Here is a 249,331-nt window from a genome sequence, read left to right on the forward strand (position 1 = left end):
AAATTAACAGAATTGTTTTGCTTGTTTTATGGTCGGTTTAAGGGTTGAACCTGTGCAACAACAAAAAAGTTGAACCGTGCGTAATTTACGCGGGCGAGCTTGGATTTTTTAGCTCCTGTCTTCTTCTCGGAGACGAGGCGAAAGTTTGAATCTTTTGCAAGCACACGCAGCAGGAGAAGGGAGAGTAAATATTCCGGTTTTTGGCGTGCGTGTGTGCAGGTGTGAGAGTCTCGTCTACACCGGAGCACCACTTTGATGCGTTCAGCTGCCGGCGTTGGCCCGGATTAGCCTTTAAGTGTCTCTATTTGTTAAAGCGTCCAGCTCTCACCTCCTCACCGCCGTATCAATCAGTCAATTAAACAGCCACTCACACACGGCGAGCTCTCTCTCTCTTTCTCTCTCACCCTCTCTCTCTCTCGCTCTCTCTCCTTCCGCGTGTGTGTGTGAGTGTGTGTGACCCCGTTTAATTTACCTTTATAAATATGTTAGAAAGTGTGTGATGTTCACGCTCGGGTGCATTTTTCTGTGTGCGTGTATGCGTCACGCTGCTCCTTCTCTTCCCTCAGCTTTGAGATGTCCTCACACCTGATAACATTTGGGGTTTATCTTCATTTTTAATTAATTGGCTGATTAATTAATTAGTTGTTTGTTTCAGTTTTTCGTCTCAAAGCTGGAGTCAATTTCAAGTCCACCCACCTGCCACGGACAGCCTGGCTTCTCCAAGAATTTTCTCGCCTTCTAGACCCCATTTCGTTTTTTTTATTTTTCAAGTTTATATTCCCCCATCACCTCCCCCTTAAAAAAAAAAAGAAAAATTCAACCGAGCAGCATCAACTCGTGGACTGTCTGTGACCGCTCCGTTCAATGTGTTCACCAAAGGAAAATGCCGAAGTTTACTCTATCAGGAGTGAAGCCGGTGATTTGTGTGTTTTTCACACTCGCATGGGAGTTTGTTTGAGAAGTGGGCGCGTCAATACAGCGCGGAGCCAAACTTGAAAAAAATATATATATTTGGAATAATCTTTATGTGAATTCGCTGGTTTCTCCCTCAGATTTTCTTCTCTTTTTAGGTGTTTACCCCCTTACAACTTTGATGCATATTTATGCGCGCCGTGGGTGCACTCCATCAATTATTTGTGCCGGTATATTTCCAGATGAACAGTGTTTGTAAATCAATACATGCATGTAACTATTGCAGATTAAGAGATCGATCAATGGATCCACCCTAACCCCGACCAATGTTGTTTTTCTGCCGTCAATTATTCACAGCTAACTTTTACACAACCCCAGCCTGCCTCCACAAAGTTTGAAAGCTCGTGTGTGTGTGTGTTAGGTGTGTGTGCGTGCATGAGTGTGCGTGTGACAGAAAAACAGAGGATTTAATTGAGGAAGCTTTAGGTTAATTTATTTAATTTGCAGTTGACAACACATTAATTTAATAATAATAATAATAATAATAATAATAATAATAATAATAATAATAATAATAATGATGATAATAATAAACAGGAAATTCAATTAATAATAGTCAGCTTTTCTACTCGTCGTTTTGGCTTTTTCCAACTTTCCATCGTCCACTCCCTGCCTGTCCAGCCTCTCTCCATCCTGCCTGTGTTTTCCTGTGTGTGAACTTTTCAGGCCAACGTGTTGACTCTTCCTCTTCCTCTCCCTCTCCTCTCTCAGATCAGGCCGATTAATGGGATTATTTCCCCGCTTTCGTGCTTCTCCTCGCCGGCCCGTCTCATCCGTCTCCGCCGCTGTCAATACTTGGTGGAAATATTTCCGACATTAAATGGCATTTGGGGAAATTTCTCGCCACGTCACTCACCCTCCCCTCCTTCATCCTTCTTCACCTCTGCACGGGCCGACTTTGCACTCGTCCAGTTACATTTGTTATATATATATCAGCGCTTTAACGCCTTATGCTGTTTACTGAACTGTGCAAGCAGATATTACAAATATCCCTAATATTCTAATATAATATTCTAATAATAATAATATTGATAATCGATTGCAATGTGCTCTCATTTAACATTTTCGTTTCAAATTATTATTATCACATCGAACGAATAATCTGCACCCAAGAGTTTATTTCTCACAGCCTCCTGGTTTGAACTTGAAACTCTTCACTGTTTTCTCTTTATTTTCGATTATGATATTATATTATTCGCTTTATGTCTGTGTAATTAAATTCGCACAGATTAAATTTAACCTTAAAGAATTGAAAATGCTCCACTAATTCACTGCTCTCCTGTGCGTAATTCACTCGCCGTCATTTCCACTCAGAAAATATAAATATTAGAGGTTTTTTTTAAAAAATCTCCTTATCTTTTCTTTTGCTTTATTTGTAGAGAATTGTTCTAATTATTATCTTATATTAAATTCCTAATTTTTTAGGAGTTCTCTGCGTTTCTTTTATGTCGAGTAAAAGCTCAGAATTAGACTTACTTTTCGGGTTATGATCGAGATTCCTCGATGAGGAATTAATATTTTTGATATAACCTCCCTTTCAATTTTCTCTCTTTTTTTTTAATCCTCCCTTTTTTTGGGAAACAGACTATCGGCTTTCTTTTATTCATCAAGGCAGTCGACCTATGGGGGCTCTCACCTCTCTCATCTCCATCTCATTCGGAAGAGAAACTTCTGACAGGTGCGCGAGAGGCGGGTTTTGATTTTTTAAAAATGCTCTCATCCTTAATGTGTTGTCATCTGGAAAGCAATTTCGTATGATCAAAGTGCGGCTAGTTAGTGCGGTCAATATCCTTTCCAGCAAGCTTCTCATATATCGATAACGAGACAGCAGCAGAGCCTCGCAGTGAGCTGCGTTCAGGGCCTCTGTATCCGCTCTGTGCGCCGATAAACCCGGAGACATCCCGTGCGTAAAAAAGAGCTATAACCTCAGATATACATTTCAGAGGACTTCAATATAATTATAATTATAACTCACTTTGGGGGTTTTGTTGAAATATTGCAGAGGAAGAGGAAAAATACCACCAAGTGCGATAAGGTCGTTCCCAAATTAGCGCGCAAAATACGCATATTTAAGTCATTAAAGGGATATTGTAGTTATTTTTTCTCACCTCTTCCTCCCTCTCGCTGTCTCCGGTACTGAATGACAGTAAAAAGTAAATTAGGTGATTGATCTGTGGTCTTTGGGGCAGCAGTTTTCCTGCGGGAGAACAACACAACACAAGCCCCAGGATCGGCTCCACTCAGCTGGACCAAACCGTCACCGCGCCCAAAGTTTACTCACTGATCTATAATTTGATTGGAAGACTTAATTTACACACAGACTCCTCCGGTGAGTATAATGAAATGTAATTTATAATCTCTTGTCTTTTATTTTTAGTGACGCCTTCGTGCAGTGCGACAGCGGCACTTTCCCCCCTTTCGCCTCCTCTTCCTCCTCCTCTTCCTCCCTCCCGGGTCGAAACGAGCGCAGCGGCGAAAAAACTCCAGTCCAGTCCGAGAGACGGTGATCGGGCTTCGGCCTCAGGTGTATCTCTGAGGCGGGGCGACGCGGAAGTCCAGGTGGGTGAACTTCCTCCTCATCCTCACTCTCTCAAGTCTCTCTCTGCTTTTCCTCGCTGCTTTTTCTCATTAGCTTGACTTTCATTTGTCTTTCAAAACGACGCTCGTTAATTGCACCAAAAAAAAAAAACCCACAATGTTCACAAAAGTCACTTAGGGTCAAGATGTTTTTCCATGGGAGGAATCATGTGTTACTGATTTAAAGCTGAAGAACAAAATGTGTCCACTTGGAGATTAAAAACTAAGACACTTGTTTTTGATTTTAAAGATATAATCCTGCCCAATATGAAGTCCTTGAGAGTCTCTCTCAGCATCACAAATCATGAACAGACATTTTGATTGCGGTGTAGCTTCAGTTTTGAACATTGCAAGATGTCTTTCTTTCTTTAGACACTTTGATCAGCTTTGCATTCAAGGTTTTTTTGTTGTACTTTTTTTTGTTTGCTTTTGAAAACGTGTCGGCGCTGAAGCAACACAGTCTTGTCTGTGAATAATCAAAGGTGTCAAATGCACCATGCGATAGCCTTTGGCCATTACCGATCACATGCAGCATTCTCCTCCAGCCAGCCAATGTATGAACACTTCCTCTGGCTCCTCTGCTCCCCCTTAATTCTTCCTGTCTGATATTAGCCCCTTAGCGCACCTTAAAATTTCTGTTTCATTATTCATTATTCAACACGCATTACTGTTTGGTTGTAGACACACGTCTACCTGTTACACTCCAAGCCTATAGGGCAATTGAAGGACTCCTCCTGTATCTTTCCCATCATCTCCAAGCCTCTGTCCTGCTTCCCCCCTCCCTCTCCCTCTCTCCCGTGGCCCTCACACCCCTGTTGTCTCCCGCTGCCACACCTGGTAACTACAAACTTGTACACAATAATAACAGCCAGATGTACCCATCTATCTCTCTATCTAGCCTGTTGGCAGTTAGTGGAGTGGCTGAGAGACTTGCAGGCGTGAAAGGTCAGTTAATCAATGGCGCACAATTTGACAAATCCCAGCGACTCTTATCATCCTCACGGGCGTTTAGGGCCGAAAGGAGGACCACCGAGATAAATGCTTAATCCTGACTGCACTGTGTGAGAGAGAGTGAGAGAGGACAGATACAGAAGCGCTGTGAAGCAGATGGACATGCATAGGTTGGGAGGTGATGGTGGTGGTGGTGGTGGCGTTGGCGGAGGCAGTGGGGGGATTTGGAAGAGTTGGCGAGTGGAGAGAAATGTGGAAGTGGCTCAAAGCAAAACTGGAAGGTGCCCGCATGTGGAAATTACAGATTTGCCTTTCCTCTGTCACAATAATAATAAAAAAAAGAAAGAACGGGCAACTTCGTGGCTCTCAGATCATCCAATTCACCTCAGGCTGGACAGGCCACGCAGGCGCCTTCCGGGCTGACATAGTAATCCTGGTTCACTCTTGGTTATGGCTCTGCTGCGGTGTGTAAAGTTGAGAAAAACCTGAGGAAAACAAAGGTGTATGAGTGGTTGAATTCTCCCGTGGCATGTTAGCCCGCCTGCAGCAGTGTGCAACCAAGAGGAAAATGAGCTTTTGTCCACAAGGCTGGCCTCTTTTTTCCCTCAGTTTTTTTTTAACTGCAGGGGTTTGGGAGGTGGCACAGTCTCTTTGCCCTTACACCCTTAACAAGGATCACCCCAGTATGACATGGCGGCAGTTGTTTGCATTGAGCTGTAATGCACCTTGTATTTCTTGTTGTGGTTTTACAGGCATGAAGCTGATTTAACGATCAAAATGATGTCATCGCCACCAAAACTGATGTTTTGAATGTGCGCATGTGCACTTTTCCTTCTCACTCAAGGTGCCAGTGAACTGCTTGAGCAATCACACAGACAGACGCTCATGTCCTTTATCTCCATCTCAATACAAGCTCAATGTAATTCGATTGAGATTAGTTGCACTGGCATGACAGCAGATCCCTAGTATTGCCAAAGCACTTAGGAGGCAATGACAGGACCACATCGACATCTGCTAACACATACGTACACAACGGCCTGCGACTGGCCAAGCTTGTAGAGAGAGAAAAACACAGAGAGAGACAGACAGAGTGGAGAATGGAGAGATAGAGTGACAGTCGAGTCAAAGAGGTTTTGCCGAAATCTCAGGATGACAAAGTTAAAGGATGATAGAAAGTTGTCGAAAGAGTGTGAAGAGAAGGGGAGAAAAATGATGAAGGGACCCGGATGACGAGCAGAGCTGAAGCATGACAGAGTGCGTCCAAAAAGATGAAAGAATGATTGACTCACGGGGGGGAGTGATGGAGAAAGGAGGAGGCAGAGTAGGTGACGGAGAGCAAAGCAAAATGAAAAGGTGATGCCGAAAGAGGAGGAGAGCGATGGAGTGAGCGGGGACAGAAAAAGAGAGGACAAGAGATAAAGAGAGCAAGAGGATAAAATGTTTAAGGGTGATGTACGAGAAGAGGGGAGAGGAAGAGATTTACTAGAAGAGAGATTAAGTCAAGTTGTCCCCGGTCAGTCATTAATCCGATTTAAGAGCAATTAAGGTGAGACTGATTCCTTCCTAGAGAGAAAGAAATAGATGGAGAGGGTGAAGCGTGGGGATGGGGGGGGGGGAGAGGAGACAACGAGGGGGAGAAAGAAAGAGTGATTGAAAGAGAAAAGTGGGAAAATAAAACAGGTGTCTGAACTCTGAGTGCCAGTTAGTGACAAATTAGAAAGAGGAAACATATTTCAAACTGTGAGATGTATTTATTTAACACGCTCCTAATGTTTACTACACGCGCTGATATGACTTAAAATTAGATCAACCTACAAGTAAGGAGCGAAAAGTGTTAAAGGTCAAACAGAGGTTAGAGTGAGAGATGAAATACATCGTGCAGGTTTTGGTCACAGGTCCTCTTACACACTGGTATCCTTTGAATAACTATGGATTTCCCGTGAGATGAGGATCATACAGAAGTAACTCCTGACCACGTTGACAGAAGCTTAATGTGAAAGCAGCCAACCAGGACCTCCAGTCTGCATGTGAGAGCTCGGCTACCTGTGAGATTATTCCTCCGAGAGCCGGACAGAAGTTGTAAAGTTGCGTTTGAGGTTGAAGCACGGCGGCGGAGAAGAGAGAGAGAGACGGAGAGCGAGGGACAGAGTGAACGAATCTCCTTTGAATGAAAATGAAAAAAAGCACAGAAGCAATGACGGTAGCTCCCCTCCTCCTCCTCCTCCTCCTCCTCCTGCTCCTTTTCCTCTCCTCTTCTTCGTCTTCCTCCTCCTCCTCCTCCTACTCCAACAAACCCCTCCAATCCCCGCTCGGCGTGCTCTGTTGTTCCAGATGTGTATCAGAGGTCTCAGGGTCGACAGAGGGGTCCCTCCACTGCTGTAGCATTTCTATGTCTATTGGGAGATGGTGGTCCTGATAGCTCGGCCGCCTGACACGTACACAACAGTACATAAATCAAACGCACACATACACGCACTCACGCCATTTATCTCCCACTCAAGCAGTGCGGTGATAGCAGCCAACTCTGCATAGAGTCAGAGAGAGAGGGAGAGAGGTTGTGGTCTGTCTTGTTAAGTGGGAAAGTAATGGGTAGCTGTAAAAGGTTTACTTCTGTTGCTGCCATCTCTATTGTTCGGGCCTTCCCAGTGTTTGTGCCTCTTTTGTTTGATGTGCTTGAACAGTGTATAGCACACTCGGCTGCGTCCATAATTGCTGTTCCACATAACTGCAGGACAACAGTGTGTTATTATGAAGCCTGTTAAGCCAAAGAATGGAGCAAATTGAAAGCAGAGGTCATAGATTTTGTTGTGCAACATTTGAGGCATCTGAATGGAAATGGTTTTACATGATTTCATTGACTTTTCGAATACATCTGTTTTTTAGAAAGCCGCTCACCATTATAGGGAACATTACCTACATATCTCCGTGTTTCATTTCATTTTTTATCCTGGCTTTGCTCCGATCAAGATTCAGTCTATTTTTCTGTGGCGCATCCACTTGCAGTTTCTGTGTACCAATCTGTAGCCCATCACAAGTCCCAGATTGAGAGGCCATTTGGCTGCTGTTGACAGGAGGGAGCAGCTATTGACAGGGCCCTGCCGGGGAGGCGTGTCTCGGGCCCCGCGTCCAAAGCGTTTGTGGCGTTTAATACACTGTAGCAGTGGTTTTCGCAGCCCTCACCCTGCATGCTACTGCCATAGGGATCAATATGCACTGGGTTAGAGAGAAATGGACCATCTGATGCACACTCAGAGAGGGGGATGAGGGAAAACGAGTGAGAGAGACAGAAACAGCAGGGAGGGGAGGGTTAGCAAGGGATTTGAAGGGAGAAGAGAGGAACACGCTCGAAAAAAGGGGAGACGGCGAGACCAAACGGAGGAGAAGAGAAGAGAGGAAATGATTAGAGGCGCGGTTTAAAAGACATGGAGGCAGAGCGCTGCCCGGCACAAAGATAGATAGCAAGGGAGAGAAAGTGGTCAGCGGTTGAAAGAGACATTCAGCGGGGAGAGAAAACAGATTGGAGTGAACGGGGATAGACACTGAAAAAGAGGAAGACTCCAGACACCAGGGAGGATACACACAGGAAAGGAAAAAAGACATAAGGGAAGAGAAGAGTGGGAGATAGGAAGAGAGAGGGGGGTTAGACGAAAGGAGGGGGGAGAAAAACAGAGAGAAAGAGAGAGAGAGAGGGGTGCGGGGGAAGGATGAGGAGGAAAGGAGGGGAGGGGGGTAAAATTTCCATCAGGTTTTCAATTGGGGCGGATCAATAGTGTATTAGAGCTCACCTTGACCCCGTCTCTCCCCCTTCTCCCCGGCCCAGCACACAGGCCAAGCTACTCTCCCTCACAGCAGGGGACGGAGAGGGGGAGAGATTGCATTACGGCCTCCCTTTCTTGGACCAAAGTGGCAGAAAATGGCACAATAAAAGCAAGAGCGGACAGAAAGAAAGAGGAAAACTAAGTCGCGGCAGGCAGAAACAGAGAACGTGGGAGACAAGGAGTAAGAGAGAGCGGAGTGAGCTGGAGGAGACACCAGCGGGTGTTGTCAGGCTTGTTTGGAAAGAGCTTTCTGGGAGAGGAAACTGGTTGGGTGCCGGGGTGTGTGCATGCAGAGACATGAGGTTCTGTGTGTTTGTATCAGCACAACATTCAAAAAGACAGGTTGGAACTGAGATACGTCGTCCAAACACACACGTACATATAGAAATTATTTATATAATTGTGCACACCCTTGATACACTCGTAGGGACTTTACAACCTTGATAGTTCGTGCTCTGTATTCCAACACACTGTCCTATGGGTTGCATTTCCTGCTGTCTGCCAGGGTCATCGTGTCTTCATGTCCAAGTGCTCTCACGCACAATCACACACACTCCCGCATAGGCCTTGATCTAATGGGACATTTGTAGTAGCTCAATTGTACTTCTGTTTTATTTATATGATGTGTTTGATTATCATCTTCTTCACCGAAGAAATCTGAACTTAAAGCTGCATTAAGCGATTTCTGACCACTAGGGGGAAGAAATTAATCTAAAACAATTAGTTAAAGTTTTCGGAGCATACCCACAACCTGAAGCGTATTTTTGTGCTTCTAGTAAATACAGTGAATTTGTGTTTGTCTATGAGCACCAGAGACCCACACAATTAATACTGTCAACACATCCTGTGTGGACGCTGAATTTCCTGCTGCTCTGCTAACTTTCCGCTTTCGGTATTCAGGGTTGTAGACTTTGTTTTGGGTTGTGGATGGTGGACTGGTTTGTAGTACATTCGCGTCTCCCGCACAGTTCGCTCTTATATTAACCCTAACCACAGTCTGTCACTCAACTGAATTATGTTATAGATGCCGTGCGCAGATATTGTAAAAGGGACAATTTTAAAACATTGGCATTGGACATCATAAATCATTATCAAGTAGTTATAGCTTATCTCTTTGCAAACATTTGCCTACTTATACATCCAACAGACACAGAGAAGTATGAGCGTCACAGTGGAATAATGTTTCTGGCAACCCGATGAATGTCATTTGAATATTCACAGGCCTTTTTGCTACTTTTTGGTCTCCTCCAACACCAGAGCAAAACATCTAACTCTTAAGCCTACTTGATAGCTGGACTTTCTTCTCTAGCAAGTGTTTTCCTTGATTGTCTGCAGTTTCATGCTAGCCATGTAGCGTACATTCACCAAACATTTTAGATGGAAATGGCTGCTTATGATTTTATATAGGGGTTGATGAGAGCTGTGAGACTCAACTATGCAATCTAATTGTGAGTCAGAGAAACAAAACTACGAGCTGAAAGCACCGTAAAGCGCTAAAAACTGCATAGAACTTCACAGTCGGGTGGGTTTGACACTACTAACACGATTCAGTCAAAAATATCACTTAACCACGAAAGCTATCCCCTTAATTTCCAAATTTTTTAAATTAAATTACAAAATGCAGCACTCTAAAAGCTAGGTCTGTGATTTTCTTTTTGATGAGATGTGAAAACTTCAGCAATCTGTCAGATTTCTTTGACCTACTGAGAGAACAAGTTACACACAAACACACAGACATACACAAGGCTGTTAGGACACCCTCCATCACTGGAGGACAGCAAGACTGAAGCTGTTAGAAGAGGACAGAGGCAGGGGGCAGAGGGAGCGTTGATGGGGGGAGAGGTTGAATAAAAAAAATTGATCTGGGAATTTAGCATTTAGACACAGTTTACAAAGCGATATTGAGGGGAGGCACAGGAGCAGAGGGGACCGTGCGGGGGAGGACACTTAACTTTACAATAGGTCAGCTCTGCCTATTTGACTAACTGTATAACCCTGACACCTTGCCTTATGAGCTGCACCTTGCATATACCCCAGAAAATAAATACAAATCTCAGATTCTCCTCTGAGCGATCCATCTTTGGACGAGCGTGTGATTTAGCTGTTTAGACAGGAGCTTGTTTGTAAAAGCGCAGACCTACTAGCAGCACCATCCTCATCTCTTCCCCACATTTCCTAATGCTGTTCCTATTGTCACCCATCCACACTCCACTGCACATGCACACGCCACGACGCCCGACAACAACACACAAATGCACGTACACACGCACGCACACCCTATCTCAGACACACACACACACACACACACACAACAACACACAAACTCTGTCCCACTCGCTGAGGGGGAGAAAAGGAAAGAAAAAAGGAGAGAAAAAAGAAATCGATCGCCGGGGATAGCGGTGCGCGTCGGAGAATCGTATCTTGTCAAAATAATATATTACCCTCATCCCCGCCTGATCGATGCGGTGGATTAGGGACGGAGGGCTCCCTCTCTCCCCTCCTCTCTCTCTCTCTCTTCCTCCTTGGTGCTTGGTGCAGTTTAATATTTACCTCCGTGAAAGAGCGGCCGCGACGGCTCTCAGCCCTAATTGATTCCGACACATGGGGCTCTGTGCTCAGGCTGCGGATGAGAGAGGGAGGGCCGGCTGGAATGCAGAGGGAGAGAGGAGAAAGGAGGAGAAAGAAAAGAAAGAAAAGAAAAGGGAGAGAGGTAGGGAGAAGGAACTGGAGGGGAAAACAACAGCAAAATAGTGGATGAATGCATATGCTTATTTCAATGAGGAAGAGACAAAAGAAATCTATAAGGTAGGAGAAAGAAGGAAGAAAGGCAAAAATGTAAAGGCCAAGCCGAAGTATTCAGTTTAAAGAAGTGGATGGATGAAGTTCACAGGGCTGACAGAGAGACAGAGTGACAGATGAGCTAAAAACCGTGGAGGAAAACCATGGAGGTCAGAGGAAATATAGTTGGAAAGGTGTAGGATGGAGACAGGAAAGCCTCGGGTAGAGGGATGGTGATGTTCGCAGCACAAATAGGAGGGAGAGGGATGAATGGAACGGATAGCGGAGAGGAAATGAATCAGGAAGAATGAGGGAAACGGAGAGGAGTAGGTGGAAATGGGACAGCACGCGGAAACGGCTCCGGGAGAGCAGGAAGAGAAACGGGAGGGATGAGGGCCGAGGAGAGCAAATGAGAGGGGATTAAGAGAGCGACATGAAGATGGATAGAAACGGAGGAGTGAAACATGACGGGTGGGATGCAGAGCACCAATAAAAGCGCGAGAAACGGGGAGGAAAGAAATAGGAGGGATGATGGAAAAAAGAGCCCGGCGCAGAGGTGACAGAATGATATCAGGTGGGATAGACAGAAAACAGGAGTGATAGCGGAGCGAGAGGCGGGAGGGTAGAGAGGGACCATATTTTCCGTTGAAGGAACTGGCCTGTCATGCTGTTCCGCCAGCGCAGAGCAGCTCTATAAAATACAGGGGAGCAGGCGGGTCGTGTCGGGTGACTTATGTGTATATCTAGGCTTTGTCAATATTTCTTTCTGTCTTCCTTCCTCTGTGCTCCCCCTATTGCTCCCTCGCTCTCTATCTCCAACTCCAATTGGGCCTCTGCTCCCTTTCTCTATGTGAGCGTTTGTCCCAGTTAAGTGCTCACTTCTTCCTCTTCTTCACAGCCGCCTTGTTTTGTCTAGCAAGTGGGTGCAGATGTACAGAAGGTATAAGTTTTGGAAGATGCTTGTGCCTTTAAGCGTTGGCTCGTGAGCCAAACGCGACTGTGGCACAATGACTTGAGGGCTTGGCAGGCTTATATTCCCAAATGATTCTCCATTATGATACAATATAGGCAGGAAGATGACATCGTTGACAGAGCGCCAACAGAAATATTCTCATTGATGTTTGTATCATGAGGTCTCTAACCTCCAAAAACAAGCATACAGCCGGTTTTCACACCTACATGGAGTCTGTTTTTCAGTTTCTCCTCTGCATGTGTGCATGTATGAATGAATGCATGTGTTTGTGTACATTTCTCTCTGTACTCCTGTAGTGAGTCTTTGCCCCGGTACAGAAGCACCGGGTGGTAGGCTGATTTATTCATGTGGTCCCAGGGAGGGTTGCACCTCCTCTTCCTCATTTGGCATGGTTTAGTATCCTGAGCACAGGCCTGCGGAGACCCAGGTCCATGGGGGGGCCAGACATCCTGCAGATACACTGCCCCGGTCTACAACCGGTGGACACTCGCAAATTACCCTGCTCTACATTTCATGTATATTCATTAAGAAAACACGTCAAAACTTCTCCGTACACTTCTGTCTTGCCAAGCATGTGAGGTTGCTGCAGCGTTGCCTTTCATTTTCTGCCAGGATTTGAGTTAAGCTGATGCCTTGACCACAGGTGGAGCCTCGTCTTGAAATTTGTATTAAGAGAGAAAACGACAGGAAAAGGTATAAAGAAAAAATCCCCTCAGCACTGATTGTGATATGAATCTCGGAAACAGAGAGAGGAGAAAAAAAGATATAGGACAGAGAAGTTGCAATTGAATGAAACAGAACTTATTTATTTTTACAGAACAAGCTGAAAATTCCCAATCCATCTCCATGACTTCCTCCATCTCTGTTCTGTTGTTTTTTTTTTTCTTCATCCCACCCTCTCTCTCTCTCTCTGTCGCTGTGTCTGTTCTTTATTTACACCTCTCCCCTTCTCTCTGCAGTGGCTCAGGGAGCGGTAACAGAAGTGTCACTTGTCATTATTGGTCTAATTCAGTAATCCGTCATCGTGCACTCACTGTATGCAGCGCATTATACGCCGGCACAGCAGGTGTACTACGCACTGAGGTGGAGATTCGATTTGACACGCACACAGGCGAGAGGGCCGACGGGGGCCGGGGCAGACGGGCGCTGAGTGTGTGAGTGTGTGTGTGTGTGTGTGTGTGTGTGGCTTTGTTTGTGTGTGCGTGTCTGTATAAGAGAGAGTGGGAGAGGGAAACACAGATAGAAAGACGGAGAGATTGAATTTTTGTGTGTGTGTATGTCTGTGTGTGCACATGGATATATGACTTCAATGGAAACGCAACAGTCCAGGAGGTCTGTGTAATGGGAAGAGACAGAGATAGTATTAAGAAGGGACAGAGTAGACATTAGAAATCGTAGTAAATACGGAAACAGTCAAGACAGAAGAGACAGTCGTCATTTTAAAAAGCGAACAGCGTCCTACAGTACAACATGGAGGCTGGTGTATCCATTCATTTAGAATCTGTGCTCGTTGAACTCTGAGTTTGCGGGGTCTTGTTTGTGCTTGAAATATTTTTCTTGACTTCAAAGTTTGTGTTCATCTATGTGCTGAATGTGTTTCATGACCCTAAGGTCCACGTAACCCGGTCAATGACCAGCAGGGAATATAAACTGTCTGAAAACTGGTATGCAAGACGGTCTACAGTACAAAACAAGACTGTTTTAAATGGTGTTAAGTTGTATTGATTCTCCACATTTACGGCTGATTTTTACTCAGTTTCTGGACTGTTATTATAAATACATTATTTGTTTATTTTAGAAAGTTTCAAAAGACCCGAATAATTCATAAAAACGGCTCAACGACTATAAATGGAAGGTTATGATACAATTGCTAAATCATTCAATTAAATGTGATTTAATTAGCAATGAATAGTTGTTTCAATCATGGCAATAGTTGACTTTATTCTCACATCTCACAGAACAGCCTGTCTGTTTTTCTGGCATTGTCTGACAGCTATAATAGAGAGATGTCAGAACATGAGAGGAGAGAGAGAAGTGATGATATGCAACAAAATGGACTACATTTATATGGTCAGCATAAACCCTTAAGCCACCTCGACGCCCCCACATTTTATTATTAGATGAAATGGACTAAAGTGGGATCGACACTAGGAAAGTAATAACAGACACCTTTAAGGGATGTAACAGGAGTTTTCACTGGCCAGGTGTTAGCCAAGGTTTCTCTCTACCCTCTGATCAGTCTACAACAGCAACGTAAAGCTATGTGCCAAGCCAGTTTTAGTCCAACTCCTCCCACAGAGGTGGAATAAGTATAAACATCTTCACTCTTCTGATCTGATATGGCCATGTTGGTGTTCCTACAACATTATATTTAATGTTGCTCCAGGATTATTGATACTGACCAATCACGTTTTTGTGACGTCATAACTTTTAACATTGTGAAAGGGTCAATTTTAATGCCTTAACCATGAAACTGTGACCGAAAACTGAAAACATTAAGTCAAGTCAAGACCTACTTCCTCTTTAGACTTTGTCCTTCTTCATTGGTTGCTATGATGATCCTGGAGCAACATTAATTATGATATTGTAGGAATAACATCCACACTGCAATATCAGACCTAAAATTATGCATCCTACAGGGTTGTGGGTAGAAGCACCATGATAGGTCCATTAAACCCAAAGCTTGTGACCAAGTGCAAGATTAAAAGTGATTCAGTTTTTCAGATATTCAAGTTGGACACAGTGACATTAGGTAAGGTTGGGGGTCAGGGTAAGAATGCAGACAGGCTGGATCCATAAGAATTATACCAGAAGATATCTGTCTCCAGGACACCATAAAGACCTCATCCTCTTATTTGATAATATTTTTAGTTTGATCTTTCATACTTGTTTTGTGGTTTATATCAAGTCCTGATTACCTATCCTGATGTCACCATGATTATTTGCTCCATTTGAAGGGAGGTACTTTGTCATGTTGAGGCTGGAGTGTGACACTAATTAATCATCACAGCATTTCTGGAAATTCGGACAAACAGGCGTATAGCTTGTCCTCCATTATCGAGACTGCAACTGCACTCTCGATGGTCAACACCTAACAGGGTCAGAGTTCAAGAAAGCTGGACTTTTCCCACGTGTCACACATTATTGATAAAATACATTGTAATAAGGTGATCCCCAGTCACACATAAGTGGCTCCACTGAAAACAGATGCAAATCAGAAGCATTTTTGTTCCCCTTGGGATCCCACATGCTGCCAGCTGCAGTGCACTCTGGGTAGGATAGTGTGTTTTTTTTCTTTATCTGAACCAGTGTGAGAGGGATGGGGTTTAAGGTGTGTGATGTCGGGGCTTCCCCTTCTCTCTTTATCAATGGCAATTTGTATGTGAGCGCTCACCTCTATAGTCCTGGTGGGCACGGCGGATTTCATCAAGTTCTTAACCCCACAAGGCTACAAATCCGGTTACCACTGTAAGTGTTTTAAACTGTTTAAACTATCACGATGCTCCACGCTGAGTCCCAGGCTGTGTACGAGTCACGCCCAGACCACGCCGAACCATACGAGTCTAACTGCATTTACTTTACTTTTTTCTCTTATTTTATTTTTGCTTCATATAACACCTGCCATTTCCACCGGCTCATCAAACTGCAGCTCTAAGCCGACTCCGAGGGGATTCAGTACTATTGGTTTGTGATCGTCTCAAGTTTTTACCGTTGGTTTTATTGATTCATTTTCATCATTCCTTTTTTCATTAACAACAGTATAAGACTCTTTTATGTGATTTGACTAGCCTCCAACTTTTTATCTTTGGATCCTTACAATCAGTTTGTGCATCAGAATCGCATGAATGACTGTTGTGTTGAATCCAAAAATCATTATTATAGGATTATTGTAGTATTCATAATAATCAATACAAACTACACTAAAGGCCTACCTCTTCCTCAAGGGTGGTTTTTAATTCTATGATGTTTGTAATTACATAATATCAATTAGCATAATGAACCGTTTTAAGTGTCAGTGAAACTTAAAACGACCATTGTTTTATGCCCTTAGGAAAGTGTTTCAAAGTTCAAATGAGAGTGAGTGCCAGTTATTGCAAGAAGAAAGACTCCGGTAAATGATTTAATGAGAGGAGCCTTCAGGCTGACTCAGACGAGCCAAACACTAAGTGACAACTTTACTCTAAATATACATTGTTTCAAAGGTATTGTGAAGGAAATTAATTCGGTAACACTTTATAAATAGCACTTAATACACTTATCCTCCTGAGAAATCTTAACTCACAGTTGCGTCATACATGAATTGATAAGCATCAAGTTAACTGTAGTTCACTTACATGAAAGTTTATTTATGCTTAATATGTAAATGTTTGCATCTGATGGCCAGTTTGATTAAAAAAGACATGGCTCTGAAATAACGTTTAATGTAACAAATCACATAAAGTTGTAGTAGCTTGATAACTTTCTAAAGGTGGTAAGTTGTTAGAATAATTTGTAAAAGAAAGTTTTTAAAATGGTTTTGCATCAAGAAAATTTAGTCAACAAATGAGAATGAACGCTTTGCTCTCCATCAGAACCTGCAGTTGAAATGTGACAACATGTTAAAGGTGCACTATGTAGTTTTGGAAAATAAATTCAAACTCAGAAAGGCAACAATTGCAATCTTAATAAATACAAATGGAGAAATATTTATTTGATATACAGCCTTTCATAACTGAATTAATAAGATTTTCTCCTCAGATCACAGTTTGAAGCTAAAACAGTGGCAACTTCAAAGGTTCCTGCAAACATAAACAAAATCAAACAGTAGGAAATTGTGCTGTCCTCTGAAGACAGTTTGCTTTATTTAGTTTCTTCAGTGGGGAAAATTAATGAATGAAGATTTTTCTCTTCTGAATAAAACTGCACAGTGCACCTTTAACCCAGGACCTAAGATATAAAGTAGTCTATACTAAAGCTAAGTAACAGCCCACCCTTACTGCTTATTAGATAATAGATGTGATTAGCATACCACTGTAATATCCCCATATGTAATATTATGTATCCATACCATAATAATTATCTGGTGTTACTCAGTGTTTAGTCAAGCATTACTTAACTCATCATGATACCTCCCCTCGCCTTCATTAAAACTTTCTGCCAGTTCTCATTAGAGAAAGAGAGAAGCTGGGCTGATTTGCACATGAGAATATTTTTGTTTTGTATCAATCAACTTTAGTTAACTTTAGTTATTTGCGACTTTAAAATTAAATAACCTGTAATTTGTTGCTTACTAGGCTCTAAGAACAATGTGCGCACAGAGAAAAGTCTCCTAACGCGCAAAATAAATTGGTCCAAAGTGCGGACTTTTCAGTGTCTTACCACACCTTCATCTGCACACTTTTTCTTTCTACGCACAAACAAATCAACTTTAGAAATCAGTAACCTTAATTTAGTTGGATTATTACACTCAGACATAACTGCATTAAGAAAAAACAATAATATCAAGCTCACTAATTGATACTCGTCCTGCTGAAAGAGACCTCAAATTGATTTTATCCGTCGCGGTCGCTTGCCTGATGATGATCACCGACTGGAGGTTTATTTTCCATTATATGATCAGAGGCGGTCAATACCGATCAATAACCCTCCTCCTCTCTCATCTCCTTCCTCTGGGCCATAACGTGTCCAACCAGAACAACCTAAAGGCCGATATCATAGGCTACTAATGATTATAATATTCCATATTAATAGTCTGGACACATTGATCTTTGCTCCGGCTTTTAGAGCTTGTTTGTGTCATAAACCAGCCTGTAATCATGCGGGTAATAACACACATTAATGTATAAAACAAAACAAAAAAAGGGGGAGGGGAGGGGAGAGAGAAAAAATAGTTAAAGGGAGGGAGAGAAGTCTCAAAGTTGGGGGGAAAAGAGGGAGGAGGAGGAGGGAAGTGAGGAAGGAACGAAGGAAGGAAAGTGTTTGAATTATTATCCTGTATATGCCTGAGTGGACATGAGACAGAGAGCAGGGTGGTGGAGGAGGGCGGGGGGGCGAGTTGTGGAAGAAAAGATGAGAGGTGAGCCCGAAGGTGGAGGAGGAGGAGGAGGAGAGAGAAAGTGGGGAGCGCTGATGATGAATGGATGGAGAACAGGGATGAGAGACGGAGCAGCATGAAAGAGTATATGCGGTGCGCGGTCCCGCTCCGAGGATGATGAAACGTTAATTAAAGTAAACGAGCTACCTGAGCTCCCCGGCTAACCCCCCTGTCACACTCTGTCAGGAGACAGACAGAGGGAGGGAGGGAGGGAGGGAGACCAGGAGGAGGAGGAGGAGGAGGAGGGTGGAAATTTGACTGAACAGGAGAGAAGTTGGATAATCCAGCTGTGGCTTTAGTTGGAGGGTGATTGCTGTCACAGCTTCACAATTATCAGCAGGTCAATTTCTCCTTTATCACACATGCACATATTTATTCTGGACTTTTGTCGTCACGTTCTCCTATTTCTTATTGGATTTCCTGTTTTTAATTGCGTCCAGGGCGAGTTTCCTACACAGCATCCTTGTTCTTCTTCTTGCAGAAAATCGAGCTGCTGCTGCAGTGACATCATTGAAAAAAAGAAGAAAAAAAAAACTTTTTGGGATCTTCACACAGTCTTTACAAAAATATTTATCAGAGCCTACACCAACACATTTTTCACAACAACAAAAAAGTAGAGCTTAATTTACCAATTCCTGTATGTATGTTCCCAGCTGTGTTCCCCCCGCTGTGTGCAGCTATATAAGCCTTATTTCCCGTTCAGTCCACGCAAGGTTTATCCGCCAAGATCACCTTTGTTTCTTTTTTAATGCTCATATTCATTCAATTAATCTGGGCTCTAATTCGTTTATATATTTATTTACTCGGTCTCGCTATCACTCTCTCCTTTTTTTTTCATCTCTCTCCAACGATTATCCTGGCGTCTAATTAGAAATCGATGCAGCTGGGCCGGCGGGTATTTGCAATGTGTTTGTGGACGTTGAGAACAATTCCCCGGACAGAAAAGACTGAGAGAAGAAAGAGAGAGGAAGAGGAAACGCTACACTACACTGCACTGCACTATATGCACACACACACACACATATATACACACAGGCTCCACACACACACATATTCTGACACTTTGCTTGCAGCTATTCTTCTTTCTAAAAAGCAGTAGGCTAAGTTAAAAAAAAAATAATAATAAAAAAAAAAGAAAAGAAAAAAGGAAGAATGGAAGGAAAGGAGAAATGAAAAGAAAATCATTTTTTAACGACTGGCGCAAGGGATTTCTTGCAGAATTGTTGAGGAGTGTTTCCCCGTCTTTTAGGAAAACAAACAAATCTCGTAGTGGAAAAGCACTTTAAATGTGATGGCCTGCATCTAACCCCAGCCCGTGCTTTGCCAAAAGTCGAAGGAGCCAATTCATCAGAAACTTATAACATGCAGTCAGCTGTGGCTTTCATATAAATGCATTAATATTATTATTATTATTATTATTATTATTATTATTATTGTTGTTGTTGTTATTATTACATGCGTGCGTTTGTCCAATTTTTTTATCTTTTATTTTGAAGGGGTGGGTTATAAAATCAAGCAAAAATGGTCAGAATTATTATTTTTTTAACTTTTCTTTTCAACCAAAGAAGTAGCTCGAAGGTTGAAACTTTAAGGGGCAAATTAAGCGAAACTTGTAGAGCATTCTTCCGTTTCCTTCTTCATCATCTTCCTCCTCCTCTTCTTCCCCGGATCGCGTCATCACCGTCGCCGGTGTCAGCCCGACGCTCACACCCGAGCCGGAGTCGCCTCCTCTCCGCCGCGTCCCGTGGAGACGAGTCGCTACAGAAGCGACGGGTTAGCGCCATTACCGGAGCCAATCGAAGCTAACCGGATTAGCAGCTGCCAGATGAGAAAAGAAAGTGTTCCAACCAAGTGGAGAAAAAAAGAAAAGAGGAGAAGAAATGTAAGGAACGAGAGGCTCGCACTTTTATTAGTTCAGCTTTACACCACGGTGTGTTTACCGTCTGTGCTCTGCGTTTTATTGGCTCGCCCCCATAATCTGTTTTTCAGACGCTGCTGCTTCTCTCTGTTTTCTGTGTTCATCATCCCAAACGAGATGCATCACTTTGTCTCTATGTGTGTGTGTGTGTGTGTGTGTGTGTGTGTGTGTGTGTTTGTGTGACTCTATGGGTGCACCAGTCAGGAAGTGTCATATCGGGAAATACAGTGTTGGAGTGTCACCCCCCTCTGCATGATGAGGAAAACTGAATAACTTGCTTTTTCTCCTTGTTGCTTCACATTTCGTCAACCCCTGTGATGCTTTACTTGTGCCAAAACCATCAGTCTGGGCTCCCTGGTGTGTGTGTGTGTGTGTGTGTGTCTTTGTTGCTCTGTGCAGGATAGCAGTAAGTCATATTTGAGGCTCCATCCTTGCATTTTCTGTCAGTCTGTCTTTCCATCTTGCACGCTCATTAAACGTCCCTCACACACACACACACACACACACACACACACACACACACACACACTCACACTCTCTCTCTCTCTCACACACACACACACACCATCACTCTCTCTCTCTCTCTCTCTCTCTCTGAGTCTCTCTCTCCCTCTCCTCCTTCTTCTTCTTCCTCCGCGCCTCACGCTCCCCTTGCCCGTGGCTATATGATCGTGAAAAATGTGTTTACAAAACTCGCTCTCTCGCAGATCAAACCGTACGGACGAATCAAAGACTTTGGAGAGAGGAGAGAGAGGCAGAGAAGAAGGAGCGAGAGAGAGGGAGAGAGAGAGAGATAGATAGAGAAAGAAGGGGTACGAGCAGAGGGTGTGTAGAGGCCTTATAATTTTAAAATTCTCTGTGTGTTATTCCCTTTTTTCCTCCTCATCTGTGTGAATGTGTGTGTGTGTGTGTGTCTGCCTGTATCTCCTTTGGTAATACAATATCTTTAAGGCCCCCAAAACAACTATCTGTGTCTCACAGTTAAATATGAGATAATGCAATATTGATGTCTCCTTGTCTTTGCTATAACGCAATACTGGGCCCATTCTGGCTGGACACACTAACATGGGCCGATAGTGCCCTTGCACTTAAAAGAATTACTGTGATCCCGTAATAAATTTTAGAGGGATGCTACACAAATATCGAGTCCCTAAAGGAATAGAGTGAGGTTAGTGAAACCAGAGGAGTTAAAAATGCTCCCAGAGTAGCGTCAGGTCTCCTTTCAGACTAAGTATTCAGCACAAGACACAGTCCAGATTGGACGTGATTATTATTGCCTCTCTCAGCCTCGATAAAGGTTGATGGACTGTGTAAACACCAGGGATAACAGTTGAAACAAGTACAGGACTTTATTGTTCCAGCCCCAGCAAGGTCGTATTTTATATTTTAAAAAAACATTATAAATTTGTCCATAAATCAAACAAAACGAAACCAGAAAATCAAAAAATCTTAAATCCCTATTTAAATGGACATAATTATAATTGGCTGGTGAGATCAAAATAAATGTGCTATGTACTATTCAGGTTAAAGGACAAGTTCACCCGAAAATGAAGATTCCATCTGTATCTACTCAGCCCCCTTGTGGATGGAGGGTCGGAGTGAGTTTTGTAGTCCACAAAACATTTCTGGAGCTTCGCATCAAAACAGTGTTGCAGCATTCTCCTCAAGAACTGAAGTACATAGGGGCTTTCTTAAAAATTAAGAAAAAAACAAACATAATATGTTTCCACACAGCTCGTCCAGCTTAATCAAAGTCACCAGAAGCCTGGAGATACCAAATTGATTCAGAAAGGTTATTTACACACTTTTTAAGCTGAAATCTTCACTGGAGATGCTAAGCTAAAAGTGTTAGCGCACACCTCGTCTGAAGCACACGAGCTTGATCTTTGCGAGGGTGTAAATAACATCTTTTCAAATTAATTTGGGATCTCAGGGCTTCCAGAGACTTGGATTACACTGGACTACCTATATAGAACAATTTTTATGTTGTTTTTTTTTTCTGTAAGTCCCCATCGACTTCAGTTGTTTAGGAGAATGCTGCAACTCTGTTTTGCTGCAAAGCCCCAGAAATGTTTAGTGGACTTCTAAACTTCAACTGACGTTCAGGAGAACCTCTGAAGGAGAGTAGATAATGACTGGATTCTCATTTTTTGTTGTACTTATCCTTTAAGGTCAGGGATAAGTTTTCGTCATGTGCAACTTCTTTCATTCAAAGAAAAGACATTTCTTTTCTTATGATTTGGTCAAAATTGCACAAGATCCGGCTCTTCAGGAAGTTAAAATGTGAGGATTTTTATTTTTAAACAGAAGGATCTCGACTGGCCTCCTTTGTGATTATGATAGAGGTTCGATGGTTTTCATATGAGAGGAGAGAGTGTTTGAAATAATTAAAGAAGGACATGATGAAGACATGAAAAAAGACAAACGGTGGGACACGGGAGGACAGGAACAGGAGTGTCAGTTAGAATCTGAAGAAGGGGGTAAAGGGTGAGGAGAGGAGAGAGGAGCGGAGAGGGAGGGGGCAGACAGACAGGCAGGGGGAGCGATTATAGCAGGGTTTATGTATGAGCTATTGATTGAGTCGGTGGTGACTTCTTGAGTGGTTAATTCGGGAAGTGAGAGCGATAGAGAGAGTAACTCACTGACCAGAGAGGGGAGGGTGGAGGGGGGGGGGGGTAAAGAGAGAGATAGAAAGAGCGAGATGAGGATGAGCAGAGGGAGAGAGAGAAGTGCCTTTCCTCAGGTGAAAGTGTGGAGAACAAGACACTATCGTACAAGGAATTATGTTCTGGTGCTTAGTGACTAATAAGGGCCCTATTAACCCTTGTGTTTTGTTGAAATTTGCATGCTTTTTTTCATTGTTGTCCCATAGATCCCACTGCACAACGTTGTATTTATTTTCTTATTTCTAATTCAAAAGAATTGAAGCTCTTCTCATTGCCACAAACCTGGCTTACACATGAAGGTGACTAAAGAGGAATCAGACAAGGAAATATTTTATGCTTTGCATTTGCATGAACAAATATATGCTCCTTTTGTTTGCCAAAAAAGTCATTCACAGACAAGCAATTGTACAATATATCATCCAACATAATTACTTAGCATTGACTGGATCAAACTCATCATTAGACATCTTTAATAACAGCATTTTAAATTAGGGAGGGGTGAAAAGTACTGTCACGAACAATCACAGATTGGATTTAACCCCAAACAGGACAAATGTGTCATTTTACTACCAGATCAGAATCATGTTTGTAAACAACTCTTATAAAATTAAGAGAAGTCAGTAAGTATCAAGGCTCTAAAACAATATTATATCAGTTTTTTTGATCTGTTGAATGTGGCCAGCGGTCTCCAGGACATTACACAGGAAACAGCCGACAAGAACATTGCTGTAATCTTCAAGTGACCTTAGAACCTTTGTATCACTATTATTATCATCTCCTTACTTAAAAAGTGGTGGGGACATAAGAGTTCAGGTGAGGAAAATGTTCTATAAATCATCTGCAACACACAGTATGCAATTTTAGGCTATGTTGATGTCAGAGCAGGGAACACATTTTATAATGGCACATCAGAATTAATGTAATTTCATTTGTTAACATTTATCGGTTTCAGCACATTTTCAAATGGGGGAGAATGGTTATTTCAAAAAGTGTCCCCATGCGTCCCCAGTGTCCCCCAGTGTGCACATTTCCAGTTTTCCTTCAGTTCATAACAGAACTATGGTTGTTGTAAGCATCCTGCTTCCATGTCCTCAACAACCCCAGCTCTATTTTAAGACAATTTTGTTGCCTTTTTCAAACTGCTCTTTTTTCAGACATTGCACCCACCTCCCCTGTCTCTCTCTCTCTCTCTCTCTCTCTCTCTCTCTCTCCATCACACACACACTGACAGGCATGCACACACACACATGCACACACACCTCTTCCTCCTCAATAGGCGTGAAGTTGAGCCCAAAGGACACTCATCTGCTCCCTGGAAACAACAGATGGTTTCCTTGTTCTCACTGTATCACCTTGTCTGAGGAAGTCAAAATCAAGAGCAACAACTTTGACTGCGTGTGCGTGCACGTGCACGTGTATGTCTGTGCGCGAGGAAGCGTGTGAAGGATCCCTGCCTATAGATAGACTGGGTATTATTTTAAATTTCTCCATATTCGCCTGCAGTGTCGTTAGCGATGCATCTCTCATAGTTTGTTTGCTGGTAGGATATCCTGCAGTCAAATTCCTAAAAGCCGCGCGCGTGCGCGGGGCTACGTGGGTTTTGCGTAAATGTGTGTGTGTGCGCGTGTGTGAAGGTCAGCTCGCCGGCGCAGTTTCTTTTCCTATTCCTCTTCCCTCTCGCGCAGGTTTTGATCTCTCAGCCGCGAGATCAAAGGCGCTCTCTGGCTATTAGTCAGCGCGAGCCATTGATCCCGCATCGATCCACGCGAGACACAGCCGCCCCGTGAACACCGCGCGAGGCTCCCCAAAGCTCCTCCCGCGCGTCCGGAGAGAGAGAGAGAGGGAGAGAGAGAGAGAGAGAGGGAGGTGGAGCGATGTGTGTGTGTGTGAGTGCATGTGTGTGTGTGTTTTTGTACTGGCGCGGGCAGAGCCAAACTCGAGCTTTTTCTTTGCCGCGGGACATGAAACAATGAGGCTCGAGCCGGTTTTAATAAAGCGCGCTTTCCCTCCTTTCAACTCTGGCGCGAGGCGGACGAGCCGGCAGCGGAGAGCGATCGATAATTAATGACGATGAATAATTTAACCCTATCGATTGATACTTTTTTCTTCATCCTTTTTTCCCCTTCTTTTCCTTATTTTCTTAAGGCCGGCCTTCCATACCATACTAATACCGTTTCACGCGCTCAAATCCTCATCTCCACGCACCTCTCCCTTAAACTTGTTGGAGTTCTTTCACTTCACTTTCATGAAAGTCTAAAAACAACAAGTTTCCTTATTTATCACAAGCTACAGCAGTCTATGTATGACCCGAGCAGCAATGTTCAACTTCACCTGACTGGAGGAATCGTTACAACACCTCCACATGAATGAAACCAGCCTATAAAAGATAAAGAATGATGATATTAAATATTTTTCGTGTCAATAAATCAGAAATTTAAGGATAAAAAATCTGAGCCCCTGTTGTCCTAAAACACATAAACAAGCCTCACTAGTAGCCTACAATGAGCAACCTGTTTGTTAATTATAATGACTGCTGGTGCCATTAATACACTTCATGAAGAGCTTTTTCATGGCAGACATTTTGACTTTTCAAAGCAGGAAAAACACACATGGCTCCATTATGTTAAGTGTCCCAGTAAGCCATGTCAGTGACTGAGTATGTACAATACCTGAGCTCTGGAACTTGTTTTTTTAAGAGTAAATAATGCAAGAAAAGATGCTTGTATTTTATAATTATTAAACTCCCAGTGAAGTTTATTGTTTCATTGCATTGACGTCATTTTGGATGGTAAAGCTGGTTGCTATCCTTCCTCCATTACATACGTATCTTTGTCACAAGTGTTTGCTAATCACATTTGAGGGATCACTGCAGAAATGTGTGTATATCAGATTTTTTTTCTCCCTGATATCAGCATCACGTCAGCCCCAAAAATCCAGCATCAGTCAGGCTCTAATTAACACTGGGCACTAAATGTGTATAGAAAACCAACAAATGCATATTTGCTCCCATTTGGGTAACATCTGCTAAAGGTGCTCAGCTGTTTTGAGAAATCAAAATACATATTTGCGACCAAAGATTTGACGTCTTCAGTAGGGACAAGTGGGTGTGGGGCTGGAAGCCACGGAAACAGAAGTGGGGAAGCTATCGCAAGACGGACTAACACATTTTTATTTTTGGTCTTTTCATGTGATTTGTTGTCAAAAATACCAGTCTTATTCTCTAACCCTCGAACCTAACCTCAGTCACTGGACCAATTTATTGTTTTTTTTCTGGAAAAGTTTCTTACATTTCAGATATTTCAATCATATGGCTTGTTTTTCTTTAAAACATTTTCTGAAACGTTATCCCCTGTCCCTAATCTCGCTGCTTTAAACATTACACAGGCTTCACTATAACTACACCCGCTGACACATGTAGCGTATGTTTCATACTGTATTTCACTGAATGTTATTCTGGTTTGGCCGCTCTGTGAGGTGATAGCCCGTCTCTCGGTGTGAAGGACTCAGTATTAGCTTTGCCCCTGCAGTGTGGAGTAATGGCTGCTCTGTGGGAGAACGAGCAGAGGCACAGAGCCTCAGTCCTCCTGTAACTATATATCTTGGTTAAATACAGTGACAGTACTGCACTGCTGTCTGTTCCTATTACAGCATTGTACTGATTTCTCACTCTTTCATATGACAGTATGATGGGTGGACAGTGTTCAAGGCACAAAAGAGCGAACATGTGGAAATTTAGCTGCAGCAAAAGTTGCAATAGAGCCGTTATCGTGTTAGCGTATGCAGCTCTTTGACTCTTAAACATTGGACCAAATTATTATAGTTATTTATTTAGTTAGTTTTCACCATTTCATTGTAATTAATTGATTTAGTCCATTTTATCTCTTATCTTTAATCCAGTGTAATCCCATTCCGCTGTAGTTTCAACCCTGTCACATAGAAATTTACTTTATAAAGTTACTACATTTATTTTATAATTACTGGATTATGCTCACAGACAATGTGTCTTTGACTGAATGAAACACTACATTTATGTACCGTGCTGGAGACTCAACAAGGTGGCTGGGTGTGATGGTGGGCGTACAAAAAGCAGGACTGTCACAACAGAGTCCAGGGTTCACATCCAGACTCAGACAAGCCACAGCACTTTGGTTAAGATTAGGGAAATATAATCATTTTGGATAAACGATAATAAAAAATCTTATGTCTAAATTCCTTGCTGACTTATTAAAGCAGACTTTGATCTTTACCTAACTGTAGCCAAGTGCACCACTTTCTGTTTGTTGTAGTCACTATGAGTGGATAGTGTATTGCGAGATTGCCTATTTTTGGCGGAAAACAGGTTAACAGCTACAGTCAGAAACAGGATGCAAGGAGTGCTGCTCGGGTGTGGAAAGTGGTATCCCTCTGGCGCTCTTCAGTTTAGGGATCTTACTCGTTCAGAATCGTTGAAAAAGTCTGAGGCACTCAAGAGGGTAATGAGTTAAAAAGCCTTAAATGTATCTCGTCTAATGAATCATAGCAACATGCATTCAGTATCGCCAATGCAAGACTTGCCAGCTACGTTAATTAAAATAATTTCTGTTATGTTAATAGAAAATATAATTTGGTTGGTATTTCCCTTAAAACGTATTTACCGTTGCAACTTAGTTGTGTAGAAATGTACATTTCTTAGAGACAAATCGGGTGGTTTGTATAGCACCCACGAAAAGTGCAATGATGGATGTCATATTTCATAAAAAGTGACTATTTTTTGCAACATTTTCGCATATCAGTTATCTACAAGGAGAAACATTTTTTGAGTTTCTTGTGAATTTCTGGGGGGGGGTTAAATACAGGAAAATGTGTTTTGGTTAAGCTTAGAAGATGCTTATTTGTTGCAGGAGTGTAATTATGTTTTTCGTCATTCCTTCTGTTGGTTAAATTAAAAGTCTTAAAGTTTTCCAACAAACTTATATCTCATCCCTTATACCTCATACTCACTGGAGAACTATTCTTATTTATTTGTACAAAAAAGTCAAATAATTTTCTGTGTGAAGATTCAGATTAGATAGAAATTAAACAGTATATTAATGTCATGCTGTATATTTTGGCACGTAAAAGATAAATTATTACTCACAGAAATGTTATTTCATATTTCAGACAATACATTTAGCTAAATCAGAAGAATATTAGGCCACTACTGTGATCAAATTTGATTCATCGTTGACTTTTCTCCTTAACATTTGTATGGACAGGTTCTTTTTCCATCTTCCTGACCAAACCTCCCCCTCCTCCTCCCTTCATCCTCCTCCTCCTCCTCCTCCTCCTCCTCCTCCTCCTCCTCCTCCTTCTCTCCACTCTGTCTCCCCTCCTCGTTCCTCCTCTCTCCTTCTTTCCATCTCCTCTAACAAACCCATAGCAGAGTCCCTCTGTTCTTCCACCCTGAGGCTGACCAGTGTGTCAGAGCTAACCAGGGAGAGGAACAGAGAGAGAGGGAGAGACAGAGATAGCGGGAGAGAGGCAAGTAGAGAGAGAGGGAGAGAGAGAGGGTTCAGTTGGGCCTTTTTCAGGGGCAACCGAAAAAAAGGAAGATGAGACAGATGTACAGAGCCTGTTTCATCTAGTGGAAAAAGAAAGCGGGAGAGGCCAGACTCTTCATGCCTCTCATATTTTTCTATCTTTTTATATCGTGACCCATCACTCTTTCCTTCTTTAGACAACACTGGAGACACAATGTTGCCTGAATGTCAGGCTGCCCCCCTTCCTCCCTCTACCCCAGTCACTCTGCAGAATTTCAAAACATAGTTGGTACTACAGTATATTCCTCTCACTGTTTCCTTTTCATGCCCATCAGTGGCCTACTAACCTCGGCACCACAATTACACCAGTTCTTTTGACGGGCCTGGCCCTGTAGATTACCAGCCTGGTTGCAAACTTGCGTCAGCATGGTCCTGTTTGGTATGAAGATGTTGTGATCCAAATACACATCCACATACTGGTCTCTTCCAAACACCTGAAACTCATTAAATCCTGACTACTTGTTCTGGAAACCACAGCACGGACACCAGCAGGTACCCCAGTGTTGCATCAAGTTTGGAGCTAAAAGTAGTGACATCAGTTTCTTTGACTGACTTTCCACATTTCTTTAGAAGACCTTTACCCTGACCTTATCCTAATTATGAGCATATTTAATAAGACTCTTTTGGCTTTGATCAAAATTGAGTTAGGACAGAAATTTAACTTTTACATTTCTGATTTATCTTGTGATAAAATTTCTAAGTTCAGTCTTGCTCTATAGGTTAAATCTCACAAAATATTGCTTGAGGATTTCTTTAATTTGTCTAAATTACTCATCTATTTCAACTTTTAAACATGCAGACATTAAATCAATTAAATAGCGATATGATGTAATAAGAAAACCAAATTAGATTTAGATCTTTTTCAGGTAATACAACTTTAGACAGAGTGCAGTATCTGCATTTTTAGGGTCATATGTCAAATAATTGGCCATGATTTTAAGAGAAGAAAATTACTTGAGGAAGACGTGTCATAAGAACATAACTGCTGTTCATCCTAAAACGCTTTGGCTGGACAGTCAAAAAACTATTAGTAGTAAGTAAGTAGGCTGGTAATAATAAACAGTTGGGATAAAAGTGCAAAAATAATAACTATGAATGCGTATCTTAGATAGACAGTACAAAACTTATATACAAACTACAAAAGTTATAAAATCAAAAGAATAAAGATGAAGAATACAAGAGAGTTAAAGCTTGCTATAATCAAATCTTTGATGTAAAGAAAGGATCTAATGACTGTTTGTAACGTGAGAGTTGTCATGTAGTGATGAACCAACCAGCAGAGAGTTATATCCCAACTTTACTGTTTTGTTTTACTTTCACTGCTTTCATCTCACTTCCTGATGTAATAGGCCGCTTTCCTCATGAAAACCCCATTCGTATAATGATATACTTTGCTCAGGAGTTGGTGGAGGGAAAAAAAGAGTTGAAAGGGAGAGAATATTGGACTTTACATTGACCAAGTGGCCAGAAGGAAAACTCCAAGTGAATGCAAATGTTGCTCCACTGGATGTGTAAATAAGCAGCTGTGAGATTACAAGCTCACCATATTAACTCGATGCTGATAGTATTTCAGTGTTTACAGCTTGTTTCCATCGCTCCCAAGTGGCCAAACAAAAATCATGTATTGCAGCTTTAAAGTTGAGACTTTGTGCGCGGTTGTTTGAAAGTCGAGCAGCGATAACACCAACAGCACAATCACCTTTCAGCCTTGACCTAAGCGTGTGAGTCTTTGCTTCATAACGTCCTAAAGACACAGGAAAAACTGTCCCTAAAACCAGCACACTCTTTCAACTGACTTATCAAAAGCCTCTGACTCATCAACGCACCAGAGGGTTTGCAGCATGAGTGTGTGTTTGCCAAAACTAGTGTAGGCAAACACTCCACAACATGTGGAGGAGCACAAGTGAGGTTTCCTTTGAGCGGGGAAGGTGCTATTGTCATGATGTGACTTCTCTATAGTAACCCCTCTATTGTATGTGTTTACCATTGTCACTGGTAAATGTGTGATCCATCATCCTCACTTGGATTTATAGGTGGCCTTTTGTAGCGTAGAGGTCCTTTGTTTGGACCGTTGTGTCCAAAAAGCATCTGTGTTTTTGTCTCTGTGCTCCATCAGTACCACTGCATCTTTAGTAAACAAAGTGCATTCTGTCTTTCAGCTCGCTGAGATGTGTGTTAGTGTGTCTATATTGATTCAGTCAATATCTATGGGCTCCATGTCTTATTCCGTGTGCTGCTTCTCACTCTGTGTGTGTGCGCGCTACCTGAATACCTGTGTATTTGTGGCATATCTGCTCGAGACTGTGTGTTTACTGTGCATGTACAATCCATTACAATCTGCGAGCGTCTGTATCTGACAGTCTGTGCATGCATGCGTGTGTGTGTACGAGTGTGTGCGTACGAGGAGCGGTATTCCCTGGGCTGCTAGTTATAATGTTTCTGGGGGTGATGGGGGGAACTTGAAAGCCCTGCGCTGCCCAAATCAAAACTAACAAGGAAATGATGGGGGCTCCTTTATCTCCTCTCTGGCCTGGGGGGCCGTGGGGGGCGAGAACGAGAGACTAGGGAGGGAGAGAAGGAGGAGGAGGGGAGGGAGGGAGGGGTGGAGGAAGAGGAGGAGGGAGGGGGGGGCAGCCTGGCTTCCTCTTTGATTTGTAAAAAATGCATTACCTCCGAAATCAAACGGAAAATTACTGCGCCGAAGCAAAACACACAGAGCAGGAGAGAGGGAGAGAAAAGGAGATGGGTGGGTCGGGAGGGAGGGGAGAGAGAAGACAGTGGATAGGTGTGTGAATAGAAAGGAGGTGGGAAAGAGGAAAGGAGGATTCACCTGTATAGATACACAGTTGGATAGGGAAAGGGAGGATGGATATATATAGATATAGGCGGCACGTAGGCGGTATGAGAGGTCGCTGGAGGAATCCTGACAGATAGGAGCGCACGTCCTCAGAGGAGACGAGCGTATACATACTGTGGACCACGAGAATATAGAAAATGAAAGAGATGATATAGTATTGATGACCTGTAGCCCACAGGGAAGAGGAAAACTTATAGATTACTACCTCAAACACAAAGAATATCTTATTTTCTAAAGACTCTGAGAGGCCTTCACTCAGACGTTCAGGTTAGACATCAGCATTTTAATGGAGGGACATACGTTTCTATAATCGTGCAAAGGCCAACGTGTCCACGCTGAATACAAAATGATCCCTCACAAGCTACGCGTAGAATAATATTGTGGAACAATCCCACGTGAAAATGAGGAGCTTTCTGTGAAGATCCAACTCACAGCTGTTATTTGAGCCCCCGTGATAACTTCGACTCATTACGGGAAAGGGAGTGTAGGCAGAGACACAAGACGCGGAGAGATAAAGATGAAAAATAAGGAATGATGGCATGAATGATGAGAGAGAGAAAAATATGTGAGTGAGATAGGATGAATGCCGACTCTATATTTGAAGACAGAAGGAGCGGCTTGAAAACAAGAAAGATGAAGAGAGGGAGGATAGAGTGAGAGGGGGCCACAATCCAAAGGCTAGAAGCAGGGTGAGAGCGAGCGAGAGATAGATAGAAAGATAGAGAGAGAGAGAGAGAGAGAGAGAGAGAGAGAGAGAGTCGGTCAGAGAGTGAGTGAGTGAGTGAGAGAGAGAGAGAGAGAGAAATGCCTGGAGTTAGCAATAATAATTTATACAAACACACCTTAATAATTCACGTTCCATTTCAATGCTGGAGGGAAAATCCAAAATTCACAGAGCATAATTAAATAGAGGCAGAGAGTGAAGGGAGAGATAGAGAGGCCAGCATTAAAGATACCAGTGTAGCAGCAGGGCATCTCTTCCATCTGAGCTTTGTAAAACAACCCTGATGAAACTGTGATATCCAAACTAGATCCCGTCCCCTCGCTCGCCATGGAAACACTGAAAGCTCCTTACTCTCTCCTCCTGTCAGTAGATGTCTATATGCATTCATTTAGGAGACTTTATTAGCCGTCGTTTAACAAAGCAACCTCGCTCACACGTGTGCACATTATTGTTTATGATGTGTTCGGATCACTTGCTCGCTTATATGTAAAAAAATGAGCATGATGCGAGTTGATCAACAGTTTGTTCATGCACACCTGTGGTGCTTTCAGGGTGCTCAGTTGTGTTTGAGTCAGTTATTGTTTCAGAGAGAGAGACTCTGAATCGCCAATGCAGTAGTTTTTGTTAATTTGCGTCATACACATACAGAAGTACCCAGCGAACATGGACTTATAAGACATCAAATATATTGTTTCGATGATGAAACATTTGGTAAACAACATAATTTCTCACATTTGCGAACGAAAAACTTTGTCTCTGTTGCCAATAATAAAGCTACTTTCCTGTAACAGAACTCACATATTTTATAATCATCCAACCAGAAAAAGTCAGTGAAGATTAAAGACATTTTACTGAACAGTATATCCCTTAAATCATCAATCAGAAAATTGACACCAACGATAATATAAGAAAAAAGTCTTGGGGCGCCCAGGGAGCTCAGTTGGTAGAGCATTTGCCCCATGTACAGAGGCTGGGTTCAAATCTGTCCCTTGGCCCTTTGCTGCATGTCATCCCCTCTCTGTCTCTGTTTCCTGTCACTTTGTCTATCCTGTTAATAAAGCCAAGAAAAGGCCAAAAATGATAATAATTAAAAAAAAAGAAATAAAGTCTCGCCTCTTTTCAACCATTAAACCTGCCAGTTTCTTCAACTCCTTGCGGCGTACCTGAACACAACTTCGTACAGACATCTTTGACTTGCAGTTCTTGATTATAAAACCACATTATCTATTAAAGTCCCATTTTTAATATATAGTCCGGCTCAACTTTGACCCAGTTTTCAAAAGTCCATTTAATTCCTCCTGTTCATAAATGCACTATAGGGATGTCCACCCTGTTGCATCAGACGCGGCCTCAGGTGGCCACACAAGATAACATCCATCAAACACCTGATCTCTACCAAAGACATATAAAACACAACCTTGCCATATTTCGCTTCGATTTAAGGTATGTTTTTGAACTCACATTGCGCCCTTAGACCCTTATGCAATACCTGCAGTTTCAACAAAGTTTACACTCCAAAACTTCAACTCGCTGCTGCTGCTGGGTAGCTCGCTCTTGCTTCAGCAAATACTTTTCGATGAAACCTCTCATGGTTTTCTCATTTTTCATAATGGTTTAGATTCATATGTTGAAGCCAAGTAATTTAGTACTTTTAGTGACTTCAACTACATCTATCTGCTTTGTTTCAGGTGTTGTGGAGGCATGGACTGTAACTGCGTCAGTGATCTGCTGCTCCCCCCAGTGCCTGCGCTCTGGACGCCAGGTCAGTCCCAACTCATGCACATTTCTTCTGGTTTATTTGGTGCATCGGGCTTGCCTAAAGGTACGTATTTTGTTAAAAATACTCATGCATGTGCAAACATCTTTAAACACATCCCTGAATCAGATCGCGTGTGTAAAAAATTGAGTGTAACCAGACAGCCAGAAAAGTTCAGCTCTGATAAAACATCACCATCATCATCAAAATCTCAGTGATACTTGTTAAAATTCATCTGAAAATTTACCATATGCACCAACATTGGTAAACAAATTCAGTCTCTGGTAGTAATTGGTTGAATGTCTAATGTTTTCACAAGGCTAGTTAGTGCCAGATTCACTTCAGGAAGAGTCAGAAAGCTACTTAACTGCATCTCTGATGTGCATACAGTCGGCTTTTAGAATTCAGGCCCAAGCAGCATCAATCAGATCTCTCCCAGCGAGCTGTCATCATCCCACTGACCAATCTGTTGAGGCTAGAGGGCATTAGCGCAGACTAACATTGCTCAAGGCACGTGCTGTGATATTAAACACATCATCCCTCACCTCCATCACTCATCAGTCATTCAGACAGCAATCCCCCTCGGCAAGCAGCGGGACAAATGACAGGCCTTAACCTCGTCCTCCTCCTCTCTTTCCTGCTCCCTTCTGCCCAGGGTTCGCCTTCCCGGACTGGGCCTACAAGCCCGAGTCGAGCCCCGGGTCCAGACAGATCCAGCTGTGGCACTTCATCCTGGAGCTGCTGCAGAAGGAGGAGTACCAAGGTGTGATCGCCTGGCAGGGGGACTACGGAGAGTTCGTTATCAAGGATCCAGACGAGGTGGCTCGGCTGTGGGGGATAAGGAAATGCAAACCTCACATGAACTATGACAAACTGAGCAGGGCACTGAGGTATGTGTTTGTACACGATGTGTTGAATGTCAAGCAATAACACTGTGGGTATCAGATAAATCAAGATGTGTATCACCCCACGGTTTACATAAATTGTTTACTCTTGTTTGACTGAATCTCTTTTTCATGTCGATTTAATGGAAAGATAAAGGTTGGGCTTTTCCTGGGGAACGTCAATACCCTCAATTTCTCCTTATCTGTGGACATCCTAATGGAAAGTTCACCATTGAGCTGCCAAATAAAAAATTCAATAGGGATTTCAAAATTAAGCCCCAGTGTGAAATTGCTTGGACTTCTTCTTCTTAAGAGTGGAGAACAGGGAAACCGCTCGGCACCGAACTCGCCGAAGGTGATTAAAACAATTCTGTCCACACTCCGTACCTTCAGCAGTCAGCACCCCCAACCCCACACACAGTTTGCTTATGCAAATACACACTACCCCGACTTGTTCCCCCACGCCGCCCCCCCCCCCCCCCCCCCCTCCTCCACTTTCCTTTGGCCTCTTGTTAATGGGGGCTGTCGTCAGAGTCTAATTGTTATGAATTGGCTGGGGCCACAATTAGCCTTCTTAATTAGCCTCACTTAATTGCTCAATTAAGGGCCACGGCACAATTGCCACGCAAAGCAAAACACGTACACATCATTGCACCGGGCGCAGCCACTGTGGATACATGCTGATACTTACATGCTGCTGTGTGTATTCATATAGTGCATCTGCATAATGAGGCGTTGCTCACCAGTATTTAATGCTGAGGTTGTCTAATGCATTCTGTATTTGGTGCACTTTAAAGCAAAGAAACCCAAACGCGCACGAGATTTAAACTTCTATCTCGCGATGAAGCGGCCGCAGGTATTTCTTTCTTTTTGTCTCCCCCCACCTGAGCACTCGGCTCCTCCACCTGAGCCAGATGGCACTATGTTTTGCCTTTACTGCCGATCAAACCCGACATCCTGGCAGGCTGTACGTTGTGACACCTCAGTGGGTGGCAAAGGAAGCTGGCGTGACGGCAGCTCAACATGCCCAGCGGGAGAGACCTGAGGTCGTAACCATGGAGACAGCTCTTGTTGTCCCGCCTTTTTGTAAATGTGCTTTGCTGTGGGAAGCTGTGCCAGCTTCTCAGTGTCATTTACATTTATTTACACATCACCTGGGCTGGAGATCGTGTCTCAGAGTCCAAAGGGCTCCTGATGATGCAGATTAAATTCCACAGCCGTCGTTTTCACCTTAACCGCGACAAATTTGTGTTTATCTGGATAAAATCAATTTGTTTACTCACTAGAAATACACTTGGCTTCTCATTTCAACACACCGATATTTTTCAAGATTGTGATTTCTTTCCCTTTATCTTAATGTCATAACACATATCCTTTATCACAATGAATACCCCTTATTTTTGAATTGATAAATAGTCTTGTGCATAATGAAAGGAGTGTTGTGTCTCGTTGTTTTGTTTTTGTTGTAACAGTCACTGTATGTCAAGGGCCTCTGAGGCTCCAAGGGATCAAGCTTTTTGACTTTTTGTCTGTTAACAGCTGAATAAAATTTCCCTTTAAAGAACCACATCGTATTGAATCAAGGCAGTCAGACTTGAATTGATTTGAGGAAGGAGGAGATGAATAAAAACAGTGGGAAATCAGCATAGCTCTCGCCCTACAGCGCTCGAGTTGTTTACTTATTCTTTTCTGTTAGCGCTGAAACACAAAACCTTGATGTGAGCATTATATTAATCCTTCCCTCCTCTTTTCCTTTTCCTCTTCCTTTTTCCCTTATCCTTTATCCCCTCACTCCATCCCTCCTTCGATATCCTCTCCCTCCTCCCTCCTCCCTTTGCAGGTATTACTACAACAAGCGCATTTTGCACAAAACCAAAGGGAAGCGGTTCACCTACAAGTTTAACTTCAGTAAGGTCGTGCTGGTGAACTACCCCATCCTCGACATGGCCAACTCTCCCTTCTTTCTGGCTCAAAACCACTTCAACGGGGGCTCCGCCGCACCAGACTGCAGCCCAGAGGTACGAAGGGTAGGATGGAGGGACTGGAAAAGGGTGGGGTTGGTAGAGGGGTATATGTTGTGAGATAAATATGCAGATAATAAAGTGTCAATCATATAGGAAATTAACCATCTGACACATCTGAGAAAATGAGACTCATACAGACTGAAATTTAAAATATAGCCATACTCTTCGAATAATACACACTGAATTTAAAAAACACAAAACTGAACAAAGAAAGACAGGGGAGAAATAGCAGGACTTAATTTTTTATTAATAGTGATTTAATTCAGGTAATCGAATCCACTTCACTCGAGTGGTTTTGCCGTTCTATTTCTCAGGCCCCTGCTGTGCGTTCACTTTTTACAAGAGAATGGGCGGTATTCATCGTGTCTATCTTTTATTCACTCTCTAATGATGATAGTAATAGAATACTTATTATTTTGCCCTGAGAGATTGTGAAATTTTTACAGAGATAAATTGAGCACACAGAGAAAGAAGGAAGCATGACCAAATTTTTCCTAATTTAGTTCTAAAATATTGTTATGACTTTACTAAAGCAATGAGATATTTAGAGAAAATAAAGCAATGAACAAATCGATTTGAACGCTTTAATTTCTACTCTACATTATGAATGTATCTGTATTTTTTAGCTTGGGTGTGAGAGCCAGTGTGCAGATAATTTTCTAACGTCCTAGAAAGTGCACGTAAACTTGAAAGTACAGTAAGGGAGAATCATCCGTCATTTGCCTGCGCTATCCTTAAGATGGGATAAGGCGACGCTGACTCTGAAGGAGACAGTGGAGGGGGGGGACGGTTTTAACTTGTCCTTAAAACAAAAGAAGACGTTATCCCCTCCTTCTCTCATCCCCGTCTCCGATGGCGTATCCATCTGTCATCGATTGAAAATGAAAGAAATAGAAAGCAAAGGGGGTCACGTCACATCAGATCAATGGCGGGTCATTAATGCGGTTTGTTAAGCAACGCAGATCTCGCAGCTTGGGAGTACAGTCTCGCCTTTCAAACTTGGGGCTGCGCTGTGACAGATACTATTGATCCAAAGTCCTGCTAGGGGAAAAAAAATCCCCCCTTTGTCCCCTTGATTCCTGAGATTCAACTGTTCCATTTCTTTCACCACCTTCACCTCCTTCTCCTTCACGTATTTGAAACAGAAAAAAAAGAAAATGACAAGCACACACCGACACACACAGCTGCCCTACATCCTGAATGGATGTCATTCTCTCAGATCTCAGTGTCCCTTCACACAAACTGTCCCACAATCCCTCTCTCTCCTCCTCATTTATCCTTTGTGCCCACAATCTTAATCGCTGGTCTCCATTTGACTCTGTACTCTTCCTGCCTTTGAGTCACTGAGCCTCTGCGTCCTCCTACCTCCTTTTTTACCCCGAGTCCCATGACACCCCTTTTTATCATGTCCTTGCTGCGACTCTGTCACTGTTTGCATCACACTCTGCAGGGTGCTGCTGTCAACATATGCCTTTACCCGGCACAACGCAGCAGCAACATAAGGGCAGATTTGTAGGAATACGTGTGCACTTTTGAGGAAGCACACAAACTAATTTCTAATCTTTTTCTTCTCCCCTTCTTTGTCGCTCAGACCATACAGTCCCTGTTTCCTCGTTTGCCAGACGCCGGCAGGGGAACGTCCCTGTTTGATCGAGGGACCACGGCACCAGGGCCCGAAGGAGACAAGCTGAGACTGGACGCGTTCCCCTTCCTCAGTTCAGGTGAGCTAATAGAAGGAGAAAAGTTAGCCCACAACTCTGCAAAAATAGGAACTCTCAGCATCCCCGAGACAAAGAGGAGGAAGACAGCTTGTGTAGAGGGAGTATGCAGCAGTGTACACACAGAAACCTTCTTAAACAAGAGGAGGAAGAGAAAGAGGATAGCAGGGAGAGGATTGAGGATATGGGGAGCCATGAACATTTATTGTTAAAGGAAATAAGAGAGATGGCTGTCCCATCGCAGCCCGCAGTGAGGCTGTGCTTCAGGTGAGAGAGGCCAGGTTAGCTTGTGAATTATGCATATCGGCGCCGGTAAGAAACAAGTCGGAGGCTGGAGAAATCATCCACCTTTTCAGCGCGATCATTCACATTTGTCCTCCTTTTTTCTCGCCGTCGTCGACATCGTTGATGTGCGTGTGTTTGCTCGATGTCGTGCATGCATCTGCCTTTGTTTGTACTCGCGCACACTCCATACGTGCATCAGAATGTGTACGAATGTGCAGAGCTACAGAGCCAGTGTGTAAACAGATGTATTCACACACACACACACACATGCACTCCTCATCGCACAATCTGGCCCCCCTCTTTCTCTCCCCACTCTGTTTGTCCTCAGGTCCTTTTCCCCCCTTCTTCCCTTCTCACCCTCCTCTCCCTCCCATGTGTCCCCGCTGTCCTAATCCCTTCCCAGGCAGGAAGGCCCTAATTGAGGGTGCAGGCTTCAGTTTGTGGCCTGTGGGCGCCCATTACTGTGTTTTCATAAGCAAGTGAGGCCTGCCTGACTGATTCAATATTCATGTGTCTGCCAGCTACTCCTGGCCCAGCACGCAGAGACTTCACCACTGTCAAATTAGCCCTGCATAGTAAATAACAGAGTGGAAGAGAGAGAGAGCGAGGAAGACTGAGAGAGGTGGAGGGTGCAGCGGAGAGAGAGAATCTTTGAGTTTGTTGTCAGTTGGAAGGAAGTACAGTAGGTTGTGAGGCAATGCTTTTGTTTGTTCATTAAAATTGAATTCCAGCATCACCTCAAATTTATCCACTTTCTCTGTTATCAAGCGACGCTGGCGAGGAACTGAATTCAAATGCGGCGCAGTATTTAATTTGCTTCATCTAAAGGTTTTCGCTTAATCCGAAATGATGCGGCAACATGTCAAAACATTGGGGGGGGGACAAGAGATCGACAGTTTGCAAGTTTCCTTTCTGTCAGTCACTTAACCTCTGGAAGTACACGGCGTCGGCTGCTGATGCATTTTTTATTATTTCTCGGCTCGATGTTTCAACGAGGTGACTGTCACGGCTGTGATGGGGCAGCAAATATTTTCCTTTAAATAATAAGACATTTTGAAGATGTAAACTCTGCTTTATTAGTTGTTAGATTATTTTAGTTTTAGTTTTCACTGCAGTGTAAAATCTGCTCACATCTGGTTTTCAGTGGTGTGAAGTGGATTTACTCCACAGTACTGGCATGCATAAATGAACCATCAGGTTTTTTTGTTAAAAGCAACCGTGCCAGAATTGGCCCCTGTGGCTTCTGATTAGAATTGCTAATACCGTTGAGCATAATTAGTGAACATTCTTGGATGTTGTATGTCAAGAAACCTTTGGTCCTTCTGAGCGCTAACCTCCATCTCTGGATTTTCTCCATCCTAGGTGCCCCGTGCTACTCCAAACCCCCGTCCCTGCTGGGCCCGTACCCGCGCAACCCACCCTTTGACTACCCCTGGGGCTTCAACCCCTACCTCCCAGGGGCCTTCTCTCTCAATAACTGCCCCAAACTGCCCCCTGGCTCCCTCTACCCCTCCCAGTTCTACCCCAACCCTCTGCAGAGCAGCCTTTCCCAGCTGCCTCACCCCTTCTCCTCCGTGCTCCCCCCAGGGGAGGCAGGTGCAGGTGAGAGGGGAGCGGCGGGGCAAACCGGAGGGACAAACGGCACGGCGGGTGGTCAGCCAGTCAGACTCTGCCTGCCACCCTACCCAGGGAGCCTGTCACTGGGTCGGACTGACATCGGGGCATCATTGGGGGAAAGGGAACGGGTGGAGGCCAATCCTCCAGGCACTGGGCTGGGGCTGAGTCTGGGAGCAGTCGGCCTGGGAGCCGGGACTGGGACAGGCCAGCAGAGCCCCACGGAGAGGAGAGGAGGGGTGAAGCAGGACCCGGAGTCAGACTCAGACCTGGAGATCACAGATCTGAGCGACTGCAGCTCGGACAACGAAAACGAGCACGAATTCAGCATCAGGAAGGAATCCAGCCTGGCGAACCGATCACAGATAGTGCTGGATGGAAAGAAAGGGGGCGTGCTGCCACCCATCTCCTCTCTCCCCCCGCCAGCTTCCCCACATCCTCTGAAGAGCCTGGTGCCCATCAGTCCTCCGCCCCCGTCCCTGCCTCCGTCACTTTCCCCCTCCATGGCTCTGCGTGAAAGACACAGGGAGACAGAGACTCTCAAAATGATACACAGCTAATACATTCTCTCCTGCGTCCACCATCTTGCCAGTCTGCGCTCTGATAACTCTCTTTTTCTCTCCTTTCTTTTCTCGGAGACACTTTCCTGCTTTAAACTGTCAGCTTCCCCCAATCACTCCTGATGATACTTTTTCCAGGAAAGGCAGTTATGTTCTTTACTTCTGAAATTACTGTTTCCCTGTTTGCTGTGTAAGTTTTTAACTTGCCTACAGTCCATTACACTACTGACTCATCCATTTTGGAGTATATGGGGCGCACAGTTTTTAGGGTATAGGCTGTCTGTATCAACATCTTGTCCTTTCTGTTTTGATCTCTCACACCAAATGATCGCTCCATGGTTCCTGGACTTTGTTTTGCGTGTTGCCAGCAGTACTCAGACTACAATTTGCTGTCTGCAGCCGAGCTATGATAGAAAGCAGTGAGGTGGTAAATTACAGCACAGCAAAGCCTGCCTTGACAAACATTAACAAACAACATCCCTATACTAACAGAACAGAACAACAAATAATGCTCAGATCGATCCAATTTTACAGATTTGTCCTGTAATTCTTGAGATTTGGACTATATATAATCACTATGACTCCTGAGACATAGTCAAACACTGCCACCTAGTGGTCCTCTTGGTCAACGTCTCCTTCACTGAAATCATCTCCTTTCCGTAATCCTGTGATCAAATTGTTGCCCCCTAACTTTCTTTTGCACTTTCTTTGATATGATATTGTTTCCTAATTTCTTAATTCAAATGGTAAAATCCATATTTCTAATGCTGTTAACTGTGGTAGTCTGTGAATATTTATTTTGTCCTGTGGTTCAAGTATTTCCTGCACATTTTCTAAAAAAAAAAAAGGAAAGAAAAAGAGAGCAGAGGGAGCTGGACCCAATCTAGAAATTTGTATGAATATTTCTGTGTATATATTTTATTATGGTGTACATTACATTTAATTATTATTCACTATGATAAGATTTAGCTGTATTGTTGTGATTTAATTCCGTATTTAAACATGTTGGAAAAATTATAAGCTTAGGTGTATCAAAGTTTAAATTATTAATGGCAGAAGATCTGCACTCTGAAGATGTTTTTCTATGATGAGGACAGAGTTCACACTGGGAATTGTCTCTGATTTTCTCAACCCCAATTAATTGTGCCCTTTGGTCATTTTTGCCAGATGCCCAACGTACAAACCCTTTGGGTTCAAGAATACGCCGGTAGACTTATTTTTATAGTTAGCATTCACCCAGTGTAACTGTACTGTAATTAGTCTAATGTGAATAATATTGGTCTTTGCATTTTCTATTTTTAAATCCTCCCCCTAAAATCTGTTTTGATTATTTTTCAATCAGTGCTTTTTGTCCAAGCCAGCAGCGGGGCAATCGGGTTTGCTTGAGGACATTAAACAGTGGGAGGAAAAATATTTAAAAATTGTTTATCTTTGCTCTACCAGATCTAATAAAACAACGTCCCTCCTCCAGACTCTCAGCACAGAGTGAACACTAAACCATATTGTACAGCTTCATAGCCTTTATAGCCTATGGTTTGTCAAACAGTGGCGGTATACGATTAGTTGTGAAAGCTCTATTGTAAAGTTAATGTAAAGCTCTATGTTTGTTGAGTTGCTACAGGAAAGGCCTCCAGTTCACCCCCATGTGGGGTACAACTAACTAACAGCTGTAAATACTGTTTTCCTTTGTGTGTGTATGTGTGTGTACACATCCAAAAATGACAATGCAGTGGTTTTACCTGTCATCTCTCTTTGTTTTACTGTAAAGAGGAAACATGGAAAGTGCAAAAAAGAAGAAAAAGATTAATATCTTCAAAAGCAATAAACATTATTCTGGATAGTGAGCTGTTGTTGACTGTGTGTCTGTTGAATGGATTCATTGTGTGACATCGAGCAACGAAATGAAGTTTCTTCTGTTAAAATTACAGCAGGATTTGTTTTCCATCACATTAAGTAATTCAGATTCAGACTCCAGAGTATATTTAAATATTTGGAATTAACCTACAAGTTTTTTTTCTCTCTGATCACTTTATATCTCCTGTGGTTAGTAAATTATATGAATAATTGGTATCGATATTGGTTATTAATTCTGAATCTTGTTCAGCTTCGACGACAACAAAAAAAAGTTGTTAGTGAAAAAGAAAATTGCACTCTTCTGATACAAGTAACATAGTTTGAAATGTGAATCTTTTGCATTTGTGCAAACATGAATGAGAGAATGCCATAAAATAATTTGCACTAGTGTTTTAGACACTGTGAAGAAATTAAGAATTACAGTTGGGAAGTCTGATTTCATCATCGCAAAGGATTTCTGTTGATTTCTGTTAAATCAGGCCACATTTTGTCCTCAATTGATTTAATGAAAGCAGGAACAGAATAATCAAAGAATGACTTAATTCTAATGCTGATGGTGTCATTTATACAACTGGCTTTGAATGTTGTGTTTTAAAGTCCTGTTTTACTTTTACTCCAACAATTACATCAATTTGGTGGAAACAGTCACTATTTATCTTTTATATAATAATAATAATAATAATAATAATAATACAGTTTGTAGAACATATATCTACATTCCATGACCATTCAGACACACTTTATTGTTTCAACGCTATTTTTTGGTGCATCTACTTTATCACTAATACATTTTATTATAGACCTATGCCATAGTTCCAATTAATGGTAGAAAAAGCAGTTTATTCAGCATATGTGCTCTATAGATAGTTACTTTTTTTCATTACCTCTGTCGTCTACAAACCTCTCACCACCAATCAGGAAACTACCGGTTTGAATGCGTATCCAAGGTGTGCGACAGTGAACAAATCACACACACATAACCTCATAAATATTAGGAAGTAAAAAAAATTCAATTCCGATATATCAGCCGATAGACACATTTTTTGCAATGATCCCAAAAATGTAGTTATCCCTGTTTAGACATTTGTGATATTTTAGAATTCAACATAAACTTTATCGACCATAAACACAACAATGCACTGAAACAATGAACTGGCAATTTAATTATTATAAATCATCCCAATCAGCATATCTAGAATATAATCTTTCTTTCACAAATAAAGAAAAGTATTCATACCCGCACATATTGGACAACATTACACCGATATCTGTGATAGGCCAATATCAGCCAGCCGATACATTGTCGGACACTAGTTTGTACATTCTCAAAGTCAGTGACACAACTTCATGACCTTAACTATCAAACCAAAAATCTTAAAGGTCTAACTTGCCCTGCAGCAGCCACCCAAAATGATAACTTAACCTAATCAAGGTTATGACCACGATACAAACAATGAGGAGTAAATCTAATTTTTAACCTAACATTTTAATACTTAAATACTGACTACTGCAAACTTTGTTGAACTCTGTGCTAGATTATAGTCCCAGTTGAAGGTAGAGTGTGCCGATAACTGCAAACACAAAGCTGCACCTATCGTCTGTAAACCCTTTGCCACCAGTCTTAAAATTATCTAGAGTTAAAGTTCACATACACGCCTGGATTTAAAATTGACATCAGCCACAAATGTATAACAAGCCAACATGGATGAAACAAAAATCTACAGCTAGATGAAAACTGATTGACCTTGAGGTCAGCTTAATGTCACATGAAGAGAAATTGTTTTGTCAACTTCTGTTTCCAACGTCAAGATACAACGTCTCTGATTTCATTCTGTTCGACTGGGACATCAAAACCTTACCTAAATAAAAAAGCAGTTTATGTAGGTCTTGGTCATATTAGTTTGAGAGTACAGGGTCACATCTCAAATTGTAAAAACTGTATATGGGAAGGGACAATGTAGTGTCTGAATTTCTCCACAAGGTGGCGCAAGGAGGCCAGAATAGAAGCCTGGCATCTGGCAACGCCAAGCAGGGAGGAAAGTTTGATTTGAGCAATCAACTCAAACAGTTGCTCTGATTTCACGACAGACGCGTGCTCTTTACGGTGCTTGAACAGCTGTCATCTGTCCTGACCAGCTCCACAGTGGTGCGTGTAAATTATGTATCTTGTGGGAAAAGAGCAAAAAGTGGAACAATTAGGTATTGGTTAATTAATTTAGGAGGAAAACAACTCTTACTCAGAATTTTCATATTTACAATTTTAATGAGGTAATAATACAATCTCTTTCTTCCATTACTGAATAAACAAGCTGTTCTCAGAGGAAAATAAGGTCCCCAGAACCCTGTTTGAAGCCAGAGAGATGGCATATCCGCCCCATATAATCACATTAAAATCAAATCAGTTTTACTTATACAGCCCAAAATCACAATCACATCGCCTCAGTGGGCTTTACACAACATCTTCTGTTCTTAGACCCTTGATTCGAGTGAGGAAAAACTTGCCATGTTGAGAAAAAACAAATGGAAGAAACCTCAGGAAGGAGGGATCCCTCTCCCAGGACGCAACAGATGTCGCATGTACAGAGCAGAATAACAAAATCAAATTATTAACAAAGTATATAAACAAAGTAAAAACAGTATGAAATTGTGTGGTCAGTTTATTTGCTCAGTTGATGAAAACCAAGAGAGTTTGTTAATGAAGATCCCCAAAACTACATAGTGCACCTTTAATGCAACAGTCTCAAATTGAGTTAATGCCAGAAATTGGCTTGTAATCATCAGACCTTTGTTCTCTAAAGTGCAAATAGCACACCCTGGAAAATTTCAGATCAACTAATATGTGTTTTTTTTTTGGAGCAAGAAACCCTGTTAGACTTACATTTGAGGCTCACTGAACACTGGTGTTGCAGGAGTGGGGACGGAATACTGTGTGACACCGTGCGGAAACCAGCCTTTAAAACTGTTAACTTTTTTAAACACTCGTCGATATTTGACGTATAAAAATAAACACATGCACTACAAACAAAAAAATCACGTGTTATCAGACACGCAGTTCTCGCTATTTTTTAAAAAAAACTTTAAATCTTTACTTTTTTTTTTTATCCGCCGTGTGATGAATCGACCCCGAGCTCTTTTTTTTTTCTGGATGTGTACTTCCGCGTACAATGTTTTTTTCCCACTGACACACGACAACTTTCGAACAGGAAACCTATTAGACGCTCCGACTGTCGTTTTCTCTCTATTTTCGGGTGAGTAAATTATCTTTACACTATGTTGGCGAACACTACGAAGAGCTTGAACTTTTCGCGGCTCCGTGTGCTAATTTTAAAGTCGTCATGGATATTTGTTTTACCGAGAGAAATGGCTTATCTCTCCCCCCCTCCTCCTCCTCGTCCTGTAGCCCGAGCTGCAGACGGTCTGGTCCACATACAGGAATGCTGCTGCTGCTGGCTGCACTACATCGTCCTCTCTGGATTAAAACGAGAAAAAAAATAGTCGATAACGCTTTTATTTAACTTTTTTTTTTTTTAGAACAAGTACTCGCGTTCAGCGACTCAAAGTGTGTGTCAGAAGTAGCGTGGAAGTAGGTTTTGTAGGTGACTTCAGGTAGCTTCTGTTTGTATTTCCTGACAAAACCATCTGGGGTTTTACGAGCAGACCTGTTTTTAGGTCTGATCCCAAAGTACAAATCACTTTAATATTCTCCAAGGGAGTTATGTTGTGTCATTTGTAGTCAGCAGGGAGTTTTATAGCTGGTGACCTTGTGAAATTTTATGTATTTTTATCTTCTTTGCAAGAGTATCCTCCTGATATTTATCACACGAGGGCTGTTGTTGTTTGTCATAAAGATAATACACATATGTAATGTGTTTTTTCCTTTTTGATTGCCCTTTTTTTGGTGGGGGGTTTGTTTTCATCTACATCCAAACCTCTCAGACAGCAGTGGAATTACAGAGACTGAGATAATTAGTGCCAAGTCAAGCTTTTCAACATTTCATCTTACTTAAAGTTTTTGTAGATAAAAAGAGGCGACAAACCTGCACAGAATGACACTACCTCCCCCCTTCCTCCCCTCTTCCTATACCCCTCGCTCATCTGACCGGCACATATAGAGTGGAGGGGGGGTTCCACTGCAGACAGTTCAGTAATTAGTGTCTGGATATAATTGATTACCCATGATGATTTTGCCTTGTGAAACATTGCCTGTGCAGAGTAGGCGAGAGAGTTTCCTGCGCTCACAGGAAACTGCAATTACTGTACATCTAGTGCGGCTTCATTATCTCACTGCAGTCATTAACTAAAGATAGGGGGCTGGAACAGTGTGGGCTGTGCTTGCCAGTAAGCTGATATATTTTCATTAATCACTCCTCCAAGAACAACAACCTGTCTTTTTTTTTTTTTTTTTGGAGCCAACTTGCCGGGCCAGTTTGTCTCACTCCTCCAAGGTTTGAATCTGCAAGCGAGAGCCATGTCTAAACAGACCCGCTGCATGTTAAGAACGATCGTTGATTATTAGACTGTGCCATGTGTGTGTTAAGGGCGTTGCAGCTGGCGGTTTCGGAGACTGTGACGTGTTCCCCAGCCAGCCGCTGCACCCCAGAGGCCCCATATGAAGCAGGCCCTGCCACTTCCTGTTACGCTCTGCTAGACCAGAGGAGCACCGCACTTGTCATTTCTCTCTCTCTCAACGTTTTACAAGTGCAGGCTTGTCTGGAGCCCAAAGGCTACCTTCTCTTCCTTTTAAAGGAATGTTGGCTATAATCTGAGTTGCTGTGCCGCTCTCTCCCTCCCTGTCTCTCACACTCTCTATTGTCATAGACCCTACGTAAACTCACCCACATCCACTGCCTCTCAGAGGGTAGGAAGATAAACTCGGATAGGGCTACAGCGAGGCGTAACAGTGGTTGTTAACCTGTGTGAGAGATACCCAGCAACTGGAATGACAGGTAATGGCACCAACAGTGGAACAGCCAGGGGGTGTCCTAAGGGCCTAGAGCTGAGTACAGGGCAAAGCTAATAATTTACTGTAGTCAGGCTCGGACTTCAAAGGAAACACAGGTATTCTTCTCTGGCTGCAGTTGGATTGACGCACAGGCAGCAGATAATGAGAGACAGAGCGGACTGGGCCGCTCTTCTTCTCTCTCTGCGGGGCAACAGTGAAATCTACTGATTCCTCCTGAATGAGCGCAGTGGGAGAGGTCGAGTGAACTTACAAAAGTCTGTGTGTGTGTGTGTGTGTGAACATGTGCATAGGAAGGGGGTTATGCTGCACCTCTGACACAAGTATACCTGAAACCACAGCTAATCTCAGCACTGAGCAAGGCGACACACTGTAAGGTGACACTGTTTCAGCAAGTGTTTGTGCTCATCACTCACGGGCATATGTAACGTGTTATTATATATATATATACAGTATATGAAAAGTGAGAAAATAGAGTTTCTATTCCTTCAATATCTGCAGATAAATAAGTGATCTAATCATATAAAATGAAATTTAGAATTGAAATATGTAAAATATAATGTATATATTCTAAATGCAGACCTGTTCAGTGTTTAAAATGAAGAGGAGGAAACGTGCAAAATATTGACACTAGACAAAATTGGAGGTGGGGACTTGATGCTAATGTAACGTGTAGTGTAGAGTAATACTTTCCATAAGGAGTAAACTAACCAATATGTGTACAGTTGGTGGAATACCCCTTTAAGAATCTAACATAATATTATTCGGGCCTTGCAGCTCTTCTGGCCAACAGAATCCCACATTGACGCTCATCTGCACTGACTCGTTCTGCCTCTTGTCATACCTCACAAAGGGTTTTTAATGTAGACAAAACAAACATTATATAGCTACAACACATGTGCCACTGTACTCGTATGTTATCAGCTGATTCACAGGACAGTGATTTTTAAGTTAAAGCAGCTCACACAGGCAGCTCAGTGTATTCACCTGCCAATCTCTCTCTGTCATCTCTCTCGCCAGACCAGGCTCCCTACTCGCAGTATGTGTAGTCAGAGTGTGTGCATGTGTGAGACATATGAGTCATGTGTGTGGAGCTGTCACCAACCCCCAACAACTGAGTGACCCCTGGAATGAATGCAGCCAATCTCAGTTTGAGTGTTTACATGCTCTCAAATGCGATGATGAGGAGGGTTTTGTGAAATTATAACCTGGGCTGCAGCCGCTTGTTCCTCACAAGGTAGAAAATGGAAAGAGTTACATCCATCTGTCCAAATGTGAGTCAGAGAGAGATGGCTGGAAAACTGAGAGCGAGAGAGAGGGAGGAAACAAAGAATGAGCTCTTTCATTTGAGGGTCGGGGTGGAAAAAGCGAGAGTAGACTCCATAGATGATGTTTACTCTTGAGGAGCGAAAGATGGGGGGTATGGTGGGGTGAAAGGTCCTCCAGTCTGAGTGAGTGTGTACAGACAGCGTGCTGGCTGTATGTCAGCACTCAGGCTTTTAAAAACAAAAGGAATCTTGTATTTGTCATATTGTAATAACACTACAGATGCATTGATAGTCACACTTTTATAATTGTACTATAACTCATGATAATTTCCATTGCTATTCTGAATAGAGTAAATAAAATACATCATTAAAAACACCATGTTTGAATTATGAAGTGTTTATGTGTGTCTCAAAAAGGTGGTTGCTAACAACTGGCTAAATGCAACCACTGAGTTTGTCAGGGACATTAACGTTATAACACCAAATGTGGAGACTCATCTACTCAGTAGTTCATCTTTACAGGCGGACTTTAGTTGCAAACTGTTCTAAGTCTACAGGCTCCAGGTCGGACATGCACCCAAAAATCTGTCAAGTGCAACTAAACATTTTCATTGGTCGCACCGGTTTTACATAGTTTGTGAAGCAAGCCAATTAAAATGAGTTATTGGTCGCACCAAAATGAAAATACATTGCACACAAGTGCAACCAGCTTAAAAAGTAAGTCTAAACCCCCGTTTAAATTATTCAAGTAAAAATGCCCCAAATTTGCCGCCCCCAACTTTGTAATTGTGAAGATTTGCAGTATGTCTGTGTATGACGTGATAGTAAATTGACTGTCTTCAGGGGCTGAATAGCTTTTTGGGGGGCAGAACAAGCTATGTGAAAATGTTAACTTGTAACTGGCATTTTAAACTATTTTCTGACATTTCATTTAATGGAGAAAATAATAGATGAACTGATAACAAAGAGAAGAGAAGCAGAATTTACTTTTTTCATCTTGCATATCAAGTCAGTTTGTTTCTATAGCCCAATATCACTCATTTGTCTTCAATACAATCTGTATAACATAAAACACCCTCTATCCTCAGACCATTGAGAAAAGATAAGATTAACAGGAAACAGAAGAGAGAAACCTCAAGAGGAATAATCGAGGGGGAATCTTGCTTTCAGGATAGCCAAAGTACAATAGATGAAGAGTTGTAAATCTGCACATGCAGGAAACATATGACATTTTTTTTGGCACAGCATGTACAATCATCTTTCTCTTGCATTTCCCAGTGCAGGTTAGTATTCAAATCTTCCCTGTGACATGCACTGGTACATTACAAAATGTGTTCTATCAGTGTGACATACCAAAAATAATTTGGATGCCTCTCATGATGGATAGAGTCTAATTTTAAAGCAGTCACCAGCTGGTGCTGATAAGTGTACTAATGCTACAACTAGCTGTTATTTTCATTGGATAATTGATTATTGGTCAATAAAATGTCCATCAGTTTTCAAATATTCACATTAGGGTGTTAAGGATTACTACTGCATTATGTGAAAAAAACTAGTGTTTTTCGTGCATGTCTCGAAACAGCCAATCACCAGCACTATTAGATCTTGGCACAACAAGCATGCTGCATGCTTATTGGCTCACTGACACTGATGAGATTAACTCCTTTGGTTTGAATGACGAGACTGTTTTGATCCTCAACAGTTTCGAGGCAGTTCAGTCAGTGCCATAAAAGTGTCGAAGTTCAATACCCAGTTATAAATAGCTGCTACTAGCAAAACACACCTGAATCTTTTATTGAACTGTTAGTGGTTCAGTTGCATGTTGGGAAATGTAGGCAGCAGGTTGTGACAGGGAAGGAAAAGGAGTGGGATAAAAAAGGTTCGGCTGTAGTTTTGATACTTTTTAAAAAACATCAGTCGTCAGTCCAACAGCGTTATAGATGCTAAATGGCAAACCGGTCGAGTACTCTTATAACATGAATATTATGACTGTAGACTCTTAAATATTGATTTTATCAGCTCTGTTGTTTACCTTATCTTGACTGTTGGCTAACCAATGTTGGAGTCATTATTGTATCGTAGATATGACTCTAATTTTTGTAATTTAAGACCATCTAGGGCTGCACAATTAATCAAAATATTATCAAAATGACATTATGGCCGAGTAAAACATCCAAAACGCAATGATATTTTCTGTTATTGTGCCGCCCTAGGCAGATCCTTAAAGACAGGGAGAAGAATGTTGCATGTCTGGATTGCACTCTGTTGGCATGAGGTTAACATTATGAACCAAGGTGTGCTCGTGCGCAAGTACAGAGGCATTTTTGGCCTCCGTGACTTTCTGGGCAGACTAAATTCCTTCCAAACATATTCAGTATCAGCTTATTGTTGCTGCTTTGTTTGGTAACAAAAATCAGAAAGCTAATGGACATTGGACGCACATAACCACAACAACAGACTTGTGAATGAATGAGATGCGTTTTTTGTCACAAAATCAGAGGTTTCTGTGTTTGGCCTCAGCAATTACTGCTCCATCAACACACACACACACACACACACACACACACACACACACACACACACACACACACACACATACACATGGAAGCAGTTAGGCCAGGCTGGAGGTTCACTGTGAACTGCCAATCCATGCCAGTCGATTGGCCCCGACCTATCAACTGTTTCCATGAAGCCAATGACCTCTATATGGGGACATGGAGCAAGCGAGAGAGAGAGGAAGGATGGAGGGGGTGGGTTTGGGTGGGGGTGGCACTTTTTTTAGCAAGAGAGTGAAGTGTACTTTGGCTCTAAGGAGAAACTAGAGAAAATGAAAAGACGTTGTGTTAAACGTCGGTGAATATGCATGGCTGTATGCACGAAGAAGGAAGGAGGTTAAGCTGTAGCTTGTTATACCTTGTTTAACATCATCATATGCTCTGCCAAGGTTGGGGTGGGGGATGGGAATTATCCAGCATCGTTAAAAACCTCTAAAAGCAATGTCTACTCAAATGAAATCATATGATGAGAAGGTCAATGACTCTACAATGTTTTTTTTCCAAACAAAGTCATATCAAGAAAAGGTCATTGTAGTAAACAAGGTTTTGTGGGTCCTTTAAAAGTCTGAAAAGGGCAATTTGTTAATATGGCCAGAATTTTTAGTTTAAAACAAAAAAAAAAGAACTACGCAAGAGGTGATAGTTAGAAATCAATGTAGTTTCAGCTGTTGGATGTGGTGAGTATGTGACAAGAAAGGAGGTATTGTTACAGGTTTTCCTTTCTAAACAGAAAAATACCTCCATACACCTTCTGAATTCAAATTTCTCTCTTTTACTGAACCAAGACGAGCTTAATTGCCTTGTTAACCCATTGTAAAACACACTTTTTATCTCGACATAAAGTAGATAAAACTCACCAAAACAGTCATGTTTTGTCTTTCCACAATCTCCTCTGGTTTGGTGGGAAAAAAAATCAATTTCAAGATGTGAAAGTATTCCGACTCTACACGCCTTTTTTCGCCCACTGCTGATGCCCGACTCTTATTAGCTCAACTGACGCCGCTGTCCCCGCCTGCCATGTCTTCTCATCTGCGGAGTCATTGTCCTGATCACAGTCGCTGTAAATCGCCTCTGTACTGTATCCCCGGTCTTCAAACTGACATATTTTTGTCTCATACAGCCCCAATCTGGTGTCCGGCCCCATTCACTGGGAGGCCGATTGACTGGGCCCCGTGGCCTGTGGTGACTCCCTCCGTCGTCCAAGGTTGCGGTGCAGCTAGCTCTGCGGCTAACTGAACTACATGCAAACTATCTACTGGAGCACTGCCACATTAGCCCACACACCACATTGTGTGTCACAATGTGGTGTGTGGGCTAATGTGGCATCTCCTCATCAACAAAACATCTCCAAATCTCAAAGTAGTGCCAAGTTGAAGCCTGTTGAATAAAACGCATTTGAAGTAGAGCCCGACCGATAAAGGATTTTTAAGGCCGATACCGATACAAATATTTGGTGATTTAAAAATCGATATTCCGATATATCGGCCAATATATATATACATATATATATATATATATATATATATATATATATATATATATATATATATATATATAAATCCAGAAATGCGTAACAAAACAAACAGATTTCCATAACATTAGTTATTTGTAGTTATTTATGAGTCCTCACTGAAATAATATGATAATGCAGTTTAAAAATAAACTTGTTTGTTTTATTGTCACAACAGAACAGAGGAACATCAAAATTACTAGCTAAGTCAGTTTCACTCTCGGCTTACACCTAACAGCAGCAAAACTGGACATGATGGTCACAAATTTTGTCATGCTTATTTGAGTTAAGAGAACTGATGGGGATGTTCTTTTAATTGTTAATCAAGCAACGTATTTCTCGTGACAATTGCCAACTTACAATGAACACACTTCAACGATGATCTCAGTCGTGGATAACTGGTTTGCTCTGCCCGACCCGACGTTGTAGAGTGTCCTCTGGTGGACAAACTATGCAACGCCAACACTCATAACATGGTTGAAGGGTGTTTCGTCCGTTTTTATTTTATTTTTTAAATATACCGATAGTTTGGAAAATGCCTAATATCGGCCGATAATATCGGCCAGCCGATATATCGGTCGGGCTCTAATTTGAAGCCCACCAGACCTTGTACAAAAAATGCTTGAATCAGGGTATAAAGGCATTGGGATTGCATGGGATGTCAGAAATCTGTAAAGCTGTCATGAAAAGCCCTCAGTAAACACCTGCTACAACCCAGTATTGTTCTGTATTCACATCGGGAGCATGCTCCAGCACTAACAACTTTAATTCGTGCAACTCTGATAAGCGATCTCCTGTAAGCGGGTAAGGGTTGTTCCAATACTGTATACTGTATCCTAAAATGCTGGAATATGACAGCTATTGATGTACCTATTTGATACCACGAAATGTATTAATTAGAAGCGCGACCCTGCTACTTTTCCAGCAGTGTGTACCTGTATCAGGATGGGAAAAGTATATTGGTACATCTCCATTTAGGGTTCAGGGTTTTTATTGCCAGTATGGACATGAAAAAGGTATTTAATTGCACCAATATTGGTCTTAAAAAGGCTTAAATTTAACTCGTTGAAACCTGCAGTGAAAGCCTGAGTAAAACTCTCAGAAGAGACATGTAAGTGGTGCAACAAGTCCTTTTGAAATCAGAAAACCCTGAGGGCTTCAACAATATGATTCCTTTGGACTTATAGCTGAAAACAATGAACAACATGTAAGGTGGGATCCAGTGAAGCAATGAAAAGACCTGCCTGTGTTTTCCCTTCGCTGTTGGCTATAATCTTATTTTAGCCACTACGTAATGGTCGTTAAATTACATAATTGGCCCTTGTCTGCCGGCCATGAATGCACTGGCTGTCTTGGAGCGATCGCACAAGGGGCCGCTTTATTTAAGGCTGAAGGTGAAGGGAGACGAAGAAGGGAGGTTAAGAGAGAGACACAGGAAAGCGAAACAGAAGATGTGGAGAGATGTAATAGACAGAAGAGAAGGGATGTTTAGGAGAAAAAAGGATGTGGTAGTCAAAAAGAGACGGAAAACAATGTTTCAGAGGGCATGTTTCTTACACTTTCACCGCAGACGAGCCTCTGCCTCTCTCACGCATATGCTGATGTCACTTCCCTTGTACACACACTGTGCTGTGCTGCACTATCTTCACTATCTCACAGTGCAGCTTTGCTTCTGTTGTTTGCTTACCGTCAGTGCAGTGACAAGATTTCTGGGATAAGTTTGCCCTCTGTAATGCCCAGACCGCTGTTCTGTTGCCCTTTTACCTTGTAGAACTAACATGCAGACGTTCAGTCACGTTAAGCCGCGTTATCTTGAAATGTCTTATCTCTGTGAATTGATAAAAGCCTTATCTTTAATCAAGTCTTTGTTTATAGAATAATTTAAGTAATACCTTTGATCCAGCATTTTTTTTGGTTTGTTTTGCACATAAAATAAGTTGGTGTGCATACAAAAAGACAGATTTTAAAAAAGATTGGTCAAAACTGAAGCAGCAGAGGTTGAGATGTCCTGACTTTCACCCACTAGCATGGGCAAGCACTTCCCACAATGCAACACCATACCCTCTATCTCTTGTAAATGCTCATAATGCAGGCTTTTTGTTGAGACTTTTAAAGTCTGGAGCCCAATCCATCATAATCCTGATGACGCCATTTGGATTATTTTCACAGATTTTTAGAAAGCTGCATCCCAAGCCACATTATACAACTGTTTTCACAGGCTGAGACATGTTTCCCATGACGTGTAAACTGAACTTTAGGTATTAAAGTGACATTTCATTTGGAAAGTACTGGTGTAGGAAGCTAGGTGATGCACTGCTGTGGAGGGGGGCAGCAGCAAAACGTACATTAGCCACCTAAAAGAAGGCCCACCTAAAAATATTCATATCAATTTGTGTGTTTATTAGAGTATTTTCACCGCTTTATGTTGCTGTCAGATGGTCCTTTCGGATAGGAAACTGGAGCCGTAGTATCCATCATTGACAAAATGACATTTTACCTCAGAATACGACAGTTGCTGGTCTACCGCTGTCCCCATCGGTTGGTTTATTTGTGTGACTTGTGACAGATTCACGGAAGTCACACACTCACACAAACAAACAAATCGATTGAGGAAGCTGTAGACCAGCCACTCCCAAGTTCTGTGAGGGGGTGGGGTGGGCCGACCACTATTTACTGTAGTCGGGCTTTTCTGTACACATTGGCCAGCTTGGTCTGGTTTGACTCAGCACATCAGGGATTAGTATTTCCACTACAACCTGGGCCACCTGCTTGAAGGTGTGTCTTTAACTGATAACACGCTTGTCTTGGGTAGAGGTGAAAGTATACTCCTCCTCCCTCAGTACTATTGAAGAATAGACTCTAAAAAAGCTTCATTAATTCGCTTATGAACATGTTTCATTTGCTATATCTTCTTCACAATAAAAATCCCCTGTTATTAAGTTAATTAAGAGCTTATGAAGCAGCAAAATCAGGAAATGTTGGGTGTTAAGCAGTAACTTAACGACTTCTGAAACAGCTAAAGTTTAATTTATAGTGAAATTAATCATACTACAGAACATGTTTCCACTGTTTTCACTGTCAACGCTGCCAGCTGCAGCCTAAACCACTTGGTCAAGGCTGTAACCTTTCAGGTGTCGGTCGTTGCTCAAACACAGTTTCTGGATGCTTTTATGCCTCTTAGAATTTCCAGAGTTTCTCACACTGTTTTCCATGGCCTGTTTTTTCTTTCTTTCCACTGTTACTGCCTTGTTCTTCATTTCCTGCTGCAGTGTGTCCCCTCTTTTAATTTCATCTCCACGCTCCTCCTCCTCCTCCTCGGCCTCACTAGGCCCCTTCCTTTTTTTCTCTGTTTAGTCTATAGGGTTCATATAGGCCAATGCTTGCAGCCACCACTCCTAGTAAGTCATAGATGTGTATGAACGTAATACAGAGACTTTGAAGCATAACAAATTAGTAAATTTTCTGGTTTTGGAATATTTATAGGTTCTGTGAAAAATGTGGAAAAATAATTGCTGAGGTACAAGTATGACCACACTTTCCATGTTGCTGAGGATCACGTGTTTATTTCATTTCTACGTGTCCTGGTATAACCGTCTCAGAGCCATTATACTGTCAGAAAGATGTCTCTCTGGCATTCAGAATGCTAATGTTTGCAAAATGTGCATGTACACCCTGCAGTTTTAGGCCACCCTCTCCTGTTCACTCTCTTTTTGCATGAGCTCTCTGTTCCCCATTCTTTCATCACTTGGTTTGGGTCATGCTGCGCAGTCACTTCCTTTTCTGGTTCCCACGTGAACTCAGAGCCGAGTGGCACAGGAGGTTTCTTTGATGCACTTTAGTCCGGCTTATTTTTTCATTTCTCACTCGTGCTGTCTTTCTCGCCATCTCTCTGTCTCGCTTTCTCTTTCCCTCTCCCTCGTTTCATCCGATAGGTCATACAAGAAATCGCTTTGATAGCTTCCTGAGGAAATAACACCCACTTCCTGTCTATGTGCCTCCCCATTTGCCACCTTCCCCCAGTATTTTTTTCTTCTTCTTCTGTGCTCAGTGCTGGAGATGCAGTGGTGCTCTTAGGAATCCCCCAGTCACTGCTAATGAGTCTGTGGCCTGATGAGAGAGCCAGATAAACAGCAGTACAAACATAGCAAGCTATAGCCATTAGCTGCTGGGCTATTTTTGGAGGCTGCCCTCATAGCATATAGAGGACAGGACGCAGCCTATTGTGACCAAGTGTAAGAAGAGAACCGTGACCTATGCTTATACAATGGATTCTGTAGCCAGGTGCATGTAGAGATTGTGAATGAGAGAAGCTCTAATTTTAGTGTTTTTTAGGACAGGAAGATATATGCTGGGTGTTTCTAACCAGCTGGTACCTTTTTTCTGTTTTTTTCCCTGCTTGGGTTTGTTGCTCAGTCTTCTTTAGTGAGCTGATCAACAGCAGAATTGCTTTCCACTTTCTTGAGACATTGTTTTCCTCTTGAGAAACCATTCACAGCATTTTTTTTCACGTTGATTTCATCTGTCTTTCTTTTATAATACAACTTGGGTACTAAAATCAGACATTTTAAAATTCTACACTTAAAACAGTTGGATGAAAAGCAGACTATCACTGCCCTCTTTGGTTGAACTACACCCTGCATCACTGATGGATGCTGTCAGAAGTGCGCTCTTTCTGTCTGCACCTGTAGCCACACCCAACAGTTGTGAAGTGTGAATAATGGCCACTTCACTGAAATAGGAAACATCTTGTGTCCAGCAGTTAACCTTTTAAAATAAAAAGTATTCACATATTCATAGATTTGAACAAAATGGATTAAAGGTATTAACATGTAGCTGCATCAATGAGTCTAAATAATCGATGAGTCGATCAAAAGAAAATTAACTATTTTAATACTTGATTAGGGTTAACTGAACTGATTTCAGTAATTTTAAGCAAAAAATTTGAAACATTTGCTGGTTCCAGCTTCATAAATGTAAGGATTTGCAGCTTTCTTTGTCATTTATAAAAGTAAAAAAAGAGTCTTGAAAGTTGGTTGGACAAATGACGCAATTTGAAGACGTCACTTTGGGTCTTGGGAAATTTTGATGAGCATTTTCTGACAGTTTTTTGTCGATCAATTAATTGTGAAAATAATCAGCACATTAATCGCTAATGAGAAGAATGGTTAGTTGCTGCTGTAGTTGTGTGGAAAGCGTCTCATGATTCTGAATCTAACATCATCCTGTTTTCATGTCATTGTGTACTGTACTTTTGATCCAAGTATGTGCAATGATTTGCTTGTTTTAGATACCACTGTTAATGGCACTCGTGTCATCTGCCTGAAGAAGACGATATAAAAAAACAGGTTTCAGCTGTTGTGCAACAATAAGCTGAAACACTGTTGGCCAATCCTCTAAATGATAAACACTCTCTAGTTGCTTCTGAAAAACATGATGGTGGCGCACTTCAAATCATTGATTCAACACTTTGTGGTGCCCACTGCATGATATTGATATCTGATATTGCCGTGTTGAAGTTGTTCCTGGAACATCATAATTAATGTCTTTCTAGGACCAATCACTGAAGCGAAAAAAAATGAAAATAATGATAACTCTACTCTCTGAAATAAAAAAAGTGAACGATTTAATGGAAACAAACAGGATATGAACACCTTTCTCCTGAGTGAACACCCTGTACTTAACCGACTCAGCCTTCGTCGCTGTTTCGTTGAGACAATGGTCCAATTACTTTTATTGAATGTAACACAATAAACATAAACCCTGGAGCAACAGTAATTATGATGTTGTGGGAGCAACACCAACACGGTGAATACAGATACACTGGTGTCCGTTGTGGTGCCGCTCAGGAGCATCTGTATGTAAAGGTACAGCATCATCCGATCTGGTCTCGGTGCACTAAACTCATCACACTCCCCTCTGACAGTCACTCATCAACAGGTCTGGGCCCCACCGGTGTCGGTATGGACGCTGAAGACGCCCACTTCGGGGTGAGGCCACAGTTCGACTCGTCCACTCTTCTTGGTCTGAGGGGTTTCACTAAAACGGCTGATTGTTTTAACGGTTTCACAATGGATGTGGGGTTTGCATAAGAGCTGATGTAACAGTGACTCAGTTATTATTAGGCTGCTGCGTAACCTCTTAGTGACCTGGTGGATATATGAAATGCTAAACTGTGCTGCTGCTGCTGCTGCTCCATCTAAATGTTCAAACAGGTGCAGTTTTTTTCTTTTGCTTATGTACAGTATTAGAGCCCGGCATGGGCGGCCCAGAGAGGAATGCTGCTGTAAAGACCAGTTGTCATATAACACACACACACATTCGCACACGTATACACACATATACACACACGTTCACCGGCAGCTCCCCACAATCACATAGGAATGGCCCCCTCCCACATACGTGCTCAGTCTTAACCCACACACACACACAAAGGCACGTACGCTTGATGGCTATCATTGGATTGATGCCACCTGACACTTAGTTAGTACTGGAATGTGATGGGAGGGAGGGGGGAGGGCAGGGTGGGGGGCAGCTGCCGACTCTCAGGAGCACCGGAGCTGATCTCTGCACCTCTGGGACGCTCTGTTCAAATACTCAGATCCTCGTGGTCTTTCTCCCTCAGCTAGTCTGTATCGGTCAAGAAAGACCCTCACAGTTTGGAGCTTATGCCAGCAGCGATCATGTATTAATGGAGGTAAAGGGTTACTGTTGAGACTCACAGACTGTCTCCATCTGTTGTCTGAACTGTGCCATATGCTGGAATGTACCACTTGGCTCCGTCTGGGGCAGAGGAGGCGCCCACTCCTGCCCCTCCACATAGTCCTATGCGCTTTAAATGCAGAGCAGAGTTGACCTTCCCTACTTCCCTCTGAGTAAGCGCAATTAGCTTCCTCCTGACCACTTCAATTTATCTCAAGAGTATGAACATTTATTACAGTGACTCTGATCTCAAGGGATCTGCTTCAGCATCTCCTGTAATGAGGAGGCTGAGATCACGAGTGCAACTTAGGGGCAGCAATGCTTTTACAGGGTTTTACGAGCATCTTCTGCTTTTGCATCTTAATGGAAGTGTGTCAATTAATTGAGATGGAAACAGAAATCGTTCTATATTCTTTTAGAGCTGCAACGCTCTGTCAGTTAACCGATTACTCAGTCAGCTGTTTTCGCTATAATCGATTGATCATTACTTTCAAGTCATTTTTCAAGCAAAACTGCTTGAAGTTTGATGGTTCCAAGCCCTCAAATTAAAGAATTTATTACTTTTCTTGGTTTTACGTTATCGTAAATTGAATATTTTGTGGTTTTACACAAAATATTTAAATTCAGTGACATCAGCTTGAAGTCTAGGATACTGTGAAGGCCATTTTTTTCTGCGTTTTGAGATTTTATAGATCAAACAATCGATTAATCAAGAAAGTAATCAGCAGATCAACCAATATAAAAATAATCTTTACTCACTCAATTTAGTATTTAGTTTACCCTCACACTTGACTAAATGTCAACAGAGAATTTATCTGCGACTGATATTTGATTCCTTTATCCAAGCAAAAACTTTTACAGAAATTTCATTGACATTTTTCAGACATTTCATAGACCAAACAACAAATCAATTAATTGAGAATGGAAACAGTCGTTAGTTGCAGCCCTAACTTCTGGTTCCTTCTCAGTTGTTAATCTTACGCACCTGTTGTTAAGACCGTATGTTGTGAAAGAAACCAGTTTTCTCTTGAGCCGTGACAGTGCAGCATTTTATCTTTCTACCAGGAAATGGCTTGATATGCTTTTGCAGCATTAGTCAGTTATCATTGTTGTTGTTGTTGTCATGGTGACATAACTGTGTTTGTTTGGGTTAAGGTGGCGTTGGCGGGTTTCGTTTTGGGAAGGTTCTCGGTGGCCAGTTGTGTGTGTGTGTGTGGTTGTGTGAAAAAGAGGAGGTGTGTCTCCGTGTGTCTGTCTGTGTCCCTGTGAGTGTGTATGTCCTGTGGCCTGTGTCTCTGTTTGTCTAACCCCTCCTACGCATGTTGCTCCAACACTGGTCTTTCTCAACCCGCAGCCCACTGGATATGACCATGAATGAACACATTCTCTCTCTCTCTGTCTGTCTGTTTCACACACTGTCTTTCTCTCCCTCGACTATCAGCTCTGCTTCTCTCTTTACAAGAACTCACCTTGACCTCACAGCATTTATCGGCTCGCCTAACCACTGTACACACACACACACACACTAGCACAGACTGTGTTCAGGCCATGAATCGTATCGTGGTTGTTTACACAGTCACATTTCCTTAAAAAACCCCAACCGCTAAGTGATTTTTCAGTTCCTACTTAAAACATGTTGATAATACATAACCACACATATGATTAAACGCTCATGCAACATGCAAACATTCACAACAGCGCTCTTTGACAAAATCACAGTTTGAACGATGAAAACAAAAGACATAGTTTGATAGTGTCGGGTAGTTGCGTGGGATCATGGGAGATGTTGTCTTCATTGTTAAACAACCACCATTATGGATGAAAAAATCTACGTGACTGAGACAGAAAAGCTTATGGAGTCTAGTTTTATTCACGTTATGTTTAGTCACATTCGCCGACTTCCTCCCTCACTCTCGTGGCATCTTATGGTTTTTCCTCCCTCACGTTATAGCAACGGGCGACTAAATAAAATGCATCATTACTGTGAGTAAAAATCACTGATTTTTCTAGTTTTGAGCATTGTAGGAAATATTTTTGATGATTTAAGTACACAACTCAATAAAATATATAATAAAGATCTAGACATTTAAATGCTGGAATGTTACTTTAAGGCCAAAACACAATCACAATAGTGCAATAAAATAAAAGAAGAGTTAAACAAGACGGACTTGAAACATGGTGGTTAAAATGATATAGGATAAAGCAATAAAGAACTTAATTAAACTGGCAATAGACAAGTTTGTTGATGGCACAATGTAATGGATATATAATAATGAAACCAGTAACAGCAACACCAACAATAATACCACTTGGAAACGCTAGGGAGGAAAGTTGTATGTTGCCACTTTCACTAACATCGGGGGAGGAATATTACCTCTTTCACACTGGCCAAAAAAATCCACCAACACCTGCTAACATCTGGCTTTTGTCTTCACTACTAAGAGTACACAGACTCGGCTCAGCGCATCTTTTCAGGCAGATCATTCCAGGTTTTTGAAGTCTTTACAGAATAAAGACTCACCCCTGATCTTTAGCTTTGGGATAAATACGGTGAGAAGACACCGCTCAGGGATCGTATGTTACGTGGAGGTTCATATCGTCATGCCACCTGACCCTGTGCTTAATGATGACCTTGAGGTACTGTAATTCAATACCGTCATACAAAATATATGTCAAGCTACTTTAGAAACAGTATTCATAACCCTGAATCTATAAAATAACTCTTCACAAGGCTCTTCTTAAGACTTTTTTTTCCCCTCCACTCACTTTTTCCTTTGACTCATACTTACACCTCTTTGACCCTGTACTCACCCTCTGTACTCACCTAGCAGGGGACAATGGTTAGTGTTGCTGTTGGGCTTTCAGATGTGTGTGTGTGTGTGTGTGTGTGTGTGTGTGTGTGTGTGTGTGTGTGTGTGTGTGTGTGTGTGTGTGTGTGTGTGTGTGTGTGTGTGTGTGTGTGTGTGTGTGTGTGTGTGTGTGTGAGTTTGGGTGTTCCCTGGTAGCGTCTCTGGGTCTGCAGCCTTCAGAGAACTGAGTACAGTACATGAGCTATGTGTTATTTGTGTGTTTTGGGTGTGTATGCGTGCAGGGGAAGTGGTGCGGGGTGTAGAGGGTGGGGGTAAATTGGTCACCCGCTCTGATGCATTTTTTTCCCATTCATGGATTTCAAAGGCAGGGATTGGCATAAACCTCTAATTTCAGATTAGTTGAGTTACATTTTTAGACCTGGAGGGTTTGCATCATGGTAACTGGAGGAGATTTTTCCTCTTGAGCCTGTTACTAAATCAGAAAAACTATTTGCAGTGGCAGAATTTGGCCAAACTTCAGATCGAAGATGTTGTTTTGCAGTGCATGTTAAACACATTATTCCTCAATGATTTCAACACCTAAACTAAATGTTTAAGTGTGGCCTGAGGGAAGAGGACTCCAGCATTTCAGAGAAAAACCCTCCAATCTTTATGAAAAACTAAAACGTATTTAGTTAAAAAACCTTTTTAATTGCTTCATTATCAGTTCATTATCATTTTTATGAGTGTCCCTTCCCCAGTCGCCTCATGATTTATTTCAAGAGAGAATAAGCTCTACTGGAACGCAAGTAAATATTGTAAATAATGCATGCTTTGTCATTAGAGCAAAGTTAGTGCAAAACTTTAGCTTTCGCTTTTTATTCCTTTGCCTTGCTTGGCTCATATTAATGTGATCTTACTTACTCCATTATGACACATCAGGCCTGAGGAGGTGGGATTGGAAGCTGGGACATTTTCCCTCTTTCCGCTTGGTGTTATTTTGCACTTGTAAAGTTCACCGTGTCCAAACCCTAATCTGTCGTTATGTCTGGCTCTGCTCAGCGGGGGCTCAGGATGTCAAAGAGGTAGCCTACCGGTTCAAAGTTATAGCACGTAATGTTTGCTAATTGTCTTGTTTTCTTCCTCCTCCCCCCCCCTTTTCCCTTTTTCCATAGCAGGGCGTGTTTGGGGCTCAGTGCTCTAACCCAGCCATGAGCATCATCGGGGCCGAGGATGAGGATTTCGAGAATGATCTGACTGATGTGAGTGAATAAGAGTGGCAGCTGAAATGAATGTTATCATCACTTCTCACGTTTCTTTTCTGTTTCACTTGTTTCTTGGCTCTATTTGTGTATTCTCTCTCTCTCTTTCAGGTGGTTGATGACCAGTGCTCATGCTTCAACAATATAGAACAGCTGAAGGAACGGCCGGCCCACCTGCTGGTCTTCATGCAACATGTCATTCTACAGTTTGACCCTGCTCCCCTGGTGAGATATACAACTTCTATAATGCAACACACAGTCGATACAAAATGTATGGACAGTCCATCTCATGCAAGTCTAACAGATCAGATATGCCTCTGTTTTAATCAATACAGCCTTAAAGTTTGAGCTGAAGTGTGTTTTCACTGCTTTCACTGCACGGTGAAAGCAGACTGTATTAATGAGAGTGTGTTTGTGTGTACATCTATACTACTGCTGAAACAACACTAAACTTAAATGTTGTTTAAGTGACAGTTCACCCCCAAATAAAAAAAAGAAAAAATGTTTTTCCTCTTACCTGTGATGCTGTTTATCCATCTAGATTGTTCTGAATCTGAGTTTTTTTGAGTTATCTGCCGCAGAGATGTCAGATGATTCTCTCAAATTTAATAACGAGAGACACGTACTCGGGACAGCACAGGATGTAAACATTAATGGCGTCCTTCTCGGCTTACCTGTACCTTTAGCCAGCTCAGTAAGTTATCTAAGTTAGCTTGGCTCTCGTCCATGAGTAGATGCGCGCTTTCTTCTGCATGGCGATGCAGTTGGTGGGGGGAGTTTGGTAGAAAAAAAATTGTTCCTCCGTGAAGCTGCTCGCAACAAGGCCTATGAATTATCTTCAGTAACTGGGTTGTGATTTGTGGAAAGAGGGGATCCTGTTATACCAAAACAATCTAGATGGATAAATAAGACTATATGTAAGAGGAAAAATATGTATTGTATGATTTTGGGTTGGACTTTCCTTTTTAGGTGTTGTTCAATTAGAAGATTGGCAGAAAATCAATGACAATTTTGAGAATCTGACTTTCAGTTCTGGTTATCTTTATTTTTGACTTTGTATATACTTAGCAATTTATTAATTCATGAAAATATACATCTGTATGTCAGTTGATAACAAAAATAATTGTTCCAGCCATATTATATATGCATTTATACAGAAAGATGGCCTGATAAATTTAGTCAGATCAGAATTAGTCAGTATACAGTATTTTCCCATGCTGATTTAATGCATTGGATCGGTGGACAATTTAATATTTGAACCAGGTGCTGGATGCTAACAAATAACCCAAAAATGGCCATTTTCCTGTATTTGATAGTAGGGACGGTTATATGGTATTTCATGTGGAAATTCACAGAACTGATATCCTAATTATTTGATTGTTTCATGCCATACGAGGAGTCAGACAGATTCTAAAGAGGTCCTAGTTTGGACTTGTAAACTCAAGCTACTAAAAGTAGAACAAGTTGTTCATGTTCCACTGCAGATGTTATGTGTAGTGACAAAGCTTTGCCTACAGCCACCCATGTTTGGGACACGAGTTAATCACAGCTTGCTCAGAACAAATAATCAGACAGATAGTTGAACAGAGAGTGCTTGATTCGATGCATTGAGAAGAAACTGTAAATACAAAGAGTTATTATTTCACTTAATAGATATTATCTAATTATGAGAGCCAAATCATGATAACATGACAAGATTTATGAGATAAGGCAAGGCAAGTTTATTTGTATCGCACCATTCAGACACAAGGCAAAAACATTAAAAATAAGACATTGAAGTGATAGTTTGGGTCTTTTGACGGACATTGTACGGTTAAGGGAATGTAGTGCCAAAGGTAAAGTCCTTTTTGACGGTGATGTAAAGCGTCAAAAATGTTCAAAACGTAGTGTACACTTAAGCGGATATATATGGACTAGGGATAAGTATCTCATACAACCTCACATCAAAAGACCCGAACTATCCCTTTAAGCTAACATTAAAATTGCTTTAAAAACAGTGAAAACAAAACAAAGATGAAAAATATATAGTATTTAGAGGACATAAACAACAAGAGCAAACAAAAAAAAAATAGCTACAGATTAAAAGGAATCATCAGAATCAGAATCAGAATACTTTATTAATCCCCGGGGGGAAATTGTTTAAAGTAGGAAGTTAAGGAAGTTAGCATCTATAGTTAGCATCACAAGTAACAGCCTCCTGACTTTGAAGCACCAGATGAGTTTGTGACCTTTTTTCATAGTGATATCAAATACACAGAAACTTTGGAGTGCATTGATACAGCATGCAGGACATTAAAGCAGTCACTGACCTTCTGTTCATCTCCCTCCTCTCTCAGCTGTGTTACCTCCATTCTGACCTCTTCAAGAGCTTCAGTGCCAAAGAGACCAAGAAACAGTTTGTGGAGTTCAACAACACTTTCTTGGACAAGGGTGCAGTAAGTAGAGCACTACACCACATTGGCTGTAAGAGATTGACTGTATACCAGTTTGAGGTGGATGCGGACGGCACCCTGATTATCACGAACACATGAATACATTTCCGATTTATTGTTAACTTATGGTAGAATAATGTTCACACTTTAGGATTGTGGCCTTGTTTTTTCCACTTGCTGACAGTTTTTGGAGATCGCCGACCAAAGCCCCAGATTGGTGCTCTATTTGATCGCTACCTGTGAACTGTTCAAAGACGATACCCGAGAGCTCGCCAATGCCTCGCAAATGGCCCAAAGATTAAATATCTGATGGTTGAGGATGGGTTGGGGAGTCATGCAGAGAGCTTAAGCTGATTAAGAGCAGAAACTCCTCTGCTGTCATTTGCAGTAGCTCTTTGAAACCAGTCTTGGCATGCGTCTATTGGTAGGGAGGGGACGCAATTATATAGTTTCAATCAGAATTCATTAGCCAGCACACAAGCTTTTCAATATTTGTAACCTTGTTGTCGTATCCGAACCACAATATGAGCTGCATATGGCAGCTATATGTTTTTATTGCAAAAATATCTATTTACCTCCAACTCTCACCTATAGTCTTTTCTATTTTTACGTTATTTTTTCACTGCAAATCAATGCACAAAATACTTGGGCTGCTTGTCTTTTATGTCACTCGTCGCTTGCGGGTTGGAGACCGTACCAACTTGTCGGGGATTCTTCCTTGTGAAAGAACTTATAACGTGTGAATCCCTGTCACTGATCCATCGTATAGTGCGCAAACCACAACGACTTAAAGACTTCCGATTACATGACAGAAAGTTAGAACAATACAGCGATCTGATCTGATCTGATCTGATCTGATCTGATCTGATCTGATCTGATCTGGCGACTTTGAAAGTCAGGTCAGCCAAGAATACTGATGTGAGTCAGAAAAAGGAAAGGAAATGCTGATGCTTGGAAACAAAAACACCACCAAGTTAGCGGGCAGAGAGGGAGGGACTTCACACTGATAACATGCAGACACATGCAGTGTGTTATTCTTACGCAACTTAGATTATTACGAACGCTATTAGTGAGCATGCACTATATAGTGATTGTAATGAAGGCCATAACAGTGATCGACTTGTAATGGTCACTCTCTTTCTTTGTTTTATATTATGTGATTTTAAGCTTTGGAGAGTCTTGTCAGTTGATGGTGTGCATCATACAAAAATCAATTTAGAAGAGCACAGCAGCCTTTGCAATATAGATATAGATCTGAGACACTGTACAGCTGCAGTCTGCACGAATGTGTGTCGGCTCTGTTAGATCTGTCTGTCCTCTGTGTCTGTGCAGCATCCTTCAGTTTCTGCCTGTCCTCCCTGTTTTTCCCTCCCTGTACACCTGGCCTCTGTCTCTCCTCTGTTATATTTCCTCTCCACAGCTCATCCTCTGTCCATGTCTGTCATTCGCTCCCTGTCTTTCTGTCTGTCTGTCTGACCCCACTGCTTCCTGTCAGGATCGTGGGAAAGCCCTTTAGGAGGAGTCTTCCTCTCTTAGTGTGTCTCTCTCTCTCTCTCTCTCTCTCTCTCTCTCTCTCTCTCTCTCTCTCTCTCTCTCTCTCTCTCTCTCTGTTGTAAACCCATTGACTCCAAGTCAGCCCATGTGGTTATTTTCATGTCAGTGTCAGAGCTGTGTCTCTTCCCACTTGGAATATATGTGTTTTTTTCTGTCTTGGTCTGTTTATTTCTGATGTTTAAATGACCCCTTGTGGTGAGATGTAGTTACTGCACTCTTTATTTGGATTCTTCACCACTGATACACAGTACACACTGTTTTCTAAGGGTCAATACATAACAAAGAAAGAATATTCTATGTAGGTGTAGAGCAGCAACGGTTTGTCGATTAAACGATCCGTTAATTTAAAAAAATGATTTTTGATAATTGATTAATTGTTTCAGTCAAACACTTGTTTGTCCCTGCTACTTAAATGTAAAGGTTTTATGTAAGGTCTGGTTCATTTTTGATTGTTAATTGTAAAGTCTTTGGATTTTAGACTGTTGCTGCAGCAATTTGAAGATGTCACTTTGGCCTTTGGGAAATTATGAAGAGCATTTTTTACAAGTTTTTGACATTTTATGAACTGAACAATGTATCAATTCACAGAGGTGTTGATTTGAATTTATGGTCATTTTGGAGGCTGTAGTTCATGATGGTGTTAAACTGTACTGCATTATGTAGAGAGTTGTTTCTGTTAGCCTGCCCATTATTGACTCAATAGTGTGGACAAAATAATAGAAACACCCTGCCTCAGTATAACAATTAAACAGCAGCACAATCTGACTCAAAAATGAACATAAAGTGGAATAAACACCTCTTTGAAACAGATTCAACAAGAACTTAACCTTTGGTAAGGTTTACTACAGGACTGTTGTATTAGACTTTATTACTTTGAAACACTGATGATTGATGTTCCTAATAAAATGGCTAAGTAATAGATCTAAGCTAAAATAATATTCAGTCTTCAGTTATAAATTCTTAACATCATTTCTGTTTCTATTTGTCTTTTTCTCCACAATATAGATTCTCAGAGTGGCAGCACCACCTAATGTAACCTATGAATTGGGTAAGTTATTTTCATGTGGTGTATTAATTAAAAATCATTCTATATTCTAAGCTATATACACACAGACATCATCCTCACGTGATGTCTTCTTCCCTCTCTTTCACTCACTTCGCCTGTCCCTCCCTTCTCTAAGACCGAATCCGTCCAGATCTGCTCTCCGAGGACACCCAAAAACGTTATGCTCAGGAGATTCAGGCCCTGCAGGCGGCCGAAGTGGCCAAACAGCTGGAAGATTTCAAGTGAGAATCCACATTCAGAATTCCATTCAGCCAGTCAAGAATACTCTCTATAACACCCCAAATATTTATTTAGTAAATCCACAAATTTTGTGTCAGTGAGTGTGTTTGAGATTTGAGTTTTCATTTTGCAAAAAAAAAAACAAAAAAAAAACAACACAAAGTACCTTAAGTCTTTACATATATTATAAGTCTGGAGAGGACATTGATGTAAATTGCCTCTTGAAGATTGTATTGAGGCAAACTACCGTGAAGCAGTAATTCTAGTTTGCTTTGAGTTGTCATTAAGAGGAAATCAGAAAACTAGAGTACTAAAGCAATAGTGTGGTGTTTCTCAACACAGTTTAAATGACCAATGTCTCAATATTTGCATGCATTTCTACTTTCAAGACAGCATTTGGCTTCAAGTCGTAGGAGTGTGTATAGAAATAAGCCCATAGACCTTTGAAACTTGCTTGAGATGAATAACTTTTCCCAGAGAAGGATTATTTAAGTGTTCATATTTGACACATAATCATGATTTCCGTGTAATTTTAACATTAACAGCTTTGGAAGTGAAGAATTTCCCAGATGAGGGATCAATAAAGTCTTATCTTGCTAATTTGCTTCATAATGTATGTTAAACATCTGACTTTCATCCCTTGCAGCTTCTCAACTAACTTGTAATTATTGCTATTGTGTGCAAATAATGCCCAAATTTAGATTTATACAACTTTTTACGTCTGCTAAAATCTAATTACCCAACCCTACTTTTATTCGAGATTTACTTTGGCTCCTTCAAGATTAAAGTCAATAAACATTTGTCTTTGCTGGAAGGCTTTTACTGTGATTAGCAGGAGCATGAAGGCAAGAAAAGGTCATCTTGATCTCTTACTTACTTTCTTTTTCAATAGCACTTTATTTTAAATTGTACAAAATAACTTTTAGGTGGGCTGCCTTTGATTTAGATGCCCAGGGAAATGACTTGATCTTAGATTTGAGAGTGAGTTTCCAAAAAACTAGGAGCAATATTTTCAGTTAATCAAACCTTAGAAGGCACAAAATAAGCTTTTTTGGTTATCATGGAGAGGATAATGAGAGTTATGTTGTTTAATAAATAATGAAGGTTTGTTCAGCAGCTGCTCTCTTGGCACTGTCATGAATAACCATATTTTAGTCATGGTAATGCACTGAGCAGCCCTCCTCATCTACAGTCTGCTCGTAGAATTTGGAAAAGCTCATCAGCGTACTGTATCAGACCTTTGTTTTCATTATTAATTTAGCCGAACGCCAACTTCCTTCTGCTTTGTCTTTCACAGGCAGAAAAGGATGATGGGTATGACCCCCAACGAGGCTGAGCTCATTGACGTGGAGAGTCACTATCCCACCGACCGCATCCCGATGGAGATGAAGGAGAAGTCTGTAGCTGAAAATCTGCTGGACAAGATGTCTGAGACACAGTGAGCGTTTCTCTTTCCTTCTGTCTCATTAGGAATGAGTTACTTTGAGTGTACAGGGTTCCTGAGGTATAAGACAAATTTCTTTCTGCATAGACATTGTTTCCTCTCACGCAGGCGCAGACCGTACAAGCTTGTTGACCATCGGCTGCTGTCTTTGTGGTGTGCTTAAGTGCAGACTTTTGGTCGAGACACAGGCAACAGTTGGCTTTCATAGCCACTGGTTTTTTGATGTAGGTCTAGTGTGTCTGGGCCCATAAGTGACTCACAGTTCGAGCACTTTAAAAGCCTGCATAGACATAAAACTTACCTAGTTTACTTATATTAGCAGAAAATTAGCTGCCTGAGAAAATAACTTTCTCTTTGATTAAAAAGTCAATGGTGTACAGGCTTTTGTGCATAAATACATACTGCGAAAGGTCAGCTGCGACTCCCAAGGAACATTTTTGTTGCTTACATTGCTAACAGAGTTTTGTAGAAACCTGGTAATACATTCAGCAATTTAAATTAGTGCATTGTGGGTCAGTGTTTGACAACAGTAGCAGCCTTTTAAATTTGATTTGCCAAAGGAATAAAACCATGAACTATAACTCCCTTTTGTGCATTCCTGTTTGCAAATTAGACCAAGGACTGATCTAATCAGTGCAATTTTCACACTCAAGAAAATGACAGCAGAAATGTCATGAATATATTAAAAGAAAACTTTCAAATAGTGACTGGACAGTGAGGAAAAACACTTCAGTCTCGTCTATACGACCTGCTGCTCTATGCTTCTAGCTGAGAAGGAGGTTGATCTAGCACATAAGTCGGTAGAGCAGCCAATTTGGATATATGTCCTCTAAAGTTGGCACTACACTTTCTTTAAAGCTCTATAGTGGGTATATTCAACGTTAGCTGTGCACATGACCAATATAGTGCAAAGCGAACAGAGACAACCACAGAAGGAGAAGGAGAAAATCAAGCTGAGTGGACTCGAGAGCTGGAGAGGGAACCGTGATTGGAAGAGAGCACAATAGAGCAAGAAGGAAATGAAGAGGCAGAGAGGAAAAGATGGAGTCAGCAGTGCCACGCTGGCAGGAAGGCTCTCCCCTGGCATTTTGCCAACCAGCGGGAGGGATAGTGGTGGTGGTGTTGTGGTGGTGTTGGGTGGGGGGGGTTACACAGCGGAAGAGAGAAGGGGAGAGAAAGGTCCAGAGGGTTATCGATGCTGGATAGCTCCTGCCCTGGACGCGGTTAAAGAAAGAAAGCAAGAGATCTGGGGGAAAGTTAATCTATCCTTGACCCCGTGGCCAACTACAATGTGTTATCCCATACACGAAGTGAGTCAGACAGACAGAGAGAGAGAGAAGAGGCCAGGGAGAGGGCAGAAGACTGTCTAACTTCATCTTGTCAGAAGAGAGAGGAAAAAATGAACACCAGAAATGAACGGAGATGCACTCATCCTGTGGATATAACCACGCTGTCAGTGAAGAAGACACAAAAAGCCTACAAAGCCGACTGTATCAAAACGATGATAATTCAGCTTTTGTCTCCCTCAATTACGATCACACAGTTGGATCTGTATCTCAAATGCACAAACGATTCATTCAGTTTCTCTCTATTCATTCGCCCTGACAATCATCTCTCTATTCCCCTCATCTTACATTCTCCCACACTCTTGCACCCCGTCACCCCCTTCAAACGCCCCCCACCACAGTGACCTCGCCCCAGCTGTTTCCCATTGGTCTCTCTGGTGATGAGAATGAGGCAACCGGACCTTTTGATTGGATTATGCAGGGAAATCCCGGGGAAACCCCTCCCACCCTTTATGTTCAAAGCAAAACATGAGTATCCAATTTCCAGTCTTGCCTGTGTGTTGCATCAGACAAAAACAGGGTTAAATAGATATTTCCGCTGTGCTGGAGCATTTCTGACTTTGCAGACAGCTTACTACAGAGACGAACCAGAGCAGAGAAAGTTTTAAGAAGTCCGGAGACAATAGACATTTAGTTTGCAGATCTTAAAGAGTGCAAGTTGATTTTAAAATTGATTGAGTGTGCAGAGGTGCAGCTTTTGATGCATCTTTTACTTTTTTGATCTTTTTTGTTTTTGTTTTGTTTTTTTTCACTTTTTTGTTCAAATTTTGGAATATGTTCAATAGCTTCTGCTCTGAACACAATAACACAACAATCAGCTTTGAGTTGGATCAGGAAAAGCTTAGTTGCTTCAGATTCCACCGGCCCAAAACACACTTAACAAACAGAGAGAGGAAAAATGCTACTTAAAAAGAAGAGGTGAGCTTGATGCTGCAAGAGGAGTAAGTCTGTTTCTGCTTTTGTATCTTTCTGACCGTAACACCACTAACATCTGTCTCTTTTCTTTCAGACCGGCAATTGTCTCGGATGAAGAAAAATGGTGAGTACAGTTTTTTGTTGATAAAGTTTAAAATATTTGCGTTAGAGTTCTGTTTGAGTATGTATTTGTGGATGTGGAACTGATTTGATGTGCACGCTTTTTCCAAGCCTGGGTGTGGTCAAACCACAGGAATTTTGCATACTGGCTCACGTGCACCAGATACTAAAACACTTCTTTCAGTTGACTTTTCTATCGGGAAAAGTTCCTTCTATATATCTTTTATACTTTCTTTTTAAAAATTGTCACTGCACTTCATAACAGTATCTTGTAAAGTGACCGAGATGCATTCTTAAACTTTTCCTTCTTGATTAAAGTGTTCACATATAGAAAATGATTTCTCTGCCATGCCACACATCAGGTTTTTCATGCTTTTCTCTTGGCAGTTCCGGTCCTTTGTGATTCAAGTTCTTTATGTTGCAGTCGATGTATTCAGACAGCATGCTCTGTAAAACTGTGCGCTGACTGGTGATGCGAGACACTTGTACTTTTGTTGTGTGCACATCCCGGGAGGCTCCTCCTCTGTCTTTTTTTTTCCTCGAACTCCTCTTATTTTCCTCTGCTCCTCCTTTGTCTCTTTCTGTCATCCTTTTTCTCTCCTCCTTCAACTCCTCCTCCTCCCTTTCTGGACATCATCAATGCTCCACCTCCCTATTCCCACATCTGCATCTGCACACCCCCATTTTCATCCTCACACTCTTCTCTCATTTCGATATCAGTGACGCCAGAGACTATGCAGACACTTTATTTCAGCCTTTAATGTGATACCTACTAAGGACATATGCATCTATATAAAAAATATGACCATGAATTTAAAGTTTAATTTATTCAGATAAAAAAAGCCTGCATAACAAAACATTTCCATATACTGTGAGTATTAAAGGGACTGGAAGCCAGTTAGTGAGCTCCATATCTAAACGTTAGCTACTGTTGCTCTCTGTAAGCAGAGTGGAGAGATGCACTGAGACGAGACATTTGAGAGCAGCAGCATTAAACAACTTAAATCATCCGAATGGCTTATATAGGAAACCAAGAGCGACAGGAACATCTCATATTTTCCCGTCACGTCACAATCAGCTCACATATGATCAGTAAAAAAGTGATTAATACATGTAAATTGCTACATAGAGCCCCTTTAACGATGATCCGATATTATTAATAACTTAATCATTAATACCTTTTTCTAACTTCTCCCATAGCCAATCCATCTTCACAGCGGTGGCCTTCTACATGAAGCACCTCGGGGTTAAAACCAGGGCAGTCGACAGTAAGAAGTCGAGGGGAGGCTTCTTCAGGAGACAGCTAGTCAAGGTAAGCTTCCACCATCTATGTAGAAGGATAACATACACTGCATATATACTGCACTGTCCTCATGAAACTTTTTAGGGGATATTTGTGTTTTTGCAGCCCTGAGATTGCATTCATATTTACATTAAACTTCTCTCTTACTCCGCACCTGTGTTATCTTTCCAGAATAAGAAGGATGAATCCACAAAGGGCAAGCCCAGAGGCGTGTTTCCTGGCATCCCCAGCTGGATTGCAGGCAACAGTATGTATCTGCTTTTGAGCCTCATCATGCTGACCTTTTTTGAATGATATTTTAAAGTTTTTACAATCTTTAAATCAATATTATAGTGGCTTATAAAAGAGCTATATGTTGCATCTTTAAATATTCATGCCCATGGATGCTCTGGATATGAGAACATGTTGTCCTGCCCTTCTTTCCTGTTACAGCTGAGGTCAAACCTAAAACGGAGGCTGAAGGTACTAGTCGTCTAGAGTCCCCAACCCCCCTTTTAATTTGTAGAATGGTCACATCCCTACTAATCAAACCATAAGCATGTTTGCATGTCCTAAATCAAACTGGGAGGGGAGGTGGGTGGGGCATTGTTTAGTTGATTTTGTGTTTCAGGGTGGTCGTGAAAAATTAGAGGTACTATATACTTTGTAATCACCATAAACCCTCACACATTGCATACTCATCTGCAGGGTTGTGGGTGTTCACTTGTACCAAACTAACCCTTTCATTTACTACAGATGATTGCACCATACTTATCCTGTCTGTTTGTTTGTCATAGTCTTTGTCCCTTTTTCACTGACTGAAGTGCCTTTGGCTCATTTTTTCTGTGTCTGTATGTCAGTAGATATGTTCTGTAATATTGGTTGCACTCTTCCCATTCTTCAGCGGAAAAGGAGAAACCGAATCCAGAGCGTAAGGGTCCAACACCAGGCAGAGCCTCTTTGACCGACCCTGCAGCCCCGTCCCTCCCCAGCAAGAAGTCTGGTTCCATTGGAAGCCCCGCCTCCCTGACTGGGTCAGAGATCAGTGATGGCTCCAGCAACAACATCAGCACCATCAACAACCCCGAGTCTTCAAACATTGATGGTGAGGCTTCTCATTGTATAGTCTGTGTTGAACAGAGTGTGACTTCATAGACATCATAATTAGTTGATAAACTGATGAACGAAATAAGTCAACTGACACACTCATAGCCCTGTGAGGCTGAACTCAACTGCTTTGAGCTAAATGCTAATGTTAGCACGCTACTTTGCTTACAGTAAATATGCTAGCATTGCTATTTAGCAGGTATAATGTTTACTAGATTTACTACTGTGATATTTAGTACTGTATGAGTTTAGCTTTTTAGCATGCTAACATTAGCTAAATATGGTACATTTCATGGCAATCTGTCCAACATCCTCTGGAGACCATGAATTTCATGACAGGCCGTCTAGCTGTTATTTAGATATGCATTATTTATTATTGTAAAGAGATATACATTTGTTAATTTACTGGAATAACCAACTCATTGTGCTAAGCAGAAAAAAACAAGATACATAACCCCTCATTTGTTCTCTCGCCCCCTTCTCTAATCTTCCAGGCCTCTTAAGCAATCGCTTAGAGCCTCCGACCCTCTCAGAAGGGGGTGATGTGTCCCCTGTCGGGTTGGGAGGAGGGCTGACAGTTGGGGAGCTGCTCACACCCAGCGACACTCCCACAGAGGAAAATCTGGAGAAAGACAGGTGAGGAGGATAGAGGTGGAAAAAATCCATTAGCATCAAGGGAGTGAGATTATAACTCCAATGTAATGACTCAGTAATAGAGTATAAGGTATTAACAGGATTAGAGACTGTAATCAGATTATAATTAGACTGTATGGGAGGTGCACAGTGTAAAGACCGTATCGATTCAAGGGAAAGAGGGAAGTGAAACGTGTCTGAAGTTGCTCCGGCTGAGGGAGCGTGGTAAAACTCCCCCAGCAGTCTGTCCCTGCTGTGTGCAAGCTTTTGTCGTGCTGCCTGTTGCTCGCTAGCTAACAGAGCCTGCAGTTTTGAGAAGAACCCTCACCAGGTGAACTCCAACCCAGTCCTCTCTTCCAGCCCTTTGCCTTACTTCCCCCTCATGCCCTCTGTCCTCTCTCTTCTCACAATGGCTTGTGTGCTCTCTTCCTGATATCATTCTGTCCTGTTTGTGTTCTTTGGTGTGTGTGTCCTGTTGTGCATCTCCTCTTGTTTACAACAGAGCTTCATTGCAGTTTTTGTTGCATATAGGCAGCGTTTTTGCAGTTCTGACTATACAGTGTTTTTTTTATTGGATTCAGGTCAATACACTGGTGATTTCTACTAGATTTGAGACACTTGTAACTCTTATGGTTATATGGCACTGAATTATAGATGAGCCTTGCTATGCTGCAACTTTCTATCCAGTAAACATGTTTGGCATTTAAGTCAGAAATGTTAGGATAACAGAAATTTGTCGAAATTAGATTGTGGATGCCTTCAAGAGTCGTCAGATTGCGCATCCTCTGTCTAAACCTTGGCTAAAGCTTTAAAACCTTTGAAGATTAGCACCTTAGTCAACTGCTAGGTATTAGACAAAGTCACTAGTTTGTTATTTAGTTTAATGATATATTTTAGTTTTTGTCGCTCATCCCATGTGCTTCTCAAGATGTCTGCGTCTGTCGTGGCCAGGGCCAGTCCTCTGTCCTGCTTGTCTCAACAGTGTGTGCGGTTACATGTTGTGCCAGGGGGCTTATTTGGCATGCTCTACTCTGATGGTGGTTAACTTGTTCAGTTCATCATGTTGGGGTTTGCAGTTGCATGTTGTGGTTCTTACTGTGGCTTACAATAGCTTGTATGAAGGCGGGCGTGTAACAATGTGGTGTCCCGTGTTTTTACAGACGGAAGACAAGGTGGGTGTCAGCGCCTTGACAGAGTCATGGACATACTTCAGGCCTTATACTGATCACACAACAAACACGTACAAACACTTGACCTGATACATAACACAAACACACTTCATGGCTAAGTATCATGTACCTGTTTTTGAAGGAATTAGCTTGATTGTTGAGATCATTTGGATTATTTTTGGTTGGCGTGAATGCACATTGTGTGGATTGAGAGAAGTGTTTGTTGACATAAATTACATTAAAGTTGTCTTACTGAAATCTCATGGTACAGACATTATGTAGAAGCAATGCATGGCGACTTTCTTAACATGTAAAAAGTGTTGGCATTCAAGTGCTACATTACATGAAGCATACGTTTCATTGTCTAACCAGTATATGCATGTCGTACGTCATGCATATTCACTTTGTACTCACTGATTTTCTCTATCTTTTATTGATGTCATTTTTCATTTTGAACAACTCTCTTTCTTGTATGTATCCCCTGCTGCTGTACCTTTTAACCATCTGTCCTCTTTACCTTCATAATAAACACAAATGTCTGTGCACACTGACTGCACATGACTTCTATTCTTTCTCTCCTACTGTCCTTTCCTTAAAAATATATTTTCACTCCCTTTGATATCTCTATCTTTGTTTCTTCCTTCAATACCTTTGTTCCCATTTTTCTCCTTCTTATCCATCTGTCCTTTCTTGCATTTGTTCCTGCCTTCTATTTCTGTCATCCCTCCCCCATCCTCTCCCACCTTCCCTCCCTACAGTAGGAAAGTGGCACGTAGCGAGAGTGCCCGCGTGGACCGGCACTCCTCTCGGCGCCGTGGCTCATCCCGGGTCAAACAGTCTCGCTCCCGTAGCGATGTGGATCTGCAGCCGCCCTCTACCATGACAACAACACCTACCCCGTTCACCCCCCAGCACCTCCATTCGTAAGATGGACACAACCCCCTCTTTAAGGGTGCACAGCAGGGACAGACTGTCAGATATGACAGAGAAAACAGAATGAGTGCAGCTTTCCTCAAATAACCAGAAAGCAGTTAAACAGAGTAATTGGTAGAATATTGATGGATCAGTCCCACATGGCTCATTCAGAACTAGGACATAGGAATTAATGTTTGTGTAAGTAAGTTATTTTTTAAGGCTCCATTTTTCTCCTGAATCAATCTGACTGACCGGTTTACTGACTCATTATTGATGGATCTGTCTCTAATAGTTGACCCGTGCTGTGACTGAAGGGGACTGACTAACAGTTAAACAGCACTCTCATTTTCAGTGACATTTAGCTCTTTAGGGGAATGATTATTGGCTGAGGTCACCGTTGACCGCTGAGTAAGCATTAGGTGCCAACCCTTTACTAAGGGTTAATTCACTTGTTGATAGTCAACTATAAATCCCAATGCAGTCAGTTGTACTGTCAGGAACCAGACGGGGATGTCTTTAAAGTCCTGAGTAAGACAACAGAAGTCCAGTTCAGTCAAAGACATTTCCGTTTGTAATTTCTCTTGTATAATCCTTACAAGGACAGCTGCTGTCATCATGGAGGTCCAGTGGAGAGCAGCTTTGTGCTGTGGATTATTTTGAGTAACAGGTTCATGATTACTGGCTTTGATCATGCTTAGAGTTTTTCAAATGTATTTATTTACTTTTGGCTCCTTGAGCATCTCAAGCCGATCGCCATGTAGTTCCATTATATTCAAAAGAAGGCAGTTATCTCTACAGCCAATATCTCCAAAACTTTACTCATACCAAGACAATCTAGATGGATAAATAGCACTCTGATTTTGGAGTGAACTGTCCCTTTAACATGCAACTACTTGTTGTTATTAATGTGAGGCTCTACTTGTAGCTATACTAACAGGACATTGATAGATGGTTTATCTACTAGATACTCTCAGTAGCTATTTAACACCCTCACCTTATCTAATGTTGAGAAATCCCTGGTGCACATTTAGAAACACAACCAGCTGTTCACAGTTACTGTTGTTCCACAGCCAACGGCCTGCACTAGAGCCCCCAGACTGTGTCCCATTACCTGATAGCCACCTGGGTCATACTTGAATTATGTTGTAGTAACCAATCCAAATGAATCACCCTGCTTCCTTCGTTCTTCAGTTTTGAAGGACCAGTTTTGGCTCCTGAAGGGCCCGGCCAGTCCCCCACCAGCCCCTCCCCGCAGCTGGAGGAGATGGACCCGCGCCTCCTGGAGTTCGAGCAGGACCCGCCCAACTGGAGGGAGCTGGCCTCCCCTGAAGCCCTGTCCAATCTCGGCAAGAAGGAGACCAAGAGGCAGGAGGTCATCAATGGTGAGGAGAAGCAAAGATGAAGCAACATTTGGGGGTGAAATTGACTCCCTTTCTCATTTCGTGTCTTCTCCTTCTCCCCTTTCCAGAGTTGTTTGCAACTGAGCATGCCCATGTACGGATGTTAAGTGTCCTTCAGATGGTCTTCTCAAAGCCATTAGAGAGAGAGGAGCTCCTGACTGGCACTGAGCTGGCCGCCATTTTCCCCAACCTGGATGAGATCATTGATATGCACCGTGAGTGCTGCTGCCTTTCTTGACTTGTGTTTGTATCCTTCCAGAGTCAGACACATGAGGAAGTGGTCTCCTTCTACACAACAAGCAAATCTAATATTCTTGCAGTGAATCTAAAACAGTTTAAAACTTCTTTTTTCCATTTATTGTCAGTGATAAAGGTAACTGCACACACAACCTGTCTATATAAACAGGATGTCACTGGATGCATAGACGAGGATAATACAAAAGTAAAAATCAATGACGTATCTCACAAAAAACATCCTTTTTATTAATTGTCCATGACAGAGAACAATGTTTTTTAGCTTAGTGACTGTGTTGTGTTGAGAAGAGTTGCTCACTGTAATTTTTAAGTGACTTATTTGTCTCTGGCTCTGATTCCAGATAACTTCTACGACAACTTGAAGAAACTGCGTTTGGATGACTCCTTCATCGTGAAATCCATCAGCACGACGGTGCTCAACAGAGTGAGTCATCATAATCTTTCTCTTTATATCATCCTGTTTCTCTTTTCTCCTCGTATTTGTGTTGCTTTTAGGAAATCCCTGACTGATATGTGCTGACAATCTAATTAAACATAAATTGGCGGTGATGGTGCCAAAATCTGATTTTGTTCATTTGACGAATGCTTAAATGTGTTTATCTAATGAAAGGGAAATATTGGCTGTAACAGCTACACCATCATATTGTCTGTCTTTACTCTGTACCTTTTCCAGCTCTTTCTCCATCTGCCAATCTCTTTATTCCTCTCATTCTTTACTTCTGGCTAGAACAACACAGTGCTAATTTGTGTGTGTGTGTATGTGTGTGTGTGTGTGTGTGTGTGTGTGTGCGCGTGTGCGTGTGCGTGTGTGTGTGTTTGTTCCAGTTTGGGGGCACAGAAGGGGAGTGGTTCCAGAAATTGACAGCTCGTTTCTGCAGTCACCAGTCGTGGGCCTTGGACCAGATCAAGAGCAGGCAGAAGAAAGAGCCACGCTTCAACTCCTTCATACTGGTACCAAAGACACACACGCATGCACGCACGCACGCACACACACACACACACACACACACACACACACACACACACACACACACAGATAAAGTGTCTCATAAATAAATTCTTAAAATTTAACAGAAAAACACACATGGATGCACTCACAGATGCATTGACGTACAAAATTTCACATAAGTGGTCCCATACATGAGCTCCCATTCTGACTTTGTGTGTTTGTGTGTTTTAATCCCAGGAGGCAGAGAGTAAGCCCCAGTGCCGCAGGCTGCAGCTCAAGGACATCATTCCCATAGAGATGCAGAGACTGACCAAATACCCGTTGCTGCTGGAGAATATTGCCAAGAGCACAGGTGTGTGTGTGTAACGTGTGTGTGTGTGTGTGTGTGTGTGTGTGTGTCATGGCTGTTTGTGCATCACTTCTTGTGAAATAATAATGATTATAATGATAATATGATTACATAATTGTAATCATATTAATGACATTTTATGTTATTACTGATGCCAGGTGACTTGATTCTACTAAAAGAGCTGCACTGATTAGTCGTATAATTAATGAGTAGATCGAAAGAAAATTAATTGCCAACTGATTTGATCTTCTATTAATCGTTTCAGTCATTTTTCAAGCAAAAATGTCAAATGTCTGCTGTTTCCAGCTTCTTAAATGTGAGGAGTTGCTGCTTTTCTTTGTTATTTATGACAGCAAATGAGGAGTTTTGATGTTTTGTGACAAAAGAAGCAAACAGAAAACGTCACTTAAGGTTCTTGGGAATTGTGATGAACATTTTTTCACAATTTTTTTGACATTTTATAGACTAAACGATTAATCGCTTGATCATAAAAATAATCAGAATATGAATCTATGATGTAAGTAATCGTTAGTGGCAGCCCTATTAAATATCATCATAAAGCTTTATATTTCACATATATATCTGGGTTTGTTACATAGGACAGAGGACCATCGACTCCATGTCTGGTGTTATGTAGATTCTGTAAGCTGGGACATGGGCGTATATTTTATATAATGATCTATGTTTATGTAAATTGTGAGTAAATAATTTTAGGTCAAAATGCAGAAGATGGTTCATCTGCGTCAGAACAATGTGGACAATATTTGCACAACTACCTCAAGCACACCAGTAAAACACTTAAACGATCGATCGCTGTCCATCCCGGATGTTTGTCTACACTCGTGATTTATGGCTTTTGTTTGGGCTCTGCTGTGAAAGCTGTATTTTCCTCAACTCTGTTTTCTGTCTCTCCACAGACAACCCGACAGAGAAGGAGAGGATCCAGCAGAGCGCAGAGTGCTGCAGAAAGATCCTCAACCATGTCAATGAGGAGGTCAAAGTGATGGAGAACCTATTGGTGAGAAACACACAATCCATCACTCAACACACTGTTATGTAGTGATTGAGCACCAATTGGAGTCGAGTAAATTCATTTTGAGACCTCTGAAGGTCTCTGCTTGTTAGACGACTTCTACTTCACTGTCCGTCCTCAGTCTGACCCCCGAACCTTTCTCTGTGTTCCCAGACTCTGAAGGACTACCAGCGTCGATTGGACACATCAGGGCTCAAACCCAGTAATGAGCTTTATACTGAATATAGGGTAAAGTTATTTTCAACAAAGTTTGCTCACACTGTTCACAGATTTTAGTTCTTTGATGCCTTTACTGCAAGAAATGTTCTCATTATTCTGCTTCTGTCTTTTCTAGAACATAGATCTGACTCAGAAGAAGATGCTTTATGAAGGCCCTGTGACCTGGAGAGTCACAAAGGAGAAGGCAATCGGTAAATAAATGCTTGTGTGTACATTACATGCAGAAAAACCGCCCAGGGTCATCAGGAGAGCTTCAGCAATCAGTTAATTAAACGATTTGTAGATTGACAGAAAAATAATGGACAACTATTTTTATAATAGATCAATCTTTAAAGTAATTTTTCATGCAGAAGTGGCAGAAAAAGTTGTTTTCATTCTCTCAAATATGGAAATGTTCTGCTGCTTTCTGTCTTATGTCATATCAAACTGAATCTTTGGGTTTTGGAATGACTAAACAAGACACTTAAAAACATGATCTTGGACTTAAAGAAACTGAAATTGGACATTTTTCGCTATTTTCTGACATTTTATAGATCAAATAATTAGATACATATATTCAACAGTTTAATTAATGATTTTTATTGTTTATTTATTGTGCCCTCCTTGTTCTGCTGGAAAAAAGACAAACATGCCACAGCCATTTAAACATCTGCTCAACCCTTTATGAACATTTATAAATAAATTAAATATTTTTTTAGGCCAGTCCTGCCAAACACACTTAAACATTTATTATATTTATGTGAACTTGTATCTTTATTAACTTTGTATCTGATTCCAGCATGCAAAGTCAGTTTTATTTGGGGATGTTGAGATAAATAGTATCACACTTGTCTGTTTTCAGTTCCCTTTTTCAAATGTGTAGGATACATCTTGCTATAAAGGGGAAACCCAGCTGCAATGCAGATGTTTTTTTAAGACCTAATTGGCACCTTAACTTCCTTTTTTATATCCAGTTGAGTTCAATAAACTAACCGTTAACTCAACTGTATTTACACCTATCTGTACATCTGCATGCAGCAGTTCGCCGCCTCTTTAAACAGATAGACATGAGAGAAAAAAGAAGTAATAATGTTTATCACAAAACTAAAACAATCAAGGCTGTAAGCTTTAGAAACTATGGGGAACTGGTAATAAATACATTAGTAAATAATTATCTTAAAGAAAATAATCTAAAGTAATGAAAACGCATTAAAAATTATCTATGAGGAATTGAGAGAACTCTTTATCTCACTCTCTCCCGTCTCGTCCTCCCTGTCCTTTCCACTTCGCTGTCCTCCTCTATCTCCTTCCCGTCTCTCAGAGGTGCAGTGTGTGCTGCTTGGAGACCTGCTGGTGCTCCTGCAGAGGCAGGACGACAAGATGGTCCTCAAATGCCAGAGCAAGAGTAACATAGCCCTGCAGGAGGGCAAGCAGATGCTGAGCCCTATTATCAAGCTGGACTCGGTCTTCCTACGTGAGGTGGCCACAGGTCAGTTGCGCACAGTAGTTTCACATATATATATATGGTCACTTCTGTTGTGAGATCAGTATCATTTAACCTTCCGATTGCTGTTTTTTCCTTTTCCGTCAGATCGAAAGGCCTTCTATGTGATTTTTACCTGGGATAGCGGTGCTCAGATCTATGAGCTTGTGGCTCAGTCTCTTGGAGAGAGGAAAATGTAGGTGTCAGAGAGAAATACATGGACCAAACATGTTTGTTTCGGGCAGTTAATCATAGGATGGATTGTAATCTGAATTGTGTGTGTTCACAGCTGGACTGAGGTGATAAAAACAGCAGTGGATGATCTGAAGAAGAGTGGAGCACCCATGAGGTTGACACTGCCTCCTGGAACTGGAGGAGCTCCCTTCAGTCCCTCCGCGTATGTATCAACTTGTGCGACTGTGTGTGTGCGCTTACTTGCGAGATATATTCATCGCCTGCCAAAGTTCCCCCATCTCCAAATATCTAATTTCTTTTGTCATTTTCTCTCCATCAGGCTGACTGCCCCTTTGAGCCCGACAGAGAATGGGAGTTTGAAAAGCAGCAGTGGTGAGATCGCAGTGTTTTATCAGCTGAACACTTAATAAAATAATGCAAATTTGTTATTGTTACATATTTCTGAAAGCCCGAGCCAAAGTTAAGCCTCGTGTCTGTCCGTAGATCGAGATAAAGACAGCTTGACGGATGAGAAGTCTTCAGACCCGAGGCACAGGCTGATTGATTTCCTGTCAGAGAAAGGCTTTGACCTGATAGGCCACTCCAACAGCTATCAGGAGAAGGTGGCCAACAGTGCTTTGGATGAAGGTGAATGAGGGTCTTCCATGTACTTCTATAGATGATTTTTATGTGATTATCTTTCTTTTACAGCAGCTTGACCTGTCCTTCTAATGAAACCACCGTATCTGTCTCCTGTGTTAGTCATGTCGCTGAAAAGGCTGTTGGTCGGCAGCATCAGTCTGTCAGAAGACTCACAGGACGATGAAGAAAACGGAGAGGAGCAATCAGAGAGGCCCAGTCAAGAAATGGACAGCTGTCAGTCAACAGGTAGGTTTAGGAATAGTTTGACAATCAATCATTCAATATCTTGCAGAGAGTTAGATGAGAAGATTGATAGCACTTCCACATCTTTAAGTTAAACATGAAGTGAGCGCCAACATGCTGTTAGTTTAGCTTAGCAACAGCTAGCCTGGCTAAAGGCAAACATGTTATATCTTGTTTGTTTTATCTGCAAGTTAGTATAAAAAAGCCAGTTTTTCTTGGCTTTTCATCGCCGTGATGTTAACGTTACCTGGGCACAGCTCACAATCAAGATGTAGTCCAGCGTTTATCTGTAAAACTGCAACATCCTCTTCTTTTTCCCCTTTTTTCTGGATGGATAAAACAAACTAGATACACATGTTGATCAGCACCTTCTATTCTGTGCCCAACACACTGCTTGCGTGTGCAGCGCTTGTGCGTGGCAGGAACATGTTGCTTTTCTTTTCGGTTACCATGTCAACTGCTTAGAGCAGACACACTGCGAGTGAGAATAGCGCGTCTCGCACGGGTCAAGTGAGGCTGCAGTGGCGCGCCATCAGTCTTGCGCCATCAGTCTCGCCTATTTTTACCGCGACACGCTTGCATTGCTTGGTAAAAATAGCAGTCATATCGACATCATACCAGCGTTTCGCAACAGTTTTTTAATGTCTGTATGTAGAATATGTCACAGACATAAGGAGGATACACACGACAAGGGCAGCTTTTTTCCAGTGCACTCTCTTTTTCTTTCTTTCTCTCCCTCCCTCCCTATTTTTTCCTTGCACTTCCTTGCTCTTTCACTGGAGTAAAGTAAGATCACCTCATCATTTTTATTGATAATTATCAAAGGCAAACTCCATGTAAAAAGATAGGGTGCTGCAGCAGCAACACTGCCTGTGTGGCAAAAGACACACGAGCTTCTTAGCCTAGGTAGACGTTTTTCTTAAACCCGCCTGCATGCATTCCAACATTCAAAATGGTTATTTAACATGAATAGTGCACTTCCCCCCAAAATAATGATTATAACAATGATTTTTTACTGTTTATTCTAAAAGTAGGATTTTTAGACCTATTTCATCATAAAATGACATTACAGAGAAATTAATCAAAATTGAGAAGCTCTAAAACAAGGTTTAACTCGTTACTAGTTACAGTTTTGCTGGTCAGAATTTACTTCAAAACAAAACTGACTCATGACATGACACGTCTTAATTGAGACTTTCCTTCCACAGAAGAAAGCCAGAGCACAGACAGGGGAGCCGAGGAGGAGAACGATAACCCTTCTGAAAAAGAAGGTGCGGGGATGAAGGGAGAGGAGGAGAGGAGCATCAGTGCACCACTGGTGCTGTCCCAGGAGAGGATGGAGGAAGTGTGCAGGAGGCTCCACAGTCTGCAGGACCACCTAAAGAGACTACAGGTATGGGGGAGGTGAACAGAGGGAGAGAGAGATGAGAATATAGAAGAAAAAACTGTGAGCAGGGAGTATGACAGGGGCAGATAAAGATGAGAGACATAACAAAAGATAGGAGCCGACTGGAAAGAGACACACGGTTGGGCATCAAGGATTTCAATGAGGATAACTTAAGTAAGGAGCGAGCTGCGGTATACTTTGGACAAATGGGGCCAAAATGGCACAAAAGAGAAACTAGAGAATAGAAAACCATTTAACCACTGCTGTTATTGCTTGGCTGAAAATTGCCTTGTGAAATTGGACTTTTCTGAAAATGGCTATTATGTCCAGCGCTTGCAATGGGATGTGTCAGAGAAGCAGCGAGGGAGACGAAGAGAGGATGTTAGGAGGAGGTTGAAGTGTGTGTGTGTGTGTGTGTGTATGTGTGTGTGTGTGTGTGTGTGTGTGTGTGTGCGCGCGTGCGTGTGTGTGTGTGTGTGAGGGGGTGGGGATGTGAGTGTCTGTCCTCGGTTCCTAAGGTGATATTGATTTTGTGTGTTGCAGACTGTAGAAGATGAGCACCACAAGCTGCAGGAGGCCCTTTCCAAGTTCTCACTGGAGGGGGGAAACTTCCAGTAAGACACCATCACGCCACCTGCTGGCCACTAGGTGAGAACATTCAACTAGAGGTTTAAATTGACACTTAAGTATAATTTAAGTATTTGGTTCAGTATCATTATTCATTATCAAGCGCGTGGGTTCAGTTTGAGACGTGGGGAGACACAAAATGTTTTTCCACAACTAATGTAATAGCTATTTCCTGCATCCATCTAATAAATAAAACATTTCCATGATTTCCAAAAAATAAAAACAACAATAATAATAATAAATGGCTGTTTTTAAATGCTCTTTAAAACAGAGCAATACGTGCTTTTCATGGGAAAATCGAGCAGTAATCAGCAGTATAGATGAAAGACAAAATCAGACCACAAATGCAGAAAATTAAGTTAAATAATAAAATACCAACGGTAAAACAAGATAAAAAGGGTTAAATAAATAAACAGTACAGATAAATCACATAAGAACTAAAATGTTAAACATCCTGTGCATGATACTGTAATTATAATTGTAATGTTATGATTTTAAGTGGGTTTAATGCATTAATAAATCAGAAATGTACATGTTTAGTTTACTTGATAGAGACTTCATGGTCACTTTTTGCATCTTTGAGGAGAATATCAATTAAAAATATTGATTGGATTATTTTTTCAACCTTAAAAAGCATGCACAGGAAGTGGAGGGCTGCATGTATGTAGCCTGAGAGGCGAAGCTCAGAGTAAAAAGGTCTTTTTCTTTGCTGTAACTGTAAAAACTGATGAGAATCAACCTTTTTTCAGCTCCTCTCTAGTCCTACCTGGATTTCAGTGGCTGTTAAATCAGAGGATACAGCTTTAGAGATTTTTGTTACTAAGGTCTAGTCCACAAGTACACTTATTATCTAAATTATTTTGGGAGATAGGTTTTTTAAAAATACGATCCCAATCTAGAAGAGCATTTTATCAGTGTTTCAGAGATATTTTAGCACTGTTTTATAATTAATCTCCATCCATACTAACACACTGGACACTGGACATGCGCGTGCTGTTGTAAACAGGCAGATATGTCTGCTTAGTATTAGAAAATGCATATACAAGGCTGTGAAACGTGACTGCTCTTCACAGAATCTTGCTATTTTGTCAACAAAACATTGTAAGCAGCTGTTTTTGTCTCTCTTTTACATCTTTGTATCATCAATGTCCATTTGTGTCTTTCAAAATATAACGTTAAACATTATTAGATGATGCTACATACACTGGCTAAACTTGGGTGTCAGCGTCATAGTTCCAAAAATCTCAGTTTCTGCCCATTGGTAAGTGCACAATGGAAACAGAGTTTCTGAATATTTTCTGGAAGGTTTTTTCGAAAAAGTCCGTTCGCAGTGACTTAAAATGCTGTTTTTACTTCCAAATCACGTAGTAAAAGCTTCATTTTAAGAAATACCCATGCCTGTGGGGACAGGGCCTAAATCAACTTGTCAGAAAAAAGAGGGTTTTCAAAAAGTGGGAATTGTGCGCTTGCAAGTCATCATCTTATTACTTTTGCAAGTTGTTATCTGACATTCAAACTTTCCCTCGTCTTTTCTTCTGTTTTAGATTTTTACTGGTGCTGGTTTGGAGTGCAAGAGTTACTTTGAGAAGCTTCCCTGGAAATTCCTGAACCCTTGTGCCTGAGCCCTCGCTGCATTAGCGGGCTTTATGCACAGTGCAGTGGTTCAATGTTGGAACATGGGAGGTGTGTGCATGTGTATGTGTGTCTGTTTGCGTGTGTGCGTGCATGCTTGATAGAAAGGTATACAAAGAAAAAAAAAAAAACATCCTACTTTTGAGTGGGAGGTTGTTTTTGCGGAGAGGTGCCAAAAACAAAAAAATCAAGCAATATTTTGCTGTGAGAGAGATGCTGCCTAACAAAATGTAGTGATTGCAATCTGCTGTAACACACATACGCACACCGGAGACATGCACGCTAGAAAATAATTTACATTGTTGCCAATAGCAGATGTACAGTAAAGGAGAAATCCTGTGTTTGCCTGCCAAGTTAGCTTTAACCAGGTGGAAGCCTTGGGGGGCCATTGTAGCGTTTGAAGATGTATTGAAATACTACTGCTGATATATAGTGTTAGTTCTATTACACCAAAGTACCACAGAGATGCACTTTTTTTCTCATCAAAACAAGTTGAGCCCACACTGTTTTTGCAAAATTTATGACATTTATTCTCTATACAGTACACTTTTTGAAAAGTTGGGCTTGTTATTGAAAAGATTGCATGCTAGAAAGTGTGTGTATGTGTGTTACAAAGTTTTTAACAAAGGATGTGCTTTTTTGGAGGGTTCTTACTGTCATTAGGTCGCATAGAAACATTTATAAATAGTGGCACTATAGGTAATCATGCTGTTAATAATGGAGACTTGTTTGTATTTACCGCTTTTATTTATTCTTCTGAGTTCTGTCGGGTCAGTGAGTTGCCTCACCTGCGTGAAACTGTTACAGCACTGGGCCCCAGAAGAAGATCAGCAATGTGTTTGAGAAACGGAACAAAACATAAGAAGGCGAACGTAGAACGTGTAGCAGAGATCAAGGTAGGGAGTGAAGAAGAGAGATGAAGGGATGGGGAGTGAGTTCAGAAGTTGTTGTTGTTTGTTTGGAGCCAGCTCGAACCAGACGGTCATGGGAAGATGTGTAGAGAACATGAGACGAGGATTTGCGCTCGATGTACGGAAGAAAAATGTAGACACACCATAAACACACACACATGTATTCACCCACAAACAGGGAGAGCCCAGTGCTACAGCAGTCTGTGTTCACAAAGGTCAATCAGTGCCAGCGTCATTTCCACCACCAGATGTGGTTGCAAAATTGTATTACACAACGTTAGATTCTTGTTACATTAGTAAAAATACTATTCTTCCCTGGTAGCAATATTTGTATCAAAATTGAGCTCATCTTTGTATTTTATTCAGCAGTTGATTGTAATTATAATTATGATGATTTAATTTCTGAGTAGTGGCATAACTGTGGCCGTGCGCACAGGACCAAAGACATAACAAAGCACCGTTAGATCCTCATACGAGCTGTAATTTTCTTATTGACACGCTTCATCTGTACAGTGTAATAGCATGTTACTTAACGCTGATGCTTTTAAGCTGCTTTTCCTCTCCTCAAACTCCAACGTGTGGCAACTTAAGTGAAGGGATTTCTAAAGCACATAGAAGAATGAAGCATTGTTTGTCAATAAACAAATCATGGTTTTGGACTAAATGTACAAGTAAATACCGAGATGAAGAATGTTGGACCAAACCCAAACAGAATCTTTCGATCTGAGATTTTTCTTGCGTCTTCGGAGTCTGTTTGGGTCAATAACTGTACAAGTGTAAGTAAAAGCCAGTGTGACTGCCACAAGCTGTTCTTTTCTGACCTGGACAGAGGACTGTTAACACCTCTGGTGCTAAATCGAACACATGGGACCTGTTCCAGCAGCAGAACAAGGACGAGAAAACAATAGAGTGAAGCCAGATGAGGACACAAAGGAAGCGCTGAAGGCATAAGAGGAAGGAAGACTGCCGTCTCATTCCAACGTCGCTCTCACCAGTACTGTAATCATTATCACTTCCTGATATGCATCCTCGTAGTTGTTGCTACAACAACAAACTCCCCCTTTGGCTTACTGAACCTCAGTATGAAATTATGCAGATGTTGGTTCCATGAGTCACAAGTGTCACAAGTTGCTAAATTATGTACGTTTGTGTTTCACTGCCTTTACCGCCGTGTCTTCCTCATAGAAATTGTACATAGATGTCAGCTTGAAGGAAAAAAATGTAGAGAGTGCATAAATTCACCTCCCCTCGCCATGTTTGTGTTTATTAAGCGTATTAGCTCCATACACCTCTTGATAACACCCTCACTTGTTATAGCATGATCACCTTTTCCTACTGCACAGTTTTACCATATGTTGTTGTGTATTTCATTTGATTTACTTAAACGGGTCGGGGAGGTTTCTTGTTACTTTTTGTTTCAACAAGCTCTTGTAATTATGAACTTTGCATTTGGCCATAACGGTGAGAGAGAGGGGACGTGTCTGTAACTTGTCTATGCATGAATGGATCGAGCAACTATGCAAATATGTTTTTTGGTGTGCACATTACAGCGCAGACCAGCTCTGGCTAAGCGATGGGAAACATTAAAATGGATCATCTAAACCAGATTATTTTTTTTATTATCAAATTGCAGGTGAAACCCAGTTAACACCAGCTAACAGTGATGCCTTCACTGACTGGCTGGACGACTGCTACAGGCATTTCTCTTGCTCTCTCTCCTCCAGATGCCTTTCCTCATGCATTCTATATACAAATACCTAGATGTATAGAAAATGTATTTATAGAGTGGTGCCTTGTTTTGACGATCAAGTTGTTTTCTTCATAAAGGGCAAATTGTCTGGGCTGTCTTTATTGGAGGACTGTGACACCGAGAGACAATTAGCATTGAGAGATCATCCCACGATTCTGCTTTTGTGTCCACCTCCATGACAGCTTTAGGATTTGAGCCCCTCCACCAACTCAGCCAGCCAGTGCCCCGTATAATAGAAAAGACTTTGCTCCTTGTCATATACAGGCATCTGCCTTCTGGTCTATATATAAACAACGAATATGCAAGAACTATACTGTGTATTTGGCTTTTGATTTTTATTGTATAAGAGGCTCTTTAATGATGTATACTTCAGGAAATTTGTGGTACGTTGTTTTTTTTAATTCTTCATTTTTTAAATAAATTGGGGAAATAAATTCCTGGTTTGTCATTTTATGTAGTGTTGAGCCAGTATCTACTTTAAAATAACTTGTGGACAAATGGTTTTGGAAATTAAGGATTGTATATAAACACAGGGTTTAAGAATGAATGTACTTGGTTCTTATACATGTTCATTTCATAAACTACAGAAACTAAAGAGAATTCTTGGGTCTGTGCTCATGGAATAAAAATAATATTCTTCATGAAGAAATGAACACAATGTATCGTCTAAATGCATCCAGATATAACATAAATGCAAAATGTGGGTTTGTCCAAATTCATTCAAGCGTAAATCCTGACTGACAGAAAAGAGACACCATTATGTTTGTGCAGTAACGGCAAAGACTTGGACAAGAAGTGTATAAAGAACTTCATCTGCATTATTTCAATACTTTTTTGATCTCTGGACTAAAACGCAATGGGGACGATTACAAACTTACTCCTCTGCAGCTTTGTTGGTGAGTCAGATCAAATTATTTTAAAACATAATTACATCTTAAATAGTCATTATATAATAATTATATATCATTTTAATCGTTTATATTTATGTAGTTGTAATTATCCTCAGTTTTGTGGAAAATAGGATCCCTGTATGTTTAAGCAAACTGAGTATCTATTCTATATCTTTTTTTTATTTTATTTTTTCAGCATTTAGCTCTTTTGAGTTCTGCTTCAGTGAACCATGTCTCCTGTTAAGGCAGATGTCAACATTTTTTCCCTATTCATTTTGGTTGATTATGCTGTACATTTACAGCTCAGTGTATTTCTTTTTTGTTATTCAGCTTTTAAGACCTTTTATGTCCATTGACAATACAGGTTATGCAATTATGATATAAGCAATCTTAATTTAATAATTTGACAAATGATTCTTGAGACTTTGGCAAAAACATGTCAGTGCTAATTCCATTGAAAATAAATAACATTTTGTTATTTGAAATAATCAGGGTTGATCTTCGGAGGGTCTTTTGCACGGATGTAACATCTTAACACGTTATGTGTTATGTTATGTTAATGCCCAGCACCCACAAAACCCTCAGACAAGAGATTAACATTTAATTTGATAAAAACTGTGAAAAAATAATTTAAAAGGTAGAATAGATATTCCTCTTTAAAACCAAGCTTTTTTTCTTTCTTTTTTTAAACAATATTTATTGTTATTTTTGTGTTTGCTGAAAATGTGTAGCTACTAAGTTTCTGTCAACACTGTCATATAAAAAAGCATTAAAATCAGGCATCCACATGGTCATCTATACCCCTGAGGACCCTTTTCCACCATCCACATTAACTAAATGTAACAACGATGAAAAAGTTCCTATAAGTTTGCACTTTTTTCAATAATTTCCAATATTTTGTTGATGTTGCTACTGTCACAACCATGATGAAACAATTTAATAATACATAAACATACATAATAAATAATAATGTACAAGCTCTAAATCTATGTAAGGCGTTTATTACTGTGTCTGACTAATGACAGGAAAAAAAACATTTAATGAAAGATGTACACAATCAGGAGGTTACACAGTAATATTGGTTGATTGTATAAACATATAACTTTAGATTTCTTAATATTTACATTTTGTCTTTTCGAAATTAAAACCTGTTTTATCCAAATTCTCAAGAATCAGTGAATCATGATAATATATAACAACATGCTATAATCATTGCTTCCTCCACAGTGGTTGTAGCTGTTGTAGCTGTAGCTGAGGTGGATTTAATGCCGGACAGGCCCTTTTTGAGGGTGGAGCTCAATGAACAAGCCACCCTGGAATGCTGCTGCTCCACCAGAGTGGAGTCACTGCAACTCCAATGGGTCAAACGTGCTCTTGCTCACAATGTCACCCTGGATCCAGAAAATGTGACGTTTACAGATCGTGTGAAAAGAGATGAACGAAAAGAATCTGACCAGTTCTGTGGCATCCTGAGGTTCAAGTCAGTCGAGCTGAGAGACTCTGGGCTGTACCAGTGTATGCTGCTGAACCGCAACTCCATGACACACGGCACCTACCTGCAGGTCTACAGTGAGTGTTTATGTGTGTTTAATGGTTGGATGGGCCCAGTCTGTGCTGTCCAGTGGGAGTGGGAGTGTGTGTTTAACATGGAGAGATGGAGTCAGGCGAGCTCTAAGCACTGCTAACGCCTCATAAGCCATAAATCCTGTTAACCTTAGTCTACCTAAGAGCTGTGTCAGAGGCAGCATCGTTGCCTATCGCAGCTTAGTTAATCTTCACATCAACAGGATGCTCTCATTACAGTCTGCTGCCCAGCCTTGTACTTTAAATAGCACAGAATTAACTCGCAGTCAAGCTAATGTGTGGAGGAGCTGAAATGTTGTTTTGCATCATAATCTCATTAAATACAGACGGTAGATGTGGAAATGTAAAACACCCACTAAAGTCCTGTGGGGATTATGTGTGAGATAACCTGCATTAGTTTACAAGCACACCATTACTATAGCTAACAATCAAATCAATTGTTAATTCATGTATTTTATACGTTAGGCCATGTTCTTTATGCAAAAAGGTACAGTTATATAAGGAAACAGTCCATCTTATAAAAAATCTCCTAAGAAGTCTGTTAAGTAATTATTTAGTTAGCTTGATTCTTCTAGATAATTCAAATATATGCTGTCTCTTGCTGGAAAAACAAGATCTGTCTGTCTGAACTGTCTGTTTGTCTAGAACCACTGGAGAAGACAATAAACCTCAGCGAGAAAACCAAAAACAAGATCCTGGCAGCAGAGGGAATCCTACTGTTACTGTGTGTGCTTCTGCCTGCTACCACTCTTCTCTGCCAGGTCAGAAGGTCACATTATTATGACTGAATGAACATTACTACACACTGATCTGTCAACTACATTCATAGCATTCACGTCGAAGCGATGGTTACTTTCCGAATTTTCTCAATAGTGGTATTTCCTTATCACACGTGTCACCAGAAATGATGCAATCTAGAAGCCAGCCCTTCTTTGACTTTTCCAGCCACCTTGAAATTTCTATAACGGTTATTGTTCATGGTTTTTCTTGCCTTACCAACTTCTTTGTTCCCCCACACAGTCAAAGAAACTCAATGACCTGGAGAGGAAGAAAGGACAGAAGGAAGAGGAAAACATCTATCAGGTTACCTTTAAATGAGTCAAGTCTGAGTCAAACACATGTCATGGCAGAGATAAAAGAAAAACTTGTGCAAGTCACTTTGCTGGAAGCACAAGCAAAGATGATTCTGTGCCACTAATCAATTTAACATGAATATGTTCAATTGATTTTTTGAGTGTTTTCTTGATTTCCATCTTCCTTATCTCTCACACCAGGGGCTCAATCTGGACGATTGTTCCGCCGCATATGATCAGATCGAACGCTCCCAGGCACATGGCCCTTATCAGGATGTGTGCAACGTTATAGAGGAAGAGGAGGAGATCCAGCTGGAGAAACCTTGAAGGACAGTGGAAAGAAAGGGAAAAGGAAAGGAAGAGAGGGAGAGTGTTGAATGTGCTGAAGTTTAAATGTGTGATATCTTCATATATGGTTCATTCTTTGCCACACGCATTTTAAATTTGGAGCTTTGTACACCGCAATTACAGTTGTTTTATTAGCTTCTTTGAACATTAATTTTTGACCTTGGAAACAGCAGTTGACAAACCAGTCTTACCACCAGGTCCATTCGGTCAGGGCTATAGCCAGGAATGTAGAAATATTGAGGTTAGAAAAGAAGCGACCTCTTTTCTTTGTTTGATTCAGCTGTATATTATGTTTATGTTAAATAATATGCATATTAAAACAATTAAATGTGTTACCTACTCTAAAGTTAATTGGTATGAAACAAATTTAAAGTCCCAATTCAGTGTGTTTTATGCATTTTTATAATATTCCATATTTCTGAGTCCTCTCCTGACGATGTGGGTGAGCCACGCTGTTTGCTGTTTGTGTTTCTAAACTAGAATAATGACAAATAATGATATATGATTTTAAACCTCAGATGATACCCTCCATAGCTGTTTTGAGCTTTTAAACGTTAACACATGATCCTTCTAATGTCCAGAATGAACCTGGTGGTGATATTGTTTTGGTGTCAGCTACTTTAATGTTTTGCTTTTTTAAAAAAAATGTTTTTTTATCTGTTCTGCTGAAATTTTGATCAGAAGAGAAAAATCTTTATCGTGTGAACTTTTTATGCCTTAACAAACTGAATAAACAAACTGACCTAAAAGGACAGCACAGTTTCATACTGTTTTACTTTGTTTATATTTGGCAGACCCTGCCACCTTTCTAGCTTCAAACAGTGTTCTGGGGACCTTACTTTCCCCTGAGAAGAGCATGTTAATCAGTTAAAGAAAAGATTTATGAGTTTGTATTATTACCTCATTAATATTGTAAATATTGAAATTCTGAGTTTGAATTTCTTCTCTATGACTATATGGTGCCGGTTTAATGATATGTCAACATTTCTATCCTTTCTGTCATTTCTGTGAGTGCTCAAAGAATAAAGTTGTATTAAAAAAAACGAAATGCCCCTTTAATCTGTCCTGAATAAACCAGGGCTCACTTTTCCTTTGCCAAGTTGTACAGCAAAGCAACAGGGCGGGCGCTTATCGATTTTCGAGTGTCGTGATTGGCTACTGGACTGCGACGCCGTCATTCATTGGCTTCCATTTTTGGCATGGGCGGGGCCTCAGGCAGGTATGAAGGAGAGATGTGAGAGGCGGTGCGTAAACAGAGGGGGCGAAGATGGCGTCGAACAAGAAGAGTAGTGGGAATAGCAGATTTGAGAAAAGTGTGAATGGAAGACGCTCGTCGAAACACAAAGAAGGTCCAGTGGGTGAGTTTATCTGTCGCGGTTAAACCTCGTCACGACCCCTGCTGTCGCTTATCCCTTTAATAACGTCCCCCTTTTTTTTTTTTTTTTTGACGCTCCTGAACTGTCAGCCCCCGCTAGCGGGCGTTAGCAGCTACGCTAGCTTGCCTCGGTCAGCCGAAGTGAACAGCTAGGATTTAAGCCGCTGGGTCTGTCTTAGCTGCTTACAGTAGGTCTTCTGATTGTTCTATGACTTGAAAACGACGAGGCACTCAGGAAGCCTATGCATAGACTGCGTAGCTTGCAAATACACGTCCCCTGTTAACCTCCTTCGCTCGGTTGTTCAGAGTTAGGAGCATCCCCCTGTCACAGCCGTTATGTGTACCGTCAGTTAGTTGTAGCGTTAGTAATGTCACACCCGTAGGAGACTTTAACTACCAATATATTTATCCACGATGTGTATATATTTACGTTTTCACCTTCTGCGCCCCTAGTCTCAGCTGGAGACACTGACAGGAACCACCTGAACAGGTACTCCAAACACAAACAAGTGGGCAGAGGAGGGGGAAGGAGTGTGATTATTAGATTAACCTTTAAGAGTGATGTATACGGAAGTGCTGTGCATAAATGGGTTAAACCAATTCAAAGGTTTAGTTGTGACTCATGATGGGCAGCCTGTGAAAGAAGGCAGCAGACCTGAGAGGATGCTGCCTGCAGGCACTGTGGACCTACTCAAACTCCCTCTTTTGCTCTATTGTCCTTATCATCTAGTCTCAATGTCACTGGATCATGTATTCTCCTTGCTAAGTAGTCTTAATCTACCTACCACTACTTTAAAAAGGCTTCATTAGCTTTGTTAGGAGCCTAACATTATCCCATGCATTGTCTGTGTTGTTGCTACAATAATGAGATATTTCTACATACCTATTTATGAATGGTGTCTCGAGTTTTTACTTAATCTTACTTATGACGCAAGGTTGCCAACACAGTTTTCATCAAACCTGAAAATCAGATTTCATTTAAGGCAATATATTATAAAACTGAAGGGAAGCTTTACAGTATGTGTCCCATTTCTTTGGAGGGGGTGTGGAGGCTCATTGTTGCTAGTTTCCTGTTGTTCGGTTTGGCTTTGCGTGCATGAAGGTGCTCTGTCTGGGAGAAGGGTCAAAGCCTGCTAAAACACAACACCACAGATCCCCTGTTGTTGGCGCTTCCTCTTGCCCGTGCACTGCACAAGTTTGCTATTTTTAAAGCCTGCTTCCTATAGACATGACATTTTGGAGGGTATCGGATATCTGGCAAAGTTCAAAAGACTGACCTGATACCATATCTTGTAGAAGGAAACAAAAGACCGTTAACTTTAGTACTGTCTGGTCTCAACATAAAATACATTTTCAAGACTTTCTACTTGCACAGATAGATGAGGTCATCCACGTGCTGTTTGACTTCAAGGAACAGCCACAATGTTTTTCTGTCCTTGGAATTATATTTACCAAGACATAAGATTTTCTCAGAATTGGTCTGTTTAGGCTTGAAAAAACAGATAAACATCACGCCATGAATTAGAAACAACCTACACAAGATCAACACAGTTTCCACACTGACTGTTCTGTACACTGTAGCTCAGTGGTCTCAACATTAAAGTAGGCCATTAGGGAAGACAAAAGGACAACTCTTCACTTCACTAACCCTCTTTGTACAGAAGTTACACTTTGGAGCGGGATTGATATACAGTATAGTGACAATAAATGAGCCTGCCTTTTGTATGTATACTAAGTAGTATAGTATACTGGGAACAACAGAAAGATGGTATGAAATTGCATCAGTGTCAGATTGTTTTTTAGCCCTGAACCTTCCTGGATCACACAAAACTTAAATTGTCAAAGATATGTTTCAACGACAGAAAGTTTTATAAATACATTTTTGACCCAATCTTACCTGTGTGAAATCGCAACAAGTAAGACTGTGTCCATATGGACTCATAGACAACAATTGGATACTGGTGACTCTCTTTACAGATAAGTGTATGAAAAGAATGTGTTCCTTGGGTCTTGGCTTAACTTTTCACCAAATTTTGTAGCCAACAGGCCCTTTAACCAGCAGACATTTTCATTGGTCATAGTTGTTATTACTGATAACAGTAACGATTGCGCTGCTCTGTAGAGTTTCCCAGTAAGTTATGATAGTGACAGTGAGCCAGCATGCACAATAGCACAATTTTGAAATAGAAGGAATTCTGTTTCATTAATTTTATTTTGTACACCTTTGCATTTCCTTTTGTGACATATCCAATTGTAGGCTCAAGGCACACCTGTGTTCATATCCGTGCGAAATCGCCTCTATAACATGTGTTATCTAATCACTTTGTACATGTTTTAGTGATGATTTTTTGGGGTATAGATTTTGCCTCTGTATTAGGAAGTGAATGTGTAGAAAAAGAACATAGTAAATTAAAAACTCACTCAGTACTTCTATAGTTGTGTATTTCAATAATATTCTATGGTTGTATTTTGTAGATGGAAAACAAAAGAGTTTTAAGTTTTATACTGTCTGATCTCAACATTCTCAAGGATGTCTCAAGGATTCTTGAGACTTTCTACTTGCATAGATAATTGGGGTCAACCATGTTTTTTATACTTCAAGGAACAACCACAGTGTTTTTATATGCTAGAATATATATATATATATATATATATAATATCCTAGAGTTACATTTATCCAGACTACCAATTTTCTCAGAATTGATCTGTTTAGGCTTGATAAAAGAGATAAACACCACGCCATGAATTAGAAACAGCTTAGACAAGATCAGCACAGTTATCACACTGACTCTTGTGTACACTGTAGCTCAACGGTCTCAGCATTAAAGTAGACCATTAGAGCAGACAAAAGGACAACTCTTCGCTTCTCTTTGTACAAGAGTTGCACTTTGGCGAAGGATTTATATGCAGTATATTGACAATAAATGAGCCTGCCTTTTGTATGTATACTAAGTAGTAAAGTATGCTGGGAACCACAGAAAGATGGTATGAAATCTGTGTAAGATTGTTTTGTAGCTCCGAACCTATCTGGATCACACAAAAATTCAATTGTCAACGATATGTTTCAATGACAGAAAGCCTTTTAGTACATTTTTTACACAATCTTAGCTGCGTGAGATTGCAACAACTAAGACAGGGTCCATATGGACTCATAGACAACAAGTGGATACAGGTGACAACAAGTTCTTTACAGATAAGTGTACAAAAAATGTGTTCCCTGGGTTTTACCAACTTTCTTTAAGGTATATTTACAGGTTATCTTGAAGCTAATAGGCCCTTTAGATTGGTCATAGTAGTTGGAAAAGCACAGGTGTTACTGATGAAAATAATGATGGCGCAGTTCTGTAGAGTGTCCCAGTGAGTCACAACAGGCTATTTCATGAAGTAAGCCTATAGCAACAAGTGGGACTGAAAACCCTCATGGGGGAATTAATAACAACAGAAACAACAACAAATGTCCTTAGTGAAAAGTATTAGTTTCGTCTGTGTCTCAGTGTTGCTGGGTATGTTTGTCTATCTCTCTGGGTGAAGGGTCTCAGTTCCTTCGGGTTATGGGACTGTCATCTGTGATATCAGCCAAGAAGTCTAATCTAAGGTCATATTTTCCCCTAAGAACATTTTTCTGAGTTTTCACCCTCTATTTTGGGTGTGCACACTTTGTCCATGATCTGCCATCATTGCCAAACATTAATATTTCTCAACAGTTGGCACATACAGTACAGTACATTCCTGCTCTATACACAAACAACAAATATATGTTCCAAAGGTGCTGCTTAAACTTTGTTCGAAAGTCTCACGTAGTATTGTATTAGTACTTAGTATTAGTTGCAGGTGCAGGACTACCTAAATAGGTTTAATTGCATTGATCAAGTAGTCGATTGTGACAGTTTTGATTAGCTAATAGTTGGAGTTTTCCAAACATTTGCTGGGCTGGTTACAGCAATTCAATATTTTTTTTGTATACTTTTGTATACTGTATACTTATACTTTTATTGCCATTAATAGAATAATATATACAGTATCACGTAAACACGGCCTTTTTTTGGTGACTGTTTGTGAGGCGAAGTAAGGTCTTTTAAGACATCATAGTCGGCTCCTATAACTATTGCATTCGGTTTTTTTTTTATGTTAAAGCCAAAATGAATTTAATCAACTCTTAATAGCTTAGTTGATAATTATTCCTTTCACTGCTGTGTGCTTGTTTACCCTTGTCTTGTGGTCTTATACTAAATTAAACGAAGAACTCAAGATGTAATAACAGAAAAAGGCCACAAGTAAAATATTGTTATCATCTCAAAATCTCACAGTTGAGACTATGCCAATGTCTGCGCAAGTTCTGCCAATTAGGTTGAAGGTCACAGGGAGGTGCAGGCTGAACCACCAATAGCAAAATAGCCCACTGTCACAGGGAGAAAGTCAACTGGGCTGGGGTTGTCTGTAGCTTCCCTTTTTTAAAAGAGACATGGGAGAGAAGAGCAGAGAGGAAAGAAAAGGACAGCAAATTGCCTCTGAGTAGAATTGGCTATGACAGGCTGACATACCGAGGTTGACAGGGGAAGAGCCACATCGTGAAGACGAGGGGGTGACTGGCAGCGAGAGGGAGAACAAGACCAACTGGAAAACCCTATCTCTCCTCTCTCCCTCCCTCCCTCTCTTTCTCTCATTCTCTCTTTCTTTTTTCCCCTCATCGCTGTCGTGGAAGAGAGGAGACAGACAAGGACAGAGCCTTGAACTCAGACACTGGTAAACCCTTTTACTTTCTTTCACTTCCAGCTTTTAAATAGTTACTCCATAGCATCAATTTTATGCTACGCAAGAAGCAGCCTGCAGGTATTTTTATACGGTAGCTCGTTTCACACTGTATGTGGGCCCAGCAGGAGTCATTATATTTCTGTAATGTCACTGGTGTTGCTTGTTGAACATAACTTATTAATGCCCACTCTCATCCATCTTTAATGTGGAGAGACAAGGTGCAACTTAATGGTTACAGTGGGCTTATTCTCACAGACACAGGAGGGGATGATGCTGAAACAGGTTGCTCGGTATTGACATAGCTAGAGGGGGCCTATTGTAGATATGTAGAACACTTGCTGATGCACAAAAAGCAAAGGAGATAAGGCGAGAAGGTGAGTTATGTTTCTCCTTTGGATGTTATATGAGAGCTGTAGTGGTAGCTTTTATTGTTTCTCTGTTTGAGGCTTTATCTTTATAGTCAAACAAAGGTGGGACCCTCACCGGGCCATGCCATGTTTGAACTCTGAGTGAGCTCTCGATAACATTGTACTGGTTCACATAAGCGTATTCATTAGCATTATATTTGCATATGCAGTTAGATAGGGGTGTAATGTTCCCTGGCTTCATTATCATTAAGCAAGTTTTAGAGCAGCTTATGCTGATCCAGGGGTTCGTAAAGTTCACGCCTAGCTTACTCTGTCAACACAAGGCCTATTGGCCTGCCCAGCTGAGAGAGTTGTAGCCCCCCTTCTAATTAAGCAATGTAATTTTAATTTTGGCTGTTCGCCCAAACTGGTTTGGCTGCTATATCTGGTCCTGCAGCATGGTGTTTGGGTGCCTGCTTGACCAAAGCAGTCATTGTGTCCCTGAAGGCAGATGAATGTGTATTTATAGATGTTCTTTGTGTGCGTCTCTTTTTGTTTCCAGTTTTATTCTGACATAATGAGCTGAGTTGTTGCACATTGAGTAACTGTTTCCTGTGTTGTCAGGTTCAGAACATTCACACTTAATGTGTAATCCACTTGTTCTTGGCCAAATCCTGAGATGGAGCAACAATCTCAGGATTGTATGGGTGTGTCGTTAGCTGTTGGATTATTTTGACATCTGACACGTGCACGTACTGTATACTTCCTATAAAGATCGTTATAATGCTTTTGTTTACATATCAGGGTGAGATTGGAAAACACGCCCCTAATCATGTTATGTGCCTCCCTGATCTTTCTCTCCTGCTACATTTTTGCAATCTTTGAGACTTGAGTAAAGGTAACATCCATTCACATTATATTCAAAATCCTGTTTTGTTTGGAAGTCTCTTGACAATGTATTGCAGAGGGACAAACTATAGCCATGCTGCTTCCATGTAGAGGGGATATTTGCTCATTTGTAACTGTAAGCTTGGAATTTTAATTAAAAGGAATTTTGATAAAAACTTCTCTGAGCCCAGCCCAGAGCCCATTGTGTGATTTCTAATTGGCTGTCAAAGAATCAACCTAAAAAATTAAACTCTTGATGCCCATCAGGCATCTTTGATGGTGGTTTGCTATATTTGCAGATTATGACCTCACTGTCCAATACCATTCGAACAGCACAATGTAAATTCTGTTTTAGTGTGGAGTCATGGGACAAACTCATGTCAGAGTATTCTCATGGTTCACATGGTTGAATTATTGTGAAATTAGGCCCCAAGCTGCTTCATCAAGCTTTGCTTTGGCCTATCTTGGGCCTACCTCTAAACCCTGAGCTCAGAGTGCCTGAGGAAATGGGACATTCATAATGGATTTGATGGCAACATCACACATGTGTACACACACACCGCTTTCCAGATAATGCGAACGATTTCCTTTTGGCAGAAGTTGGGGCCATGTGGCTATGTGACACAACAGCATATTTCTGAGTGGTCATTGATTTTGAGTACGTCAGAAAAACCAACACCATAACCATTTGGGTTTGAAGTTGGGTTCGTTCAGATTAGACACTCTTTCAAGTGCCAAGTGGAACAGCTCGAAAGCATGCCACACTAGATTGGTCATGCGTTCTCATCCAATTTTTAATGCTAATGCTGAAGTGGGCAGTAATCAGCTTTGCCAACGCTATGGCTGGGTGATATGTCCTTAAAATAATATTGCAATATTTTAAGGCTTTGTCACAATACACAATTTATCACTCAATGTTTTTAAATCTCCTGGAAAGCACTTCACAAATGCTAGGACTGGACGACAAATTCAAATATCACAATATTTTGACCAAATACCTAGACACCAACATACTTCACAAAATATTAACACAATAAGATTTTTGATAAATAATCATTAGCAATATTAGTAATGTGGATATAAGGGCTGTCACAATATCAGATTTTCACAGCACGATTATCGTGGCCAAATGAATTAACGATAACGATGCAAACACAATATCTGTAGGGAATTTTAAAAGAAAGAAAGAAAATGTCAAATTTATCTTTAACTTTGTTTACCGTGTTTTTTTGTCTCGTTTTTGGCAAATAAATTACACTTTGATATATCTGTAGGGAGGTAGAGAGAGAGTCTGTAACCATAACTGTACAAAAGCGTACAAAAACAACAATTATACTTACACAAAGGTGACTAGATGAACTGATTATAAAAAAAGATCCACTGAGCCTTACATCTGTGCTTGATTATTATCATTTGTGTTCTATTAACATCAATGTTTAATTTTCTTATATCATGGTTATCATTAATATCGACATGTTGCATCACCCCAAATGGATATAATGACTCTGTGGGTGAAGTTAAAGTATTAAAGCAAGTAGAACATTCCGGTAAGTTCCAGAAAAAGTTGGGTGCACTAGTGCAATGAGTGTAAGAACTTTGTCTGGATCCCTGCTCTACTGTCATGCAGTCTTTAAAACCAGGAAAAGACGACACTTAAGCATATCAAGATATAACAATATCCAAAATCTAAGACGATGTATAGTCTCATATCCAGATAATGGTGTAATATCGATATAATGCCCAGTCCTAGCCAAATCTTTGCATCAGGATTCCACTATCCCTTGCTTAACCTTTATCTGGACAAATTGGCATTCAATATGGAAACATTTTCCTATAAAGGGGCGTCTTGCCTTGTAGGGCATGGTTGAAAAGAAAAAAGCTCTCGCTGAAAAGAGAAATGGAGTGCGAGGCAAAGACAAGATGGGAAAATGAGAAAACGGCCAACGGCTGAAGTGATTCTTCATGCAATATGTGTGTGCGTTACAAGTCGTCTGGCTGATAAATGTCTCTTCCCAGATGTCAGGGGGTTGTGATTCCTCCCAGCAAACTGAAATTGCCTCTCCCATTACTCTTCCTGATCGGCATGGAATAGCAAAATAATTGTACGATAAGGGCTCCATTATATGATTGTTCACTCTTTAGCAGGCAACCTCTGCTCCACATCCCAAGATGTGGCTTGGGGGCTCTGTGCTGTTTCTTGAAATATATGTATTTTTATTGTATTGATTTATTGAATTAACCTTACTTCTTCTAATAGCAAAAGTTTGAGGTGTGCTCATTCCAAGTGCCACTGATGCCATTTGGGATGCCCGATAGGGAAAATTGGTTGAATTAAATATGATTTTAACACAGCAGTGTCTTTCTTTAAGAGTAACTGTGAGCTTATCATCATCTATTATCCATCTGTAACTGATAAATGTGCTTCAGCCCTGCAAGGTAATTGGTTAACACCGATCCATAGCAAGGAAATTATTTTCCTTCCCCCATGTCTGCATTGCTCCAAAAATTATCCTTTTCTCATCTGTTGGGGAGGCACTGCTGTCTCTGTTCCTTTTTATGTTTTATTCTCTGCATGTCCACCATCTCTTCTCCTGTTTCCTCTATCTCTCAGCGTGGCAGTCACCCTATACAGTAACTACCAGCAGGCTCCCAGACTGAGGTGTTGTGGAAACAAAGGTCTCAGGTGACTTGGCAGAAGAGTTCAGTCCAACAGCTGGAGTCCAACTGGGACATAGCACTGAATCTTTGTTTTGCTGCATTAGGGCACACTTGATAAACACACTCAGCTGTGTGTTGTCAGCTATATACCTCCCTTTGGGAGTCTTATGCGAGTGGGTTTCTGTGTTTTCGTCAGTGTATGACTCATCTGTGTTTGTTCCCAGCAGCATGACGTTAGCAAAGGGGCCTCTGCCTTCTCCTCCTGCTCCATGTATCTCTTCCTAGATCTCTGTGGATTTTGGCTGCTTAGCTGGATTTACATCATTTAATTTCAAGGCTTGCTTAACACGTCTCAATCAATGGACTTCTATATGCCAGGCTATGGGGGATTAGTTAATAAGAGTAAAAGAACATTATGTAGGATATATCCAATGATATCCCACCTGATACAGTCTACATGCTGATAACAAGTGTGAGAGTGGTGCAGAATAGAGATGCTGCTTTTTATGCTTGCAGGACCAGATGCTTAGCTTTCATTCAAGTTTGAACAACTATAGAAATAATGTCTTTTAATTCGATATGGGGTCAGCAAGGTGGCGTAATTAATAGTGAGATCAGTGGGAGTTATTAAAATACAAGCTATATCAGCAATCCTCAGACAAATGAAAAAGAGAATTTATCCACGGAGAATACATGAAGAATCAAATAAATAATTTCACTTAAAATATTATTAAACTCAAACACTCTTTCTTCTCTGTCTCGCTGCTCTTAGTGATGGACACCAAGGCAGTGTTCGCGGCCCTGTACAGCGTGTGCGAAGAGAATGCCACTTTCTTCTCAGGAGGAGCCAAGGGGTCGCAGGGTGATGCCGCGCGGCGGCTGGTGGATGTCATGAAGCTGATCCAGGAGCACGCTCGCAGTCTGGAGCCTGTTATCTCCGGCTTTGCTTCAGTTTACCACCATTTCGACTTTGACCCGCACATACCTGCTAATGGATATCGTTCCCTGGTCAAGGTAGGCTGTGGGTTGTTTCGAAGTCTTGAATCAAGCTCTTTATCGATGTCAGTGTTTTTTCAACCAATTGCAGCTTTGAGGATAACAAGCCCGCATACTGCAATACATTCTTATCAGTATTCTCTGCACACCGTGAGAAACTGCTCACCAACCCCTGATATTTCTTTGTTTCAAGGTCAGTCCATTTGTTTTACAAATTGATTTTATGTTGCAAATCAGGTTAGATAAATTCCTCCAGCTGCAGAGTATCTCTCCCTACTGTACCCACTGTATTTTATCCTCTACAGTTATTGATGAAACATCATGACCTTCAGTGGCTGCAGCCCACCACAACTGAATGAGTCTAGCCGAGCAGCAAATAAATGCTGTTCTGTTTTCCAGCCTCTCGATTGCAACATTTATAATCCTTCTCCTCCCCACAGTGCTACTTTTACCAATCTGTAACACCCTGGTAAAGCGGCAAGCTTTTCCCATGATTGCATTCAGACATGCTATCAGACATTGTAATTTTTCCCTCAAGCTTACCACTCTCATCTTAATTACAATTTAAGCACACACAGAAGACATGGCCCTTTTTAATGACTGCACAATTAGAAAAATACATTTTCTGTGGTATAACACAGAATGCTATGTATTAATTTTTAGAAAAGAAATGATAGCCAGAAGTTCATCATTCAGTATCTCAAAAGTACATGAAATTACATATATCATTTTGTTAGAAATCTGTCCTTTTATTACTCAGTGATTTGCTTGTAATTGAATTAAACTGACCTTGCTTTGTTTAGGTAAGCATGCCCATCTAGAAGCTGGCATGGCGCAGTAGACACCACATTTTAAAATGAGACTCACCAATTTTCCTTGAAACTCTTAAGACATATTATTCTTCCTATTTTAGGTCGTGCGCTGCTGCCTTCTCCACATCATCCAGAAGGGTCGCTACATCACCGCCAACCGCCGCAGCATCTTCTTTCGAGTAGCACACAATGCGGGGGAGATGGAGGCTTACTGCAACGCTCTGTGCCAGCTGCGCGCCCTGCTCTACCTGGCTCAGCGCATGCTACATGACAACAGCCATGGCAACCTTTTCTTCCAGGATGAAAGCGGGCTCAGCGAGAGCTTCGTCCGCGAATACTCCTCCATGCACAAGGGCTGCTTCTACGGCCGTTGCCTTGGTTTTCAGGTGAGATGAGCTGCGTGGAATGGGGATAGGTAGTGGGAATGAAAGAGGGTTAGAATAAGCAGCACAGCAAGTTTAATGGTCCGTAGCAGAGTTGTTGTAGTTTTTTATTTTTCATTCGCTTTTATTTAAATTTTTTTTAGATTTAGGAAGTTCAGAAAAGGCTTCACGATAGAAACACAACACTTGACTAGACATCCACACGCTTGTGTTGACAAAAAAGACTAAAACTTAAGACATTTCCTGTATTTATTTTAGTTTTGTAAGAACACAGTTGTTTTCGTTTTAGTCTAGTTTTTTATTTCACTTAACTAAAATTTTAGCAAAAAAGTTAGCTCCTGTAGATAATGATGGGTAGAAAGATATTCATATTCTCCTATAGCCTACTTATCAAAAAGTGTTCATCTGTTAGAAGAGTGGTTCTCAAGCTGTGGGGCAGAGACCACTGGGGTGAAATAGAGCCACTGAGAGGGTGACTAAGGGGCAAAATATAGAGTGAAACAAAGTCATGTCATGACTTATGTAGGCAAAATACAGTTTGTTGATGGTATTGTGCTGTCCTTTATTTAATGAAAAAATCAACTAAGATCCTTTTCTATTAGCTGTTTCCCCTTTTTAGATTTTTTAAAAAGAAAAATTGTTGGGTGAATGTGAACTTTTTTCAGCTATTGAAGAAGGGGAATGCCAGAAAAGTTTGAGAACCACTGTGCTGTTAAAAGAAGTGATCGGTTAGCGTTAGAGGACCAAACCTGTGCCAATGGCTAGTTTGTCACCAGGTGCTCATACACTACTGACATCTTAGACTAGAGGGACTGACCCTGAAAAGAGAGCGTGGTGAGAGGTGTTCTGTGCAAAAGTCAGGAAAGCAGGAAAGGAATACAGAACTGCAAATGACTCCTGCTGCTCAAACCTGCAGGTAAAATCAAGTGAGCAAAAGATTTGAATGGATGGAGAGAAATGCTCCTCTCTACAGGGAGAGTCTCTGTTCTTAGTTGAGCTTAACAAGACGGGCTGAACCCCCAGCAGACAGAGGTCAAAATCAAACTAAAGGGAAAAGAATGATGAAACCTCTCTAGTACTGTCAGCATTAATTTATAATGTCTAAGACTCATCTGATATTCTGGTATCCCATCGTCAGTGTTTTACTTTCTCTGGTTGAATGATTGCAGTTTTAATTATATTGTGTTTCTTGTTGAATATGATTTAGAATCTCAAGTCTGTCTCTGTCTTTGTTCATCCCTCTCTCCAGTTCACTCCAGCCATCCGACCCTGTCTCCAGACCATCGCTATCGGCCTTGTGGCCTTTGGAGAAAACTACAGGCGCCATCAGTCAGGAATAGGTCAGCATCATCTTTTCTGCAGCTGTATCCTCTCATCATCCAGCCACTTTATTCTCATTCAAAGATTGTACTCATCCCCATGCCTCTTCTACATTGCTCCTTGGCCCCTGACTGTGTACCTTTTGATGTTGTGTGTTTGTATTGTAGATGCTCTTTCATCCTTTTTGAATCTTGAGGGCTAGCTGGTGTGCTTCTTCTATATTTCAGAATGTTTTGAACATGCACACTGTTATGCACAGAGGCAGAGAAAGAAAAACATGCACCATCATATTCAAATGTTTTCCATGCACGCACCCACGCACAGACACGCACGTAAATATTTAACATTCAAAAAGGAATCCTTCGACTCTCATGGTTTCTTGTGCTCTGTGCTGCATCACAGTGGAGGCAGGCGGTATTGCACCATATGGTGAGTGTGAAGGAACTCCCTCACCCTTTCATCCTAGTCCTCTGTAGTGACCTCAGGCTATATGACTATGTGAAGAAGTTGCTTCTGTCCTACAGCTCCTATCATCCTATATAGTTCTGCACATTTCGCTGTTAGCTGCTGTAGCTGCCCTGTGTGTTTTTTTTAGTTTAAATTGCTGTTTGAGGTCATGGTATCTGTAAGTGCAGTTCCGTCCCTTATTCTTTAAAGCCCATTTGACTCCTTGCAGAGCAGCGAAAACATAGTAGAATTTAATTGCAATACCATGAAATGGTTCTGCTTCAACATCCATGTGGCAATAAGAGAATGAGTACATACAGTCCCGGTCAAAAGTTTACATACACTTGTAAAGAAAATGTATAACATGGTAGTCTTCACTTCCAATGATTTCTACAGCCCTCATTTTTCTGTGATGGAATGAGAGAAACACATACTACTTTGTCACAAAAAAACATTCATTAAGTTGGCTTCAAATCTGAATTTATTATGGGTCTTCTGAAAATGTGACCAAATCTGCTGGCTCAAAAATATACATACATTAACTTGAGGTGATTATAGAAAGTTGTGTGAATCAAATTTTCTTTGTAGCAAGGCCTCTTAACTTCTTCCGAGTGATTATGATTGATAATGGCTGATGACTTTTCTGGTCCCATTTTAATAGGGCTTGTCTGATACACCCATTAGACTCAGCCACATACACTGCAATGCGAAAGTCTAAAGAGCTCAGCATTGATCTGAAAGAGCCCATTATTGATTTGAACAAGTCAGGAAAGTCACTTGGAGCCATTTCAAAGCAGTAAGAGTCCCAAGATCAATTGTACAAACAACTGTTTGTAAGTATAAAGTGCATGACACAGTTGTGTCATCGCCACGATCAGGATGAAAATGCAAACTATCATCTGCTGCTGAGAGAAAATTGGCCATGATGGTCAAGAGTCAACCAAAAACCACTTAAAAGCAAGTCTGTAATGAATTAAAAGCTGCACGTGTCATGGCCACAGTCAAGTGTGTTTTGCAGCAACATGAGCTGATGGGCTGCTATGCAAGAAAGAAGCCCTTGTTCAAGACATGGCACCTTTTTTAAAGCTCGTCTAAAGTTTGCTGCTGATCACATGGACAAAGATAAAACCTTCTGGAGGAAAACTCTGTGGTCAGATGAAACGAAAATGTAGTTTTTTGGCCACAATGAGCATCAATATGTTTGGTGGCAAAAAGGTGAGGCCTTTAACCCCAAGAACACTGTACCTACTGTCAAACACGTGGTGGTAGTATTATGCTGTGGAGCTGTTTTGCTGCCAGTGGATCTGGTGCTCTAAAGAAAGTAAATGGAATAATCTGGTACTCTAAAGAAAGTAAATGGAATAATGTAGAGGGAGGATTATCTCCAAATTCTTCAGGATAACCTAAAATCGTCAGCCAGAGGAATGGCTTTTGGAATGGTCTTCCCAAGTCCTGACCTGAACCCCATCAGAAATATACAAGTGTATGTAAACTTTTGACTGTATAAGAGAATTCACTCTGTTGACTTTGACGATTGTTCTCAGGGGCCACATCTTTGAGGTTTGCCGTTTTTCAGTACTCTATTTCCTTCTTGACTATCTTTCTTTTCTTCCGTCCTTTCACCTTCTTTCTTCAGTGTGTTGTCAGTTACGCCTTACATTAAGGTGTGCATAGTGAAGGGGCTCTGTGGAACTACCTTGTTGTGCTGGAAGCTGGTTGTTTGATCGTGTTAGCGTTTCTAAATGCATAAAGTCCCATCCTTTGGACTGGGTTCGTAACAAAGAAACTTCCACTGTCTTGTATAGGCAAGAGAAACGTTGTATGTATGTATATGTATATATATATACATATATACATATATATATATATATATACATATATATATATATATATATATATATATATATATATATATATATATATATATATGTATGTATATGTATATATGTATATGTATATATGTATATGTATATATGTGTATGTATATGTATATATATATATATTATATATATATATATATATTATTTATTTATATATATATATATATATATATATATATATATATATATATATATATATATATATATATATATATATATATATATATATTAGTATTACGTGCTATAAATAGCTATATAAATCTCCCTTAATAACACCTAATGTACATGGTATGTTCTATAAAAACACACAAAACTAAAGTGTTAATAGAGTCCAAATAAACCTTTGACACTTAATAACCCTCACAGGTTGTACTAGTTATGGGACCTCACAACTATGTGGGACAAACTCTCAGTTTAGAAAGTCTTAATTTAGAGTTATTTGGACACTCTTAACACTTTTTGAGTTCTGTTACAAAATAGACCATGTATATATTATGTGTAAATGAGGGAGAGAGAATCATCTCATAAGGCCACTACTGAGCAGAGTATATGAAAACCGTAATACATGTACAACAACTTGCTCATTTACCATCAATAAGCAGTAATTAGGAGGTAATTGAGGGAAAACTCTTTGTTAATGGCTAAGTAGTTGTAGAATATGGTCATGCAGACTAAGGCGTTAAGAAGGTCCTTATAATGACCACTTAAGAGTAGATATGTTACAAATATGCATGCTAATAAGTGACTAGTTAATGGTTATGTGTAGCCTAATATAAAATGTTTTTGTAATGGTGTTGTTTTATGTGCCAGGGTCCTGTCTCTTACTGGAGAGGTGATGTTCCTGCCCTCCTTTCTGCTGTTTGTGTTTTTGTGAAATTACTGTTTTCATTCCAATGATTCTGAGCTTTTGTCTGCCAATCACATACACATTCTTCCTTCCCTTTTAACTCAATTACTCAGTACTCAATTTATTTTGTTGCATTACACTGTCTCTGGTGTCTCCTACCCATTATTTTACCCATCTCATTATGTCGTCCTTTCTCTGTTCCCCAGGTGTTGCAGCCAGCTCTTTCTTTACCTCAGGGAAGTATGCCATCGACCCAGAGTTGAGAGGGGCAGAATTTGAACGAATCACGCAGAACCTGGACGTGCATTTCTGGAAGAGCTTCTGGAACATCACAGAGACCGAAGTCCTGTCGGTGAGTAGATTGTTAATGGTCCTTTTCTCTCTCTCTCTCTCTCTCTCACTCACACACACACATACACACACACACACACACACACTCACACTCACACTCACACACACACACACACACACACACACACACACACAGATGAATATGCCCCTAAGACGTCTGTAATCTACCCCTGCTGTCAGCACTAACACACCACACAGATAAGGGTGCTGTTTTTAATTTTAAAACTGTATCGGTGATATTTTACTTTCCTCTGATAGAAATACCTTTCTATCATTATGCATGTCGGCCTACAGGCCGTTGGTAATAATAGAGTGGAATTCAATTTATTCAATAGGGTTCATGATTTATTCATCCGGTTTCTCTTACTGTTCAGTGACCTGGCTCGCTCTGTAACTTGCACTCTTCTCTTTCTCTTCTCTCTCAATTCTTTCTCTCTTTTTCTCTGTCATATTTTTTCCTCCAGAGTCTTGCCAGTATGACATCCACTCAAGTAAAGGTGAACCGGGCTCTTTCTGTGCCCCCTGTGCCCTTTGACCTTCCCCTGGCGGCCAACCACAGAGCATCTGTTACTATAGCTCCTCCATCAGCGCACATCGGCCCAGCTCCGGTTCAGATGAGGCTCATCTCTTATGACTTACGTGAAGGACAGGTATTTAAATCATTATTCTGTTCACACTATAATGGCACAGTGGAAAATGCAATAAAAACCTTCATGATCTCAAGTTTTGTGCACAATTAGACTAGAGCTTTTAGATTTTAGAGTATGAAGTATTTGTTGTGTGACCTAGTTTATAGCCATTTCCCTCTACTATCTCTTTTAAAACTACTTTGCATATACCAGTCATACAAATTCTTAAAATATTCTAGCAATGTGTAATAGCATATCTGGTATTTTTCCCGAGCTGCTCAAGTAAACTGCTGCTTCGGCTCATCCTCATGGACATAATCCCCTTCATTATGTCTCTCTCTATCTATTTCTCTGTCATAGGTATCACTCTCACTTTTTCTACTCCTCCTGCCTGCCTAATTCTCTCCAGACACTCACTCTCTCCTTCCAAGCTTGTTCCCCTCCTTTCTTTGTAGCCTGGCACTTAACCAGACGTGCTATCAACAAACACTTTCAGCTATTGATCACGCTCCAACGAAACAACAGCTTCCTTTTTAATGTCGCAAAATACAAGTCTGCATCAACGGAAGTCCTCCCTCGCAGACGCAGCTTCCCCTCCCTCCTTGTTTGTTAATGAATGGGAGTTAGTGTGCGTTCATGCAGGCGTGGGGAAGGCTGGCAGCAAGCTGCTGCAGAGCAGCTAGTTAATTCCTCTCTCAAAGGAGCCCTGTTGCTACCACTCGCAATAAATATATTAACAATGAAAACAAGGCTTTGTTTGCAATGCAGACAGTCTGTGGGCAGTAATGCAAACATTACGTCCTGTTATCATGGGATTTTTTTTAACTCTTAGACCAGATCAACTGATTTTAATTATTCTGTTAAGATTTTTTCTCTCTTTGTGTTAATTCATTCCTCTTTCTCCTCTTCTCCGTCTCGCTGTCTCCAGGACAGCGAGACTCTGCTTTCTCTTTGCCGCTCTGAGGGGGGAGCCATCTCTCTGTCGCTGGGGCTGAAGACCAAGCGCCTCCCCTCGTCTCCCTGCCTCCTGATCCACTTCCACGGGGGAGGCTTTGTCGCCCAGACCTCCAAGTCCCATGAGGTGAGATGGTTGTCTCCAACTAGTATATACCTTACACTGACTATAAAAGCACTGGACTAGTTGTATTTTGCAAGAAAATCTGACTCCAAAATACTATATATTTATATCATGTAGTATTTGGATTCATGTCTCTATGTGACTGTATTTATAATGGAAAATATATATATTGGTTTAAATGCAGGAAAAAGTGGTGTAATTTGTCATGTGGCACCTACATATGCAAATACTGACAACACTACACCTCCACCATTAGACACCTGGCTCAAATTTTGTTTTTCCAGGATTTGAGCCAGCAGTTATCCAGCTAAGTTCACCTTCTCATCTCTTCAGTGCTTCAACTTCTGACTGTGTTTACCTAAACTAATTGTAATGGAACCCAAGTTAATTAAAGTGTTGAGGGGTAGTTGACAGCGGAGGAGCAGAGGGGGTTACCAGTCTGAGTCTCTTACTATGTCAATAGTGTGGCACTTAATAAGCCGTTAAACTAATTATATTGTAATTAATCCCTGAAAGCTTAATGGAGACAGTTTGCCCTCCCTCCATGCCCTCTTTACCGGCAAGGTGCACACAAAGCTGGCTCTTCTCTTTATGTAAATCATTGCTTCCTGTCATTCACTTCATCCTCATCCCCGTTTCTTTATTATAGAGGAGGAGCCCATGTCCTAGATTTAAGATCTACATCGCTGTGATGGAATAAAAGGGACTCCAACACACACACATAAGCTTGGAAGTCATGTCTTAAAATTGTGTTGGATCTTTCTTGTCATTGCTCTGAATTGAAAATCTTGTTTTGTCAACCAGTTTTGTTATAAGCTTAAATAAGAACCACGATATGAAATAGCAACTGGAGAAAGAAATCAACCTGTTTTCTTAATCTTAATGAGAAAGCTTATTTTAACATGGTTTGTGCCCACTCCTCTCCCTGTTCGTTTATACGCTCATCTGGTCATCTGTGGCTGTGTTCGGTCTTTATGTGGCATCAAGCTACTTATAGCTACCACAAGACAGAACTCTGTGAAATCGCCAAGGACATGGGCATCCTTGATCTGCAGCTGCGTAGCAACCAGAGGATGAGAGGGAGCAATCAAAGAAGGGGGTGAACAGGGCTGTCATGTTGAATTAACGGAGAACTGTACAACCCCGCAGAGAAAGATTACCCGGGGCACTAATGGAAGACTTGTCAGACTATCCTTCTCTCTTCTTCTTCTAGGCTCTCCTTTTTTATTACATCCTCCCTCTCAATCGTTCTAATATCTCACAAAATCCTTTTTGCTCACTTAGTGTCCTTCACTGGAAGGAGCCTCTGCTCTCCGTGCCCAATGATGTTGAGATCACAGGAATAGATGCGCTGGCATCTGTGCATTTAGCAACTTGACCACACACACACACACACACACACACACACACACACACACACACACACACACACACACACACACACCGTGTTTAGCCAGTTGAGGTATAAGCTTGCAGATTAACTGTGCCTGTCTGAGAATGAGTGGGACTGCAGCTCCCATTAATTCCTACTTTGAGAACAGATCTGGGACCCTCTGTTATGGTGTGTGTATGGCTTTTTCTTTGTAAATATGATGTGTGTCTATGAGAGGTTTTTCCTGTGTCATGTAAAATTAACCAGCCTTGGTCTCAGCCCAATAAAAACACACGCACAACATGTGCACATGTACTTCTCTGCCAGGTGGGCCATTTGCTGTATTTCCATTGCTCCTTTTACACATGTGTTGACATTCATTGTAGCCTGACAACAATAGCTGTTATTTACACACAGTTGCACACACACGCATACACACCTTTTGGAGCTGCAGATTTGTACAAACCCACACCGACCTGAACAGTGCTTGGACTGAATGCACACTCACTTGTCAGCAGTCTCACTCTAAGATTTCTTGTGACGGGTAGGGCTTTGAGAAAGCACAGCTGACTGCTGGAGCTGCTACTTTGTGTTTTCTTCATACTAATTCACGGGTCGGTGAGGCGACATGCAAACATACACACTGTGTGCTTTAGCTGGTATTGTGAACGGAGAGCTGTCGCTTTCGCCGCCAACCCTGTCATAGCAATGTAAAGGGTGCTGGGAGAAGATAAAGACAGAAGAGGAAAGGACGAATGCTTTGTGGACAGAATATTTTGCCATGACAAGTTTTGATTCCTTTCTCACATTTCAAGGTCACTGCACTGCAGTTTTAAAGTACAGCACTTGCCTTAGGTTGGCATGAGAATAGTAAACACTTAACCCGACTGTAGCAACAAGGAAAGGGAAACACTCAGCATTCTGACAGTGAGTTTGTTTGTGCAGTCAATCTCTGAAAATCCACCCCATCCCTTTGTCTTTATCTTTTTCCTTCATAGCAAACTAGGACATGTGGGAACCTTCTTGTTATTACTGTATGAGACAGGAAGAAAGGAAATGGAGGTGACCGTCAGAGCAACGCTCATTCTGCCTTTGTCTAGACACTAAGCCAGAAAGCAGACAGATGACATCAGAGGGACACATAATTTTCATAACTTTTCATCCTCGCTTCTTAATGTTCACCCCCACGCGTCTCTCTCCCACCACATTTCTTTTTCTCTCTGTCTCCGTGCCACTGCGTTTTATTGTGGCTGCTGTTGTTTCTCATAAATTTTACAACATAGAATATATTCACTGTGAAATTGTGAGTGTTTTTCCATTCATAAATTCAACCCGGCATACTCTTGTCTTCTGTCTTGTGCAGCCCTATTTGAAGAGCTGGTCCCAGGACCTGGGTGTCCCCATCCTGTCAGTGGACTACTCTCTGGCCCCTGAAGCCCCTTTCCCGAGGGCCCTGGAAGAGTGTTTCTACGCCTACTGCTGGGCTCTGAGAAATCACCACCTACTAGGTACACAGCATTGTTTACTCCAGAGCATTGACTTTTTATCTCCTCTGTACATTTTCTGATTCCTTTTTACTGTCATGGGAGAAGTTGCAGTTGAAATGATATATAAATTAGACAGGTAAACGAAAGTAGTTGATTAGAATTAATGCATAGGCACAACTAAATGGATAAAACTCAAACTTAGAGTGAAGGTGTCCTGTGGACTGCTTCTGCAAATCCTCTCCTACAATCCCTATATCTCTCAGACAGATTCATTCATTACTTTGAAAGTAATCATGCTGCAGCAAGATGTCTGGCACTGTACCTATTGCTATGCATTATCACACAAATTTTGATGCTCAATATTCAGGCAGAAAACAAAACAAAAGACGACTGGCCGGTCTGGGGTACATCCGACCGCTGAAGCACACTGTGTCAAATTAACAGTGATGACAATGTAATATGTCTGCTGTAGTACAAGAAAACAATATCACAGCCTTGAGGCAGACAGTAAGACAACAGCCCCTCAAAGCAGCCACATATTCAGCACTGAAGAAAAGAAATTCTGTTACTTGATGTCTGTGACACTTTTTTCTTTGCATCTCAGTGGATTTCTCTTAGATGCAGAAAAAAGGCTTTTTTTCTCATCTCCTTTTGTTTTGTGTGTTCCATTTTCTCCATTGAATTCTGTTTTGTTTTCTTTCCCTCTTTTTCTTTAGTTTTTTTCATCACTGTCCCATTTCTATCTTTCCAGGTTGGACTGGAGAGAAAGTATGTCTGGCCGGCGACAGTGCGGGAGGCAACTTGAGTGTGACGACATCTATGCGCGCTGCTGCCTTTGGTGTGCGAATGCCAGATGGCATCGTGGCAGCCTACCCGGCTACCCTGCTGACTGCCTACGCTTCACCCTCCCGTCTGCTAACACTTATGGATCCCCTGCTGCCGCTCAGTGTGCTCTCCAGGTGTCTCAGCGCCTACGCTGGTAGGCGTGCGTGTGTGTGTGTCTGTTTGTGTGTGTGTGCGTGCGCGCCTTTTTTAAAAAGAGAAATCAAGCCAGGATTTTTTTTCGTGTTTGGTGAAGTTGAAAATTAAGTTTAGATCTATTTTCTTTCTGTCAAGCATTTCTGCATGTCTCTGTTGACTGCCTTTTCACATCATTCATACTCTGAATATAATGGTCTGGACTGTAGTTGCAGGTCTGTAAACAATAATGATTAATAACCTAATCATGTATGCTACTTGTGTAGCATCAATTATGAGGTTGTTACCTGAAGTTAAGATGTTGTTTTTCTTCATCCATTTTCATTATCAACTAATCTGTTCTATTCCTATTCTATTGATTAGCTTGTACAATCATGGAAACGTTAAAAAAGCAAGGTTTTCAAAGTTCTTACCATGTCTGACCAGCAGCTAAAACATTATTCAGTTTATGATGAAAAGCAAGCAGCTTTGACAACAGCTCACAGCTAATAATCAATTATTCAGCTAATGTCTGCGCTGCCGATCTTTTAATTTTCGTACAGAAATAAATGATCATATAAATCATCTTGGATTTGACTGTGGTCTAAATTTTCACAATATTCACAAAGTAGTAACTCTCTGAAAAACTTGCTCCAGTATCATCCAGCTTGTATTGTGTATAACAACAGCTCAACTTATCAGCAAATGGATTTTTTTTCATATTGTGTCATTAATGCATGTTTGCAAGGAGAAGCTCTCACAAGTCCAGCGATAAATTGTCAGCAATTGGCAAACTGTGCCTAATATCAAGGGATATTGTCTATCCTGTGTCTTCTTCCAATAACTGAACTAAAACACTAACAGTTTTCTACTCACTCCTACTGTCATCACTATGTATCGCGGCCAGTGATACAAATTGCTTTGTGGTAGTATTGAGCCCACTCTCCGTGGTTTTCTTTACTTTGCTGTTATTCATCTCCTATTATCTGTTGTTACTCATTCATGCTTATAGAAAAATGACAAAAACACTTGTAGTAATCTCTGTAGTACATCTTTTTTTCCTTGCTAACCTTTCATCCATACCTCCTTCGGCAGGCAATGAGCCGCAGACAGAGACACAGGTAGAGAAAGTGAGCACACTGAGCCTGGTGAGGAGAGACACGGCGCTGATGCTCAGAGATTTTCGACAGGGAGCCTCCAACTGGATCCACTCTCTGCTGGATTCCAACAGAGCCTCGGCCTCCCCCAGCACAGCTGCAGAGGCACCGCCAGGAGCCACTGGTATACCACCAACTGCGACTGAGTGCATGAGTGTGTTTGTGCATGTGTGTGTAGTCAGGTGTCAGCTGAGATGTGGGTGGCATAAATGTGTTCTGCTTGGCAGCTATTGTGTTCAAAGTTTTCTATAGATGCAATGTGCTCGTGTCTACAGCTCAGATCTTTGTGTGTGTGTGTGTGTGTGTGTGTGTGTGTGTGTGTGTGTGTGTGTGTGTGTGTGTGTGTGTGTGCCACCCACGTTTTCAGTGTGTTCATTAAATCACTTTATTTAAGTATTATGAGTGCAACAACATCAACAGCCCCAAAGTTCATTACCATATGGAGGAGTTTATTGACATGGATCCCCTTTATTCAGCATTTAACTAACCAATTATCACTTTATCCCACCCTGTTGTGTAACACTCCTGCTGCCCCATTCATATCAATTCACCTCTTTGGAGCAGCCGGGCTTTGACAGTAATTGTTAATTGTAGCCACCGTAAATCTGGTGGCGAATCGTAATTTCCCTGGTGTCCCCTTAGCTAAGGTGACACCCCCACAGCTGCAAAGCCCAAACTAATGAGAATGTCATTGGTGGGTGTACATTATTAAAAGGCCATCATGGTGCTGAGATGGTTCATTATTAAAGAGATTGGAGATAGGTAGCGCTTTGAGAAGAGACCAGCCAAGACGTCTCTTCCAGCTATGTTTTGACGGCTCGGGGCGGGCTGATGATATCACCATGACAGCACTATTTGAATTTCCACCACCTACTTCTCCTCTCTCTTTTCTGATACATCCCAATTTGCATTTTAGGCTTTTAACTGTTGGCTGTCAACCAGAGGACATATGATAAGTAGAAACGGTAGTAGAATAAGTGAAAGTGGTTGTGTACTGCTTATTTTTTCCTGTGTCCTCCAGCTGCTATCGACCCCAAGTACATTTGAGTATCCTCTTTATCTTATATAAACTATCTAATATATTTTGTGTGGCTACTGGTTATTTTTTAAACAGGTTATATTATGCAAATGTTCAGGTTCATACTTTTATTTGGGTGTCCTAGTAGAATAGCTTTACATACTTTAATTTTCAAAAACACATTATTTTTCTCCTGGTGCATTGCTGCAGCATCTCTTTTCACACTGTGTCTTGAACGCTCTGTCTTAGCTACAGAGTGAGACATCTCGCCTCTGTTCAGTCTTTGGTGAGAGTTGCATATGCGCATTACTTAACGGGCAGGATGTAGCCAATCAGAGGCAGAGTAGGGCGGGTCATGCTGAGCAAGGTAGTGTGATCTAAAATTACGCTACTACAGCATCAGCAACTGTATGTCTGCTGACTGACTGGAGTGTATATATATTTTGTAATAAATAAGCGACGCACATAAGTTAAGGAAGTAAAGGCTCAACAAACCAGGCATTTTAGGCAGTGCAGGAGCAGTGTTTCCTGTGGGAGTAACTCCCTTTTGCGTGGACTTTGGGCTTTTTTACTTTGCAGACCTTTTACATGCACAAGAATGCCACATAATACAATAAAGGAAAGGCAGAAACCCGAAAAGCACAATATGATCCCCTTAATGCCTTTATTTTGTATTTATATTCTGTTTTCCCAGTTGTCTCATTCATCTCTCTATCTAATTTCTTAGACACAGTGAGGAAGAGCATTTCAGAGGCATCCATCTCCTCTCCTCACGCTGACCCCCCTGTACCGTCAGAGCCTTCAGAATTCCCCAGCAGGAAATTATCTGTGAAGAGCCAGACTTGCCAGGACTTGGGATCCCAGCACAATGCCACCTCTCACAGTGCACCACTGCTCTCTGAGCGCACCGTATGTCACGCTTGAACATGTTTACATTGAGATTAGCATGCTCTCAGCTGATGCTCTTATCCAGAAGTAGTTAACAGTATTAAACAGCTCACGGTTGTTGCTGCTTAAAAGAACACTGGATTGTTAGTGGGGATTGCCGTGGGATTTAAATCCTGTGATTTAATTCCCACAAGGTCTTTAAATGTTTGTAATTTGATGATTATTATTTGCACCAATGCCATGAAGAGAATTCAAACCAGCCTCATCTTTGAGCACGTTATCTCTACTTTCATACCACGTGCTTTAAAAAGATTTAGCACACTGTTGTAGCCTTTGTTAAGAGGTTGAACAGTTTATAAGCATGAAGATTTTGGCCCTCTGTCATATGATGCTATATGCCCTGCAGTGATGTGAATGTGTCATCTTGTTGAACTCAGCTGAGATTATGTCATCCACGCTTCGCAAACAGATTTTCTCATAAAATGCTGACTGAATATCAACATTTTTTGGTTACGCGGATACTGTCAAGGTAGTTCAGATTATCCCTTGCATGTGTTTTCACACAGGCAGACTGGATTAGTGGCTGGCTTGGGAAAAATAGCAAGCTGAGGTGATGTAAGATTTTAAACATGCTTTTCCTCCTTGAAATGGGAATCGTTCAGCCAAGACTCAGGCAGTGAGCCAAGGTTTTTAGAAGATTTTTACAAGGACAGTGCCGGTGTGTGTATTTCTAATCAAGTTTGTTTTATTTCCTTGCCATTAACCTCTCCCTTGACCACTCAGTGCTGTCTAACCTCACCTAAATATTTTCTTATCTCTTCTTTTATGTAGCCAGAAGATGTGAATTTCTTCCTCGCCAAGGATGCAGATCCCTTCATGTCCAGCAACCTGTCTTCGGTAGCCATACCACCCCCTGGTGGAGAGGAGGGTTCAGAGCACGAGCACCCGAGGGAGTTTCCCCTGGGGTTTGAGCCGCTGCGTTCAGTGCAGCAAACAGAGATGAGGTTGCAGAGTTCTCCAGTGGTCAAGGATCCTTTCTGCTCTCCTCTTCTGGCTCCTGATAGCATGCTGAAAGGGCTGCCACCTGTACATATAGTGGTAAGAAGTAGCTACAGTAGGATGATATTTAAGGGCCGTCCACACCAAGATAGTGACAACTATACATATAAATAGATGGATCACTTTAGCTCAAGTGAATGTTGGAAGACAAAGTCCACACCTCAGCTATAACGAATGACGAATAATATCATTGGGATCACTGTCGGAGCGATTTGACGACTGATAGAAACATTGAGAGCCAATCAAAATCCTTCTGAACTTACAGGGCGTCACAGTCACAATTTATAAAATGCTTATATAATCTAATATTAGGCTGCAAATTACACATAAAAAATGTCCTTTTACCTGAGACATGCTGCCATATGTTTTTGTCTTTACTGATGTCCCAGGATAAAGTATGAAATGACAGCTCTTGTAACAGAGTGTTGGATTCTCCTAACTCCTCTAATCTTTATAGAATTTTATAAAACCCATTTCCTTCTGGTTTTCTTTTTGTCTCTCTGCCCAAGGTACAGCAGTAACTGGTCATCGATATCCATTTTCCTAAGTAGCTGACACAGCTAGAGCGTTTACAGAAGGTTATCTTTAATCAGTACAGATGCTCACATCATTATAGTTTACAGTTATTGTTCTTGGTGTGGACGACCCTTTATACAGTTAAATACACTCAGGTCAAAGGTTGATCTCAATTTGAGTTTTAAGCTTGAGTTTTTAAGTCCTTGTAACTGTCTGCATTTGGTTGCATGTACGATCCTCTGTAAGAAAGCAGATTGTTTAAATGTTTCTTCCACATGTTTTAAAATTAGCAGATATGATAATGTGCGAGCATGCAGACCATGATTAGGAATGCTAATGGAGATGGGAGGAGCAGCAAGGGGGTTTGAGAAGTAAAACAAGGCAGCCTCAAAATGTCAAGGGATAGAGTACCAAGACTTTACACTGCTTACATTGTTGTATCAGAGTAAGACAGAGTGTGATGGGAGAGATGGGGAGGGGGGGATGAAGCCTGCCTGCTCTCTCATGTGAGAAGGGTGTTAATATGAAAATGGGGAAATTGGTGCTGATTTTAAAGTGGCTGGAGTGAGTCAGCGAGAATGTAAAGAAAGCAGGGACAAAAGCGAAGCTGGGACGCTTGGCTTCCTTTTCTTCATCCCTTAATTAAGATTCTTGACATGTCTGAAGGGAATCCTAATTTGCTTTTCACCATACCCCCCCTCCTTCTCTCTCTCCCCCTCTCAGGCTTGTGCATTAGACCCCATGCTGGATGACTCTGTGATGTTTGCCAAGCGTTTGAGGAACATAGACCAGCCTGTCACTCTGTGCGTGGTGGACGACCTCCCCCATGGCTTCCTCAGCCTATCGCAGCTCTCCAGGGAGACGAGGGAAGCTGCCAACGTCTGCGTGGAGAGAATTCGCGCTGTCTTCACCCAGTCTGACACACCCCCAGAGCCACGCAAGCACCGCAAGCTGGAACGGACCGATAGGGGTGTGTCGGCCTCTTCTGGGGAAGCAGGTACTCTCTTCGTCGGCCCCATTGAGGGAGTGGAGCTTACAGCCGGGAAAGGAGCTAAAATTGCTGATGGGGAGGACTTAGTTGCTGTGGCGGCCCAGAATAACACCGACTCTGGTGGGCCTTAAATAAGGTTTAAAAAAGAAAAGACTGCAGTCACCCAAGGAGTGAAGAGAGAAAGAGTAAATGAAAGTCAGACAGATTTAGGCAGTGCAACGCCTAAAAGGGAGAAAGAAAGTATCCTAAAAAAAAAACAGAAGGCGGGGGGGGGGGGGGGGGGTATTCTGGGAGATTGCCCAGATTTTGAGTGACAAAAAACAGAGGAGCAATGCAATACAACATCATCTGCTTTACAATTCTTGCTGCTTGTCAGTGCACCATCCTGCGCCGATACAAATCTGGCAGACAAAACGAACACACCCACAAAAGACAGTCATGTTTTAGAATAAAATGGTAATTTAGCAGCTACTTAGATCAAAGCACTCACCCACACACGCAGCACACATACTTAACAGAGTTGCCGTTAGGCAGCTGAGGCTCGGACATAAAGCAGCGCAGAAGATTCTTGAGACGAGGCCTGAATGGGTGATTCATCTAGGCCATGGCAGTCATTTGAGGCCCCAATCAAACAGTGGTAGGAACACTATATGCTTCTGTATAGAGTCATCCCAATCGAAATGGCCACTTGTCCTTTACGGAGCACTCTAAATCACACTTAATAACTCCACATTGTGTTCTCCATTACGCCAGTTTGGCAGTCAATACAGCCCGCTTTGTGGATAGTAACTCTGTTGACTCTCTCCCAAATAGAATTACAGAGCTAAAACACAACAGACTGACGGGCCCTAAACTGGATGAATTGATTCACTTAATTTTTGAGATTCTGTTACAGTTTTAAATCATATTATAAACCTATGCAGTAGTATTACTTGTGTTATTTATATCTTTTTTTTTCTATTATTGTATTTTAATCCTTGAGTCATGACACGTTTGTCTGTTGGTTTGTACACTATATTGTTTGTTTAATGTAATCTTATGCGATTTATTCCACATTTGTCAATGTGTTCAATATTTACCTCTGCTTCTTTGGCACAACTGCTCCGACATACCTGGCCTTTCCAATTAATCTCATATCCTACTCGTAGTAATGCATACGGATGGGATTAAGTGTAGAATATTATACAGGAGCACAGCGCTCCGTCTAGATGCCGCCTGGTGTTTTTTATAGTGTTGATAGTTCTAATGCAAACATTGCATTTTAGTGATTGTTAGTGATTTTTGTTAAGATGCACTGAAATACATTATTTTCTGAAGACAAGTACATGCTTGAAAGCCTGGTTCCCACCTAAATAACTCTTTTTATAAACACAGATGTCTGAAAGAGGCAAAATAGCTTTATTATTTCAAGACTGGAAACACTTGCTCTCCTCAAGAATTGAGTGAGAGAGAAAGGGGCAGCCCACCCTGAGCTATCAATACACATTTTAAACTCCACTTCGCTGATTTCCTCCCAGGTCATCCCTGCTCCTCGCCAGGTGTTATTGCTCACTTTCCGTCTCTGCACAGTATGCAATGTGTCAAAGTACCACTTCTCTTCAGCCAGAGTCTTTCCTCCCAGACAATCTGTTACTACAAATCGGAGGCTTTTAGGCAAAGCTCCAGGACCCTTAGCAAGAAAAGATTTTGTATGAGTGCTGTGTAAAAGCCACTGAACTTGTGTTTGGCCGATTGAAAGTGGCCGGTGATCCAGATTTCTTTGCTCCCCACCATCACATTCTGGACTTTGTTTTGGATAACATGAGGACGCTCCTCTGAGCATGTTGCCACCGAAGCACTTTGAAGTACACAAAAATGTCCTTTGGAGGGTCAGTTCCTCGAACAGGTCCAACTAAATATAGATGCCAACAATGCTGGCACTGTCCTGCCCTTGCCTGGTAACAGGGCCAGGGTTGCCAAGTCTGTAGAGAAGGGATGCTGTGTGATGAATAGGATTTAGCTGAAGCTCCGAGTGCGAAATCCTCCCCCCGTAGAAGAGCAGGATTTTCAGCAGCAAAGTCATGCTACAGGATTAGCCCATGCTCAGTTCTGTCAGCTCGCAGTACTTACTGCAATATTTTTAGTCAGATTGATGGAGAGAACCAGGGCTGTGAAGAGGAAGAAAGTAATACACTCATCCTCTCGGAGATGCTGGGCTGAAGTTTGTACTTGCTTTACTAGCCGCTGTTTATGCTCACTCTGCACTTTTGCAGGAGTTGATTTGTTGATCCATGCAAGTGTATTTTAAGCTTGAGCTTGTATATTTTTATTTCTTTACTGGTGCCTGTGTGTGTGACTCAAGTGGAGTTTGCATGTGCTCATTCACATGATCACGCCAGTCTCTGTAGTGCGCGAGAAACATGAGCTCACACAGGGGCGTGTCCTCGTTGTTTGTGTTCACATAAGGAAGGGCACTTTACAATCAAGAGACTATTTACAGTATTAGTCATCTGTCATCCATCTGTTGTCTTTGAGATGCATCGACTTCTTCATCAGTACTGAAAACACCACCGCCTATGAAGCCCTGCGGGGTTGACTGGCCATTCGCACTTTGTTGTATAAATTATGAACGACTAGAAAACTTAAAAATTCACCAACTTGTTTTTTATTGACCTCCATATGCCTCTCATCCTTTATGACCACTCATGCATCAGTCTAACCTGAGTACAGGTGATTGACCCAGCGCTGCAAACTCATCTGTGCAAAACACCAGATGGGCTCTCTGCTCAGTGTTATAGTTTCCCCGACCCAACTGGCAGTTTCGTGCTTCCATCTCTGCTTATATGCTGCCTTCAGTTCAGAGCTGAAATGTTTGATTTTTTATTGTTTTAATTAGTGTTGCTGCCTAATTAGAGTGTCTATTTCTTGACCATCCACAGAGCAACTTTATAATCACAAATTTTCCAAACTTGTGTAATCATTCAGTTTAATGCTGCTTTTCTTTGATTGTTGAATTATCAGGTTGTACAGCATACCTCCACAGATTTACTCATCGAAAACTCTTCTCATTGGAGCTCTTCCTTGCTCCATGCTGATTTTGGTGAAGTGCAATGCAAAGTGCAATGCTGCTACAAACATGAGCTTGCTGCTTTATTGATGAGGTTTTAGATAAAACTATGCAGTTACACACCAGCATCACACCATTTTTGTTTTCAGTCTTCAGTCTTTTTATTATTGTACTGCTATGTGTTTGAATCATCTCAAGGATGGACTTCATAGTTACCATACCAATCTGTATACTGCATCACATGTTAAAGATTGAACATGATTCTTTCACAATTGTGTCAGTGAGTTCAACTGACATCAGCTGCTCCTCAGAAATGTTTCCCAACCAGCAATACTTTTATCTATCAGTCAGACATCCCATATGTATGGTAAAATGTTGTTTATTGTTGTATAGTTGTGTTTGAATCACCTCAAGGATGGACTTTGCTGTTATCAACCAGTCCATATACCACAACAGCTGTTTGAAATGAAACATGATTCCTGGAAACGTAATTCTTTCACAGTTGCGTCAATGTCTTCAACTGATGTCAGCTGCTCCTCAGAAATGTTTCCAAGTGTGATATACTATATTTAATCTATCATTTAGACTTCCTACAGGTATGGTCAAAGTTTCAAGCAGAACCAGAGACTGCAGCCAGAGTTTTTTAACGAATGTTTGGAAGCAAATGAGATTCATTGATATTTTGAGCTTGTTAAATGATGCTCACAAATGATTTGACAGCCTGCAGCTGTATCTCATCTTTTGTGTGCAGTGAAGAAAAAGTGCATCCTCGAATCTGAAAAATTATCACAAATTCAAGTTTGTGAATGTGCAAAGTTTTGTGCACACATATAATGTGCACATGTGTAAGTTTTGTAGCTGTAGAAATATTTTATTTTATCTTAATTCACACATTTAGATAAAGTAAATGTATGTATTTTATCACATGCAAACAAAAGGTATTATACAACAGCAGGGTGTGAAAGAAAAAGAATATATATATATATATATATATATAACAGCCCTTATTTGCTTCCATAAAGATGTGCTGTCCTTGCTGTTTAGTGTTTGCTGTTAACTGGCATCATTGAAAATGCAGGTGCTACCCAGTGTCATAGCCCGTCTGCGCTCCGTATGCAAATCGCTCCGCACTGTAAAATGCATTTCTGATGTAGAATATGATTAGCCTTTTAAAAGAAAACAAGCCATAGACTGGAAACAAAGCTGTTTTAAGTTTACTTGTTTTTTACTTTTGTTCGAAACACCACAAGTGCAAACCTGTGAATAGAAAAGAATGTATATGAAACATTATATGATTCATGTAGATATTTTTACTTTCAGATTTGTTGATCTGATTGATTGATTGATTGATTGCAGAGTGACTGATTTTGACTGCATTTTCTTTGCAGGTTTCATACATAAATGTAATTTCAGAATCACTGCGAGTAGGCTGGTTTCTTCCTTTGTTGATTTTTATCTAAATAAATATATTCTCCCATGAGCCTGCTGTTCTGTTGTGTTTTTAGCTCATGAATTAACCTTTTCTTTGCATTGATCAAACTAAAGGTTAACTAAAAGTCACTGAGGATAAAGAAGAGAGATTGTCAGCAATCTATCTGGCCAGATATTCTTGGTATATCTGATGGTTTTTGATTATTTTTTTTTTGTACGATTTATGATTGCATTTGAGAATATGAAAAACTCATAATTGAATTTTACCAATATCTTGATTCAGTCAGGACTCAGGGAAAGGTCAATAACAAAGCTGACCTTTTGTAAACATAAAAATGTCAGATCAAATTCAAAAAATACACAATGCAGAGACCTCTCTCTATTATTATTAATTTATCACTGTTCGTCTGCTCAGAGGAGAGTGGAAAGTAACCACTTTGATGCTATTTTATACGAGAGTCAAACATTTATTTACGCTCCATCATATTTTATCTGACAGCTTTAGATACTTTGCAAATGAAGATTAAACACACCGAGGCTATAAAATATGGTTTTGTGTGGATTAAACTACCCAATGATATAGACATTGTAAAACTGGCTCCACTTTGAGCAGCTACAGCAATAGGATAACTAAAATCCAGTGATATACATAAAACTATAATACTTTTGATATTTAAAGTAAATTCTGTTGATATTTAAGTACTTGTGCTTTATTTTGAAAAAGCATATATTATACGTACTTGTATTACCTACAAGTATTTTACATAGTGCTAATAATAGCTTAAAGATGCAGTAAGTAAGAATTGGCCACCTGTTGAGTTCATACTCCAACACATGGGGGCAGCATATCACCAGAGTAGCTGCTAATGTCTTGTTCATCCAAAACCTGTAACTTAAACCTTGTAAAGCTGCTCCTGTATATTAGCAGCTCACACGACTGACAAATTCTCCTTTCACAAAACTGCAGTTGTCAATATGAGCAGATTTATTGTGATTTTCATCTTTGTTAGTACTTCTTCTGAGCTGAGCTGGCGGCCATGTTGGTGTTGGTAACCTGTGTTGTGCGAGACGATGAAGTTCACTGAGCGGTTTAACACAAAACCAGATGATATTTCACTTTCATTACGGCAAACTGAGAATTGATTGACTCGGAAAACTATCTTTTAAATTGACAAATGTGTGATTCATGCCACAATTCAAGCGGGATCAAAATGTGTCTTTCTCCATTAACTACCATACAAAGTTTTTCCTAAATAAGTTCCCATGGAGTCCACCGGGAGGGCCGTGACTTCAGCTCTCTTCAACATTTAAAAGATAATTTTCCAAGTCAGTCAAGTTGCAGTTTGTCATAATCAAAGTAAAATATCATCTAGTTTTGTGGTTAAGGTCACCAACACCAACATGGCCGCCAACTCGCCACAGAAAAGGTACTAAAAAAGATGAAACTAACAATAAATCTGCTCATATTGACAACTGCAGCTATGTGAAAGGAGAGTTTGTCTGTTCTGTGAGCTGCCTATATACAGGAGCAGCTCTACAAGGTTTAAGTTACAGCTTTTGGTAATGGATCAGTGAGTCGACGTTACTAACGCAACTGTTGGCTGTGTAGTCTTCATCACGTGTGATTCATGACACTCGTAAAATGATTCGTCTCTCTTCATCCACTACCATACAAAGTTTTTCTGAAATAAGGTCCCATGAGGGAAACCGGAGGGGTCATAAAGTTTTTATTTCCTCACATTTTAGTTCATTTTTCAAAATCTTACACATTGCACCTTTAATTAAAGCTTCTTGAGTGCTCCTTCCACTGCTGCGTTCACATCTACAGGACAGGAGTGCAGAAAAAGTGACATAGTTTCTGGAAAGTCAGCATTGATGCGGCAATTAGATGCCATCCCTGCTGATATATACCCCGGTGATTAGTGATGCAATAATATGAGCCAGGAGGCCAGGTATCATCTGTCTCGGCGCTACTTCATTAAAGGTGTGTGACCTCTAATGAAAACATGATTGCAATCAGTGATGGCATTTTTAATGTGTGGACGTGTCGCATTCTCTGAGGCACGAGCGGAAGCGGGAGCGCGCACTCTGTTAACCCTCCCCAACCACACACACACACACACACACACACACACTGCATCGTCTATCCAGCTTCAACTGCTGGAGGGGGCCACAGGCAGTGAAAGCACCGCCGTGGACGCGCTCCGTGTCCGAGCCGTTCCTCCGTGCGCGCTCCCGCCTCAGAGACAGGGCTCGTGGAGAGCCCGGAGAGCAGACGAGCGACAGCGGGGGAGAGAGAAAGATGGAGGTGAGGGTCGGGGAGAGACTCCTGTGCCTGGCCGTGCTGTCCAGCGTCTTCTTCGTGGACTCGGTCCTCGGGAAATACGTCAAAGGCATCGTCAACACCAAAGAGGTGAGCGCTGCCGGCTTCATTTCGCTCTTTTGATTAGTTGCGACAATGACACCGTCACAGACTGAGAGCAGCGGGGAAGGGGACTCGACTACGCAGGTGTCTCTGTGACTGTACCGCGGACAGACGGACACGCAGACGGAGAGCCGGTACCCAGAATCCAGCGTTAAGTTGCCTCGGATGTTCACACGCCGCCGTGTGAAGCGCACTCACCTCTGTGCCGCCGTGCAGTTGCGCGCCATCTGCGTGTGTGTCATCTGCGGCGTATATTTCACCCTCATTATAGTCTTTGGCATCATTGTAGCCCCACTGAGCGGCATCCCACCGGTCCACCGCAAACAACCCAGCACCCCAGTTGCGGTCTCACATCACGCATTTTTTAAACGTGCGTGGTGTTTTTTGCCACGCTTTAATGTAAATGAGATGCGTGTTTATGATGAGGAGCCGTTACAGGTGTGCGTCATATGGCTTCTGTTCTGGGGCGCAGCGCTGGATGTGTGGCGGTCCTCCGAGAGGACAGACACACCAGCATCCGACATCACCTCCGAGTTGAAAATGTTAAAACTGTGCAGCTGGGCAGATACACGGAGCTCTCGTGCTTCAGGAGGCTACCACCTGCTGTTCCTCACACCCCCCCTGCTGATATTCTCTCGAGTTCGTGGATCAAGTTTGTATAGTGCCGAAGCTACCATTTTTTCTTGTGAGTTCAACAAGACAGGCCACTGTGCAGACAAAGTAGGCTGCATAACAATACCGACAAATGAGCCTGATTCATCCTCGTTTAGGACATTGAGGTAATTCTGGTGGGATTTCTGCAAAAACACAAGCAGCAGAGGTCTTATTTGTCTCTGTGAAGCAACAGGGGACACAGCTGACCTCTCAGTCTGTGAGGTCAGCTGTGCCCAGAGATTCAAACCCTGGGTTAAAAAGAAAATTAATTCAAAGTGCTATGTCGCAGGCAAATGGGCTTGTGAAGAAGCCTCTTGGATGAGAGCTGAAACGTCTTCAAGAAACTGAAACAAGTCCAGTTGCCTACGATATAGCACTTAGGATTGCCACGACCTGGATGACTGCGAATCTTCATCAGAGAAAATGAATGTTTAACAAACATGAAAAAATAAATAAGAAACATATGACTCTTAAACTATTTCCCAGAGCCAAAGCTGATGTGTATAGATTTCTTTGTTTGCCTGACAAGTCAGTCGAAAATCATGTGAATCATAGAAAAGCAGCAAATTTTCACATTTGAGAAGCTAAAACCAGCAAATGTTTGGCATATAGGTGAAATCCTGCTGCCCCATGGGACCTTTTTTTTAGGAAAAAAGTTGGTGCAGTAGTCAATGACATGTGCCATGAATTGCACATGTGATGTTTGTCAGTTTAAAAGATATTTTTTTAAGTCAGGAAAGTCAAGCAAAATACCATTTAGTTTTGTGTAAAACTGCTAAATTGTCTCGCTCAATATACGCTGTTACAATCCCCCCCAGATAGACTTCAACCCAAAAGAGGTCTAACATAATCAACGAGTTCAGCTGCAGGTAAAATAATGTTTAATGTTCATTAAACGAACCATAAACCAACTAGAAATAACTCAAATATTCAAAACGATAAACTGATGGATCGGCCAGAATGCACCAAAGAAGGGCAGCCATCTGTCGGAGCGGTGGCTACCCCTCTACCCTAACACATTACCAACAAACTAAACTGAACTAAAACAAAGCTGCAAAAATAGCTCTACTGAACCCATCGAATAGCCCCAAAAGAAAACAAAAGCTCAACCACTGTTAGGCCAGAAGCTGGAAGAGAGAGAGAGAGAGAGCCTAGTTCCTATCTCTTATTGGTTTAGTGTCGATGAGCCCGGAGTAGTTACACCTGAGAGAAAGAAGGACAAGACATCATTCAACATTCATTCATCATAACCAACAGGGAGGGAGGGAGGGAGGGAGGGAGGGGGAGAGCATATTACAGCGTCACCAACACTGACGTGGCCGTCTCCTTGGCACAGAGGAAGTTTGAAAAATAGGTGAAAATCACAACAAGTCTGCCACACTGACAGCTGCGATTATGTGAGCCAGTGAGTCAGGAACGGCTCTACAAGGTTTTTGGTTATGGGCGTGACAAAATGACGTCACTGTACTGTTGGGTGTGTCGTCTTTCTAGTCTAACACTTGATTTATGACAAACTGACATCCTCGAGTTGCCTCTCTATTGTTGCTCCATAACTGAATTATAAACTTGTTATTATTGAGTTGTAAAGGAGACATATGCTAATTTTCAGGTTCATTAATACTAGAATAGATTTACACACTTATTGCTCAAAAAATGCATCAGTTTTCTCATACTGTCCTGTGCTGCAGCTCTGTGTTCCCCCTCGGTCTGTTTTAGCTCCTGTTTCTTTAAGGCCCCTCCTTCTGAATACCCAGTCTGCTCTGATTGGTCAGCTCACACACGCCTGAGCCAACAGAGGAGTCTCTCACCGTGTCTCTGGTTGGCTCTGTCACGTTTTTGGCTTCCAGTTAGCTTCACTTCCACTGTGAATATAGATATAAATTATGCAAATGTGTGACATGGTGACGCAGTGTGATGTTAAGATGTCACCGGAATTAAAGGCGAGACTACAGACGAGACGTTTCAGGCACTTCAGGAGCAGTGTTTTCTGTGGGAGAGAGGAGCTCCCATTGGTGCAGACTTTTTACCTTTCAAGACCTTTTGCATGAACAAGAACATGTAAAGGAAAGGACAAAGCCGAAAAAGCATAATAGGTCTCCTGTAAAATCTCTATCATGAGCGTCCTCAGGTGTTGATACCTTCTGCTCTGTGACCAGCATGATTGATGAGGAGGTGATTATGTTGTTGCACGCTTCGGCTCAGGTCGCACTGTGATGGTTGTTAAATGTTGTTGTAAAAAAAAAAAAAGGAGGGTGGCATGTTTAGAAATCTCCCTCCATTGAAACACAGTGGAAACATTTTGCGCCAACATGCGCACTCAGGTGTTTGGTGCACCACAGATTTTCTTGTGTTGCCAAAATGCAACTTGACAGCAAAAACAATGAAAACAATGAAACTCTCAGCCACTGAGCACCACTATATCACCTTACTTGTAGATCACCTTACTGGTCTTCCCACCCCAGAAAACGGAAACCAGAATCTATCAGACACCAGGCAGTTTGAGCCAACAAGCTTTAATTCCCGCTCCTGCTCACTGACTTGTTGTGCTCACATTCCCCGAATTGTGACGACAGTAAATCTAAAAAAATGCGTCAAGAACTGAGAGATTGAAGTCACCGGTTTGAATCCCCAGGATGACGACGGGGGATCTGAATGGATAAATTGAACAGGAGTCACTCAACCATCCATCACGGCTGTTCGGATGCCCTTGAAGGCAGCGCTGAATCTGCACCTGCTCCAGTGGAGCTGCTCAGTGGTCGGCAATAGGTTGCACTGGGCAACTTCCAAGTGTGTGTGTGTGTGTGTGTGTGTGTGAGTCTCCTGCTCTTGAGTAGGAGTGTATCAATTTATCTTTACCTCTGCAGCAAATGAGAATATAGCTTTAGTCAACCTGTCTTGTTATATAAGGATGCAAATAATAGGTTTTACATAATAGGTTAATCGTGCACTTAAACTGTATCATAGGCTGCAGCTAACAATTATTTTCATTGTTTATTTTCTTGGTTATTGTTTTAGTTTGTATGTCTTCAAACTTGGGCTGCAACAAAGGATTACTTTCAGACATGGCAAAAATACACAGTCTTTAATTTAGTAGAACGTAAAAGTAATCCAATTACAGGCTCTGACATGCACTCAAAGTATAAAAGTAAAAAGTATAACTCTGAAGGACATTTCTACCAGCCAGTTATGCGCAAAGCTAACTGAACCTCCCGTCATATTAACATAATTCAAAGACTTTTAAACTTAAAGGTAGAATCAGTGGGATTTGTCCGAGCTGTTCGTAAATGCACCAGAAAGATAGTTGATTGTTCATTCTTCATTCCCAGGATGTCAAATACTGACATTTTGGATGGTAAAGCCTCCCGAGCAGCAAAGAATTGAGAAAATAAGAAAATCCAGGCAGATGGCTGCAGGGTATCTGCATATACAAGACACTAACACGTCTTTTCTCCCCATTCGAGTCTCCCTCTCTGTCTTTTTTCTGTCTTGTTACATCTTTTAAGTCGTTTCTTCTTTGTACGTCTGCTGTACGTGATATGCGTTGGTAGGTTTAACTCAGTCTTGTGATGTTGGGAAGGCGGCGTGTAATGACACAAAATAGAAATGATTCCCGTCAAATGCATCGAAACTAAAGTAACAAGTCTGTTTTGAAAATGTAAGGAGCAGTAAGTTCAGATATTTGTGTTAAAATGAAGGGAGTAAAGGTCAAAAGTTGTCAGAAAAATTAATACTCAAGTACAGATACCTGAGAAATCTACTTAAGTATCACCTCTGATTATTTTTGTTTCATCAAAGATATTTGGCTCATTATCATAAAAGGCTAAAAAAAAAAACAGTTAATATGTACATTTGAGAGGCTGATGCTGGTGGATTTTGGCTAATTTTCCTTGAAAGATTACTTAAACCACTGCCAAAATAGTTAAAGATGGATTGTCTATTGATGGATTAATTGATGAATGGAGTCATTGTTGTATTTTTACTGTATTTTTGGAAAGAAAATGCTTATTTCTTGCCTTCATTTTTCTTGAACCTTGCAGTTGCTTTTCTTACCTTGCTCTTGTGCTTTTGAGCCGCTCAAGGATCATTTGACAACCTAAGCAAAACAACAGAGCTCACAGAATGACATCAGGCAACACCTGACTTGACATATTGATATTTTGTGTCAGCGTGTCTGTTTGTGTGTGTGCGTGTGTGTGTGTGTGTGTGTGCTTGGTGTGTACTGTTAACACTTCATCACTCGTGCTCGTGCCTTTCTACCCCAAGGTTGTCCCCCAACTCTAATGCACATCCTCTCTCACGCAGATTTACACACACACACACACACACACACACACACACACACACACACACTCCCCTTCAATCCCATGATGCTGTAGCTTTCGGTGTCTGCAGAGGTGAAGGCAGTGTTAGTGCAGAGCTGTAAATTGACAAACGTAATTTACCACACTGGGAGGGATGAACTGCTGAAACCTGTGGTGAGGCTGGAGCCAAACAGAGAAACACAAGCAAAGTTATCCAAAGGCATCAGTGCTTCAGACTGGTCAACAGCTTTATTCGGGCTGGTCGATGTGTACAATTGGCTTTAGTGGCTCGTGTGGAGTCACTGATAAAATGTCCCTCGGTAGCAGCTTTAAGGTCAGGGGAAGGTCGGCGTATTGAATCCAGCTCTGGGAAACAAAAATATAACGTCGCAGCTGACAGCACAGGACCCCTGAGCAAGGCAGTAAATCTACACTGTGCTTCAGCCTGGCTCCCCTGTGTCAGTGTCTATAAAGCTGTGCTAGTTTGCCACAGACTGATGTTAAATTTCTACAAAAGCAAAGTCCTTGTCTGACCTCAGGATGGCCTGAGCTGTTGCTCAGTAACATACATTCATACGTTTGCTGGTTTGCTTTAACAGTTGTTAAACCTCAGTTTCCAATTAAGGCTGTAACTAATGATTATTATTATTATTGATTAATCTGCGGATTATTTTCATGATTAATCTTTTAGTCTATAAAATTAAAAAAAAATGTAATAAAGACTCAATTTCCCATAGCTCAAAGTGACATCTTCAAATTGCTTCTTTTGTTCAACCAGCAGTCCAAAACCCAAAAATGGTTCACCTACTGTCATAAATGACAAAGAAAAGCTGCAAATTCTCAAATTTAAAGGGGCGACATGTAAGATTGTCAGTTGAAAACATTCAAAAACTAAATTTGTAAACAGAACGTAAATAAATAGCAGTTAGGACAATACGATGTCGATGTATTGTGTTGCAGAGATGCTAATGAAGTTGGCATGCTAACGAACTAGCCCCTGTCCTACCTGGTCCAAAGCTCCTGTGCTAGCAATGTAAACACTAACTCCCCAGTCGGTCTCCAAGCTCTTTTTGCTGGAACAGTGACTGACACGATTAATCCATTATGAAAAATAGTTGGCAACTAAATCGATTTATCAAAATATGTAATTGCAACTTTCTGACCAATATTGTGATTGCAGTTTAAATTGTAGTTATTTTGTATAAATCAAACCAGGTGCCTGTACTTGTGGACATAGAATTAAATAAGGTCCAGGGATGCACGATAAAATTCAGACTGATAAATTATCCAGCCAATTATCTGGCCAATAAATAGTGTTGATAATATGATGCCAGATTGCTTTCATTGACTGAGGAAGTGCAGCATTTTCACACTTGGTTTGTGATCTTCCAATAAACTTAGAGAAGAAGAAATGCAGCAGTTGTGTTGTGTTGTGTTGTGTTGTGTTGTGTAGAGCCACACAGTGTAGACCAAACACGATTCCAATTTCCAATACATGTTCTGCAAGTATTAAGAGAGGACGGAAAGTCTACGAGTTTTAGTACAACAAATCTTAGTAGAGCTGTGGAATATTAAATCATCCATCTTCACTCAATTCATCGTAACTTTTCCTGACCTCAGGTGTGCAGGTTATGAACTTCCTTTAAAAATACAAAATGTGAAATTTATGGTTATCTGATTGGTATCGGCCATGACAAGCAGGTTATTGTCAGTTATATATTGTGAATCCCTAATAAGGTCCCTTGTTTGTGCCAAGTATAATCCTGATTTGCTGTTGTTTCAGCATGAATAGAGTCACATCAACAAATTATTATTAATGCAGTTGCTAAATGTTTAGGTTGTCCCAGACTTAAAGTGAAATTCTAAGGTAAACTTGAATAGTGATCTATAGAGAACATAAGCCCGTGTAGTCTCCCACATGCTGTCCAAGTGTGAAAGACATCAGCATGCAGAGAGTTTATTTTACCAAGATGAGAGTTTCCTTTCTGTTGTTCAGCCAACTCAAGAATTGACATCTGCTTAGTGAAATAAGTTAAAGAAGTGCATTCGCCCGCTTCAACTTAGTTTCTGAAGCTTGTTAAGAAACTTTTGGGTATATAATTTATACTCAAAATTGGAGCTCTTTTAAATTGCGCTGTTGATATTAAAAATAATCAATCATTCAGCCCTAGTTTTCTGCATTTTCTTGGGAATTGATGACATAGAGAACCAGAACTGAACTGTTACTTAGTAAAAAAATGTGGCTGTAGACAGGTTAAAATGTCTTTGGTCTGTGGTTTCTAATGAAAATTTGTGGATTAGACCAGAGAGGTCTTTAAACTTCTGTCTTTTGAAAATTAATGAAAATGAACAGATGCCCTTGAAAGTTCTTTTTCTAATTTAAAAATCTAGAGCCCATAATTCATCAGCGTGCCCCAGCTCACTGGGCCCTTCTCCATCCTAAAATCAACATCTGACGTCCTGAGGTAAAACACAGTGATGGATGTTGGCGTTGATACAGCTGCCGTTTTAAAAAATGAAAGATTTCACCAGGATCTCTGGACTTAATAGGAGCATGAAGTATCGAGGCCTTGTAAGAGATGTCTTATTTTAATTAATGTCATGTCTTATCTTAAAATATGCCTGTTCTAAATTCTTAAATTTCAGCAAACAAGACTTTGAAAAAGTCGCTGTAAAATCCTTCAAGTTGACATTGAAGTTTCTGGGAACCCTGCATGCATAGAACTTCCAGCTCAATCAGTTTCCCTGCATCTCTTTTTAATGAGGACATTGTGATTAGATACAGGCAGCGTGTGTGTGCATGTGAGGGAGTGTTTTCATGTGTCCGTATGTTAGCTTCAGTGTTTGTGTTTGTGTGTGTTCACATGTCTGCAAAGTCTGTGTGTACCTGTGCGAAACACCCCAAGAAAGAAAGAGAGAGAGGGGGACAGAGTTTGAGTGTATGTGTGTGTTGCTGCGTGAGTGTGTTTATGTGTCGCGGCGTTGTGTAACCCCGACTAATGAATCATTGAGAAGCCCAGCGGTCCAGGGGTGACTTGACTAGCTGATTGGTAATTAATTGTTAATGAGGCTTAGCAAGCAAACAGGGATCTGAGGAGAAAGAGAAAAAGACAGAAAAGCTTCAGAGATGAAAGGACCGAAACTGTGCAGAAGAAACAAAGAAAGAGACACGGAGAGAATGAGACGGAGAGATGCTGAATTGACCGGATACCGCAACAAGGCATAGAAGTTGATTAATGGGGTGTGCGCACACACACATACACGCACATTCGCAAGCACGCACACACTCCTGGCTAGGAGGCTGAGTGATTCTGCATCACAATGCAGTGGCCATGGGGAAATAAGAAGACTAAAAGGGGATTAAGGTAGACACCTCATCCACTGTTGCTGTTCTCCAGGGCTCAGTCTCTTTTCCACCCTCCACTGACACCTGACACACACACACACACACACACACACACACACACACACACACACACACACACACACACACACACACACACACAAAGCTGCAGAGGGCTAACCAGCGGTCCACTTGGTTTAGTTGTTGACGTTGGTGGAAAAGCTTGAACCTAAAGGTGAATTGTGCTAACAGCTATGTGAGCGCCATGCTGGCTTGTTGATGCCGTCTTGGCCTTGTTAGACTCAGTTATCTCTGGAAGTGTGTTCACAGGTGTCTCGCAGCACATCATGTCCGTTTAGCCCACTGATGTGTCATAGTCTGCCACGGCAACACGTGTCATCGGGTCCTCCAGCGAGAATTTCTGGAAGAAGAGCGCTTGTTTCCTATCTGTTCATTATCATGTTAACATTTAAACCCAGCAGGACTTGTTCAAGTAGGCTAACTGCATATTAGAAACACTACATTGTATCATGTCATCCATTCAAAATAATACACACACACACACACACAAATACCATCATATACTATATACCCCGATGGAATGTCAGGAAGGTCAGAGGGAGCTGCGTAAAATCTGATAATTTGCCTCAAGTGATGTCATTTGAGTTGGTGTTCATGGGAGCTGGAGACTAAAAATTAAAATGAAGAAAAACTAAAACAATCTGGACGTATGGAGTTAGAAAGAAGTGAGGTTACCAGACCTCTGTAGCTCACCCCTCATCTCTGCTTGAGGCTAACGGTGCGATGTTACATTGGCTGCGACTAGCATGACCGATATCTCAGACCAAGCTGTTGGCGGTCAAGTTGCATTGTGGGGAATGTAGCCGCCAGGCTTGGACAAGGAATAAGAATGGGAAGAAGACAATCAATTTTAATCGTTCTTTTTAGCTGTCCGTCATGAGTCAATGTGCAGAGACTTGTGTTTTATTCTGTAGGGCTGCAACTTACGATTATTTTCCTTATCGATTAGTCTGGCCATTATTTTCTTGATTCTTTTCTTGGTTTGCCTGACTAACACTCTAAAATAGTTCTGTCATGGAAAATACCAAATCCTAAAAATTTCAGTAGAGGCTGGATTTGGAGAGTATTTGGTATTTTTGCTTCAAAAATGATAACATTGTCGACTGTTTAATCAACTTATTGTTTCTTCTCTTGCTAATGCTACAGAGCTGCAACTGTTTTTTTAGTATCAATAAATCCCTCAGTTATTTATTCAATAAATTAATTATCATCTATAAAATGTCTATAAAATATTTTTTATAAACAAAAAAGAATAGTGAAAAATGCCCATCACAATTCTCTGGCGCGCTTGTCTTCAAAAGGCTTGTTTTGTTCGTCCAACAGAAAAAAACCCACAAACATTCACTGTACAACCGACAAACATTTACCATGTTTACATGAAAAATGACTGAAATTATTGTATTAATTATTAACATTTTTGACAATCAATAGGCCTGGGGGATATGAAAATCTGTATACAGATAAATCAACAGGTTTACCTGTGAGGATAAATGAAACAACGTTTTTACTTTACATCAGGCAATATATGGTCAAAAATACTTGGTCTGTTTTGGTGTTGCTTTCACTGACTATTTGCCTCCCAATTATTTTCTCAATGAATTGACTCGCTGACAAGTGTGTAGATTGTCACATTTTCCATGAACATGAACACTGAACACTGAAATACTCAGTTCTGTTTGAAATCCTCACGTTAGAGAAGCTGAAAGTAATGAATGTACAGCTTTTTAGCTTGAAAATGAACCAAATGACTAATCAATGGTCAAAATAGTTGCCAATTGTTTTTCTGCCGATCAACTAATTGGTGAGCTAACATCAAGGCAACACGTGAGAGTTTTCCACTCATCATTTCAGCTCTAGTGTAGATCCATTCACGGGAAGCTGTGTCTGATATTTCAGACGTTACTGTGCTTCGAAGAACAGTTTTTGGGGAAGACCCTCTTCTGTTTCAACATGACAAAGCCCCCCATGCACACAGCCAGCTCCATAAAGAAATGGTTCTCTGAGTTGATTGAATACTCCACTGGCCTGCACGGAGCTCTGACCTCAACTCCACCAAACACCTCTGGGATGAACTTATCACCCAACATCTGTGCCTGACCTCAGTGATGCACTTGTGGCAGAAAGGAAGAAAATCCCTGCCGCCTGGTTTGAAGTCTTGTGGAAAGCCTTCCTGGAGACTGGAGGCTGTTATAGCAGCATATTAATGTTCACGGGTTGGAAATGAAATTTTCCACCATCTCATTTACAGTTCTTCTTCTGATATTAGCTAGTGCTGTTTAATCACAGTCCTGTGTGACTAGTAGAGCTGTGACAATTACACAATTAGTCGATGAAAGAAAAATTATGTGCCAACCGTTTTGATAATAGACATTTCAGATCATTTCAGTCCTTTTTTAAGCAAAAAATGTCAAACATTTGCTGGTTCCAGCCTCTTAAATGAAGGAATTTGCTGCTTTTCTTTGTCATTTGTGATAGTGAATAAAGAGTCATTGGGTTTTCGACTGTTTCTTGGACAAAAGAAGCAATTTAAAGATGTCACTTTGGGCTCTGAGAAATTGTGATGAGCATTTTTCACAATTTGTTGGCATTTCATTGATCAAACGATTATTTGATCATTCAAATACTTGATTTGAATGCGATATTTAAAAATGAAACATGTATATTGCTTTAAACGTACACATATCATAATATCTTGCATATAATTTAGTGCCTCAGATAATTTCTGTTTCTCTCTGTTCTTGCTTTGTCATAGTAGGTGGCAGTAATGGACCTTAACGCTGGTTGCCACCCACCATAAAACAGAAAAACTCATCAAATGTAATCGTTTTTATGTGCAGATTTGAACAGTTACGGTTATAGACGCTCTCTCCCTTCACTTATTATTGAAGGTTATTAATGTTGTTATTAATTTGTCAAAAAAGAGACAATAAACAAACTGATGATATCGCATAAAATCATTATGGTGAACGTCTTTATGCCACGGAAATCTAATATCGTGATAGCCCCAGTACTAAATATTACCATGTTTGTTGTTTATGTTTATTATGATGATGTTCGGTGTTTTCTTTGTTGTTTTCTGACAACGCTGTGCTGCGATTCTCTTGGGGGATTGGTTTTGGAGGGAGGCCTGAAGGGAAACTTCAGAATCTAGCTAACTCTTGCGGCCCTCTTCAACTTTATCAACCCTAGTCCATGTTTCGACAATTTTGTATTGGTGCAATGTTTGTGTGTCCACATACTTTTGGCCATTTACATGGATTTCCTCTTTCATGTTGGCTCACTTCTGACAGTTTGCTTGCTAAGTAGTATAAGACCGTGGGCTTTTGGCAGACGTGTTGGTTGAACTTCCGGTTAGATGTTACTGGTTGTCAACTGAAAATTGTGACATGAACAAACTTGGTTCAGTAAAGAGATTCATAATGTTAATAATTAATCCAATTTGTTTTGAAGTCCAGCCCTACTGATTAATTTCCTTTCTGTTTCATTAATCAGCTGTTACCTCTTTACTGAACGCGCAGAAAGTTTGTCCAGAAACTAGTCTGGTGAACGCTCTGGGCTCACAATCAGCAGCCACATGTGTCCTATTTGGTGTGTGTGGAGCTCTAATAATTGGCTCATATATCAGGAAGGAAGTCTGACTAATTATCTGCTTTGAACACCATTGTTCACTCGGAGCTGTATACTGCTGCTGGGATTGTGAGTTGGTTATTTGAAGGCCGAACGTATGAGACCGGGACAAGAGTGTGTGTTTGAATGAGCGACTTGGCCTTTTGATGTTTCTATGGCAGCTGCAAACTAAGGCATGCTCTGGTTTCTATGACAATAATGGGGGCTGCGGAAAGGGGGGAGGGGTGAGTGTGGATATGCATGTGTTTGTTTCAAGAGTGTGAAACAGATGCTCATGGGTAATTCTGTTTGTGCGAGTCCAACAACAAGGGGGTCTTTTACAGTCCTAGCCGGTAAGTTAAATGATACCCCCCATCATCCAAAGCAGACCACCCCTTTCTCCTCTCTCCAGGGATTCATCTCTGGGTCAGCGCTTCCCTCCGCTGCCCCGGTTGTCATGGTCACCCGGGACGACACGCACGGAGGCGGGAGTGAGTCTCGAGCTTCAGTGACTTTTGGAGTTTGCCATGAATTATAACCCAGAGGCTCCGGGGGATGAAGCTGGCTGGCAGCGTCTGAAATATGGCTGCGGTTTTGTTTGCTGTGATATATGGAGGCAGCGCTGCTAGCCACGCTACACTGCTCTGGTTGCATTTTATTTCTCAGCACAGAAATTACTGTGCTTGTTTATGTAGGGAGAACGTGGGCCAGAGGTAATTACAATATAATGGCGCACGGGGAGTTTTGCTGGTTGGGTGGAGATCAAAAGTTCATAACAAACCAACCTTAAGGCCCGTTTTAATAAGAAAAAGAAGGATTGTGCACGAGTGCTTGAAGAGGCTGAAATGTGCAACAGATTTGTGTGTGTGGATGCAGTTGTGGTCACGTTTTCGATCCGCTTGTTTTAACATTTGAAAAGTACAATTGATTTTTAAGGGAAATAAACATTACCTGATGTAATAGAACTTGGAAATACATCAAAATATATCATATCCTGTTAGGAGAGAATATATCGTTTGTGATTTCCTTATTTCTACACTTTGTGATTTCCTGGTCTCAAGAAGCTACATTGCAGTGGAATAAGTTACTGTCCAACCAACCGTTCTGTGTGAAATGATAAATGAATGCTTGTTTTATCATCATTTACAGATAAAGTATAGCACGCCAGTTAGGACTGAGAAAACACAAGAAGTCATACATCATTATTACAGTCATAAGTAGGGCTGAATATTGAAGCTCAACACATCCTCGTACTTAAACGACTGAATAGGTTGATTGGAAAAGTGACCCTTAAAACAATATGGTTAGTTTTAGGCAAAACTTGTTTAGGTCAAGGAAAACATCATGGTTTAGCTTAAAATATGTTATGTCTGCAATTTACGTAAGTTATGTAATATGTGTTTCTGAGTTTGCGGCGGTGTGTAACCCTAACCCTCAGTCGTCAGGCAGCAGTTGCTCATTAGCTCACCACTGACTGCAACCTCTGACTGTCTCACCCAGGAGAGAAAACAGTCTCCAGGCACCACAGACATACATCCCTGTGCCAAGTTTAAAGGTCCTTTTTGGAGGACGCTTTGGGATTGTAGGTCGGATCGGTCGCCATTCTTAAGTGTCACTATTTGAGTAGAAAGTTGGGGAAACCAAGTGTTTGATGAGTTGGGAATGAATCTCAACTTTCAATCAATCAACAATCAACTTTCTCACAAATAGCACCTCTCTGTCTCTGCACCACATGTCCGTAACATAGCTGTGTTCAGCTTCCGAAGCTTGACACAAAGATGGATTAGTAAGAAAATTATAAACGGGATATGGAGACGTAATGTTAGGGCGCTGAGCAGCAACAAACTTCTTTTCATTTCCTCTCCCACATGTCACAAACAACAACAACTCCTGCCCCACGGCAACTCTGAGGGGGCAAACTACTTTATTGTGCTCTCTGCTGAGGGACGTTTTAAATCACAGTGTTACATTGGTCAGGGCTCAGTAGACGATAGCTGTCAGCCACCGGCGATGGACTATGGCATTGTTCATTGGCCCAACCCCAGTGCTTGTTTGACCCAACCATCCATCTCATCCTCCTCCCTGGGCGGACTTGTTGCTGTTCATCCTCCATACAAACATAAATATGGGTCATAATAAGCTGCTTTCACAGTCACCCGATATGGCCGACTTTCTGATGAGAATGGCCTGACTTTTAGAGCACTGACCAAACACTGCCTGTAGCTTGTACGCTTGTTCATTTATCATCAATTTTCTAAACCAAATCTTAAAAGGAGGGCAAGTGTTAATTTGCATTTTATTTTCTTGATTAATTGTTTTTTGTTTTGGTCTGTTAAATGTCAGAAAATAGAGAAAAGTGCCCATCACGGTTTCCTAAAGCCCTCTGGGAAGTCTTCAAATTTCTTTCCAATCCAAGCAGCAGTTTAAAACACAAATATGTAAAGTTACTCAGACAAAAAAGTTGCAGATTATCGCATTCGAAGGCAGGAACCAGAGAATGGCTGAATGTTTTAATCAATTATCAGAATAGTTTGAAGATTATTGTTTCGTGGTTTATTGATTGATTGTTTAAGCTCTACTGTAAAGGCTTATTGATCATATTCTTGGTCTTGTTTAGTGTAATCCGATATTTCCTCATCTACAGTTGAAAGATAAAGTACTGAGCCCATGTGCAAACTTACTTAGTAAAAAGTATTGATTAATTCATTCATATATTAATATACCTCAATACTTGTTGAGTACTGACATAATTGTATCAGCAGTATCAAAAAAATTTCATTTATTTACTTAATTAAAATCAGAAAATGATTAAATGTTGTGTAGTTTTAATCCGGCAAAGTTCTTGTGTGGCTGTTGGCTGTAGAGGTTCGGGGCATTTAATTTATTTCGGGGTGCAACTAATGATATTTTCATTACAGATGAATATGTGATTTTTCTTACTGGATTAATCGATTAATCATTTGTTCTATAGAAAATAGTATAATGGAGCCAAAGCTGACAGACACAACTGAGAAAAGCAGCATAAATACACCCACGAGAAGAAGCAGGAATTTTGGCATTTTTCCTCTCACAAAACAATCAGTTAGCAAAACTGTTGCTGATAAATGTTGGGTTGTTTCCTGTTAACTAAAAGGCATTTACCCCAAACCTTTAGTATTTTAGATTGTAATCCAGCCTCGGCCTCTCACTAGTGTCATTTGTCTACATAAATCTTGTGTCATTAGTTTCCAATTTGCGAGACTAACTATTACTTTTCCTAAAGATGTGATGTCTCATTCTGGTTCAGGACTCTTCATTTACTCCAGCTCCCTCAGTAGGGCCTGCTCACACCGGGCAGCCCTCCAGATAAGAGAAGCTGTGTGTAAACAACATATAAGTAATGTGGTGTTAGTGCTGTGTTCAGCACTATGATCCATATCTACTGAATGTGTCTGCCCACAGCTGTATAGAATATATATATATATTTTTATATATATATATATATAGACCACCACTGACTGATCTGCCATGCTGGTGCTGCTGCAGTGCCTTATGTAAGCTGAGTGAAGTACACCATCAGCACTATTATCTGGTCTCATGCTGCCAAGCTTATAGCTGAATAATATTAAGGCCAGATTTTCTCTTTTTCTTCACCTCTTTCCCTTATTAAAGTGTTCAGCAGCCCCTTAATGCTTCTCTGTTTACCCTCTCTAGAGTTAACCTCTTGGCAAAACTTCCCTCCTCTCTACCTTTTCTTGTTTTTTCCTTCCACCTCAACCAGTTTTTTAAATTTCTCCCCCTCCTCCTCTTTTTTATTGGACTTTTCTGAAACTCTGCCCTTTTTTTCAACTCCCCTTCCCATCGTCTCTCTTTCACTTCTTTATTGCCCCGTTTATGTCTTCTCCAACTTTTATTTTCTTTCTTCTCTTCCTTACTGCTCCATCTCCCTCTTCTACATTTTTAGCTTCCATGTGCTTCTCCAGAACCTCTACTTATTTGCCAAGATGTCATGTTTGTTGGTCTGTCGTTGTGTTGATCAGCTAGTTTACCATGCAGCCCAGACTTAAATATCTCAGCATCTACAGGATGGATTTATGTTACATTTTGGTACGGATATCCATGGTGCCCAGAGAATGAATCCAAATAACCTTGTTGCTCCTCTAGCTCCTTTTAAAGTTTTCACTTATCTTGAGCACTATCTCGGTGTATCTTGATGGATTGGCACAAAAATTGGCATAGACTTTTATTGTCTGAGGCAATAACTGCTACTGACTTTGGTAGTCCCCTGACTTTTCCTCTTTTCTTTCCACAAGGCTGCTATTTGTGGTTTTTAAGTGAAATGCCTCGACAACCATTAGATGGATTGGAATGGAGTTTGGCACAGGCATTTTCTTTTCAAGATGAACTGCAATGACTGGTTTCATGAAGATTTTGACCATGACTTCCATCAACCTAAAAATCAGACTTCAGATGTAGAAATTCATCCGTTGCACAACGATGCTTAGTTGTTGATTATCGCATGATTGATTTTGATCGGCGCATGAAGATGCAGCGGCCGTAGCTTCTCCGGCAACATTTTTGTTTTTGAACCATGGTTTTTTTTCAGCTTTGTTGCTGAATCATGTTGCCCAAAGAAGAAATTCTGTCATCGCCATTGGAGAAGAAACTGGGTGTTTTGGATTAAGAGCAGTGGACCGTCACGCCCCACAGCATCTTTTGACCATCCAAACTGACCGTTTGGACCATCCCAGGGAGGAAGAAAGTCGGAATAGGAGCCATGCTAATCCAGCTTGGTTTACAGCTGCTCCTCGAAAATGTCTGGTCACAGGAAAAGAAAATGGACAAAACGGGACGGGGGTGGTAAAACAACTTGAAATCAGAGACTGTCGTGCCAACAGAGACCTGTCTCCACTCAAGCATCTCGGATCAAGCTGTTGCACTCGACGGGCAGATTGTACTCTGAGTCGACTACAGCAGGACAAGGAGAGATGGACTCTGTGTTTACGCAGATTCATGTATATTTGTATTTTAATAACGAGTTTACAAACTTTCCTTTCGTTACATATCCCTGTGTTGTATGATGACCAATAAATTACCTTGTACCTTTACCAAGACTACCTTTCCTCTTGAAAGAATTCAACAGCTACAAGGACATTTTATTGGGAAAACTGGCAAAGAGTCCAACAATACCAAAGTTTAGATGCTGGGTCTTTTGAAAAAAGCAACACTCATACTTCTACTAACTAGTTTTTTCACATTGCTTGTTAAACATTGAAACATGGTAGTTCTGAGTTAGCCTTGAGGTTGTCTGGCTAACTTTATAGAAATGATGTATTATGTTAGGCTGTCTAACTAAATATAAAGGCAAAATTGCGACTGGCCTTACACTACAGACCAGTCTAAAATATCTTTGTGACAGAAGAAGAATCTTTTTCATGTCGCATATCATACATTGTACAACATGGTGAAATTTGTAGTCTGCATTTAACCCATCCCGAGGGAGCAGTGGGCAGCGTACAACCTGGCAGAAACCTATGCAAACTCCCAGCGGGTTACACTTCGGGCTAACCTTCATGCTAACAGTGCTAACCACTGCACCACCGTGCTGTTCAAAGGCTGGCCCAAGTGGGAAAATTGTAATTTTATGACTAAATACCTGCAAAACAAACCACTTTTCCATCAGCCACAGTTGTACTTTTGCTCAAAACACCTTTGTTCTAAGCACACCTGCACAGATCTGCTAGCATGACTGTAGACTCTTTTTACCTTGCTTCATTGGTGTAATCTTTTTTGTTTCACTTTTTTCCCTTCTCTCTTCTCTTTCTTGACTCCAGGACTGGGTTTTCCTCACTCGCTTCTGCTTTCTCACCGACTTTGGACGCCTGGACTTCCGGTTCCGCTATCCAAAGGTAGGACGACTTATTGTCGCTGTGTCATGTCATGCGTTTGTTTTACATCTATTATTTTAAATCAGCTTTCTCCGGCAATATGAGTGTTTTACTTTCCTTCTTTCTTAATCCTTTTTTTTCTTTACTTCAGTGTCTTCCTCTCAACTACTTCTCTCGCTTTCCTTCCTCTTACCTTATCTAAACTGATGCCATCGCTCGTTCTCTCCTCTCTTCTTCCTCCGGCTGTTCTTGCTGAACACGCCTCGTCCTCTTTTTCCATCTCCTCCTTCTCCTTTGCTCTCCCCCGCTCTATCTTTCTACGCATCTGTTTTGTTCTTCCGCTCTGTCTCCTTTTACCCATTCCTTGCTTTGCTGTCGTTGCCTGCAGTCTTTGGAAACAATTTTTGTCTTATAAATCTCAAACCATCTCTCTGCCTCCTCTCTGATCTATGCACTCTCTATGCTCTCTCCCGTTCTCTGTCACTCCTCTGTGCAGTCCCGCTGCTGTCAGAACATATTGCTCTACTTTGATGACAGTTCTCAGTGGCCAGCCGTGTACAAGAGGCCTGAAAAGGTGAGATACCGACACCCTCTGCATCATGTCTTGCGACAAGCCATTATTAAAGCAAAACACAGCTCCATTTACTAATTCTCATGTCACCGGTGTAATGAAAACGCCCCGTGACTCCAATTTAGTTGATTTTCACATTTTAACCTGAGCTAAAGGATCACACGCTGCTCATGCTGCTCAGAGTAAAACAAAGCTGTCTTTTCTCAGTTCCTGAAAGGCTTTCACTCTCAGGCATTGATATTTTATTGATGATACATGCAGTGATCAAGGATGGCACGATCCATATGTGCGAACAGAGGGTTTTGCCTGAACAGGAAATGGCAACAGGAAGATTTTCTGCAGATACTTGTCTATTTTTTATTTTATAGAAAATTCTATAACATATTTTTGTTGTTTTGGCTCAGTAGTCCATCGAGGGAAAAGGGCTTACAATCAGCCGTGATGTGAGGATTTTTACATCCATATTGGATGCGCTGTTCAATATCAGGCGAGTTGATGTATAAAAAATGCTGTTATCGATATTGTTCACCCAACAATATCATTGGATGAGCAATACATGAACACCCTCGAATCTGAAAGTCAGCACTTTAGCCTCGAGGTCATTGTTTTATTTCAAATCCAATTTGAGCACAGAGCTAAAACATCAGGAAATTATGAAATAATGGCCACGCATCACACAGATGTCTTTTAAAGTTTTAGTTTTTGCTCTCTCTTTGTTACTTCAACCGTGAAAACAACAAAATAAAATACATAAAAGTTTCAGAACATACATCTCCCACTCATTGTTAACGTGTCTCAAGCTAGTGTCAGTTGATAAGTCTGAAACACATTATGCATTTAACAGAAATGTGCTGCAATTAAATAAAATGACCAGTGTCCATGTAAGGGCACATTAACAACATTATACATTAATATGAAACAAATAAAAAACAATTACCGTGTGCGCATGTTGGACAACATGTAGAATAGCGTTATTTTGGAGCTGTATGGTCTTCTTCTGCAGCCATGTTGGTTCTGACCCATAAAGCTACTGACCCATCACATCACCACACAGCATCATTTCCCACAACGCCCTCAACTAAAGAAAGACCTTACATAAGATTAATACTCTTTTAACCAAACACCTTACCTCTTATCTCTTAGTATCTTTTTACCTTTATAACACCTTATTTATTACATTTTAATTACCTTTTAACGACTTTATGAACTCAAATGTTAATGAATCTGTAGCCCTATGTAGTATTATAAGGGACCTCATGTGATTTAGAAATTACCACTTTACACCTGTGTTTCATTTGGCGCATTCACACGGCATAAGCGACGTCTGTATTTTGCTCATATTTACTGCCGCTGTCTCCTGGGTACGTTGTCAGCTTCAGTAAAGAAATTATAATCACAGATGTTAACTTCCAGGATCAAATAACTTCTAAGCAAAACGTTGTCAAAACACAAACGATGCCTCATTCATTCATAATAGACGATGAGCTAAAATCAAATTTTCATCCTAACAAGCTGGACAAAAATATGGGGACCTTCTGCAAAATGCAGCACCGAAAAACGAAAATATTCACAAACTTTTACTAAAATGACCTCACACATCCGTGCTCTCACGTTGGTTATATTACAGAACTTGGGGGATTAGAGTGTTTTGAATTTGGAGTGATTTGTAGACCATCTCTGCACACTTCATCGACAGCTGGCTGCATAATAACCTTTGACTGCTTCTAACACTGTTTGTCTTATCTATTAAACATCAGTTTAGCCGATCACACTGCGCAGCTGCCGACTGCTATTAAACATGTTATGAGCTGCTATCGAAGTCTATAACAGTTTAGTTGTCTGACAGCAGAAAAAAGCGGTTTGAAAAGAAATAGACCCCTAAATTAAAGATATGCCACTTCACAGGGACTAATATTATCACGGGACCTTGTTGTTTGTTCAAAAATGGTAGGTAATATTCAGTGGAATTTGTCCTTTCACAAGTTATGATGATCATTATGATGGCAGATTCACATGGAATTAAGATCACAGGTCCACAGGTAACACTAGTTCTGTGTTCATAGGGCTTATGACTGCAGAATACACAATAAACATTACGATGACACTGTCTCTGTCTGCATTTAGAGTAAGTCCTACATTTAGTGGGTCAACACACTTATTCTCCCATCCATGTTCTATGCGGTGTACATTTAGCATCTCGAGTTTTAGTCTTAGGTCTGAGATCTTCGGCTTTTAGAGTAGAGAGAGTGGACTCGTGTAATATTAGCTTTCGCTGTACATACTGTAGTGGTAGCGTGCATGAATTCTTAATGTGTGTTGTATTCATTTTTATATACCATGAGATACAGTAAATTCAACATTAAATAGCTTTCACAACCAATGAATTATGTATAATGCAACCATTTACTGTGGGTGGATGTCCTCCACTCACACATTTTACAGCTTAACCAGCTCAGGCTTATTTTATCAACACGCAGCATCTCATTTAATAGAATCCTGTGTTGAGTTTTTGTGTTACAAACTGTTTACAACAGTGTTATCAGGTGTTGTCTTTATAGGAAAATCCATGCCAAAATAGTCTAGCACTTTAAATAAATACGAACATTGACCAAACACCTTTCATGATTCGGCCCACGCAGTCATGTGTTGGCGTATTCTCCTTGCTGGCATGTTTTCAGACGCAGATGTGACGTGGTGTCGAGGTATTTCCAGCACAGCTACAAACGGCACACTATTTGTCAGCTCTCAGGCAGACTTTGGTGTCACTTTCACAGATTCAACTAGTACGGTCTTCATTCTCCACTCACCGTTCTTGCACTAATATTCAGGAGTCCCAAAGAAAGAAATCCATCACAGCAGAGACAAAACATATCAATTTGAATTCAGCTTACAGCAGCTTCAATAGACCAGAAGGCAATGTAGCCGTGATTTCAATTACATTTTGATGAAACACATTTAATTTCATGCATTTTCCGGACTGGAAAAATGGTCTCTTAGGCTTTCACTGCCGCTCTGTTATTAGTTAATATGCATACAGATGAACGTAGTTGTAACCCGCAGCTGAATGCAACAAGTTTGGGTCCTTCTTCTAAGCTTTATTGAAAAAATATTTTGCAAAGACAGAATTAGATTGAAAAAGCCAGAGGGTATGACAAAAAATTTAGTTCTGAATGTTTAAAACATTGTTCCAATTTTGATTTTACTGCGTCTTCTCCTGCCAGAATTGCTACCAGAAGGAAGCGGTGCTGAGGCCCGAGAACAACCAGGTCATCAACCTCACAACACGGTACACCTGGTCAGGCTGTGTGGTAAGGGCAAACAAAAACACAAATATACACACACTTTACATACTGAGCTGCACCCTGTCTGTGAAGGACTGAAACTGCCAAAATTAAAGAATAAATGTATCATTGATGTACCGTTAAATGCACAGTATGTCATTTCTGCTGATAAGGAGTCTCTCAATCAAAACAAAACATAAGAAGTGGGATCATGGGAGTTGTTGTCTTCATTGTTAAACAGCCACCATTGCCAATGAAAATCTATCACTGTGACTCATACAGAAATTTTCACGGACGAGGTAATGTTTTAAAGTTGGGAGTAAAAGGAGTAATCCATAGCGGATATGATATATTTGGGGTTCAGGGATAGCTTTATATGGATATTCTTTGTGAGGGTTAAATAGCCACAGATCGAGAAGTGTCCTGCAGAACTGGCATGGCATTACACTGCATTACTACATGTACTGTTGAGCCTGTTCTCCTCGATGGAGTTTCATTAAATGCTTCAACTTAAGGCATCACGTCTCTTTTCTCACCTGGGTTGATCAGATGACCGAAAATTCATCAACAGTTATCTTTCAATAAAATTATGGATTTCTTTGGGTTTGAACATTGTGGATAGTGTAAGTGTACATTACTCAACAAAATACAAAACAAAGGTCTAGTCATTTTTGGACATTTTAATGCAGAAATGTAACAAATTCTATCCTTAAATAATATAGAAAATCAAGAAGCAAATTAAAAAGGAAATATCTGTTCACTATAAAGTAAGGAATCTCTGTCTGTCTGTGTGATTTGCATGTCTTCAGAACCGTTCATGCGATCTACTTCACACATGGCAGGTTCGTTGCTGAGGCACCAAGGAAGAGCAGTGTCAAAATTGAGATTTTCTGTCAAGTTTCTGTCAACAGTAGTATGCTAGTTAACTTGTGCCTCAGGAGCCAGGATGTTTACCGATGCTTGGCAGCACCGTCAACTGCTCCGGGACACCTCTCCCATTGGTTGTTGTGGTCCAGCTTTGAAAGCACTGATGTTGTCATTCAGTTTTTAAATCATAAATATCAACATGTTTGATATTATCGGGGTGGCCCTGATGAGTCTGAAAGCTTGAGACTGGATCTGTAAACCCCTCACATTAGCAGATAATATGTGCCAGACAACATATTTTGAACAGGCGCTGCGCTCGTTTTATAAATTAATTAATTCCTACATTTATTTTTAATATTGTTTTTGGTGCATTTAATGGCTTATTTATTTATCAGACACATGATTTATTCATTCCTTTATTTATTTTTGGCAGCTTCAGTCCTCCATACCAGTCCCTTAAACACACACCTAATCTAAAGCAGGGATGTTTTCCTGTAACCACAGTTGACCTCTGACTTCTCTGTGTTGTGATATGTATTACAAAGTATTACATTATTCCTTTTTATCATCAGATACTTGAACTTATTTTCATCTCTCCTATTGCATATTCCTTTGTAATGCAAAAAAGAGGAACATAAATATGGAAAAGAGATAAACAAAAACAGAGGGAGAGGGAGAGAGGCAGTGAGAGCTAATGGTCTGTAATGTGTTTTTGTAACATTTTACTGATTCACACATTTGAAGGTGTTGATGATGCTTCCCAGTCAACCAGAAAAGGTCCAAAAGATCTTTTTCTCCTGTAGCACCTTTTTCTTTTTAGATATTCCTTTTGCCTCTTTTTCAATAAGCAACACATCGTGTTTGTTTATCGCATTAGGAAGTGTGATTGCCAGCATGACTCTGTTGTTGTGGCGGTTAGTGGATCTTGTTGCCACATTTCAGGCTATATTGGGGTGTGAAATATGTTTGTATCTTGATATATCAGGCTCTCACTCTAGTGTGATAATTCAATGTGTCTCTGAGGTAAAAAGCGCTGCATTTTTCGGATAACAACATCCTCTGCGCAGACCCCCCTCCGTTCATTTCTCTCTCATATCTCTCTTTCCCAGGTGGAGGGAGACGGGGATGAGGAGGTTCTCAGCTGCGTGGGTGGCCGTAGTTTCCGCTCGGTGAGGGAGAGATGGTGGTACATCGCTCTCAGCAAGTGCGGGGTAAGCACTGACCCCTGACGGCCCCTGACCCCACTGGCTTTTCCTCTCTTCAAGGGCAGGTGTACCAACAAACAAGACTCTGAGGGCTCAAACATACCCGTGTAGTCTGTGTTTGTTTCTGCTGCTCTTCAGATAAACAACATCATCATCATTAACGTCATCGTTATCGTCATCTGTCCATCAAAACTGATTAATTACTCCTCAGGTGGATTATTAATACTTGTTTAAGACGTCTACAAATGTATTGAAAGCAGGAAACCAAAGGAAAGAGCTATTTTAAACCATATTCTTAAAGTTTTTGCAGTCTAGCAAAAAAAAAAAAAAAAAAGATTTCAGGTGCAAGCAGCAGCATCAGATATTAAAATGTGAAAGCTGAGGCAAAAATATACCCAGCGCACCCTGAGGAAAGATCTGTGCAACTCTGGATGTTTTAAGGCTACTTTTTGTGCTGGCTCCCTTTTTAAATTTTAAATCAACTTGGGCATAATTTTTGTCCCAGCATGTGAGCTTTTCCATTCAAGGATTTTGCACCAGGCTACCTTTCAAATTCTAGAGATAAATAGGCAAAACTAAACCCTGTGATTTACAACACTTATCCAAATGAGATAAAGATTGCAATTTAGAAAACTGATATTCTACTCTGAGACCAAAATGGCCCTTGCACCCCCTTTCCTCTACCTCCTTCACATGCTCTAGTTGATCTTGAATCTCTGCATCTCCCTTTTAATTGCCCCTGGACACCGTGAAGCGCTTTTATCTCTCCACCATGCTACACGGCTTTGTTCAACAAAGACTCTTAATATGCGACTCTGTTCTTAAACTGTGCTAACCATGCCTTACAAGAGCTCTGCTGTTGCCTATTGATTAGCTAGCTTCAGGGACTTTTAAGCATTGTGTTGTTTTTTAATGGGACTCTTTTGCGGTAATGGTGTGCCGGAAGGAAAAAAAAGCAAAAAGTGGTCGCTGCTGTCGTTGTGTTTGTTTGTTTGTTTGATGTGAGTCTGGACTGGGGTGCTCGTTGGAGAAATCACAAGTTCGTATAATGATGGCTCTGCTCGGTGATACATCCTCCCACACTGAGGGCTTCAGTCAAGGACGAATCACAGAAAGAGGTGTTTGTGTTGTGTTTTGTTTTTTTAATGTGTCTAGTGTTTTCATGTTTGTGAAAGTGGCTGAGGAAAAGGGTGAATAAGTACGATTTCTCTCTGTATGTGAATCACTATGTCTGCCTGCCTGTCAGTGTCATATGCTGGGTAACATCAGTGTCATGCTCCTGGTCATGATCCTGTGTGTATCTGTGTGTGTGAGAGATTTTTTCTGTAGGTTTGTTTTCATGCAGTCGGTGGAGAGTGTTCGCTGAAGAGGGATATGATTAGAGCGGATGCTTCCTGCGGAGCGTGGTTTAGTGTCACGCCAGCGTCCGCTGATAGACACGCTGCCTAATGCTGTTGGACTAAAGTATAAAAGCTCGTCTCTCCGCTCCCGGGGACATATGCACACCGTGCCCCGGAGCCAATTTCCCGCCGCTCGCCTTCTCGTCTCCCTTTTGCTTTCACACCTCTCTGTCTTTCCTACCTCTGTCGCTCACAATCTTTGGCTGCGTCCTGCTCTCTTTCAACTCTCTGTCACCAAGCTGTGACTTGCCCCACGCCATTTCATATCTATTTACCTCTCCATCTCCTGCTCCTCTCTGTCAGCCTGTCACTAATTGTGTTTTTCCTCTCCATCTCGCCATCTTGCTGGGCTCATTTCTTCTTTGCCTCCCACTCATTCCATGCATTTTTCTGCGCACCATCACTTTTATGTGCTACCATTTTCCTCTCTTTGTCCCTGTTTCTCAACTTTAATGCACTTTCCATCTCAGTCTTTACCTGTGGGTCTAAATCTATATCAGCTCATAAACTCTTAAAATCAGAGGACGTCTGCTCTCAATCTCCAAATGTAGACTCTCCTGCATGAAATGGTAAAATGTGAGGTTATTTAACATTTCCAGGCAATTACACTTGATTAATTATAGCAGGAAACCTCAAGGCAGTAAATAACCATTATTTCATCAGTAGGAAAAATAATAGACAGTCATTATAAATAAAATTCAGGTCATCGCAAATTACAGAGTAGAGCACCTCTGGCGGTCAGCATAAAGGTTTTTCAGACAAGTAAATTGCAGAGAAACCAAAGTTCATTGAAATCAGCAGGCTTAAATGCTGTCCTTTCTCCAGCAGATGCACACTGATGGTATTTCCCTTGATAATATTTAACATCAAAGACTTTTAAAAGCTGTCCTTGTCACACACACTTTACATTCCAGCTCTAGCTGCATCTGTGAAACCTTGTGCAGCTACAAAGTTTAGAAGAAAACACTTATTTCTGTAGTATTGCCTTTTTTGATGGCAATACTACTGGCAATACTTGTTCTGTTTATGAACATAAACAGAACAACTTAATAACGTGGCTTCATTGCTTGCCATTGACCCCAGTGACTGTTTTCTGTGCAATAGTTTGTGAGGCATTCATCCTCATAGTGTTTCAAACGGAAGTGGACTAATGGAAAGTTTTGAATGGCCGTCATCAACCTCTCTTTATTATGCTGAGCAAAACTGTTGTTAATGAAACAAAATTTCCTCAGCAGGGATCCAAGAAAGCACTGAAATTAGACTGGCTGTTAATGGGCGCAGGGCGGGCCACTAAAATGGCCAAAATTTCTCACTTGTCAGCTCGGCCAGGTGACTCATCTTTATAGAACAGACGGTGCAGAAACACACCCGTATCTGCTGTGTTTTGTCCAGGACTCACTCGAAAAACTATATTTCTCATAAAGACCTGTAACACAGTCACATAAAGAAGAAGGATATTCACTGTAGAGCCAGTTTGGACTTGGAACACTGCACTTCTTAAATGTAATAAATAAGAAATACTAACAGGAGTTTTCGACAGTGTTGCAAGTCTTTTGGGAGAGGTGCATTCCTTTTATGGGAAATGAACAGGCCTGATGATTTGTAGTTTGTTTTTCTCACAGTGTGAACGCCAAGTACAATACTTTAGTGTGTGATTCTGCTGTAATAGTCGTATTTTTTTTGTATGTCAAAATAAACTTTGTTAGGGCTGCAATTAACAATTATTTAGGGTTGGGGAGGTTTTTTCCAGTTTTGTCGGTCCTCTCCAGCTTCAGCCAGTTAGATTTTGTGCCAACCGACTGAACTAACGTCAAGTGGAGAGAACTAGCGGCATGTGGCTGGATTTCAGGAGCCCGGGGATATCCGAGAAGCTCAGCTTATGTCTTGTTATGATGTACAAAAACTGTTGTACACACAATGCCACTATACTACTCAGACCAACTTCCACAAGAGAGAACTCTCGAGTTGGTGCAGGTTATGCTGCGTTAAAAACACAGTTTTTGTAGCCTGCAGTACGAAGGCCTTGGTTTGATCTTCTGCTCCTGTTTAAAGCCCTCTAACGTTAAAGTGGAGAGAAGCCCTCCATTTCCCTACAAGGCTTTTATTGTGAAACTTTATCAGGAACATGTTCAACAAATTCTCCAGTTTCACTCAGCTGAAGTCTTCTTTTATTTATCATGCTCAACTTTAGAAGAGGACAAGTTAAGATAAATGATTGTGAGAAATGAAAACACAGCGTGTTGCAGTTGCCCTGATGGACTGTAGTGCTGCTACACTCTCAATCACTGTGGCTCTCAACAGTTATTGTCATTATCAGGTCAGCAGACCGTGGAGGAAAGTCCATGACAGTCAGCACTCCTTGGTCTTCTTTGCTCTTCAAATATTTCTTGCAAAGCTTTGAGGCGTGTTTGGGCTCAGTATCCTGCTGCAGTATGACGTGAAGTCAAATAATGGATGCACTAAAGGTTTCTAAGGGGGCAGTGCACTCTAAAATGCTTTGCAGAGACTGAATCAGTTGTATCCAAAGCGTGACCACACCATGAGAAGATCAATACTTTCAGTTTAGTTCCCTGAGAGTTAGAAAAGCAACTTCATTACAGATACATCATTTGCTAACTATAAATGCACGACTCTAATCGGCAGAAATCCTGTTAAGAAAAGGCTGTCTTGTAGAGTCCTCAGAGGACGAGTAGCAGTTTCTAAACCACTTCACAAGAGGTGAAACTAGGCCAAAACACTTGAGGTGGGCTAAGAAATACCAGAATTTTTCAGTGGATGAAAAAAAGTCCTTTTTACTGATGAAGCCACATTTGAGATTTAAGTTTCTGAAGAAAGGTTTATGTAAGGAGACACATAGGAGAGGGAAAGAAACCACAGTGAAACATGGTGGTGGGGATATTCAGGTACCACTCCATTCTTCAGTGGCATGCTACACCCTCTGGCTTGATCTTTATGGAGAAGGATTCACACTGCAGCAGGATCAACTTTTCACTTCATGTTAAGCTGATATTATCATTTATAATGAATGCATTAGGCCAAAAGTGTGTGGAAAGCAGCATTTCTTCATACCACTGGTGAAATGTATTAATGTATATTTACTCAAGTACTATACTTACAATAAGTACAATTCTGCTGTGTGACTGTGACGAGTCTACTTCAAAATAATAATAATAAGCCGACTTGTTTCGCCAGTTAAATGCTATTAATGTGAAGCAGCAGCAGTATGTCCAAATTTGTTGATTTTGAATTTTCTTTTTCTTTTTTTATAAACTGAAGTGTTCCTTCAAGGTACAAGTAAATTTACTGTCACTGTCAAGTGTTTAAAAAGCAAAATTATGTTTAAAGTCCTTGTGTCCTGCTACATTTCTTTTTACTGGCAAGGGATTGTTGAGGATGAGTTCAGGAGTCTCACAGCCTTGGGAATGAAGCTGCTCTGTAGTTCTGGTGGTACGGAAGCAGATACTTCTGTATGTATGTAGGGTGAACAGACTGTGGCTGCGGTGGGTATTATCTTTTGATATCCTTTGGGCTCTGTGCAAACACTTCACCAATGTCAATGATGCTCTGTAGTTGTGCGTCATGGTTTGAGCGAAATAAATGATATATTACTATTTATTTGGATTAGTGGATTAGAAAATGCGTCATCACAAAGCTGAAAACAGGACTGTTTCTCTGAGCTCACGGAAAGTCGATGAGAAATGTGGCTCTCACAGGACCGCAACACTACAAACAAATTATGATCTTATAGAATACGATGTGTTGCTGTAGATTAAACTGAACTGTAAGCTACAACTCTCTCCAAAGACCCTAAGAAGTCCTTTTTAAATGCAGTTATCAGCAGCCCAGGGGAGCACAAGACGTACAAGCCTGTTTGGGAGAGAAGCCCTTCAGTGTGTGTCATATCAGTACAGTACATCAGACGCAGATGCCTTTTACACCTGAAACCAACAAGCAAACCCCCAAAATCATCCTGTCAGTCCCACAGAGGGAGAGAATCCCTGCTGTGTGAAGGGCCACCTCATCGCTCCTTTCTCTCCTGCATCCATCTCTCCTTCCCTCTTTGCATTTGCTCCTTCTACTTCATTCTGCCGTTCTCTGTACCTGTTTTTTTTTTTTTTTTAAACTTTCTCCGTCTCCACATCTATCACTCTCTTTATCTCTGTCTCCTTGCTCTTTGTGTCTGTATTGATTTTGTGGCAGTGCACGCTCCATGCTTCTCGCCCTTTTTGATGGAGGGAGTGAGATGGAGTCTCGGGCTGCCAAATGAAATCAAAGTCTTTTTTCCCTTCCCTCTCTCTTCTCCCTCGCTCCACCGCAACAAGCGCGAACTCCATCGGCTTTGAACTTGTGTGTGTGAAATGAGCTCTCTGTGCTCTGATTGTCAACCCATCTCTGCCCCCCCCCTTGTTCTCTGCTCCCCCATCCGTCTTTTTTCTCACCTCCCAAATTCACTTTGGTTTGTCACTTTTCACTTGTCTCGTTGCCAAAAATTAACAGCATCATCACCAACTGTGGTTTACCACAAGTGTGTTCATTTTCTCTGCGGTATTTCTACTTTTCTGCATGGTTACCTAGCCAAATATTCCCTTTCATGACATTAAAATGGAGAGCAATTATATCTGATCAAATTTTAATGAGCCTAACAAATTATTGACGTCTGTCACACTGTTAATAATAAAAAAACAAGACTTCTCTGTATCAAAGCAGAGAAAACTGTTGCTATGGATATGATCCACATCCTGCCTGCCTGTTAATTTGGGTCATCTTCTCATTGGCAGCACAGGAGGCTGAACAGCCTAGATATTTTTTATTTCTCCACCAACTTCCTCCGCACACCTGAGGGATCCCGAGGCACTTTTCAGGCTAGCTGGGGGACTGACTCGCAATATGGCACAATTACAATGAGCAGCTAAACCAACAGTGTGTCCCTCCCCAAGGAAGATTTGGATGTTTTTTCTTGTAAAAGGAAAAGTTGGATGAAATCTGGGCTCTGTCAAGAAAGTTGTGATACAGTAGACAGGAATTTCATGTTAAAATACAAACACAGAAGAGCAGCCCGTCCACTGGTTTGGTACATTTGCAGTGTACCAAAAGGTCCTGTAGTTCTCCACTTACAGACTTTTAAAGAAAAAGCAAAATGTCAAAAGAATAATGTTTTAAAAAACATCTAAAGAGTAACCTCTCACTGACATTTCAACCTGCAGAATTGTCCAGTGCCGCTTTAAGCAATAATGTATATTTTGCACGGATCACAAAGCTTGTCAAACTGTAAGAGACATCTCACCTGCCTCCTCGCTTTCTCTTTTTCTCTCTGTGTACTTTGGCTCCCCTCCCCTCCTCTCTCGCAGGGCGATGGCTTGCGGCTGGAGTACGAGATGAAACTGACCAATGGCCAGTCTTTCTGGACGCAGCATTTCTCTGCAGATGAGTTCGGTAAGAGTGATTAGACAGAAAGAGAGAGATTATGGAACGAATCGCTGATGGCACGAGCCAACACCACTTAGCACGGCCAATAAAGCACACTGAACTGAACAAATTACAATAATGAAGGGACGGCTGAATGAATTAATGATGATAGATGAACTGAGAGGAAGGGATGAAAAGAAGAAAGAGACCCGAGTAGCTTCTAAATGAATTATTCCTACATCTCCAATGTTCTCCCCCTCTCTCTTACTGTAACTCTGTTTCCTAACTAATCCAATATCCTCATCTCCCACCTGCCTCTCTGAATTTTTCATCTGTTTTTCTACTTTTTGTCTTCCTCTTTCCTCCCCCTCTCTTATTTTCTCGATATTCTCTGAACTTCTTTGACTCCTTTATGTTCTGGTCTTGATTCCATCTCCTCTTTTGTACATTTTGTTTCTCTTTTCTCACCTTCCCCTGTTTCTTTCTCATCAATTATTTGCTCCCACCTCTACTTCCTCCACCTTTCTTTTCACAGGAATCCTGGAGACAGACATCACGTTCCTGGTCATCTTCTTCATGGTGTTCCTCCTCTCCTGCTATTTTGCCTGTAAGTACTGCCTTTTCCACTTACTCCATCGCTCTGTCTCCCTCTTCCTCCATGAACAAGCCACTTTCTTCTGACTTTCAAAGCCTGCAGAAGTCATTAAGTGCCCTTCTCCTCAGATCCATTTTAAAATCTACATGTTTTCTTGATGGGATGCGAGTAACTCTTCATGTTTCCTCTGATAAGTAAAGGTGGAGCATGTGCCTTTTTTCTCCTTGGGGCCGGGGGTTTGTCAGAACAGAGCATGAGCAACATGGCGAAAGCGAGGTCTGGTTTTTGTGTAAAGGTGAATGGTTGAATGGAGAGCCTTAAGGTTAGTGAAGCGAGTTTGTCACACGAAGGTCACAGCTCAAATAACCGGAGGCAGCTGAGAACAAATGCTCTGCTGCAGTGGTTTATAGCCCCTACAAATTAGCCAGTGGCCACGAATCATAAGTTCAGACTTTAACGTTGTAGATGAGTTATGAGCGGTTCAACCAAAGATTTTGAAACTGAACTTGGTGTAACAGAAATATTTTTTCTTTCTCATTCATTTAATCAGCATTTGGGGGTTTTCCAAACCTTCAGATTGACTTACTTGAACTACTATGCAAATAGTGTTGGTAATATTAGCCAGGACATTGAGAAACCTGCCTTTTCTGCAGCCACCGCAACCTGCATAATGTTTTTTGTGGTTGTTTTACGTTCATTAATTTTAATGAGTCACAGATTGCAATTCTAAGGACTTAATCTTGCAATCAAGAATCAAAGACCCTGAAAAGACTGGAAGAGTCTAACTTTGTTTATTGGCATGAAGGCCAAAATCTTACACGTCTAAAAATCTGAGCGAATAAAGTCAGTTTTATCTGCATGGCTAGATGCGACAAGAGGTACATGAGGACAAATGTAAATTTGGTAAACTTATTTTGTTAAAGTGAGAGGAATCTGGATATTGAGCTCCAAAATTGCCCTAAAATATCCTTCAAAATCCTCAAATTGACTTCTGTTGTTATATGTATCCAAAAATGAGTACATTGGTTGGAAATGGAAGATGGAGCTGTTTAAATAGAGAGGGTTACGGGAAGGTTATTGCTTTGCTTGCCACATTGCAGGGGAATAAAGCCACATAATGAGGTGCAAATACGTCTTTTGACTGGTGGATTCTGCTGAAATCTTATTGTGATTTTATGCAGATTGGGAGAAGGCCGTGAATGAACTGCTGTATCTTCTTCTCCATGTGTATGTTGCCTCTGCCAGCTTCAGTGGAATATTCCAGGGATGTATGATATGACATTTTTTCAGTCGGTGCAATGACTGATAATTACCTGCTTCCCATGGCTGATACCAAATAAGATTACAAATAATGTCATATTTAAGTTCCTAACATGTAATTTATGCGCACCAGAGGGTATAAAGGCTCAGATGTAGTTGGCAAAGATTAATGATTTGTATTCTGTAGCTCTAATAAGATTTGTTGTGATAAAACTAAAAACGTGTAAAAAAGTGACCGTACGCTTCAGCTGCCTGATCGTTACTGCACATGTGCAGCCCTCAACAGAGATGAGAAAGATGCAAGATGTCTCACTCTTGAGCAACTTCTGTTGTCAACCCGGGAAAAATAATATGTTTAATTCAGAATTTTATTGATTACACCTTTTTAAAACACATTTTAACATCTTCTGTATTTATGAACTGCTGTTTTCTCCTGTTGCCTCTTTTTCCACACACAAGGGGGAAAAAAACCTGAAAGGCAGACTCCTGTTCTGGCAACACCTATTTTTAGCAGGTTTACCTGTGTTTAAAAAACTGCCTAGTCATGCAAATTTTGGTGTAAAAGTGGTATTAATGGTGGGTCACGGGCCAGAAGACTATGCCCATTGTATTATATTACCTCACAAAATATAAAACTGCATACATTACAAACACATTTATTTTAAAATTAATTAAAAATAATCTTTTGCTGGAAACATCCGGCAGGCCAGCTTATGGCCAGTGATAAGGAGGATCCCTAATTGTTCATATATTTTTATAATCTTAAAGCACTACAGGCAGAGTGACAATAGACACTGACGGGATTCTAGTACCATTTCGCATCTTAACAGTATAATTGGTGTTTGCTTTTGGCCCGCCAGGGGAGAAGGTGTGTGCCCCCCTCTTATAGACAGTTGTACAAGAAAGAGGCCGGGCGAATAATACTCCTATCCTGGAAATCGCTATCTACCCTATCATTCTCTGCCTGGCTGAAGGATATGATGTCGTTTTTGCACCTAGAAAAGATAGTGCTTTCTAAAGAAGTGGCAACCCATTGTTTCCTGTTTTAATGCCTTATCTGTTCTCCCTGCTGACTGATTGCCTATGTGTTTATACATTATCATCAGCCTGCAGCAGGCCCCTGAACAATGTATTCCTTAACCCCATGGTCAGTTATAAACAAGTTGTTAGGGTTAGGGTTAGGGTTAGGGTTAGGGTTTTTTTTTTTTACTTTGTATTTTACTTTTCTTTACCACTTTCTTTTTCCTGATTTTTTTTTTCTTTTCTTTTTCTTTTTTAGTGTGTGTTGTTGGGGTTGGTTGGGTTGGATGTGGAATAGAATTGGAAAGAAAATGAAAAATGGTGACTTGTTAACTTGGCATTGTGTTTTTTTGTTTAATTTTGCTTTTCACTAATACAAACTATTAGTGAGTAAGGAAGGAAAGAAGGAAAAAAAAACCTTAATTGATTGTTCATGACACATTAGGACAATATTCACAATGTCCTATGCAGATTATGAATTATTTCTAAACCTATACAACACTGAAACCGGGAGAAGATGACAGGATTTTCATTTTCGGGAGGGATGTTTGTTTGACAGCCATCATTACCTTTGAGGGGAAACCACAGGAGGATCCAGCAGCATTTGTCTGGCCAAGCCTGTGTTATACAGGGCAGCAGTGAGAGTGTGTGAACGTTTATGGCCCTTTCTCCCGTTGTAAATTTTCCCCTGGGTGACTGCTGTTTGTAGGAGTGTTTTGGCTGTAAAATTGCCTACTTAAATAGGCATTAAAAATATTTCCTCCCAGATTAGGGAGAGAGGATGGAGAAGATGTATACGGCGTCATCAAAAGACGGATGCATACTAATGGTTGCTCCCCTCGTTTATCTGGCCCGTTCCCTTGTTATTATTTTTTTTTCCCTCTCACTCTCTGTACCTCTCTCACTCTCCTCCGCCATCTGTTAGCATATCTCCATCCTTTTTATCTCTATCCCCACCAACACATACACACACACACACACATACACACACACACACCTCCATCACCTCTATCTCATTCCTGTGTTTTTTTTTCCTCCCTGCAGATAATCTAAAGGGAAGACAGCTTCTTCACACAACCTACAAAATGTTTATGACGGCGGCAGGTGTAGAGGGTGAGATCATCTGTCCCGAACAGACACACACAAACCATAACACACACACACACACACACACACACACACACACACACACACACTCAAGATAACAATGAGCCTCTCGCATGGCTGCAGCATCTCATACCTTAATCCCAACTTCAAGAGCCAAGATATTATCGGCCTTATTAGCCTCTGAATGGGTACTATTGCAAACAGCCGCGCTGCGTTACAGTGTTCAGTGGAGCGTGCTGTTACCGCCGAACACCCCCCTCACTCCTCTCACCCTCACCCCTCCCCACCGTTATCTCGATGTCTTCCTTCTCGCCTGCTTGTCCCCTCTCCAAATCCCTTCTCGATTCTCCTGCCACCTCTAAATTCTCGTTCTGCCTCTCCTCTCGAGCCCTCTGCTCCTTTCTCATCTCCTTTTATCAATTCTTTTCGGTCTCGCTGCTCTTCTCCCCCCTCCCGCCCCTCCTGCCCTCTCTTTCTTCCTCATTATCATCTCCCTGTCGTCTTTGTTATTTATCTTTTCTTTACCTCGTCTCCTTGTTTTTTCTTTTACTTCTTTCTCCTCCTCTTCTCCAACAACCTTCCCTCCCCTGCTCCTCTGCTGCTCTCCCATCTCATTCCTCCCATCTCATTCCTCCCCTCTCTTCTCCTTCTGCCTTCCTCTTATTTATCTCCTACCTGCATCTTTTTCACTTGGCAGTGCTCAGCTTGTTGTTCCATTGTGTCTACTGGGGCCTGTATGCCAGAGATGGAGTCGGCAACGGCAGCCTGAAAATACTCGGTGAGTTTTTCCCCTGCAACGGCCACTCACTGACTGACTGACTGGCTGAATAACTGACTGACTGACTGACTGGCTGACTGACACTAGCCTCTGCACCGGAAAATCGCTCACCACCCGAGCAGAATGATTGAGTGGATGATGATGGATGTGTGCGCAGGGGTGAAGAAGTGCAATATAATGTTTGATGGGCATAGGCAGGATCATGCATGAGTTTGTGTGTGTGTGTACCCCTCTGATATTACAATTTGGGAAACCACAGTCTAATTACCCCCTCTGTCTTCTCTTTCTGTCCCCTCTTCTCTCACTCTCTCTCTCCAGGGAAATTACTGTTCTCCGTCAGTTTCTTGGTGTTCCTTCTGATGCTCATATTGCTGGGCAAAGGTTTCACTGTCACCAGGTGGGGGTTCGCACGTCTTTTTTTTTTTTACAGCTTGTGTATGTGTGCGTGTGTGTGTAATTTCTTTGTGTGTGTGTCTCTGTTTATGCCAGCCTGTCACCTTGTGCTGGTGTGTTTGTGAAGCCACTGTCTGTCTCACTGTCAGGCCTCGCTGTCACACTCATAACACGTTGACATGACAATGTTAGGTGTCAGTCAACAAATCCTTTTGTACGCTCCGTCTGATAGTGAGGATGAACACCTGATACATTTGGGGATAGATGGATGCTGCTCTGTTGTGAACTAGGTCTGCGCGATATTATACCAATTTAATCATTATATCCACATCACTGATGACTGAATACATATTTAGATTGGATCCTAGATATTTTAAGGCTATATCGTGATACACAAATATATCTTGATATTTTGAAATCACCTCAGAAATGCTTGCACCGGGTGACAAAATCACATATTGCAATATTTTTTTTTACCAAATACCTCGATATAGATTTTGTAACAATATTGTAGCGATGCCTTTCAGAAAATACGATATGAGGATTTTTGAGAAATAATCATCAGTAATGTGGATGTAATGACTAAGTGGTTAAAGGCAAGTATTAGAACAAGTAGATAGTCTGGTAAGTTCAGAAAATGACATCACTTTACTGTAATGCAGCTTTTAAAATCAAGAAAAGACAACACTTATGCCATATCACGTATGATGATATCCATTAGACTCTATATAATCTCATATCACGATGAGGGTATAGTTTGATATATTCCTCAGCCCTACTGTGAAGATTGTTGTTTTTGTATTTTGTGTGTTGGCTGGAGGCTTGTGTTCTCGCTACTGACAAAGTTTTGGTTCGCTCACAGTTTTTTGGCAAAATAGCTCACACAATAGATGATTTAAGAGTGTTCTCCTTCGCTGGAACATCAGCTTGTATCCATCTCACACCTGACTGGACAAAAGCCCTACTCGCCTGACTGTCGGTGGTCTTTCCAGTTGTCCAATTCCAATTTGAAAGTCCAGTTATCAAGCGTGCCAGCTGTTTTTGAAATGTGGTAAAATTTCTGCCAGAAGTGGGTTTTCTTCAGTTTTATGTGAGAAATTGGCACAATGATGATTTAAAAAAAAAAATACAAACAGCTAATACAGCCTGTTCACGAGGATTTGACTCACCGTGACTCATCACCTCAACCGCTGCTCATAGTATGAAGATTGATCCTGCGTCTGGCCCAGTTGAATCACTGTGGATAATTTCCAGACTGAACTCTTGTTGCGAAAACTGAGCTTGCAAGATTTTTAAGCAGGCTTTTTCGACTCCAGGATTACATCCTCCTGTGGGTTCAGGAGATTCTGTGATCTCTCTCACTTACTAAATCCTCTTAAAACCCCGGTGAATAAACTTAAAACTGCACCACCATCAAACCAAAAACACATCTGTTTATCTGGAGGAACTGATAAGTTGACAGTTTGGAGATAACTACCCCACAACCTTGATATGTTTTCTCTGGTGTGTGGCGATGAATTAGTCTGAGCAGAAGGATGTTTGAAATGCTGATGAAGGCTTAACGTGGAAATGCTTCCATTTGTTGAATGCTGCTGAGCAAATAAAGAGGCATTAATTCTTGCTTTTGTTAGCGCGGACAGCCTTTTTCACAGCCTGCCGTGTCCACAAGTCTGCAGCCAATTTTATATATAGAAAACTCAAGAGTTGAGCACACCAGTCCTTTGTGCCGGTTCGGGTTGAATAGCCGCTTATAGATTAAGCTGTCTTTGCTCCGAGTGTAAAAAACCAAATGCATGATTTGTTTGTGTGTGTGTGTGTGTGTGTGTTTGTTTCTTATCTCTGGCTAACGTCTGTGTGAACTCTAACCCTCTGTACGTGTGTGTGTGTGTGTCAGAGCGAGGATCAGTCACAGCGGGTCGGTTAAACTGAGCATCTACATGACCGTCTACACAATAACCTACGTCATCCTCTTCATCTACGAGGCAGAGGTACAGCACCACACACACACACACACACACACACACACACACACACACACACACACAGACAATACATTACCCATTAGGGATTGACCAGTATGTTTTTGTCAGTGCTGATAACAATTGTTAGTAACCAAGGTGACCGATATGTACATCACCTGGCCAAAAAAAAGTCAGCATCTGGATTTAACTAAGCAAAAAGGTAAGAGCCTTCCATTGGATAATAGGTAAGAAGTGCCTACCGCACAAGCCTGTGGGGGCAGTGTTATGATCTGGGGTTGCTTTAGTTGGTCAGGTCTCGGTTCAGCAACATTATGTGCCCAAAAAAATGAGGTCAGCTGACTACCTGAATATACTGAATGACCAGGTTTTTTCCATCAATTACACATGGATTGGCCACCACAGAGTCCAGACCTTCACAAATTCCCCAGGTGCCGAAGTTGACGCCTTCAAACCCAAAGACACACTTACGGTTTATTTATTTATTGTCAAAATTGTTGTTGATTCATTTCTTCACCAACTGTCATGTGCCACATTCTTGTTTGGTTGTTTTTCCTGTAAATATGAGCTGCCAACTGGGGAAAAAAACCCTGTCACTCATAAATACAAGTAGGACCAACAACATCAACAACAGTCTTGATAATAAATTATTTGATTCCACTGGTTTCAGCTTCTCAAATGTGAAGATTTGATGTTTTCTATCTGTTATATCATATCTATTATATTTTGAAAAATGTGACTATTCAGTTGACAGAACAAACAATATAAAGCCTTCAGCTTGAGCTCTTGGGGAATTACGATGGGCATTTTGAAAACACTTCATTAGCTGTGTTTCCAATAACTTATTTTTATGCGCGTTTGAAGTATTGCATTAAAAAAGGGTGATGGAAACAGCAGAAGTTGAAAAGAAAAGTTTCTCAGTTTAGCAAAAAGTTTTTACGCTTGCTCGGGGTGGTTTTGGCCTTTTAAGGAAAAGAGTGAATGCAAGTAAAGGGAGTTAATGACTCACATGACTGATCAGCTGTTTTTGCGCTGACTGAAGAAAAGAAAAATAGTGTCAGATTAAAATAAACGTCTCCTTATCCCTCCACACAGATCTGATGTTTCCTTCCTCACATTAATACATGAAACAAACAGAAATGTTATATTTCCATTGTGTTTTCTACAGTTTTTCATCGTTTGAGGTTTGATCGTAACTCCCTCGTCTTCTGCAGTGATTTCGTGTTTTTTTCTGACTGGAGAATTGCCGCAACCTGTTTCTTATCTCCACTAACTACAACTACCAATAATTGCATATAAGTACCTTGTGAAAACAAGCATTCAATTGTATTTTCTTTTGCATATTTTCTTGAAATTTTGTTAAAATTAGCTAAACATTTGGATGGGAGCCTGGCTGTAGACAAAGATTAATCAATTAACAGGGGGAAGTAACTGACAGGATAATCAGCAGTGAAAATAATCTTTAGTAGCAGCTTTAATTTCACATTAAGAAAATCATCTGCAGAGCAGTTACTACAGTAAAAGCAAAATCTACTGCAGTTTGGTTAATTTACATTCAGATCGCAGCTAGTTAAACATGTGAACAGTTCAGAGTTCCTCCTCTTCAGATGTGACTTGAAAGCAGCGTCTGATATTACACCCAGGATGACAGGGTGTGAGATTTCTGACTTGACGATGCTTGACGCAGTATCAGCACTTGTATTATTGCTCTCTTTGGCTCTTTTTTATTAATAATTCCATAATGATTCATGGAGGAGTTGGTCCCACAGATCAACGTGGGCTTTAATGGCTTTTTCCTGTCAAATTACTCATTACATTGATACACTGCTAATTATGAATATGCATCAAGCTGATTGTTAAGGGAAACAAATCCTTGATGAGTTACAAATTACAAATTATGGATTCTGACAGGCCAAATCCTGAATAGAAACACGGCTACAGAGGTCTGCAGTACTTACCACTGTACCTGAGATCATAAATCTTAAATCAATGACTGTTTCTTTAAGGTTTCCAGGGATTGGAAAGTTAGACCTACTAATCAGCACACTGTGAGAGCTCCACTCTCATTAATTATACTGTGTCTCTGTATGTGTGAGGACAGAAACAGATTTCACCAGCTATGATGTCGAGCATACGAGCTTATGAATTAATAACACACTTGGGAGTGTTACAGTTACATACATCTCTGCATACTGCAGACGCTTCCGCACAGGCAGATGTAATGACGGTACATTCAGGGCCAGTGGATTACAGTCTTTTGAATACAGCACGGTAATGACCAAGTGGGAATAGTGCAGTGGAAGTATCCGTGCTATATTTAACGCTGGAGCCTATAGCCATCTCTCACACTGCAATATGTGGATCTGAAGCAGTGTAATTTATCTGCAGCCTGCCCTCTTACATGGTCCCTGCTATTAAAGAGCTCCAAACTCAAGGGAGCAACTGCTAAAAATACGCCAAACTGGGTTACAATTGAAACTGAAATAAAGACCTGGAGAGTGCTCCTGTTACTGGGCCCGCAACTGAGGATCTGACAGGCTCCGGTTGGCTGGATGGATCCCAGGAAGCTCCACACGGAGCCGTCAGACCTATACATTATGTAGCAAGGGTAACCCTGTATGGTGGCCAATGCTATCCAGCCGCTGGACTGTGAAATAGAATCTAGTGTCCGCAGATGCAACACACACACACACACACAAACTTGTGCACACACATCCAGGATGACCTAGTTGTGGAGAAAAAGTGTCAATGTCAAAGACTCGCGCAGAATGCTACAAGCTGAGCTTTGGCTCGGTCAGCGCAGCGCGTCAGCTGAACCACGAGCAATCCATCTTTGTAATTAGAGCACAGACTACAATGTGAAGTCAAGCCAATAGATGCTTGGTTTCTAATTTGTGTAAAAGTTTAGCTTGTTCAAATGTGTGTGCCTTCTTTTTGGCATAACGTCTTGTGTTCCTGTGCCAGTTCTTTGACCCAGGTGAGGTGCTGTACGCCTACGACAGCCCTGCAGGATATGGACTGATGGGCCTGCAGCTGCTGGCCTACGTATGGTTCTGCTACGCTGTGCTGGTCTCTCTGAAACACTACCCTGAGAAACAGCCCTTCTACGTCCCTTTCTTCACAACGTACACACTATGGTGAGGGCCCACACAGATTCCCCCTCTGTGCCCTCGCTGCGGGATAATAGCACCTGAGCGAGAGATTGCAGGAGTCAGAAGATACACAATTCTCTGTTTGAGGTCTCTTCAATTTGAATAATTTATGCCGCTCTGCAAAAATGTGCACAAGATAGCTGATGCTTTAGTGGTCCGGGAATGAAAAGTTGTTTATTTTACACTGTCCTTTTACAACATTGTGTGCACGACCTCTGCGCTCTACCAACACTACAGATAATTGTATTTGAGCGAATGATTGCTAGAGGAAAATATCTATTTTTACTCAGCTGATGATGAGGTTCCTTCTATTAGAATAATTTATGGTCCCACATGCTTGATATTTTAAAGCTTTAAACTGGAAAGTAGCGCTTTTAATTCACCAACCCTGAGCAAAAAAGTCCTCTACGTACGCAGCTCAGCTTCTCTGCCCTTCACTCACTGTGTATAATAGCTTGAGCTTGAAATAAAGAGTCGATTACAAAGACTAATATTATCTCTGTATTTCTCTCTCATTGCTGCCTCTATCTCCCGCCTCATTATCTACGCCTCTCCTCTCATCTCATCTTTATCATTCCCTGTGCTTTACATCTATTTCTTCTCTCTCCGCCTCCCTCTCCCTCTCTCTCATCTTTCCTTTTAATGTGTTTTCTCCGCGCCATTATCCTAAATCTACTCACTTGTCTTCCTCAGGTTTTTCGCAGTGCCTGTCATGGCTCTGATCGCCAACTTTGGGATTCCACGTTGGGCCCGGGAGAAGATCGTCAACGGCATTCAGCTCGGCATCCACCTCTACGCTCACATCGTCTTCCTCGTTCGTACCACACACACACACACACACACACGCCCATGCAGACCCTTGCACTTTAACACAGTTCACATTATTCAAGAGTCATTATTGCCACTGTCAGTCATACATTATTCACTGTCCTCGAGTCATAACTGCCTCATGCTGATTGTCTCCTCCACACATCATTATCTACCTCCTCGTCACCTTCGACACATTGTTCTTTACTAATGGGCCATACTGCGCACACAAACTCCTTTTATATTCCTGTTCACTGCATGCATTGCAAGTCCCACCTTTCACTTAGACCTTATATTCACATATATCGGTGTTAGCTACTATATATACTGTTGCACATAGATTATATATGTAAGAATCTGCAGAAATCATCAGGTCTTTTCATCCTTTTGCCCTTCAGATTATCACGCGACCTTCTGCAGCCAATAAAAACTTCCCCTATCACGTTCGGACGTCCCAGATCGGGATCTTGCTGTCCAGTCCGAAAGGAGGCGAAGGGGGGGAGAGTTTCCCGCATCACGCCTATGGAAATAGCTCCTTCCTGGGAGACTCTCAACCAAACTTCACTGAACTCTTCTCCATCCAGTCAGTAAGTTTAAATTTACATGTTTTTGGATGCAAGCTTCATATCCTGGATTGAAGTTGTTGAAGCTGAAGGCGAGGCAAGTTTATTAATATAACACCATTCAGACGGCAGGCGAGTCAGAGGGCTTTAGAGAGACTTATAAATGCATTAAAACTCAGATAACATCATCTAACATTTTAAAATTGCATTTAAAAGACAATAAAAACAAAGAATGCTATTATATTTTTAAAGGAGTTAAATATCTAGCCTTTTGTAAAGCCACAGTAAACAATATGTTTTAAGCCTTGATTTAAATGAGTAGACAATTTTAGCAGACCTCAGGTAGTCTGGAAACTAATAGCTGCTTTCACCTCACTTGATTTTGATCCTGGAAACACTGAGGACCAGATGACCTGAGGGGTCTGGATGCTTCGTAACGTACACGTAAATCAGAGATGTATTTAGGCCCATTTAGTGCTTAATAGACAAGTAGTAAGATTTTAAAGTCTATGCTTTGACACACAGGAAGCCAGTGCAGATATTTAAGGGCCGATGTAATGTGCTCAACCTACTTAGACAGATGAGCAAATGCTGTGTCTATGCACATGAATGAACAGACAAATGAATGTGAAACAATCATTATTAATCATTAATCGCTCGTGGTGTCATGGCTTTGATTCTTAATCAGAACTCGATTTAAATTAGCTTCAAATTCGATCAACAAAATCAAAAGCAGGATCTGCAATTCTCCCAGTATTTTTGTTTTCTATCCACCCTCGCCTACTTGCACATGTCTTAAGAAAAAAAAAGAAAACACTTCAAAGATTACACAGCTAGCTTAGGGGTGGCCTGCAGCTGCACTTCCAGACATATAGCGTGCACGAAGATGATCAACCGGCTGGTACCAGAGGTAACTCCGACAGCAGAGATGTTGTTTTTACTAAAAAAACTGAATTTCTATCTTTTGTTGTTTATTGTTGAATCGCTTAATGATGGTACTTTTTGTTGAACTCTGGAATCTTTATTTTTGGTGAATATTATTTGAAATTGCCTCACTCTAACCTGCAAAAAGCCTCCAGGAAGGGGTGTTGTTGTTTTTGTAAATTACCACAGTGGTGGGGTTTTTTTTAAAGGGGATTTTGAAAGTTGTCAGGGGGAAAAAAAAACATCCATCTGTAGAATCCCAGATGTGATAGTCAAGGAATTGCATAGCTGTCAGTGCTGGGGAAAAAAAAAAGTTTAAATCGAATCCATAGAAAATGGAATTGAATCGTGACCTTGACTTGGAAAGCCTAATGGAATCAGGGATTTGGAGAGTCGTGACACCTCTATTAATATCTATCAAATCTGCCCCATTCGTGAACAAGTAAATGAAGGTGCAGAAAGAGGTTAAAGGTAAATCAGGGCAGTACTGTACAGTATGCATCTCTATATCGAGTTTAAAGTCTCCCAGCCATTTTTCAGCGCTTGCTATATGTAATTAGATTCATCTAAGTTGTACTCGTGTTTTTGATGCTTTTAAAATGCAAACTATACGGTGTCAAACCTAGCTTGAAATTAACTGCTGTCTCATCTAACAAAGACACCTCAAATTAGAAGGCATCAGTGTAACGATGCAGATTGCAAGGGGAAATGTTTTTTTAAGGATTATTTTTTGGCGTCTCTTCCTGTGGGCTTCGGGTTAATGACAGTGAGCACAGCGTAACATAGCACACGCGGTGATATGAAAACACTTGGGCACCAGGAAATAATGATTAAATGGAAACTTTGACAAGACCAAATTAAGGTGTCGTGTTTGCCGTGATGAATTGTCTAGCGCTGGGGAACTTTCGAGTTGGTAGAAGTTGCTTTTTTTCACACTGCACGGAAATGAGTGACAGAAGAAGAGCTGTGAATCTCTGCTCTGGTACAATGTGCAGACACTAGCAGGAATAATACAACACGAAGAGGCAACCCAAATACTGACAAGGAAAGACAAGTTTACAAGTTGCAGCACCTTTCAAACACGGAGAGAAAATGTTTCTTGTATAAAAAAGCTTTAAAACTTAAAGACAGTGGATTTAATGAATGCCGTGTAACTTCATTAAATCCACTGTCTTTAAGTTTTAAAGCTTTTTTATACAAGAAACGTTTTCTCTCCATGTTTGAAAGGTGCTGCAAATTGTAAGGCAGTTATTATCAGCCCAAAATGTGCAGAAGAGAAAATAAACATCCTTTGAAGTTGAAGTAGGTTTGGTTGTGATGATGTAAGCCGTTATGTGTTTTACAATCGAGTGCTAGCAATCAGAAATTAATTGTCCAACTTCCTGGAAGCCAGTGTGAAGAGAAGTAATGTGCTTAGTTCTCCTGGTTCTTGTTAGAAATCGAACACCAGAATTGCTGCATTTGCTGCAGACAGCGAAATGGAAGACATTAGGGAGACCACACAAAGAAGTACAATGAAACACCTTGATTTTCAACATTGCTTTTAGTTTATTACTCTGGAATCAAGGTGGGGAATAAGAGTCTCAGCTCTTTTTTTTTGCACTGAGTGAAGGGGATGTCATTACTTGCATTGTCACAGTGAGTCTATTGGAGGGTCGTTTGGTGAAAGAGCAAAGTAAATCTGAGGGTGGCACGCACTCTTTTTGCAGTATTTGGCCCGAAGGATGAATTTTGAATGCACCAGAGCCGTCTGTGTGCTATAAAGTGTTCAGAGGCCACATTGAAAATTGTCTAGCAAACAATTTAGTCTTTTCAAGATAGGCACGATTCTCAGACAGTATAAAATGCTGCTTTTAATATAAAATCATCTAAGCTGGAACTGTAGGTTTTAATAACTTTCAGTAAAAAATGCCTGATAAGCCACTCGCGTGTTGCAGCACATTAAATGATATTGTTACTGAAAACAAAGAAATCTGATTAATTAAAGACAAGTGAGATGAGGATTGTGATTGAACGAGATGTCCTGTTTTCATAGACAACAGGAAGCAATTACTCAAGTATCTTTTATCAAATTTCAACAGAATCACAATAAAGTAATCTCATGTTGCATCTCCAGCAATTTCTTTTAACCAACTTGATGAAGTAGAGCAAACTGTAACTAGTTACTAAAATGTTGGTTTAACACATGTTAAGTTTGGTCTCATACACGGTAATGCAGAAAATTAATTTGCATTTTCAAGACAAAATGCCAAACACTATATGGCTCCAGCTTTAGACAAAACAAGACATTTGATGATGTGACTTTAAACTCCATTTTTCACAATTTTCTGATGTTTAGTAGACAGACCAAACAAGCAGTGAATGAGTATTTAATTTATTATATGTCGTATACTTCCTAATGCAAAAATATATACCCTTCCTGTAAAAACCTGCCAGGGGTCTAAAAATGAACGTGTACAGAGTGATTAGATAACATGTGTTATTGAGGCTATTTTGCATGGATATGAATACAGGTGATTTTGGCTTTCCCTTTTATGTGCCTCGAACACAAAAAGTTTGAAAACCACTGGATTTATCAAACAAATAATTGGCAGATTAATCAATAAAGAGAATAATCGCCACTTGCAGCCCTAGATTTTGCGTGATACACATGTATATTGAACCTGATTGTACTGAATAATATGAATATATTAAAGTTACTACATAAAGGCTCTGACCCCACTGAATATTAGTGATTACTGTATTGCAGTTTCTGTAGAGTGAAGTAATTGAACTGGAGGTCAGGAAACTTGGTACATGTGTAATTTACCCCGACCTATATAACCTCCTGAGCATCTGTGAGCTGTAGAGGAAGCTGTCAAAAAGTGATGTATGGTGTGGTGTTACTGACACAAGGACCCACTTTCTGGCAAGGGCAACACATTTCCGTAACGTAAAGGAAAGGAAAGGAAAGGAAAATTACTTAAGCCGAGGGTCGGAGGAAGTTGCAATCAATCGGGCAAGAAGTTGTTTCTTAGTTTAGGCTGGTTTGTCACACGTGTGGTCAGAGTCAGAGTGGACAAAGTACAATCGGCATCTGATAAATCTGCCTGAGCTGAGTGTCTTTATCTCAATCAATTATTTTGGCTGTCTAGACCCTTGTAGCTCCTCACATACACATGAAATGGAGTCAGTCTTGAGTACAGTACCAACATATGAAATTATATTGAAAATCGAAAAGCTGATATGGAATAATTATGATAATACAAAATATAAAACATATTAAATGTGATTATCTCAGGTCAGCATACAAAAACCAAGTATCACCTACATTCAGAGGATCATCAGACCGGGTCGAAAGTGTAAAACTATCTTCTTCTTTCCAGGACCCGGTGAAGACGGTGGAGGAGACGGTGGCACGTAAAGGACCTGAGGTGCCGAGGAACAGCGAGCAGAAGATCATCACCACTGCTGCTGACCTGACAGCAATATTGCCCCCTCCTCCGCCTCCGATACCCCCACGTCCGGCCGCACGCTCACCCCCGCTGCCACCCCGGCTCCCGTCTTTCACCGAGTATTTCAGCATGCAGAGCGGAGGAGGAGGAGGGTTCGGGACGAAGGCATGAGATGGAGAGAGAGACAGAGGGCAGGCTGGAATGGACTGAATGACAATACAAAGTAAAGGAAGAGTCAAAGAGGAAATTCAAGGTGTTACTGTTTAAAGACATAAGGGAAAAAGTTTGGATGGATGAAGAAAGGTGAATCCCTTTTCACCTGTGAATGGAAATAACCCGAATGGAGGCTGTGAGATAAGAATGCTGAGCTTGTTAAAGAATAAAGAAGCAATAAATATTTGATGTTGACCAGTAAAAAGGCACAGAGGGAGAAAGATGACAAAGTGGATGTAGCCAGAGCAATAGAATGATAGCTGTGCACGAGGCGGAAATGAACAAAATCCTTGAAATACTTTTATTCAAAAATTCATGAGGCGTTGATGGTGTGCCTGGAACGGTTTGTAAATAGCTAAAACTGGAGGGGAGCTACAGCTCTGTATACTTCTGATTCAAAGGAAGGAAATTTGTTTTCATGTTTTCTTTTTTCCACGTCATTTAATTCCAGTTGGTGCTGTGACCATCAAAAGAATTTCATGCCATTACATTTATCCAATTCATGTAAAAAAAAAAAAAAAAGGAAAAAAAGAAAAACTTTTTTATGTTTGACACATTTTGATAAATGATAGATATTTACTCTATATGGAGTTTGATGGGTTAATTTATATTCTTATATGCCTTCATTGCAGCTGGTTATTCTGGATTGATATGCTGATGTGTAAATGTAAAATGTCACGTTTACTGTGGGCACTTCTAGGTACTCGTAAAAACACGCATGTTTGTGTTGTATTTCCCGTCCGAAAAGCTGATATGTGTACTCCACGTGACCATAAAATATTCGCTTATTGTGTGTATTGAAATCTATACTTTTGTAAATACATACAATAGGCTTTGGTATATTTTTGACTGGATAAATTCTGTTCCTTGTTACTCCAATCAAAACTTGCGCTGTCTGTCTACGCAATATAAAACCAATATCTATCGGTTTCAGTTGAATTTCCACTGGAGTGCAGAATATGCCTGCTGAAAAATGTCATTTCTGTGTATGTAGACGTTGGTGAATGTACTGATGCAATACAGCACAAGGACAGGGGTGATTTTCAAGTTACTGCAATACTAAAGTGCACCTTTTGTCGAATTTCATTTTCTAAAGCTGCAACACATCCATTTAAGATTCAAGAACGGGCAGTTGTTTCAAACACGAGTAACTTCATCCTCACCCCTGTCTAGTACCTGAAACATGAATATTTGTTGACTTTATCTCACTTTAGCGTTCAAAGCGTGCGAAAAGCCGAACAAATGTCACTAGTTTTGTATCCCCTACCATTGAGCTATGACAAAACAAAACAAAACAAAAAAAGCCTTTGTCTGTCCTGCATGGAGCACTTTAATGTTCCTGGTCTTAGTCTGTTTATTCGTGATGATGTCACCTTATAAGACTGCTTTGAAACCTGTATTCACACCACATCGAGTAGTATTCCAGATGCATACGCCTGTAAATACAGTCTGAAAATGTCATCCGACTGTCCGGGACATTTTTGGGGAACGTGTCATGCTTAGTCAATGTAATTTAACATTGAGTTACTGACGTTGTAATTCACTGAAACTGAGTTTACCACCAGCTTCCTGAAAAAAAAGGACACTGACGAATTCTCCAGTTTTATCTTGTTGTTTTATTGATTTCTGGTTCATAAAAGTGGTGGTACTCGGCTAATAGTCCGCAGATTTATCAATGGCAATCTTGCTGTAATGGAGTACTTTAGGATGTTAGGACTGTGGTGTGTAACTTGTAAGAGTGTAGTCAAGAGGTGTAACTTAGTCTGTGAAACAGAATGATACTTGAATTAGAGTACTAGTCGTTATTTCTGATTATGTGTCTGGTTTATATTAAGGCATGTCTGCCATTTTGTCTGCTGTTGCCTATTGTTATGGTTGCCATGACTTGACTGAATAGATGCTGGGTGACTCGACTAACAGACACGGGCCTACTGATACTGTATCACTGCTTCAACCTTATGTATATTGACATGCAATTACAGGACTGAGACACACACTTGAGGGAGAGAAGTTGAAGAAAAAGAGATTATGTATGCATGACAGAAAACAGCACAGCTTTTAGGCGACTCAGAGCGATCTGGTTAAGAGCACATCACTGAAGCACTGTTCAAATGCATTTTAATGGTGTCAAATGACAATTCTAAATACGCTGTACATATACACTTTTTGCCAAAATAATAAAAAATATGGTTTTATTAGAGGTGTGTGGATTATTTCTCTGCTGCGTCTTTGTTCCAGGTAGGACAAGGGCATGTGTCCAAAGGAGTCGATCTAATATCTGTAAATCACATTTAGAATTTGTTCTCATTACACGAGTCCATTAAAGTAAAACACCACAGGGACGGAGACTCCAGGCCGCTTACAATCTGATGTAGGCTAGCCTAATTATTTCACAGTCACTGCCAGTATCCTGCTCTGCTGGAGTGCAGAGTCACAACAAACTGTGCCCCGTCTGTGCTCGTTCTCCAGCGAGGGTCTAAATCTGCAAACGGCTTTCAGCCTGATCGCTGCCAAAGTCTTCAAGAGAAATTCAAGCTTCTTACATTATTTGGTAACAATCTGTGATGTGCAGTTCACGACATATTTTGAGATGATGTGACAAAATAATTTGGCCACTTGCTCTTTTTCATCCGTCTATATCTGCACACAGCATAATAGAGCTTTTTCATTCCTGTGTCACAAAGGATTTCTGCTGTGTTGATTAAATTCACAACCCTTTCCGGGACCACGCTGAATGCAAATTAGTACCTTTTTCACAGTCACACCATTCAAAGAATGACTGAACCCCAGTAGGGACGAGTATTATTTGTCAAATACAAAAGTTTTGTGAGAAGTCCCAGCTGTTTATAACAATTCCTAGTGATGTTATTAATCAGTTAACATGACCTGGACTTAAACAAGTAGCAGAAATAAATGGATTGGTTCTCAAGAGTTGATTAGCTACTGTAGCAACCAGACATAACAGATTGTACTTCTCTGCTGGTGCTTATGGAAGTCCACTGAGGACTTAATTAAAATAATAATGTAAAATTGAAAATTAAAATGTAATTCTGCAATAGCACTATGATTCTCCACATATGTATGTGTTATCTGATTAAAAATAAAAATGCAATGATTAAATTTGCATCATCACTTTCACATACTTGCATGGGCGTTCTGTGGCTATATTAAAATGAAAATGGAAAAACTGTTCGGCATTTAATTTACAAAGACTTAACCTGCTCTACTGCCCAGCGTATTACATTTACATAAAAATTTCATCACGCTCTTTTTGTACATGCAAATTGAATTACTGCATTTTCATTTAACTCAGTAACACGTGGAAAATTATCAGGCCATTGTGGAATTATATTTTGATTTTCAAGTTTACATCATTTTAGTAAAGTCAGCCTCCCCTGTAGTGAGTTTTCTTTCTTTCTTTTTTTAATCTATCTGAATCACAAACAAACTGGAAAAAATTTTAAAGTATTGAAATAAAACATGACAAAACTAACATTCAGGTCAGGGATTTAGTTAAAAAAAAAAGTTTAAATCACAAGGGTACGTTTTTAAATTTTGCCGGAATGGTTCCACATTGTCATATATGCAGGAAGTTTTTAAAAATCCATTAAAAACAACAACAAAGGGGCAGTCCTGTGATTTTTCACACGAAGTTCAGTTCAAGAGAAGTGTTACTCAATTTTTCAACAGCTGTGAAGTGTCTCCTGTGAATCAGCAGGGAGCTTTTTCAAAGATTTGGGGAAAAGAATTTAATGATGTCAAAGTGATGTCATCAGAGTCATCGCTGATGGAGCTTAAAGATCACAAATCAAACAGAAAGCCCATATTACAAACTGGAGGTGCTTAGTTTGAACAAAGGGGAGTCCAACTAGAGTATATCCAGCTGCATTGTGGGAAATGTAGGATCTAGTGTTTCTGGAGCTTGATGCATTGTAGGAATTACAATTATCATCCCCTGATACTTCAATTTTTGATCCCTTTTTTTTTTTTTTTTTTTTTTTTTTTTTTTAAATCAAAAGGTCCTCAAACTTCACAGAAGTGAAATATTAAACTGATGAAATACTCCTTTAGAGGTCCAGCGTGTAGGATTTAGTGGAATCAATCGTTGGCCGCTAAAAACGCAATAGACTTTCTCTAGATTCGGTGTTTGGTTTGTCCTTTCTGGGCGACTGTACAGACATGGTGGTGCAACAGGGCAGACTCCCTCTGTAGATATAAAAGACTCATTCTAAGGTAACAAACACCCAACGGTTCTTAGTTTAAGGTTATGATACGGAAATTAAAACATAATTATAAATATTTTACTTTCCCCTAAAGCCAACACATTGGACCTTTAATGTGTACCGGAGCTGAGCTGTTTAAAGTGTTTAAAGAAATGAAGCAAAAATGTGTTACTTTTGTTAAGAAATAATATTTATTAATACATAATTGTCATAAATTTCCTTTTACAGAACTTTTCTTCCCATCAGTTGACTCCGGAGCTGAACTGTTGTTTCTGTGAACATATGTATCAGTCTCTATAAGCCATAATCTGCAGCGTCTGCAAGTGACTCTTCAGAAGCGTCTCAGCACCCAGCCATCACCCTTCAGGGACCACTATCACTGATCCAACACCAGGATGGTTTTAATTAAGCTCTAGCAGCTAACTGTTGTGCCCTATCCTCTCTGTAGCCTTTGAGCAGCTGGTTAATGAGAGAGAGTTCATTCTCTTTTTTCACAGGAAAGAGAGGCGGGAAGGGGTTGCCTTTGTACTCCAGGACGGCCATCTTAGCTCTGTCCAGGTTCTGTCTGTTGGGGATGCGTGCCATCCGTGTGTAGCTATTTGAATGAGTTTCAAAGCGTGGAGCGAGGACCTTGAAGAGCTTTGGGATTAGATCCTTTTCCTGTAGAGAGGAAGAAGACTTCACTTAACACTCGCTTCACAGACTGTTTAATATTCAGAGGGACACAGCGTGAAACAGTGCACAGTTGAGAAGAGCTGCAGAAACGTACCGTCAGCCAAAAACTGGCCATTTTCATCGCCTTCTCATCAGTGTCTCCCTTTTTGGCGTAGTCAACCAGCTGGGAAAAACAAAACAAGAAAACACAGACAGTCAGAATTACGTGTCTGGAAGACAGCAAAATGTTTCATATCTTTATCTTCACATGAAAATATTTTTGCCAAGTGCAAATACATAGAGTGAGACATTGTGAGATGAACATTTTGGGACGAAGCTTAATCAAGCTGACACGTGGTCCAGTGATTGTCACACTACGTCCCTAAAGCATCCTGAAGGACGTCCCGGGGGTTCAGCAGGATTATTTAACTTTCCATTCATTGAAATCAATCAGAGTTTGCACCATGCAAAAACATTTGCATGGTGTACTGTAAAATGGCACTCAGTAGAGTGTATACCTCGAATGCCAGTTTTCGTAGTGGCCAAACCATGTAATTACATTGTCACGTGCTGCACTGCGGCCCAAAACGACTTTGGCCCATAAGCCAACATTGTGAAAGAAGGGTCTGTAAAGCAGTGGATACATTTTTTTGAGCGTCACAAACCAGTGAAATGACTTGTTTCACTGTCATAACTGGAGCCATTCGGTCCAATAACATTTGGAAAGTCTAGACGAGCTGCACAATTAAATTATTTTATCCCCATTAAAGTTAGCCATGTGCCAAGTCTCTAGTGCGCTCACTTCAAATACACATCCAGGCATGTCATACGTCTGCAGATGACAATAACCAATCAGAGAGCTTGTTACATCGGCTAATTTGCATTGTTTTACCTCCTTTTACCAGCTCAAGGACCAAAATGTATGAACTATGTATTGATGGATTAATATTTCATTTTTAAACTCTATTAATTCCTCTTTTTATTGCCTATTAAAATATCAAATAATTAATTACTTTGTAAATTAGACTATTTATTAATAGATTCATAAATGAATTTGTGAACTAATTTATTAATGCCTATATTTATTGTTCAATTGGTTAAATGCTTTATTACTACTTCCGTGACACTTGTGGTCCTCCATAGTCATGTGACCCAGTTACTCCAAACCAATGCTTTTTTATTTTTAATTCTTTTAATCATAAACTGAGTAAGAGACGGCGCTGGGTGTCTTTCTTCAAAGTCAATATGCACTTTAAAATAACTATCATTATAACATTAAACCATGATGAAATATTAACCAGACTCTAGCTGAAGTTTCACACATTTATATTCATATTTAATAGCTTTTCTTCGACCACTCTCACAACATTTCAGCACCACAGATGTAGTTTCACACTGTTTTCATTTAGCTTGTTAACCCACGAGCTGTCATGTACTGTAGCATTAGCTTTCTGTTAGCTAGCTAGCAGCAGCAGCAGCAGCAGCAGGTCGTCGTTACCTTTTCGGCGTAGAAGCGGACTTCATCTGCTCGGGCCGCCGTGGTTTCTATCCTCTCGTGTCGGACCAGTCCTGTCAAGATGTTCCGCAGCATGTTGATTCGGGACTGCGGACCCAGACCCATCCTCCGGGCCACCCGGCCGTGGGAGATCAACATTTGCAGCGTGAGTCGCATCTTGTCCGGTTAAATTCCGCGACAAACGAACGGAAAACCAAACTACAACAACGGTGGAAGGTTTCCGAGCGAAGCGTAAAAACTCATTAAACGTGTCTATATGTCGATAATAGAGCAGTTACCTTCATATAAGAAACAATCCTGAGGTCAGTTGAGTCAATGCGCTGTGGTTGACATTGGTGGTGCGTCGTCTAATCTGTCCGACTTGCTCATGGAACGAGGGAGCGACAGTTCCGCTAAATCCACCTCAACCAGAAACAAGAGCAAACAATAAAAACCAAGAAGAACTACAGCAAAAAAATCAAGACATTATTTTCATTTTTATGATTATTAAAAATAAGTGATAGAGGTCACTTTGACGACCCTACATATCTTTATGACGTTGTTTATTGGATTATTAACATCATAAACAGAGCTCTTTTTTCAGTGTTTCCTAATTTATACAGACCTATTTCTTGATTCTTTTGAACACCATTTCTTTATGATTTTGTTCAATTTTATCTCTTCGCCTATTTGTTAATTACAATTGCATGTTTTATAATTTAATCAAGGTTATGTGAGACATCAGGTAAAGTGGGACAGATATGAATTGTGATGATTTAACGTTTGCAAAGTCAACAACCAATCACCAAAACAAATCTTGAATTATTGCCAGAACACTTCATGCCACTAATCAATGGTTTGGATTGGTCTGACATCATCAGAGTGGGCACGGTCTGTCTTTACAGGAAGTGTGTTCAGTGCAAACACGTGGTAGATAACATAAAATTTCTCAGTGAATACATTTAAGCAACAACCTTCACTATGGGGTCATAATGAGGTGGTTTACCCATTGGTTGAAGCTCACAAAAAAGTGTAAAATAAATGCCCAAACATTTTATGTCACTGTCCCACATAACCTGAACATATAATGTGGGACAGCTTGAGGGAAAGTAGGATGCCATTTTATGCTATACAGCTATAATATAATCAGCTGTCATCAGCATGCCCCACACCTGATTTCTACCACACACACCGCAATGTAGTAGGGCCTCAGAAACCCATGGGATAGCCTCAATCCCGGACAACATTGCTGTCTTTAGAGGCTGTGGCCCGCTCATTGTTTAAGCCAGTGTGAAGATTGCGATTTCATGTTAGACAAGACAAGCACAGGCATCCATTGGTACCAACCATGTCATGTTAGCTTGTCGGGAAATAGGGCTAAATAATGCTCCAAAGTTAGGCTAAATTTTGCTGGGAAATACTGGCATGGCGAATTTTAAAGGGGTCCTTTGGCATCTCACCTCCAGATATGTGAGTGAAAATGGGTTTACAAATCTTCCCTTTAGACATGCCCACTTTATGCCAATCGCATGCTGTTTTTGTGCGCAGTACAAATGTGTAATTTTCACCTCTTCTAAATGTAGTGTATTTGAATGTTTCTGCATACTGGGGTCACTAAAAAATAGTTGAAACTGCATAACTAGAACTGAACATGCTGCCTGAGTGAGAGGCGAGGGTCATTGTGTGTTTGAAGTTGTGTAGCTTCTAAAAAATGTGTACTCCTATTAAAATTTCAACATAAAGATGTTACCAAGGCCCAAAATGATTAATAGAAACACCACTGGAGTGAGTTATCAGTAATGTGTAAGTCTACTGGAGCATTTTTCCGAAAAGTGTCCCACCTTACCTGAATTGAACCATAATATAAAGTTGTTTCCCTCATTTCATTTGTCATGTAGATTTACCAGGCAGATCAGAGAGAAACAGAGAGATGAAGTGACAAAAAACAAAAAATGTGGGTATTACACATGCTTTATTTCAACCTCCATTACAACAGGCACAGCTTCATTGACACAGGATTGTGCAATAAAGAAACAGCTGTAACAGAGGTGTGATTGGACTGAACTCAGTAAGTGGCCATGGTGCTCTGCAGCCAGTCTGTGAAAATGCAGGTCTGATGGAAGAGAGAGTGAAACATAAATGGAAAAGGCATATTGAAAACTTTATGTCACTTCAGGCTTTAAGGACATTTCCTTGCTATGAAAGAGAAATACATGATTGCTGTAAGAAACAGGTTTTTTTTACCTTGGCGTAGACACCGGGGTGGTTCTTCTCTGCGCACCCAAAGCCCCAGGACACAACACCCTGCAGCTCACCGCCACACACGACAGGACCACCTGAGTCACCCTGAGAGTTGGGAAGCAAAGTCAGTCGTTCGCTCAAGTCTCAACTAAGTGCTGAGGATACAAGATAAGTCATGAAGACTTTGTGCTCAGGGAAAGCAGAGAAACAAACCTGGCAGGAGTCCTTGCCTCCCTCCAGGTATCCAGCGCAGAACATGGCCTCGGTAATCATGCCAGGGTAGGAGTTGTCACAGTCCTCATCAGACAGGATGGGCACGTCCAGACACTGCAGCTTGTTACTGTCAGCAGCTGTGGAGACGCAGAACCAAAGATGTACAAATGTAAAGTGAATCACAGAAGCTTTGTGTGTGTTTGATACTCACAGGAGCTCATAGTCACACCCCATCCAGAGACTGTGCACATGGTGCCAGCTCGGGCACAGCTAGTTGGCAGAGCCACAGGCTGCACGTACTGGTTGATGGTGGCAGGTTTGCTCAGCTTGATCAGCATGATGTCGTTGTTGACCAGCCAGGACTCGTAATTGGGATGAGGGATCACACGGGCAGCGGGAATGGTTTGTTCGTTGCCATCCATGAACCAACGGTTGTGATCGCCAAGGACAATGTCCATTTTGCTGAAAGAGAGGGAGAGAATGGAGGTTGAGAGGAATGGCTTGTGAGAGACTTTGTGTTGTTTTTTTTAGTTTTGGAGATGATGTTTAAGGAGCACCCACGATTTGTAGCAGTGAGCAGCAGACACCACCCAGTTCTCGTTGACCAGGGAGCCACCACAAAAGTGGTAGCCAGAGTTCAGAGACACCTGATGGGGCTGAGAATGAGGCTTGCACTCATGCCCTCCAACAATCTTGTCATCCTCTGTGGCAACTGTAAAAAAGGATATATTTATATGTCTAAATGTTCAACATTTAGCATTTTTTCTACCTTTTTATGTGCCATACACTGCATAAAACTCAAAATCATACTGAGTATATTTATCTAATTTGTTGTCAAAATATCTCATTACACTTAATATAAGACACAATCACCTAGAAAGTTGCAATCTGTGAGATAAAAGTTTTCAGTTGTCCAATTGGCAGATTTTGTTAACTTGTTTCAGGCAGGAAACACCTTGTACTCATTTTGTTTTACATACTTTGGAAGAGGCATTTTTTCCACTGTAGATTCTTTGGCAGATAATTAACCCACAGTCTTTAAGACATTGTATTCCCCACACTAAACACACTCTGAGCTTGTTTCTAAATGTTGATACTTTTACTTACATACAGCTCCAAGGAGCAGAGCAAAGACCAGAGACCTCATGATTGGATAGAGATGCAAGTCTTTTCCTGGACCCATGCCGGGCTTTTATTGACTGCTTCAACCTGCGCCAGCTGTCGAGATACACCCCTGGTGCTGCTGACCAATCAAAACCCTCAAAGTGTGCTGATTGGAAAACTTTTGTATACTTACTATGATTATAAAATTCTGTAAAGTTTTTATGTGACCCCGGTTGTACAGTCATGTCCTAAAATGTCCCATGAAACCGTGTGCATGATTTGTGTTTGCTCTGACGTCGCTCCTGCCTGGTTTGAGTGCAGCACAGTGTGTTTTGTACAGGTTGTAATCAGCATCCTGACCTTGACGTGGCCCCTTGATGCAGCGCCAGGTGTAGCTTCTCTCACAGACTCACTCGCAAATGGAAAACTGCAGGGAAAGCTCTCCTGTACAGAGCATCCGCTTCGAAATGTACATATTAATTATTTCTCTCATTACAGATCAATACAGTTCGGTTCAGCGATTTTATTGGCGAGATAATGTTTCATGGCAGGAGAGGACAATCATCAAAGTGCTGAAGTGAAGAATGAAGTAAAGAATAATGACAGTACTTAATACTACAACTAATAAAACAATTCAAGCAAATGCACAAAGATAAAATAAATAGATGAATATCATATCTGGGGAAAAGAAAAAAAAACTGTTTTCAGCGAGCCAGTTTTCACATTCAGTGGGATGTTCTTACTGTGACTTGGTTTATGACATACTGTACAGTCACATGTTGTGCATCTAGATATGCTATCAGATAAGTTTTCCACAGTATTTGACTATAAAATAATGATATTTGTCACATTCTGAAAGTAAAAGTGTTTCAGTCTCAGACCAGTCTCTTATGATTCTCTCTCTCGCTTTTTTCTTCAGGTTTCTTGTACTGCCTGTGTCTTCTCGTCTTGTTGTCCAGACTGTGTTTACTCATACTTTATTTTCATCCACTCAGTCTCTCCTTCAGATGTCTGTCAGAGAAAGGATTTTCTGCTACTTTATATTCTCACAATTATCAACATAACGGCAGTACGACAGTTTTCTTTTCTCCACTTTACTGTCTTGCAGAGCTGATTATGTTTGACAATGTTTCTGGTAATTCTGACCAAAGAAAAAGAAGACTCAGATATACTGTAAGTTTTTTGCAATTTTAAAATGAGAATGCATCAAAGAATAGAGAACCAAAAAACAAAAAAACTCCCCAAAATTGAGTGTAGAAGTGCCAACATTAACACCAATAAACTGCTACATGCTGCATGTTATATGACATTTTTTTTTTTGTTGTAATATTAAGGTTAGTCATTTCACCAGTTTGGATGTCAAAATAAAGTTGATGCAGGAAACCGGTAATATATTATATTGACCATCATTAATAAACGGTAAATTTATAGTTAATGCCATTTTAGTTAATAGTTATTTCACAGACAATGAAATGCTTTATAAACCATTAAATAAGCAAGTGTAAAGGTTTATAAATAGTAGTTGCATCTTTATAATGATCATCCAGATAATGTCTGTAGATAAACTACTCATTATTTATTAACTATTTAGAAAGTATTATAAACATCAGTTGCAACTTCACAATAAACAGTTGCTTGTGAAATAACTATATAAAGTTTAACTATAAATTTACCGTTTATTAGTCTTATCAAAGCATAGCTGTGATCACACTGTGGTGACAGTGCCATGATGTAGAAAGACACAGGCAAAAAACAGAAAAACCTGAAATTAATATTTAAGACTTTATTGACTCAGATGGAAAATGGCTGCACATTTACAACAATACTGTTGTTTGAATGATAGAAGAAAGGCAGCAGAGTGAGATGGTGATCACAGGATCAGACTTAATTGCTGGCCATGGTGTTCTTCAGCCAGTCGGTGAAGATGCAGACCTGAAAACGAAGAAAAAAATAAAACAGTGTTAGAACAGTAAATAAGCATAGCATTGCAGTATGGGCTGACAGAATAAACTGGATACAGCGTGTTGATTTAATATCGTCTACTTAGGGTTACCTTGGCGTAGACACCAGGGTGGTCCCTCTCAGCACATCCGTAGCCCCAGGACACAACACCCTGCAGCTGACCGTTGCACACGACAGGGCCACCAGAGTCACCCTGAGAACAGAGAGGGTAGAGTGTGTTAAATAAAACTTAATCCATAACAGGGCCATTTCATACTGGGCATTAACTTTGAAATACATACCTGGCAAGAGTCCTTGCCTCCCTCCAGGTATCCAGCGCAGAACATGGCATCGGTGATCATGCCGGGGTAGGAGTTCTCACAGTCCCTGGTAGACAGGATGGGGATCTCCAGACACTGCAGCTGGTCGCCACTAACAGCTAGAGATCAAGAGAGAAAAGAAAGAGATTCAACTGGAGCTACACTTCAGTTGCTTCGTAGATGTTGAGAGCACAGTGCAGGAGTTATGACTCACAGCTCATGGTGTTGCCCCAGCCAGAGACCAAGCACATGGTGCCAGCGGGAGCACAACTGGTGGGCAGAGCCACAGGCTGCACGTATGAGTTGAGGGTGGCGGGCTTGCTCAGCTTGATCAGCATGACGTCATTGTCGATGTTCCAGGAGTTGTAGTTGGGGTGACGGATGACACGGGAGGAGTCGATGAACTGCTCGGTGTTCTCGTTGCGGTAGATATCATGCTCTCCAAGGCGCACCTGAACACGACTGGAGAGGACAGAGAGGATTAGTGGCAGCTGAGTTTCATGTTAAAAGCAAATGAATCCCAAAATGCAAAACTTTATAACTTTATAATATCAAGGAGTGACATACGACTTGTAGCAGTGAGCAGCAGACACAACCCAGTTCTCGTTGACCAGGGAGCCACCACAGAAGTGGTAGCCAGAGTTCAGAGACACCTGATGGGGCTGGGAGTGGGCCCTGCACTCATATCCTCCGACGATCTTGTCGTCATCCAAGGCAACTGAAAACACACAAGAGGTCAAATTATCAGCAAACAAGTGAACATACAGTGATTAAAACCAATGAATACGAGAAGAGAAAAGTGCGCTTACAGGCAGCTCCGATGAGCAGAACGAAGACGAGACACCTCATGGTTGCTGTGTGATCCTGTCGATGAGAGGACTTCACCTGGAGCCCTGGTTTATATCCACACTCAGGAGAGCTGCCCTGCTCTCCGCCCGTTCTAATTGGTCAGTGAGGAGCCAATCTCTGTAGTTAGATGTTGGGATTAAGTTAATAATTTCCAGAGTTAAAGAACAAGGTGACGATGCCTTTTCATGTCAGCAAATTTGGAAAAGGATAAGGGAATGTATGATGAATCATCTTTGCTCCTAGATTATTCATGCTAAAAGTTATAGCAATTCCTACCAAATCCATAATATGTGTGTTAAATTAAACCCATTTTCATTGTTTGTTAACAGTCACATAACTATTAACTAAAGTTGAATTAACTATACATTTACCATTAATTAATGATCTTCTTGTTCTCTTGTTTCAACTCTATTTTTTTGAGTGGTAAGCTGTTCAAACACTTCAGTGAAATATAGTTGTAACACTGTGATATCAACACCATGATGTAGGAAGACAGAAAATCTTGTTGAAATGAATTTATAAAACTTTATTGACTCAGATGGAAAATGGCTGCACGTCTACTAAAACACAGTTGTTAGAATGATAGAAGAAAGGCAGCAGAGTGAGATGGTGATCGCAGGTTCAGACTTAATAGTTGGCCATGGTGTTCTCCAGCCAGTCGTTGAAGATGCAGACCTGTGAGTGGAGACAAAACGAGGTTTATTAGCACAGAGAGCAAGTGGCAAACATGGTTAAATTCAATTGGGCATGCACAATGTTAAAGTTTAATTTCAAATAGCTATATATTTTGTAATTAATTTTACGAAGCTACTTAAGGTTTACCTTGGCGTAGACACCAGGGTAGTCCCTCTCAGCACATCCGTAGCCCCAGGACACAACACCCTGCAGCTCACCGTTGCACACAACGGGGCCACCAGAGTCACCCTGAGAACAGAGAGAATAAGAGCCATGAAAAGAATGAAATAAAAATGTATTATTTCAGTGAATTTCAACCCTGAGACCAGAGAGGGTGAATGACTTAGAAAATTACAATTATTCTTAAGCCATAACAAGGCTATCCCATACCATAATTGCAATATTCTTGCATTTATAGTGAATGACATACCTGGCAAGAGTCCTTGCCTCCCTCCAGGTATCCAGCGCAGAACATGGCATCACTGATCATGCCGGGGTAGGAGTTCTCACAGTCCCTGGTAGACAGGATGGGGATGTTCAGGCACTGCAGCTTGTCGCCGTCAGCAACTGGTCATCAAGAGAGAAAGATTGAGTTAAACTGGAGCTAAACTGTAGTAAAACATACGTGTTGACAGTACAATACAGGAGTTAATACTCACTGGAGCTCATGGTGTTGCCCCAGCCAGAGACTTTGCACATGGTACCAGCGGGGGCACAGCTGGTGGGCAGAGCCACAGGCTGCACGTACTGGTTGAGGGTGGCGGGCTTGCTCAGCTTGATCAGCATGATGTCGTTGTCTGTGTTCCAGGAGTTGTAGTTGGGGTGGCGGAAGACGCGGGAGGAACTGATGAACTGCTCGGTGCCCTCGTTGATCTCAATGTGGTGCTCTCCAAGACGCACCTCAACACGGCTGGAGAGGACAGAGAGGATTAGTGGCAGCTGAGCTTCATGATGCCTGTTGAAAGCAAATGAATCCCAAAATGCAAAACTTTGTTTTTATAATATCAAGGAGTGACATACGACTTGTAGCAGTGAGCAGCAGACACAACCCAGTTCTCGTTGACAAGGGAGCCACCACAGAAGTGGTAGCCAGAGTTCAGAGACACCTGATGGGGCTGGGAGTGGGCTGTGCACTCATACCCTCCGACGATCTTGTCGTCATCCAGGGCAACTGAAAACACACACATGACAGCAACAAGTTAGCTTAAAGTACTCTCTAGTAGCAAAACATTGTAACAAAAAGATATCTCTTTGAGTGCAGAATGTCCTTTTGTGTATTTTTAATTAAACTCCAGTCTTCATTCACTACTGAAGATTGTCAGAGATCAATCAGCCATTCAATCAGATTCAAACCCTCGTTTTAGGGAGATTCTTTGGTTACTCTGGACAAAGTTCTGGGATAAAGGCAGACAGACTGTCAGCAGAAAAGATCTCCTGGAGAAGATCTTCACACTCACAGGCAGCTCCGACGAGCAGAACGAAGACGAGACACCTCATGGTTGCTGTGTGATCCTGTCGATGAGAGGACTTCACCTGGAGCCCTGGTTTATATCCACAGTCAGGAGAGCTGCCCTGCTCTCCGCCCGTTCTCATTGGTCAGTGAGGAGCCAATCTCTGTAGCTGGATGTATGGAATAGGTAAATTATTTCCAGAGTTGCAGAAACAGGTGAGGATGGCTTTTCTTGTCAGCAAATTTTGGATAAGGAAACGTATGAATAAGGATCATTGGCTGCTGGATTACTGATTCATTTATTTTGCTAAAAGTAAAAAAAATCTCTCATGATCTATAATATCCAAACAATTTGTTAAGTTAAACCTGTTTTTGTTTTGGTATTTTATATTATCAAGCTAAAATAAGGCATTTATGTCAGATGAAACATTACATGTCTCTTAATGGCCACAAATTACTTTTTGACAGAAATGTTTTTTTTAATCAACTTCATTTATCTATTGGCTGTAGTAACTCAACTGAATTATGGCGTCGAAGCAAAATTGATAATAATATATTCTAAAATATGATTTATTGCTATTAAACAGTTTAACTTAGCACCACTTTGTCCAACTCATCTCTTTATTCATTCATTCATTAATTCAACCTTTATTTAAATCTAGAAAAAATCATTGAGTGCAAGCCCCCATTTTCAATGATGTCGAGACATCAGAAGCAACGAACAAAATCACAGAGCGAAAAAAACAGAATGGGTATATAAAACACCAGTACACGTGTACAAGTGTGTAAATATGACATTCAAATGTGAGTTTCTGATCCAACCAGATACCAAACCCTTTCCATACTGTGTCCTGTTAGAGTGGTAACATCCAGACATCCAGGTTAAAAAGAGAATCTTGCAGTTTGTCAAAAGCTTGCTGGAGAATTGTAATGGCTTTCTGTGCAGTTATAGCACAGCAGTACAGGACTGTATCATCAGCGTATAGACTGATGTTACTGTTTATTATAGAGGATGTAATATTGTTAATATATGTTATCAAAAAATCAATAATTAAACAGCCTGCAAAAGACACATCATTGAGAATAATTACTTTTACTACTACATTTTTTACTTAAAGATTTGAATGCAGGCTTTACTATTCTTACGGTTTTTGTAAAAGTTTGACTCCAACCCCCTATTGGTTGAATTGACTTGTGTTTATCTGGTCACATAAAGTCACCTCTATATTAAGAGGTTCAGGTAATTCTGACTAAAATGAATGGAAATTAAAACATTTGTTTTTCCAATCTTAAAATAAGAATTCATCATAAAACAAAACAAAACAAAAAGTACCCAAAATTGAGTGTAGTTGTGTGAACATTTAGCATTTAGCCCCATTATCCTATGAGCATATCATTATAATAGCATGATGTATAATTTAAGTTCAGGTACTACCTGACGATTTGCATTCTTTTCCCATGAGGCTTGTAAACCAATTTTAACACGAGCTGCAGTATTTTAGCATTAAAGTCACACACTGAAGCTCTAAAAAGATGAGGTTTTATTTTACTTATGCAACATATAATTGATGCTTTTTATTGGATTGCTTGTTGGTTTGTGCAGGACTGAACTGTCCAGCTGGACACACTATTCTGGTTTGAATGGCATCAGTTAACTCTGAACTGTTACATGCTGTAGCAGCACATTTTATGGCCTATTTTTGGAGCAACAAAGTTTCATTGCACCAGTTTGGATATCAATATTATGAACAGAAGATACAGGATGAGCAGTAATCCCCTTGTTTCTACTGTATGTTTAAGAGTGGTAAACTATTAACACTGAAGTGAAATGTGGTTGTGAGCACTGTGATGACAATACAATGATGTTGGAAGACAGGCAGAAAACAGAAAGACAAATGATGTTGGAATAAAGATGTAAAGCTTTATTGACTCAGATGGAAAATGGCTGCACATCTACTAAAACACAGTTGTTAGAGTGATTAAAGAAAGGCAGCAGAGTGAGATGGTGATCGCAGGTTCAAACTTAATAGTTGGCCATGGTTGTCTCCAGCCAGTCGTTGAAGAGGCAGACCTGTGAGTGGAGACAGAACGAGGTGTGTTAGCACCGACAGCCAGCGGCAAACATGGAGAACTTTAACTAGTGTAAATATGTATTGTAGGTTCACCTTGGCGTAGACACCAGGGTGGTCCCTCTCAGCACATCCGTAGCCCCAGGACACAACACCCTGCAGCTCACCGTTGCACACGACGGGGCCACCAGAGTCACCCTGAGAACAGAGAGGGTAGAGTGTGTTAAATAAAAATGTAATCCATAACAGGGCCATTTCATATCTGGCATTACCTTTGAAATACATACCTGGCAAGAGTCCTTGCCTCCCTCCAGGTATCCAGCGCAGAACATGGCATCAGTGATCATGCCGGGGTAGGAGTTCTCACAGTCCCTGGTAGACAGGATGGGGAGGTCCAGGCACTGCAGCTGGTCGCCGCTAACAGCTGGAGATCAAGAGAGAAAAGAAAGAGATTCAACGGGAGCTGCACTTCAGTAAAACATAGATGTTGAGAGCACAGTGCAGGAGTTACTACTCACAGCTCATGGTGTTACCCCAGCCAGAGACCAAGCACATGGTGCCAGCAGGGGCACACTTGGTGGGCAGAGCCACAGGCTGCACGTACTGGTTGAGGGTGGCGGGCTCGCTCAGCTTGATCAGCATGATGTCGTTGTTGATGTTGTAGGAGCTGTAGTTGGGGTGGCGGATGACACGGGCGGATCTGATGAACTGCTCGGTGCCCTCATTGCGGTAGATATCATGCTCTCCAAGACGCACCTCAACACGGCTGGAGAGGACAGAGAGGATTAGTGGCAGCTGAGTTTCATGTTAAAAGCAAATGAATCCCAAAATGCGAAACTTTGTTTTTTTAATATCAAGGAGTGACATACAACTTGTAGCAGTGAGCAGCAGACACAACCCAGTTCTCGTTGACAAGGGAGCCACCACAGAAGTGGTAGCCAGAGTTCAGAGACACCTGATGGGGCTGGGAGTGGGCTGTGCACTCATACCCTCCGACGATCTTGTCGTCATCCAGAGCAACTGCAAACACACACATGACAGCAACAAGTTACTAGTTTGCTTAAAGTACTCTTTACCATTAAAACAGATATTGCTTTGAATGCAGACTGTTCTTAGTCAAGCCCCAAAGTCTGCATTCAGTACTGAATATTGTTAGAGATCAATCAGCCATCCTCAGATTCAAACCCTCGTTTTAGGGAGATTCTTTGGTTACTCTGGACAAAGTTCTGGGATAAAGGCAGACAGACTGTCAGCAGAAAAGATCTGCTGGAGAAGATCTTCACACTCACAGGCAGCTCCGACGAGCAGAACGAAGACGAGACACCTCATGGTTGCTGTGTGATCCTGTCGATGAGAGGACTTCACCTGGAGCCCTGGTTTATATCCACAGTCAGGAGAGCTGCCCTGCTCTCCGCCCGTTCTCATTGGTCAGTGAGGAGCCAATCTCTGTAGCTGGATGTATGGAATAGGTAAATTATTTCCAGAGTTGCAGAAACAGGTGAGGATGGCTTTTCTTATCTGCAATTTTTTGGATAAGGAAATGTATGAATAAGGATCATTGGCTGCTGGATTACTGATTCATTTATTTTGCTAAAAGTAAAATAAACCTATCATGATCTATAATATCCAAACGATTTGTTAAGTTAAACCTGTTTTTGTTCTGGTATCACTTTGTTTATATATTATCAAGCTGAAATAAAGCATTTATGTCAGATCAATCTTTACATTTCTCTTAATGGCCACAAATGACTTGTCTCATAAGATTAACACTCACAGCCCAGTTATTGTTTTAACATCAGGAGTGACTTTTATCTTGACCAACATGATGACAGAGAGGATGAACGTCATGACATACTTTTTTAGAAAATTTCTGGTTAAGACCTAAGAAAAAGTACATTGTACTAATGTGCAGTCTTGAGGTGCAGGCACTGTGCTAAAATACAGTGATAATCACACAGTCTTTGTACTGAGAAATGTTTTTTAATCGACTTCATTTATCTATTGGCTGTAGTAACTTGGCTTAATTATGGTGTCAAAGCAAAATTAATTATATATTCCAAAATATGATTGATGGCTATTATGCAGTTTAACTTAGCATCACTTTGTCCAACTCATCTCTTTATTCATTCATTCAACCTTTATTTAAATGTTGAAAAATCATTGAGGGCAAGCCCTCAATTTCAATGATGTTGAGAGCACAAATAAAAAAACAGAATAAGGGGCGAAAATGTGACAGAAACAGTAACAACGAACAAAATCACAGTGCTAATAAACAGAATGTGTATTTAAAGCACGAGTACAAGTGTACAAGTATGTTAATATGAAATTTAAATGTGAGTTTCTGATCCAACCAGATACCCAAAAACTTGTATTCAGAAACCCTTTCAGTACTGTGTCCTGTTAGAGTGGTAACATGCAGACCAATGTCTGCGATATCTCTGGCTCCAGAGAATATCATGGATTTGTTTTTATTTGCATTGAGAACTAATTTCAGGTTAAAAAGAGAATCTTGCAGTTTGTCAAAAGCTCGCTGGAGAATTGTAATGGCTTTATGTGCAGTTTTAGCACAGCAGTACAGGACTGTATCATCAGCATAAAGATGGACATTACTGTTTGTTATAGAGGATGTAATATTGTTAATATATGTTGTAAGAACGTCAATAATTAAACAGTCTGCAAGAGAACCATCATTGAGAATAATTGCTTCTACTACTAATTTTTTTACTTAAAGATTTGAATGCAGGCTTTACTATTCTTACGGTTTTTATAAAAGTTTGACTCCAGCCCCCTACTGGTTGAACTGACTTGTGTTTCTCTGGTCACATATAGTCATCTCTATATTAAGAGGTTCAGGTAATTCTGACTAAAATGAACAGAAATTAAAACATTTGTTTTTCCAATCTTAAAATAGGAATTCATCATAAAACGACAAAAAAAGTACCCAAAATTGAGTGTAGTTGTGCGAACATTTAGCATTTAGCCCCATTATCTTATGAGCATATCGTTATAATAGCATGATGTATAATTTAAGTTCAGGTACTACCTGACAATTTGCATTCAGAGTTCTTTTTCCGTGAGGCTTGTAAACCAATTTTAACACGAGCTGCATTATTTTAGCATTAAAGTCACACACTGAAGCTCTGAAAAGATGAGGTTTTATTTTACTTATGCAACATATGATTGATGCTTTTTATTGGATTGCTTGTTGGTTTGTGCAGGACTGAACTGTGCAGCTGAACAAGTTATTTCTGGTTTGAATGGCATCATTTAACTCTGAACTGTTACATGCTGCAGCAGCACATTTTATGTCATATTTTTAGGACAAAAAAGTTTCATTTCACCAGTTTGGATATCAATATTATGAACAGAAGAAACAGGATGAGCAGTAATCCCCTTGTTTCTACTTTTTGTTTAAGAGTGGTAAACTATTAACACTGAAGTGAAATGTGGTTGTGAGCACTGTGATGACAATACAATGATGTTGGAAGACAGGCAGAAAACAGAAAGACAAATGATGTTGGAATAAAGATATAAAACTTTATTGACTCAGATGGAAAATGGCTGCACATCTACTAAAACACAGTTGTTAGAATGATAGAAGAAAGGCAGCAGAGTGAGATGGTGATCGCAGGTTCAAACTTAATAGTTGGCCATGGTTGTCTCCAGCCAGTCGTTGAAGAGGCAGACCTGTGAGTGGAGACATAAGGAGGTGTTTAAGCACCGACAGCCAGCGGCAAACATGGAGAACTTTAACTAGTGTAAATATATATTGTAGGTTCACCTTGGCGTAGACACCAGGGTGGTCCCTCTCAGCACATCCGTAGCCCCAGGACACAACACCCTGCAGCTCACCGTTGCACACGACGGGGCCACCAGAGTCACCCTGAGAACAGAGAGAATGAGAGCAATAAATAGGATGAAATATAACTTAATCATGTCAGTGCTGTAGTTGAACAAATGTGTTAACTAGTCCAGTATAAGGACAACTGCAGAGTCCTCTTGTTACACACCTGGCAAGAGTCCTTGCCTCCCTCCAGGTATCCAGCGCAGAACATGGCATCAGTGATCATGCCGGGGTAGGAGTTCTCACAGTCCCTGGTAGACAGGATGGGGAGGTCCAGGCACTGCAGCTGGTCGCCGCTAACAGCTGGAGATCAAGAGAGAAAAGAAAGAGATTCAACGGGAGCTGCACTTCAGTAAAACATAGATGTTGAGAGCACAGTGCAGGAGTTACTACTCACAGCTCATGGTGTTACCCCAGCCAGAGACTTTGCACATGGTGCCAGCGGGGGCACACTTGGTGGGCAGAGCCACAGGCTGCACGTACTGGTTGAGGGTAGCAGGCTCGCTCAGCTTGATCAGCATGATGTCGTTGTTGATGTTGTAGGAGCTGTAGTTGGGGTGGCGGATGACACGGGCGGATCTGATGAACTGCTCAGTGCCCTCATTGCGGTAGATATCATGCTCTCCAAGACGCACCTCGACACGGCTGGAGAGGACAGAGAGGATTAGTGGCAGCTGAGCTCCATAATGCCTGGTGAAAGCAAATGAATCCCAAAATGCGAAACTTTGTTTTTTTAATATCAAGGAGTGACATACGACTTGTAGCAGTGAGCAGCAGACACAACCCAGTTCTCGTTGACAAGGGAGCCACCACAGAAGTGGTAGCCAGAGTTCAGAGACACCTGATGGGGCTGGGAGTGGGCTGTGCACTCATACCCTCCGACGATCTTGTCGTCATCCAGAGCAACTGCAAACACACACGACAGCAACAAGTTACTAGTTTGCTTAAAGTACTCTTTACCAGTAAAACAGATATTGCTTTGAATGCAGACTGTTCTTAGTCAAGCCCCAAAGTCTGCATTCAGTACTGAATATTGTTAGAGATCAATCAGCCATCCTCAGATTCAAACCCTCGTTTTAGGGAGATTCTTTGGTTACTCTGGACAAAGTTCTGGGATAAAGGCAGACAGACTGTCAGCAGAAAAGATCTGCTGGAGAAGATCTTCACACTCACAGGCAGCTCCGACGAGCAGAACGAAGACGAGACACCTCATGGTTGCTGTGTGATCCTGTCGATGAGAGGACTTCACCTGGAGCCCTGGTTTATATCCACAGTCAGGAGAGCTGCCCTGCTCTCCGCCCGTTCTCATTGGTCAGTGAGGAGCCAATCTCTGTAGCTGAATGTATGGAATAGGTAAATTATTTCCAGAGTTGCAGAAACAGGTGAGGATGGCTTTTCTTATCTGCATTTTTTTGGATAAGGAAACCTATGAATAGACATGGCTGCTGGGTTACTGATTCATTTATTTTGCTAAAAGTAAAATAAATCTCTCATGATCTATCATCATCTATGTCATGATATACTTTTTTAGAAAATTTCTGGTTAAGACCTGAGAAAAAGTACATTGTACTTATGTGCAGTCTTGAGGTGCAGGCACTGTGCTAAAATACAGTGATAGTTACACAGTCTTTGTACTGAGAAATGTTTTTTAATCGACTTCATTTATCTATTGGCTGTAGTAACTTGGCTTAATTATGGTGTCGAAGCAAAATTAATTATATATTCCAAAATATGATTGATGGCTATTATGCAGTTTAACTTAGCATCACTTTGTCCAACTCATCTCTTTATTCATTCATTCAACCTTTATTTAAATGTTGAAAAAACATTGAGGGCAAGTCCTCAATTTCAATGATGTTGAGAGCCCAATTAAAAAAAACAGAATAGGTGCAAAAATGTGACAACAAACAGTAACAACGAACAAAATCACAGTGCTTATAAACAGAATGCGTACATAAAGCACGAGTACAAGTGTACAAGTATGTTAATATGAAATTTAAATGTGAGTTTCTGATCCAACCAGATACCCAAAAACTTGTATTCAGAAACCCTTTCAGTCCTGTGTCCTGTTAGAGTGGTAACATGCAGACCAATGTCTGCGATATCTCTGGCTCCAGAGAATATCATGGATTTGTTTTTATTTGCATTGAGGACTAATTTCAGGTTGAAAAGAGAATCTTGCAGTTTGTCAAAAGCTGGCTGGAGAATTGTAATGGCTTTCTGTGCAGTTTTAGAACAGCAATACAGGACTGTATCATCAGCATAAAGATGGACGTTACTGTTTGTTATAGAGAATGTGATATTGTTAATATATGTTGTAAGAACATCAATAATTAAACAGCCTGCAAGATAACCATCATTCACAATAATTACTTCTACTACTATTTTTTTTACTTAAAGATTTGAATGCAGGCTTTACTATTCTTACGGTTTTTGTAAAAGTTTGACTCCAGCCCCCTACTGCTCGAATTGACTTGTGTTTATCTGGTCACATATAGTCATCTCTATATTAAGAGGTTCAGGTAATTCTGACTGAAATGAATAGAAATTAAAACATTTGTTTTTCCAATCTTAAAATAGGAATTCATCATAAAACGACAAAAAAAGCACCTGAAATTGAGTGTAGTTGTGCGAACATTTAGCATTTAGCCCCATTATCCTATGAGCATATCGTTATAATAGCATGATGTATAATTTAAGTTCAGGTACTACCTGACAATTTGCATTCAGAGTTCTTTTCCCGTGAGGCTTGTAAAAATTTTTTAACACGAGCTGCAGTATTTTAGCATTAAAGTCACACACTGAAGCTCTAAAAAGATGAGGTTTTATTTTACTTATGCAACATATGATTGATGCTTTTTATTGGATTGCTTGTTGGTTTGTGCAGGACTGAACTGTGCAGCTGAACAAGTTATTTCTGGTTGAGTGGCATCAGTTAACTCTGAACTGTTACATGCTGCAGCAACACATTTTATGTCATATTTTTAGGACAACAAAGTTTCATTTCACCAGTTTGGATATCAATATTATGAACTGAAGAAACAGGATGAGCAGTAATCCCCTTGTTTCTACTATATGTTTAAGAGTGGTAAACTACTAACACTGAAGTGAAATGTGGTTGTGAGCACTGTGATGACAATACAATGATGTTGGAAGACAGGCAGAAAACAGAAAGACAAATGATGTTGGAATAAAGATGTAAAACTTTATTGACTCAGATGGAAAATGGCTGCACATCTACTAAAACACAGTTGTTAGAGTGATTAAAGAAAGGCAGCAGAGTGAGATGGTGATCGCACGTTCAAACTTAATAGTTGGCCATGGTTGTCTCCAGCCAGTCGTTGAAGAGGCAGACCTGTGAGTGGAGACATAAGGAGGTGTGTTAGCACCGACAGCCAGCGGCAAACATGGAGAACTTTAACTAGTGTAAATATGTATTGTAGGTTCACCTTGGCGTAGACACCAGGGTGGTCCCTCTCAGCACATCCGTAGCCCCAGGACACAACACCCTGCAGCTCACCGTTGCACACGACGGGGCCACCAGAGTCACCCTGAGAACAGAGGGGGTAGAGTGTGTTAAATAAAAATGTAATCCATAACAGGGCCATTTCATATCTGGCATTACCTTTGAAATACATACCTGGCAAGAGTCCTTGCCTCCCTCCAGGTATCCAGCGCAGAACATGGCATCAGTGATCATGCCAGGGTAGGAGTTCTCACAGTCCCTGGTAGACAGGATGGGGAGGTCCAGGCACTGCAGCTGGTCGCCGCTAACAGCTGGAGATCAAGAGAGAAAAGAAAGAGATTCAACGGGAGCTGCACTTCAGTAAAACATAGATGTTGAGAGCACAGTGCAGGAGTTACTACTCACAGCTCATGGTGTTGCCCCAGCCAGAGACCAAGCACATGGTGCCAGCAGGGGCACACTTGGTGGGCAGAGCCACAGGCTGCACGTACTGGTTGAGGGTGGCGGGCTCGCTCAGCTTGATCAGCATGATGTCGTTGTTGATGTTGTAGGAGCTGTAGTTGGGGTGGCGGATGACACGGGCGGATCTGATGAACTGCTCGGTGCCCTCGTTGCGGTAGATATCATGCTCTCCAAGACGCACCTCGACACGGCTGGAGAGGACAGAGAGGATTAGTGGCAGCTGAGCTCCATAATGCCTGGTGAAAGCAAATGAATCCCAAAATGTGAAACTTTGTTTTTATAATATCAAGGAGTGACATACGACTTGTAGCAGTGAGCAGCAGACACAACCCAGTTCTCGTTGACCAGGGAGCCACCACAGAAGTGGTAGCCAGAGTTCAGAGACACCTGATGGGGCTGGGAGTGGGCTGTGCACTCATACCCTCCGACGATCTTGTCGTCATCCAGGGCAACTGAAAACACACACATGACAGCAACAAGTTTGCTTAAAGTACTCTCTAGTAGCAAAACATTGTGAGAAAAAGATATATCGTCAAGTGCAGAATGATTTTTTGTGTATTTTTAATTAAACTCCAAAGTCTGCATTCAGTACTGAAGATTGTTAGAGATCAATCAGCCATTCTCAGATTCAAACCCTCGTTTGAGGGAGATTCTTTGGTTACTCTGGACAAAGTTCTGGGATAAAGGCAGACAGACTGTCAGCAGAAAAGATCTGCTGGAGAAGATCTTCACACTCACAGGCAGCTCCGACGAGCAGAACGAAGACGAGACACCTCATGGTTGCTGTGTGATCCTGTCGATGAGAGGACTTCACCTGGAGCCCTGGTTTATATCCACAGTCAGGAGAGCTGCCCTGTTCTCCGCCCGTTCTCATTGGTCAGTGAGGAGCCAATCTCTGTAGCTGGATGTATAGATTAGGTAAATTATTTCCAGAGTTGCAGAAACAGGTGAGGATGGCTTTTCCTGTCAGCAAATCTTTGGATAAGGAAACGTATGAATAAGGATCATTGGCTGCTGGGTTACTGATTCATTTATTTTGCTAAAAGTAAAATAAATCTATCATGATCCATAATATCCAAACAATTTGTTAAGTTAAAGGTGTTTTTGTTTTGGTACCACTTTGTTTTTATATTATCAAGCTGAAATAAAGCATTTATGTCAGATCAATCATTACATGTCTCTAATGGCCACAAATGACTTGTCTCATAAGATTAACACTCACAGCCCAGTTATTGTTTTAACATCAGGAGTGACTTTTATCTTGACCAACATGATGACAGAGAGGATGCATATTTAAATATTCTTAATTTCCCTTTAAAAAAACTTCTGGTTAAGACCTAAGAATAAGTACATTGTACTAATGTGCAGTCCTGAGGTGCAGGCACTGTGCTAAAATACAGTGATAGTCACACAGTCTTTGTACTGAGAAGTGTTTTCTAATCAACTTCATTTATCTATTGTCCATAGTAACTCAGCTGAATTATGGTTTCAAAGCAAAATTAATTATATATTCTAAAATATGATTAATTGGTATAAAGTAGTTTGACTTAGCACCACTTTGTCCAACTCATCTCTTTATAAAAACATCAATAATTAAACAGTCTGCAAGAAAACCATCATTCACAATAATTACATCTACTACTACTTTTTTACTTAAAGATTTGAATGCAGGCTTTACTATTCTTACGGTTTTCGTAAAAGTTTGACTCCAGCCCCCTACTGCTCGAATTGACTTGTGTTTATCTGGTCACATATAGTCACCTCTATATTAAGAGGTTCAGGTAATTCTGACTAAAATGAATGGAAATATAAACCTTTGTTTTTCCAATCTTAAGATAAAAATTCATCATAAAACGACAAAATAAAAAACAGTATCAAAAATTGAGTGTAATATTGCGAACATTTAGCATTTAGCCCCATTATCCTATGAGCATATCGTTATAATAGCATGATGTATAATTTAAGTTCAGGTACTACCTGACAATTTGCATTCAGAGTTCTTTTCCCGTGAGGCTTGTAAACCAATTTTAACACGAGCTGCAGTATTTTAGCATTAAATTCACACACTGAAGCTCTAAAAAGATGAGGTTTTATTTTATTTATGCAACATATGATTGATGCTTTTTATTGGATTGCTTGTTGGTTTGTGCAGGACTGAACTGTGCAGCTGAACAAATTATTTCTGGTTTGAATGGCATCAGTTAACTCTGAACTGTTACATGCTGCAGCAACACATTTTCTGTCATATTTTTAGGACAACAAAGTTTCATTTCACCAGTTTGGATATCAATATTATGAACTGAAGAAACAGGATGAGCAGTAATCCCCTTGTTTCTACTATATGTTTAAGAGTGGTAAACTATTAACACTGAAGTGAAATGTGGTTGTGAGCACTGTGATGACAATACAATGATGTTGGAAGACAGGCAGAAAACAGAAAGACAAATGATGTTGGAATAAAGATGTAAAACTTTATTGACTCAGATAGAAAATGGCTGCACATCTACTAAAACACAGTTGTTAGAATGATAGAAGAAAGGCAGCAGAGTGAGATGGTGATCGCAGGTTCAAACTTAATAGTTGGCCATGGTTGTCTCCAGCCAGTCGTTGAAGAGGCAGACCTGTGAGTGGAGACAGAACGAGGTGTGTTAGCACCGACAGCCAGCGGCAAACATGGAGAACTTTAACTAGTATAAATATATATTGTAGGTTCACCTTGGCGTAGACACCAGGGTGGTCCCTCTCAGCACATCCGTAGCCCCAGGACACAACACCCTGCAGCTCACCGTTGCACACAACGGGGCCACCAGAGTCACCCTGAGAACAGAGAGAATAAGAGCAATCGATAGGATGAAATATAACTTAATCATGTCAGTGCTGTAGTTGAACACATGTGTTAAGTAGTCCAGTATAAGGACAACTGCAGAGTCCTCTTGTTACACACCTGGCAAGAGTCCTTGCCTCCCTCCAGGTATCCAGCGCAGAACATGGCATCAGTGATCATGCCGGGGTAGGAGTTCTCACAGTCCCTGGTAGACAGGATGGGGAGGTCCAGGCACTGCAGCTGGTCGCCGCTAACAGCTGGAGATCAAGAGAGAAAAGAAAGAGATTCAACTGGAGCTGCACTTCAGTAAAACATAGATGTTGAGAGCACAGTGCAGGAGTTACTACTCACAGCTCATGGTGTTACCCCAGCCAGAGACCAAGCACATGGTGCCAGCAGGGGCACACTTGGTGGGCAGAGCCACAGGCTGCACGTACTGGTTGAGGGTGGCGGGCTCGCTCAGCTTGATCAGCATGATGTCGTTGTTGATGTTGTAGGAGCTGTAGTTGGGGTGGCGGATGACACGGGCGGATCTGATGAACTGCTCGGTGCCCTCATTGCGGTAGATATCATGCTCTCCAAGACGCACCTCGACACGGCTGGAGAGGACAGAGAGGATTAGTGGCAGCTGAGTTTCATGTTAAAAGCAAATGAATCCCAAAATGCGAAACTTTATAACTTTATAATATCAAGGAGTGACATACGACTTGTAGCAGTGAGCAGCAGACACAACCCAGTTCTCGTTGACCAGGGAGCCACCACAGAAGTGGTAGCCAGAGTTCAGAGACACCTGATGGGGCTGGGAGTGGGCCTTGCACTCATACCCTCCGACAATCTTGTCGTCATCCAGGGCAACTGAAAACACACACATGACAGCAACAAGTTAGTAGTTTGCTTAAAGTACTCTCTACCAGCAAAACAGATATTGCTTTGAATGCAGAATGTTCTTAGTTGAGCCCCAAAGTCTGCATTCGGTACTGAAGATTGTTAGAGATCAATCAGCCATTCTCAAATTCAAACCCTCGTTTTAAGAAGATTCTTTGGTTACTCTGGACAAAGTTCTGGGATAAAGGCAGACAGACTGTCAGCAGAAAACATCTGCTGGAGAAGCTCTTCACACTCACAGGCAGCTCCGACGAGCAGAACGAAGACGAGACACCTCATGGTTGCTGTGTGATCCTGTCGATGAGAGGACTTCACCTGGAGCCCTGGTTTATATCCACAGTCAGGAGAGCTGCCCTGCTCTCCGCCTATTCTCATTGGTCAGTGAGGAGCCAATCTCTGTAGCTGGATGTATGGAATACGTAAATTATTTCCAGAGTTGCAGAAACAGGTGAGGATGGCTTTTCTTGGGAAAGTCACAAGGAAACACATGAATATGGATCATATTGACTCCTGAATTATGTTTTTTTAAAAATGTATGCTTAAATTAAAAGGAATTCTTCTCATATTGGGTTAAACCTTTGTTTTTTCTTTATTATGACTTATATATAGTATCTCTCTCTCTCTCTCTCTCTCTCTCTCTCTCTCTCTATATATATATATATATATATATATACATTATCATGATGACATTATCATGATGAACTTAAACATTCATGTCCTTTCCTAACATTCCCAAACTAAATTACCACATCATTATTACATATCTCTCAATGGCCACACACGAATTGTCTCATAACACTCACAGCCCAATTATTGTTTTATTAACATCAGGAGTGACTTTTATCTTGACTAGCATGATGACAGAAAGGACGAACATTTTAATATTCTGTTAAGAACACTTCTGGTTAAAACCTAAGAATAAGTGAATTGTACTTATGTGCAGCATTGGGCTGCAGGCACTGTGCTGAAATACAGTGATAGTGATAGATATATTTCAGAGAGAAATGTTGTTTTTTAATAAACTTAATTCATCGATCAGCTGGCGTTTCTAAAATTATACATTCTAAAATATGATTTATTGCTATTAAGCAGAGTTTGACTCATCAACTCATCTCTATATAAAAACACCAGTTATTAAAAAGCCTGCAAGAGAACCATAATTAAAAATAAGAACTTCTACTACTTCTTTTTTAAATTAAACATTTAAATGCTGGTTTTAGTATTGCAACTTTTCTTTGGTGAAGGTTTTCCTTGAACGTTTCTCTGGTCACACTGCACAGGTACAGTACAGCGGTACCTCTTTCTATATTTAGAGGTGTGTGAACACAGTGGGCTCTATCTTACACACAGCTCAGCGCAAGTGTTATTGTTAGTTTCAGACTGAAGCAGGTGTCATTTTCACGCCCAGCGCCCACGTTGTGTAAGTGACAAAAGTACTCAGGCACCCCTGGATGTGTTGGTCTTAACGTGAGGTGTGGTCAGGTGCACTGATGGTGCATTGCTATGTTGAGGCAGCAGAAAGTGACAGTGGCATAGACCCACACAAAGCTGGTCTAAAGGCAAAGGCGCAGTATTTTTCCTGCTATTTAAAGGGCTCATTATTCAGATAGTTAGATGGACCTACATAGACGGGGTGACAACGTGCCTACACTCTGCTTTGGTAATTAAAGAGGCTGCTGTCAGTTGTTTTCAACATTACTATGCGCAGTAATGTCACTGCAGCAAATAACCTGGCACATTTAAGCAGCTAAACTAAAAGCGGTTGTTATAAACCTGACAGGACAGAGGAAAGTCTCCACGAGGAACAAAATTAATTAAATTTTTGTCTTTTTTTTAGACATGATGGAGCTCAGGATATACACTATCAGTTTATTAAATGTATGAATCTGGACTGTGTGTGTGTTTGTGACCTTTTGATGCGTAGAAAAACCCACAGGACATTTATTAACATAAATCTTTACCGATCCTGTCGGAGTTTTAAATAATCAGTGAAGTTCATCTGCTGTTCCTCGTGTGTAAATGCACATATTAACCTAACACATTGCTTATATTATGGATAAGAGAAGATTTATTTTAATCTAAAAAAAAAGGGACAAGCATTGAATGACATACAAAAAAGGCTATGACAATTCAGAGTTACCTGGTGTCCAATCAAAGCAGAAAGAATTTGTTCAGCAGCTCAGTTCAGTCCTGCACAAACCGACAAACAATCTGAGAACGGCATTGATCATTTGTGACATAAATGACATACAATTTCATCCTTTCAGGCATATAGTGTGTAACTTTAAGCTTAAACTTAAACTACAGCAAGTTTTAAAAAGCCTCACATGAACAGAACTCTGAATGTAGAATGTCAAGTAGTACATGATCTTAAATGTCAATTTCATTTATGATATGCTCAGGGGCAACTAGGCTAAATGCTAAATGTTCCCTCGACTACAATTACTACTACACTCTGCTATCAATTTTGGGTGATATATATATATTTTTCATTTTATGATGCATTCTCATTTTTCAAAATGCAAAAACTTGTGTCTTAATTTCTATACAGAGGTGCTTTGTTTACCTGTGCGATGTGACCACATAAACACGAGCCAACAAACAGCTAACAGGTGGAGTGAAACCTTCAAGAAAAAGTCACAATACTAAAACCTGCTTTCAAATCTTTAAATAAAAGAAAAGTAGTAGCAGAAGTACTCATTGTGAATGGTGGTTCTCTTGCAGGCTGTTTAATTATTGATGTTTTTATATGGAGATCAGTTGGACAAAGTGGGGCTAAGTGAAACTCTGCTTAATAGCAATAAATCACATTTTAGAGCACAGCATTTATTTTGTATCTAAACCAACATTCAATTGAGTAACTAGAGTATTACTGAGTATAAAATCGGTGTGACTATCACTGTATTTTAGCACAGTGCCTGCACCTCAATACTGCACATAAGTACAATGTACTTATTCTTAGGTCTTAACCAGAAGTTTTCTTAAAGGAAAATTATAATGTTCATCCTCTCTGTCATCATGTTAATCAGATAAAAGTCTGTCCTGATGTTTATAAAACAATAACTGGGCTGTGAGTGTTAATCTTATGAGATAAGTCATGTGTGGCCATTAAGAGACAAGAAAAAACATCCTTACCTTTTTCTGTAGCTCTGGAAATGAATAACCTAATCTATACATTCAGCTACAGAGATTGGCTCCTCACTGACCAATGAGAATGGGTGGAGAGCAGGGCAGCTCTCCTGACTGTGGATATAAACCAGGGCTCCAGGTGAAGTCCTATCATCGACAGGATCACACAGCAACCATGAGGTGTCTCGTCTTCGTTCTGCTCGTCGGAGCTGCCTGTGAGTGTGAAGAGCTTCTCCAGCAGATGTTTTCTGCTGACAGTCTGTCTGCCTTTATCCCAGAACTTTGTCCAGAGTAACCAAAGAATCTCCCTAAAACGAGGGTTTGAATCTGAGAATCTTCAGTACCGAATGAAGACTTTGGGGCTTGACTAAGAACATTCTGCATTCAGAGCAATATCTGTTTTGAAAGTAGAGAGTACTTTAAGCAAACTACTAACTTGTTGCTGTCATGTGTGTGTTTTCAGTTGCCCTGGATGACGACAAGATCGTCGGAGGGTATGAGTGCACAGCCCACTCCCAGCCCCATCAGGTGTCTCTGAACTCTGGCTACCACTTCTGTGGTGGCTCTCTGGTCAACGAGAACTGGGTTGTGTCTGCTGCTCACTGCTACAAGTCGTATGTCACTCCTTGATATTATAAAAACAAAGTTTCGCATTTTGGGATTCATTTGCTTTCACCAGGCATTATGGAGCTCAGCTGCCACTAATCCTCTCTGTCCTCTCCAGCCGTGTCGAGGTGCGTCTTGGAGAGCATGATATCTACCGCAACGAGGGCACCGAGCAGTTCATCAGATCCGCCCGTGTCATCCGCCACCCCAACTACAGCTCCTACAACATCAACAACGACATCATGCTGATCAAGCTGAGCAAGCCCGCCACCCTCAACCAGTACGTGCAGCCTGTGGCTCTGCCCACCAAGTGTGCCCCCGCTGGCACCATGTGCTTGGTCTCTGGCTGGGGTAACACCATGAGCTGTGAGTAGTAACTCCTGCACTGTGCTCTCAACATCTATGTTTTACTGAAGTGCAGCTCCAGTTGAATCTCTTTCTTTTCTCTCTTGATCTCCAGCTGTTAGCGGCGACCAGCTGCAGTGCCTGGACCTCCCCATCCTGTCTACCAGGGACTGTGAGAACTCCTACCCCGGCATGATCACTGATGCCATGTTCTGCGCTGGATACCTGGAGGGAGGCAAGGACTCTTGCCAGGTGTGTAACAAGAGGACTCCGCAGTTGTCCTTATACTGGACTAGTGAACACATTTGTTCAATTATAGCACTGACATGATTAAGTTATATTTCATCCTATTTATTCCTCTTGTTCTCTCTGTTCTCAGGGTGACTCTGGTGGCCCCGTTGTGTGCAACGGTGAGCTGCAGGGTGTTGTGTCCTGGGGCTACGGATGTGCTGAGAGGGACCACCCTGGTGTCTATGCCAAGGTAAGCCTACAATATATATTTATACTAGTTAAAGTTCTCCATGTTTGCTGCTGGCTGTCGGTGCTAACACACCTCCTTATGTCTCCACTCACAGGTCTGCCTCTTCAACGACTGGCTGGAGACAACCATGGCCAACTATTAAGTCTGAACCTGTGATCACCATCTCACTCTGCTGCCTTTCTTCTATCATTCTAACAACTGTGTTTTAGTAGATGTGCAGCCATTTTCCATCTGAGTCAATAAAGTTTTACTTTATCCTTATTTGAACATAATTTGTTTTTCTGTTTTCTGCCTGTCTTCCAACATCATTGTATTGTCATCACAGTGCCCACAACCACATTTCACTTCAGTGTTAATAGTTTACCACTCATAAACATATAGTAGAAACAAGGGAATTACTGCTAATCCTGTATCTACTCTACATACTTATTTTGACATCCAAGCTGGTGAAATGACAACGTTGTTTTTCCAATAGTAATCAATACAACGTGCTGCTGCAGCATGTATCGGTTCAGAGTTAACTGATGTCCATTCAAACCAGAAATAATTTGTTCAGCAGCACAGTTCAGTCTCGCACAAACCAACAAGCAATCTGAGAAACAGCTCTGATCATTTGTACATAAATCACATCCTTTTAGAGATGCAGTGTGTGACGTAAATGCTTAAAATAATACAACTAAGGTTACAAATTATGTAAGGAAGAGAATTACATTGTTTCTGTTGCTGGATGATCGCTGCAGGTAATGCCATTGATATATATTTTCCTAATTTAATTATTAGATAATGAAAGAAAGATCATTTTTATGACCCGTCCCACTTGGCCCAAGGACTGAGATCTGTGCATCACTATTATACACATAGGGACGCACAGCAGCACTCCTCTTCCTCCTCTTCTCCAGTTAAAAATCTTTGTATTTTACTATTTTGCAGTCAAACAGAGTTGTCAATTGGAGTGATGATTGTGAAACGACAAGGCAGCTGTTTAATATCAATGCTCCAGGCCCTGGTGCACCTGGCTCTTAGCACCCTGATTAGTTTCATTCATGTCCCCTCCTTATAGCCCACTATACAGTGAAACAGGGCCCAGTAGTTCCAAGCTGTGTATTTCAAGTAAAAATCCAAAATTTTACTTGAATAAAATCATTAATACTACCAGGAAAATGTACTTAAAGCAGTAAAAGTACTTCTTCTGCAGAATGGTCAATTTCCTTGGATCATTTTTGCACGAATGAGTTCTGTTGTGGGACGAGTTTCAACTTTATCATTCTTATTAGTGCATGGGGACTTCATGTAAATCCCAGCTTAGTTTCGTACAACTCCAACCTAAATATGTCTAATGAGCCAGATCACCAGGAAACACCTGTATGGTATGCATAAGCTTTAATCTGTAACGATGCATCATCCTGTCTAAGTTAATTTTGATAGCAAAAGTAGCCGCAACACTTGCCTTTGAAATGTAGTGGAGCAGAAGTATAAAGTAGAATACATTGCAGATACTCAAATAACATAAATGTACATCAAAATTGTGCTTAAGTAAACTTGACTTATGTGTTTAGTTACATTACACCATTGGTAAGCAATTTGCTTTCGGTCTCAGTCTGGCAGCTGCTGGGATTATTTTGATGTATTTTTTTTTGTTTCGTCGTTCTTGTTTTGTGTTTATTCAGTCTGTATTTTTATCAGCCGAACAAATGTCTACTGTGTCATTAAGAACAGTAAACTGTTAAAACACTTCAGTGGAATATCAAAGCATGCTTGTAACACTGTGATGACAACACCATGATGTAGGAAGAAACATGCAAAAAAAACAGAAAGAAACTTGTGTTGAATTGAATATTTAAGACTTTATTGACTCAGATGGAAAATGGCTGCACATTTACAACAATACTGTTGTTTGAATGATAGAAGAAAGGCAGCAAAGTGAGATGGTGATCACAGGATCAGACTTAATTGTTGGCCATGGTGCTCTCCAGCCAGTCGGTGAAGATGCAGACCTAAAAACGAAGAAAAAACAGTGTTAGAACAGTAAATAAGCATAGCATTGCAGTACAGGCTGACAGAATAAACTGGATACAGCATGTTGATTTAATATCTTCTACTTAAGGTTTACCTTGGCGTAGACACCAGGGTGGTCCCTCTCAGCACATCCGTAGCCCCAGGACACAACACCCTGCAGCTGACCGTTGCACACAACGGGGCCACCAGAGTCACCCTGAGAACAGAGAGGGTAGAGTGTGTTAAATAAAAATGTAATCCATAACAGGGCCATTTCATACCGGGCATTAACTTTGAAATACATACCTGGCAAGAGTCCTTGCCTCCCTCCAGGTATCCAGCGCAGAACATGGCATCAGTGATCATGCCGGGGTAGGAGTTCTCACAGTCCCTGGTAGACAGGATGGGGATCTCCAGGCACTGCAGCTGGTCGCCGCTAACAGCTGGAGATCAAGAGAGAAAAGAAAGATTCAACTGGAGCTGCACTTCAGTAAAACATAGATGTTGAGAGCACAGTGCAGGAGTTATGACTCACAGCTCATGGTGTTACCCCAGCCAGAGACCAAGCACATGGTGCCAGCGGGAGCACAGCTGGTGGGCAGAGCCACAGGCTGCACGTATGAGTTGAGGGTGGCGGGCCTGCTCAGCTTGATCAGCATGACGTCATTGTCGATGTTCCAGGAGTTGTAGTTGGGGTGACGGATGACACGGGAGGAGTCGATGAACTGCTCGCTGCCCTCGTTGCGGTAGATATCATGCTCTCCAAGACGCACCTGAACACGACTGGAGAGGACAGAGAGGATTAGTGGCAGCTGAGTTTCATGTTAAAAGCAAATGAATCCCAAAATGCAAAACTTTGTCTTTATAATATCAAGGAGTGACATACGACTTGTAGCAGTGAGCAGCAGACACAACCCAGTTCGCGTTGACCAGGGAGCCACCACAGAAGTGGTAGCCAGAGTTCAGAGACACCTGATGGGGCTGGGAGTTGGCCCTGCACTCATACCCTCCGACGATCTTGTCGTCATCCAGGGCAACTGAAAACACACAAGAGGTCAAACAGTCAGCAACCAAGAGAGCATTATTTTAATTCAGCAATCAGAACCAATGAGTACAAGAAGAAAGATGTGTGCTTACAGGCAGCTCCGATGAGCAGAACGAAGACGAGAGACCTCATGGTTGCTGAGTGATCCTGTCGATGAGAGACTCGAAGTAGAGTCCTGGTTTATATAGAATGGTTCCTCTCCTCGTTCTCCCACTGAACACACCCCCAAGTGTATTTTTGATCAATCAGGATCCTGGAAAAATGATTTCTGGGTAATGGAAAAGCAAACATTTTGTTGGCAGTGAAGTGTTTGTACTGACAAACTGCATGGGTGAAATTATACTATTTGTCAATCTTTTACACGAATGCCGTTATAAAGGATGGACATCAGGTATACAAATATTCAATGCATGTTAAAATTCAATTTAGAAAACGTGTATATACAATCTTTCTTGCTATCTCTACATGTGATTATTTCCAAACTATAATATTCCACATGACATTTTTGCAGAGTACACTTTAGATGGATCGCATCTATATTCAGCACGGAGTTTATTTGGAAATGATTAACCTTGACATGGATGGATTTATGCTGTGAAGGCCTGGTTGCAGCTCTGCAGATGGCCTCGTTCACAACCACAGTTGTTGAATGTGGTTTTCACAGGAAAACCAGCCCACGTGTTTCTAGATGGGACGCATCAAAAGATGTTGATTCAGTGAAGTGACACGAGACAACACCCGGACACAAAATCGCTTAATCGCAGAATTACCGTATGAAATCATCAGTGAGGACACTTTTTTGTCTTAAAAAGCTTATCTGATGACGTTTTTATAACATTGTTACAATAAAAAGTACAAACTGACAACATATTAATCAAAAACTAATCAAAAAAGTCTACACAAATGGAATTTGAGATGTTATAATAGAGCTGCTGCAATTTTACATGATAAATATGCATGAATCACATGATTATTAGTTGAAGATTAACAAGAACAGGTGCAGGATTTGTCAATAATCACAGTCTGAAGACTCAAAACACAAACAAAACAGTGTTCAGAAGGATTTAATATCCGCATCCTATCACTTGTTTCTGCACTGTGTCACTTCAGTGAGAGCGTAGGATCACAGCGTTACACACGTTTACTTCAACGTACAAGTTTTCAACACATAACACTGATATGATGTAATGAGTTTTGTTTGTAGCTAGCACCTACATTACATCTGACAAATTGTTACAGACCTGTGGGGGGCGCCAAATCATACAAAATGCCAATTTCTACATAACGTTGCTTTAAAAGTATAGGGTTTATAGAATATTAATCGCATTTTTCCGCACTTTTATAGATGTTGTGAAATTACACAACATTCTTTTCCAGCGACTGTTAAATGTCATTCAGCCATTTATGTCATCTCAAAATGCTTGAATTCACGATATTAAGTTCATGAAGTATTATTGTAATATTACAGTATTATTAAAGTAATATTTTCCATTTGGTTAAGCTTTGTTTGTCCAATTTAGACAAAACAATTATGTGAAATGACATCTGTTCTGTGAAACAACCTGCATGTGATTCTCATGCTGCGGGTCTTTTCACTTACTTTTCAAATAAACTTGTATCATTTTCCATATTAATTGTTCTATATTGTTTACTCATTTTGTTTGAGTTGCTTTGTCTCTTGTTTCCCCAATACGTATTCACCTTGTTTTGTGCTGATTCATTAGTCTGTGCCATCATCTTTTCCCTGTGCAATTTTTTTTACCTCCTTCTGTTTTTTTATTTACACAAATATGATATTACATTTTCTTGTTGCAAAGTGCTTTCTACTGATAAATGTGCATGAATCCCATGGATATTAGTGGAAGATGAACACGAACAGGTGCACGATTTCTCAATAATTAAACATTCAAACATGAACATTCAAAATCCACTCAGTGTTTAGAAGGATTTATAATCCACTGCAGTATTTTCTTCGTTAACAGAGAATATGATTCGGACATTTTACGATTTTCATCGATATTCTTAAATGACAATGTTTTAATTTAACCGCACAACATTTGGTTGCTGTGACTGTTTTAGGTGCACTATGTAGTTTTAGTGAAGAAATTTTAATCAGAGGAGATCTTCATTGACTGATTTTAATTATTAATTATGCCCAAGCAAACTAAATTAACAAACTGCCCTCGTTTTAACAACTGAATAAACTGAATGAACAAACTGAACTTCAAGGACAACACAATTTCATACTTTTTTTTAACTTTGTTTATATATGTGGCGGACCCTGCCACCTCTCTAGCTTCAGACACCTTATTTTACTTTGAGAACTGCTTGCTTATTCACTTACGGATTAAAAATGGAATAATTACCTCATTAATATTGTAAGTATCAAAATCATGAGTTGGAATTTCTACTCCAAAACTATGTAGTGCCCCTCTGAATGTCATATCAGTTAAATAGATTGTCAAACAGTGATTAGAAGTTGAACATAGAAACCAAGATTAAGAAGTGAATTACTTTCACTGCGAGGTAAGACAGTCTTTATGTTACACTCGATAGTTTCATGTGCTCTTCCACTGATCAATCGACTCAGCCTTGAGTAAAGGCATCATGTGAATAATCCAGCTGTTTCTGCCATATTGGGTTGAATCATATTGGATCACAGGCCTGTGACTGCTTGACTTACGGATCAATCAACTGAAATAAACCATCTGGTGGTCGGTACAGTAATATCGTTTTTAATGCTTTTATTTTGAGTGGCAATAATTGAACCAACCAGGCAGCTTGGAGTGGAACTGACAGGGTCACACACTGCAGCCATGTGGTCTCTGGTCTTTGTTCTGCTCATTGGAGCTGCTGTGTGTTACAGAGCAGGTTGCCTTTCAATCACTGTGCACGTTCGTGAATCTACTATAGGCTACTGCAGCAAACTAATAATAGCTGGATGTCTTAGATCTGGTTTTATTCGCCAGGGAAGATGAGGTTAAAGAGGTCAAAACTCCAGCAACGCTTGTAGAATAGCCGTTCATCCATCCACTGTCCATGACTGCTTAGAGCCGGAGAGCTGGAGCCGATCCCAGCTGACATTCAGAGCAGCAGGGTACGCCCTGGACAAGTTGCCAGTTCATCACAACTCGTAGAATAGAACAACTTTATCGTTAGATCAACTTGTTGCAGCTTCATCAGGGTCTTCCTGGATGAAGGTGGTGACCCCAAATGAAGGCCACATTGATACTTTCGCTTAAGTACATGATCTGAGTACTTCCTCCAGCGCTGCTTTCTACCTATTTATTGAAAAGTGCCTTGTAAAAGATATTATAAAGATTATTATGTGTTTCTCAAAGGCGGCCTGACCACCTCATGGCCTGATATGATCTTAGTTTTTCGGTAACAGGTGCTGAGAAACACGCAGCTGAGAGATACTGTGTCCACACACCTCTAAATATAGAACAATGTGAGCAGAGAAACACTGGCCAACTTTCAACCAACAGGTGGTGGAATCAAACTTTTACCAAAACAAAGGAGGACGCTTTAAATACAAGAAAAGTAGTAGTAGAAGTACTTATTGTGAGTGATGGCTGTCTTGTAGGCTGTTTAATTATCAATGTTTTTATATAGAGATGAGTTGGACAAAGTGGTGATAAGGTAAACTCTGCTTAATAGCAATAAATCATATTTAAGAGGATGTAATTTATTTTGCATCTAAACCATAATTCAGCTGAGTGACTACTGCCGACAGATAAATGAATTCAATTTAAAACAATATTTCTCTCTGAAATGTAGCTGATTGATATAAAGTAATATGAAGAAGAATATTAAAATGTTCATCCTCAAAAATCAAGATAAGTCACTCCTGATATTAATAAAACAATAACTGGGCTGTGAGTGTTAATCTAATGAGACAAGCCCTGTGTGGCTATTAAGAGACATGTAGTAATGATGTAGCAAAAAAACCTAAGTGATAACAAAACAAAAAACAGTTTTATTGTTTATATATTATGGAACACATCATTATTATTGAACTTTTAGCATTATAAATTGATAAATACATAATCCAGGAACCAATAAGATCCATATTCACACTTTCCTTTATGATTTTCCAAATTCGCTGACAAGAAAACCATCGTTAATTCTACAATTACATTTTTTTCTGTAATTCTGGAAATGAATAACCTAATCCCATCATCCAGCTACAGAGATTGGTTCCTCACTGACCAATAAGAACGGGCAGAGAGCAGGGCAGCTCTCCTGACTGTGGATATAAACCAGGGCTCCAGGTGAAGTCCTATCATCGACAGGATCACTCAGCAACCATGAGGTCTCTCGTCTTCGTTCTGCTCATCGGAGCTGCCTGTGAGTGTGAAGATCTTCTCCAGCAGATCTTTTCTGCTGACAGTCTGTCTGCCTTTATCCCAGAACTTTGTCCAGAGTAACCAAAGAATCTATCTTTTTGTTACAACGTTTTGCTAGTAGAGAGTACTTTAAGCTAACTTGTTGCTGTCGTGTGTGTTTTCAGTTGCCCTGGATGACGACAAGATCGTCGGAGGGTATGAGTGCAGGGCCAACTCCCAGCCCCATCAGGTGTCTCTGAACTCTGGCTACCACTTCTGTGGTGGCTCCCTGGTCAACGCGAACTGGGTTGTGTCTGCTGCTCACTGCTACAAGTCGTATGTCACTCCTTGATATTATAAAGACAAAGTTTTGCATTTTGGGATTCATTTGCTTTTAACATGAAACTCAGCTGCCACTAATCCTCTCTGTCCTCTCCAGTCGTGTTCAGGTGCGTCTTGGAGAGCATGATATCTACCGCAACGAGGGCAGCGAGCAGTTCATCGACTCCTCCCGTGTCATCCGTCACCCCAACTACAACTCCTGGAACATCGACAATGACGTCATGCTGATCAAGCTGAGCAGGCCCGCCACCCTCAACTCATACGTGCAGCCTGTGGCTCTGCCCACCAGCTGTGCTCCCGCTGGCACCATGTGCTTGGTCTCTGGCTGGGGCAACACCATGAGCTGTGAGTCATAACTCCTGCACTGTGCTCTCAACATCTATGTTTTACTGAAGTGCAGCTCCAGTTGAATCTCTTTCTTTTCTCTCTTGATCTCCAGCTGTTAGCGGCGACCAGCTGCAGTGCCTGGAGATCCCCATCCTGTCTACCAGGGACTGTGAGAACTCCTACCCTGGCATGATCACTGATGCCATGTTCTGCGCTGGATACCTGGAGGGAGGCAAGGACTCTTGCCAGGTATGTATTTCAAAGTTAATTCCCGGTATGAAATGGCCCTGTTATGGATTACATTTTTATTTAACACTCTCTACCCTCTCTGTTTCTCAGGGTGACTCTGGTGGCCCCGTTGTGTGCAACGGTCAGCTGCAGGGTGTTGTGTCCTGGGGCTACGGATGTGCTGAGAGGGATCACCCTGGTGTCTACGCCAAGGTAACATAAAAAAAACTACATTAAATCACCATGCTGTGACCAGTTTATCCTGTCAGCCTGTACTGCAATGCTATTCTGCGAATTTGCTGTTCTGACACTGGTCTTTTTCATTTTAGGTCTGCATCTTCACCGACTGGCTGGAGAGCACCATGGCCAACAATTAAGTCTGATCCAAGTCCAGTGAAGCAGCTCAACATCATTTGCTGTTTATGTTTCATCTTCTGTATTGGACTATATGAAAAAATAAACAATTAAAAGCACATCATTTGTGTCTACTTTATGTGAAATCATCCAAATTGATTTTCTACTTAAGTCCTTTATTATGACCGACTTCACCAGTCAACCACAATGCTGCATTATGTTACACCAAGTTTGAAGGCCTCTGAATTTTGGACGTGAAAGTTATAAATGTCCATTGAATTCACATTCACGTTTTCATCTGACATTGAAAATGATCAATACTCAACAACAATGACATAAAAACTAACCAAATTCAGCAAATAGTTTTGTTTTGATCTAAAGGTACAATATGTAAGAAGTGGCCATGTGTCAAATTCAAAATAGAGGGTAGCATATCACCAGAGTAACTGCTAACCGTAGCTAGTTAGCTCAGCTAGCTGCGCAGTTAGTTGTGAAAACATTACCATCCGACACTGTTGCTGCTGGTCATATGTAAATAGCATATCCGCTAACTGCTGCTCACACTCTTTGCTGTAGCTATCTTTCGCCCTAGCTAGCTGTTGATAGCTAATTAGCACAGTCATCTGTCGAGCTAGTGGCCCTTTAGTTGTAATCTCCTAATATCTCCTTTCTTGACATTCTGTGAGTTAACTTATTACTACCTTACTTTTGGATTACTTCAAAATAAAACATTGAAAAATAATGCACCGTACAGTATACTCAGAAAATGGCTGCAAGCACAAAAATTTAAGTTCTACAAATATTCTCATTTCTTTCAGCGAGGAGGTTTCGTCACCCGTTTCTGTCTGTTGTGACAAGGGTGAAAACAGGATCGAAAAAACTGCTGAACGGAGGTATATGCATACATGCATATCCGGATAAAGGGACAGAGCCAGGAATTTTGTCTCAGTTTCTTTAACATTGCCATAAATCTGCCATACTTGGGTGACTGGTATCAACGGGTGAGTACAATTTGATTGTACTTAATTATGGTTAAGCAGTTATGGGTGGTTTAAAATTCAGAGTGATAAAGAGCTACTGAGGTTGATATTGGATTAGGCTTGATTGAATTAAACTGCTGGGCCTTGTGGGAGGTATGCGCTCTACTGAGTGTCATTCTAGTTTAATCAAAGGCCACATGGAGGACTTGCTCTGTTAAAACAAATGTACATCTTCCATGTTCAGTGAAGAAAAAGGAAACAAAAAGAGGATAAAAACTCCATCATCCACATCCACATCCATGTTAGTTAAATCGCCTACAGTATAAGAAAACAGGCAACCTGTGACGTTAGGGAAAATAGTGGGGACCCAAATGCAAGACACTCAGGAGGCAGGTAGGGTGAAGAACAAAAAGCGAGCTTTTAATAACAAGCTGAAATCCAAAACCCTTGAATCCCAAATCCAAGAAGTGCAAAACTACAAAGAAGTAATCAGAATCAAGTTTAGTTTCCAGTAATCATTGACAGTATAACTCTAAACTATTTACACACTTAAAGGACCTATTTGTAAGAAAAACCATGTAATCCATTACCTCTCAACCGTTATTATTATTATTATGTAAAGTTTGATATCCACATTAGGATTTCGTCACTACTCTGAATAATTTGGTCTTTTTTTAACGTTCTTTATTTGAATGGATTTACAATGCAGCTTGAAAAGGACCTGTGAAAGGACTGCCGGTACGTCTACATTATGCAGCCATAGAAGCCTCACAACTCATTAGAGGAGGGATGTCTGCTGTGGATGTTGCCAATTAATAATTCAAATTCATACCCCCGCATTTGAATCATGAATATATTAATTATAAATGGATATGCAAAATGGTTTTTAAGTGGGACTTTAAATTTTACATTTTGTCATCCATTTACTAATCTGTCTCCCTGTCACATTCCATTCCATCATCGCTTTTTTGCATCTTGTTGCCCTGTGATAATGATGAATTCCTGGACAGGGCAGCAGGTGCATTGCAATCTTCTCTGTCCGTGGGAAACAGATGGAGAGATATTTCTGTGCAACTGTCCATCGATTGATTTCAGGCAGTCTATTTCTCCCTGCAAATGTGTCAGACGTGTGCTGTCACTTTCGGCATAGCTGACAGCTGATGGCTGATTTTCAACACTTCGACTGACCTTTCACGGACAAGAAAAACAAGGCAATTATGGCGAGCATGACATTTCTTTTCTTTTTGAAGACTAAAGGTAATTGCAGTGTTTTTGAGCGTCATAACTTTTTACCTGAATGGTGACGGTGGTTTAAGATGGTGTTTTTTCTTTTTGTTCCTACTGAATGATGCTTTCAAATGATCAATCATAAACGTGCGACTTCAAGTGTGTGTTGCATCAGTTCCCCCCTTTTTTCTACCAAGCCTTGAGTGACTTAAAGAGCTTTTTTTCTCTATTCTCACAGAATTAAAGCAGCATTAAAGCATGTAGAAATTGGGAAAGTAGAGTTTTCTGGGATTTGGCACCCCCAACAGTTTCTGAGTGCAAAACCACCGTCGTAAATACAAATCCCAGGTCTGTAACAATTTGTCAGACGTAATGTAGGTGCCAACTGCAAACTCATCACGTCATAACAATGTTATGTGTTTAAAACTTGTATCTTGAAGTAAACATGTATGTTACACTGTGATCCTACCCTCTCCCTGAAGTTACATAGTGCAGATACAAGTGATGGAGGGCAGACTGGCCGAGACAAAGACACCATTCACCCTATTGCAAGACACTGTACCATCAAAATGATTTTGAGGCTGTTATTTTAAGGTAAACAAGTTACATAATGTTGCATTTCAATCAATCAATCAATCAATCATTTAATAAAATATATTTCAGACTGGATATTGCTCTAAAAAGAGTAAAACAAATGATGTTTTTTGGTTTAAATGTTTGTTTTGTTTGGACTGAACTATGATGATGACGGAGCATCTGCGGGTTTGGTCGACCCCAGACTGCACCAGCCTCCCCAAATCCACATTTTGGGAGTTAATATCTTCCTGGCATGAGCACACTTTTTGTTCATATCCGAAAGCAAAATCCTATTTTGAAGACAATTGACTTTGACCTTTAAAACATTTTCATCACTTCAGACTTGTCAGAATAAAGGAAAGAATTTTGGCAAACAATCAAATAGCCTCGCTGAAGAACACTGTGATGGAAAAAATGAAGGAAGATTGTGTTCGAGATTTCAAGAAAAAACGTTCTTTTCTTTGATTTTTGCCTCTGGAGATTTGTTAAAGGACTCGTAGCTGAGTTTCTCAGTTCTGAATTGAACTCATTTGACAAATTTCACTGGAAGTTGAAACTCCTTTTCAGATTCTTGTACCAAAGTGACGTTGATAAATGGGCTGTTGCAACATCTGTGCCCTTCCTTTCCAGGTGCATAAAGCTTTCTGCACTCAGGAGACAGAAAATCAAAATGAGGCCAATGTTCATGTACTCAGAGAAAACTAAAGGAATGACAAAACCTCCGGATGACTCGACGAACTGCTTTCGAATGCTAAATGCTATTCACTTTTTTCACACTGTTAACAGATCAAAGCAGCAGTTTGTGTTAGTTTGTATGTCTCATTTTGATGAAAATCTTATGGCATGAGTTTGATGGGTCGAAGAAAAAAAGCTCATTCTCATACTGACATTGCCTGTAATTGTTTTGGAGTAAATGTCACCACTGAATCGAAATCAAATATTCAGAAAAGGTTGTACAGTCGCCCAAAGACGTCTGCACAGGGAGCAGTTGCAGCTCTACAGTATTGTCAACAATAACAAACACACTGATGCATCACAAAATTTGTTTGATTTTTATTGATTCTGCCCTGACTAGAAACATCTCACATCTCCTTTCCTCTCTCTTTCCGCTGTTTCTCCTTGTGGCTCTCGCTCAGGCACCCTCCCACTGCATTTCTTCCTGACACCACCCACCACCACCTCTCATCTCTGTCTCCTTCAATCTCTCTCTGGTTTCCCCTCTCTCGTGTAGTTCTGTGATGGGAGATCACAGTCTAGCTGTATCTGGCAAGAACATCTTCAATCCAAGGCATCAGAGCGCAGACTTTGGTGTAAACGCCTGGGTAGTTTGGCTGAGCGCAGCCCTGGCCCCAAGAGACAATACCCTGCAGGACTCCGTTGCACACCAGAGGACCGCCAGAGTCACCCTGATCAGAGCAAGAAGAAAAAATTGTTTATTCAGTGCATTATCTCATCATATTAAATTTTCTGTTTTACATGCGAACAAATCACCAAGCCTTATTCTATCTTCTGTGTGACTGTGTGGAAATACCTGACAAGCGTCCTTGCCTCCCTCCATGTACCCAGCGCACACCATGCGGTCAGTGATCATGCCAGGGTAGGAGCGATCACAATCCGCATGTGAGACGATGGGGACTTCCACACACCGAAGTTCGAAGGGGTTGAACACTGCAGAAAAAGAGCACGAAGGAAAGATAAAGAAACATCACCAGAGAATATCAGACCTCTCTAACTCTCTCCAAAATGTCAACTTTAATGAAACTAAGACAGTTATTTAACACTTATCTTGTTTAAAGAGGCAATATGTAAGAATTTTAGTTGAGAACTTTTAAAATAGTTATTGCTCAATCAGCTCAACTGGTTGAGACAAAAGCCACAAGCTGCAATGAGTTTTTCTGTCCACCAGGTTTTGAGGTAAACATTTTCAGTATTTATGGCACCTCCCTATGGGTCAGGCTCAAAATACTTAGATAGACCTATTCCCAGACATGGCCTGAAGATATCTTCCAAGTTTTATGATGATTGGACCAATTGTTATTGAGTTATAGCCAATTCTTTCTAAGCCCCGCCCTCCGTGAGGATATTTCGATCGATGGTGGCCATGTTTTTCCTACGATGCTGTATACCCAATTTGGTGTTGATTGAGTCAAATTTGAAAAAGCAGATGTCACTTTACTGTTTTTCAGTTTATGCCAGTTAGCAAAAAAAAAATCCATCAAGGCGGATTTATATGATCCCATAGGCTTTTTTGTAGAGTACTTTAATGTAATCTAATCTAAACTAATCTGTCCAACTTCAAATCAGTCAGACTTACTGACACCTTCTTCAGGTGATCTCATCACAACAGCATAAATATTCTGTTATCATCAGCAAAATGTTTGAATGTCTTTTAATGTCAAAATCAGGTGCACCTCACCTGAATCAGTGTAGATGTTCCCCCATCCGGACACCATGCACAGATCACCAGGTGTGGGGCACTGTGTGGGCAGTTTGACGGGACTGACCCATTCGTTTATAGTGGCGGGGTGCGCCAGCTTCATCAGCATGATGTCGTAGTCCAGGGTCTGGTAGTCGTAAAGCTCATGCCAGTAGATGGCGTCCACTGACATGTACTGCTCTGTGTTCTCGTGCATCCAGATGTGGTGGTCACCCAAGATGGCCATCAGGGAATAGGGGCTGAAATAGAGGCAAAGAACAAAATGATCAGAATTCTCCTAAAAGTACAATTCAGGCATTAATGTGAATGCATTAATACAAACTTTTGCCAGCAGTGGGCAGCAGAGGCGATCCACTGGTTGTTGATGAGGGAGCCGCCGCAGTAGTGGTAGCCGATATTGATCGACACCTGCCAGGGTTGCGAGTTGTGTGTGCACTCGTAGCCACCCACAATCCTGTCATCCGTAGGTGCTGCAGCTGTGGTGTCAAGAAAATACAGAAATCTTCATATTTATCACAGTAAGTTATTTTTTTTACTACCCTAAAACCAATGTACATGCACATGTGCTTTACCTGCAGCACCCAGGAGTGCGAGAACAATCAGGCCAATCATCTCGTGGCTGACACAAGCCTTCCTGCGACCAGACTGGACGAGAATAACCCATCAATCCCTGCATTTATACCTTTACTCGTCCGTGTCCTTCCATGCACCACCGCCCCTCTCCACACCTCTACACCTCCACCCAATTCTACCCACCCACTCCTCCTGTCCACTCCTCCCGGCCCATTCCCTGCCCTGATAAATATCCTTATCTTCTTGTGTGCCACGTTCATCCTTTCAGTTAATAAGTGAGCCACATCTTACATGTTTTTGGCCTTGGAGGGAGTTTGGTGTACTCTGTTCATTTTGTGGATTTTCTGCAGCTAAATAAATGTGTCTATTGATACATGTGTAGCCCCTTCTCAGCAGACACCACAATAAATTATTGTAACCAGCCTTACAAGTTTTATACAATAGGATAAAATGATTTTTTGATTTTATTTGAGGGAGTTTTTCTTTTTACAAATCTAGGTTCTAATGACAGGTTATGGTGACATATGCTGTACAGATAGTAAAGCCCCTTGAGGAAATTAGGATTTGTGATACTGGGCTGTAGAAATAAAACTGACTTGATTTGAAGCTGCACTCATTAGAGCTCAACAGCTATTGATTGCTATCCGACACAGAAAAAGCCCACACAGCATGTTGTTTCAGCTTTCTGCTTCTGAGACCACAGATGATTTCTTTCTCACCTCTTTTTGCTTTTAATCAAGGACACCCAAACGCAGAGCTGTAACAGCAGCACATTTTTCTATTTTATTTCTTTCTTTAGCTATGATTCATAAAATATCTGCCAATGAAGTCTCTTTCTTGAAAAACAACAATTATTGCTGCAGTTTTCTTCTTTTTTAAACCCTTTAAAAAATTCTGGACCAAGTCGAAAAGATATTGTAGCTTGCCAACAATGAGTGACCCATGAGAGAACCTTAAACAGGTGTTATATGTGTGGAGACCTTGGCCAACATTTCTTAAAGAGGTGCACAGATGACATAACCACAGGTGCTGTGGCACGATGGGGCAGAAGTGGGCAAACATGAAAATAGGAGCGTGATAAGAGAGTAGATTTGGGTCGACACTTAATGCCAACAGGTAAGAACAGAGTGTGAGGAGGACACAGATGTGGTCAACGGAAAGAGGGAGGAGTGGAGGGGGGAACGGGCCAAGCACAGTGTGGCTTTTAGGATATAAATATGAGCAGAGGTGAGTCCAGGTGTCTTCTGATCATTCACTTGACACCATGAGACTGCTGGCTCTGCTGCTGATGATCGGAGCTGCTGGTAAAGACACAGATATAGACACATGGACAAGGATACAAGCACACTTGCATACTAAGAGAACAGCTGTCTATGTGAACTGTAATGTGATGGAAAGTTGTGTTGACGATAACTCTGAAACACAAACTGTACTCTTTCTGTTGCCTTCAATCTCTTTCTGTGTGTGTGTGTGTGACAGCGGCAGTTCCCCGCTACGATGGCAAGATCATTGGTGGGTATGAGTGTTCGCCTCACACTCGTCCATACATGGCCTCCCTCAACTATGGTTACCACTTCTGCGGTGGGGTGCTCATCAACAAGCAGTGGGTGCTCTCCGTTGCCCACTGTTGGTACAAGTAAGTGTGCATTGATGGAGGAAAAATTGCTTTCTAATATCACATGCATCGTCCGTTCTGTTTCTTTTACCACTTGTCTTGCTTGATTTTGATGCTTTTTTTCCCCTTTGAGATAAAAAATGAATACAAAAACATCTGTAGGTGGAAGACTAATGTTTTTCAATCTAGTACCATATGTTGAAGACATCTGTTAAATCTCAAAATAAAAGCATTCCAGCTGTTGCAAAAAAAACAAAAAACATTGAGCGATTAAGACAAGAATTACAAGAATAAAAATACTGACATTTTTTCTGCCTCCACATTTTTCAAGCATGTTTTTCCTCTTTTCTCAGCCCCTATGCCATGCAGATCATCCTGGGAGACCACGATCTGCGAGTGTTCGAGGGTACCGAGCAGCTCATGAAGACCCAAAACATCATCTGGCACCCTCAGTGAGTGAATAAATGATGGATCCCGTCTGATGATTGGTTCATTCAGTGCAGAGAAACAGCTACATTGCACAACTTATTTTATATTTCTCTGTGTGCAGGTATGACTACCAGACTCTGGACTATGACGTGATGCTGATCCAGCTCTACCACCCAGTGGAGGTGACTGATGCAGTTGCACCGATCCCATTGCCCACAGGTTGCCCAGTGGGGGGAATGTCCTGCTCTGTGTCTGGCTGGGGTAACACCGCCCCTGATGGCCAGGGTGGGTTGCCTTCTAACTATTCACTTCAGAGTCCCCAGAGTCCAAACTGGGTAGGGAGAGGGAGGTGGTGGCAGCATGCATAGCTGTCTGTCGATGTGTCTTTTTATTTAGGCTTCCACTGGGCAGTGTCAAAGTCAACCAGTTTCAAATTGTTTATCTTGTATATCTTATCTTGTATCTAAAAAGATACAAATTTGTCTCTAAAAATACACAATTTAAAAATCAGAGGCAATCCAGACACTCCAAAGAAGACAAAAAGAATCAAAAACGAGTAAGGAAAAATATTCAAAGGGCTTTATTATAGTGGTTAAATCATTAAAAGGCTCGTCAATACAAAATCCAACATGTTTAGACCATTAAGTCTTCATCAGGACTTTTATAGTTTAAAAACATAACAATACAAATTTAACGATTAAGCCACTACAATAAAGGCTTTCCTGTCTTTAAGAGCACCTGATACAGTTCTTATCCAAACATAATTTTTAATCTTGTTTAAGTAACTTCTGGATTTTGATCCAGCCTGCCGTGGTCCTGCTTGATGTAAACTGATAACCATTATTACTCATATTTCCATTTTTCTTATTCTTATTGATCATTGAGTAGTTTTTATAGCTGCTACTATTATCAATATTAATTACAATACTGTTATTATAGCTGTTGGTATTACTATTTCTGTTGTTGTTGTTGTGCATCTCCATCTCTCTGTCTCTTTCTCTCTCTCTCTCTCTCTCTCTCGCCCACTAAACTCAACTGGTCAAAGCAGATGGCTTCCCACCTAGAGTCTGGGTCTGTTCTCTGTTAAAAGGCAGTTTTTTTCATGGGGGAATGTAGTCTATGGTCTAGACCCACTCTAAATGGAAAGCAACCTCTTATTTTTTTAAAAGGTCAGTAGCAAGTAACAAATAGGCTTAGAGCTGAGAGCTGAGAGCCACAGGCAGACTGGAGAAGTGAGAAACTATTGAGAAATGGACTCTCCTGATATTGTCGACACAAAATGCACAATAATATGGAATATTGTAGGCCTTATCCTTTAATATCATTTACCTACTTACCAAAACTGTCTCAGAGGCTCCTCTGACTATCCCTGTTCTGCCTGTTCCAGATCCTTACATGCCCGTCAAACTGCAGTGTTTGGACACGCCCACAATAGACGACGCTCAATGTGAGAACGCCTATCCTGGCATGATCACACGCAGGATGTTCTGCGCCGGACACCTGGAAGGAGGCAAAGATGCATGCAATGTGAGTTTTTTAGTAAATGCTTCCTCAGACTGCTGTGTATATATGGAAGAATTCATCTGTGCCCGCTCATCATACCTGGTCACACTCTGTGTTTTTATCAGGGTGACTCCGGAAGCCCCCTGGTGTGTCGTGGAGAGGTCTACGGCTTGGTGTCATGGGGTCAGGGATGTGCCCAGCCCAACTATCCAGGAGTCTACGTCAAAGTGTGCGAGTTCCTCTACTGGATTCAAGACGTCTTTGCAGCCAACCCTTGAAGAAATTAATTTCCCACTTCTTCACTCCTCCCACATGTTCCCCTCTATTCTCTGCTCTTAATGACCACTCATTCCTGTTTTCTCTTACAGCCTTAACATCTATTCTTTCTCTGGTGCCTTGTCTCCTTTGATGTTTCCCCTCTCATATATTCAGGCTCAACACACCAGAATGTAGAAAACAAAATAAAACTTGGTATATATTCACTTTTTATTTGTCTGGTCATATTTTCACAAGACAATAAATCCCACCAAATAAAACTAACGAGAAGCTCAAGTATGTGTGAGTTATAGCCTTTATTTGTTTGATTTTAGGGTCATTTAAAACTGTTTGATGGCATTATTAAGTTTTTATTTACCCACATAACTTATTAAGAACAAACTTGCAGTATGGGTTAAATGACGAGGTAGCACATTTCTATTATCTCTCTTACATTCCCTCCCATTTCCCCCCTTATTTGTCCATATAACTACACTTTGAAATATAAAACCTTTCATTACATTTCTATTATTTCATGAAGGCTCGGCAAAGGCTTTAATTATGAAGAAGACTGTGTGTGAGACAATACAGTATTTAAGAATCAGTACTGAACCTGCTGCGGAGGTAATGGAAGTGTGATTATTGAACAGTAGGAGGCCTCGCTCAGCCATTTTCGTGCCAGTCCCACCCACTCATCTCGACTTCAGCAGCGCAGCAGACACACTTACAGTTAAACATGACACCAAAAACTATTTTTACATTCACTGAAGCCTGGTTTGTGGATTTAATATATTTTAGTTGACATGTATTTCTCACTTTATTTAAAGAGTCTTTAGATTGCAGAGGTTCTGTCAGGACGACATTGTTCTCGTCATCTCTGCCAGGCCACATTTGTCTTTTCTGAGCCCTGCTGCTCTCCTTTCCTCCCTCTCCTTTTGTCTTCGTCTCTGTTTGACAGGGCTGGAGGGTCCGAGCCATGCTGCTCCGCCTACACACAAACACAAAAAGAAATCTTACTGGGATGTAGAATTCACACGAGAAATGAAAAAGTCTAAGGAGGTTGAAAATGCAAACTCATATTGCACAACCTCCGGCTCTGCTGTGGAACAATAATGTTTGATTTTAAAGTGAGACATCAACTTTTCAGAAGAAGTGATGAATTCTAGCATGAGACTTGTATTAGATTGTAGGTTACCAATAAAGTTTTTGGTGGTAACTTTGCTGGAGATGTGCAGAATTAAGACTTAAAGGATTAGTTCACCCAAATTTTTTTTTTAAAAAGTCAGTCATTATCTACTCCTCTCCATGACAACGGAAAGTCAAGTTAATTTACGTGGTCCACAAAATATTCCTGGAGTTTTACAGCAAAACAGCACTGCAGCATTCTCCTAAACAACTGATATAGATGGTGACTTTTTACTTTAAAACGCAAAAACAACTGAAGAAACAAAAAAACATAAAACGGTTGATAAAGCTTGTCTGGCGTTATCCATCTCTCTGGAAAAGACATAATTTTCACCCTTTTGAAAGCCAAAATCTTCACTGTAGGTGCTAAGCTAAAAGCATTAGCATGCACCCGTGTTGACGGTGTAAATATTGTCATTTCAAATCAAATTGGGATGTTTGGGCTTCCAGAGACATGGATTACACTGGATGATATTATTTTTCTGTTGTTTTTTACATTATAAAACCGGTCCCCATCTTCTACAGTTGTTTAGAAAAATGCTGCAACTCTGTTTCGCTGTGACGCTCCAGAAATGTTTTGTGGACTATGAAAATTAACCTGAGTAGATAATGACTGATTTTTCATTTTTGATGAGCTTATCCTTTAAGGCTGAATGCTTACATAAGTGTTTCTCAAATTAAGGAGTATGCTATTGTTGCAGAGATGAATAGACTGAAACATTTTTACCCGTCAAACAAAGGTGCTTAAATTCTGATTAAATTCTGCAATGCGCTGCAATAATTGCTGGAACTGAGCCGTCATTAACGTTATCAGTTTCACTTGTGCTTTTCTGCAATGATGTCAAAGTGTCTGTGAAAGGAGTATGATTATGATTCATTTGGGAACAATAAAGTAGAGTTGTAAGTACAAGACAGTCAAGACTGACTTCAGGAAAGGAAGAAAAAGAAAAACAAGAATTATACAAGGCCTGTTTAAGCTGAGACATTAGTCACACTCAACATATGAAGAAGCCTGTCTGCTATCAATTTGGGGAGGCTTGAAATGTCCACCTCCAAAGGGAGGTGTGACAGAAACAGTTTTTTAGGATAATCTCACTTACAGTTGAGGACACAAGCTTATAACATGAAACAACTTACTGTCAACACTCTTCTGAGAGGAAGAAGAAATTGTTGCGTCATTTAGGAATTCAGCACTGTTAAAAACAGAGCATGAAATTAGCTGCGAAACAAAAACAACTTAATCATGGATGAGGTGAAAAATATTGGTTCATTGCAAATTCTCTCAATTGAGACAGCTGCCACTCACCTGAGGGAGAGCGAGTGTGGCTGAGGCAGTCTCAACCCACCAGACCTCTCGTCCTCACTGCTGTGTGACTCCTCCCCCTGATGCCTAAATACAGTGGAATCGACACAACACATTTATATTCCCCATTTTTTTAAAATAAATGTTAATGCACAGATCTTGTCTCATACACAAGAGTCAAGACATGACTAGCAACCACACCAACAGACGCTAATGGGAATAAAGAAAAGAAAAAGCTAAATGCAGAAACAGCAGCAATCCCCTATACAAAAGTTACACTACAAAATGAAACAAGACATAACCACAAAACACTCAGCAAAATCTGCACAATTTACAAAATCAGTTAAATAATATGACATGCTACGTTGCAGTGATCAGGTATTAAGTCACTGACTAGCTATGTACGCTTGCCAGAGGACGAGCATTTGTACCGCATGTGTCTAGCAGGAGTTACTAAGAGGTTACACTAACTTATGTCAAGTGTCAAGATCCATATCTAATTAGCAAGAAGTCGCCCAATAGAGTGTTAACATTTAGACTCAAGTATGTTTCTAGTGTACAACTACATCATTCCCCCCTTCACTGCTTTGTTTTAAACTGTGTCTCACCTGTTTATGTGTTTGTGTCTTCTCCGTGCTTCATTACCACCATGAGCCTGCTGAAGAGATAAAATGTCACAAACACTGTGCAGGCATCAGCTACAACACACGCTCACACAATACAGCTGGTGAGTCTCTGCAGTACTGTGCATGAATTACCAATCCTCAGAGTTGAGTGTCTGTGAGGATGGAGAAAATTAACACATCACACCAACAATATGTAAATAGCTCGAGTGTCAGTGGGAACTTACTGAACGGGAGTGGGAGTGTTTGGCCGGCGTCTTGGTTTCTGATGTCAGGGATTGGCTCAACGGAGATGGACAGCGTGGGGCAGTGCTGTTTTTAGGGGGCAGAGGTGGACCAGTGTGGTGGGAGCTGGGAACTTGGTAGTCCAAACTTGAGAACTGCTGAGAGAAAGTGTAGGCAGTCAGTGGGTTTTTTTTAAATTTTTTTATTTCTTCTTCACTGGCAAACATTGCTTTAAAGCCACAGGAGGAAACTCGAGGAAGGGGAGGAGGAGAGAGTCTGAGGATGGAGGGTTTCATGTGCTGTACAGATTCAACAGCCCCTTGAGACAAATTTTTTGATTTGTAATAGTGGGCTGTACAAACAAAATTGACTTGACATGTTGCAAACGACGTGCCCAAACAGTAATGCATATACAGTAATTCCTGCTAATTCATAGGACTACAAGCATATAGACTGAATGAGTTTAAAGCACATAGAAACAACACTAAGAGTCTACATACCACATATTTGTGAGGCTTCACATAGGAGTGGTTTCAGCCAAATGCTAATGTCAACATACTAACATGCTTACAATTACAATGCTAATCTGCGATCGTATAATGTTTGCTGCTCACCGCCGTAGTTAAGCATGTTAGCTTAGTTATACCTATATTTTTAAAAGAGTAAAATTTTAAATTAAGATTATGACCTGATGATTGCGCTACTGGTGGAATCACCAAACTTAACACAATTCGCCTTGGTGTGACATGAACTTCTGTACCAAATTTCACAACATTAGATCCAATAGTCCAAACAGTCAGTTCAAACTGATAAGCTAAAACTTTGACCTGCTTGTGGCGCTGTTTGGTCGACAGACCTACATTGCCATTGACTAAATTAATGCATTTATATACATAATGTATTCACGCACCTTCCTCAGGGCAGCCATTTCCTTTACCATCAGTTCAATGTCCTCGTGGGTCTCATCCTCTGCGTCGTCCTCACACTCCTCCTCCCACTGGCCGCTGCCTGGCAGGTAGGGCTCGATGAGGATTGTTTCTGTTCCTCTGATGTCGCAGCGACAGTATGGGCAGGTGTTGCCAGCTGACTTCTGCTAGATAATTATTGATGACAGGTCATGGGCAGAGTAATGGAAACATTAAAAAACGGTAGTCGCCCATTGACTTGATGCCTTTTGAACTGTGTACAGTGGAATATGTTGGACTTGTCATCAAAGGAAAAAACACCACTTCTTCAAAAGATCAAGGTGGTGGAAAGTACAACGTTTAACGGTCACAGTAGATTGTGGTGTTCTATAAATGAAAACCAGATTGCTGTAACATTTTACTTTTTCTTTCAAAGCTCTAGCATACAGGTTTCAAGTGTCTCCAGGTTTTTTTATGCTCATATCACACGTTCTGCTTTTTTTAATCCTGTGACCACAGATCCTTTTTGCAGATCGGGTCAGTTCAGGAATTTTAGATTGCTGCCCTTGCCTATTTTACAGTGTGCAACGCTGCAATTCGAACAAGTATTACTTATTTCAAACTCTTTTATATGCCCACACTGCTTTGAATCATGAAATAAAACTAAATAAGACTCTTTGGTATTCAGTGCGTGCATATGCCTTTGTTACATCAAAGGTTTAACTGCCTGTTCTTTTCTTTACACTCATCAAAGTAATTGTATTGTAGTGAAAACTTCACCACAATCTAGTCTAACTTACAACTTTTCCATTGTGGTTTGACGTCCACAAAGCATATCTAATTTTCTTTTCCTGTCTGCGTCCTCCTCTCTCTGTCTCTCTCTCTCTCTTTCTTGTCAAAGAGAATGAGACTGATACAGTTAGAGGAGGATGTGAACCTGAGCTCACACAGGAAGTCTTGAGCCAAATGTCAGGACTTGCTACTCTGCACTTTTGCAAAGACTTGAAGACCTCCTGAACAGATGGGAGAGTACTGGCTGGCCGACTGAAAGATATAGTAGTGGAGCGTGAAACTGTAATACGCCAGCTGCAGCTTTAATTCTGATTGGTTATTTTCTATGTCATGATTGAAAGAGGAAGTAGGAAGTCGGGGGAGCCCCTGAGGAACATAAAAGTGCACACAGGACACGCTGTCTTTGCTGACTACATTTTGAATTTTGTGACTTTCTTTTTGAAACTTTGTGTGCAATCTAAAATTGGCTTATGTAATTGATTTCAATGAATGACCACCGTGTGATATTCTGTGTATCTTTGATATTTAAATGATGTGATCAGGCTTAAAGTCCCATTATATTCCCCTTCTTCAATTTTACAGTTGTCACTTTACATATGGAAAGCATCTGTCATTGATATTTATGGTTCGTTTCACAGCAATTTTCTTTTTTAACCCACTGAACTGAGCTTCATGCTTGTCTCTCCAGTGAGTTTTCAAACTATTTGCTCTGGTTTAAGAGGGTTTAAAGGCAAACTCCACCAATTTTACACATTAAAGTGTGTTTACAGGTCTTGGGGATTGCTGCTGCATATGTGAAAAATTAGTATGAAGCTCCAGAGGAAGCTGCATGTAATCTGATAAATTATGTCCAGAGGTGTCACTCAGTGGCTAAGTTGCATTGAAGGTAATGTAGACGCCAGAATAGAAAAGGAGGAAGAAAGTGTGGAATAAAAAAGGTGATATCTCTGGTTCTGCTGTATGGATTTTGATCATTTGTTTTTAAACTGTCCATAATGAGCTTTTCAGAACCTGGCGCCTACATTACCCACAATGCAATTTAGCGACTGAGTGACATCACTGCAGGCAATTTATCAGATTACACTCAGCTTCCTCTGGAGTCACAAAGGGCTTAATATTACTCTTCTCACATATGCAGTAGTAGTACTCCCCAAGACCTGTAAACACACTCATGTAAAGTTGGTGGAGTTACCCTTTGTGTGCGTCATTGTCAGCTTTTTTTTTTTTGCCTGGGAGACCTGTATTTGTAACACATTTGTGGATAACATGTGACCTAATTCACAAGCACAGGTGTACTGAATATTTCTTAAATGGTTGTGAGGCTCAACACGGCTGACTGATACAATGTGACTACACAGTAAAAACAGAAGTAGGATAGGAAACTGCTCTCTTGGCCTTACGAGGCAGTGTAATAGTTTCACACTAACTTCAAAGAAGAATATCTTGGTGTAAAAGTGCACGATTACCATGGAAGTCACCTTATAGAATTAGCCTTGGCTCATTTATTAGAAAGTATTGCACAATTAAGATCATTTTTTGTGAATTCAATAAAAATTCATGCAGGGCAATAAGGTAAGAATTGAGTTTCTTGGCTCAAAATGAATCGTTAAGCATTGATTTGTGAGGGTTATTATATATATCATCACATGTGAAAATCCCTTGCGTACTTTGTTGAACACGGAGCATATTTTTGACATCAACCCCAAACCACATTCAAATAACCAGCATTGTTACAGGATGGTGGGGCTTCAACCAAAACCAAACCATGGAGACGCTGATCTACAAAAAGGCCTACAAAAATAAACCCAGTTTAGTCAACCCAGACTGTTACACTCCACTGAACACACTGTTACGGTAATCGCTGCTCGGTTTAATATGCCAGTATTTAGCATGTGTTTTTTCAGCTGGATATACTGTACAGCAGGCTACAATGAGTAAATGGATGGGGGTTCATACCTGCCAGCCTCTGAGGCAGGGTTGGCACAGGAGATGCCCACAGGGCTGGATACGAGTGTCCTTATCCCTCTCTGCACAGATCTTACACAACTGGAAGGTGCTGCCGATTTCACAGTAGAGCTCATACTGCTCCTGTTGGGGATTACAGTGGGTAGACAGGCAGACAAGGCAGAAAACAGTAAGACAACATCTCAGGATATTATCTATGTTTTGTCTTTTGTCTAGCCTCAGGATGCTGTTGGCAGTTTGATAAATTGATAACAAGGTGTAAAGTGCATCATTTACTTCAGTAACTTTGACTTTGCCCCTCTGGGCCGGTTCACACAAGCTCGTCAGGTCGGGGTTCACATCACGGCCATCTGGGTAAAGGTAGCTGCAGGCACAGAAAAACACAGCACTTAGAGAGAGAAGACATAAAGAAAAATAATAAACCCGAGACCTGTATGTGTGTGTGTGTGTGTGTGTGTGTGTGTGTGTGTGTGTGTGTGTGTGTGTGTGTGTGTTTCGTCTTACCAGCCTTCCTTGAAGCCCTGAATGAGCGCCTGGTAGAGAGGTGTATTCTGGGGAATGGTCTGGACAATGCTACCTTCAGTGGTCACATGGCCGATAGCCCACTGGCCCATTCTTGTGCAGCTCAAACGAAAGATATAGCTGTGAGGGAAAGGGAGCCTTTTAAATCACACTTGTTTATAAGACAGAAAATCAACAATTGACATTAAAGTTCACAGTTTTTCCATGTCATTGAGTAAAATACAGTTGCCTTGGTCTGTATTTGTTTCTATATTCTCTGTAATTGAGCAATTAATTCCAGTAAAATCCCTCTCATTCTTAAAACAGCTATAATATTCATTAAGCTGCACTTAACATAACAAGAACATAATCTCTCGAAAGCTAGATGGAAAGCTGAAAATCTTGAGTCTGATGTGCAATGAAAAGTATGCCAAAAACTCAAGAGGGTAATAAATAGAAGGTACTTCAAAATAGATTAAAATGTAATCAACGAAGCCTCTTTGCTCCTGAATTTTTAAACTTTTCATAATGAATAGAAAGGTACTGAAAGTTTCTGGAGTGCTGTGGGTCTGTGTTGCTTCAAGGACCTAATTTCTTACAGCTGAGATCACTTGCCAATTTGATTTAACTCAAGCACTCAACACCCCCTCAGTTTGCTTTTCTGAGAAGTGCATCAGTCAGTTCCTCACCTCCCAGGTCTGTGCAGGTAGTGTTCCAGACGAGCTATAACCTGATCATAGGTAAGAAAGGCCATGTAGCCTGGATGAGTCACTGCTAGCTGGTTCCAGTTCCTAATGAGTGACTTCCAGGGCTAAAATAAGAGGAGAGGATGTAAACACATGTTCATCATGTCTCATCATTAAAGTAATAGTTCAACATTTTGTCTTCCAAAGAGCCACTTTAGATGAAAAGATACCTCTCTCATGTCTGCACGCTAAATAAGAAGCTACAGCCAGCACCAAGTTACCTTAGCTTAGCATAAAGACTGTGAACAAGGAGAAACAGGTAGCCTAGCTCCCTCTATGAGCTCGCTAATTCACACATCTTGTTTCTATAAAAGCGTACAAAAACTGAAGTGTGAAAACAACAATTTGTGGTTCTATTTCTTGGTCGGGGGGGGGGGCGTAACTTCCTGGAGTCATGCCATCAGTGTGAGGTTGAGAGGCAACCAGTGGAGAGACCAGGAAATCACTGTGCCCACTCAGTAAATGGTTTCATACATAACCCCAGTAAAAACCACAACTTGTTGCTTTTACACTTTGGTATGTATCCTGAATAAACAAGCAAGACACAGGATTTTTTGTTCCCTTTAGACTGAGCTTGGCTAGTTGTTTCCCCATGTTTTCAGTCTTTATGCTAAGCTAAGCCAACCAGCTGCTTTCATGCAAAGATATGAGAGTTGTATCCACCTACTCATCTAACTCTTGGCAAGAAAGCAAGCGTATTTACGGAAATGTCAAACTATTACTTTTGTTTAACCATTTATAACCTTTAATAGGTAAATGTCACCTTACCTGAAACAGTCTAGTGAAGATGTCAAACTCAAACACGGAGATGTGGTCATTGCAGGTGAGATCTATAGTTGACTTCAGAGCCATGGACTCCATCCCTTCCTCAAATGCATGTACAGTCTGTAGCTGCTCCTTGAAAGTATTCCACTGCACTATACACCTGTCAGAACACATTATTAACATGTAGTAAATGTTGACAGACTCAAAAAAAAAAAAAGAGTCTGTCATTGAGTCATTAAGTTTCCCACACTCACTTGTTACCAAACCGATGCCACCAAAACCCCTCGGCCTCTGTCTTGGTCACCCTGTAGGTGTCACCCTGAAAATCTCCCCCCGGAAACATGGCCTTCAGCTCACAGAGCATGTGGCTGAACAGCAAGGACAGCTTGGTCAAGTTCCTCCTGAGAATGAAAAGGCAGACTCTCAGTTGTGGTTGCAGAAATAGAAATAGGCACACATTGCTCGTAAATGATGTGTTCTGGTCCAGTGATGTTGAAAATATACATAAAAATACACAGTGAAAGATTGCTTGTGATAATGGTTTGGGCTCTCATGGGAATACATAAAACCATCTTGTGAGCCAGCAACTCATTTGCCTCAAACTGATAACCCTCATCTCACACGCCTCCTTATAATATTCTCAAAGCTCAAAGTGTCAAAGACCAGGGACCTTTATTTAATGGTGCTATTGCTTTCTACTTGTGGGCCTTGTGTTACTTTAAGTTTTATGTAATGTATCAGTGAGAGTTAAGCGTTAAGACTCTAACTTGCAGTGTAGGTGTGAAATAACAGGTGTGAGACATGATCAGCAGTGAGTTGGCTATGAATAGTAAATAGCTGTGAATAGTTTGTGTAGAACTTAAAAGGAAGACGTTAAAATTAAATTCTATAACACCATTGCTTTGTTTCAGTTGAAACAAGCCATGCACATACTTTCCATAGATACACACACACAAACACGCGCAAACACACACACAACAGGTAGTCCAGCTAACAAACAGGATGCTCTCTCTGCTGTATGCTTGACTGTAAATACCACAAAATGTTCCAGTGGGCAGTGTGTCACCTCAGGCCAAAGTTTAATAGAGTTTATTCTCTTTCTATGTTCTTCTGTGGTCAGTAACAACGTAAAATAGTAATTTATCGTAAGAGTACAAATACAAATCTCACTCAAAATTGTTTAAAACTACTTTGTCAGCAGCAAAAAACATTTTTCAACAATAACACAAAACTATAGCGAAGTAAAAATGTATCATTTAGTCTTTGAAGTATCTAAACATCCCTTCCAGACATCGATGAAACATAAATGAAAATACTCTGCTGGCACATTTCACAGGTCAACCTTTCAGGTTTAAGTAACAATAAACAAAATACAGGTTTGAGTGAAGGAGGACCGTGAACGTTTCTGTTAATGAATCAAAAATAAATCAAACATGCTGCAATATGCTTTCATTTTTATTTGGGGCTGCGATGATTCATTGATGAGTTGTCATCTACTAAATTAATCACAGACTATTTTGGTATTTGGTCGATTAATCAGTTTGAGTAATCCTCTGATTCAAGCTTCTCAAATGTGAATATTTTCTTGCTTCTTCACTCCTCTGTGACAATAAACTGAATATATTTGTGTTGTGGACCAAAGCTGAGGACGTAATCTTGGACTTGTGATCAACATTTTTCAATCGACAATGAAAATAATTGTAAGTTGCTGGCCTATTTACATTTTTTGACTAATTTCAAAATACACAAAATACAGTATGACCACTGTTATAATACAAATGCAGTTAAAATTGTACATTCATATATAGAGGAGGTATCTACTGATTCTAAAACCCAAAGACAGTGTACTGTGTAACAATTCTAGTTAATCATATCTATTCATCACTATTACAACATAGTTCTCCTTTTGTACTTTTGATGCAACGCTGAAAATCTTCTACAGATCAGTCCAGGCATCCAGCATTCATTTAAAGGGATATTTGCCTGTGTCTGTGTGGGTCATAGACTTAGAAAAACCTCATTGTTGTTGAGGAGGGGAGAGTAAGGTAGAAGGGAAATGTGTAAGCCACATCTCTCGCTTTGGCTGACCCCGTGTATATAAAAATATCATCACAAAAGACAAGACAGATGGTGGTGAAATTTACAGTAAACACACCACTGCAAATGGTTTTTGGACACAAATGGCTGCAATATTGTGTGAATTTTCCTCTTTAACAGTTAAACGGATTTGTTACACAACTGATGTATTTAATAAATACAGTGTATGGTGTTATAAAGTGTTTTTCTTATGTTGTTTCTGCTCATAATTGTACTCGTTTGTGTAACTGAGTTGGCACATTTTGCATGTGTTTCTTAAATTCCAGTCAGAGGAGGCCAAAGCCATCATAATGTCACAGTCAATGATCTTCCATCCACTGAACCTTCCACCGCCTGTTTCTGTCGCCTTCACCTCTCAGTCTTATCTCAGTTCTGTTTTTAGCCTCGCATGATAGCCGGGCACAAATTTCACTTACGGAGGCGAGGATATTATTCTGACCATCCAACAGTCAGTGTTATTAAAAGTGGACAGAGTACCTGCAGCTTACTGTCCTGACATTTTTGCAGAACATCATAAAAACACCAAAAAGGATATTTACACAATTCACCCTGACATCTAAGCCACAATACACATAACACTGAGTGAATTTGCCACATGACTGCCCATGCGGACCAGGCTGTGGTGAAAAGGCCATCTGTTTGTCATCTTATCTGTGCAAAAGATTCTTGAAGATGATGTAACAAATCTTCAAATAAGGCATATTTGATTGTCAGTTTCCGCTGAAATAAAACAAGCGTCTGTAACAATTTGCATACAATTACTGAAATTGTACAGCAGAGGAGTGAGAATACTTTTTGCGATAGTGATATATCGAACAATATGTTAAGTAATGTCTCATATAAAATGATAAATTTTAATTCTTACAATGCAGCGTACTGTATTTCATTGTTATCCCTTAAACTGGAAAAGACCTGTCATGTGTGTAAAACAAGAACCACGATAACTCACTATGTTAGTATTTAAATATAATCTGCAAACAAATCGTATAAAACGATAACATAAATAGAGACGAGACAGCGACCGAAACTCGATTTTTGGGGCCGATCACAGCTGTTGTGATGCCCGTCAACGTGTTCGCATTCTGACATACGTAAATACTCAGGAGTCATTACTGAATTATTCCATTAGTATTCAGTGCTCATGGGACTGGAAACAACCATCTTTGAACGCCTTCATTTTGATCTCAACGTCACACCTGTCAAGTTTCGCGACTGTATCTTGCACGCTGACAAATATCTGTCAGCAGACAGACAGGCGGACAGACATATGAACACCTGGAAAAATAACCAAAATTGTGTCTATGGTACTTTCCCCCCACACACGCACATGTTGGATGGATGGATAGACAGATAGATAGAAGGACAGTACCTACTATTTCGACATATAGCACGTCTTCATTTGATTGAAAAGAAGAAAAGTAAAGATTGAAAACTTTTTAGGAGTGGTAGAAACTTCAGTTGCTGCTCTTTATTACAAGGCTAAAGGCTTCACTATGTTGTATACATCTGCAGTAAATACAGCCGAGTTGTAGGTGAGTAAAATAAAAGCAGAGGATATCTATGTATACCCCGTGGATACAACTGTTTGGACATACACTTAAAAAAAACGTCCATTCAAGGCCAATCTCTCTCCCAAGCTCCTCACATACTGATGTTGTAATTTCTTTTGCCCAGTTCCACCACATTAGCATCACAAAGACACACGTTTGGCCCCTTTTTCCACCTTCATCATTAGTAGTCCCAACAGCAGCAGCGGCCGCAGCCCGAACTCCAAATAAAAAAAGTCACTCTTTTTATAGCGGCTCCAAAATATCCACTTTAGCCAAACAGCAAACTTACAAAATGTAGTCAGTGTTTTTATCTTGGTGCATAGCGAAGTCTATATTTGACTTTTGACTATTAAGTTAGAACTCTTTCATCCAGTTATGTAAATAAAGAAGGCTATTTTTGGATTCATGAGGCTCAGGGCCCAGTCCCATGGTACTGGATCAAGATTTGAGGGATGTGTGGCCTCCCTCTGACCCCATAGTCAGTTCATTTGTCTTACAGCAAGGTTACTGAGAGCAACTTGTCCAAAAAACATGATCTGGTTGAGTCGAAAAAAGAAATGGCTTAAAGGCTGGTTACCTCGGGCGATACTGCGATGCAGATAGTTGTTTTTTTTGTCAGGTTGTGAGGTCATTTTGTTTTTTATTATTTAATTTGTGCTGCTCACAGAATTTAAAAAAAATCAACAACAGAAATGGAAATATCTAAAAAAAAGTTTCCCCATTACTCAGAATAATCCACAGATATCGCTGCAAACACCTTTCATGGGAATTAGTGAGTCCCTATTAAAACAGTGTGATCTGCAGATCATCCCAAATACAGAGACTCTGTCTCTGGAAAGATATTTTGCTGTTGAGTGTATTACTTATAATGTCTCATTGCTGTGAGCACTTAAAATATACTTTCATTCAAACTGTCCGCTGTCATATAATAGGGTGAACATGTTGTGTTTTTCATTTTTATTTGCAGGAACCAACGCTTTAAAAGCAGAAAAATATGATAAATATTTATAGCGATTAATCTCTAGATTATCTGTTAGATTAATCAACCGATTATTTAGTCTATGAAGTGGCAGAAATAAGAGCCCGTTCTGAGAGCCCGAGGCGATGTCTTTTTTGTCAACTGACCTAAAGATTTCAATTACCAAGAATACAAAACACAGAAAACAATTTCTCAGATTTAAAAAGATACAACGAGCATATTTTGGCATTTTCAGTTGGATAAACGGTCAAATTTTGTGCTGATTAATTTTCTGATTTTGAAAAAATATATACTCTCAAAATGAGAAACACATGAAAGTGGGCCTACGTGACATGAAATATCTTAAACAAGACAGAGGACAAAGGTTTGGTCCGCTGTCCCTCTTAAAATAACTGACCATGAATGAATGAATGAAACATGAAATGAAATATTCACACAAATGTTCTTTTTCACTAAGATGTAATGTTTCTTATAATCAAACACAGAAGCTAAAGATTGTCTTTAAAGACATTTTTCAAAACCAAACTGTCCCGCTAACACGTGCTTCTCTTGTGTGTGTGGATATAGATGCCAGCCAGAGATGCTCTTACCTGAAGCTGGATGTCTCCTCAAATATCTTCTCCCGTCCCTCTTTAAACAGCAGCACGGCCCTGTCCGTCTTATCCAGCAGGTTTCTGACATGGACCCTCAGGTACTTGGCCTCGTCTCCCCGGGGAACCTTGGCGCCCATCACCCTTGAGCCTCGATAGGGCTCCCAAACCTGTACGAGCAGCGTTGTCGACTCAGATACCAGCTCTGGCAGGTACGGGGGACTGTTCCTCAGGCCCAGCCGGGGGTTAGTGCACAGCTCGTGAAGCTTTTCCAATTTTTTGAGGGCCTTGTCCACCAGCCGCCGGTCTGCGCTGGTAGGGGCCTGGGAGGCTGCTGAAACTGCTGCCGCCATAATGTCGCTGTTGTGTGTTTGGAAGTGATGTGAATCTAAAACGACCTTTAATGTCAGTCTGTCTGTGTTTCTGCGTGTGGGCGTGACAATAAATAATAATGGGCGTGCTGTTTTTAAGAGATTCAAAAGCTTTTGAATGTGTGAATGTTTATGAGCGGAAATAGGAGCTGCTGTTCACACCGGCTCAGGTTTTTGAGTGTTTTGCTTTTTGTCCTTAAAACGATTTTTGTGAGTTCCCAGCTTCATCTGAAAAGCACACATCTTAGCCTCCCCAAACAGCATCACCCGTTAATCCATACAGTGATAATCCAGAAGCATTTACATTATCCAACAGCGGACGGCACGTTCAATTACGGCATCACTTAAAATGCACTCGAAGCTACGCATTTCCTCCCAAAACACTCCACTCCTGTTCGTTTACAGCTTCTCATTCCTCTGTCAGATCTTCAGAAAAATACAAAAAAAACAAGATCTGTTACACAAAGCCACAAAGCAGCCATACAACATAAGAGGCCAACAATCAGAAAACAAACGAAGGGAGGGTTCGAGACTGACACTCAGCCCTTGAAACAGTTCCAACCTTTTAAAATCTCTCTCCAGTCCATCCTAACTCTCTCCACCCAAATACACTGAGTCTTTCTTGCCCCCTGTTTAGCATGCTTACCAAAATTCATGCGCACATCTCAGCAGCACAGCAGTCCCACATTGTCAAGGGTCAACAGAGCTGAGATGTCAACTCACAGCACAGCCGGAAACATGTTCTCTGTCACCGGCTGAAGAGCTGTGGCTTCTTCTTTGTCTCTCTTTTCTTGATGTCACTCTCTCGCTCTCTCTCTCTCTTGCTCACTCCTTTTGGTGCACCCTTTGATTGGTTTCCTGGTTGCAACCAGAGGAACAGGTTTGTTTTCTTTGCTCTATTGCTCAGGCAGGCAAGCAGAGAGAGAGAGGGCGAGAGAGAGAGAGAGAGAGAGAGAGGAAGAGACAGAGAGAGAGAGAGAGAGAGAGAGAGAGGTGTGGACTAAAAACCAAACATTTACCAAGAATGAAAGCAGAGAACAAGACTTGAGTAATTCTTCCACACAGGTAAGACTTCTTACGAACAGGAAGTGCATTCAGCTCAGGGGTCAAAGCTCAACAACTCCATAAACTTCTCCAAATGGGATATTAAAAAAATCATCCTCACCTGACTGTTTATATGTTTATTAAATAGATTTAGTTGGCATTTCACCAGGATGAAGCCCAATGACTGTGGCGATCCCCTGACTTTTACTGCAGTGCCACCGTGAGGTTCAAATTTGTGGTTTTGATGAAAGCATATCATTAAACTTGATACACACAATTACGTTCGCTTCAAGATGATTTCGTGTAAACTTTGATGATTCACACACTTTTCCTTTAGGGCCATCTTCTGGTAAGAATCGCTCTACCTGATATTTTGCTTCGTAATCGAATACCAATAATAAGACATTTCCAACAGCTGTACTTTGTGTTTAGTGCTGATGAGCAGTAGTGGAAAAAGTAGTCAATCCTTTGACGTAACTAAAGTACCAATAGAACAGTGCAGACATACAGTTTAACTTGAGGGGAAGTACAAAACGATTTGCAGCACAATGTACACGTGGTCAGCAACACCGGGGCCCCACAGGGGACTGTCCTCTCTCCCTTCCTCTTCACCCTCTACACCACGGACTCCAACTGGACCTGTCATCTCCAGAAGTTCTCGGATGACTCAGCAATAGTTGGATGTATCAGTGAGGGTGCTGAGGACGAGTACAGGATGACTGTGGACAACTTTGTCACATGGTGTGAGCGGAACCATCTACAGCTCAATGTGACAAAGACCAAGGAACTGGTTGTGGATCTGAGGAGGACCAGGGTGCCGTTGACCCCTGTTTCCATTGTGGAGGATTATAAGTATCTGGGGGTCCACATTGATAATAAACTGGACTAGGTAAAGAACACTAACGCCCTCTACAGGAAGGGACAGAGTCGTCTCTATTTTCTGAGATGGCTGAGGTCATTCAATATCTGCCGGACTATGCTCAGGATGTTTTATGAGTCTGTGGTGGCCAGTGCTATCCTCTATGCTGTTGTGTGCTGGGGCAGCAGGCTGAGGGTAGCGGACGGCAAAACACTGAACAGACTGATCCGCAAGGCCAGTGACGTTGTGGGAGTGGAGCTGGACTCTCTGACGGTGGTGTCAGAGAGGAGGATGCTGTCCAAGGATACATGTCATCTTGGACAATGGCTCCCATCCACTCCATGATGTGGTGGTCAGCCACAGGAGTACATTCAGTACTAAACTGATCCCACCAAGATGCACCACAGAGCGCCACAGGGAAATCATTCCTGCCTGTGACCATTAAACTGTTCAACTCCTCTCTGAGTGTCAGACACCCACAATAGGAGGACTCTGGACGCTTTGTTTCTCTCTTATGTGCAATAATTAAGACAAACAATGTGCAATAACCCATATATTTTCAACTGTAGCATTATTTATTACACCGTATACACAGATATATTCTAGTAGCATGTACATTTCTTGTATTTTTGTTCTGTTTTTGTTGTTCTTGCTTATATATAGTTATTCTTATGATTTTTTTTTTCCTGCATATTTCTGGACTTTGAATGGGAGCAGCTGTAAGGAAAGCAATTTCCCCTCGGGGATCAATAAAGTATTTTATTTTGATTCTGATTCTGATAACTGTAGCTGGGTGTCTCTTCTCCCTCAACGTCAGCATGGTGCAGTCTCTCCAGCAGGTTTCAGGCCTACTTACCTGAGTACTCCTGTGGCGCCATCCTCAGGTCACAATCTTTATCTGTCTAATATTTCTAAATTAACGTTGTAATTTAACTAATTACATTTTCATAACCCTCACCTAAACTTTGCATTAATGTTAATTAGCGAGTTACCAAGCTAATGCGCTGGCTAAACTACGGCACGATGGTGACCATGGTTACATTTAAGCTAACATTACTAGCTGGCTAAAAATCAGTGCGTAAGATTGAAGGACGTTTTATACGAGCATGTTAGCATGCTAAGGCTAACAACCGCTAGCTGAAAACACCTTTAATGCTAATGAGCTCCGTCCTGCTACACGCCCCTCTCAGGGAGAGGATGCCGCTTACGCTAGTGGTAGCATGGTAACATCCAAAAACAGCTAGCGAAAGCTGTGTTTGTCTCCAAACTCTTGGACACTGTTCGCATAGTCTCTGTCTCCAGTCTGCACATGTTTCCAGGCTTTTCACTGTGACAACCAAGCTCCCTCGTAACATTATTAACATTAAACTCGCTTCAAACGCCACTGCATAGCGGACCGAAGCGGAGCTAACTAGTTAGCCAATTTCAAGCTGACGTCACCATACTCGTAGGCAACTGTAAATACTATCAACACGTGGCGACACTCACCTGTGGCTCGGGTGCAGCTGCTGGGTCCCGTGTGGTTGGGACTGATCCTTTTACGAGGATCAGTGTCGAGGCAAAGCCAGCTTTGTACTGACCCTCGTTACTGAAGCAGTCCGATGTGAAGTGGTTAGCACACACAAACAGACTTACAGGAACCGTAGCCGGCACGTTGTCCTTAAAAATGAAACGCAACCACTGTCTCTTCTGTTCTTCTGTGGCCGGGACAGAATATAGGCACTTATGTTGATTTTTACAACCAACAAAAACACTGCAAAACACTGCTAGCTTACCGCCGGACACACCGAACTTCACCTCGGGGATGAACGCCCCCCTCTCGGATGTCTCCGGGGAGAGGGGGGCGTGTTTTCGGCCTATGCAAATCACTCCTGTCGTTACGTAACGAAAGGAGCTGAATCTGAACAGCCTGTAGGAGCCCCGCTTTACCAGCGGGTGGGCTGCAGAGACCATGCAGGACCATGGATCTATTATAAGTTATTATTATTATTATTATTATTATTATATAATACATCCATGTGCAGGACTCGTTTGCTTTCCTCATTCTGGGAGTTGGTAGGCTCAGGGAGGACCAGTTTATATATGTAGACACCAGAGAAAACGTGTTTTTCATAATATGGGACCTTTAAAACGGAGTTTGAGTTTGTTCCATTAGATTTTTAATAAATTAAATATAAATATCGTCTCTATTAGCTTCCAGAAAAATAAAAAAAAAGCAGAACCATAGTGTATAAATACAAGTCAAGTTGCAAGTAAAAGTCCAAGTAGGCTACTCATGATGTAGAATAGGCATATCTGAATAAATGTACATTTAATTGTTTTCTTAGTTATAATTGTTGATGCATTAATGTGCAACATACATTATTAATACTGAAGCTGGTACAGGTGGAGCTACATTTAAGTACTCTATAGATTTATATATGCTGGGTATCTTGTGGATTTTTTATATTATATATTTGTATTACAATATTACATCATAATTTATGTTAGGCTATTTATTAATGTATTGATTAGGATCTACAATGTAACTGCAGTTATCAAGTAAATGTGGGAGTAAATACTACAATATGTGCCTCTTAAAGTGGAGTAGAAGTATAAAGTAGCATGAAATGGAGTAAGTAAAGTTCAAGTACCTCAAAATTGTACGTAGAGTACTTGAGAAAATGTACATAGTTACTTTCCACAGCTTGCAGCCACTGCTACTCGACGCTGGCACCCTTCACTTACATAAACATAAAATAATTCAGATATAAAACTTATAAAAACACTACTAGAACCTTTGTTTATGACATATTTTAAAATAACTGACGTGCATGATCTTAATTAAAAAATACTGTATATAACATAATATATTCAATAAAATTTAACATATTTTGTGTCCTGAATTTGTTTTATTCATGCAGTCATCAGGTGTTTTCAACATCCCAGTGGACAAATGATTTATTTCTAAATACCTTGAGAAAAGGATGCGTCTGTCAGGGATGTTGTTGTGTCTAGAAAGAGGAACTCGAGCCTCCACAAGAGGGAGACACTAACTCAGACACTGCTTTACCAGGTTTGTGTTGACACTGAAATCTGATTATTGTGCACCATTACATGTGACTTCCCAGCTGTATTTACTTTAACTGCAACTACTACTAACTACTTTAAAATCGTATATATGCCTCGACAAAAGCACTTTTTCCAGTTGTGCGTGCTGCAGCTTGCTGCAAAAGACACATATCACTGCCACTTACTCAGCAGCCAAAGACAGAAATAGTTTGTACTGTACTGTCCAAATGTATCTTCCCTTGATCATTATTCGAGTCTAGATGCACCTTTGCTCTCTTGCCACATGGGGGCCTCATTTCATTGGCTATCTGGATATCTGTGTCACTGATGACTGCTCTCTGCAGTGATCATGCATCATTGTCTCAGAATACCAAGCCCCCAGATATTAAAAGGTTATAGTGAATTCTCTGTTTACATTTTAAGTGTGTGCTCTTATAGATCATTAACCCCTCAGTCAATGTTTCATTCATTCAGCTTTCATTAAGCTCTGTCAAGCATGTGTTCAGGTTGAGACTGGCTGTAACAGAGGTAGGTAGGCCTGTGTTTTTCCATACACAGTGATACCTAATGTTAGAGGAGACCACAATGGTTGAGTGCCTTGACAGCTGCAGACATGTTTGTGTAGTGCTAGGGTCTTTTAGGGACTTTAGACACCAAGCTTGACTTTCTGTTGCCAGCTCCACACTTCAGTGGAAAGAGGAAAGTCCCAAATTGACCCAGGTAATCAGAGCCTTGGTCTGAGGGTGGAGTAGGATAAGATTAAAGTCAAGGAGATGAGGTGTGATTTCTGCATGTGTGTGTGTGCATATGCATTGATTGTGTACACACATTTATGGCTTGTATGTGTGTTTGTGATCAGGTAATCTGGCCACATGCAGAGCAACAGTGCCACGGCATCAACCGATCAGTTAGTCAGATTCTTAGTATCTTCTCTTTCAGTTCTTCCTTATTCCTCTTTGAGGGAGTTCAGCTCTGAGTCTCCTGCCTGGTCACATATCACCAACCTGTGGCAACAGAACAACAAATAGGCTACATAAACGATCTGACTGACACTGTGCATGTGATGGACTGCAACATGCAAAGTCTGTGTGCGAGTGCTAAACGATCTGGAATTAAGCTTTATAGGCTTACCTGATCCTCCATATATTGTTTATTTATCATGTTATCAGTTCACAATTTCACATTTCTGACTTTAACAGAAAGCTGTGATTGCAGAGGAGTACAAGCAGCTGTAATGTGCCACAACTGGGACAATATTGTCCCTTATAAAGTTGATTCATTTTATATTTTTATTGATTCCTGTAAGGAAATTCATTTTCTGCATTCAGGCCATCCCACAGCGTGTATATGAGGATCAGGAGGCAGCCACAACTCCACTTCTAAGCCTCGGTTAAAGGCACTGACACGATGAATAAACTGTAATAAGATCAGCAAAAAATAAGACATCGAGTTATTTTTTTTGATGTGAAGATCAGCATTATGACTGCTGACCTGAGGCACTGAAGCATGTGATCAAAATAACATAAAAAAAAAATCCCTTCCATGACATCATTAAGAGAGAACAGAAAAGTTCAAAAAGGAAGTCGTCTCAAAAACGGTTATAAATACGGTAATACACCTCATTTCGTAATCAAAGTGGA

General features: G+C 41.0%; 18 protein-coding genes across 25 annotated transcripts; 8 read left to right on the forward strand and 10 right to left on the reverse strand.

The window, feature by feature from the left end:
• Positions 1-3,463: 3,463 nt before the first annotated feature.
• On the forward strand, positions 3,464-40,706 carry erfl1 (Ets2 repressor factor like 1). The gene is made up of 6 exons (XM_073484578.1): positions 3,464-3,531; positions 33,554-33,627; positions 34,277-34,511; positions 36,346-36,523; positions 38,121-38,250; positions 39,895-40,706. Exons 2-6 carry the CDS (start codon positions 33,567-33,569, stop codon positions 40,704-40,706), a joined length of 1,416 nt encoding a protein of 471 aa, XP_073340679.1. The 5' UTR covers positions 3,464-3,531; positions 33,554-33,566.
• A 5,010-nt stretch (positions 40,707-45,716) lies between these two features.
• arhgef1 (Rho guanine nucleotide exchange factor (GEF) 1) lies at positions 45,717-88,289 on the forward strand. Of its 4 annotated transcripts, XM_073484747.1 has the most exons (32): positions 45,717-45,808; positions 63,517-63,603; positions 63,715-63,828; positions 65,940-66,038; positions 68,595-68,637; positions 68,771-68,876; positions 70,172-70,312; positions 72,674-72,703; positions 73,900-74,011; positions 74,174-74,249; positions 74,435-74,464; positions 74,886-75,086; positions 75,583-75,724; positions 76,882-76,893; positions 77,649-77,813; positions 78,997-79,187; positions 79,274-79,420; positions 79,802-79,884; positions 80,286-80,411; positions 80,647-80,761; positions 81,676-81,776; positions 81,945-82,019; positions 82,126-82,201; positions 83,311-83,478; positions 83,581-83,668; positions 83,762-83,869; positions 83,987-84,039; positions 84,151-84,294; positions 84,409-84,534; positions 85,740-85,924; positions 86,462-86,566; positions 88,090-88,289. In XM_073484747.1, the coding sequence occupies exons 2-31, from the start codon at positions 63,553-63,555 to the stop codon at positions 86,534-86,536; spliced, it is 3,183 nt and encodes a 1,060-aa protein (XP_073340848.1). In that variant the 5' UTR covers positions 45,717-45,808; positions 63,517-63,552; the 3' UTR covers positions 86,537-86,566; positions 88,090-88,289. The 4 variants fall into 4 exon arrangements, with proteins under 4 accessions (XP_073340848.1, XP_073340850.1, XP_073340849.1 ...); XM_073484748.1 differs by lacking the exon at positions 76,882-76,893 and having other exon boundaries at positions 45,727-45,808; positions 63,520-63,603; XM_073484749.1 differs by lacking the exons at positions 74,435-74,464; positions 76,882-76,893 and having other exon boundaries at positions 45,719-45,808; positions 63,520-63,603.
• A 3,305-nt stretch (positions 88,290-91,594) lies between these two features.
• Positions 91,595-95,765, forward strand: cd79a (CD79a molecule, immunoglobulin-associated alpha). Its single transcript, XM_073485673.1, has 5 exons — positions 91,595-91,734; positions 92,956-93,297; positions 93,958-94,073; positions 94,333-94,395; positions 94,587-95,765. The coding sequence occupies exons 1-5, from the start codon at positions 91,695-91,697 to the stop codon at positions 94,710-94,712; spliced, it is 687 nt and encodes a 228-aa protein (XP_073341774.1). The 5' UTR covers positions 91,595-91,694; the 3' UTR covers positions 94,713-95,765.
• Positions 95,766-96,000: 235 nt separating this feature from the next.
• On the forward strand, positions 96,001-123,111 carry lipeb (lipase, hormone-sensitive b). Of its 2 annotated transcripts, none has more exons than XM_073484795.1 (13): positions 96,001-96,091; positions 105,526-105,767; positions 106,663-106,947; positions 108,194-108,284; positions 111,645-111,790; positions 112,254-112,439; positions 113,347-113,499; positions 116,232-116,376; positions 117,107-117,334; positions 118,408-118,593; positions 120,215-120,396; positions 121,207-121,473; positions 122,674-123,111. In XM_073484795.1, the coding sequence occupies exons 1-13, from the start codon at positions 96,001-96,003 to the stop codon at positions 123,070-123,072; spliced, it is 2,601 nt and encodes an 866-aa protein (XP_073340896.1). In that variant the 3' UTR covers positions 123,073-123,111. The 2 variants fall into 2 exon arrangements, with proteins under 2 accessions (XP_073340896.1, XP_073340897.1); XM_073484796.1 differs by lacking the exon at positions 96,001-96,091 and adding an exon at positions 100,768-100,851.
• Positions 123,112-129,720: 6,609 nt separating this feature from the next.
• tmem145 (transmembrane protein 145) lies at positions 129,721-176,653 on the forward strand. Its single transcript, XM_073486003.1, has 15 exons — positions 129,721-129,831; positions 147,642-147,716; positions 148,192-148,269; positions 151,488-151,574; positions 153,524-153,625; positions 160,368-160,452; positions 160,961-161,032; positions 164,345-164,413; positions 165,105-165,185; positions 165,504-165,582; positions 167,473-167,566; positions 170,522-170,694; positions 171,403-171,523; positions 171,915-172,103; positions 176,369-176,653. Exons 1-15 carry the CDS (start codon positions 129,721-129,723, stop codon positions 176,606-176,608), a joined length of 1,656 nt encoding a protein of 551 aa, XP_073342104.1. The 3' UTR covers positions 176,609-176,653.
• A 4,536-nt stretch (positions 176,654-181,189) lies between these two features.
• mrpl17 (mitochondrial ribosomal protein L17) lies at positions 181,190-183,293 on the reverse strand. Its single transcript, XM_073485610.1, has 3 exons — positions 183,026-183,293; positions 181,643-181,711; positions 181,190-181,533 (listed from the first exon to the last, which is right to left on the reverse strand). The coding sequence occupies exons 1-3, from the start codon at positions 183,197-183,199 to the stop codon at positions 181,279-181,281; spliced, it is 498 nt and encodes a 165-aa protein (XP_073341711.1). The 5' UTR covers positions 183,200-183,293; the 3' UTR covers positions 181,190-181,278.
• A 1,682-nt stretch (positions 183,294-184,975) lies between these two features.
• LOC141011930 (trypsin-2-like) lies at positions 184,976-186,677 on the reverse strand. Its single transcript, XM_073485281.1, has 6 exons — positions 186,584-186,677; positions 186,038-186,188; positions 185,688-185,938; positions 185,477-185,613; positions 185,267-185,368; positions 184,976-185,135 (listed from the first exon to the last, which is right to left on the reverse strand). The coding sequence occupies exons 1-6, from the start codon at positions 186,657-186,659 to the stop codon at positions 185,088-185,090; spliced, it is 765 nt and encodes a 254-aa protein (XP_073341382.1). The 5' UTR covers positions 186,660-186,677; the 3' UTR covers positions 184,976-185,087.
• Positions 186,678-188,348: 1,671 nt separating this feature from the next.
• LOC141012160 (trypsin-1-like) lies at positions 188,349-189,724 on the reverse strand. Its single transcript, XM_073485564.1, has 6 exons — positions 189,651-189,724; positions 189,409-189,559; positions 189,056-189,303; positions 188,824-188,960; positions 188,634-188,735; positions 188,349-188,512 (listed from the first exon to the last, which is right to left on the reverse strand). Exons 1-6 carry the CDS (start codon positions 189,688-189,690, stop codon positions 188,465-188,467), a joined length of 726 nt encoding a protein of 241 aa, XP_073341665.1. The 5' UTR covers positions 189,691-189,724; the 3' UTR covers positions 188,349-188,464.
• Positions 189,725-190,294: 570 nt separating this feature from the next.
• On the reverse strand, positions 190,295-202,456 carry LOC141011479 (uncharacterized). The gene is made up of 13 exons (XM_073484640.1): positions 202,395-202,456; positions 201,958-202,108; positions 201,600-201,847; positions 201,369-201,505; positions 201,178-201,279; positions 201,048-201,083; positions 192,650-192,666; positions 191,823-191,953; positions 191,386-191,536; positions 191,025-191,275; positions 190,796-190,932; positions 190,513-190,614; positions 190,295-190,365 (listed from the first exon to the last, which is right to left on the reverse strand). The coding sequence occupies exons 1-13, from the start codon at positions 202,432-202,434 to the stop codon at positions 190,318-190,320; spliced, it is 1,551 nt and encodes a 516-aa protein (XP_073340741.1). The 5' UTR covers positions 202,435-202,456; the 3' UTR covers positions 190,295-190,317.
• LOC141012161 (trypsin-2-like) lies at positions 193,717-195,223 on the reverse strand. The gene is made up of 6 exons (XM_073485565.1): positions 195,174-195,223; positions 194,754-194,904; positions 194,403-194,650; positions 194,172-194,308; positions 193,981-194,082; positions 193,717-193,886 (listed from the first exon to the last, which is right to left on the reverse strand). Exons 1-6 carry the CDS (start codon positions 195,211-195,213, stop codon positions 193,839-193,841), a joined length of 726 nt encoding a protein of 241 aa, XP_073341666.1. The 5' UTR covers positions 195,214-195,223; the 3' UTR covers positions 193,717-193,838.
• LOC141012162 (trypsin-2-like) lies at positions 197,402-198,951 on the reverse strand. Its single transcript, XM_073485566.1, has 6 exons — positions 198,902-198,951; positions 198,484-198,634; positions 198,126-198,373; positions 197,895-198,031; positions 197,666-197,767; positions 197,402-197,571 (listed from the first exon to the last, which is right to left on the reverse strand). Exons 1-6 carry the CDS (start codon positions 198,939-198,941, stop codon positions 197,524-197,526), a joined length of 726 nt encoding a protein of 241 aa, XP_073341667.1. The 5' UTR covers positions 198,942-198,951; the 3' UTR covers positions 197,402-197,523.
• A 1,651-nt stretch (positions 202,457-204,107) lies between the features above and the next one.
• LOC141012163 (trypsin-2-like) lies at positions 204,108-205,654 on the reverse strand. Its single transcript, XM_073485567.1, has 6 exons — positions 205,605-205,654; positions 205,185-205,335; positions 204,832-205,079; positions 204,601-204,737; positions 204,372-204,473; positions 204,108-204,277 (listed from the first exon to the last, which is right to left on the reverse strand). Exons 1-6 carry the CDS (start codon positions 205,642-205,644, stop codon positions 204,230-204,232), a joined length of 726 nt encoding a protein of 241 aa, XP_073341668.1. The 5' UTR covers positions 205,645-205,654; the 3' UTR covers positions 204,108-204,229.
• A 2,995-nt stretch (positions 205,655-208,649) lies between these two features.
• Positions 208,650-210,187, forward strand: LOC141012164 (trypsin-2-like). Its single transcript, XM_073485568.1, has 6 exons — positions 208,650-208,709; positions 208,958-209,108; positions 209,219-209,466; positions 209,561-209,697; positions 209,825-209,926; positions 210,021-210,187. The coding sequence occupies exons 1-6, from the start codon at positions 208,670-208,672 to the stop codon at positions 210,066-210,068; spliced, it is 726 nt and encodes a 241-aa protein (XP_073341669.1). The 5' UTR covers positions 208,650-208,669; the 3' UTR covers positions 210,069-210,187.
• Positions 210,188-211,745: 1,558 nt separating this feature from the next.
• LOC141012165 (trypsin-1-like) lies at positions 211,746-213,163 on the reverse strand. The gene is made up of 6 exons (XM_073485569.1): positions 213,059-213,163; positions 212,808-212,958; positions 212,457-212,704; positions 212,228-212,364; positions 212,037-212,138; positions 211,746-211,920 (listed from the first exon to the last, which is right to left on the reverse strand). Exons 1-6 carry the CDS (start codon positions 213,096-213,098, stop codon positions 211,873-211,875), a joined length of 726 nt encoding a protein of 241 aa, XP_073341670.1. The 5' UTR covers positions 213,099-213,163; the 3' UTR covers positions 211,746-211,872.
• Positions 213,164-217,222: 4,059 nt separating this feature from the next.
• On the forward strand, positions 217,223-218,666 carry LOC141012168 (trypsin-1-like). Its single transcript, XM_073485575.1, has 6 exons — positions 217,223-217,316; positions 217,480-217,630; positions 217,734-217,981; positions 218,076-218,212; positions 218,303-218,404; positions 218,521-218,666. Exons 1-6 carry the CDS (start codon positions 217,277-217,279, stop codon positions 218,566-218,568), a joined length of 726 nt encoding a protein of 241 aa, XP_073341676.1. The 5' UTR covers positions 217,223-217,276; the 3' UTR covers positions 218,569-218,666.
• A 3,691-nt stretch (positions 218,667-222,357) lies between these two features.
• On the reverse strand, positions 222,358-224,433 carry LOC141012169 (trypsin-1-like). The gene is made up of 5 exons (XM_073485576.1): positions 224,338-224,433; positions 224,088-224,241; positions 223,745-224,004; positions 222,860-222,996; positions 222,358-222,734 (listed from the first exon to the last, which is right to left on the reverse strand). The coding sequence occupies exons 1-5, from the start codon at positions 224,375-224,377 to the stop codon at positions 222,582-222,584; spliced, it is 744 nt and encodes a 247-aa protein (XP_073341677.1). The 5' UTR covers positions 224,378-224,433; the 3' UTR covers positions 222,358-222,581.
• Positions 224,434-225,575: 1,142 nt separating this feature from the next.
• Positions 225,576-228,367, forward strand: LOC141012170 (trypsin-like). The gene is made up of 6 exons (XM_073485577.1): positions 225,576-225,642; positions 225,818-225,974; positions 226,307-226,405; positions 226,504-226,667; positions 227,770-227,909; positions 228,011-228,367. The coding sequence occupies exons 1-6, from the start codon at positions 225,603-225,605 to the stop codon at positions 228,161-228,163; spliced, it is 753 nt and encodes a 250-aa protein (XP_073341678.1). The 5' UTR covers positions 225,576-225,602; the 3' UTR covers positions 228,164-228,367.
• A 6-nt stretch (positions 228,368-228,373) lies between these two features.
• On the reverse strand, positions 228,374-243,504 carry cblc (Cbl proto-oncogene C, E3 ubiquitin protein ligase). Of its 4 annotated transcripts, none has more exons than XM_073485573.1 (14): positions 243,384-243,504; positions 242,367-243,163; positions 237,405-237,551; positions 237,154-237,310; positions 236,329-236,450; positions 235,643-235,780; positions 235,415-235,502; positions 235,130-235,261; positions 232,387-232,566; positions 231,479-231,631; positions 231,237-231,286; positions 230,632-230,715; positions 230,463-230,518; positions 228,374-229,128 (listed from the first exon to the last, which is right to left on the reverse strand). In XM_073485573.1, the coding sequence occupies exons 2-14, from the start codon at positions 242,717-242,719 to the stop codon at positions 228,992-228,994; spliced, it is 1,797 nt and encodes a 598-aa protein (XP_073341674.1). In that variant the 5' UTR covers positions 242,720-243,163; positions 243,384-243,504; the 3' UTR covers positions 228,374-228,991. The 4 variants fall into 4 exon arrangements, with proteins under 4 accessions (XP_073341674.1, XP_073341672.1, XP_073341673.1 ...); XM_073485571.1 differs by having other exon boundaries at positions 228,497-229,128; positions 231,479-231,634; XM_073485572.1 differs by having other exon boundaries at positions 228,497-229,128; positions 232,387-232,569.
• Positions 243,505-249,331: the final 5,827 nt, after the last annotated feature.

The sequence above is a fragment of the Pagrus major genome, chromosome 17, assembly GCF_040436345.1.
Source record: "Pagrus major chromosome 17, Pma_NU_1.0".
Lineage (NCBI taxonomy): Eukaryota > Metazoa > Chordata > Actinopteri > Spariformes > Sparidae > Pagrus > Pagrus major.

Coding starts and splice junctions, on each gene's coding strand:
- arhgef1 (XM_073484747.1), top strand. CDS start 63,553: ATGAGCATCATCGGGGCCGAGGATGAGGATTTCGAGAATGATCTGACT. Junction 74,012..74,173: donor TCAGGAGACAGCTAGTCAAG/GTAAGCTTCCAC, acceptor TTATCTTTCCAG/AATAAGAAGGATGAATCCAC. Junction 84,040..84,150: donor GAGTTTGAAAAGCAGCAGTG/GTGAGATCGCAG, acceptor GTCTGTCCGTAG/ATCGAGATAAAGACAGCTTG.
- LOC141012163 (XM_073485567.1), bottom strand. CDS start 205,644: ATGAGGTGTCTCGTCTTCGTTCTGCTCGTCGGAGCTGCCT. Junction 205,080..205,184: donor GCTGCTCACTGCTACAAGTC/GTATGTCACTCC, acceptor TGTCCTCTCCAG/CCGTGTCGAGGTGCGTCTTG. Junction 204,738..204,831: donor CTGGGGTAACACCATGAGCT/GTGAGTAGTAAC, acceptor CTTGATCTCCAG/CTGTTAGCGGCGACCAGCTG.
- LOC141011930 (XM_073485281.1), bottom strand. CDS start 186,659: ATGGGTCCAGGAAAAGACTTGCATCTCTATCCAATCATGAGGTCTCTG. Junction 186,189..186,583: donor TCTGCTCCTTGGAGCTGTAT/GTAAGTAAAAGT, acceptor CCTTTTTTACAG/TTGCCACAGAGGATGACAAG. Junction 185,369..185,476: donor GAGGCAAGGACTCCTGCCAG/GTTTGTTTCTCT, acceptor CCCAACTCTCAG/GGTGACTCAGGTGGTCCTGT.
- mrpl17 (XM_073485610.1), bottom strand. CDS start 183,199: ATGCGACTCACGCTGCAAATGTTGATCTCCCACGGCCGGGTGGCCCGG. Junction 181,712..183,025: donor TCCGCTTCTACGCCGAAAAG/GTAACGACGACC, acceptor TGTTTTTCCCAG/CTGGTTGACTACGCCAAAAA. Junction 181,534..181,642: donor TGGCCAGTTTTTGGCTGACG/GTACGTTTCTGC, acceptor TCCTCTCTACAG/GAAAAGGATCTAATCCCAAA.
- LOC141012161 (XM_073485565.1), bottom strand. CDS start 195,213: ATGAGGTGTCTCGTCTTCGTTCTGCTCGTCGGAGCTGCCT. Junction 194,905..195,173: donor TCTGCTCGTCGGAGCTGCCT/GTGAGTGTGAAG, acceptor GTGTGTTTGCAG/TTGCTCTGGATGACGACAAG. Junction 194,083..194,171: donor GAGGCAAGGACTCTTGCCAG/GTATGTATTTCA, acceptor CTCTGTTCTCAG/GGTGACTCTGGTGGCCCCGT.
- erfl1 (XM_073484578.1), top strand. CDS start 33,567: ATGGACTGTAACTGCGTCAGTGATCTGCTGCTCCCCCCAGTGCCTGCG. Junction 34,512..36,345: donor AAACTGAGCAGGGCACTGAG/GTATGTGTTTGT, acceptor CTCCCTTTGCAG/GTATTACTACAACAAGCGCA. Junction 38,251..39,894: donor GTTCCCCTTCCTCAGTTCAG/GTGAGCTAATAG, acceptor TCTCCATCCTAG/GTGCCCCGTGCTACTCCAAA.
- LOC141012160 (XM_073485564.1), bottom strand. CDS start 189,690: ATGAGGTGTCTCGTCTTCGTTCTGCTCATCGGAGCTGCCT. Junction 188,961..189,055: donor CTGGGGCAACACCATGAGCT/GTGAGTCATAAC, acceptor CTTGATCTCTAG/CTGTTAGTGGCGACCAGCTG. Junction 188,736..188,823: donor GAGGCAAGGACTCTTGCCAG/GTATGTATTTCA, acceptor CTCTGTTCTCAG/GGTGACTCTGGTGGCCCTGT.
- cd79a (XM_073485673.1), top strand. CDS start 91,695: ATGGGGACGATTACAAACTTACTCCTCTGCAGCTTTGTTG. Junction 91,735..92,955: donor ACTCCTCTGCAGCTTTGTTG/GTGAGTCAGATC, acceptor CTTCCTCCACAG/TGGTTGTAGCTGTTGTAGCT. Junction 94,074..94,332: donor CTACCACTCTTCTCTGCCAG/GTCAGAAGGTCA, acceptor TCCCCCACACAG/TCAAAGAAACTCAATGACCT.
- LOC141011479 (XM_073484640.1), bottom strand. CDS start 202,434: ATGAGGTGTCTCGTCTTCGTTCTGCTCGTCGGAGCTGCCT. Junction 202,109..202,394: donor TCTGCTCGTCGGAGCTGCCT/GTGAGTGTGAAG, acceptor GTGTGTTTTCAG/TTGCCCTGGATGACGACAAG. Junction 201,506..201,599: donor CTGGGGCAACACCATGAGCT/GTGAGTAGTAAC, acceptor CTTGATCTCCAG/CTGTTAGCGGCGACCAGCTG.
- tmem145 (XM_073486003.1), top strand. CDS start 129,721: ATGGAGGTGAGGGTCGGGGAGAGACTCCTGTGCCTGGCCGTGCTGTCC. Junction 161,033..164,344: donor CCTCTCCTGCTATTTTGCCT/GTAAGTACTGCC, acceptor TCCTCCCTGCAG/ATAATCTAAAGGGAAGACAG. Junction 171,524..171,914: donor ACGCTCACATCGTCTTCCTC/GTTCGTACCACA, acceptor TTTGCCCTTCAG/ATTATCACGCGACCTTCTGC.
- cblc (XM_073485570.1), bottom strand. CDS start 242,719: ATGGCGGCAGCAGTTTCAGCAGCCTCCCAGGCCCCTACCAGCGCAGAC. Junction 235,503..235,642: donor CAGGGCTTCAAGGAAGGCTG/GTAAGACGAAAC, acceptor CTGTGCCTGCAG/CTACCTTTACCCAGATGGCC. Junction 231,287..231,478: donor AACACTCCCACTCCCGTTCA/GTAAGTTCCCAC, acceptor TTATCTCTTCAG/CAGGCTCATGGTGGTAATGA.
- LOC141012169 (XM_073485576.1), bottom strand. CDS start 224,377: ATGATTGGCCTGATTGTTCTCGCACTCCTGGGTGCTGCAG. Junction 224,242..224,337: donor CGCACTCCTGGGTGCTGCAG/GTAAAGCACATG, acceptor TTGACACCACAG/CTGCAGCACCTACGGATGAC. Junction 222,735..222,859: donor GAGGCAAGGACGCTTGTCAG/GTATTTCCACAC, acceptor TGCTCTGATCAG/GGTGACTCTGGCGGTCCTCT.
- lipeb (XM_073484795.1), top strand. CDS start 96,001: ATGGCGTCGAACAAGAAGAGTAGTGGGAATAGCAGATTTGAGAAAAGT. Junction 111,791..112,253: donor CAGAGACCGAAGTCCTGTCG/GTGAGTAGATTG, acceptor TTTTTCCTCCAG/AGTCTTGCCAGTATGACATC. Junction 117,335..118,407: donor GTGTCTCAGCGCCTACGCTG/GTAGGCGTGCGT, acceptor CTCCTTCGGCAG/GCAATGAGCCGCAGACAGAG.
- LOC141012168 (XM_073485575.1), top strand. CDS start 217,277: ATGAGGTCTCTCGTCTTCGTTCTGCTCATCGGAGCTGCCT. Junction 217,631..217,733: donor GCTGCTCACTGCTACAAGTC/GTATGTCACTCC, acceptor TGTCCTCTCCAG/TCGTGTTCAGGTGCGTCTTG. Junction 217,982..218,075: donor CTGGGGCAACACCATGAGCT/GTGAGTCATAAC, acceptor CTTGATCTCCAG/CTGTTAGCGGCGACCAGCTG.
- LOC141012162 (XM_073485566.1), bottom strand. CDS start 198,941: ATGAGGTGTCTCGTCTTCGTTCTGCTCGTCGGAGCTGCCT. Junction 198,032..198,125: donor CTGGGGTAACACCATGAGCT/GTGAGTAGTAAC, acceptor CTTGATCTCCAG/CTGTTAGCGGCGACCAGCTG. Junction 197,572..197,665: donor ACCCTGGTGTCTACGCCAAG/GTGAACCTACAA, acceptor CTCCACTCACAG/GTCTGCCTCTTCAACGACTG.
- LOC141012170 (XM_073485577.1), top strand. CDS start 225,603: ATGAGACTGCTGGCTCTGCTGCTGATGATCGGAGCTGCTG. Junction 225,643..225,817: donor GCTGATGATCGGAGCTGCTG/GTAAAGACACAG, acceptor TGTGTGTGACAG/CGGCAGTTCCCCGCTACGAT. Junction 226,406..226,503: donor AACATCATCTGGCACCCTCA/GTGAGTGAATAA, acceptor CTCTGTGTGCAG/GTATGACTACCAGACTCTGG.
- LOC141012165 (XM_073485569.1), bottom strand. CDS start 213,098: ATGAGGTCTCTCGTCTTCGTTCTGCTCATCGGAGCTGCCT. Junction 212,959..213,058: donor TCTGCTCATCGGAGCTGCCT/GTAAGCACACAT, acceptor GTGTGTTTTCAG/TTGCCCTGGATGACGACAAG. Junction 212,365..212,456: donor CTGGGGTAACACCATGAGCT/GTGAGTCATAAC, acceptor CTTGATCTCCAG/CTGTTAGCGGCGACCAGCTG.
- LOC141012164 (XM_073485568.1), top strand. CDS start 208,670: ATGAGGTGTCTCGTCTTCGTTCTGCTCGTCGGAGCTGCCT. Junction 208,710..208,957: donor TCTGCTCGTCGGAGCTGCCT/GTGAGTGTGAAG, acceptor GTGTGTTTTCAG/TTGCCCTGGATGACGACAAG. Junction 209,467..209,560: donor CTGGGGTAACACCATGAGCT/GTGAGTAGTAAC, acceptor CTTGATCTCCAG/CTGTTAGCGGCGACCAGCTG.